Source organism: Drosophila willistoni, chromosome 3R, assembly GCF_018902025.1.
Source record: "Drosophila willistoni isolate 14030-0811.24 chromosome 3R, UCI_dwil_1.1, whole genome shotgun sequence".
NCBI classification, from domain to species: Eukaryota; Metazoa; Arthropoda; class Insecta; order Diptera; family Drosophilidae; genus Drosophila; species Drosophila willistoni.
In genome coordinates, this window is record NC_061086.1 from 28661856 (window position 1) to 28931776 (window position 269921).

General features: G+C 36.9%; 25 protein-coding genes, 1 long non-coding RNA gene and 1 other non-coding gene across 40 annotated transcripts; 11 read left to right on the forward strand and 16 right to left on the reverse strand.

Annotated features, from left to right (window-relative positions):
• Window positions 1-1331: 1331 nt before the first annotated feature.
• LOC6647296 (verprolin) lies at window positions 1332-99532 on the reverse strand. Of its 8 annotated transcripts, none has more exons than XM_047009189.1 (9): window positions 99464-99532; window positions 99282-99406; window positions 55089-55155; window positions 6505-6593; window positions 5658-5884; window positions 5166-5589; window positions 4038-5110; window positions 2658-3389; window positions 1332-2596 (listed from the first exon to the last, which is right to left on the reverse strand). In XM_047009189.1, the coding sequence occupies exons 1-9, from the start codon at window positions 99493-99495 to the stop codon at window positions 1835-1837; spliced, it is 3531 nt and encodes a 1176-aa protein (XP_046865145.1). In that variant the 5' UTR covers window positions 99496-99532; the 3' UTR covers window positions 1332-1834. The 8 variants fall into 8 exon arrangements, with proteins under 8 accessions (XP_046865145.1, XP_023034179.2, XP_023034181.2 ...); XM_047009190.1 differs by having other exon boundaries at window positions 1335-2596; window positions 4587-5110; window positions 99464-99530; XM_023178411.2 differs by lacking the exons at window positions 55089-55155; window positions 99282-99406; window positions 99464-99532 and adding exons at window positions 12789-12825; window positions 18493-19035.
• LOC6647295 (neurochondrin homolog) lies at window positions 27358-29802 on the reverse strand. Its single transcript, XM_002069491.4, has one exon. It carries the CDS (start codon window positions 29575-29577, stop codon window positions 27406-27408), a length of 2172 nt encoding a protein of 723 aa, XP_002069527.1. The 5' UTR covers window positions 29578-29802; the 3' UTR covers window positions 27358-27405.
• On the forward strand, window positions 42294-43106 carry LOC124459688. Its single transcript, XR_006953723.1, has 2 exons — window positions 42294-42394; window positions 42473-43106. It is a non-coding gene; the product is annotated as an uncharacterized LOC124459688 (long non-coding RNA).
• Window positions 43696-44466, forward strand: LOC26529966. Its single transcript, XM_015177516.3, has one exon. It carries the CDS (start codon window positions 43826-43828, stop codon window positions 44402-44404), a length of 579 nt encoding a protein of 192 aa, XP_015033002.3. The 5' UTR covers window positions 43696-43825; the 3' UTR covers window positions 44405-44466.
• LOC6647294 (stomatin-like protein 3) lies at window positions 45985-47797 on the reverse strand. The gene is made up of 5 exons (XM_023178854.2): window positions 47539-47797; window positions 47327-47477; window positions 46907-47269; window positions 46688-46853; window positions 45985-46632 (listed from the first exon to the last, which is right to left on the reverse strand). The coding sequence occupies exons 1-5, from the start codon at window positions 47717-47719 to the stop codon at window positions 46006-46008; spliced, it is 1488 nt and encodes a 495-aa protein (XP_023034622.2). The 5' UTR covers window positions 47720-47797; the 3' UTR covers window positions 45985-46005.
• LOC6647240 lies at window positions 49324-51799 on the forward strand. Its single transcript, XM_002069489.3, has one exon. It carries the CDS (start codon window positions 49415-49417, stop codon window positions 51653-51655), a length of 2241 nt encoding a protein of 746 aa, XP_002069525.2. The 5' UTR covers window positions 49324-49414; the 3' UTR covers window positions 51656-51799.
• LOC6647239 (stomatin-like protein 3) lies at window positions 55788-57664 on the forward strand. The gene is made up of 6 exons (XM_002069488.3): window positions 55788-56099; window positions 56171-56321; window positions 56379-56741; window positions 56804-56969; window positions 57023-57365; window positions 57479-57664. Exons 1-6 carry the CDS (start codon window positions 55874-55876, stop codon window positions 57526-57528), a joined length of 1299 nt encoding a protein of 432 aa, XP_002069524.2. The 5' UTR covers window positions 55788-55873; the 3' UTR covers window positions 57529-57664.
• LOC6647238 (ubiquitin-conjugating enzyme E2 4) lies at window positions 63946-64941 on the reverse strand. Its single transcript, XM_002069487.4, has 2 exons — window positions 64844-64941; window positions 63946-64767 (listed from the first exon to the last, which is right to left on the reverse strand). The coding sequence occupies exon 2, from the start codon at window positions 64663-64665 to the stop codon at window positions 64090-64092; it is 576 nt and encodes a 191-aa protein (XP_002069523.1). The 5' UTR covers window positions 64666-64767; window positions 64844-64941; the 3' UTR covers window positions 63946-64089.
• Window positions 76475-78232, reverse strand: LOC6647237 (probable citrate synthase, mitochondrial). The gene is made up of 2 exons (XM_002069486.4): window positions 78059-78232; window positions 76475-78000 (listed from the first exon to the last, which is right to left on the reverse strand). The coding sequence occupies exons 1-2, from the start codon at window positions 78122-78124 to the stop codon at window positions 76606-76608; spliced, it is 1461 nt and encodes a 486-aa protein (XP_002069522.1). The 5' UTR covers window positions 78125-78232; the 3' UTR covers window positions 76475-76605.
• Window positions 89563-107992, forward strand: LOC6647235. Its single transcript, XM_023178417.2, has 7 exons — window positions 89563-89690; window positions 90541-91068; window positions 103876-104843; window positions 106584-106821; window positions 106881-107095; window positions 107158-107263; window positions 107420-107992. The coding sequence occupies exons 2-7, from the start codon at window positions 90579-90581 to the stop codon at window positions 107572-107574; spliced, it is 2172 nt and encodes a 723-aa protein (XP_023034185.2). The 5' UTR covers window positions 89563-89690; window positions 90541-90578; the 3' UTR covers window positions 107575-107992.
• LOC6647236 (cyclin-dependent kinase 1) lies at window positions 91828-92910 on the reverse strand. Its single transcript, XM_023178418.2, has one exon. The coding sequence runs from the start codon at window positions 92835-92837 to the stop codon at window positions 91929-91931; it is 909 nt and encodes a 302-aa protein (XP_023034186.1). The 5' UTR covers window positions 92838-92910; the 3' UTR covers window positions 91828-91928.
• An 11895-nt stretch (window positions 107993-119887) lies between the features above and the next one.
• On the reverse strand, window positions 119888-120953 carry LOC6647234 (odorant receptor 82a). Its single transcript, XM_002069483.2, has 4 exons — window positions 120920-120953; window positions 120673-120862; window positions 120270-120615; window positions 119888-120046 (listed from the first exon to the last, which is right to left on the reverse strand). Exons 1-4 carry the CDS (start codon window positions 120951-120953, stop codon window positions 119888-119890), a joined length of 729 nt encoding a protein of 242 aa, XP_002069519.2.
• Window positions 120954-122134: 1181 nt separating this feature from the next.
• LOC6647233 lies at window positions 122135-129075 on the reverse strand. 2 transcript variants are annotated; one of them, XM_002069482.2, is made up of 6 exons: window positions 128793-129075; window positions 123627-124025; window positions 123485-123570; window positions 123146-123229; window positions 122533-122783; window positions 122135-122470 (listed from the first exon to the last, which is right to left on the reverse strand). In XM_002069482.2, exons 2-6 carry the CDS (start codon window positions 124018-124020, stop codon window positions 122338-122340), a joined length of 948 nt encoding a protein of 315 aa, XP_002069518.1. In that variant the 5' UTR covers window positions 124021-124025; window positions 128793-129075; the 3' UTR covers window positions 122135-122337. The 2 variants fall into 2 exon arrangements, with proteins under 2 accessions (XP_002069518.1, XP_015032855.1); XM_015177369.2 differs by lacking the exon at window positions 123146-123229.
• A 19777-nt stretch (window positions 129076-148852) lies between these two features.
• LOC6648150 (mucin-5AC) lies at window positions 148853-167533 on the reverse strand. 2 transcript variants are annotated; one of them, XM_023178687.2, is made up of 7 exons: window positions 167477-167533; window positions 165211-165653; window positions 159873-160474; window positions 154253-154487; window positions 153378-154000; window positions 152628-152733; window positions 148853-149204 (listed from the first exon to the last, which is right to left on the reverse strand). In XM_023178687.2, exons 2-7 carry the CDS (start codon window positions 165341-165343, stop codon window positions 148942-148944), a joined length of 1962 nt encoding a protein of 653 aa, XP_023034455.2. In that variant the 5' UTR covers window positions 165344-165653; window positions 167477-167533; the 3' UTR covers window positions 148853-148941. The 2 variants fall into 2 exon arrangements, with proteins under 2 accessions (XP_023034455.2, XP_046865148.1); XM_047009192.1 differs by lacking the exon at window positions 167477-167533 and adding an exon at window positions 167385-167428.
• A 5895-nt stretch (window positions 167534-173428) lies between these two features.
• On the reverse strand, window positions 173429-176570 carry LOC6648149 (calphotin). The gene has a single exon (XM_023178853.2). The coding sequence runs from the start codon at window positions 176515-176517 to the stop codon at window positions 173479-173481; it is 3039 nt and encodes a 1012-aa protein (XP_023034621.2). The 5' UTR covers window positions 176518-176570; the 3' UTR covers window positions 173429-173478.
• A 12854-nt stretch (window positions 176571-189424) lies between these two features.
• On the forward strand, window positions 189425-190923 carry LOC6648147 (adenosine kinase). The gene is made up of 2 exons (XM_002069478.4): window positions 189425-190105; window positions 190161-190923. The coding sequence occupies exons 1-2, from the start codon at window positions 189508-189510 to the stop codon at window positions 190844-190846; spliced, it is 1284 nt and encodes a 427-aa protein (XP_002069514.2). The 5' UTR covers window positions 189425-189507; the 3' UTR covers window positions 190847-190923.
• A 29252-nt stretch (window positions 190924-220175) lies between these two features.
• On the forward strand, window positions 220176-222087 carry LOC6648146 (eukaryotic translation initiation factor 3 subunit D-2). Its single transcript, XM_002069477.3, has one exon. It carries the CDS (start codon window positions 220279-220281, stop codon window positions 221929-221931), a length of 1653 nt encoding a protein of 550 aa, XP_002069513.3. The 5' UTR covers window positions 220176-220278; the 3' UTR covers window positions 221932-222087.
• A 2820-nt stretch (window positions 222088-224907) lies between these two features.
• Trnat-ugu lies at window positions 224908-224979 on the forward strand. The gene has a single exon. It is a non-coding gene; the product is annotated as a tRNA-Thr (tRNA).
• A 1472-nt stretch (window positions 224980-226451) lies between these two features.
• Window positions 226452-228292, reverse strand: LOC6648144 (4-coumarate--CoA ligase 1). Its single transcript, XM_002069476.1, has 5 exons — window positions 228152-228292; window positions 227888-228095; window positions 227638-227824; window positions 227462-227575; window positions 226452-227400 (listed from the first exon to the last, which is right to left on the reverse strand). The coding sequence occupies exons 1-5, from the start codon at window positions 228290-228292 to the stop codon at window positions 226452-226454; spliced, it is 1599 nt and encodes a 532-aa protein (XP_002069512.1).
• A 3356-nt stretch (window positions 228293-231648) lies between these two features.
• Window positions 231649-236455, forward strand: LOC111519141 (probable H/ACA ribonucleoprotein complex subunit 1). 5 transcript variants are annotated; one of them, XR_002724254.2, is made up of 9 exons: window positions 231650-231711; window positions 231772-231905; window positions 231976-232542; window positions 232603-232736; window positions 232807-233373; window positions 233434-233567; window positions 233638-234225; window positions 234349-234428; window positions 235942-236455. XR_002724254.2 is itself a non-coding variant. In XM_023178216.2 (2 exons), exons 1-2 carry the CDS (start codon window positions 235195-235197, stop codon window positions 236080-236082), a joined length of 213 nt encoding a protein of 70 aa, XP_023033984.1. In that variant the 5' UTR covers window positions 235130-235194; the 3' UTR covers window positions 236083-236455. The 5 variants fall into 5 exon arrangements, 1 of the variants encoding a protein (XP_023033984.1); XR_006953724.1 differs by having other exon boundaries at window positions 233638-234428; XR_006953725.1 differs by lacking the exons at window positions 231976-232542; window positions 232603-232736 and having other exon boundaries at window positions 231649-231711; window positions 233638-234428.
• Window positions 236413-240519, reverse strand: LOC6648142 (conserved oligomeric Golgi complex subunit 1). Its single transcript, XM_002069474.4, has 5 exons — window positions 240337-240519; window positions 239576-240270; window positions 238457-239514; window positions 237706-238389; window positions 236413-236652 (listed from the first exon to the last, which is right to left on the reverse strand). The coding sequence occupies exons 1-5, from the start codon at window positions 240468-240470 to the stop codon at window positions 236536-236538; spliced, it is 2688 nt and encodes an 895-aa protein (XP_002069510.1). The 5' UTR covers window positions 240471-240519; the 3' UTR covers window positions 236413-236535.
• Window positions 240520-241328: 809 nt separating this feature from the next.
• On the reverse strand, window positions 241329-242761 carry LOC6647707 (short-chain specific acyl-CoA dehydrogenase, mitochondrial). The gene is made up of 3 exons (XM_002069473.3): window positions 242714-242761; window positions 242455-242661; window positions 241329-242390 (listed from the first exon to the last, which is right to left on the reverse strand). The coding sequence occupies exons 1-3, from the start codon at window positions 242745-242747 to the stop codon at window positions 241414-241416; spliced, it is 1218 nt and encodes a 405-aa protein (XP_002069509.3). The 5' UTR covers window positions 242748-242761; the 3' UTR covers window positions 241329-241413.
• An 88-nt stretch (window positions 242762-242849) lies between these two features.
• LOC6647706 lies at window positions 242850-245386 on the forward strand. The gene is made up of 5 exons (XM_002069472.4): window positions 242850-242940; window positions 243822-244040; window positions 244107-244585; window positions 244644-244721; window positions 244779-245386. Exons 1-5 carry the CDS (start codon window positions 242850-242852, stop codon window positions 245319-245321), a joined length of 1410 nt encoding a protein of 469 aa, XP_002069508.2. The 3' UTR covers window positions 245322-245386.
• A 16-nt stretch (window positions 245387-245402) lies between these two features.
• Window positions 245403-246358, reverse strand: LOC6647705 (chymotrypsin-1). Its single transcript, XM_047009193.1, has 3 exons — window positions 246292-246358; window positions 245630-246228; window positions 245403-245567 (listed from the first exon to the last, which is right to left on the reverse strand). The coding sequence occupies exons 1-3, from the start codon at window positions 246356-246358 to the stop codon at window positions 245403-245405; spliced, it is 831 nt and encodes a 276-aa protein (XP_046865149.1).
• A 535-nt stretch (window positions 246359-246893) lies between these two features.
• On the reverse strand, window positions 246894-247904 carry LOC6647704 (chymotrypsin-2). The gene is made up of 3 exons (XM_047009194.1): window positions 247828-247904; window positions 247167-247768; window positions 246894-247112 (listed from the first exon to the last, which is right to left on the reverse strand). The coding sequence occupies exons 1-3, from the start codon at window positions 247892-247894 to the stop codon at window positions 246957-246959; spliced, it is 825 nt and encodes a 274-aa protein (XP_046865150.1). The 5' UTR covers window positions 247895-247904; the 3' UTR covers window positions 246894-246956.
• A 2731-nt stretch (window positions 247905-250635) lies between these two features.
• Window positions 250636-251507, forward strand: LOC6647703 (chymotrypsin-1). The gene is made up of 2 exons (XM_002069469.4): window positions 250636-251253; window positions 251319-251507. The coding sequence occupies exons 1-2, from the start codon at window positions 250636-250638 to the stop codon at window positions 251481-251483; spliced, it is 783 nt and encodes a 260-aa protein (XP_002069505.1). The 3' UTR covers window positions 251484-251507.
• Window positions 251508-253126: 1619 nt separating this feature from the next.
• Window positions 253127-254207, reverse strand: LOC6647702 (phosphoglycerate mutase 2). The gene has a single exon (XM_002069468.3). It carries the CDS (start codon window positions 254137-254139, stop codon window positions 253276-253278), a length of 864 nt encoding a protein of 287 aa, XP_002069504.3. The 5' UTR covers window positions 254140-254207; the 3' UTR covers window positions 253127-253275.
• Window positions 254208-269921: the final 15714 nt, after the last annotated feature.

Below are 269921 nucleotides of genomic sequence, written 5' to 3' on the forward strand. Positions count from 1 at the left end.
GAACTTTCATTCAAAAAGCAATTGAAATGGTCTCCCTTTGGTGTAATTTTACCAAGTTACACCTGAAAATTAAATTTGTTTCCCCATATACACACACATATACAATTGTATGAATGCATACATAGATACACACATACATGCATATATATCCGGGAGGCGTTTTGTGTGTCATGCATTTTTACACCTTAATTTGCGGCTAATTTGCATATTGTATATTTTCGCTTGTTGCGCAATTTCAGTTGCAACCACTTCCATCCTCTTACAGCCTTGCACCATCTCGTTCCCTTTCGTTGCATGCACCCGTGGCAGGCATCCTTTTAAAGTACCCAACCACCCGCCACCTGCCAGACTGGCTGACGGGCTGCCTCTTCTATTTGCGGTTTCGTTCACTCCAACGCTCTGCTGGCTCTTTGACCAGGCTCTCTGAAACAAACGAGTGTGAAATTTAAAATGTTGCAAAAAAAAACATGGGACTTTTGAAATGTAGCAACTCTTTCCTCACTTGCTAGTAAATTGTTAAATTACCCTCCGAGGCTTTCCCATTAAAGGGAATTCTAAGAATTTAGATTGTTAATTTTTGAGTTGATAATAGAAAATACAACTAAGAACAACTTATTTTTCCCATTTAATTTGTATACTTTACGAATGTAACTCTGCCACATTTTTACTAGAGAAACCCGCAACCTTTGGCTATAAAAATATAAGTGAACAGCTCATACGTTAAAAAACTATTTGCCCAGTTAATTAGTTTCCACACCTTATCTCGATAGTTATTTCGAAATTTCAATTTAACTCAAAAATTATGCATTACGTGGTTGGGACAAAAACCAATAAAAGTCAATAACAAACAGTAAAACAAATTAAGTAGAACTTGTGTTCCCGGGCGAAACTACAATGCGGCTAACAGAATTCTGGTTGATTTTGTACTGTCTATTTTTGATTTTTGAATTTGGATCTTCACGCGGCACTTGTTGGTTGTGTGTCATGGGTCGATGTTTTGATTATATCTCAATTATGCGGGGGAACCTAGAGTGTAAGCATAAATCCGTTGAGCCATAACTATTAAAAACTTAAGTTAAAAGTGAAATATTCTAAACTTTACATTTGAAATAAGTGCACGTTGTTTAAAGATCTAATAAATTTATAAATATAATCGTTTGATAATAGTTTTATTCGTTTTAATCACTCAACAAACTTGTATTATCGCATACGACTAACCCAAACGTTATCCGATGTTTAAATGATCTTGGTAATTTTAATTATTCCTTTTACCTAATAACAAAATATAAACAATTTTTCGGTTTTTATATTTTTCAAATATATATATGCATAATTTTTTACGATTTTCTGAATGAAATTTTAACAAGAATTACTATCTTAATTTATAGTTTACAGAATTATCAATTAATTAATAATTTAAATGCTACAGTTGAATTGAAATATCGTATATATGTACAAAGAAAATTTCATCGAGTTCTGGAATTGAAATTGAGTATTGTTTGATTTTAGAAATAACATTTGTTTCAATTAGTTTGGTTCACTTTTGGCGGTGGCGGGATTTTAGGATGATTTATGCTTTTGTACTTATATTCACTACGATTTTTCTCTTGGACGGCTCAAATGAATGAAAAAATTTGGAAGTGTAACCATTGTGACTGTCCAAATGAATATAAACTTTCAATGATATACTTATCCCTTGTGAAATCTTGATATGTGTAGCTCTACTACAAAATTTTGAAATATTCGTGATCAGGTATATGTAATTTAGTTCTTTGGACGGCAGCTAATAATTCTCCCTACCATACGCTCATATTCTTTGACAAGGTAAAACTTTCTAAAGGCAGCCATTACCCCAACAACCGCACCATGGAATCTTGCCACCGGTATGCGAACTTATTGATATTTTTCTACGATTCGAGCGCATACTGAAACTGGTTGAGGATTCGCGTGAGGAGGCGAAACTATTTGAATTTCGATCGGATAACGAGGTGACTGTCTCATGATTACTATCCTGATGGGAATGATGGCTATGATGTGGATTCTGGCTAATGAGTAAACTGCTGCCATGGCCATGATGGCTATGGCTGTGATGATGATGATGATGTCCGCCACTTCCATTACCACCACCACCACCACCACTGCTGGCATTACTAATGCGATGCACATTGTGGACGGTCCCTTCGGAGTGGCGTCGCGAACATTTTGTGCGGCTTACAGTGGCCGTCATGGGTACTGGATCGCTGCTCTCCTTCCGATGATGATGATGCTGCTGATGATGTGTGGTACTAGGCGGAGCTGAGACTGACGCTGTCAATTCCGGATGCGGATTCCCAACAGATGTTGCCGCTCCTGCTCCTAGTGTTGTCGGTGGAGTGCCATTGCTGTTGGTGCGCCGACGCGAGGAATGTGGTGAATTTGGTGTGCTATGGCTAATCTGTTTAAAGGCCTTGATGTTGGGATGTGTGAGAAGAGCAGAGCTGAGATCCACACAACTGGCTGTGACAGTGGGTGCAGTGGTCACTGGTGGTGCAACGGATTGATCCTCAGCGCAGACAATGGAGACCCGTCGATTCTTACGCTTGGCTGCCTCGGTCGCCTAAATGGAGCAAAAAGTTAGGAATTTTGGCTAATTTTCTTTCTTTACCTTAGAGACTTACTTCGTTGTCGGGCTCTCCAGAATTCGCCTCCTTTTCAGTAAGGTCCACATCAAGGGATCGTGTCTGCGTCTGCGATGGCGACGAACGGAAAATGGCTCTCTTTGCCGCCGCCGAGGCCAGAGATTTGTACAGGTGACTTTTATTGGGCGAAAGACCCACTGAAGCGGTGGCTGCTCCTGATGTAGGCGGTGGTGGCGGCGGTTCGGTTGGCATGGCTGGTCGACGGGCAGGAGGCAGTGGCGGCGGAGGCTTTGATGGTACATTTGGTTTGGTAGCAATGGGAGGACGTTGACTTGGTGACGTTAGCTGCTGCTGGCTACCTGCAGCTTGATTGAGCTGATCGAATCCCAGGTAAGTGCACTTATCCGGAAACGGCGCCATGGGATCCGGTATATGTGGCGCCGGACTGTCTGTGTGCTCCCGCTCTAGCGAACGGGTGCGCCGCATAAGTTTGGTGGTTTCAGCTGTTGATGTTGCCGATGCCGTGGTGGTGGTGGTGCTGCTGCTGCTGTTGGTTGTGGTGGGTGATATGGTGGGATTTGTGCCGTCTCCATATTGCAAATACAAGTTCATCTCGGACCGATAGGGTTTCTTCATCTTATCCGTGTCTTTATTAGGATCTGGAGATATGAGATTATCGCGCGATTTGCTTTTCTCCAATTGAATGGCCAGTATATCCTCCGATATGGTTTCAATATCGTTCAGTATAGATTCAAGGTTAATAGACTCCGTCTACACAAAATATGAAATATAATTAGTTGAAATAATTTTCTAAATATTTCAGATAATAAAGCAGAGGCGTAAGCTAAGCTAAGGGGTCTAATTTGGATCTAGCTTAGGACTTAAAAATTAATCGAATAAAGCATAAGACAAATGTTACAAACATCGACCACCTAAACATTGAAACATTCATCTCTAGGTCTAGTTTTCTATATCTTTACAACATATGAAGTGTTCTTACATTTTTTCAAAACCAAAAAGAAGAAATTTATATATAAATACATATATGAAATTATGAAAATTTCCACTTTTAAATGAATATAAAAGCTATTTAAAGAATAATATCAAACGAATCCAATTTTGTTTTTTATAGAAGAAATCGGCAGCAGAAATAATAAGTAAATAATCCGATTATTGTCCAATTTATGGCCACTATTTATATTCGAGTCTTTGCAATCATTAGGCGTATTTCAGAAATATTTCAATTACTTTCAGAACTAACAAAGTCTCAGGATATAAGCAATGTCCTAGTTTGGGATACATGAAATACTGAAAAATGTGACAATTTTAATATGAGTCGAAGACATTGAATTGGTGGATTGATCTACCACATTGACTAACGATAATGAGGGGATGATCTGTTCGAAAACTCCCTCTCACCTGAGACCCATTGTCCAGGTCGCTAGCCTTGGATGTTTGCCTGCATCCACGAGCACCAGCCCCCCCTTTGGGACTCGCGGCTCTTGCCGTTGGCCTGCTGGTCATTCGCAGAGGGGACGTGGTGGTCTTCGTTGTATTGGTGGTAGCTGTCATCAATGGCTTGGTCAAGGCCGTGGATGAGATGCAAGTGCTATGGCAACGTTTTTGTGCGGTTGCATAGATGGGCTCCAAATGGGAGCGGGGCGGAGGCAACGGCGATGCTGGCGCTGACGCGGAAGCGGACGCTGCAGCGGAAGCTGCAGCAAGGGCAGCTGTGTAGATGTCAACAACGCTGCCGGGATAGGCTCTAGCCTCAGCAGCACCGCCAACAAGACCCAGGCCGACGGCAGCGGCCGCCACATTGATCACCGCCCGATGGAGGGCGCATTGGGAGGGAGGAGTGGTGTGGTTTTGGTTCGGTTCCTGCCGCTGGCATGAACGCTGGCGGTGCTGATGGGCATGCGAAGAGTGCGCGAGCTGGCAATGCGAAGAACGGTGACGCGGACTTACTTGGTTCTGTCTCTGATAGGGCGAGGCCAGGGCATTGTTCACAAATATGTCCGGCGGGTTGGCACGCAATGGCGGAGGCGGAGAGCCCGGCGGCAGGGCATCGTTTGACTCTTGTCCCTGGTGACCCTCTTGCCCCTGATTGGCCAATTTGGTGTTGAGCTTGAGGCGCGGCTTGATGGGGGCAAAAAAATGCTTCGGACTGTTGAGCGCTTGTTGCGTTGCATTTGTTGTAATGGCCACAGTTTCGATATCTCCGCCAGGCCCCAAACTGTGCAGTGGAAGAGCATTTAAAGCTATTTTGGGCATGGCCTGGTGTGTGGAGGTTGGCACAAATGTGGTCATTGGACCCGTAACCGAACCCGGCGGTGGAGGTGGCGGTGAATGGGATGGCGATGACGTATTTGAGTATTTACGTTGTGTGAAAGGCGACTGAAGGTTATAGTCCCAGCCATTAGTGTGGCGCATCGTTTTCCCCGTTGTGGTGCTGGAGTTGGTCCCCAATTCGGGAGTCGGTGTTAAAACCGCTGCAAGAGACGTATTAAATAATATGGAATTTTTCTCTGCTTGCTTCATATTTACCTGAACACGGTCCACTGCTCATGTGCTGATGCAGGATATTCTCAAAGTATGACAAAGGCGGAACCATGGCCTGCAGATCGTTCAATTGATTTGCCACCAACTCAATGGGAGTGAGCGGTGTCAAGGGACCCATTAAACTGGGCAGTGTGCTTTGTGAGCCATTTAGATCAGGTGTGCAGATCATTAGATGTTGATCCTGCTGTTGGGCCATTTGAAATTCTGGATTGCTCAAGGTCTCCTCGGAGACCACGGACAGATGATCGTAATGTTTGACTGGGGCCTGAGTTTCATCTGCTTTCAGTATGCTTGGCACTTCTGGAGGCAGTGGTGGCTTTATTGGCATACAGGAGCCACCTTCCTGACAGCATTCATCGCTGCAATTGCCATCGTCGGCTCCGCGACAAGTATCACATGAGTCAGAGTCCTGTAAGGACAAACGGATAAATAGTATACTTTTATTTTAAAGGAGTGTTTAGTTATGTTTCGACTCACATCACTGTTAACATCACAACCTCCGCTGCCCCGACCACCGCCACTGCAACGTCGGGCATGACAGCTGCCACTGCCCCCACTTCCTCTGCAGCCGCCGCCACCGAAATCATGTTCGTTCAGCTTGGCTTTGAATCGCTTGTTGAGACGATCGCATTCGTCGCGCAGGGTCCAGATTTCTCGACGCAGTTGCTCATTTTCGCGACGTAAACGTTTAATATCCGATTGGCCTAGAAAATAGAAGGCAATTGTCAATGAAACTCTTTATTATAAATATTTGAATCTAAAACTTTGGCTAGAATCTTCTAGAGCCTCTCTTTTTTCAAATTTTTATTTGAAATTTTATTTTAATTAAGAAGATTTATTAAATGTTCAAGGTCCCCTAAGAAATATGTCTGGCTAAAATATTATTATTATTTTATTTAGACTTGAATTCTGATTCATAATCTTAAGAGCTTATGAATGAATCTAAGAATCGTCTGCGCTGTCAGACCTTTGGTCACCTCAAATCTCATTGTTTACATTCGCTTATCTTGTGTTTTGGCAATGAAAACGTTTCTTCTTTCAAACATATAAAATTATATACGTATATATGTACATATACACACACACATATCCATAAGTTCTTGTTCTATATACATTTAGATTGTACATATATCTATTTGTGTATATCTAAGAGTGAATTTTATATTTTTTATCTCTTGCCACCTTCTAATGTATTTTTAATTGGTTCCTTTTGGTTGTTTCTACCACAAACATTTATTTAACGATTATGGCTTCCAATAATGTTTAAACAAATGATTTTCCTTATGGGTTTTTCGGGTAAGTTAATTACGAAATATGTATTTACCTCTTTCGACTTCGGCATTTATGTTAATGGTACGCAACCTGAGCTCTTCATTTTCGTATATCATGCCACGTGATGACTTTCTGTCCAATCTGTAAGGCCAATTAAAAGTATTAAAGAAATGTCCAAATTCAATTTTTTCATCAAAATGTTTGTTTGCCTTTCACATGTTAGTGGTTGCCAGGGTGAACGGCGACCCATTAACATTTTTTTTTCAATAAATCAATTAGCTATCAAATAGATCCTTTTACTGGAATAGAAAATTCCTATAAACTTTGTGGATCATTCCTCAGTGAATGCTGTAAGTCAACTGAATCCAACATTGGAACATTTTCCTTATGATATTTTGACCAATTGTTGTTAGCACCACAGGCCGTGGCAGACTTTTCAACACTCGCTGAATATAAATAAATAATAATAAAAAAAAGAAAAAACAAAAAAAAAAAAAAAGGCGACGTAGAAAAAATAAATATAAATATTTCACTGATTTTTATGCTTTTGGAAAGATTCCGATTGAGAAGAAAAAATAATCATGAAGGTACAAAACACAAATTCGACGAAGGCAAAGCAATAAATTACAAAAGATATTGCTGAGGCCGTTCCATTCCTATCATATCAATCAAAAGTGTAAGCGGAATGAACTTAAGTTCTTTACCACATCTATTCCGAATTCGATAAAAAAAACCTATATGCAATACAATTTTCTCTGATCTTCATTGTAAACATGTAATGGAAAATATATAAATTTACTTACTACATAAAATTTCCCCAGTAAAGTATTAAAAGTATTTTGTTAAGAGTATTCCTTTTTCATCTATGGGATTGAAAATGTTTGCATGAATTTAATTCGCATCATTATTTGTTGTCTAATCAAATTGGGCCAATTAAAAGATATACTCAAATCCCAAATGATCCATAAAATAGCAAACGCTTGACATGCGAAATTTTTCCACAACTTACTTGGGATCTATTCAAAATTTGTTCTGTTGACACTGCCTTAGCTGCCGCTGCTGCTGCTATCCAGTCTGAGAATTTTTGACAAACTGCCACACGATCTGTTTTGTCTTAAACTCTTAAAATTTGTTGTCTCGACTCTAAGAATGCATATACATAGATACATAGATTTTTATAAATATTTTCGATTCGTCTGGCATATTCTTTGGCCGGGTGTCTCTGTCTTTTGCTTTCGGGTTTTGAATGGAATGCGTAAATCTGCAAAGCATTGCCCCAACATTTCTATACATATTTGACACTAGAGTGTCGTTAGATGGAGGGGCGTCCGACCACGCTTAACACAACAAGTCAACCTGTCATTATTCCAATTTTATGGCACATTCACAAAAAGTTCAAGCATTTGTATTTAAAAAAAAAAATCAAGAGAACTGGAGCTTTTTTTCACTCTTTTTTCGATCTCTTAAAAGTTGTAAGTTTTCAGATCTCTAACATGTAGCATACTTTTTGACGCATGAATAAAAATTGTCAAGGACTAATTATTTCAAGTATAAAAAATCAAAAAGTTATTAAGCTGTTATTCTAATAATATAAGGAAATTATGGAGTTTTTTATTGAACGGGCTTGTTAAACAAGTAGTAAAGTCTGTGGAATAAATATTTTAGAATTAAACATCTTAAATGAGTTTAGAATCGGAACTTTAGGTACATTAATGGCAGTTTACATTCCGAATATTTATACCCTTGTTATATTTAAATTCATATCTAATTTCTAATTTGTTTTTCCTTCTTTAATCTGCTTAAAAAGGCTGCTTCCATTTATATAATTTGCTAACTTAAGGTCAATAAATAAAACCACAAAGCTCTTCTTTCCCCCAATATATTTTGATCTCCATAGGAGAGTGGAGTTTTTACTTCAAACTTTCAAACAAAATGTTTTGTATTAAACAAACAGATTGCCAAAACAACAAGAATCATCATATCCTTTTCAATAAACAGTATTAGCAAAGCCTTTATTGCTAAGGGATAAATGCGATTTGCTTGAATCTTCAGTCTTTATTTTGGCGTCTTTATATTGTCAGGAGTACGACAAAACTAATTGTATTACTGGGTACCTAAATGGTTTGAGCTTTGTAAGCTAAAACTATTGGAAAATAAGTACAATGAATCCGATCTTATTTCACTTAAATCTTATCTTATATATTTACCAACAAAATGTTAACCTTTATAATAAATGAATCAATAAATTTGTAAGCCAATTGATATCATTTAAAGAAATGCAGTTTCAGTTATAATTAGGAGGTCATTGAACTTTGACTTCCTCTTATTTTTGGCGACTTAAACAAAAGATGGAATGTTATTTCAATAAATTATTGCTGTTATGCAGCCCTAGTTTTTAGTATTCTATTTTCGATGTTCTCAATATACACAAAAATCAGCGTCAGCACGTTTTCTGCTGTCGAACATAAACACAAACACATATGTGTGTCTATGTAGCCCAAAAAAAAAAAAAGAAAAGCGAATCGATAATTATATGATCGATAGGAGAAACAAAGAAAATGGAGGAAAATGTTAGTTTTTGGCAGTTTTATTTTAATGATGTCGAGAGATTCGCACGGTTCAACTCAGAGTGGGAGGGGAAACTTGTGCGTTCAGAGTTTCAATTTGGTTGAAAAGTAGTGTAAACATTTGCCAAAAAAAATAATATTACAATGTAAAAATCAACGTCAAATCGACTACAATGAATGTACACAACTCGCTGTATGATAAACAATAATAATTAAACTATTTTTAGAATCACTTTTTGAGTTGCGTTGTTTATTTAACGATCACTAAAGTGTATGGATATTTGAAATTTTAATGACTTTTCATATTTATCGATAGCAAGACCCAAATGAGAAGCAAATGTTCGTGGCCAAAAATACACAAGTGACTGAGGAAACTGGTGAAAATTTTGGGAAAAACCTAACAAACATTTCTAATCAAAGTAAAGAACAAGAATTTATCATTTCGCTTACTTGGCGGACTTTTCGGAACGTTTGTTGCTCTTGCGACTTCTTTCATATTGAGTTCGTGTTTGTTTTGCACCTTTCATTTAGTTCGTTTTTAATTATTTATTTTCAAAACACTTTGATTTTTCTTATTTATATATCTGAAAGCATCATTTTAATGACTTTTTTATCTATACAAATTTCACAATAGGATTTTTATTCTTTTGTTTTAAAAAATTTCTATATGTTTTTCTTTTTTTGTATGACGAACAATGCGACAATGTTGAAAAATTAGCTAACATATGAATATTTCACCGCAACAACGTCTACCGCACGATTCGACTATAAAGCGAAAACTGACAGTTGGGCGAGATCAGTTTTGGCTAAAAAAAAAAAATCAAACGACTAGAACAACAACAGTTCAAAACGAACGCCAACGACTGGCATTGAATGCCATCGCCAAGAGCAACAAGCTTTGTCTATGACGATGACGATGGCCCGCCACTGGCCACTGGCCACTGCCCCACTGGCTCACCGGGTTCAGTTCAATTTTTATTAAAAGAAAGAAGAAAAAAAATGAAAATGTTTCATAAAGCAAAACGCGGCAGCAGCCAAATTTTTGAAGGGGGCACTACAGACACACAAAATAACAACAAATCATCTACTCGTCCCGTTCTCAATGAAATCTACGCCACGCTGTGTTAAGAATTTCGTTTATAGGATTAACAACAGCAGCGACGACCGCTCGGCAAACAAATCGCATAAAAGAGAGTTGGCTTACTTGATTTCATTTAAATACCAAAATACCCTACTATTTCAATACAAAGAGATAGTAAACATCTATAAAAGATTCAGTTATGTCCATTAGAAAGCTAATTGAACCATTTTTAGAAAGTTCAAAGGAACTTTCCATTGAGTGCTATTGCAAAACTTGAAAGCTGTCACCAAAACATGGAATCCCTATACATTTTCTCTTAAATATAAATATTCCCAAACATGTCCAAAAGTTTTTGAATTTACAAATTTTTAAAATGGTAAGAAAATAACTTATTTCCGCCATAAAAATTTAAAGAAGTTAAGTAAAAGAATTGAGTTTTAATACCCTACGTTTCTATAGACTCTTTCAAGTATAGAGCATATTATAAAAGAGATTTAGCATTGGAAAAACAATTTTTTTTTTTTGACGTACTCAGTGTATCACAAACGAAATAACAAAAAAAACTTTGCCTTTTTGCTAGCACGATTGCCAAGGAGTGGGTTGGGGTATACCATGTGAATAAGATTAAATAAAAACTCAAAATGAAAATGACCATTCGAATAGAAAAAAGAAATTCTTTGGTTTTTTTTAATAAACCAATTAAGTTTTTTGACAGATATTAATAATATAAATAAATTGAAAGTGCTTACACAATTAATTATACAGTTAATTATGCAAAATTTTATTTTTTTTATTTTATTTACTTGCTAAAATATTTATTTGTTTAAAGCATTTTGTTTTTTTTTTTTTTGGTTTGTCGGCTTACATAGAAAATAAATTAAACTTAATCAAGGTTTTAATCGCATTCAATGATTGGTCTAGTTGATATTCGTTACCAAACAACCAAAGGGCAAAATGAAAAAAAAAGAAAAGGCAATATTGCTACAGCAAAATTTAATTTATTTTAACAATAAACATCAGAAGATAATGTTGATGTAAATTAACAATAACCGCATTTTCAATTAAATTAACATTCAAGCTACTCAGATGACAAATTCAATCAAATTATTTGCTGTTAATTCAAATTCTTTAAACAAAATTCCAAAAATCATTTTTTTACATTTTTGGGCTACGACTTTGTTATACTTATTAGATTCGTTAGATTCCTAGATTGCTTTGGCTCCTTTTTGAGTTCCTTAATGCTGACTTAATAAGATTTGAAATGTTTTCACGTGCCGGAGAGATCAGATCTTGGTAATGAGTGTCTATATTTTAAAGGCAATAAATAGTATCTTATTGTAATCGACGGGGAACTCCAACCAATATTATTTGTAGTCCAGGAAAAATAACAAATTTAAATCAATTAGTGGCGTAAAACGCAATCAAGTTAAAGGTTAAAAAAATTGATACACAATGTAGATTGTATTGTCAATCTCAATGGTACTGTAGATTCGAATACATAAGCTTATATACAAAAATAGTTAAAACCTATACAACATTCACAACATTTACTTTCCTTGCACGAGAAGTTTTGACAAACTATTTCCAAAAGTGAATACACTCTTTTGCCTGCTGAGTATTGCGTGAGAATATATATATTATATCTATTTGAAATGTGTCATGGCACTGGCAATGGCCGTCTACATATTTATATATACATATATATTAAATAGAAGCTTTTTAGCACCTACATTTTGGATACACATACATATATGTATAGGCAAAATAAAATTATTTTCTCCTTAGCCAGCCTATTGTGTGTTAGAGAGACTTGCTATAAATATTAACACTTGTTAGCTTGGTTACTTTGCCTTTGATATGTAAAGTTCATGGGTTGCCTATTCGGTATAATAAATAATAAAATAATTTTCAATATGAATAATGTGTGAATGTGTTTTGTTGGTATTTCATATTATTTAGCAGCCAATTAAAAATTAGCCAGAGGTTATGCCAACCAATTAATATTAAGCAGAGCGTTAAAGAAATGTATGTGGAACTGCAGATAGTGTGATATTTTTTCTTTCCTGGTGTTTTCTGGTGCCAACTCGTGCCAATTTCTCTCTGTTCTTGGCTATCAAAGCTAATCGCCGCTGTCATTCTATGGAACAGCATCTATTGTTTATTTTGACATAAATTTGACGTGGACAGTTTAATCTTTGGCGATGATATTTTGAATTTTTTTTTGAACGAAAAGGATTTCTCATATGTTGTTTCAACTGAGCACTAGAAGACTTTGAGGCATTTCCTTTGGATGTCGATTGCCAAAATGCCAGACGATAAAAGGTAAAATGAGTTCATCAAATTATTACATACGGGTCAATTTATTTATGTATATTTGGCTTCCAGAAGACCATCTATATCTTAAATCTTGATATAAATACAGCGCCATCTATTGTTGATAATAAAGGCAACTTTTTCGAAAAGAAAATATTGAAAATATTTGAGTTCTTAAAGCTCTCAGCTCAAACAATGAAACCAAAAGTTAAAGCTTTTTCAGATCAGAACAGCAAAGATCAGTTCCTTATAATTGGTATAAGAGAAAACAAAAGTTTCTCTGCTTAATTTATAGCTTAAAAATATATTAAAATATAGACTTAACTATAATAGAATAAATATATCTTATATTGGTTTACGATTGTATAAAGTTACCTGCTATTTAGCTTATAGTGTGCATGACGTCTTCGTTCTCGTAGCATAGTCGTGCATTAGTTTTCCGCATGTGAAAGAAAAACCAACAAAACAAAAAACAAAAGACACAATAAAAACACAAAAAAAAAATCATACACAAACACACACACAAACCAATACAAATATAAATAAAATAAGAAAAATGGAAAACCAAAAAAGTTGTAAAAAACAAAACAAATAAAAGAAAACAACAAAATGAAAATGAGAGAATTGGAAAATTATTTTGTTGTCTTTAAACATTTTGTTTTTGCTTTTCTTTTCATCAATTTACATTTTCTCAAAGTTTTCGTTTCTTATTTCATTTTTTTTGTGTGTTTTGTTTACAAATAATTGGACGAGCGTGTTTATTTAGACAAAACCAAAGTGTGTAAGCGCATTGCATTCCATCGCATTGTCTGGGGCAAACTGCAGGGAAGGGTATTCACATGACTGCATTTTATTGGAAGGATAATGCCTAGTTTAAAATCTTGATGTTCAATGACACATTATTCAAGCAACCAAACCGCATTTTTACGACGCCATCTGTCTGGATTCCGCTGGTTGTTAAACCATGCGCCGACAGCGCCCAGATGTATTCTATACACGCACCACCTTCACCGCTCCTCCCCCAGCCACACCCACGACAATAGGCCAGACTTAGGTCCTAAGATTGCTACACAGGAGCGGAGTTCAATGTGACAGCAGAGTGACATTCGCTCACCGTCTAATGGCAGATTTAAATTATGAACAAATGTTCATTTTTTGATCAGTCTGATCATTTGGCACGAAAGTAAGATGGCAATATTTCTTGCACTTTATATAAAAGCACATTCAAGAGTGTTGATCTAGTTAGATGAGTCCCTCACATTTTCGTGGGCCGCTCCTGCATGTTAGTATGTATTTTATTCAAAAGGGTAAAAGCTTTATCTGGCAAAGGCAATTGATTTATCGATTAAGTTGTCAAGTACACATTGTCATCCTTCATTAATATTTACATGTGTTACAATTCAACGTTGTCGCTACTTCAATGGGTCCCATCCCCATGGTTTTCCCACCTACCACCCCTCCCATAAGATTTCTTTTCTTAACACTCCTCGTGTGTGTGTGTGTCTGTGTATGCGTGTGTGTGTTTGTAGCATTGAAAAATAAGTTTGCAAGAATTTGTCTTTCTTTTCTTTTTTTATTGAAAAGGATTTTCTTATTCATGATTATGTAACTGGCTCATGCACACACACACACACACAGATTTGTAGGCACAATGTGTATGCATAATCAAATATGCCAACTTTTATTATTGTTGTTGTTATTTGTGTTAATTTATTGCCAAACATTCTTTGCTAAAGTTTAGTGTAAAAGATCTTTTGTATGAAAATTTTTAAGAAATATCAACAAAATGTTTTACAAAAACTTGAAAAATTTTCGGTTTACTTTAAGCAAATTTTGAGTCTTCTTTATAATAAATGTCCGTCTTATTCTTAGATTATTATGAAAATCTAATTATATTTCGCTTAAGGATAAGATATTTGATTGCTTCTTGAATTGTTGAAGATGTGGAAAAATTTACTGCGTTATTTCATAAATCAATTTTAATAGATGCAGCATAGAATTTAGAAATATTTATTCTTAAATTTCTATGGCCCGCACACACAAAGAACTTTTTCTATTATTTGTTATAAACAAATCATATTAAAAATTCCCATGTTTTTAAATTCGTATAATTATAAATAAACTTACTCAGAATCGTAATAAGAACTCATAAATATTTACAAAATAAGCGAATTTTTAATGAATCGACTGTGATAACTGACAATGAACAATTAACACGGTCCTCACATAAAGAAGATGGTTTAATTTGTTGGTGGACAGAAACACTTGCACGACAAAACCACAATATTTATTTTTAATGAGTGGCTTGTTTTAACAAAAATATATATTCATATATATGTATAAAATATCTGAACAGTGTGGTTGAATGTACTGGATGATACTCCTCTGCACGACACACGACACAGAAATCGAGGAGACAAACGAGTGTGAGGTCGACGGATCAGTTACGGGTACGTTGTGGCCCGGCAGGCACGCGACTGGGAACTGCAACCACTTCGCCTTAGTTTTTGAGTTGTATTCTGCGTTTTCGTGTTAAATATTTGCGTACACACAAATTTATTTGTTGCTTTTTTGTTTTGGTTTTTTTGGTTTTCGGTTTTTCGTGTATTCGAATGTGTGTTAAGCACAACCAGCAGTGGGCCAAAAGGGAGCAGAGCAGAAACCAGCAGCTGGTAGCAGGGTATACACTATACCAGCCAGACAGAGCTAAGTTACGGCCGTGCCAATAAACTGCCAGAATGTGCGTGAGCCACATACAGTCTAGGCCACAAATCTTCCACAACAAAGAGAAATTTTCCATGTTTCCAACTGAAAGTTATTAAATCACAACTAGTTATATGGAGAAATATGGAAAATTATGTATGCAAACTGCCACATGAAATTGCCCAAATAAATAGTTGGTTAATTTATTGCAATAATAATATTAATATCTCATGTTGATATTTGAATATCTGTTTGGGAATATTATCGTATCTATGCAATATATACTTGTAGTCGGGCCACAATGCATTTCAGTTAGTTGTTCATCTTTCTTTGTAGCATAGTCTTAAGAAATATATAATATAGAATATAACTCTACTGCGAAACTTTGTTTTGGACTTATTGGAGTGGGTTCTCTCTCATTCTAATATCTTATACATACATTGAGCATTTTGAGGAAGTAAAAGATTCGAACCAAAAACATATAATTCTTATATGAACATGTTCATAGTTTTATGGAGCTCATTGTATCTATGACTAGACAACTCTCAAAAATATTGAGAGAACAAAAAAAACACAAAAAACTTAGAGAGAACATGACAACATGCGTGAGCTAAAGGCAACAAATAAACCGAAAACAAATCTGGGGTGGGTGGAGAGGAGAAACCAGAGAATGCACAACCAACTCAAACTCGAACAAATAAGCAAAACGCAGCAAAGTTTTCTGTTTTCCGTCTATTTTCTTCCTCCGGAATATTCCCCCGTTTCCGTCCGTCTATCCAATGGCCAGCTATACGGCCATCCGCCTATTGCCCATCGCCTGTTGCAGTTTATGTTTCTATTATGGGGGCCAGGCCTCGTCTGGCCGACTAGTCAGTCAGTTGTAATAATGTTTTTTCCTTTTTTTTTTTTTTTTTGGCTACCACTGGCTGAATTTATGTGAAAAAAATCTTTTCATAAACAGTCATAATGTAAAAGTTTTCCCTTTCTTCTATTCGTTATTTTTCTTTATTATTTCTTTGACGTGGCTGCACAGCAGACTGCAGCAGTTAAAGTTCGCATTTAATGGCCAACATATGACTTTTATGTGTCATTTTGTTTTGGGACACACTTCTAGAAAGGTGTGGCAAAAGGGTGAAAGAAAGAGAAAGTCTTTTCTTAGAAATGGCCATTAATTTGATTGTTGGACTAGCTTATAGATTAAAAATAAATAAATACTCCAAATGGGAGCTAATAAAATTTGTTTTCATATCGGCTACATGTGAAAACAAAAATTCAACAGAGGAATTTACGCTGCATATTTATACTCTATCTGTAGGATACTATGAAATTTATAAAATGTTTGGTTTGCTCAAAAATGAGCTAATCAATACGACTTTCATCTAACCATTCAAATTAGAGGAACAAGCGAAAATAAACTGCTATCTCCTTGAGTTGAAAATTCCTTAAAAATAAAGGGTATCAAAACTTCGTTTTGGCCCAGTTCCTTTTTGTTTTTTTCACATTTCAATTAACATAAAAATATTTGAAATAATTCGTCCATAATAAAAAAAGAAACAAAGTGAGAAATTTCCACACTTTTCATTTAATTTATTTTAATGCATTTAGAAATTCCCACTAAATTAGATAATTTTTCCACAATTTAGACTAGCAATTTAGTGGGTCAAATGAGCGAAGGTGAGTGAAGTGAACCAAATGTTCTATTTAAAGCCGTCGCAGCAAGTTTGAGTCAGTTGTAACAAAATACATGGTAAACAATAAATTTAAAATTAAAATTGCCATATGCCAGCAATTTGCCCAAATAAGATTTATACGGCAAGAACAAACTGTTTTTTTTTTTTCTGCTTTATTGTTGTAAATTGTTTCCAAAATACAAACAATGCGTCACAAATACACACACACACATGAGAGAGCATTCCGGCTGGGCTAATTGAAGTAAGGCGATTTTTGCAAATGATCTACAAAACGATCAAGGTAACGGAAGCGAAACCAATTTAATTATCCTACAAAAAGATTTAACAATCTATAGCGGAATCGTTAAAACAATAACAAGCAACCAACAGGAAAATGGCAAAAATTTTCTTCCATTTTACCCAGTTGTGATGTTGTTGTTGTTTTTGTTGTTATTGTTTTCGAATACTGTTCGCTAAAGTCTGTTCGATTCAGTTCAGTGAGCTTCTGCCAGTGAATAATATCAAAATAATTTTCAAACGTTTTTACCCCCCATTATTTTTGTCTGATTTTAATTTCATACGCTGCTAATTGCATTGAACGAAAAATTATGAATATGTTTTTAATCATAATTGAATATGTTCCAGGAGCGGTTAACGAAAGCTGGTTGATGGTCTTTAAAAAGACACGGTCTGAAGGGAAACTACAACTCATTTTAAAGAGAAGGTTTTAGTTAGTTCAGTTTAAAGAGAAGGTATTAGTTAGAACAGCTCAGATGAAATATCTAGTATGCTTTTACTTCTAGTGCTTTTCGAATATGCAAGAATATCAGAAAAGTTTTTAGTTTCAAATATTTTAAAGAGTTCAGAAGAAATATTTATAAGAAATTGAAATCTCTTTTTCTACCCCATTAATACTTTTTATTTATATCCTCAATTCTTTTAGTTAAGATGTATGTACATAGTCGTGGCCCAAATAGTTACTAACCCGGACCTGACTTTAAATAATGTGTTGTCCAATTAAATTTTGTGGTTTTATTTTGTTTTATGTTTGGTTTTTTTTTCGATTTTTTGTGACTGGGGTTCCCATAAATACAATCAATTTTCGTTTTTGAAGCGAAAGACAAATTGTCTTGGTTTTTTGGGTTTTATGGAATTGAAAACAATTTTGGCATTTGCCTGATTATTAAACGTAATAAATTTATTGAAAAATTGCCTCGTTGAGCAGGAAAAATCCATTTAAAGAAACAACACACACAAGAGGCAAAACAATTTCAAGTACATTTTATGCAAATAATTGAAATTACGAAATGCTTTTAAATGAAAAATAAAAATGTACGCCAAATAATTTGTAAATTTTTGCATTTAGAGTAGTAGACGAAATGCAATAGAAATGCGCTTACAAACATTCTGTAGAAAGTTAGAAAGAACTAAATTAACACGCTCGTTTAAGTCACGCTAACTAAATTGAACCCGGAGACCAGTCAGCCGCAAGAGTAACTTGCTTTTGCATGGATTCCAGGGTTAATATACACACAAACATACAATCTTATATACATATGTATGCATTAGGGCGGATCTTAATTGCAGCTTGAAAGTAGTTGAAAGTTATCCAGCAGATGACAAATAAAAGCCGCCCCAATGCAGACATATACTCACACAGCATTCAATAGTCTAATAGATGTTTATATCACCTGAATGCAACCTACTTGTTTTTGTCGGTGATGAGCTTTGCGTTGATTTCCTCTGATGGCCTCCGTCACTGTTGTCGTCACCGTTGCCACTGCCGCTGGGGCGTCCGCTAATTAAATTGTCATCCAAAGAAATGCCGTCGAGCCAATGCATGACATTATTTTACACCAGATTTATCCATAACCCAAAAAATATATCCAAATAATTGATTATATGCCATCACCTGGTTTGACACTTCATTTTCTCGATGCTTTTGAGTCAGCAACAAGTATGATGAAATGATTTTGACTTTTCACCATTTAGTTGCTGTTTGCTTTGTTTTGTGGTAATTTTCTTTATCTCTCTCTTCACTTCACGACTGGCGACATTAAAAAAAAGAAACAAAACGAAAGAAAAACAAAAGCATGCGCCGTGTGTGACGCAATTAGCACAATGCACTTTTAACACCAGTTGGCTTAGTTAGAGATGCGTGCGTGACTTGCGATTAATCACTGGAGACTGATACACAAACGGGTTATTGATCACTTAGTAAGTCGTACGAGATTTGATTTACCGTTACAGATACGCCAAACCTATAAGCATAACATGTGCACAAAAAGATAGGAAAATTTCCTTTTTAAGGGTCCTTGTAACCCATTGAAGTAGCTTTTTAAATTAAATAACTTTAGATTAATCTCTTGCTAAAGATATATCTAGCTGCAATCACTTTGGTTGGACTCCGACTAATTCGTTTCACTTTATGCACTTTCTATTGATCGAAGGTTATAAGTTTTCACATTTTTGCTTGACTTTGACACTTTTTGGTGATAAACTGAAAATGAAAATGAAGAAATTTACATTCGCATTTCAATAATTCCAATTGATTTGCTTCTATTTTCTTTTGCTTCTCAACATATTTTTGTTTTTGTTGTCGACGCCTTACGCTTCTGAATGAGACTGAAAGCGGACGCTGACACTGCCCGTTAGCTGTTAGCTGTTGTTAGTCGTTGTCCCATTGCCCGCCCGTTCAGGGGGCATTTTCCAATCGTTTCGCACATTATTTTGTTTCCATTGTGTGTTCGATATTTGTGTTTTCTTGTACTTTTTTTCCCTCTGTGCATACAATTATATACATATGTACATATATGTATATGTGTAGGTACATGTGTATTGCTTCAATTTATTGTAGGTACTCTTTCCGTGTGGTGTGTGTTTGTTGGTTGTCTGCATTTGTGTGTGCCATTGTATAGGTATGTTTATTTTATACTAGACAGAACCAACTGTCTGATTAGACTTTCTTATAGGTGGCAATAGGACTGTTGTGTTTCATTTCATTTCATTTGCTGGATCTGGTCAATTTCCCTAATAGACTGAAACATAAACACACACATTAACACCCACACCCACACAAACATACGCAAATCGACGTAATACCTGAACAATACGTAATTGATATGTGTGTGAGCTCATCAATTGTTTGCCCTTCGTCTTAACATTTGTTTTTTCTATTCTTTGCTTTTGATTATTAGCAAATCAAATAAATTATTTGGTTTATTTATAGTTAATACACGCTTGCAACAATTTAATTTTAATAAGTTCATCTACCCAAAGATCATAAATCATTAAAATTGAAGAACTTTAATGAACAACATTCCTCTGGTCTTACTTTTCAACCCCCCCTGCATCATTTCAGTCGCCTTTGCAGTTGAAAATCTGTCAAATAAATATTTCGGCAATTTCCCAACTGTCAAGTCTAATTATATACCAACTTATATATCACTTTGGTGCTTCCAGTTGTTTCCCATTGGCCTTTTTTGTTCGAAGACTACTTTAATATCTTCATTGGCATTTCCTCAAAATGGAATTGTTTATTTATTTGAGAAGCGTGTGTAATTAATTTGAAGAAAAAACACCTGATTAAACAATTTCAATAGAATATATTTTCAGATTTGCAAGTAAATGGCAATGGATCTATGTTTTGTTGATCTCATGCGAATTATAGCCTTACTTCTAATTGCAAATGAAAAAAATAAAATAATGCTTAAAAGATTTGCAAGATCTCTAATCGTTCCTCAAATCTACAACTTGAAAAAACTGAACTTATGTTTAGTATAAAAATAAGATCATTTTTTTATAAATTTGCAAATTATATTACAAAAATCTACAAAATTAATCCAGACGTTGAAGTTTTTGTTATATTAAAATATTCAACAGATTGGGTTTTCCATATATTTTACACCACTGTGGCACTTTAATGGCCAATAACTTGTCAATAAATCAGTCACTCTGCCACCCGCCAATTTTGTTTTAAGTTTCTTTGACCAGCTCGGTAACTTAAAACCAAATGTTAATAAAAATGTATACTTAAAATAGGCTAAAAGCATTTTGAAAATAATTTCGTTTCAGAATTAAGATTTTTAATTATTTGAAAGCAATTGATTTATGGCAAAACACAGAACGCTATACACACACACACACACAGAGAGAAACATAGACATTGACTAGTGGAATGCATTTTTAGTATATATTGAATATATATATATACATAATAAGATTTTGCTTGGTATGCCATCGGCGTCAATTCTATGGATTGCACTTTTCGACTAGATGATGGGAAGTTGGTGGGTCGGAGAGGAGGGGGACGGGCGGGAAAGTTGAAAATTGATTAACGTCGCTTCATACAAAATATTTATTTTGGCTAACTTTGCTTATTTACATTTCAATCAGAAAACAATTTCACTTCCGCGTCGTCTCCGAACCGTTTCGTTCTGATCGCGCCACCACGCGGCGTATGAGTAATATATAGGATTATATGTTGGTATGTGTGGAGAGAGTTATTTTTTCGGAACGCGTCCGTTGCCAATGAAAGACCGACTTATTCTGTAGTCTACGCTGCATTTACATTGAACTGACTGTTTGTTGCTGCTGCTGCTGCAACAAATACAACAACAACAACAACAGCTGTCTTCCAGCCAGTTGCCACTGTCTTTGCACCCTTTCCCCTTCTTACCACATCTCTTTCTACTCTTCTATTCGCTCCTCCTCTGCCTCACATGTGTATGTGTGTCTGTGTGTGGGTGTGCGTAGGCTGTTGTAAGTGCCACCAGACAGAGAGGGGGAGAGACCAAGGGGCAATTCTCTTGCCTCCTTGCCTCTTAAATGCTGGAAAATTAAAAGAATCAAAGGCAACGGCAGAGAGCAAAATTAAGTATTTAGTTGTATACTATCCGTATCCGTAGTATCTATGTATGTAGACATACATTCTGGCTTGCATTTTTTAGTTAATCGAATGAAGCCGGGCATGGGGGGCGTGTGGGCATGGCAGCCAGAGTAGGCAGACAATGAATGCAAGAGTACGCCCAGCTCCATGTGGCTAAAGGTTGACTTTGCATTAGGGTGGCACGGCACAGTCATTTATCGAGCTTAACAAGACAAAATCTTCTGTTAATGAAATGAATAATGAATTGAATGTCCTCAAAATTTGATCGATCTAATTGATAAGTTGTTTACCAAAAATGTATTTCTATTGCAATCAATCTATAGGCTTCAATTACTACATGGATTGTAGCGTGAAATAAGGTTCACTCTACTTCCAATATGTTAACCAAGTAAACGTCTCAGACTCTAGAGCATGTGTGCATGTGTGTGTGTGTTCTTATGTCAAAGCTGTTTGGAAAAAAATAAAATAAAATGGGTAAGAGTCTCATTCGCTATAGCGAGATAAAATGCATTGTTTCAGGCATCAAGAAAATAAGGAAAATACTTTTCTCTCAGCGACAAAAAAAAAAACAAAAAGGAAATAATAAGAAATATTAAAGGGTGGCAAATGATGTAACGGAAATTGCTCTTAGGGTTGCCAAACCAATAAAATGACATCTATGAGAAATCTTTTAATAGATAAGATTAACTAATTAAAGCTGACAATTCAAAATATTGTATTTGTTGGCGCAGCTAAAAAGCAATATTAAAATACACTCTTATACCTAAAATTGGGTGGCAACTCTGGTTGCTAGTTTGTCTCCTTGGCCTCGTTTTTGTTGTAAAGAAAACTTAAATTGCCGTTTGTGCAATTAGCTTATTGCAAATCAGTCTGTATGCATCTTATTTTGAGCCAAGAATGACAACTTATAACAACACACACACAAACAAACAGAAAGTGAGAAAATACGGCCAGGGGAATAAATATGTAGATAGATTGGAAGTGAAATAAATTCTTAAATGCGAATGCTTTAAAAATGTCGACAGCTGGCTATGAAGAACGAAAATAGGCATTAAACTGCATTTATTTAAATTTCTTGTTGATATCAACGAAGAGCAAACACACACAAATGCATATAAAACTAAGATACAGAAACACACACAAACATCGCCGACTACAAACAACGATGCGAACGACGACGTCGACGCCCACTTGCAATTTATTTATTGTTGTAACCTTTGACGCTGGAATGGAATTAGGAATGGGCATCGTTTTCTTACGCCACGTGGATTATTTATGATATTACGTATACGCAGTCTGTGCACTCAAAGCACACAAATAAAGGAAATGCAATTGAATTTTCTTTCGAAAGGACATTTTTCATGCAACTTTAATTTGAAATGTTTTCCAAAATTTTTGTATTATTGTTTCTAGTACTACACACAGAAATTTACTAATACAAAAGTTGGCCGAAATCAATTTTCACCCCGCCTCCAACGTTTCGATGGAACCAATGAAATATAAGTTCTCTTACCTGTTGGTGCTTTGAAAATGTAATAAAAATGAAAGGCAACAAGTGCACTCATTGATTAACCCCTTGCCCTTTGTGGAGCACCATCTCTCCTGCATGCATCCTGCTCCTGCGTGCTTCAAGCCCCTTAAAGGTAAAGAAATACAAAATAAAAGTTGGCAAATTACCTTTGCGTTTTGATATCAAGTGTATTGAAAGGGTTGCATAGGAGCCACTTGGCACAGTTTTGATTATTTTTGATTAGTTGGCATTAAGCATAATGGAAAAGTGCAGAAAATTGAAATGAATATATATGTGCATGCTTAACATAATTGAAAAATTATTGTTGTTAGATATATTATTACTATTTTAGAAGCGTGACTATTGAAAACTCCACACAGTTACGATTTAATATGTAGACTAACTATTTAAAGTGCTTACTAATCAGTAGCCTAAATCAGTTCCCGAAATCATTCTTAGAACAGCAATAATCAATGTTTTAGATTTCTTCTTAATTAATAAACTTCATACAAATATGTGATTTGTGAAGGTGAAACTATTGAGAATCCTGAAATTGTTGAATTTTTGCTAAAAAAGAAAAAAAGTCATACAAATAAAAGGTGGAAATGTTCAGCAAAGATGTAGCGTTAAAACTGCAAAACACGTTTAGGATTGCTTCAGAATAATTGCTAAAATATAATTTATTCAAATTGTTCACTTTGTTTGATTTACCCTGTGTATTTTTTTTTTTATTTTACTTTCTATTTTATGACTTCTTCAGCCCATCAGTGCAGGCCAGAAATACATACATATACCGTACCCAATAACTTTAAAACCCAATTAATCATTAATTGTTATAGCCATTTAAATTTAACGCATCATTAACATTGACAGACAAAACAACAGAACGCAAACCGAAAACCGTATCAAGCAGCAAGAGGCGAGGGAAAAGCTTCAACCGCCCACCAGGAAATTATGGTAAACAAAAGCTTTTTGGGCAAAGCTTTTAAAAATAGGCAAAAGAGAAATTAAGAGAAAGATTGAAATAAATTTCATTGTTGGTGAAACAATTTTTCGGAATTTGCTCTTTGTATCAAACAAATTGTTGCCGTCTCTTGGGCGTAAGTTTTTCAAATGTGCGTTGTGATTCTTGAAATGAAATTTAATTAAATAAGCAACCCAAAAAAGAAAAAAAGGCGTTTGGCGAATCAATATGAAATTTCAAAATTGATAAGAAATAAATGCCAGAAGGTCAGGGTCAGCAAAATGAGAGAGAAAAAGATGTCAAACGGAGGATGTGCCCTTAAATTTATAGCATACTTTTTGGGGCTCACATGTGTATGGAGGAAGTTACAATATATGAAAGATTCTTTTAATTTCAAATTAGTTTAGTTTCACTTTCACTTGCACATGCTGCGACTGCTGGAGACTCGTTGCGTAGTTTCAGAGTTGAGAGCGGGGATTGTGTATGGGGGATACATTTGCCAGTTGGAGCTGACAAGTGTCTTGAATAATTTATGACCTGAACCCATTTTGAGAATCCATCCAAGCAGCTGCTATCTGGCATTAATTTTAATTTCTTAAGGGACCCCTCTCGACCAAACAATCTTCGACAACAATTTTTCTTTACAATTTTGCTTGCAAAAATGAATTGACAATGTTGTGTGAGTAACATTATTATTATTATTATTATTTTTATTGTTATTATTAGTGTCTGTCGTGAGACTTGGTCGTTGTATTTTTTCTTTAAACCCTCCTTGTGTTTGGGGTGCGCATTCGTGCGTGCATTTTCTGCTCCCTTCTAGTGTTTTCTCCTTTTATTTAAGAATCAATTGATTCACCACTTGTCGGTGGCTTATTGTTTGTGAATTGAAAATGAAATTTAAGTGTTAGCAAAGAGGGAGAAATGAAATCCAAACAAAAAGCATCGGAACCAACAAGTGGCAAATGACAATCGAATCTGGCAATCAAAGAAACATATCGAAATACAAGTGGGGAGAAATAAGAACAAAATTTCATACATATTTTGAAATTCTCCTTAAAACGCCAGTTTCAGTTCTCATGGCCAATCATCCTTAAGTCCAAGTCTTAAATATCAATGCTAGAACTGAACTTAATCATGGCCAATTATCATCCTAATCCATACACTACAAAGAAGAATTATTGTTAAGGTTTCTCACAGATGATTTCAAGCGAAAAAAAAACGTTGAAAACTTTTTCTTAAGACATAAATGAATGATTAATATTAATTTATTTAAGCCAAGCTCTTGCATGTATAGCCATGTTATCTAGAGACCTCGTGCATAGGGTTTTCTCACAGTGTAAGATCAACCACACACAGTGAATAGCAGCAACATCATCAGTGTTAAATGTTGGCAAGGATTCATTTTTCTTGCTTCATCTCTAGCGTGTTTTTTGCTTCCCCTTTCCCCTTTGTTTTCATTTCATTAAGGCAAGGAGATTGTCAGAAAGTGCTACTAATTGCAATCAGGATAACTTCAACTTGTTGCTTCAGTAAAAGGATTGACGAGTTGACTGGCCAAATGAAGGGCTCATTTCATTAAGTGCATGTTTGGGTTCGGGTGGCTTTCGTTGTTCTTTTCCGTTTTGCCAACGTATAAATCGATAAATTAATTGCTATTAAGCTAAGGAAAAATGGCTTAAACGGTTGAAGGAACATATTTACTGAAGCTGAAATATAAAATAAAAAACCATAGGTAAAACAAAGTCAAAGATGTAGGTTTTTTTTTTTTATTTATTTGTGTGTATTCATGTATGTATGTGTGTGTACATACATTTTCTCTAGCCTTTAGGCACAACAAATACAAACATCAACAAGCATGCCAAGGGCCTTTTTTATTACCTTTGTCAAATGCACAAATAGCCCACAATCCATTCACCCATCCCTTTTCCATATCCTCGCATTCCCCATTCCTTTGACATTTACACACCAAACAGCAAAACTCCCAATCGACCCCCTTCCAAACAATCCGCAATCCCCTCTCAACAGACCAATTTCAACGACAAAACACAACAAACGGCTCAGGCAAATTTACACATTTTCGTAGACCAAAGCAGCAAAAAGGGTTGCTAACAAAAAAGATATTCAAATATCCAAAAAGGTATACGATAAAATATTATATCGTAATAAAAAACATCCACAAGAGAACTGTCAGGCCCGAGGAATGGAGTGTTGGCGAGTGAAAAGGACCGAATGTGCCGAAATGAGTGGGTTGGCAAAAAACGATGTTATCTGGCGATTTTGTGATACCTTTCTTCTTATGTATCTACTTGTATGTATATGCATGCATGTGTCTTGTCTTATTGTCTAGCCAGTGGAATATGTATTTCAGATTTATTACAGATTTATGCACGACTTGTGCTTTTATCACAAAATATTGTAGATTAAACATATATCTGTATCCAAAGCAGGTGTTCACTCATTTCCTTAACAAGGTTTTTAATTGAAATTGAATACAAGATCACTGACTGAATTTAACAAGTCAATACATATGTATATATCAATAACTGTCAATTAAATGTCTTAATTATAATTTTACATTTTGTTTTAATTATGTTATTTTGAAAAACATTCTTTCAACAAAAAGAGAAAAAGAATCTGCAATAAAAAAATAAATAAAAATATCTTCTCAGATATTGCACATTGAAAATCTTATAATTCTCGAAAATTAAGAAAGCAATCGTAAACTGTTTTCAATTTGGAGATTTCACATCGTTTTTTTCCATTACATTGGGTATTTTTATTTTTATATAATCCATATCTATATCCAATTAACCAAAATAAATAACAACAATATTTGTCATTAACAATTGGTCATCGTTCGCGTCATCATCCGGTTCTTTGTTTCATATTCTTCATTTCTCTGTGAGCCAAAAGTAAATGTGACGTGTTTTTTCTTCGTTTTTGGTTTGCTCTCTTTGCTTTCGTTTTCAACTAATAGTAATCCCACTGGCCAAATATATATATATGTATAAGCAAAATATATACATAGGTACTTATATATATTTGTAGCAAGAAATGAATGGACTGTCAGCAACTGGCAATGTAGAAAATTTGTATTTCCGTTTTGTGTTTTTTGTTTTTTCCATCGAAATTTTATTATTTTTCTTTTCTGTTAAAATAGTTTAAAAAATATAAAATTGCATACAAAACATATTTTCGCATTTTTGACTTTAATTTATATTTGTATATTGAGTTTTGGTTTATTGTTTATTTAATATTTAGTCACCGAAAAGCTTCTTGCCCAGATCCATCATTCTGTGGTTGCGGCAAACACGCAAAGCATCGGCTTTCTTAAGAACAGCCACCACATCGGCATTGACATCGACCAGTTGAGAGAGGAAATCCTCGTACGCAGACTTTACATTGGGTGGCAAAGTACCGATTTTCACTTTTTTAAGGGTCTTCACAATGCCCTCAGCCCAGCCAGACTCCAGGGCGAATTCCGAGAGCCAAGGTACTAGGGGGAGGACGCCGCACATTGTCTGCATGCCAAGGAACCACAGCTCAGACAAGTCGGACCAATAGCCCTTGTAGGCAATGGACACCACCAAAGCGGTGGGATCGTTGCTCTCATCAATGTTGTAGGCATCCCAGAGGAAACGGATGGTGGCCTGAATGTAACGGCAAATGGAGAAATCATTTTGCTTAACCTTCTTCGATTGCTGTTTGAGAAGAAGAAGACCCAGCACAGCCAGATTGCCATGAATCACCAGGTTATCGGGAGTGTCCTTCAATTCGGGAAGGTTTTCCACAACAAATTTGAGAAGATTGGCAAACAGAGGAGAATCCTCAGCTCGCTTGGGCTCCAGCACAGTGAAATTCATAAGAATGTTGCACAGGGACACAATGGCACCACGCGCTTCCTTCATTTCGGCCTGTTGCTCTGGGGTGGGCACTGGATCTGGCTCATTCATGCGCTTCAAACGCTCCGCCCTTGGAATTGGTGGACGTTTCCAGTGGGCAATGGAGAAATACAGCTCCAAAGACTCCAACAAGACCTCATCTTGTTTGTGGGTAAATAGCACGCGACGTGCCTCCTCCTCTACAGCAAAATGACACAGAGCGGGCAGCATAATCCGTAGAACGTCAATTGGCTGCTCGCCATCCTTGGGACCCGAACGCCAAGTTTTCAGATCATGGAAGCTCTCATTTGCTATCTTGAGCATGAAGGGCAACAGTTTATAGATGGCCGGACGCATGGCTGTCGTTTCCTGCTGCAGCCAGGCGGACAGTATCCTGACAATTGCGAAAATGAAATTCTTATCCCTGGGATTGCTGCTCTCTCGAATTTTGTCCTGGCTTACACGATTCAGAACATTTAAAACCTGATTGAAGGCTCCCTTCAGAGCTGTGTAGGTGGTTTGCTTCTCTTTGGGCTCGAGATCGAGCTGATCGGTAGCCATATACTCAATGCACTGCTCTAAGATGACAAAGCAGCAGGTCAGCAGGTCGGCCTGCTTAAAAGTGGTTTCCAATTTCTTCTCATCCATCTGCATGCGCACCTCAATGGCAGCCAGTTGGAGAAGCATCAGGAAGAACTGTTTCTGCTCGTCCATGAAAGCCCACTGAATGCCCAATACCTGCAAGGTTGTGGCTATCAAATGTAGAGCTGGGTCACGCTGCTTAGGTCCGATTTTGGCCTTCAAAATGTCACCGCAGCCCTTGAATAGGGATTCTGGCCAAATTTGGCCCTCCAGTGAGTTAACAACAATTTCTTTTTTGCAGGTGATCAATATGTCGGACAAAATCTTGCACAATTCGTATTTTCTATCCGTATGATCGGTTTCCATATCCAATGCGATACGCTGAATTAAAGCATGGAAAGCTGTGGGATCTTCTGGCCATGAGACTATGCCAAACTTATTCACCAAAAGCACAATCAGATGAAGAGCCTCGTCTGTTTGGAAACTCTGGGCCGAATAGATCTGAGACATCTTCGGTATGGCACCAGTGGCCAAAAGAGCTTGCTGTCCCGGTTCATGGCTGGCAATGCTCTTCAAGCAACTATACGCCTCGCTCACCACTATCAAATTATCCTCATAGTCCTCATCGTCGGCCTGCTCAACAATCTCCAACAGTGTGGGGATGGCATCAATGATATCCTTGTGAGTGGCCAATTCTTCCTCTTGACAGAAGCAAGTCAAAATTGACAGGGCCACACTTTTGTACACCAAAGGCGGACAATCGCTTGGCAAATCTTTCGATACAAGCAGTTTCTTTAGAAAAGGAAATCCAATCGCCTCGAACAGCAACTTCTTGCCGGCCTTGTCACAATCCTTGCCCTTCACCAGCTTCGTGACCATGAACAATGCAGCAAATTTTTCCGTATCGCTGCGCGTGCCCTTCAACAGGCTGGCGCACTTGCGCACGGGTTCGGGAACATCCGCCATTGCACTGGATTTAGACAAGCGGACAGCACAAGCGAAATCAGAATCGAAATAAAAATCACAATCGAATGAGTATGTATCAGCCTATCTATAAATAAACTTTCACACTTTCACTTGGCTACAGTTTTCAGTATTCCCGTTGGCGTTTGGCCGGCACGTTATATGTGATTTCCTTGCGATTTTTTCTTTCTCGATGGGGCCTCCTCGCTCGACAACGCGCTCTCTTGCACTGATCGATCCATCTGGCGTTCCGTTTTCTCACAGACAATTCTCGATTTTCCAAAGACCACCACCAACATGATGAAAAAGCAAAATAGACGCTTGCAGCTGTTGCCGTATGGGAGATTTTAAAAAAACACAATCCTACACATATTTTATTTATAAACATTTGGAAATACTCTTCGAAATGAATGGGGTATATGGAAAATGAAAAAAAAGAAGCAAAAGACAAAAGAAGTTATAGCTTCAAAGTTTATGTCTACTCTTTTCTTGTCTTTTTAGGTAAATAATACATTAAACATAATTTCTGAGGGCAATAAGTTGGTCTTGCCTTTGGAATATCAAACTTTAAGTAAGAACTTAGTGAGAAACCAAATGTTTTACTTTCTAAAGAGTATGTTGTGTTAGTTAACAAATCAATTTGTTATTTCCCAAGATATGTAAACGCTTTTTTGAAACATTCTGAATTCGGGCGAATGATGGCATCACTTTAGGTATACTCAATGCACTTTCTCTTGCTCTCTTCCTGTCACATTGGCTTTCTCTCTCGCCCATCTCTCAGTATTTTCATCATCATTGTGTACATCATGTACATCAGTTTTACTTTTTGTGTTTTTGCTCTCAACTTTTCCATATTGACAATGCTCAGAGAGTGGCCATTTGTGTATAATTAGAACATGATTTTTCGTTTTTCTAACATTTTTCTCTACATGTGTTTACGTTGAAGTCGACTGTGAGAAAAATGCCAGTGCCGGCTGCATTTGTTCCAGAACTTGTTCCATCTATAGGTGTTGCATCCTCTATTTGTAGACTTTTCGCTCTCTATCTATATATGTATGTATGTATATGTAAACATACATAGGCATATGTGCATATGAAATATGTGAGAGTGTATACTTCTATATTTATAGACGAAACAAGCCGCACCAAAGTCCACATATACATATATATATGTATGTATACATTATATATATACAAATATAAAAATTTTAACTGAGCACAAGAGTATACCTATGTACATACACACATATATGCCTCTGTATCTGAAATATATGTGTGAAACTGATTTGCATTTTTAATATAAATATGCTTTTTGCTTTCAGTAAATTGCAGCGGGGTCAACGAATGCATTGTACATAATTTTTGTGCATTGCACATTCTATCCATATCAATTTATTTTGTTGTTAAATTACATATGAACAATTTAATTTGATTTGCATAGCAAATTACAAGCAAACTTTTGATCCAAGTTCGTATTTGATAAAGAATTGATTTTAGAGTACTTATATATATTAGTATTCTATTTTTTATATAACCAGCTGTTTCTTTCAAATGAATAAACAAGACACAAGTTTTGAAAACAATTAATTATGCTTTTCTTTTCTTTTTTTTTGGCATACAAATAGAAATGTTGAATATTCATTTAATGAGCCATGCAATTTGTCACATTCTAAAAATTAGAAACCACAAAAATAAATAACGTCTAAATGAAATTATAAATGCAATTAGAATTGTTAATCTAGTCACATAAGTGAACCATGAAGCTCCTTTATATAGGTATATATTACCTTCTGACTTTTAGCCGCATAATATAACGATTGGATCAGGCTGATCTCTATCTTTATTTACTATAGATTTTTATAACTCAAAGTATTTTTTTTTAATTACAATAAAATGCTCAACACGTTACCTTATTCCTTTAAAGAAATAGCATAATGCATACAATAAAAACTTAAATGCTACAAGTTTCCTATGCTAAGCCGTAGGTATAAAGATTTATCACAAAAATTTCGAATTTCATTTGAATATTTGACCAGAGCCCCCAAAAATTAACATAATTTAATTTGGTCTATATTTCGTATGCAAATTTTGTCGTTGGCATAAAAATATTTATATGTGTACGTTACCATTCCGTTTTCACTGCCATTGGAATAATGTATGAAATTCGCGTATTATGCACCCGCACTTTGAACAAACTATAACAATTTGGCAACCCGGCTTGTGTGTTTGTTTACTGGTTATTGTTTGTGTTTGTTATTATGCAGCATATATCCAATACGTTAGCTATTGGATACCTGTCTATATGGGATGCTGATGCCTGGTTTTGGCCGCGTGGTCATGGTTCTTCATTGTGGTCATTTGACCGTTGTAGTAGCAGCCTAATTGTGTTGTTAGCATTTACAATAATTGGGTTATTACAAAATTGATTAATTTTTATATCCCCCTTCCCCCACCTGCATCTTTATTATGTTCTATGCAAATCCTCTCCCAATTTGCTACTCCAATTATAGTGGAAATATGCTGGATAATATTGAAACATGAGGCTTGTTTTATTGGAAATACTTATTAAACCTTTACTGTCGGCTTGTGGAAATAATTTAATTAAACCACATAGTAACAAGAAACTTTGAGATTTTAAGAAGTATTTCAGCAACAAGAAATATTAAATTTACCTCACAGTCCTCCTATTATTTTGCTTGTATCCATTGATCGTCTAAATTACTAAAACAGATTTCACTTTACACTTAGCTGGACATGAGTATTTAGACAGAGTAATAAAAACAATTAAGTTTTGCATATCACAGTCCTTTCACGGTTTTGATCTGTATTAAATCTAGTTAACATAGTTGAAACCTTTCAGTTTTCATCTGAAAAAGCTTACAATTAGTATAAATCTTTCCACTGCTCAGTAAAGATGATTAAATTGTGAATTTGGTTCTGTATAAGTGCAATCCTGAAGTACACTGAGGGATTAAGTTGTAAGATATCAGAACTTTTATATATGTATGTATATTATGAAGTAGAAGTGTATTATTGTAAACTAGAGTTTAGACCTTTTTTTGGTCATTGACCAGTTTATAAGTTGGACTGCGTTTTTCTTTTAAAAAGTCTTTAAAAAAAGAGATGGGCTAACTAAATATTTATGTTAATTATACAACAAACATATGACAATCCTTGGAGTTTTATACGCTGTGCCCTCACAGTGCATACTAAAGAACAGCAAAATTGAAATAAATCGTTTGGGCACTCGATTTTCTTCTCTGAAGTGACATAAGTAAAAAAAAAATAGGAAAAAGAGAAAACATGAAAAACTCTTATCACTAATCATAAGAAAGTCAGGCCAACAAGAATTTGCTGATACAAGGGTAATATTGAGCCATGGTATAGAATCCCAACTGACCTAAATTTTGTAGTGGGGGCAACCCAGTTAAAGTTGGTCGTCGTCTGGCACTCTTGTGCTTCCGATTCCTTTTCCGTTTCCGACTTAACGCCCCGCTTTCAACATTCTATTGTGTATTGTGCGAACTTTTTTGTTGTTGTTCTTGTTGCCTGGTTTGGGGTTGGGCTTTCGAAATATTTTGACAAATGATTTTGTTTAGATTTTCCATTTCATCGATTGTCAGTGTTGACCTCATCGTTGGCCAAAGTTAACAATGGGCAGTGACTTTCAAAGAGCATGATGATGATGATAAAGTGATAATTATCATCAACCATTGATTTACCCAGATTTACTCATATTGAAACGAATATTGAATGCTTTTATCCTACACCAAGTTGTTGAAAAACTTTCCTTAGGTTTGGCATTCAATTTGTCGCTTTTTTTCTCAATTTGTCAGGCATATTTTCAATTTGTTTTGCTTAAGAATTCAAAATCATTGGTGTTAACCTCGTTTTAATCCTTTTTCACGGCCAATACTCATTAAAATATTAAGACATATTAATAGATGTAGAAAGTATTTCCACTGCTGATGTCAGCAGAAAAAAAAATTATAACTACGTTTCATATTTCAACATTTCGTCTGCTCCCAAGGCTCAGGTTTGCCTCAACTTTTAAATCAACTCTGGCAAATATTCATCCACGTGCCACAGTTGTTGCCTGTTCAACAGTTGTTTTTGTTCATTCTGCTCTTGGTTGTCGATTGGTTGGTCATTCAACGTTGTGGCACGTGTCAAATTAAATGCAAAGCGAACTCAAACTCAACTTGCCCGAAAATCAAAAGCAAAAAGGAAATTAAATTTCAAAGGGCAAGCATTCATATATCTTTGAACTCAACTGATTTCCTGAAAAGTGATGCAGAATACTTGGAAATCTGCGAATACTTCGGGATGCAAACATTGTCCATATCACACAGCACAATATCCTAGTCTTTTCGAAAGACGATTTTTAACTATATAAGAGAATAGAATAATAGATCTCTGTGTTATATACAAGGAGTTACTTGTTAATTAATTACAATTCACTTCACTGTTTATTGAACAAAACTGCGCATAAGTCTTTAAATTGAGTTATTTGTTTTTGATATCAAAGGACATTTTGTCATTAGACTTATTTGAATAAATCTGTTAAAAATGATCGAGATAAACTTGAAGATTTTAAATTGCCTTTGCAAGCCACGGGAAATCAGTCCACAGCTGTGGGGCCATTGGATGGATGAAAAGAGATGGCCAACAATGAGAATCGGACCCTGAATCTGTGTGGCCATGGCCAATATATATGTAGGTCTACAGCCCACCAATACGAGCCTCAATCAATTAAACGATACAATGCATACATATACAAGTTTATACATATATACCAACAACAACAACAACAACAAACGAGCATCAAATATTTGTGGGTCTGGGCCAAAGTTAAGATGTGGAAAATTCCCCGGAAAAGCTGCCGACCCATTAAAAGTAAACGCTGTGGAAAATGAACGAACATGATGGCATTGAACATGATTGTGTTTTGCAATAAAGACAAACAAATGAAATAATTTCCAAGCCAAACAATAAGACATAAATTTATATATACATATATATATATATGTATGTATGTATGTATGTATAAATGCGAACGGAAGGATGCGAACCAGGAAGGCATAGACAACAACAAGAGAGGGTCCCAAAAAATTACGCATACGCACAGTTGTGCGGCCATAATTCATGACACACGGCGGTGGGCTCTCTGGCAAGCCCGATGAAGACATCGGGCAACGTAAATTGGTTTAAGCTGGCATCAGCCTGTGGACCCAACTTTGACCCATTGCCCAGGCACGCAAAATAGGCGGGTGCAGAGGTTGGTAAGTGGGCCGAGATAGGCTGAGGAGCCAGGCAGGGACTAAGCAAACAACAAGTCCTCGTCCTGGCCAAATTACGTAAATTTTTGAGGCTCAGCAATAACAGGATTCCTTCGTTGCCTCCATTCTTCATCCCCCCAAACTGAGGAGCATAGTTCCTCCTCTCATCGTTGCCTCTTGTTTGGGCACTGCCTTCTTAGATATAAATCATTTAAATTAACAACTTTTGGTTTATTAACAGAATTTATTGGCAGCCGCTTTGTGCGGCATCAGCTCCTGTTGAGGTGCGAGCCACAAGGCAGAGACACGTTTCACCATTCCGCATCGCCATCCCATACGCAGGTCGCAGACGGTCGCTTGGTCGCCGTTTGGCTCGATGATTTGTTATTTGTTAGTGAAATGATAATAGCAACAAATGAGCTTTTATTGTTCCAACACTGTTGAGGGCCTTAAAGCCGACCAACTTCTCCGTCTTTGTCGTCGTCGTCGTCGGCGTCATCGTCATTGGGTTTACGATTCGATATAAATTCATGAAGGATAAGCCATTCAAAATGTGGGATTTGCATAATTTGCCTGTTGTCTCTCTAAGAACAATGCCTACACAATTACAAAACTTGTTCAGCTCACCGCTACCACGCCTCTGGAACAAAAAAGAATATATTCATTCGGTGAAACTGAGTGTGAAAGGCGCTAATGCAAAAGTTGTTCTATTCAGGTCTTGGCAAATATTTGCTGGGCCAATGGAAAAGACAGACAACCCAAGATTAGATAAAAGACTACAATTAACCAAAGTGCAGAGTACTAGTTAGAAGTTAAACTAATAAAATTTGTCTCATTAAAAACGAAAGTCAAAAATTTTATATAAAGAAGGTTTATAAGGATTTGTTATGTAAAAAGTGTTGAATCGCGTTTAAAGGATAAAACTTTGGTTAAAAACACAACATGGTAAAAAGTAGTTTACGAAAAGAATCTTTAAATGGTGCCAATTCAATTGAAACAAAGCAAAGATTTCACATTTAAATTTAATCAAAAGGTTTCTATAGCCAATTAAGGTGCCTCATAAAGGAAAAATACCAACAAAAAGAAAGGAAAGGACCTGTCAATTTGATTCAGGGATGTGTAATATTTGAGTTTGCAGAGCGAGTGAGCCAAATGAACGCGAGTGTATGCGAGAATTATGCAATAAATATTGCGGGTAAAAAGCCACTTGGCGAGTATATAAAACAAAAATAAAATTGCAAACAGGCAAAAAGTAAACCAATTTACACAAAATAAGGCACAGACAAAAAAAAAAGGTTCTATACCCACCAAACAAAATTACATGATGTGAATACGGTTATTTTCTTTAGGCCTCACTCTCCTGGGTGGGTAGGTGCAAAATTTCCATTGGCCGCAATGAGATTTGCTTTTGATTCTTCGCACGCGATTTGACATTGATGTGAACTGATTCTCAGAGATTGGATTACAGCGTAAGGATATGTAGAAATATACAATTTTGGAATGAAAATCTATACCGAAGCGAAAGAGTTGCTTTGGTCCTTTTAAACTGATTACAAGCCAATGCTTCTGGAGGCAATCAATGAACCAAATTTATTGCTTCAACCTTGACCTGGTCGATGTTCTTTAAGTATCTCAGGGATATTCGTGACTCATCAGAAGATGATGACGCCGCCGCAGACGCGGCAGCCACTAGCAAACGCCACCTTTTTGTCTGTTCACTTCACAAATCAGTAAATTTACGAGCTGAATTGCAAATTCGGCTCTTGCCAAATCTTTGAGAGTTTGCATATGAAACAGCAATTTTTATATTCTTAGATATATCTGTACATTCTACAATGTATGTACATACATATAATATATGGAAGGTTAAGAGCTGAACCTGCAAAGATTGCCGTTTGGCCAACTTTTGTCGTTGACTTTCGCTTTTAAAATGTACATACATACATACATCCATACATAATTTCCCCTGCCATAACCGACAATGTGTAGAACTTGGATCAAGTCTCATTCTTTTTTCAATGTCAAGTTGCCAACTGAGAAGTGTCGTTCAACCATTCACGCAAACAGAGCTGACTCTTATTATCAGCCAAGTTTTTTATTTTGCATAATTCATAATTTTTGTATAAAGCAAGAGGAAATGCAAAGCACTAACAACGCAACAGCCACTACATAGAATAAGTGAACACTACTTTGTGACTCTACTTGTCAAATGGCAGCTGTAAACTTATGTTTTATATTCATTTATGCCAAAAGCATAAGGCAACAGCTTGAAACAGGCGGCACAAGAAAACCGGATGGATCAAAACATGTAATAAGTTTCCACTCAGATAGAAGTTTGACAAATCGCAGATACTCGTCCTTGAATGTTGCAATATGGATACAAGGATTACGTATGAATCTAGTTTACATAACGTACCATGTCAGAAGTTAAATAAACTAAATAAAGTTTTTTCTTTTTCTAGCAAAAAGGATATTGCTTAAAGTTCTTCACAATCCTATGGAATAAAGATTTTAATTATTAAATTTCTATTTAAGACGGTAACAGTATTTAAAGAGTTATGCCTAGCAAATGCATTCCTGAAAGAAATTGAATAGAAGCTTTAAAGGAAATTCTGAACTATATACGAACGTAGTCCTTTTTTTTATAAACATATTAAATCCATGTAATCTATATTAAATATTTCATGATAAATAAATCAAACTTCATGTAGGATGTCCTTTGGCAAGTAAACGATTTTCAATTAGACCACTTTCTATTTAGGCCATTTAACATCCAATCTGCTTTTGGCTGTAAATTTAAATATTGTGCCACATTTAGTAAAAAACAGAACCATGTTGACCTTATAGCTAAGATTGTTATCAATTTAGACATGTAAGGACTTTTAGTACAAAAAAGCTTTATATCTTTACGTAAAGTTTACGGTTTGTTAAGCTCTTAGCCAAATATATTGTTTATAAGAATCTTGTTTCGCAACCAAAAAAGTTGCTCAAGAACTTTGCCATAAAAATTTGTGTGTATAGGACAAATAAAATTTGAAAAAGCTTTTAAGATTATAATTAATTAATTATTATAACAGTTTTGAATTGTATTTTTTGTGTCTAAATGGAAATAAAAACTAGAGGGCCGGGTTTAATTTGGCTTAGGCTGAATGCGAAGCATATAGCATGACATTTCATCGTCTGTTTATATGACAACTTTATAGTATACATAGTTATCCGATTTTGATGAAATTGCGCATTGCTCCATCATAAAATAGTAAACTATGCTATATGCTACGAGTTTTAGGAATGGATAAAAGGTCTGAGAGTCACAGAATTTTTGCGAATTTTTATGAAGTTAATAAATAATGTTTTAAAACAAAATTGACTCCTAGTTTGATAGCTCTAGCTCTAGCGTAGCACGACTGACATGGCTAGATCGACTGGGCTGATAATGCTGATCATGGATATATACTCCTATATATCTAGAAACTTAAAAGCTTTCTTCAGCAAATTTGTTTTTATTTTGGAACACTTTTAAACTTGCCTTTAGGTTGTTTCTTTCCAACATTTTGATAATAACACGAATTTTTTGTAAGCAATCTCCTTACCTATAAATCGACCAACTAAATTCCACATACATTTTAAAACAACTTCTTAGCTACAACGGTTAAGGGTACTTGGCATAAATAAAAATTAAAAGACGGGAGGGCTCCCGATAAGAATAATGGTCTTTGGTAAGCGTCTCAGATGTCTGCGGCAAATATAAGTAACTATATGAATTATTTAACCAACAGCGATGAAGATTTTCCGGCAATTGCTGTCATGGCCTCCATTGCCCATCGACTTCTCTGGCTGTCTCTCACCTTTTCCTTCCTCCCCTAGGATACACTTGGCCATATGCAGTCGATAAATTGAAACGGTAAACGATGGTGAAACAGGCACCGACTCAACTGATAAATAAAAGTGCAATAAAGAAATGGCAGACATAAACAACAACGGCAAGAACAAAGCAGAAGAGGATACCAACAGGAGCAGCAGCCCTCGAAAGCGAAGGCGAGGAGAGCGTATAAAAATGCACTGCAGACATTAAGGCGAATCCCACTTAATAATCAACAGCATATTGTCGATGCCAAGAGGAGTGCTTCCATCCTTTCCATCTCTTTAGATGTGGTGAGGGCATGGGCGGGATGAAAAAAAAGACCGTTACGTTGTTAATTCTTGCAACGTTCGACGTTTCAATCTGCTGCTACTAGCTAAATGCTTAATGTTGATTGCTCCTTCACATGTGTCTCTCTTTTTTATCCTCTGTTCCACCTCCTTTCGATGATTACGGCGCCTTGTTATAAAATGGACTAACAAGTCCCGAAGAACCGTGTTATGACCTCTGTCTCCACAGGACCCCATGGCCAGTTAATGAAAACAAGCTGGCTGTGACGAAATTAAGCCAAAAACTTATTTCCCTTTTTCCATACTGCAGGCTTCAGGGATACTAGAGTTAATGTTGCCAAATTTGCATTTCATGCGGCTCTGCGTCGTCGTCGCCATCACCATCGTTGCCATTCGTTGCCGTCGTCGCCATCATCATAGTCACGGCCATATTGTCAAGTCACGTACCCAATTTTCAGCAGCGAAAAGTCAATACACTCCAACACAGGCGACGGTAAAAAAAAAGTAGGAAAATATCAAAAAAGAAAATAGGAAAAGACCAAAGGGAGTAGCACTTTGGTTGCCAGGCAACATCTTGGTCTTCAATACTCACAGTGTAAATGCCACTGGATAGTTGACAAATATAAAAACGTCCAGGGAAAGAAAAACTGAAGCAATTCTTCACTTAAGTTAATGAAATCATTTGATATGTTGCAGTTCCCGTTTAACATTTTATTAATTAATATTATGCAACTGCAAAAATATGTTGAATTTAGTTGTTACGGTTTCAATTAAATTGACAGGTTTAAGTTATTTTGGCATAAAATCAAAATAATGAAAGGAAGGACAAGTGTTGCGTCTCCAAAGGATCATTAATTTTTTGTGTATTCTAGACTTTAGACTCGAACAATTACTTTTGAAAGATGAAAGTGATTGCAATTTTATTGAGCATCTATTGCAGATATCAATTTGTATATGTTAAAAAGTATATAAAAACATTAAACCGTAATATGAATTCAGTACAAATATCTTTTTCTGTATACGTTTTGCTTTGCTTGCCAATATCAAACTAAATTTATATGTCTACACACACAGATGTAGCGACTTATATAATTGTGTTCACCACTTTACTAATTAAATGAGAGTAGAGCATTGCAATGCACACCTCAAGCCTGTTTATAAGTACCTCACACTCACACCCACACTCACACCCACACTCACAGACAAATAGACTGTCCATGAATAGCAGTGACAAGCAATACAAGGACGAAGCCTTCGGCTGAGCTTTAGTTCATGAAGTGGGCAGATCTATTCCACTCTGTTTTCAACTTGCCTCCGGCTATTGCTACTACCATTCTTAGGTCCGTTAATCGCATTCATTTTGAAGCGTATTTTGTGCCAAGAAGAAGTCCTTGTGTCAACACAATCCAAAGTCAGTTTCAAATTAAAAGGCCATGTAATATGCGAGACAGTCAACTGGCTACTTGACTTGTGACTTTCTCCTGGGTAGGCTGTTTGTTGCTTGCTTAGCCCCTCTACTATTTGGCATCTGTCAATTCGACCTGCAAGCCCAAGCTTGCCTTCTTCATGGTCTTCTTCGGGTATCGCCAAAGGCCTCTTTATCTCCCTCCCGCTCAGTTGGGCAAATTGCCATGGCCTGACGTCAGCAACATTTGGAGTTTTTTTCCCCTTTCTGTTTTTGTTTTTACAAAATTGAAAGTAATTAAAAAAGTTCCATACGTTAGGTGGTAAGATTTCGTCTTGAGCAAAAATACCATGTAATTGAAAAAGGGCTAAGAACATGCCAAGTCAATGTAAACAAGGCTAGGCCAAAAACTTTGGAGGCGTTTCCAAAAAAAAAAAGAAGAAATTAGCAGCTAAGTTAAAGATTTCCATATTGTAGTGACATATGGTTAACATTTTACCCCCATTTAATCCATCTCATTCAATACAATTTGAGTTTACATCAAAAGCAAACGTGATTGGGTAATTATGTATTTCTATGGATAACCAATTCTTACAAATTCGCCATACTTAGCCCATGAAATTAAGAAATCTTTCATAGTTATTATTTGTTCTTTTCATTTTGAAAATTTAAAATACTGGGTTGCGAATCGGTTAACATAACTACGATACTTGGGAACAAACATGCGCAGTGGAAAAACCGACGCATGAGGAGTATTTGCCACCGCTTCAGTGGAGCAAGCAACAGTTTGCCTTTAAAAACCAAAACATGCCAAGAGCCAGAAGTATGGAAAAAGGCAATGGAATACGCCCGAAAAGAAATGAAAGTAAAAGCCATGAGACATGAAATGAACCAAACCACGTTGGGTTACATCATCCACATCCGGACAGCGATTGCCGGAGAGAAGGATTGAACGAGGCCAATTGAAGTTCGATGATTTCATGTGGTTTTCTGTGACCAATCGAAGATGTCGTCCACTTTGAGGTGGCAATAATTTGTTTGCTAAATTAAAGTGACTTTAATTTTTGGCTGAATGTTTGCTTTAAGGAAAAAGAATTTAAATGTAAATTGTCTTCTTCTAATGTCGCAGCGATAAGATAAAAAACCGTCACGAAAAGGTTAAAACAAAGAAACTTTTGCTGAAATAAAAATGCTCCCACCATGCCACATTGAAAAGTTCTGTTGCACTTTTGTATAAAATTCTTGGTTTTTTTCTTTGGTTTTGGCTCCTGTGGCCGCTAAAGTTTTTATTTGGTTCTGTTCTTTCATCGTTTTTTTTTTTGCTTCTTGCTTGGTTTGTGACTTTTTGTCGTTTTGTGGCATCAGAGAATCCTTCACCCTTCAACTCGATGAGGTTTCAAAACTTTTACACTCCTCATATACATACATACATACCCATCGAGAGAGAAAGGAACATGTGTAAATTCTGAGGAGTCGCCGCCGCTGCCACTGCCACTGCCGTTGGGCAAACTTTGTGTCTGTCTGGCAGTCTATGTCGAGGTCTGAGGTGCCGACCTAACTCAACCTCGGTCCCGGTCTCTTTCTGTCTGTCAAAGTTTTTAATGTTTGCCTGCCTAATTTGCTGTGAAAGCTGATTTTGCACATCATCAAAAAGATTGTTGAACCTGATGAAACTCTATCCATTGTGACGTGTGTGTGTGTGTGTGGGAAACTCTTAGTTATTAACTATGATTTAATAGTTTAATTATTAACCATGACCTGACCTATTAGTAGCTTAAGCGTTTACCAAATAGGTGATTGATTCGGAATATTAACGACAATTCTATTAATTAAATTGACATTTCATATTCGTTATTTAACTGTCATGAACTGGCAGATAAATGTAATTCAAACTGAAATTTAAATCAACATTCAATCAAATTTCACATTTATATCTGATTTGCGATTTGAATTGCAATTTGTGAGCCGTTGAATTATTTATAACAAGGTTTGTTTAAAAATCATCATCGAATTAGTGAACTCTTGTTTATTTCTGTTTATGTACGGCTTTAACTGACCTCAGCAGCATGAGCAGCAGGAGGATCATTAATAAATAACGAAGCAACCAGAAGGCAAAGATTATTATTAATATTTTCCATACACTTGGCGCATTTTGTTTGAGTTCGTGAATACTGGAGTCGGAGAGTCAGTGAGTCTCAATTCTCTTCACTAACAATGGCAACTGTTGGGGCATAAAGCATAAAAATAAATCAAGACCAAGGGAATAAAAATCAAGCCTCAACATGCAGGTCACATCCTTGTCAGGCAACGGCAACGGCAACGTCGAACGGACAGGGACACGGGGCTGAAAGGACGACGTACCACATCACACATGCGAGGGAGTCCAGTTTAAGGCCAGTTGGAGTACAAGCCTGAGACCGAGTTAAACAAAGAGCCATCTGGGCTACGAGTTTATGGTTGAACTAAAAATCCGGAAAGAAGAATGCATGAAGGAATAGACCGCTGGACGAGGGAAAAGACGATTGCAGGCTCGCTTAGCCCTGGACCATGCAAACAATGCCATTGAGGGCCATGCCCGGCTTAATGAGTATAAGCCACAAAATCAACGAGTTAAATCGTGTAAAGAATAAAGCTCCAAGCATTCAATGCTGTCAATACACAGAGAGAAATAAATAGTATTATAATTAAGTAAAAAAGAATATAAAGTACAATTTCCTACAGGTTTTGCATTCATTTGTGACCTTGTGATATATATTTTACATTTCCGATTTCTTTGTTGTGCGAAATTTACACCTTTTTCCCTCAGTGTAGCTGAGCTGCTCCCACAGCTCATTCCCTCCCATTACTCGCTTTGTTTCACATTCACTTGCTGCACATTTATCAAATTCTAATATGCTGTTCTTGGTGGCTCTACTGCGTGCTTCCCACAAACCAAACCGCCAGCTGTCGACCCTAAATGTACGTTCATTCCACTAGCTATTGGCCTGGTTATAAATGTTGCCGCCCAAAACTATGCGTCGGTCCTTGCTTCATCATCAGCCTCTGATTCCTTAGCTGGCCACAGAGCGTTCACTTGAAACTTTAAGTTTTATTCATTGAATTGCATTGGAATGTGAATATGCTTAGAAACTATGTGTGTCAATTACACAATCATCAAAATGAATTATTAAATTCCATGCAAATATTTAGAACTTGTCAATACTATTTAATAGAAATGCAAACTCGAATTCATATTAATTGAAATATGCAACAAACGAGCTTGAATACTCTTTGTGAGTTTGTGAATCTCTCAGTGTGCTCGAGCGAACATTCAAAGCATTGAACTAAAAATATGTTTGATTCGAAATTAATTAACGTAAAGTCTGTATTCTCATGTCAGTATTCTTATGAATGGTGAAGAGAATTTGGGAAAGAAAATATGTCTGAAGAGCGTTTTAAACTGATGACAACTCATGATTGTTTGCGACTAAAGCGCGAGTTGGATGTAAATGAGGATGAAGATGAGGACATTCGACTTAGATCTATGTTCTTCGCACTCATTGTAGTGTTTGTCTTCTTTATAATAGGCTTGGGAATCTGGTTAATCTCCAGCAGCTGCATTATGAAGAAAACTCCCAGAAAAAGACGTAAAAATAAGCAAAGAAAGAGAAAACCAGGAGGAGAGGAAATAGATCAAACTGGAAGATGTGGACGCACGCATCTCTTCGGTTATAGACCCTACTCTTATCCCAGATACAAAGCGGGAGCCTCAAATAAAACCTTTGGCAATTTAAATATACCCTCCAAACTATGGAAGACCTATCAAATAGGAGTGCCATTGCAAAACTTAAATTTACCAGCAATAAAATCAAAAACCAACAATGAAATTTCCCCATCTGAGGAAACTCAATCACAGGAAAGCAGTCTAACATCCTTAATTTTGAATAATGAAAACACTAAGAAACCTGGCCATGGAATTCAATGGGCCAATTGGCTGAAGCGCAATCACAATAACTGAAAATGTGCAGTAATTGCATAGTAAATATATATTCATATTAATAAAGCATATAAAGCATATTAGTTTCAGTTCTAAATTGATCTCTTAAGAGGAAGGGTATAAAAGATAAATCTGGAATACCAATACGCACAACTAAGTATACTCCAATAAGTCAATATCCAATTATTTATGTGCAATTAATCCTTATACACACCAAAAAGAAAGAAAAATTATTACTTTGCATCATTCTATTGCCTGGAAGCTAGTCAATAAAATATTGATATCTGATTGACTGCAAAAGAGTAAAAACAATAGCATCAAAAATTGAGCAAAAATGAATAGAAGAGTTCAGCCAAAAATAAAGACTACAAATTCAAAATCTGTCGTAGTTGTGCTCAATCGTGGAGAAGATTTATGAAATGTGTTTCGACCCATTTTATTTTTGTTTTTTCTTTCAAATTTTCATTTTCCCTTATGCTTTTTCTTTTTTGGTGAGTTATTTTTTTCTTTCACAGTTTTTGTAGGGTTTTGCACAGTTTTTTACGCTTTCTTTGTGAGCCAACAAACAGTCAAACAACTGCAGCGGCCAACAAAAACAAATAAATATTCTCCATGGGACTCACACTGGTCTAAAGTGGTCTGTTCAATTGCAGAAATTAGCATAAAAGTAAGAACAAAAATAAGTAACTGAAATAAACATTCGACTCATCAATAAAAAAATCGTTTTAAGAATTTAGTTTAGGCCATTGAAGTTACTTTATCCACTAGAATTGAACCACTGTTTCTTCATATTAAAAATTGCCATTTGCTACAGCTTTAGAGCTGTGGCTATAGATATAGCTGAAAGGGTCACCGAAGCCCTCGACTCGGATTCCAATTTCTGAATCACATACATACAAACGAGTATCTCGTCTGCCCTTGGCTCCTGGCCTGGCATCGTATCAACATTTGCCTATAAATAGTCGAATCCTCACACTCGTTTTGGGCCTTAATCGCTGACGATACGGGAAAACGTATATGATATTTGTTTTCGTGTTTCGTTGTTGTTTATCGGTTTCGAGTTCAAGCAATTGGCCATAAAAAAAGAAATCAATTGCATTTAATTTGAAATTGAAACAAAAATTGTTAGGTAAAATTGCGTTTTTATATATTTATGTTATGTCTAAATGATTGTTCAAATTATGGCCAGTAGAAATAAATTTATGAGATATTTTTTGTAAAACAAATTTATTTTAGTGGCTTCGACATGCCGCGACGGCGATACACAAACCATGCAATCCGGTGTCCCAGTGTCCCGATCTCCTGGTCTCCCGCTATCCCGGTGTCCCGGCTGAGGCACTTAAATCACAACGAAATTGAAAACTTTTGCTGGTTTGTTTGTTGGTTTGTTTGTTTGCACTTTTAATTCATTGGCCGCTGCAGCTGCCGCCGCAGTTGGTCCCTTGTTGCCGGCTGACTTTGATTTATTTGTTGCGGCGTTTCCGATACGATGCCCGAAATGGAATTAAAAGTTTTAACAGTTTTAACAGTTGCTTTAAAATGAAAATTATTGCAATTGACAAATTGATTTTCTTTTATTGTCAATTACTGACATAAAGCCCTTTCCATATTTTGACAGCACGTCATCGTAAATCAAGAACCACAAATGCAAATTGCAAATAAAACGATTTTACTGATACATATGGAAAGCATAATATTTGATAGCTGGCTTGATCAAAAAAAAAAAAATCACCCGGCTTAGTTTCATCTCTTGGAGGGTTCTCAGCTCGCGGATTGTCATTCGAATTGCTCGAATGGGAATCGTTAGATCTTACGACCTGCAAACGACTTCCAATCTCCGAGCGTTCTGGATTCAGCGGCATTGGATCTATAAAGGTTCTGTTTCTTCGGGATCGTCTTGGCGTTGGCTGACGACTGGTGTTACTCGCACTTTCAGATTCCAAAGATGTGTTTGCATTTTTAGGTGGGTCAGGATCAGTTTTACTGTCGATATCATCGTTCGTCTCAGAAGTATCGGCATCTGGAACTTCGAGCTTAAAGCTAATCCTCCGCTGTGGATTTGGGATAGAAAAGCAGCTTGTAAATGTTATTGGCCTATCGTCAATGCCACTGTCATTGCCGTCATCTGGCTTCTTCGACTTGCCGATCGATTTTACTTCGAATGGTGTCATTATGTCCATTGGGACCGGATAGATTATATGGCACTGGCGCTCTGAGGCGATCGATGTTAGAATTTGCAAATGCCTCAACTAGAGAAAACCAAATAAGAAATATCAAAAACCTATACAACGTTCAAGATCTTGCCTGCAATGTAATTTTATTCTCAGCCATGACATCAGAGGCATCCTTAAGAGCCTGCGACGCCTTTAGTTCACCCTCAGCCGATATTATTTTGGCTCGAGCTTCTCTATGAGCCTCAGCCTCGCTGGCCAAGGATCTCTGCAAGCTTTCTGGCAGACGAATATCCTTTCTGCAAACGAATTCACATACTTAATATTAGAAAAGTATTAAAAACAAACTCACAATTCAACCCTTTCCACTCTCACACCCCATCTCTCAGTTATGCCATCCACTGCATAGCGAATCTCTCGCGACAGAGCTTCCCTAGAGATGAGCAATTGAATCAGAGATTTCGATCCCACTATATTCCTAAGAGTCGTTTGGGCTATCATCATGGTGGCCTCATACACATTGGCCACTTGGATGACGGCATCCATCGGACTGTAGATGCAGTAGTAGAGCACGGCATCCACGCGAATCGTCACCGAATCCTTGGTAAGGATATCCTGAGATGACACCACTTCGCAAATGGTTCGCATATCCACAGTCATCCAAGTGTCGATGCAGGGAAGAACCCAGGAAATACCAGGACCTCGTATACCCTTTCTGCAATGCATTTAGAAGACGTTTAGCAATTCAAGTCGAGCAGAATGTAAGGGCCACCTGACTCGTCCCAGACGAAAGACTACCAATCGGTCGTGTTCCTTCACTACCGCAATACACAAGAAAAAAGCAATGGGAAAGAATATTATGGCCAGGGTAATGGAACCAAAGTACAGAATTTTCTCAAAAATCGTGTTCTCTTCGTCTTCAGCTAAAGAAAAACATCTTTTGAATACCGTTACGACTCTTTTTTTTCTTTTGATGATTCTTACTGGTTTTACTAATACTTTTGGGTTTTCGAAGGCAATGAAGTAGAGGAATCCCTCTCGCCGATGATGCGCGCTTAGCATCTGAATTTGGCGGTCCCTCCAGCTTAGGGGACATATCTAGAGGTGGTTGACCGCTTTCTGTCGCCTTCATCGGCTTAGAATCTTTGTCTTTTTCTCTTCTCATAACTTGAAATTTTAAAGAGAATCTTCAATTTATAGAAATGATTTTTGAAAACATTTGCAGAGAAAATGATATATGAACATTTAAATAAAGAGAAATAGATTTTATACACCCTGAACTTTAGTCCTGCTTTGTTTAAGTTATTTTTAGGTAACGGTAAATAAAAAAGTATTTGTAGTTTAAGAATCATTAAAAAAGGCGTCATCAGTGAATAATTAAAAGAAGCTGTCACTGAATTTTTTCAAACTTAATTCTTTCAAGAGGTATAGAAAATTTTAACCATTTGCATGGTAGATATTGTTTTAACTTTAGAAGTAACTGAAAACTTGGAAAATTTATTCGCAATTGCGTTTTCCACAATATCGCCAAATGAGAAACTTTTTTTTTTTACTAAAAAAAATATTACCAAATAAATGCAAAATGGTCAAAAATTGCCCGAGTGGCCTGGGCCCAGTCACAAAAAGAATAATATAATATACTATACATATATAGAGAAGAGTGGGGGGAAATAAAGGGGAAACAAAACTTTATCACAGCTTGCTGACAAAAGTTCACAGGCAAAGAACTAAAACTTTTGTTTTCTCGCCTCCATTTGGATTTTTTTATAGAGCGACAAACAAATGGCAACTGGCCAGTGAACTAAAGGCACGGGCCATCCAGAGTCGAGCAGATGGGAGAGGGATGAAAGGATGGCTTGGAAGGCTGGGGGCATAATAACTTCGAAATGACTTTTGTTGCTTCCTTTTGTGATGCACTGTGTGGCAGTAGTCAGTCGGCAAGCAGTTGGGAACTTTTTACTCCGTGACCACATGTGCTGGCCGAACTGAACTGAAATGATAATAAAAAAACAAACAAAATAGAAAAATGAAAGAAAAAAACTTTTCCTTCTCTCAGACTGAGATTCATGCCATCGTCGAGATGCCATCATAAAGTAATTTATGTGATTTGGTTCCATCCTTTTTCCTCTTCTCTTCCTCTATTGCCCTCACCCTCTCTATCCTTCCTATAGCAACAAAATTTTTATCTGATTGCAAATGTGCAGCAGAATCTGCCACTGTGGTAGCATATGGTCTCGGGGTCTCGGTCCCTAGATCTTTGGCTTCTTCGTTGTCCACAGCCTTGTGACAGCCAATTATCCTGGCGCGTCACATGTCGAGCATATAGAAAATTACTCTATTATATTCTTGCACTGTTGATGGGTGGGGTGGATAAAGTTATTAGTCCCCAAGGATGGACCAAAACACGAAGAGAGCAAATGAATGTCCGTTGGTGGCAGACTAATCTGTCATTGTCCACTGTATTCAGAGTGCTCGTAATGGGACAGAAGCAGTGTATCCTATTATTTTGTGAGGCATCGTACGAGTAATAATTGAGAATAATTGACAAGTGCACCGAAAGTTAGGGAAAAGAGAGACCTGTTGATTGCCATGTGAATGATTGTTGTGGAGAAGGATTATTGAAAATAAAACAGAGAAGAAAATAGTTTTGCATTGAGGATTTTCGAATGAAAATATCAGATATAAATTTTATAAAAAGTTGGCCCTGACTAGTAACTGACACATTTGAATTTCCACCTCCTTCGAGATAACCAAATCATGTTTAGTTTTTGAGTAGATTTTAAGAGCAATATACAAAATACAAAAATAATAGAAAAGAAAATACTTTTAGCCAAATTTCAAGTTTTACACAAATTAACCGATGGCAGCCGCAAAAAAAGATTCAAGCCCCAAAAGGAATTCCGAAGACATTCTTCATGATTTCCGTAAATCGCATGATGTGGCCTTATGGTATCGACAGCTCTCAATGAGTCAAATCGATGCCTTATCGGGCCTAACCAATGCTCTGCGAGATGATGGGGAACAGGGCAGCACATACAGAGTGCATACTTGCCTCGTCCAGTTGGGCATTACTCCATTGATTAACCAAATGTCGCTCAAGAAATTAATTAACATGAGCCGCGGCAGCGATTTGGCTTTTTTATATTTCCTCTGGGAAGGCTTCTATAAGTGCAACCGCACTGAATACACATATAATGAACAGGTTTTGATGTCCAGCGTGATGCATTTGGATCTGGATATGACATTGTATGAGCTCGATCGCATATTGCCGGCAGGACATCTAAGTCATAAAAGTCAGGCACGCTTGGACAAAAAGAAGAGACTTATGCTAAGACAGACTGAAACACGGCCTCCAGTCAAACGCCATGGTGTCAAGACTAATACTTTGCCCTATTTCTGGAAACATCCCAGACCTAAACAAATTCGTACAACCAAGCTGAGCAAAAAAAATGATATTTCCGTAAACTTTCCTTTTTGGCGTTGCGGCGAGAAGCCCAACTATAAGTTCAATAGTGCGCATCCCTGGTTTGCCTCCTACCCGCTTAGCCCAATGAAGGGTGAGATTTATCGTATGCTAACTACCCTTTTGCAGGACTGGCATAGGAACTGCGGCATGCATCAAATAACAGACTCTGATAAGAAAAGGCTTTGTACTACTCATCGAGAAGCTTTGAAGCAGGAGCAATTGATCAGGGATGAGCTGACAGTCAAGGCCCACAAAAATTTCCTCGAATTGATTGACGTCACCGCCAGGGAGAATAGGGAACGAAAGAAACGAATTATCGATCAATTGAATAAAGATGTCGAGGAATACACTCAACGTTGGGAGAAATTGAAAGTAATGCAATATACCGATGCGATGTTAGTGAAGGATTGTAAACTTTGTGAATATTCCATGGTGAAGACAGAGGCCCAGGACAGTAAATTTAAGTGCCTTATTGGAATGGACGATTATGATCCCATTGCCCACCTGAAGATTAAAGCAACGTCCCCTGTGAGTGAGATTAAAAATATCGAAGCACAAAGTAGATGTAAAGGTGGTCAAGAAAAACGATGTGATGATTTGTCTCGCGCTGATGATGCAGCCAAAGCTGACTGCCCAGTATATCTGCTTGGTTCTGTGAAGAAGACTTCGACAAGACCGAGATGTGTAAAATTTTGCAAATCATTGGAACCTGCCGATCAAGTAACTCAACTTTCGACGTCCAGCAGATACTTTCGATCGCAGCAATTACATCAGCCGTATGTATTCAATTATCACCAAACGTTTCATCAGTGCTGCGCACCATTGGAACCCATTCAAGTTATACATCGCCAGGCGTTGAGTTCTCTTAAGGCTCCATCAGAACCAGCACTATCATCCACAGAAGGCGGTTGCACTTGCAGGGAACCAAATGAATGCACTCGTGCCAGTGTCGTCGAGGCGATTGTACAGTGTGCCGAGGCCATGTGGCAAAATGCAGTAAAAACCTTCGACAAAGCTTGCACCATTTCACTGGAGCAACCCATCACCTATAAAAAAGATACTAACGATGTCCAACTAACGTACAATCGTACCTACTACGATGCCAACGATGAAAATCTTATGGAAACAATGCTGCGCGATGGCATGGCCATACTGCGTAAGGATCCGCGCTTTGTCTTCGCCGGTTTTCCTGATTCACACAAGATCATAATGCTGCTTGAGTGGATAAAACGACGCTATGGCAAAACCTATTCGCAAGCAGAAATCGAGGCCACCATGAAATATGCCGGACTTGCCTTTAGGGCGGTTAGAAAACTGCAACGGGCCCCGCCATCTGTAAATTTAAAGCCATACCAGAGCCAAAAAACGACCTATGTCAATCGTGGCAAAATTGATAAAATGGCCAACGAGTTGAAAACTTCATATAATCGTGCTCTCAATGAAAAACTGATGCATCACACTGCCTTCTGCTGGTCCTTCATGGGCGCCCAGTTTTGGAAGGGGGGCTACGGCATTAACAACTTTTATGCCTACTTGCCGGCTAGAAACGATGATGTATTGCGAGTGCGACCCTGGAACGGTCAAAAACGAAATATGATTGATGCTCGTCGAGCAAGAGAAATGCGAGCTGCGTAATTAAAAGAAAAAAAAAACGAAATTATTAAATTTTTAAATTTAATTGCGGTATTACGTATGAATTATAATTCAAAATACTTTTGTGTTTCTTTGGATTTAAACTTAATTATTATGTAAATAAAGTTCGTGTAAAAGTGTCTAAAACGAGCATCTTGTTTTATCTAAAAGGTTGATAGACAAATCACCCCAAAGTTAAATTTGTTTTAGTCAGTGTCAAGTGATGCTTTTACTTTGAGTCGCTGAAGTAAATAATTGAGATTAGTTCAGTTATTTGCATAAACAAATGAAACTATGAACTATTCATATACATATATATTGGCATAAAAGTCAAATTTAATTAATGAAGCAGCATACAAATGCTCTTGTTATGGGTGTTAGATGGTAATGGAGTCTCCTTCCTTTGGGTGGGCACAAAAATTCATTGAAATTATCAAGCGTGAAATGAGCAGCTGTCACTGGAGCACAAAGGAAACATGGACAGAGACAGAGACAGTGAGACGGCAGATGGAAGACGAGAGACAGGACATGAACATGGCCACGAATGCACGCAAGACAGACATGGACACGGCAGACAGATACACAGACAAAGTAAAAAGCAGAGATAGAGCAAAACACAGAGAGAGAGAGTGAAAGAGAAAAAGAAGAGTGGCAATTTGAAATTTCATTAAATTTCTCTTCTTTTTCGCTTATTGTTCGCAGTTGACAACAAAGAGTCAAGGCATGGAAATCTGAACAGCTGACTTGAGATATCGACAAATGTCAGAGACAAAATTGAATACAGGACAACGGCAATGGCAATGGCCGAAGACTCTGGCTAAAGATTGGCCAACTCAATAGTCCTTGTGGTAGTAAAAGTTTCTAATAAATTAAATTATGTCCGCAAAATTCTTACCAATTTAAGGCATGGTCCAAACAGTCCAAGCATGTCGCAAATAAATTAATGTTGAATAAGTGAAGCTTTTAATCTTTCAAGTCACAGAAACTGAGTGTTGGGAGTTGAGCATCATCCAGGACATGGCCCATTCCACATAAATTTTGGAGACATCCGATAAAATTCTAGACCGGAAACAGAACAAGCAACAGGAGCATTTGAGCAATAAAATCCCATTTTTTCCGTAAGGATTTGCTGTCCGCTTACACAAAATGCATGAAACGACTCCTTACGGCAGGAGGGTGGAATATTATGGCAATGGCATTGGATTTTGTCTTTTTTTTTCTGGTTCAAGAAAAAAAGAATACGTAAATTTGCCAACTGGGTGCAAAAAAAGTGAAAATGTGTTGGCATTAACGATTGCCAGCTTAGCTCTCACTCTCTTCAGATAAAATTGCGATTGTGAATGGAGGATAAAGATAAGGCAGGGACAAAAGGACTCACGCCATCCCACAAAAACAAAAAAACAAATTCAGGTGACTGGCAAAGACTTTGTTGTGTTAGGAAGTTTAGTTAAATTCCTTCAAGCATGACTCGTCTTTTGTTTGATCGACAACGAAAGTATAAAAAAATATCAAGCAAGTGCTTTATATTGTCCTTAACACTTAACAGCAAATCGTTGTCAGATTTGCAGAAACAAACTGCAGGATTAGTAATGAAAAGGCTCTTAGGGACATTTTATTTCAGTAATGCATTTTGCATTAAACTACGATGCAGCAACCAAAAATTGCTACAAGAAACTGATTTGTTACCCTTAAAACAAGCAGATATAAACATGAAGAAACGTTTCCCATAATCACAAAATTGACAGATTAAACCTACTAACATAAAAAGTTTGATTTCTTTAAAAACAGAGAACGAAAAGTATACGGAATATAACAAACTTGAGATGTAGACTAAAAGTCCCATGTTAAACATACGGCAACACATGTTTTTAACATGTTTGTTTTTCCATTCTTGTCGCAAAGTTTTTTTTTTCTTTTGGGTTTGACTTACTTAATTTATGCTCGACATACGGTCTTGATATACATAAACATAAGCCGAAACAGGACTCGAAATGGAGGGCTCAAGTCATACAAATGTCTTGCTAATGATTCCACATACACACACACACACAAACACGTATATTAACACACAGTCTCTGGCACACAATTATTTAAATTCCATGAATTTGTCGCTTCAATTGATAGAGAAATCCTTTAATGGTTTTTAGCAATTCTTCGTTGGGTTTGAGTCTTAGTATGTCCTTTTGGGCTACAATTTATGGAGCAGAGCACAAAAGGGCAGACAGACATAAAACGATACATGGATGTAGACATGCAACAGAAGAAGAAGAACAACAACAACAGCAACTACCACTAACGAGGTCATTTAGCTGAGTTTTTTATTTCTTTTCGTTTTTTTTTCTTTTTTTGGTTTTTGTTGTCTTGGCCTACAGATGATACTCAAGCGTTTTGGCCCCATTCATATCCTGTCTTGCAACTCATTCATTCATTTGGTTGAGGTTTGGTCTTGGTTATGTGTTTTCTGTTTTGGGTTTTTCGGTTTCTGCGGCGAGTGCATTCAAAGTGCATTATCCAGCTGGCCCCAGCCGCACTCTGACCCGGTTCTTCTGACATTCCATCCCATCCCATCCCAACTCATCTCATCTCCTTCTCCATATGCCTGGCAGTTTATTCTAGCTCAGGCACATGGACGACTAACTTCATTTGGCGTACGCGTGATTTTCGTTTTCATTAGCACTTGTAGGCCACTTCTACATTGGCATGGACATCCTCTTTATCCTCCACTCACTCTGTCGGCCCTTAAATTCTCGATGTTGTGGCATCGCATATTAAGCTGCGGTCCCATTATGAGCTTGACCATAAGCATACCAAATGGCCATGTGCTGGATATTAGATATAGACATACATATGTACAAACTAGTACGTGTTAGGTAAACTGATAGGACTTTCGTTTAAAAACGCTATAAACACTGAAAAGTGTATCGAAAACATTTTCAAGTATTTAAAAAGTCAATCGAATTCGTGTGATTTCAATAAATTGAATATTGTCTGGTGGCAGTTTGGCTAATGGTCTCGAAATCATTTTTAATTCATTTCCTTTTTCTTGTCACGGTAAATGGAAAAATTGCTTACTTCCCAGACAAATAGGGAAATGCGCAAACAGCGCTAGTGCTCATAAATTTCCGTTTTCGCCTTCCTGCAGCTGCTCAAACTAAAACTGAAAACTAAAAACTCAAAGAGCCTTAGAGCAGCAGCAAGGCCAAGCCGCAATCAACTTAGAAGTGGCATACTATGCTATATGTATGTACTTACTTTACCCCATAAGCCAGCCACTTCTTTAAGATTTCTAGCGGCAAAAGAAACGAGAAAACCGAGCATAAAACGAAAGGAAAGTATGTAGTATTTTTTCGCATGACTGCTTTAGCGTCGACGTGTCAAAAATCTGACAGGAAAAAATGAACTTCGTTCACACAGAGTTTCCAATTTCAACACTCACTTTGTGACTCCTGGCGAAATGTTTGGCTCTGGACGTGACACAATGTCGTGTCTGCATAGAGATGGGCCTGAAAGAAGAACAAAATATTATCCTCAATATTATATTGTATAATTAGATGAGAGAGACAGAGAGAGAGAGAGAGAGAGGCTGAAGGACGGCGGACTCAATTAAAACGAACGTGGCTCGATGAGCACCAAAAATTGGGTTAAAACGTGCAGAGGAAAATATGGAAACCGCTTGAAATTGTTTCTATTTCAATTTGTACTTTTTGCCTGGTTTCGGTTTCGGTGCGCGGCAACGGCTGGCGGGCAAGCGGAAGTGTGACATTTTTCGGTTATATTGAAATTTATGTTTCCGACTACCAGAAATCCGCACATTTACACAACTTTTGGGGCGAAAAGTTTTTGCTTTTCATGCCAACAATTTTCGACACATATCCGCGCCTGTGGTGACCGCCGACCGCCGACCACCCAATCACCCAACCACCAAAAGCCAACGGCAATGCGGCAGGAAATTGGTTTATTTTATTCCCATCGACAGTTTTTGATTGTTTTGGGGGGAGTCTCAAATTAACATGCAACGTGATTTGCTTCATATTGCAATTAAAATATTAGATTTTTTTTGTAAAATTAATTAAGCCAAATTCTTCTCATTTTCTCGAATAATTTAACTCTCTCTCTTTCCCCCTCTCTTTCGTTAGCCCAATTTCTATGTGAATACTTTCAAAATATAAACAAAATATGTAATATTTTTTATTTCCAAAACTTTCTCTAAAATTTATAGTTATGAGTAACGAGCAAAGGCAAAATGAAGGACAACCTGGCAACCAAGATGACACGTTTCGTGATACAAAAGATGCCGCCTACGAAGATTCATCTCCGCCTAAAGGCAAGGAACCACCAACAGCGGTTCCAGCTGCAGCTGCAGGAGGAAAGATGCCAAATGAACGGGCATTTCCTCCAGATCAGCAACCTGATCCCAACAAACAACCTAAAAGATTTATAAAAACCAGTAAGGATTCTCTATTTGTAGCTCATTGAAATAGTCAATAGGGCATTTTAGGAGTTTGATTTTGTTTTTAGCTGAAGACGAAGAGGACACGATTTTTGAGAAAATCCTGTACTTTGGTTCCATAGCTCTGGCCATAATATTCTTTCCCATTGCTTTTTTCTTGTGTATTGCTGTGGTGAAGGAACACGACCGATTGGTAGTCTTTCGTCTGGGACGAGTCAGGTGGCCCTTACATTCTGTCCGACTTGAATTGCTAAACGTTTTCTAAATGCATTGCAGAAAGGGTATACGAGGTCCTGGCATTTCATGGGTTCTTCCCTGCATCGATACTTGGATGACTGTGGATATGAGAACCATTTGCGAAGTGGTGCCTTCTCAGGATATCCTTACCAAGGATTCGGTGACGATCCGAGTGGATGCAGTGCTCTTCTACTGCATCTACAGTCCGATGGATGCTGTCATCCAAGTGGCCAATGTGTATGAGGCCACCATGATGATAGCCCAGACGACTCTTAGGAATATAGTGGGATCGAAATCTCTTATTCAATTGCTGACCTCTAGGGAAGCTCTCTCGCGAGAGATTGGCTATGAAGTGGATGGCATAACTGAGAGATGGGGTGTGAGAGTGGAAAGGGTTGAATTGTGAGTTTGTTCTCGAAAGAATCGAATTCTGCTTATATTAATCTTTCAATTTTTGTTTCCAGAAAGGATATTCGTCTGCCAGAAAGCTTGCAAAGATCCTTGGCCAGCGAGGCTGAGGCTCATAGAGAAGCACGAGCCAAGATAATATCGGCTGAGGGTGAACTGAAGGCGTCGCAGGCTCTTAAGGATGCCTCTGATGTCATGGCTGAGAATAAAATTACATTGCAGGCAAGTTCATAAAGGTTCCTTTCGTTTTTGATATTTCTTATTTTGTTTTCTAGTTGAGGCATTTGCAAATTCTAACATCGATCGCCTCAGAGCGCCAGTGCCATATAATCTATCCATTCCCCATGGAAATGATGACACCCTTTGAGAAATCTGGAAAAGGAAAGAGTGGTGGTGGTGGAGGAGGAGGCGGTGGTGCTGGCAATAACAACAATGCGTATCCGTCATTTATGCCATTCTTTGGCGCCAAAGAGGAGTCTCCACTACCTCCGCCAGCTACGTCACCGCCACCACCACCCGCACCAGGACCGGCAGCGTCACCCAACAGTCAACCCGAAAATAAGCCGAGACCGTACATGGACTCTCAGATGGATCCATTATCAAAGGCCACTAATACAAGTACTAAAAAAAAGTTTATTTACACCACGCCAAAGTGAAATTCAAGCTAATTTTCATCGTTTGGCCGACAATAATAAGACAAGAAAATCTAATAAATATCGTTTTTTATATAGAATATTCCCTCCTGGCCATGCAGATCTATAAGGAATTTAATCGATCTTAAAGAGTTGTGTGCTTTGAAATGAGTGGAACTTCCAAAAAATAAGTGTTGCGGAAAGCCCCAGAGTTATTTGTAATGTAATAATTATTAACTAATATTGTTGTCAATTAGCTTATTAATAAAAGAAAAACCAACGAAATATTTTCATTGTGGTTAAAATTTAGGGAAGGAAATCGAATTCTGTGTTTCTCCGTGTAAAATTTGCCAAATTTGCAGTCATGCTAGAACTCTGGCTAATTGACACTAATTTCGTTTTAACCTGTGTCACAGGTAACTCGCTGTCACCAAAGACATGAAACCACAAAAATGAGCAAGTAACTAACTATCTTAATCAAGTCAAAGTTGTATGAAAATTTTAAAACTCTTCACACACACTAGTTACATACATACATCGAGTAAGTACATGTCGTGCCACTAACATTAAGTTTAACATTGTATATTTGTAAAAGGTTTTCGCCTTTTTCTAAGGCAAATTTATTATTTCATTTTCACACATGGCATAGAGGGAATAGGCAATGGTGACAAGTGGGCGTGAGCCACACCTTCACCCATAAACAAGGCGTTAATGCACTTCAAATGCGAATGTCGGTGGAATGTGCATCGTAAATTAGCTGCATGTAAAACTTTCCAACTAATGTGCAAGAAACTCTAGGTAAAAGAAATCACAGAGGAGAGACGACTTGGAGACAACAGACAAAAGTTCAGCAATCGTTTTCTGAAAGCCACTTTTCGCGTTTAGGACAAGGATAAGAATGACAGAAATCACAGTATGAAATTGATTGGTGAAATCCATTGTCAAAGGTGAACAATTGTGAATCCTAGAAGCAATGCACACAACTTATTATACTTCAATTTTATTTTAAGATGTAATGGGTATATAATTTGGTACATAAAATTGGTCTTTTTCGTTAATCTAAACATAAAGATTGTTTAAAAAATCGACTATTTCCATTAACTTACTTTTATGTAAATAACTTTCGACTATGCTGTCTATATCAGCTACGTTAAAGGATTTGAAACAAACATTATTTTCAATTAGCTATTTCAAATAGGTAATATAATTGAATAGATAATACAGAAAATTAGCATGTTCCCACAAAAAATAAACGCTTTTTGTCTAAAACAAATGCAATAACAGAAATTTCTCAACCAAAATCAAACGAAAGTGATAATAAATAAAGAAAATTGTAGAATAAATAATTGTTTTCAGGTCAATCGATGCGTAGCTGTTAATATAATCGCTGTGACAATTTCCTGTTTATTTTTTTTTTTATATATTCAAGCATGAAAAATGCGAAATATATTTTGTCTGGTGTGTTTCCGTTTCCGGTTGTTTGCTGCTTTACAGCACAGCTTCTCTGTTTGTGTTGTGGGCGAGCGTGCGTAATTTCGGATGCGTGCTTATTCCCCATTGCGTTTTTCGGGAGAGCGCCTACACACAGCCAAACGCATAGATACAGGTACATCTATGGCTGCAATTACATGGCAACCAACCGAGTACCTAGAGGAACCTCCGCTTTCCCGACACACCGCTCCATGAAGCTTTGTTTACGTGTTTATCTAGCTGCCTGGTTGAGCATATGTATGTATATATGGTGGGTGCGTGGTGTTAGTGTGTGTGTGTGTGTGTGGTTGATGAGAGATGCTTTCGGGTGTTGAAGTCGGCAGATGCTGTTTGTGTAGTACCACCATTCCAACTTTCTAGCTGTCTCTCTGGCCAGAATCCTAGCCAGCTTGCCAGTGGCAGGCAGCGATGCATATTCAAATTTGATTTATGCAAATGGTACATGCTAAAGTCGCTGTTCCACCTCCATTCTCAGTTTGGATTGGAGCACAGAGGTCCCCTTTGTAGCCAATGTTTACTGAAATTCAATTCATCCAAAAGTGGCCAGCTATTCCAAAATACAGAATACATAGTCAAATCCTTCATCTTCGTTTGGTTTAGTTGGGCGGGGAGTGGGTATCTTTAATTCTCGTTCAAACAAACTTATGGGATTTAGCATGATGATGTGAAGACAGTGGCGGAACTTCCCAATAAAGAAGAAGTACTAAAAGACTAGTTTTCCCAAAAAAACATCCGAAAGAGATAAACTACGATCACTATTGTTTATAAGGACTAATTAAAGTGTAATTAAACCCCTTTCGTATTAGATGGATATTGGACTCCGCTACTGTTTAAGGGATGTGAGCGGGGTATCTGCTCTTGGTGCACTTGACATTTGGTCATTTTCAGTTGGCAGTTGGATTCCCTTTCTCTCCAATCATCCTCTGGTTGACACATGTGCCACCCGTGACCGTAAATGTTCTGCCATCTGTTAACCCAGAGGTTCCAGCTGTCACTCAATCTCTGCCCCGTCTCTTACTCGCTCTACAGTTTCGTTTGGCATTGGTTTAAGGATTTTCTTCTTTTATTTTTTTTTTGTTTTCTGCCTTTTTTTTTTGCCATTTGCTTGCTGTTTGCCATTTGACCTCAGCACGATTTTATTTTGGAGCGATTTTTATTGACTCAACTTGGCATTCTTTTTCATCTTTGCGTTAACCTTACTCTGCATTCGATTTCATGTTTGTCATTGTCAATCTCATTTATCGACATCCGCTTAATGTCCAGCAATTTGAATGGAAACTGTGGTATTGCGCAAGTGGAACTCTCATCGGTTTGGTCTGGTTTTGTTTCGTTTTTTGTGTGGTTCAACTCGATTCGCCTGTTTGCTGATTCGTTCAAGGTCGCCGCAAGTACTGAACGGATACTGTTTCGATTTTTCACAATTTTTTCATTTTTTCTTTTTTGAAGCAATTATTTTGGAAATCACATCCTCTGTTAGTATGCTAGATTTGTCTACATTCTAGAATCTGATGGGGACAATTTAAATTGAGAGAGACTTACCCAAATGAATCTGGATTGGGCTTACAAGCAAGTAGAAAATTAAACGTCAACTCATTTAGCTGGGAATGTAATCGAGCACCAGATAATCACCAGGAACTAAAGTCTAGAATTGGATATCCAAATGAGTTCAATTCTTGGCGAAACTCTTCAGATGGAACTTACCTGAATTTAAGTTTATGAACTTAAGAAATTGGCACGTTCTTGATAATTTAGGTGTATGGACCTCAAAATGTTATTTTTAGATAAACAAAATGGGCTGCCATTTTTATATGAACAAGTTCGTGCAAACTTTATATATGTACGTTTAAAAATAACCCTTGAGTCTATTGTTCTTTTATTGGCATTTTACCATACCAAGCAAAGTGAGTCGTTTTATGTACTTTGCCAACCAGCAGAAGGAAGGACAACAAACGTTGTCATCTAAACATGCTGTAAAACGGCTTGGTAATTGAACCACCTGCATTGTTTGGCAACCTTTCTACAGGATGAGGCTGAGTCAATGGCTGAGGATGCACATTCCAAGCCACACCCAAACAAGGCAAGCCAAGTCACAATTGTCTAGGCAAACAATGGTCACGAGAAATCAGCAGCAACCTGAGGATAACTTTCAAGTGGAACCACACAGACAGAGGGACCATTAAGTGGAGAAACCTGAGAATATGTTCTACAGGGCTGATAGGCCGGAAAGATGGGGACAGAGATGGGATGACAATGATGATGATGATGGTGATGGTGGAGGATGGCGATTGCCAGAGCTGTGTTATTAACTAGAGAAGACATTTATGCGGGCCACACACAAAGGTAAAGGTGCTTGGAATTCGTTTCGTATACAAGAATAACTGTTTGGCATAAATTAGCTGTAGGGCCGGGCTAAGACCGCATTGTGTCAAATGCAGAGCCAAGGACATAAGGACTCCCCATTGAAAGACCAAGAAGTGCCAAAAGAAAAAACATGTGTCAACTGTAACAATAACAACAACAGCAACAGGGAAATGGAAAGAAAATGAGGAAACCAGAGACAGAAATAACTTACAAACACTCAAACCAAAAGTTTTCTTCCTTTTTTTTTTTTTTTTTGGCCAAATGCAAATTGTGTGCCTGAAAGTTGGCAGTCATAACTAACTCGAACTCAGAAGGCCTCACTCCCGGAGTCCTGAAGTCCTGAGAGTTACAGTAACTAAAATTGTTTGCCAACAACAGCAACAAAACTCTTCAACTAGCTGCTTTTGCTGTTTCTTAATGAAAGGCACGCACAACCACCCCACAACACTTCACCGTACCACACTCCTCCGCACTACTCAACACCGCACAGCAACCACAGAAAACCCACCCATAGAGTTACCCACGCGAAGATCCTTAGCATGTTATGTAATCTCAAAAAGATGTTGGCATCCTGGGCGACAGTTGTTGAAACTACATGAACTACTAAAGTATTATTATTTTTTCTCTCCTCATTTCTGTTTCATCTTAAATAATTTCTGCCTTTGGTTTTTCTTCACTTGCCTCAATTTCATTAACTAAGTGGCCATAGCAATTAAGTTCGGTGCAGTTTTTGGAATAATATAAATTAATTAGAATATGCTAATGAGTAGAACCTGCCACTTTACTCCTATGTAACCACAGCAACTCCTGCCCCTTTTCTTCTCTCTATATGTATGTATAGTCGCCTGCGACGGCCCATCGAAAGCCGAGTTAATTTACTTGAATAAATTAACGCAAAGCGGAGCAGAGACAAAATGCAAGCGAAGCGTGCAAATGATTTCAACTTTTCTCCCAAATGAGACAAACGTCTTAGAGCAGCTGCCAAACGGAGCTTCAACTTTGTCCTTCATTTCTAGGGGTTTATATTCTAATGTCTTAACAAATATTTGTCTACTTCCAAGTTTGGAAGCCAGGCCATTGGCATACAAATGATCTATTTTTGTTCTGTCTACGAAAATTTTTGATTTGATGCAAATGTTTGAAGCTGGTTTTCAGCTGTTGGTGGAAACGGAAATAGTATTTTGAAAAGAAACATGGTTAATATTCTTCAGGAGGAAATTCCTGAACCATTGTTTAAGGCCAAAAGTAAAAAACTTTTCATTGAATGGCATAAACAAAATTAAAAATTCACATCCTTTATCTAAAATTCAAAGATTTATATAGTGAAATTAGTTTTGTTTTTCTTTTTGTTATCTTTATAAAGCATTTCATACTAAACTGAACTCACTCGCGAATTGTCTTTTCTTCTATTTGGCCAAGTGCATTGGCTAACACTGTTTGCTCAATATAATTTTTAACAATTCTCAGACATTATTTGTGCACTTTTACTTACAATCGAATGCTCATCTAATGGCATCATTTCTTTATCGAAATCCCTGATACAGATAAAGTCATTGAAAGTCAACGACGATTCTTTCCATACAAATTTTGTGGGGCCACAAAAGAAAAATTCTAATTTGGTAGTACGATGCCACTCGCATTTCCATTGCCTCCTCCATGCTCTAACAATTTGCCTCACTATCTTCCAATTCCCAGTCTCCTCTGGTTGTCTGGATTCTGTTCAATTCGGTTCTGTCTGCTCAACTGTCTGGAAGAGTGCACAGTGGCAATGCTCCACTCACATTTGGCATTGGCACAGAACGAAAAAAAAAGAAACAACAAACCAAAAAAAAGGTGGCACAATTCCCATTGCCCATTCTACTTTTATAGCCAGCATTAAACCAATTTCGGCAGGCAGACGAATTCATTTTGTCAGCAAGCAGAATTATCGCCTTTTTCATTCATTTTCCTCTTTTTTTTTTTTTTTTTTTTTGGTATTGATTGGCTAAGGAAATTGAAATCGGCAGTAATTTTACCACACAAAATACAATTCGAGATTGCAGACAGCTTTAAAATGCAATAATTGAGACGAAATTGGCAAGGATTTTAACCGTTTGGCTAATTGCCTTTATAATTTCTGCTGTTCCTTTGGCAAAAGGACTAGGAAAATAGTATCTAATGGAAGTGAAAGAAAACTTAAAAAGATTTGATACTTAAATTTTAATAGGTACTTATATTTCTTCTTTAAACTTTAAATGAAGTTTATCGACTGGACACCCTCTATTGCTGTTTCCTTGTTTCAATGTACTTCAACAATCAGTTTACTATGGCTATAAATGAATGTATCTGCCTACTTGTCTCGTGTTACAAATTAAACGCAGATAAATGATTTGGAATTTATTTGTTTGTCATCTAAAAGATAAGAGAGTCAATGAACCATGTCGTAATCTGATTCATCAAATGTTTATCTTTCAATAACTCAAGAACTATCTTCATCTCACTCCAACTCACTTTTTCCATGACAACGGCATCGTCCTTCACTCATCGTTTTTCCCCATCAAATGCAATTGTCTGTGCTGCCTGTCGAGGCACAATTATCACAATTAAATTGTTATTTCCACATGAGCGCACCAATTCAAGCTGCCTGGCCAATAGAAATTTTGAATTTTGGCCACAACGTGTTCAATTGATTTAAAATAGAACGCAACATGGTCATGGTCAATAAGAGTCGATGATTAAATTCCAATTGTTTCGTTTTTATTTCACAAACATTTTCACTATGCCCTTGTACGCAATTTCCAAAAAAAAATATATATATATATAAACGGAGGAGATAAAAGATGAAAAATACATAACAAAGAGGCCAACTTGGCCAACTTTCATTCATCATGATCGGACAGGAGGTCTGATAAACTTAGATCCGATGAACGTTTCTCCAGTTCATCTCCATTCTGGGCCCGATTGGGCATAACACTGGGCAGAGCATACATCTTGAGACACACAATGACTTGTTCATAAAAGGCATGCTCAGAGCGTTTCATCATTGCGGCAGCACGATAGTTTAATGGGTCGTTAGGATTCGGATTTCGCAATAATTGAGGCAGAAACGTATCAAATATGTTAACTAGATCATAGCTAGGCGACCAGGCCTGCTTAAATACATTCATGCATACTAGACCTGTAGTAAAGTCAATATTTGGATGCAATATCTTGGTAACGAAACGCACACGTGGAGACTTCAAGGGATAGTCCTGTGGCATGACCACACTCACATTCCAAACGCCACCCGAATAGGCAGTACCCATCGGTCCCTCGAAGAGTACATTCAAATTAACCATATCATCATCAACTGTGGTACGATGAGCCGAGGCCATTAGACGATTCACATCGCGATGCAAACGACGACCGACCATGGGCGATGTTGTATTCACAACGACTCCATTACTGCTGGCCATGGTTGGTCTCTTTTGTCATTCAATGGAACTCCACGTACAAGGAACTACTGGGATTTTGACTGCACTCGTCTGTTAAACAGCGGTACCATCAACAGTATGCATCTAAACAGCAAAACAAAAGATAGGAACAGCCATGGTTAACACGGAAACGCCATCAACTTAAATGCCTAAAACTTACACATGAATTAAAACCAAAATTTTGTTGTTTTTACATCGAATTTTTTAAACAATTATGATGAAAAATTAGAAAGCAATTGCTTACTTCACCCCAAAGTGACATAAAAATGAAAGCTTAGCATTGGACATCAACTTTTGGCTTGAAGCCAAAATAAATAAATTTCATTAATTGTTTGTTGGCCAGTGCCAAATGTTTGTAATTGCCTCTAACGATGCTGACCTAATCACAGCCTTTAGGGTCAAAAGGGAAATGTCGAAGTCACAAGAAAATTATTAGACCGAAGTATTTTTTTCAAAATTGTAGAATGCTTAAATTCTTCGAATGTGTAAACGGTTTAACAATTTAATTTTTGGTGTTGGGAACTGATCTATGTTCAGCGTCTTTGTATACTATTACAAGTCAAGTATTGGCTAATTGATTGATTGTGAATTGATAATCTTGTAACTTATCTGGCAAGTGAAATACATATGTAAGTACTTTACTGATTGTTGCCAATGGAGCGAATATATTGCCGTAACTTCAATGGACAAGTGCATTAAAGTTAAATGGACTTGGGCTAAATGCTGCAAATTGCTGCCATAACAAACAGAAACAAATACAAATACAGATACAACTACAGATACATTTGTATCTGCATTTGCCACAATGACAACAATGGAAAACAATGGGTAAATAACGACTAGAAAATTGTAAAAAATGTTGCCTTCCCATGAACAAAATCCTTGCCCCAAAGCTTTTACTTTTTTTTTTATTTTTGTGCGTCTCCACTCTTCCCCAACATATTTCTCGTGTTCTCTTTATCCCTACTCCAACTCCAATGTCTCCCTCCCGTTTTATCCCTTTCATTTGCTGTCCCACTCCATCTCTGTCTGGGTGTGGAATGCGGCGCATTGTTGCAGTTTTCACAGTTGAGTGCGTGCATTGTTTTTGCTGTCAGCGTGAGCGGCGCGTCGACAATGAATAATTAGAATTCACTGAAGGTCTACATAGTAGTAGTCGTGTCCTTTCCCCTGCACGGACGTCCCTTGGCTTTGGCCATGCCGGCGACATTTAGTTGTGTGCAGCAAATAAACATAATGAAAAGGGCCAAGCTAACTTTGGATTTGCCCAAATTTCAATCCTCTACGCTTTTGCCTAGTCATGCTTGAAAACTCCCTGTGAGTCAGCAGAACTTTTCAAAGGAATTCCTCTAGTTAATAATAGTCAATGTTCACAGAAATATTGATTACATTTCAAAGGGGTAAATGTTTCATGCTTAACTTTTTAACCAGTTTTACAGATTATCTTACTTTCAGATAGGAAACAACAGATCAGTTGGTCATTATTAACTTTAAGCTACAATAATTAAGCAATTAGTTCGTTTATGAAAGAAGTTTGAAATAAATTTGCTTTAAAAATATAATATAACTTATCCTTAAGATAAGATTGATAGGTTTGGAGTTAACATTCCGAAGGATATCAATATTTTCTGAATTTTTTCATCCCCTTGCATTTGGCATTATAAAATCTCTATGATGAAGTGGATATTGAAGCCTTTATTTGCACATTATGTTAAGTAAATTTTAAAATTCATGAAAGCAAATGGAATGAATGAATTTTTTAGTAACAATGGCCATAAAATGGAATTTCCTCGAATTGACTCTGGTCATTGAAAATTGATTATACGCAAAGGAATGAATTCCATTTTGTATTTTTTGTTTGTGGCAAATTCCTTTTACATGGAACTTTCCAATATAATTACGTTTAATGTGATTTTCAAGTGCATAAATAAAATCTGTAATAGATGCCATTAAGAACATTTTATCTTGCCATTAAAACAATATGGAAGCGTCCGACTCTCGACTATTATCGCGTAAAATTAACGTGAAATTAATGCAAACTACGCGGCCTCACTGCCTCCTGCCTAAGGAGAGGGATGAGTCTGAGACTCAATTTCACTAGACACAATGCCACGAAAGGGAAACCCGTGATTAAAGACGGAGGGGCTGAGGCCAAGTCTGGGACCAGACGACGACATTAAGTTAGAAATAATCTCAACATGGGCGTTAATTTTCTTAGCTGAATTGTTCTCTTTCCTGCCAAGGAGTCTCTGTGTGTGTAATAAACTCATAATGAAGTTGTATCTTCGCCTTTGCCTATGGCTAAAAGCCACATCGACCACGTCAAAGGCTTCGTTTTCGCCACGCTAGTGGAAAAAGCGTGCCAACATTTACCCCAAAGAGTAACAGAAACACAACAAAGCAAACCAAAAAAAAAAAAAAAAGAAATGAAAGAATTTTCACCATGAAAACAATGGCTTTTGGCCAAGGAGAGAGCAAACATTGTTGACGGATGCAAAACTAAACAATGGTCAAGCAGCAAAAACAATGCCCGGCGACAAAAGGCAGACATAAAGAGGATAGCTAAAAACCAGCTCCAACATCATGAGTGCCAGCCAAAGAGCCCACAAAACCGCAGGCAGCTCCACGGGTCAGTACAAGCCCCAGGCACAATTATTTTTCGCATCTCTCTTCAGCTTACTTTGCCCGCACAAAACGATTTCAAGTCGCAGGTGTTGCTGAAATTTGAAAATTTCAACACTGGTTTAATCAATCTCCGAGAAGTGCGAAAAATTGGTCCTTAAAATTGTGGTAATAAAGCTAAAATTAGCCACGAAAACATATAATAGACTTTTGGATAAAGTCCAGGTTTATGTTATTAAACTTTTCTTTTACTATTTTTAAATTTTCTTGTCGATTATCTCGGGGTTAAAAGTTGATGGAAGGACAAAATGTATATATGTGATACATTTTTCATTGCAGCAGCTCTAGATTCCTTTCGATAACCCCCTAGAATTCGATTCTTATATGGCCTGAATCAATATATATGCGCATCTAGAAAATCCTTTACAATTTTTTAGCCTTTTTGGTGACTCTTTTCGCATTTTGGTCACGCTTGGTAAATCTTGAAACAATGAAAAATATTCAATAAAAATGCAATATAAGTTATACATATACGAATGCTTTGGCAAAAATGTCAAGAAACAAAAGGGAAAGAAAAAAACAAAAAAAAAACAGAAGCTGGTTAGAGAAAAGTGTTTCTTTGCGGCAAGAAAATGCTGGGGCCCATACGCGACATATTTATGACATTTTAAATGAAAGCACGTGTTTCGCAAGGCAAACGACAAAAGCCGATGCTAACGCCTCAAAGAGCGTACGGCCACGCCCACACCTGGGCAGAGAAAAAAGAAAAACAAGCTAAAACGAGACCATAAAATGGCATGCGAGAGCAATAAAAACTAGAACAACAGCTACTAGCTCCTCTATAAGGGCCCAAGGACTCGCCTGGCTAGGACTTAGTCTAAGGCGGTTGGAGTACAGGTGAAAGGCAGATGGTAAGCATTATTTTCAAAGTACATTGAGCTTGAAAATGACTTTGTAAATGGCGCTCGACAAATATTTTATTACCCGGGCAACAGAGCTACATCGTATCCAACGCGGAAAGCGTTTGAAGTGCCTTCACCTTTTTTTATTTTGGCATTTTAAGCAAATTATTAATATGTTAAAGACAAGAAGATTTCAAAGAAAGAAAAAAGTGAGTGGCAAAAAAACTGACTTTTTTTCTTTTATTTTTGTGTCTAAAATACTCGACATATTACTAAACCATACAGTTGCTTAATTACCGACTAATTGAAACCAAATGATAAAAGTTAATTAGATCGCATTGAACTGTAAGATGGAGAAACTTTTCTCCACTGTTCGTGGCTCAAGCAAATGGCTACATATATGAGAATCAAACTTGACTAGAAGCATATTAAATAAAGAAATGGAAAATCCAACTGCATGGTCTGAAGACGTGCGAATTGCATACGATTATGCCAAGGCAGCCATAAACCGATTAGTTGCTATGAATATTTATGGGCCATAGAGCGAGATGTGCCAATGGCATCTGCAGTAAGTCGCATGGCAAATGCAACAAGCTGGCAAACGAGCATCGTTTCTTCTACTTACTCTACTTATAGTGCTGATAATTGTATCTACAATTTAAGTCTTAAAGTATGCATGAGAATTACTTTTTTGTAAAAGAATAATAAATGAAGAGAGCTTTAATCTGAGGTTATTTTTACTATCCTTGAACTGTTGCCAATAAAATCGATGCTTTGACCATTCATGTAATTCAACTTCAAGTTATGGCCAATAAGAGAAACATTTCGCATTTACACTCTGTTTGTGACAGCCTTTTGTTTACTTACCTAGAAATATACTCCACAAAGAGTTTCGACCGAAATTCATAAAGGATACTTTTGTGATTGCACTTGTGCAACAGTTCTGAATGAATGTATGCATATTGTAAAACAATAAACAACTTTTGATACAGATATAAATAAAATATTTGCATTTAAGCTACCAGTTATCCATGGATTGCATTTTGTTTCAGTTGCTGGTGGTAGTTGCTTACGTTGCTCGGCGGCTTTCTCTTTGGGGATGAAAATCATCATCATCAAACATACGAAAATGATAAATGGGACAAGTTTGACACTATTCAAAGATGGATACAACCACTCTGCAGCCATTTAAAGCACTCTATATTTGTGGTAAGTACTTTTAGATGGCATAAATATTTGTTAACTTGGCCCATTCATCACTGGCAATGGCCAACTGACCTTCAACTGGCAGATACAGATACATACAAAAAGATTGAATTGGCTTCCCTTCGCTGATTTATGCTTTGAATGGACTTAATCGATTTTAATCGTCGCCATATACCGTTCAAGTGAGCGCTCAATGAAGTGCTCAATAAAACACACGCGAATGCTGCTGGCTAGCCACGCCCCTCGCATCCTATACGCCTTTCGCCCACCATTTTCAGGGTCTTCTTCTATTTTTTTTTGGCACGCGCATAAAAGCGGAAGGAAGTCTCTAAAGGCGCGGCTAGAAGTGTTTTGTGTGTGTTTGTATGGCTTTGTGTGTGTGCGTGTATGTATGTATATGTATTGTTTCAGTTGATTTGTTCATCGATAAATCTCTTTATCGCCATAATCGTTAAATCGTTCATTCGTCACGGACTTTGATTGCTCCCACCGAGGCAATGAAGCCATCGACTGAACATCCAGCAGTGGAATCAAAAGATTTCTGAACTTTTAGTGCAATGCAAAGAAAAAGACAACTAATTAAGTAGAATATCATTTAACTCTTAATAAGATTCAAATAGAAAAGGGTTAACGCCTGACTTCGAATTGGTTGGCATTATAATAATAATTTTACTAATAATAATGGATTCGTTTTTTCTTCCTTAAGTCCTTAAAGGTAATCTCCATGATTTTTTTTCGCCCATATTTAGCATTAGCATTTTAAATCTAACCTACGGCAGTTCCACTGTACTCTCAGTGCAGACGTCTGCTCCACTTCCATCTGGCTTTAGCAATGTTGTTTGTGTTATAGCTGAACGCACACAATGTGCTCAATGGATTGTTAGATGTAGTCGTAGTTAGAGCCAGTTGGATACGTATGGCGCGAGGGTCTGGACTGGGAGAATACTTTTCTACCTTCAGCCAGAAGTGCCATGTGCATTTGACTGTAAGCCTGACGAATTTTCTCCAAGCAAACAATTTAATAACTGATTAAACGCAGCTCTAAAGTAAGCAATTTATGGAGCCTGCATGAGCTTTGGTGTTACACCTGTCAAATGGGATTATAATAACTGTTGCACTTGTTAGCTGGTCTCTTCTTGTTAAGGCCTGAAATACGTTAAAGTAAACCAACTAAACACACATTTTGCCACATTTTCACGCACTCGTAGCCATTGGTAGCAGGGAGGGGAAACTTTGCGCAATTTATATTCAAACTTTTGGCCCTGGGAAAAGCATACATATACATGTATGTAGCTCTGGGTATCCTAGTGTAGAGCCAGAGGCATGTTTTTCCTCCAAAATTCGAAAATGCAGGCAGCAATTTTCGAGCAGAGCAGAGCATCAGCGTCAACAGCATTGTAAACAAATTTCCATTTGGCGTGGCAGAAACTGAACTAAAATTAAAATAAAAAAAAACAAAAAAAAAAAAACAACAAAATGGGAAAAGAATCACATAAAAACTTTTCTGCCTCTGTCTGTAATGTGAAACAAAATTTGTGATTTATTGTAAAAGTTTGCACATTTTCTGTTCAAATAGTTGAATGTGATATGTCTGCTTATATGAGTGTGTGTAAATGTAAATGTCATGTGTGTAAGTGTGTGTGTGTGTGTCTGTGATGACGGACGACTGTCATAGTTTTTGAGTGCGGATCTGAAATACAGTAAGATTATTTAAAATGTGTAGGCTGGAAAAGTGCAGGAAGAAAAGGTGGCTTAAAGTTCACTAGGCGTATGAAATGCAATTAGAGCGGCAAAACTTTTTAGCCAAAACACTATGAAAAGTTTCATATTTAGTTTGAAAATATGACAAGACGAAACTGAAAGTGCCAGCAATTAAATGAAGTAGGTTAGAAATACTCATATATAAATAATTTTAATCCACTTTTATTTTACTTATGCTTTTTGATTGAGAATCACAGAACTTGAATTTTTGAATTTTTTAACAGTTTGTGTTTTTGAAAAGGGAATTTAAAGGCCAATTATATTAAGAAGTAGAAAAATTTCCTATTGAAATCTTTGAATAGACATATCTGTTTTGTGCCCTCGCAATAAATAGAGAGCTTTTTGGCTTTAGGAAAGCAAATTAATTAATAATTATTATTCATTTGCCTATAACTGCTTGGCATTATAATGTTCTGATTGATCCTTAGTATTTAACAAAGACAATGCCTTAAGAATTTTAGTTTGATTCTTTTTTAGGTTTCCTTAACTCTGCCTATTAACTACATACATTTGGTTTCAATTGTACTTAATTGTTTGACGATTCCAAACTTTAACTTTGTTTTCTTTCGCAGGTTCAACATTTGTGCCCATTCAATTTTAATCAAATTACACAATCAGCCATGTATATGTACGTGTATGCAGTCAACACCATTCCTCAACAACTCTGGTTCGAGGGCTTTGTTAGACATTCTAATTAGAAATTTGATTTCGCCTTTAACCGAAACGATGGCAAACATGTCGAACTTCTGTTTGGCGGTTTTGTTACCAGCTTCCGCGGTTTGCTTACATTATTACGCAAGCGCAAAAGTTTTTTTGTGCGGCATTGTTTGTGAAACGAATTGGTATCCTGATTGCCAAGTTCTGATTCCTGTCTGCTGTCATTATCCCCCAGTGGATGGCGCCATTGTTTGAGAGAATTAATTTCTGATAGGAGTGCAGTTGTCGCTTGTCGCTCGAGTGCGGCCTTGTAATTATACAACGGTGCCACGGACAAGGTGTTGGCCCAAGACTTTACTTTTCACTCTATTCTTATCTTTTGAATGGCTTTTGTATTTGCCAGTATACGAGAATTATGCGTTCCACTTGGCTAATCAGTGAAAGATTAATGTGACTTTAAACTTAAAGAGCGGCATTTACAAAATTTATGTAAGTCTGTACGTAATTCGTAATTCCCTTAACTTGATTTAATTAGCCTAACAAGATTCTGGTTATGTTCCGTTCACGTCTCATACACAATGAGGATTAGCACGTGTTGCCCTTTTTTTTTTTTGTTTTTGAGAAAGAAAGTTAATTAATTTATCATTGTTTTTGCCTTTTCTATGACATGATACATCTGTCCACACCGAAACGAATTCATTTATTTCTCAACAATTCTCTCTCGTTCGCTTCCGCTGGGGCTAAGGCTTTTGTTTCATTAATAATGCAGCTCAGATAAACACACAAAACAAACAGACAGACAGACAACAGAACTATGAGCAATTCTTTGCATTAAATGACTAAAATTGATAAATAACATCAACTGCTTGGCTCAAAATGTACTTACTTCACTCTGGGAAAATCAATATCCATATGGTGGACCAGGAGGAGATGGGACAACATGAAGAGATATCAGACATTTGAATTACCTCCAGCTATTTGTTTCAATTTGTCAATCAAGATGACACAAAAGCCAACGGAAATTGAAATTAAAAACCTTGGTTTTTGCTTTTCGTCTTTTCTATTTCTTTTATGAAGAATAATCTTGGCAAATATCTGATGTGACTTAGTCTGCGATTTAACGATATTGAAATCGAAATCAAGGAATGGAAAAACCATGATGGAAGTCAAAGTTTTCTTATTACTCATACGATTAATCATCAGTTTCTACGACAGAATGATTGAGATTTTTTTAAAGCTTATAATTTATGCATCTAACTTAGTTAACAAATGTAAGTAATTTTAGTCAACTTCTAACACTTTGTTCTAATAATCTGCTGGAATTGTTAGCTAAATGTCTACAAAAAGGAAGTCAAGCCTATCGAATTGGTACCTCAAATAAATTTCGTTTGTTTTTGGAGCATAAAATCTGAGACAAGCATTTATCACTTTTATGGCATAATACAAATGTGTCATCGATTGGCCATCGATTTTCATTCTTTCAAAAGGCCATGCCAACACGTCTATCAAGGCTGTCAAAGCGTTTATCACTTGCCAACATTATCTGATTAGATGTATTGGCCTTGTCGAGCGTTTCATCACTATACTTAACACATACACTTACACACACACACACACACCAGACACAAGCTCGAATAATTTATGCATAATGCTGAGAGCATAAGAGCATCGAGAGCACAATGGACGGGCCGACAATTCAGTTATTTGCCTTGTCAGTGATGGAAAGCCACATTTTTCAGAGGAAAAGTTAACAAAAGATCCCCATAAATTGCTCATTTGTTGGCTGAGAAATCCAAAACTGAAAGCCAGAGAATTTCTTCCCCGCCATTGAAGATACATATTTAGTTTACATTTTTTTCCAGCCATTCAACTCTTTTTCGAGTGCATTTTCTTTTTCATTGTTTTTTTGCTTCCCTCTCTAGTTGAAAAAATATTTGCACATAGCCTTTTTACTCGCCGGAATGTGGTGGAATGTGTTAAAAGCGCCTTTAGGTAGAAATAATTGCGATTACATTTGCTGTTCTTTCGCTTGAAAGCGGCCCAAGGGCTAGAGTCCTTTGCCAGCATAGTAAAGTTAGAAATGGGGGGGTGGTTGAGGGGAGGATAGTCTACCATTTGCTGGGAGCTGCTGCCACCTGTCGTAAACAGACACGAGCTGGAGTTGCTTTGTGATGCCTTTTCAGGTTTGTCAGGGTTTTCTCGCCAGTTTGCGTGCATCAAGCGATTTTTGTTTCACATCCTTTATTCCTATGTGCGTCAGTGTGAAATTGGATATGCCAAAGTTTAGTCACCCCTAAAAGACTAAAGTTCTTTGAGGAATGTTTAAATAAATATATATGTAAATTTTCGGCATGCTACATAATGCATATGGATTTAATTAACCCGCTATTAGGGTTAAATAAATTGAACACGTGTTGATAGCTAGCTGCCAACTTTAACATCATATTAATTAAATAATAAATATATTACTAAGTACAACAGAAGCATTTTCAATTATGGAAATCAATTGCCAAATGACATTAACAATTAAACTCAAAAAGTCAAGCTTATATAATTGCTATTGAAACATACTGCACATTTGTATGTAACTATGCACATATGTAAGTATATTTATATTTTTTTGTTTTAATCAAATGAGAAATTGATTACACAGTCGACTAATTAGGTTTGACATCTGTTAAAATTTCATTAAAAAACAAACAAAATAAAACAATGACAATGGCAAAGGCAAATATCGATTCCTATATACTCTCATTTATCAGTTCCATGAATCGATGGATATTTAGTTTTGTCGACAAATAAAATATCGAGTCCATTTAACAAACTAATAATCTCATTTCAGTAAGGGTATATCAAGGCCTGATATACAAATATACATGGAGTTCTGACATTAAACGAGAGGCAGGAAAAGAGCTCCAACTCTATTCATATTCTGTATCTGCTGCTCCTTCTGATCTAACAGTTATTCCTGTTTTAGTTCCTGCATTTGTCTAGCAGAGGAAGAATCATAATTTTCCGACGTCGAGCTAAAGAAAACTTTTATTTTGTTGCCACAGCGACAATGTCATATATTCCTCTTTGTATTAGAAATGCAACTGGATATTTTTTTGCATATCTTAAGAATAACCATATCCCTTTACCCTCTCTTTGCCACTGGTAGCTGCGACAGAGACTATTTATTTCTAACAATAACAAGTGTCTGTGGGAGACATTATCCAACAGCGATAGATAGAAGGAGGACCAAAGACGAGGCGGGGCGGACTGCTAGACAATTTGGAAAAAAAGAAAAATAATAATAGTTTTCCCCCCATTGTGCAACAAAGTCATAAAGTTTACTTTGACCATGAGAAAGTTATTCTTACTGCTTATATATTTAAATATTAAGCAAGGCATGGAAAAAGATACTCAAATCTTATACCTATTCTATTCTAACATTAAACTTTGAATTTTTCTACCATTTATTATAGGGAAATTTTAAATATTTTGGCCTTGAGCACTATAGAGAAACTATTACAACATAATAATAATAAAAAGCATTAATTAAGCCTTTCAATTGAGTTTGGACTCTATATCTTGGACCTGCATTTCCATTAATAAAAAATTTGTAATATTGCAAGTTTATCGAAAGTACTCACTTGTCAAGTGGATAACCAGTTGGTTGGTTTATCCCCCCCAGCGAATTGTTAAAGCAACTCCTGGGCTTTATTCCAATTGAAAGCAATCACAAGTCGAATACATTGAGTGAAATAGATTTCTGTGCAATCATGCAAAAGTAATACGCCCTGTTGATATTTAAACTGTCCTAAAAAAATTGATTCAACCAAATGGGAGAGAGTAGGGAGAGAGCAAAATAGAATGAATTCACATGACAATGGAATACTAGAACAAAAATCAATCAGTTGATGAAATGCTTTTATAAATATTGCACAAATAAATGATACCAACTGAAGTGGATGACAATGCGGTATTCGTGTATTAGGGGAGTGGGATAGTGGGACGAGTGGATAGCAAACTAATACATCTACTTTATATAGATTAAAATAACTTTGCATCGCCTTTAGTGTGAATGTGTGTCAATTTGCAATTCAAAAGAGATTGAGAGCGAGAGTCACGTGCAACTGAAAATAATGCAAAAGTTTTAATTGGTTTTCCATTTGCCAATTATCTAGCTTATATAGGATCTAATTTCCTAATTGTATTCGAGCAAATTCAACAATGTCAATGCATAATGCCTGTTGAGTTTTCAAATTAATTAAGCATTATGAGCGCCTGATATTATATTACGAGAGAGACTGATTTATTAGCAAAATTATAATGTACTATAGAAAATGTATCAAATTGAAGTTTCAGCCAAAATGGGGGAGACGACGACTTTAATTTTGTTTAACTGACATCAAATCCCATTCCGAGACATCAAAGGAATGTTTATTAAGTATGCGCATATGTTGAAGTATTTTTGGTTTGCCATAATTAATATGTTCACTGAGGCAACTTGTGGTGCAGCTGTATACAGATTTGAGCGTATGTGGATGACGTTTATCCCCATAGTCAACGTTAATTTAGATATCAAAGCCGCATCTTCATGTTGATTTAATGACAGAAAGCCAATTACTAAATGTCAAATGCAAGTGAAACCCACGCAATTTAACGTTATTACAATTTTCTTGTAACATGTATAATTTTTCTAATTTATTTATAAAATAAGGAATTGTTCGCCGTTAAAAAACGACCCGTCGAACTTGAACTAGTCACAGCAAATGAAAATTACTGGTTATCATTTTTTTTTGCCACCTCCAGCTTTCTTGTCATCGCCCTTATCCTGGAGGAATTTGCATAGAAAATCAGAGGTAAAGGATTTGGGACGTTCGATGGGTGCGCCCAAGGCTCGGGCCCATATGGTTTGTGCCATTACGCCCAAGACCCGAGATACACCAAAGAGAACTGTATAGTATTGCATCTCCTTCAAGCCATAATGCTGCAACAGGACACCGGAATGGGCGTCCACATTTGGATACGGATTGGCCACTTTGCCCAGTTTCTTCAATATCTCGGGAATCAGTTTCCACAGTCGGGTGACCAATTTCACATTCTTGTCATCCTTGCAATTCTTCATGGCAAAGTCGTTCTGCAACTCGAAACGTGGATCAGTCTGACGGAGTACTGCATGCCCGTAGCCGGGGACCACCTTTCCACCTTTTAGAGTCTCATTCACATAAGTAATTATCTCATCGTCTTTGGGATCATCGCCAATTTCCTTGATCATTTCTTGCAACCAGATCAATACCTCCTGGTTGGCCAGGCCATGCAAAGGTCCTGCCAAACCAGCCATGCCCGCCGAGAATGATAGATAAGGACTGCTTAAAGCTGATCCCACCAACTGGGTGGCATGAGCCGAGACATTTCCACTTTCGTGATCGGCATGCAGGACAAAATAGAGTCGCATCAAGTCAATAAAGTTCTTGTCCTTGTAGCCACACATGCGACAAAAGTTTCCGGACCAATCCTCCTTTGGATTTAACTCTCGAGATCCAGCACCGTCCTTAAATGCATTACAATAGATGATTGCAGCTACTGGGGGCATCATGGCGCACAGATCCATTGCGTCCTCATAAATGTATTCCCAATACTTTGCTCTTTTGACTCCCTTCCTGTAGGCCTTAACGAATTTGCTTTCCGCGTCCAAACAGGAACTGGCAGCACACAGCTGGGCCATGGGATGGATTCGTTGATCCATGGAATCCAAAAGGCGCTGGCAATAGCGCGGAACATTGCCCCGCTTGTTCCATTCTTTGGTCAGTCCTTCGGCTTGACCTTTGTTTGGCATTTTACCGGTTGTTAACAGCCAAAAGGCTCCCTCTGGTGTTCCCTCCTTGCTGCCCTCCTGGACGCGTGGCAAATCTTTGACCACGTCCTTGAGCGTCATGCCCCGGTAAAATATACCCTTATTGGGGTCCACATACGATGTGTCGCACATAAGCAACATTAATCCTCGCATGCCACCCATCACATTAGAAAGTTTAATGTCGCCGAGCTTCTTGTCGCCATGCAGACACTTTAGGCCCATCATCTTCTCTCGCTCTTGTGGAACTTGTTTGGCCAAAACCTCCTTCAGATTGGCTCCATCGGAATACTTTCTATGAGGGACCAAGCAGCGGGGCTGATGTGCTGTCTACGGAATAAGACGAAGAATGTTGCAATACTTTAAAATAAGCGTCCAAATAACTAACCTTCCATTGGCCAAAGGCCAATCTAGTCAATTCAGTGGCTCGCTGAGACATCAGGGACTTCACCATTGTAAAAAAAAATCGAAATTATGGTCGTGAGTAGTTTAAAATAAATTTACTAGTTAATTTTTACAATGTGTACTCCCCAGTCTACGGCAAACAACTGACACATTCTGGCTTGTTGCTTAGAAAAGTAAATTGACATTTGTCATTTGGGATGGTTTGATCGAGAAAATAAAATACTTTCCTACTGAATTATTCTAATAATAGAAATTGCAATAGAGTAGAGGCCAATTAAGGTCAGTATTTTTAGACCTCCTGTCTCTCTCTTTCTCACTCTCACTCACTTTTTCCATTTTTATTGGTGAGTTTCTTTTTTTTTGGCACTATTGCAATGACACCTAGAGCAAGCTCAGCGCTATGTCAACAAAAGCCATCCAATATCAACTAAACCATGACTCCTTGACAGAGACATCTATTTAACACACACACACATAGACGCAGCTACTTACACACATCAACACACACTACCTTGGGGGAAGAACTTTCATTAGTCGAAACGTCAAAGTTGTGATGGGGCCCACTGAGCACTCACGTACTGCTTGGCAGCAACAAATAAGGGCAAAAAGCACGCTCACCTATCGATTGGCTTTTCACTGACAACAACAAAAATAAACATCCAAAATAAAGTTAGTTGACATTTTTTGGCCAAAAAATGTGTTCCACATAGAGATAGAGTTGTTGAAAAGTATTGTAATTGCATTTGCATGTGACATACAATTTTCAGTTTTCGAACAAAACTTTATTCTGCAAAATCCCAAAGCTAAAAGCATATTAAATTTACTTTCAATACGAATAAACTACTTCAATGCAAAGAATCTGGTTTTAACGGCCCCAATCTGCAATAATTTTATGATTAGTTAAAAGAGAATTTTGCAGAATAAATTTTTAAACTAAGATCCTACTGAGGTGTCATCGTTCATCGGGGACATAAATAGAAATTTGTGGCATTTCTTTTTGTAATGATCCAAGGAGAAACCCTTCTGAAAAAAGCGTACTAAGAAGATGTCCTTTGTGTAACAAAGTTGGTAAAATGATTTAAAAGTTTCCCATCTTTTTCTTTTTTCCTGGTGGCCTTCTTGAACCTCGCATAAAGAAAAGCTGAAAACTTGTTGCAGAAACCTTGTTTTCGTTTTTTTTTTTTTCTTTCCAACTTACAACTACAGGAAAATCAGCACAGAATGGAAAAGTATAGGAAGACGGGCAGCTGCTTAAGTGCGAAACTCGATTTAAAATACAAGGGCGACACGCGTAACAAAAAAGGGAAAAATTAATATACATTTAAATAAACTTCTAATGAGCCAAACTGGTTCGAAAAGAAAGAGTTTTGAAAAAATAAAACTCTCAACAGATTTTTCCATTAGTTTCAGCTTACTAAAGCTTAAACCCTGTAGAGATATGATGGCTCATAGTTTTGTGTGTGTAGACAATCAAGTTAAATCCACTTAAACATTTGAATAGTTGAGAATTAGTGATCAAGAGATGAATAAATGTCCGCATGAATGCCACTTCAATGGCAACGAGAGACAGCATTTACAAGTATTTCGACTAATTGACTGTTAATTAATGAAAACTAAAATGGCAGGTCATCATAAAAAGAAAAAGAAGAGTGAATGGAAAATAAAAGGATGGGGAAAAACGGCAGCTGAGTAGTCTGTCAATGTGCATTGCGGCTGATACTTGTTGACTTTTAATGGGCCATTTGCAGAGCTTTCATTTTCCTTTTGAGAGCTGAAATTTATTTGATTTTTTCTTTATGTAAAATATGTTTTAATTAAAAGCAAAGTTTTTGGTTTATTATTTTTTTTTGTCTTGTTTGTATCTGCCCCAAAATCAGAACTGCAAACAAACAAACATAAAATTTGTGCAGCACAGTGAAATACCAGATACAAGAACAAAGCTCATGGAAAAACTCGGATGGAAAATGCCAATTCCTCTCCCCCCTCGACTACCAACATTTTACCCTGATGCACTGATGAAAATTTGGTAAAATTCCCCATTGGTTTCTGAGTACAAATAGATATTTAATTTTGTTCTTTTTTCTTTCGTTTTTTTTTTGCCTTTTTGTGTGTGTGTGTGTTGGGAAACTCTCATGGAAAGTTGTCGCAACTGTGTCTCCCCTTTCCTCTGCATTGCCCCTGTCCCTGCTGCTGAATGCACAATTGACCCAAATTTGGCAAGTGAAAACAAACATGAATTAATTTTTGCTTTGCTGCAAAAGCAAAATGAAAAAAATTTCACAAATCCTGTTTTTGCCTGGTGTGAACTATGTCCGTTTTGGCAGGCAATTGACAGAAACATTAGGATGAAGATTCAATTTTGTAAAATGAATTTCTTTTTCTACTCTTCGAGAAAAATGTTTGTCTACTTTGGTCAAACGTTTTGAAATGTTCCATCTGCATAATTAGACGCCTTCAAATAAACTTTCCTGCTTTTTAAAAACACTTCACTTTGGGTTGGCTTAAAACGACTTTGATGCAAATGAATTCGAAATTTTATAAAGCCATTTAATTCTTTCCTCAGACTTCTTCTTTAAAGAGTATACCCATATCGGTTTGTTTCTATCAATTAGTTTTAAATATTTGTGCCAGCAAACAAATTATGCAATGTTGTTTAAGCTGGTCTAATGCATGGACATGACAGACAAAATATTTAAATATGTATGAATACTTTGAATTAATTTGTTGAATAAAAAATGAAAACTTTAATTTGTTTCTAATGATGAGAAAGAATTTAAAGCTTTTCTATTGGCATTAAATACTTTTGCCGAATGAATTAACTAAGTACTATTTCTTCCTTCGTCCTTTTAAAGTACATTTTTGATCAATATCCAAAGACCACTCTAAATAATTATGACCTTCTCTTTCTATGTCCTTAATTTTAAATTCCATGTAATTTACAGATAATATTAATAGCCTTGAGTCATCAACTCGAGGTTAGTTAAAAAAATTAAGATAAAAGAGCGAAAAATGAGGGGAATAAAGTTGCAATATGTTGGCACAGTGGTTGGGAAAACATTTTAATAAAATGCATTTACCATTTTCCACATAGTTATTTTATTGTTAAGGGAAATCACAAACTTTTTTATTGCAATTGTGCCTGAGTGCGCGTGTTGAGGTTGGCGAAGGATTCGGATGGGGGCTAGGTGGGGGGAGGGGTCTATTTGTGTTATTTGGGGGCCGAGAATGGTCGGTTTTTCCCCCGACATAATTTGAAATTGTTTTGGTGGAAAATGCAGCGGCACGCTTTGGCCTTGTTCGAATGGTTGTAGAGTGTGGGGCGTGTGGGGGGGTCTAGTTGAAATGGACAGACACAAACACAAACTCATACACTTAAGCACGCACATTCACTCACAAACCCCCACACATATACGCACACACACACACACACACACATACACACTAAGGGAGAGATAAAGAGACACAAAGTTTCCACATCCGCATCAGCCATGTTCGTCCATGTGGCTGGCTGTCCACCGCCTTTTTCCAGACCAAAAATAAAACAATAGACAATTTTTATACTTCATGTTTATAGTTGTGAGTGTGTAAGTGTCTGTTTGTGTGTGTGTGCTTTGGTGTGTGCTCGTATAAAATGTTCGCACATATGCCAACTTGCCTTCAACCATTCGCTGCATTATTAAAATAAAAGTAATGTGAATGTCTGACTGCTTTTTTTTTATCTTTCCCCTTGTTGATGCAGATTTTAGATTAAAAAAAATTGTTACAAATATTTTACAAAATTTTTTTAAAGCAGTTTAACGAAAATATTTGTAATTTAAAGAATATAGAATTCGATTCCGCTTTTTGATGTGAAAAAAAATACAATAACAGAAAGCATTTTCAATTTCTTATCTCTGGTTTTTCATTGTTCATTTTGTCAGCCAATTAGTTAAAAGTGGGAAAGAACATATCGAATCAAGGCAATGAGTGCTCACACAGACATAGCCTCACACATACACACCCAAGCTTACATATATGTGTACTTTACAGAGATACAAACTCACATATAGACACTTTACATGGACGTGGCCTTAAAGGAAAACGTATCGACCATAAGTTCTTCATAAAGACCATCAATTTTTTTAGCCTTAATTTTTTTAATTTTGAGATGATCATTGAAGTTAGTTTGTTTATTCAGATAGAGATTTTAAAATCAGCCGTTCTCAGAAGCTTTATTCCATTCCATTCCCGACTACATCCATGTGGATTTCCACTTAAAGTGCGAATTCGTTTTAACTAGTCGCTGGCATTTCGCTTCTATGTCAACGCAATCAAACCAAACGCACTTTACGCTTTACGCTTTCTCCTCACCTCGCCTCCTTTTGCCCTCTCATTCGCATTCATTGAAAATGTCAAAGAGAGAAGTGGCACAAGAAAAAGCTGGAAGGAGTTGGAGGGCATCAACAGTGCTTACCAACTGCAAAGTGAAATGGATGAGCGTTGCAATTAAAGGCAAACAAAAAACGTAATTCGAATGCAATGCAAATCGTGCGAAGGGGATGCAGTGGGGGCCATGAGAGCTTGGCTTGTAATTGTAACCACTGCAATTTTATTTTTATCACTAACAACCGAATCTCTCGAAACCACATTCACACTCACATCACAATCCCCTCTATTCCTCTATCGACTAATCCGCAATCCCTTTTGTGTCGCGTACCTTGTTTACGCATTCCCTTAACCTTTTCGTGTTGGTGTCGGTAAATCAGGATTGAAGCTTTGGAATTAACGGTAAATATAATTACTACACCCGACCAGCGGCACAAAGGCAAAGTCTTTGTTGATGACTTTGTACTGGGGTTCACTTCGGGCATCTTTAAAAGGGTTTAGGCATAGCACAGTATACGGAGGACTTTTCATATTTCGGCCTGTTTGTGCCCAATTAAGCTAAAATGTTTTTCTGCCCCTCACTCTCTTTCTCTCTCTCGCTCTTTCTCTTGTCATAATCATAACTGTAAAATTAATATAAATATTTCGAGAGAGGCTACTCCTTATTACCCGAATTGAAGTGTCGTGTGCCCAAAAATTAATTGCCCTCTTTGTGGTGAAAATGCCTTTTCCCAGTTTTGGTTATTAAGCTTTGAACGTGAATTTTGGCAAGAAATTTGCTGATCATATCATTTCCTTATCGACAAATGTATAATTAAACGAATTATCTTAAAAAAAATAATATTTTTGTGCTTTGACTTATTATAGGAATCTCTTCAGAAAGTTTAAAGCTCAGAAAATCTCAAAGAAAAGAAATAATTTTATAAATTCAACTTGTAAAATAATACGATTTCAAAAATGGTAGGGTAATTGTTGATTTTTTTTACGTGCTTACTTATGTTAGGGTATTTCAAAATTTGATATTCGGCTACGGCAGAGATTTCCTTTGCCTTTTTGTAACAAATTACTGGACTAATTCATTACAAAGTTTAACAGAATTCTTTCTCCACCCTCCACTCTTCTGACTTGTTCACGCCTCATTAGTTGACATTAAGATTATGCATTTTGATGAGTTCTTTTTCTTATTTTTTTTGTCAAATTTAACACACGACTAGCCAACCTGACTGGCCTCAAAGTTTATAATTAAATCAGTTACAACCAAATTACTTAGCCAGCTCAGACTTGTCCTTTTCCTTTTTTTTTCGTTTGTCTCGGTTCTTTTCGGGTTTTAAGGCGAATACTTGACTTCTTTCTGTTGTAAAAAGTTGAACATGCTGCAATGAAATGTCAAGTCGTTGAAAGTAAATAGTCTACTTAATGTCGCCCAGGATAACCACTCCACTTCCTTATTCTGCTGCGGCACAAGAAAAGCGAGAGACAACGATAAGACAGAACGAGAGAAAGTGATGTCGAAGAGAACAGCAAGAAAAACCGAAACGAAAAAAAATTTGATGCCATTTATTTTAATTTGTGAGTCAAAATGTCGAGATTTAAAGTGAGCAATGAGTGAGCCACAGGCAGTCGAATATCCAGCCAGGCGAACAGCCATCCCAGCCAGACGGTCGGGCGTACAAAAAAGGATGTGACCGTGACGTAATAGTTTAGGTATATTTGAACTTTCTTTTCTTTCATTCCATCAGTCCATTAAGCTGATGATTTTTATATATACAGCTAAGAAGCCATGAAGAAAGGTTCGAGCAATTTAATCGTCCAAGTTATCGAAAAGTTTTCAAAAATAAAATTAGCTAATTGATGATTGTTCAGGATATACGAATGTATGTATTTGTATTTATGTCTTTTTATAGACATAGACAACTTGATAGACTTATTGTTAGTTATTTATCGAACTTTTTTTATTAACCCCTGCTAGATGCCATAAATATATATATATATATATTCCATAAATTGCTCTCTTGTGTATTCTAGCAACATTATTTGTGGCCATAAAATTATATTGATGCATTTACTTGTTCTCTTGTTTCACAGGAAAATTCCAACACTGTCTGACCAAGTTTCAGCGCATTGATATTTATTTCATAATTTTAAGTGAAATATCAGATTCAAATAGGAAAAGATTTTCAGTTTTGAGCACAGTCTAACAGGTAAGCAAGGAAACAAATCGGAACTCATCAAAGGATTTCCAATATTTACTTTACAAATTACACTTTAAGGAAACTCTGGACTTAACAAGCAAAGTCTGCATAGTAACTTTACCACAAGTTTTCTCCAGAAAAAACTCTTGTTGTGGAGTGTCAAGAATATTTCTCAAAAGGGTTTAAATTTCCAATTCTTTTGACTTATTGATATAACAAATTCCTAGTAAAATGTGTTTGTTCTAAGCTTTTGTCTCTTCTTTTTTATTATTTTGTATTTATAATCTTTGTTTTATTTTTGTTTTGACCTTCTGATACCTAGATCAATACAAAAAAATATACAATTTCATTTGGAAACAGCAATTGTAAATACTTGGAAGTCTTTCAATCAATTTACCTGGACACCATTGCCATTATTCTCATCATCATCATCGCCATCATGGTCATAAAGATCATTAGTATTTTCTACTCCTGCATGCTGAATGAAGTCAGTGCTTCCTGTTTCCTGTCAGGCCAGATGCTTGTGTATAAATATGTGTGTGTGTGTGTGTGGGTGGTTTGAGGTTGTGTGTGTAAGTGTGTGTAGAAGCAAACCACTTCCGTTTTGTAAAAATACCTAATACTCAATTTGCTCTACACAGAAATGTTATTTTAAAATAGAAAGCTTAAGGAGCACATAATGACGGAGTATCTAGCATACATACATACATATACATACACATATATATCTATATATATAGTAGGTTAACTGCTCGCCACTTGGCCACATTTCCTTTTAGCAAACAAAAAATATGTGAAAGTAAAAGAAAAGGGAAACTTACTTCAGTAGGATAGGAGGATAAAAGCAACGTTTAGCAAAAACTCTAGACCAAATGATGCTTGAATGTATTTTCTTTTTGATTTTGTTGGAAACTCATTCATTCGTTTTAACCCCAACCATTCATTCGCGCTTGCCATTCAGTTGCCATAAATTTTCTGCCATTTTCTGTCGTTTGAGACACTCGAGTGCTTGCCTACTTACCGGCTTAATTACTCATTATGCTCACGTTTATCTGCCACTTAATTATTTATTCAATATACCTGCAAACACACGGCCGGAATACGGCGCACTGGTAAGTTTTCAAGCCTGTGGAGGAGCAGCAGAAGCAGAAGCAGAAAGAACTTAAAAATGTATCCAGGCATTGAATGAATAATTGAGAGTGCAGTTGATATCCGTACCCTCAATTCAGTTCAGATGCTGCACTCGAAACGCCGACATTTAAACAATTTACCATATAATAATGGTAATAATTGTACAACCATTGCCCCCGGAGTGGCAATTTCAGAATTGATTTCCAGTCATTTTTATCGTTCACTGCACTTGATTTTTTATGTACATATATGTACATATATATACTTACTACAAATAATAATCCATACATAAAAGAGTTAAAATGCAGGCCCTTAAAAATATTTACCTGGCGAAAATATAAAATGATGAAAGAAGAAACACAAAAACGATATTCGCTAAAGGCTATGGCACCTTTTCTTTGCTTTATTAAATTGTTTAATTTCCTTTTATTCATTATTTTAAGAAATTTTTGTAATGCAAAGATTTTTACCACTGAATTTAATTATAAAACTTTAAAATTAAATTCCATTTCAATATCGATGATTTTTATTCAATCTTTCAGTAAGAGATTGTAAAGTTACTACTTTCTGATTGAAAAATCATTCCCAGTCAAAAGATTTCCATTGGTCCTAGTCAAATTCATGATTTCAACATTTAGTTTTGGTTTGTCTGAACTGCTTTGCGGTTTTTTCGAATCAATAATTTTTATTTGAATTCTTTACAGCCAGTTATCTCTGTTAGACATGAGAAATATTTAATAAATTATATTGATTTTCGTTCCTGTGTCTCTCTGCTGGCTCACCCTGCCCCACTTCCGCGCCAATCTGTCAAATAAAATGCATTGTGAACAATCTTCTTTTATGTATGCATATTTACAACAAAATTTATCCGCATGTCAAGAGGAAGGATATGAAAGCGGCTCTCTGCCAAACTACAAGGATTTGACGAGAAAAAATCTGAAGTAAAATTGTGAAAAGCAATCATATTGCACAAAATTGAATATATTGACATGGCGACTAAAGTATGTTTTCTCTATGTACATATAGGAAATAAAATACATATTTCTATTATTCTCTTCTTCATGACGAGATGACACTTTATTTGTTTCCATTTGAGTTTCGATATTTTGCATTTACAATTTGTGGCGTTTCACTTTTTGGCATATAGCGACAAGGTTTAAATGCCAAAATTAACAGCTGCAAGTGTTCTCTTACCCTTGTTTCCGGGTTTTATAATGGCAACATGTGTTTTATTTAAATACTCTTTAAAAATTTGATTGTACATCTATTCAGTCAATCGATTTGGTAACTTTCTATCTGGCTTATGCCTTTTCAGGTTTGCTTTCGTTAAGATCATTATGAATAAATCAATGGCAGAGTAATTGATTGGTTTGCTTGTTATTTCTGTTGACTTCTCGATTCATGAGCTGCTTTAATAGCCTTCAGCTGCCAGTTGGCAATTCTCAGTTTTGCAGTTCTTAGTTCAATGGAAGCTAAAACTGTGGACTGGGTCTAAATGTGACATAAAGTATATTTTGATTATTTTTGTGAGCCAAAAGTTGAGCATTTTAGGGCCTTGCCAGGCATTTGCATTTTAAATATATTTTTTTACAGCTCGCCCACCGTCAGGAGATGCCGAGGAGATGGAGTTGAAGTTGAATGGAAAGGGAGTGGGGAGGGGGGTGCCACATGGAATTGAGTGAAATACCGCACAAATGGCGTGTAAACACAACAAAGAGGTAATAACAATGGCTCTTTCGATGGATGCCTGCTGTGAGTTTTGCAGGAGCTTAAGCAGAGAGCCGTTTGGAATTCCTGAAGCTTGAGGGGAGAGTCCTCACACACAACAAAAAAAAAAAAAACACACCGCCATTCACATCCATTCCGCGGCGCCCCTTTCGGCACCTCCGGCCTTTGGCAACCCGCACTTTGTAAACATTTTTATTTGTTTCTTCGTAAGCTGTGTCAATACACAATAAATTGAACTGTGCAAGAATTTATGTTGGCACTTTGTGAGAATGCCACATTCCGCGGCCCTAGCCCGGCCCCATTCCAAATTGCATCCCATCGCCTACTTACAAAGATCTGCACTCCCTTCTAGGCACCCTCGTTCATCTCTAGGGACTTAAAAGTTCAATAATATTTATTTGTTACTTGCTCTTTTGACAAAATCCATGCACACAGACACATATCCGCACATAAGATTAGCCCTTAGTCCTTAGGCCCGTTTATCACGCCACGCATATTGGGTCACAGATACATACATTCATATAATGGTGTTACGTAGTTTTATTGTTACACACACACACACATACACACGGACAGACAGACACAAGAAGCTGCGGTTTCCTTTTGTGAGAGAAAGAAAGCTGTAAATTAAAGCTGAGAATAGCTAAGGACATGCCATTTTCTAGAGCAATGCTAACTTAATTTACTGACTCTGAAATGCCAAAGTGGTCAGCAGTCTGATTTATGTCCTCAATTACTTTTCATCTATTTCGATATAGTAAGATGTCCTTGAAATATTTCAGGAAATATTTCAGCAAGGTGTGAAACCATTTACATAAATATAACAAAAGACAGAAGTTGAATTGATAAAAGGAACAATCCTTAATAACTTCGATTTGAAGTCCGAAAAAGGAGATTAGAAAATGGTCATCATTATTTATTATTATTGAAGTCTTCCATTAATGATTGCTGGATCAGTGTACAAAATATATATTGACTTTTTAAGAAATTTGCATAATATTGAATCCTTTGATTCCTATGATCTCGTCTCTTGTTCCTCCTAACAAAATTTAACATTGCAAGCAACTCAATTCAATTCTCTGTTCTTCATTTTAAAGTTTACCTGCTTTGCTTTTCTAGCCGAGAGTGGAATGCCCATTAATTTGGCAACCACTGAGTATTTTTGAAATACACATGTTTTTGTTAGCCATCTACAAATAGCCAACAAGCAATAAACAAATAAATTACAAAATCCTCTGTTAGCCATACTTAGTATATTGGTTAAAATGTTGAGTCCAATGGAGTGCGCAGGCGCAGACAAACAGCCGGCATAAGCCGAAACGGTAGTGAGACAGGGGAGAATCAGGAGTGGTATGTGGGCTACATACCCCGCCGGAACGGAATGTTAACAGGAATGAAATGGCAACAGGACATTCGCAGGAGTAACAGCAGGAACATTCTGAAACATCTGAAAAACAAACGCCGACAGAGGCGAACAGGAGTCAAACGAAATGTTAAACCAGGGGGCAGCTTCCTTGACTGCCAAGTTGCAAGCAATTTAGTTGATAATTTGCATCCTTTGCGCGCGGACGTGACTTGGAAGTGAGCCGCGTATTAGAAAACAATAAAAACTCGCCGACAGTCGACAATTTGCCACTTTGTTGGGCAAGGATAAGAAATATATATTCAAATTGCAAAGAAGAAAAAAAGCCACAACAACAAAAAGTACAGTGAATCCACTTGAGTGTCCTTTGTTTTTGTGCTGAGTCACTTGTAGTCGAGTTGAGTGTCTTTTGCCTAAAAATTACTTTTGAAGTTTGTTTGTTTTCCCAAAGAACGAGAGCCCAGAACAAGAAATAAGCAAAGAGAAAACCCACCAATGAAGAGGATATTCAAGTAAGCGGAAACGGCCGCCATAAAAAAGGGATTATTGTGTAAAGTAAACCAACAAATACAACAACAACAACAAGACCACTGTGAAATTATTTGTCCTAAAAAATATTCTCAAGTAAGGGATTAAGGCCATGATACTATATAAATGCAACTGAAGTGTAAATTTTCTTTCTGCACGTGTTAAAAACAAACAAAAAATAGAACAGCAAAAAATAAAATGATATAAAAATAATAATTCTTCAATGGGAACTACCATATGGTCGTAATATTCAACTTGGAACATAAACTTTTCAAATAGTTAACACCCTAATAAAAGCCATTATAAAAGTAAGTCACGAAAAACTTGTTCAACACTATAAAGAATTAAATAAATGGTTTAAGTTTTTAGAACTTTCTTTAGCGGGGCCATTACTCATTGAGCATATTGCACGTACTTGGTCCTGCAATCTTATGAATAGAAGATTCAAATTTCGATAGAAAAAAAACTTTTGATATGTATGAAGTAAGGAATGATTTACTGAATTTTGAAATAGTAATTGCCAATATTGAAGATGCCAATAGATTTATAGTTAGTTTATTTAAGCAAAGGTTAAATTTAGAATCCATACGATACGATGTGGATTTAGGTCGATACAACGGTTTAATCAAGATGTTATCAGAACTTTTTTACTGTTAATCATAGAGAAACAGAAGATTTCGATTATTTATTTCAATGTTTGGCATAGATAATGGATAACGAAAATTGGCAATGCAGAGTTTTAAGAAATCAGTAGCAGGAAGAGTAAAAAGCTCTTGTAAAATTAAGTTTTACCATCTCTAGTAAAAAATATTATATTTGTATGTAGGTAAGTTTGGACAATATTTTAAAGTAAATCAAAGGTTTCATTGTATGGATACATAAAAAGATAAGTTTGGCTTTTAGTTTTCGAGTTTGAAACAAGTCATCCACAAAAGGCGCCAATAAATTCAAACAAAAAAAGAAAAGACAATTTTAGCTAAAACATTAACAATAACTGCAAAAATAAAAAACTCATGGCAATAAAATCAAAGTATAAGTCGGGGGATATAAAATACCAAAATACATAAAAGCAAAGTGCAATTGCTGAAGAGCAAGAGATTCGCCCATCCTGCCAACTCAGACCCCAGTGTATTAATTCAATAAACCTATTTATCTCAGACTACGTCTCTGACTCTGTGGAGAATGCGACAAAGTTTATGCCAGCCAGGACGACGACGACGATGCCTGCGTCGCACTGCAATCAGCCAAGGAGCCAAAGTCGATGCCGCCGCAAACGAGTCCCAAATGGAGGTTGGGCGGGCAATGAGCATACAAAAGGCTCTGTAAGTGTCATTGCAGCCAGGAACTGGGCCACTGGGACTGGGACTGGGACTGGGATTGGGACCAGCAGCACAACTGAAAGCAGAACAAGCAAGGCGTATACTAGCAGGAAGGCAAGGACGACACGAAAGACGGTGACGATGGTGACAACTCCAAAGATGACAGCAGCAGCAGAAGCAGCAGCAGAAGCAGTAGAGGAGCCAAAAGGAGCATCTGCCGCCCTTGGCCAACAAAGTCGCCAATTTTTACGCACATCGAGAAAAACATCTTGGCTGCTGCTGTCGTATCTTTGCCTCCGCCAGCGCCACCATCTCGGCATCTCCATCTACTGCATCATCCTGATGGCAACTGTCGGCTTTGGGACGCGTAAGTACAGCTCGGGGCTTTTGCCGCCTTTCATACATTTTTGATTTAATTTAACGCATTCTCGTGTCGTACACATTGGCGATCCCCCAGACATAAGAGGACATGTCCTCCATATGTCCGTTTGTACTTTGTCCTGGCTGCGAAATTATTATTTAACCCCCATGTGCTTGAGAGCCTTGTGAAGGCAATTGCCTTTCGGGCCCATTTGACTTATCCACAATTAACTACCAGACGAGTTAATTGAATAACCTAAGCAATCGACTGTTTGTTTCTTGCCATCTATACACTTCTCCGTCTTGATGAAAGTTACTTGGATATTTTGTATTATTTTGACATTTCTCATACATTTGTTGACAAGCCATAAATCAAATTTACTTCCAGTTTCTGGTTAAATTGCTTGAAAAAGCTAACTATGGCAAGGCATATATCTAATATTAGCTGGTAAGGGTATGCGCCTGTCGTTATACAGAAGCCCGAAAACTCAAACAAACTTGCCAGTTGTTAATTGTTTTGTTTTGGCAGTTATATCTTCCGCTCAATAGGTTTCTGCCCTTTAACTTTTATTGTTGATGTACTGTGGTACGGAAATGCTAAATAAGTTTGAAATGTTCTCTCATGAAAGTCAACTTTAAACTTGAGCATTCTTTCGAACCAACAAATTCCTCATCTTAAACTCTTAAAGCAATTTGAAACACACCTGAAAAACATTTCCGCCCACTGTGCCTGATTTTCGCCTTCTGTGGGGCAGTCGAGCGAAAGTCTCGCCAATTAGCTTTTATTTGATTTAGTTCTCGGAAATCCAAGTTTAGCGTTAAATTAATTTAATTACATACACAAGAGGCTTTACATTGGCTGGAAATTTATTTCATATTGTCCGGCATACCCTGGAAAAATGCATGCTTCACTATATCCTTGGCCACGATGCGTTGCGATGGTTGATAGCACAGCATTCGATTAAGTAAATCGACACCAGAAGCATTTAAGTTCTTGTCAAAGTCCTTGCGTACAAACATGGTCAGCTTATTGATGGGATATATTGGAAACGAGCTCGAATAGTTTGGCAATTGAGTAACGCCCATCCAATTTTCCTCAGTGGGTGTACCCAAAATTTTGAATATGCATATCAATTGATCGATTTCCGATTCGCCGGGAAACACTGTCCTTCCCGTCAACATCTCAAAGAATATGCAACCGATTGACCAAATATCCACTGGACAGCAATATTGTGGACAACCCAAGAGCAATTCCGGAGCCCGATACCAGAGAGTGATCACCTCCGGCGAATAGCTGCGAACGGGCAAATCAAAAGCACGACTCAGCCCAAAGTCTCCCACTTTAATCCGCGTGTGTGTGGGATCGATTAACAAGTTTTGCGGCTTCAGATCCCGGTGTAGGATACGACGACGATGACAAAATAAAATAGCTTCCGTAATTTGATAAAGAAAACTCTGTATCGATTTGGCATGCATTTTCTCTCCCTTCGAAAATAGAATTTCAAAATATCTGTGCAAATCCATGGCCAGATATTCGAAAATCAAATGAACCTCCTTCTCCATCATGTTGACATCTTGAAGTTCCACAATATTCGGATGCTTGAGTTCTTTTAGAAGGGCTATCTCCCTAATCACTGCAGATGGTATGCCCTCATCGTCATGATGAAAACGAATATTCTTGATTGCCACCAGGCATTGGGTATCGGGATTAAGTGCACGATAGACCACCCCATAAGTTCCTTCTCCAAGCTTCTCGCGTCTTATTAAATTCTGCATAATTGTGACTTGATTTAATTCTGAACTGAATGAGTCTTTCCCTTTGACAGCTTTAACAATGATTGCTAAGGTCACAACTCTGTATGTCAAAGTAAAATATATTCCAACAAGTCACAATATTTCACAGGTCACTAAGACAAATACATATGTTTATGAGCAGACTAAAATGCTCTGGGAACCCTAACAAAACTTATCCCAACTTTGTTATGGCAACAATAAATTACAATCCATTGAAATATGCAGAAGGAAAAAAAAAGCAAAAGAGGTGGGGCAAAATAAAAATTAACGAAATTGAAAACTTGCCAAAAATGTTTTAATAAACACATAATTCCACAAACTCTTTGCGGCGTATTCTGTGTTTTTGTGGTAGGCGGGGCAAGAGCCAATTCCCTTTTCATACAACTTTTAGGGCAGCTCGTTATGCCAAAACATTAACAAAAAGTACCAAAATACATGCATAAATAGAAAAATGCACTAAAACATTGACCTAAAATTAAGGACCAAAGTTTCCTCTAGTTAGGATATTGTTTAAAAATATTTTCAAAATTTTGTGTTTTGGTTTTGTTTTATTTCTGTGTTGCTTCTTTTTTTTGTGGTTGCTAATTTTTTGGAAAAAAAGTTTCGAATCAAAACACGTCCCTGGGTTGACTTGCCACGTCGGGGCCAATTTCCAACGTCAACATGTTCAGGGTGTTTGCCTCTCCTGTCTGGCCGCTGTAGTCGCAAAAAGCTCTTCCTATTTTGCTCTGCTCTGGGGCGTTGTCCAAAAGTGTTTGGGCTTACCTTCATAAATTATAAATGGGTTTTGCGGAAAGATAGCAACAACAAGTTCACGTGAGGTGCACATACATCACACACACACACACACACACACAGACACTAGCACCACACTTACCTCACACACACATGTCGGTTGACCTCTGACACTAAAGTTGAAGCTGCTTGCCTTCTGCCTGTTGACGACAACGACAAGTGGCAGAGGCCGAGTCTGAGAGCATGAGGGTTTAGGATAGGCAACGACAAGACCAAAAATATAATGTAAACTATAACGTGAAGCCAAAGTTATGTCGTACACTGAACCAAAGCAGAAACCAGAACCAGCAAGCAGTTAAATAGGTCATGGTTCTAGTTTTTTCACTAGAAATACTAATTAAATTTCATTCTTTTTTTACCTTAAAAAGTGATTCAAAGGAATATATAAGGAACTGCGTGACAAGAAGTTACCTAAATTAAATTCAAAACTTTAAAAAAAAACTAAACTAAATATCTTTAAATCTTTCATCTATATTTGGGATATTTCTTTATGATGAGAGTATACACACTGTATCTATTTCATTTAAATCGATCAGAACTATCGAACTATTTGTACTTCGGACTATTATGATTTTCCCCATGGTAAACGCATAACTAGTTTCACGTATGCCGAGCCAACAGTTTCCTGTACGTTAGCACACATTCCTGACCCTGTCGCTTTGCTGCTATTTTGGCTGGCAAAATAAGAGCTTAAATTATTCAGACGGTCAGGTCAGGGGTTATGGTGTATCTCAGATGCCGATTCCGATGCTGATGTTGATGCTGATGCTGATGACGTCGCTCAGGGCAATCAAAGACGATGCCACAACAAGTGTGGACTTGTTGGCTGCAGAAGCTTACCGAAGGGTGTGTAATTGTTGTCTGTGGCACTTATGTCCTTCACTTTGTTGTTACAATGCTGACAAAGTGCAGTCTTTGTTGGTCCCCTTCAGTTGGCTATTGTCCTGGCCTGTCCTATTGTCGAAGTGTGAAAACCTAGGGAAAAAACAGCAAAAAAGGAAAGAGTGCTCTCCCCTGTGTGCGGCCTAAAATAACTAACTAACCAAATGCCAAGGGGGTTGCTAGGATGAAGTCTAGGAACATTGGAATGCCAAGCAGAACGTTGAAAGTGTATGAAATATTTCCATGGCGCAGGGCCGAGACCGATGAAAAATGTTTTGTTTTCCGACTTATTTATGGCATCAGCAGCATTAGCGACAGCGAAAAGAGCCCGCGGCGGGGTCCACTCTAAGGTTCAGTGTCACTTGTCTGGCTCGGCCTGAGGTTGAGTCAATATTTGGTTTTTGGGAGCAATAAAAAGACAGAAAGCGGCAAGATAAAAATGAAAGCATTTGCGGAAAAGCAAACCAAAAGCAGATATTGTAATGTCCTTTTGGAGATATTGCATAATTATTTCAGTTGATTTATATGCCAAAGTCGCAAGAGATTCTGAAGACAGATTGTGCAAGACGTATTTAATAAACCCATGAAAAACATGAACCAAGAAAAAATACAAATAAAAATTCCAGAAAAAATGCAAAATATGCAAAAGCAACATCAGAAATATTCTGTAGGCCAAATTAGAGCCAGATTCAATTGAGAATCTGGCGTTTACAATTGAAATTCCAAGGCAATAAAGCACAATATGACATGAATAAACTTGGAAAAGTCACAAGAAAATTGGCATGCCGTGTCATCCTTTGAAGGATCAGAAGGAAAGTTGCTATATTTGTCTCTTTTTGTATATTAAATATTTATGATTATTTTTCAGCTGTTTTAAATAAAATTTAACGAGCAATAAAGTAAATAAAGGTACTAAAGCTGAGGATTTAAAATGACATACATAGGCTTAATATTATTGCCAATTGAGCAAAATGCGGAAAGCGAAGTGAAAATTAGGAAAAAGCATATAAGAAGTTATTCAATTTCTTAATAACAAAAGCATTTGTGTTCGCAATCCATCACAGTTTAATTGCTAAAGTATTTTTCAAAAGTATAGAATATCCCTACGGTATCCCAGAAGTATTCTATTCGAAACTTTTATATTGTTGTTTTCCAAATAAAACAAACTAAAGTGCTTTTGTTCTTGTTGTTGTTGAAATAGTTTACGTTGAAGTCTTGTTGTGCCATTCCAAGCCTTTTGGTGGGGTTTTCTCTCTTTTAAAACCACATCAGCAAAAAAATAAAATTAAGAAGCAAGCAGATAGAGAGACAAACAGTGCGTATTTTTGTTTTTGCTCCAATTTCAATTTACTGAAACTAAAGCCGAAAGCGAGAACTTCTTTTGGCACACCCACATTGACTCACACACACACACACGCAGACGCCTACACGTATACAGACATTCAGAGACACACTTTCATATATACAACACTTAACAACACTGCCGAACACGCTGCCATAAAAATAAATTGAAGTACATACAAAGAGACGGGTAAGGAGTAGGGAGGGTGGCTCTAAGTGGCGGTACGGGGTCGACAAAGTGTGTGGAAAGGATGGTTATTCACGATTAAAGCGAATTTTTGGCGTATATATGCCAAATATATATATAATTCTCAGACAAAGTGACACACAACATATGTTTCAGTTTCAATGACTACAGGAAAATTGTTTGCCTGAGCAATTTTCACTAAACACAACATTTTCCAATTCCCCCCCGCAGTAACTTCCCTTGCCATACCAAATTTCCAAATTTCCAACACCCACGCAAATAAGAATCCTATCTCTGCCTAGTCCTCCCGCCTCACTCCGCTCCCCTCATCATGCTAATGTCGATATAATGCGTAGACAACAATTTTCCTTGCTTATTTTTTTTTTCCTCTTGCTATTTACTTGGCATATAGATACAAATTCTATAAGATTTTATAGGCTGCTCTTTGAATTTGATTGTTGTTTATTTATTTATATGATTCCAGTCAAATAAAAAAAAAGAGAAGAAATAAATAGGTGGCTTTTGTTCGTGGTAATTGTTTATTGATCGATTTCGCACACATATATGTAGATTCAATAACAAAAAAAATGCAAATATTTATGGGAAATTCATGCACTTGTGATACGAAAATGTCATCACAATGCATAAATAATTCGGGTAGAGAATAATTTATGGTTACCACACACACACACACACACACACAAAAAGGTTAGAGGTGACATAATTGCTTCAATTGAATGCCATTCGTATATTTATACAGATGAGATTCTCTTGCCAAAAAGAATAGAAAACGTTTGAAAATCTTTGATGATGCAGAAAAGCGATTATAGAAATATTTTTGTTTTTCCATTGACAAGTGTCGCCTCTAACTTTTTTGTTTATAAAATAATTTAGAAATTTAATATGCCACTGTGATATCTTCCTCACTATAATAGGCAAATAAAAATGCTAAATAAAATGGAACAACAGAAAGTGCTGACATAGGCTGATCAGGATTTACTTTGGTCACAAGTTATTCCTACCTTAATGTAATGAACTTTTCAAGCAAAAATTTGAGGTGGCTTATACCAAAGCATTATAATTCATACATTGTTCGGCCACAAATCAAAGACAAGCCGATATGAAAGAGAGAGTGAGAGAGGAAGGGAGGGATCAAACGAGGGACTCATTTATTGTGCCAACAAGAAAAACGAAAAATAAAAAAAAAAGGTTTCCCAATCTTCGCCCAAACCCAAGTTCAATGTGCTGCTGTCTTCAGCTGGTTACTAACCTTGGCGGACTTAAGCCAAAAAGAGATTTCAATGTTTCGATAAGAAAATAAGAAAATCTAAAAGGTAAAATGAGGAGAAGGAGAATTTGCATTTTTAAATTATTTCATTTCACGTGCTTGTCAGGCCATGATTTAGGTACAAAAATCTTCTACCTTGCGCAACATTTTGAATCTTGAATCTACGTGTTTTGCCTTGCACACACATAAAGTTTCCCCCGCAAAAAAAAAATACTGAAAACCGCATAAATTTTCCCAACGAAATGATTTTTGGACGAATGGGCCAAAAGAACGAATGCGTGTGATTCGGGTGTAATGATAAGAGCTTTGCAGAAAAAGTAAAAAAAAGGTGAAATTTTTGTGTAAAAATGCAAATTGAAAAAGGCTGGCTCAAACCGACGAAATAGTAAACTTTAACCCCAAAAAAAAATACACTCTGATTGCAGTTTTTCTGTTCGGGACTGTCAAGATTACAATCTCTCTTCTATTCACAAAAGAAAGTAAGTCCGATGGGGCTTAACAGCAAAACCAAAAGTAGTAAGAGGCAGCGAAGAGACTTGTGTGTTTCAATTAAAATCGATTATACAGAAATTGGTTTGATTTCACTCGAAGGGTTTAAGAAAAAAATGAACGAGAAAAAAACTGAAACGAACGAAAGAAAAACAATTTCTCTTTTTTTTTCTGACTGCCTCTGGTCATTTTTGTGGTACATTGAGCACATTTGTAATTTGCAAACAGAAACAGAATGAAAAACTATTTGGATTTTCTTTTGCGTATGTCGTCGGTGTGTGTGTGTGTGTGTGTGTGTGTACATAAGCCGATTAATTTCCTTGGATTCTTACGTTCTGGTTGTGGGCCTTCGCGTTGATAGCTTTCGGACATGAAGTGTGATCTTACCATTTATTACACTTGATGACAAAAACCGAGCAAAACAGGCTACAAGCAATAGCAAAATAACAAAAACACATGCCCTGCGCTCCTGCCCCCCTGCTGTTCGTGTCCTGTCCAGAAAGGATATGTAAACGAAACGTGCAATAACACCTAAATTGTTTTAGCTTTGCGGCAAAAGTTTCACTTGAATTGCTCTCGGCCGTTGGCATGGTAAGTGGCCCCCAACCTACCAGAAACATGGCCATCATGTCGATGTCGGTGTCGGTCGGTGTCTGTAAAACGCCTACACAGCAATAGCAGAGCAGCACCCACCAGCAGGAGTATCCGCAGGAGGGTTATCTTTATATATTTTAAGCCAGGATGAACTAAACTGCTCAAAGGCAAGCTGTCTCCTCTTGTTTGTGAAACGAGAACTGAATAGTAATGTCTACAAATTAGGCTAAAATTACTCAAATTGGTCCGATTCAGCGGGAACTGTCTATTGGTAAAATCTATTTATGCGAATGTGTTAGTGTGCTGCTGTATGTAGATTTTATATCCAAATTGCTTTTCAGGCTGAAACTATAAATTACAAATGTGTAGGTAGTAGCTTCTTTCCCTGTTTGCCCGACTTGATCATCAGCAGTTTCAATGTCATCAGTGACGTCAAGAAGAACATAGCAAATTCCATTAGAGACATTTGGAAATGCCTTGAAATATATTGCTTATAAAAGTATTTCAGGATTTTTACTTCTTTGTGAAAGGCCAGGAAGAAGAACTAAATGGGGTAATTTTTCTCATATTTGGCAAGTGTCCAACACTACCCAAAACAGTTTAAGTGTGCCCAGATTTCAACCATCAACAAATATTGAACAAAATATTAAAATTCCCACTAGACATATGGAAGATATTTCAAAGGGCTTTCCAATTTCATGCTGGAACAAAAGAATGTTGGTGAGCTTGTTCGCCCAACATATTAAAATTTAAAAAAAAAGAATTTTAAAAATAATATTTTATCTAATTCGTTTTCGAGATATATATATAAAAGAAAAATAGGAAATTTGAAATATCTTTAGGTACTTACTCAGAATTTTCTCATTCTCTATAGATACTGATCCCGCAAATCGAATTATGTAATATAAATGCAATACTCGATAAATGGTCCTTTTAGAATAATTTATTAAACGGCCGAACTCTTTTTTTAAAATCCTGCAAAATATTTATTTTAAAATAACTGTAAAAGTTAGGTAACGGTTATTAACTTACCTACTATCTCTTATAAGATTGGACAATATCATATGAACACAGATCACGGGACTGGAACGACAACCGAACGGGGCAATGCACTCCCACAAACTGACTCTCGCCCCCGCAAGCGTGACTTCTTTTATAGACGCAGGGCTAGCAAAAACGAGAGAAAGTGCAAGCCATGCTCTCCCCATAACCTCTCTCCTATTCTTTCTAGCTCTTCCTATTACTAAGTCGCGGCTTTGCCTAAGACGCGCTCTCTCACTGATTTGTTCTCCCATTGCTTGGCTTCTTCTTTCCATCTCACTCTCTCATTCTTTTTTAACCGTTCAGAGCGCGCTAAACACCTCTTTCTATTTTTCTTCTCTGTCTCTCATTCTCAGTTAGTCGTCAAACACGTGGCTGGTGTGGGAGACAATCTTAATGCACTGCTCTTCCAAAAAATTCTATTATAAATTAATGATTGACTTTTTCCAAGCTCTATGTTTATACCCTTGCAAAAAGGGTATATTAATTTTGGTCAGAAGTGTGCAACGCATAGAAGGAAGCATCTCCGACCATATAAAGTATATATATTCTTGATCAGCACGAAGAGACGAGTTCAAAAAGCCATGTCCGTCCGTCCGTCCGTCCGTCCGTCCGTCTGGATCAACGCAAACTCCTCCTAGACCGTAAGAGCTACAGAGCTGAAATTTTGCATGTAGGCTTGTATATACTGCAGGCGTTGTATATCTCGGATTCAGCCGGATCGGATTACTATATCATATAGCTCCCAAACAAATGACAAAGTCACGAACAGTGACTTTTCTTAATAACTTCGGTATTTTCTGAGCTATTATCGTGAAATTTAATATTGGTGAGTTAATTACTAATATAAACGACTATGCCAAATTTGATCAAGATCGGGTGACTGTATCATATAGCTCCCATAGGAACGATCTTTCGAAAACAGTGACTTTTGTCAATAACTTCGTTACTTTTGACGCAATTGTCATAAAAATTTATATTTCTCAGTTTAGCATATCTATTAATGACTGTGCCAAATTTGATTAAGATCGGGCGACTATATCATATAGCTCCCATAGGAACAATCGGTGGTGAACAGTGACTTTGATCAATAACTTCGTTATTTTCTAAGCCGTTCTTTCGCAAGCATTGGACCTTTTACACAAAAAACTTGCAAGGGTATACAAACTTTGACGGGGTCAAAGTAAGCCCCGGCCCTCTGGTTTTTTTATGACTTGTAACTTTACACTTATTTAACTGTGCTGGAGTCTAAAATATATGGCACCTGTTTGCCATATTTACTGTTTATTTTCCTCTCTTTGCAAAATACATATGATCATCTGACCTTTTGGTAGACTAAAATTTTACTCTCTTAACAGTTTCTCATTTTTATATGTGTTAATTAAAGAAGCTTTTAGTACTTAACATTTGAGACGACTATCGCTCTCTCTCTCTCTCTTATTTTCCCTGTTGCTGATAATCAGGATAATGATGATGATGACGATGTACTTCATTGCCTCCTGACACGGTAAAGGTCAAACACATAATCTTCACATCATCTTCTAGTCGAGCTAAGCTTTTTGCGCCTCTACATCATTAGCGGAGAAGTATCAAGATGCGAGGCATCAAAACTTTTACCAAAAATGAGGCATAACAACTTTTTCTACGTACCTAAGTACATACATACATATCTTTGTGGTCACATGTAATTATAAAAAATATGCGTCTGTAATTTTGCGCCGCCGAGGGCCACAAAAAGCAAAATAAAACCAAAAAAAAAAAAAACGAAAAAAAAAAAAACAGAAAAAGTAATTACATATCCAATAAAAAATCCTGACTCTTGGCAGTAAGGACACAGAAAATGGCGACGACGGCGGTCATAATTAAAAATCCAACAACATGAGGAGTCTGGGTTAGATGCTAAGAGAAGAGCAGGAGGGGCCACTTGACTCATGGCCATTTGAATCTGAGGCTGATGTTTACGGGCCACAACATGCAAAAGTCGAGTCCGGGATATACAAACACATACCGCACACACACACACACACACACACACACACACATTAGTTCCAGAGAAGGAGTGAGAAAGAAAGAGGGAGAAGGAGAGAGATAGAAATACAAACACAAACATAAAAGCAAAAACTTTTCATTGGGGACTACTTGGGGATTATGGCCGCCTGGAGTACACATAAAACACGCGCAAGGAGATTCAGATTGCTCAAGGCTCTGCAGTTGATAGTTAATTCTTGTGTGTGTGTGTGTGTGTGTGTGTGAGGCTAGGCTAGGTTGACAGTCCGTTCCTGCTTCTCCTTGCCCAGTCCGGTTCTGGCTTGCGGATAACTTAGTTAATGAGGCTCCTTTGGGCAATCTTAATAAGCCATTTTAACATTTTAAGTGTTGCCTTCTTCTAATATCGTGTACACCAATTTACCAGAAAATTAAAACCAATTAAACTTTAGCTAAACAAAATGAACTACATTCTCCAATTGAGAAAAACTTCAACTGCGAAATTAGCTAGAAAACTTCTCAATAAATCGGAATATTTAATTCAGTGCCATGAACATTTTAGTTCAAATCGAAAGCATCAAGTTAATTAATGCAAAATTTCAAGTGAATCGGTTAAGTTTCCACTGTAAATGTTTAATCTTTTCATCTTTCAAATCGTTTTGAAATAAGTTTTCAAAGTTTTAAGTGCAGACAGATTCAGATAGTATTCAAATTTGAATATTCAAAGATCAAGGGTCATCGACTTTTGAATAAATTTTTCAGCTATCGCAAAGTTTTAAGGTCAATAAACAAGACTTTCTGTTTATTATTCATCAAAAATGCGAATGACATTTCAAATGAGAGTATTTGATAGAGAGAATTGATGCCACTTTAACATTGACTTTAATTTAAAAACATTATAATCCTTGTTCTTGCCACAAAATAAACCCATTTCGCTGACAAAAAAAAAGGGGGAAAATGTCTGAAAAGACTTTCCACTTATACGAGGGAAATCAGTGCAACTTGTTCAACTAACATTTTTGACATTGTCGTCCTGCCGTCATCAATTTGCTGCGGCTTTGACTAAAACTTTTTTCACTTGACTGACTCTCCAGTTCACGCCCCCATCATTTCTGTGGGCGTGTGTCTGTCTGTGTGTGTGTGCCTCAGCTTAAGGCATGCTACATGTTCTTTTTAAGTGTTGTGGCAGAAACTTTTCCGGAAATGTCTGTGTGTTTGTGTGCTCAGCTAATCATTGGCAAAACGAAAATGATGAAGAAAGAAAATATCAAATTTCTCTTCCTTTTTTTTATTTTATTTTTGATTGCCTCAAGTGATTAGCTAGAAAAGTTTGTACGAAAAATTTGAAATATTTTCATTTCATTTATTTAAGTAAACAATAAAATATCAAGTTGATTGTTGCAAAAATATTAGATCACAAGCCAATTTGTTTGTATTTTTGTACATAAATTTACTGCACAAGTTGCGTTTAATTCTTTGCTGCAATTAAACACTATTAAATACAGCTCAAGTCTTTATTTAATATAACAAGTCAAAGCAACATTTTTGCCTTAAAGGCAAACACTCTGAAATAACAACTTTTGCATGGAAATGAAAACTCGTTGCCTGCCAAAGGAAAAGGCAACAGAAGAGGAAAACCAACTTTTTTTTTTGTGTTTCTCCCTTCAGACCAACAGCAGTGACATTAAGCGGCAAATTTTTATGATTTTAATTAGCATAAAAGCGTAATTGAAAATTAACTGAAACAAAAATATATAAATGCACAAAAGAGGAGCAGGGCTTATCACGAGAAGGGGCGATGACGGCGGAAAAGGTAAAGGAACAGAATCAACATATATATATGTATATGTTGATGGAAATTTTCGACACACACATTTAACTAATAAGCAAAAAGGTAGATAATTTTAATGTTACTTTGATTCCAAAAAAAAAAAATATTATTTGAGGGCAATTTTTAATAATCTCTCTGTATTTATTTAGGCCGTCAAAGGGATTACATGGGCTACTTTATTAACTGTTTGTAATCAGCCAATAAAATTAAAATCAATTATATTTTATAACATTGAAAATGTTTGAGTTAACCCCTAAAAGAAATAATTAGCTCAAGGGTTCGGCTTAATGATCATCACAGAAAGCAATCAAGCAAAACTTAATGAATCTCATTGTTGGGAAAGATGAATCTCACAATCAGATGTGGCATATGGTTACTTCTTTACTAAAAACTCATTTTTAAATAACCATTAAAGTTAATTTAAAGCTTTAGCATTCATTACAATGTTTCCTCCATTTATTTTCATACAACATGTAATATTTTTTTAAAAATGTTTTCATTTCATAAGCTGAAACTACGTCAAGTACATTTTTTTTCATTCATTTTTTGTATTATATGTTTACTTAACTTATCATACAACACACAGGACTTGTCACCTGCAGCAGCAGCAGCATCATCAGCTCCACCTCTTCAGCTGGCACAAACAACCCAGAGCTTACAACAGCCAGCAGATCCATTTTACCAGATAGGCCAATGACAACACAAAACGATCTAATTACGACAGCCAGCAACTTGGCGACAGCCACAACAGAAGCAGTGACAGTGACAGGAACAGGAATAGGCTCAAGTTCGGGCTTGGGTGCGGGACCGGAGAGCTTGCCCCTAGCCCAGGGCATGTCATCAGGAACAGTTACAACAACAACACTAACAACAACAACAGCAGCAACAAGGATACTCACACTGATGAGAAGGACGCGAACTAAGTCTGCGCAAATTGGGCTAACTACAGCAACCACAGAAAAACAAACAAACGGTGAAACAGGCAACATGGGAGGAGTAGAAGGAGATGAAGAAGGAGAAGTAGCGCTGCTCATATCAACAATTTATCCCACGGAAACGGATGCCCACAACTCCATTGAAATGGCTACAACCGCAGCAGCAACATCAGCCACGCACGAGGAGACGACACACACAACACAGTTGCCACCGCAGGAAATGGAGGAGGGGTCGATGGATGCCACGGATGAAGAGAGTGAGTTGGCTGTGCTACCTCATCCGGTTGATGGTGCAGATTCATTGACCAAGGGCTTCTCCATACCCACATTTTTGCCACCGTTTCCCGTTTTTGCGGCAGCGGATTTGCCAGCTTACCGCGCCCGAGCTGCCGCCGAGGCAGAAGCTGCAGCCGCTGCCGCTGCTGCTGCTGCAGCAGCTGCAGAGACCTCCTCGGTTGTAGCCTTCACCACGACAATGTCACCGGCGGAGCTGCGCCGGAAAGTGTTTAATGAGCAACATTCGTACTTGGTCTCACGGAATGGCCAGCGGAGAAATCTGACAATGCCAGTGCTAAACCTTACCGCTCAGATGGGAAATCACGCTTATATGCCATGTCAGGTGAGTGAGAGAGTTATAATCCAAACTGAAACCCCACCCCCATGACACCTGCTCGTAACGACTCTTGACTCTTTCCCCAAAATCCCAACCCAACCCAACGAATTGAGTCATGAGATCCCTTTTTCAACTCCTGCGTACTCCACCGATTAATCCTCAGCTTTGCTTTTGACAAGTGATGTAAGCACTGCATCACAGCCTTTAAATCCTATCGGCTTAATTTTAATTGGTCGCATGCAATATTCATAGGTGCCATCTATAATTGTGTGGTCCGTAACATTGGTCATCCAAACTAAATCCATGAGACTAGCTTTAGCAAAGATGATTTAATTTAAAAGTGGGTTTTATGAATTTCAAATCATCAAAGTAATAAATTGCCAATCAACTATCATTTTTATGGGCTTTGGATGAAAGTTATTAACTATTCATCTATGAATGAAGATGACCTTTAAAAGGGAAAGGCTTTTTAATTTTAGAAATTGAAAATGTTGTTGCAGATATATGTTGATAAAAATAGAAATCGTTTCAAAATAAATTGTTTTATTTTATTTAACAACGTTTCTGTGCAAGAAATCCTTTCTGTTGTGGGTTACCATATTAATATACAGCAAATCTGATCCAAGCCAAAGCCTGTCTACTGAGCCAGAAACAAAATGGTAATGAAAATGCCAAGTTTCAACCCTCAGTCCCCCCCATCCAACTTCCTGTACTCTCAGCCTCTTAGTTGCCTTGGGCTTTCATCTGCAGATTGGTCTAAAGAAAAAACCGAAAAAATCCGTTGCTTATGGTTACCTTTTTCCTTTATTTTTTTATATTCTTTATTTTTTTTTTGGTAGAGGCTCCAGAAAACTTTCAGCACAGATCAGCATAATTTCATTTGCATATCAACAATTCATTTTGTTTACGCTTATTTTTATGACGTAAACAGTCACAGAAAAAGTGGAGGATGAGGAAGGGAAGGAAGTGGAGGAGGGGGAGGAGGAGGAGGAGTTGGATATGGATATATGGAACCGACCAGCTAGTTGAGGCTGAGTCTCGGCCTCCGGTATTTGCCGTTTACATTCATACAATTTATATTTTATAGAGCTTGGCTATTCTATCTACAAGATACAAAACAAAAACAACAACAACAACAACACCTAAAGAAATGCATGCAAATGTGATGTCTGTTGTATGAATGTATGTATGCAAATGTCTCTGTCCCAGTCTATGAGTGTGTGTGTGCGTGCGTGTGTGTGTGGGTGTGTTTGTATACATAGAATATGTAAATGGTAGTTTTATCTCTGGTCTGCTGAAATTAAAAAGAAATTCTGAGAAAGAATCTACTGAAATGTCGGTTACTTGGCCAAGTATTTGCGGCTGTGTGTGTGTGTGTGTGTCTTCTTACCAGGTTTTTTTCACTCTTTAAGTAAGCTTAGCGTTGGCATATTTAAAGTAAATAATAAAGCGAACTATTCGAAAAATGCTTGAATGCAAAACGAACTAATTCAGTTAAGTGCCTTCTCCAACTATTGTTGAATATTGAAATGCCAAGTAATACACAATTTTCTAAGCATGGAATGTGCGCTGATAACAAGAGAATCAATCTCTCATGAAATCGACATTTGCCTTAAAGTCGTACATTTGAGTTATATATTTTTAATTGAACTCAATTTTGGACTCCCTTTGGACTTGATAGTTAGATGTTCTTCTCGTTTTAGATGAATCAGAATACTATTAATAATAAATATCTCAATCCCTTAGATACATCGTCTCTCGGATAAGCCCGTCTCATGGGTTCGCATGCGGGACAATCACATCATAAGTGTAGATGAATCCACTTTTATAGCAGATGAGAGATTTCAATCGATATTCCAAGAGGATCACGATTATACCTGGTCACTGCAAATCAAGTATGTGCAGCCCCAAGATGAGGGCTGGTATGAATGTCAAATGGCCACAGAGCCCAAACTGAGTGCCAAAGTTCATTTGGAAATAGTCAGTGAGTATTTTAAATGCAAATTAAAAGCTCAGCAACTTATCGAGTTTTCTTCCCAACAGCCCCTAAGACTGAGCTTATTGGCGACCGAAGTCGCTTCGTCAAGGCCGGCAGCAAAGTGGCCTTGCATTGCATTGTAAGAGGCACTCTAGATCCGCCTAAGTATATCATATGGTTTCGTGGCCAAAAGAAAATCAGCGAAACTGATGAGCGAACTGGTTGGTACACACAAATCGATCGAAATATATTTGGCACTGTGGGCGATAATCAAAATACGGTGAGTTAATGATACGAGAGGGAGGACTGGATTAGTTGAGTAAATATCAACATTAATTACAGATCGGTTCATTAATCATACCGCTCGTGCGTAAAGAGGACTCCGGCAATTATACGTGCCAGCCATCAAACAGTATCTCTGTCTCCGTCGACCTGCACGTCCTCAGCGGTGAGTTGGCCCACAGACCTCTATCTAGCTTTTGTTTTTATGCCTGTGTCAACTGTGACTGCGTGTGAATTATTTTGTCAACTGAAGTTGAATGATTTGGCCAACTATATAGATAATCATTAATGGCATTTGTTTTTATGGTCATTTCGACAACAGGTGAATATTCCGCATCGGCTATCATGTCCAGGGCCTCGGTGTGTCGACATCTTAGGAGCACGTCCCAACTGCTGTTAGTGCTATTGCTGACCCTCAGGCTGATGCCAGAGCTCCTGGGAATGGGCCAAGAAGGATTGGCATTGGCCAAGACGTGACTTGTGACTCCGCGTGACTCGCTTATTGAATTGACCCCTGGGATGGGAATGGCGTCCGTCGTCCAGGATGTCGTCAGGACGGACTTCAATTATTTCTAAGCTTCGTTTGCAGTTACATCACTTAGGTTAGAGATTAATTAAACAAGTTGGTACGGCTGGCAGGCGGGCAGGCAGAATTGTATATAACTGGTGATCTAAATTTTTTCCCCTTCTCTCTAATTAAGTTTGGGTATGTGTTGTAAATTTCTTTGGAACTTAATTTTATTTTAGATATATACGTACATAGATAAATGCAGAAAACATCGTCTCTATATTTAAAGTTGTGAACGAAATCAATAATTAGATTATTGCCAACAGAAGAAAAATAAAATAGTAAAACAGATACTGAAACATTAAACTTACCAATCAAATTCATTGAAAATATAAATAAATACATACAAATACATACATACATAGATGATGATGTGAAAATGATAACTCTTTGCTGTATATCTGTGTTTTATTCAATCAATTGGCAATTGAATATGGAAATATAAAATTGAATTACTGGCAATTCGAATGAATGGCTGAAACTTTATATTTGTCTAAATTGAAATAAGGAGAAATGCGATTTCAGTCATTTCAATTTGAAATAATTAAAATTGCTGTTAAAGAGATAATAAATATGGAAATATTTAATTATCAATTGGCGAATCATGAAAGAGATTTTAACAGATTTTCTTCATTCAGATTTGTTTGATAAAACTAAACTGAAATAATTAATTGTCAATTGGGCATCAAGTGAAATATTTCCGCAATTTCAAATGCATTTTGTTCTATAAACTGTTTGGTTTTTATCAAGTTGGTAAGTTTATTATTCGCTTATTTTGGCCAAAATTAATGTTGGCTTTAGTAATTAAAATTTAGTCGAATTGATAAGTAGCAATCAATATATCTGTTTGGTCTTAGTATAAATGTCTATTCAGCTTTCATTACTTCTACCAAATTAAATTTTATAAAAATACTTCTATACTCGTTCCATAAGAAAATTGCCTCGATTCAATTGGTATCAAAATATTTCGATAATAATCAAATCTTTGTCACCAAATATGTCAATTGCTAACTGGTTATGGTGCAAATCATTGGAAAAAAACGTGAAAAAATTGTATGAAGGTTTGTATATCTATATTTATAAAAAATCAAATATTTTTCTCACTCTTTATTTTAGCTTTTAAAGTTTATCATATTTGTTTATTTGTACATTTTATGCGCTTGAAATGTGCGAAAATCCATTTGATAGCGGGCAATTTTTATTGAATGCCATTGGAAAATCGCGTAACGAGAAAAAATCAAAAATTGACAAATAAATACGTTAATACCAGGACCAAGCCAATGGGCGATGCCTTTTAGTAAACAAAAACGGAAGAGCAGAAAAAGACCTATTAAAAAATTTAATGTTTGCATACAAGCATTTTCCAGAGAAAACAAAAAACATCAGCCACAACAACAACAACAACAACAACAACAACAACATGCCGATGCTGATACTGACAACTACAACAGAACTTCAGGCTGTGAAATTCAGCAAAGAAGGATATAACCAGGGAATACGATGACCATACCAAAAAAGCCGAACGTCGTATACCCTCACAGTTAATTTAGCAATTTATGTTACTTACCTTCTTTTCTTGCACTTGACCTGTTTAATGGATCGATGATCACTTATCAGTTACAGAATATTCAACAAATTTCTTATGGACATTTTAAAGTGTCTTAAAAGGTTACCTAAGGAAAAGTGTAAAATGCTAAAGAGAAAAACACCCCGAACCAAAATAAATGTAGAACACCAACCGCAATGAACAAGCCAGGAAATAGGAAACTCGAGTACTGGAAACCCTGTGTGGGTGCCGGACCGCAGAAACCAGGACCGGAGGTCGCTCAGCGGGATGCCGAGTCAGGCAATTAAATCGATACACTGGCCCAAAAACCAATAGCCGAGCCAAACGCCAAAAAACAAAAAAAAACAAGAGAAATTTGCATTTGTCTTTTCCCCTCTCATGGAGATCTATCCCTGCCATTGCCTCGGGGCAATAAACATGTGTGCACGTGGTCGTTGTATGTATGTATGTATCTGATGTCTGTGAGTGTGGGGCCAGATGGAGCTGTGGGCCATGTCAGTGGTTGTCACCATCAGCATCAGCCACCATTACCATTTGCCGTTCAGCGCTCACCCATCGCGTGTCAGCGTCAATGCCAACGATATTGGCTTTCGGGAACGCGTTATTCTGGAAAAAAAAAGTCATTCTACACCCCATATCCGCCCTACTTGGTGGCTTGGTGGCGGCCACTCCCACACGAATTTTGTGAGCCGGTCGCATCACAAAGTCGCCGTGTGCTCCACATATGTAAAATGAGTTTTGCAATTTTATGGGTGTTTTATTTTTTCATAAGATATTATTACAGCTGAAGGTGAAAGACTGTGGAAATACATTGAAATGATAAGGGTCAAAATTCAGGTTGGGAGGGCAAAAATCCACATTCTGGATACGGAGAAATTTAAGGAACCAGCTAACATCAACGAGCTGGTTACGAAGTACTTATGCGTTTTGTTATTATAAGCAAATCTCAAAAGCTTATGCGATTTGACGATGTAAAAAAACAATGTAAAATGTCTAAGGTTGATACTTTTTAATATTTAATGAAGGCAAAATCACCAGAAACTCGATTTTGGTGAGAAAAATTAATGTTTAAGGTGATTTCTGAAGGTGTATGTAGATAAAGGATGAATTATATTTTTAGTACTACAACCAAGTTTTTTTTTTAATTCAAAATCATCATCAATCTAAACACATTTGATTGGATTTATATACTTAATTACTTTTTAATCAAATAACTGGTAAAGATTTTGAAAATAAATAAGAAATAGGTTGGCAAAATAAATAGAATTTGGAAAACTGCATCGTAAATGTTATTAAAAGATAATTACAGATGTTTAAATCTTGATTACACCTCGATCCATAGAAAGATGTAAATATTTATTTGAGTTTCAATTTTACATTTGATTTTCTACTATTAGTTGTTATTAAAATTATAAACTCTATTTCCAAAGTCCTCATTGAACAATGATTTCTTACCTATTTATATCATTTTGTATTGCATTCTCGAGAAATTTTGTATGAATTTCCATTTTTATTCCTTTACGCTTCAAGTCTCCGTCTCTCTCTCTATTTTTTTGTCTTTTTGTAACTTATGACCACTGTAAGAGAATTTGGCATTTTTCGTTCCCAACCTTTTCTCCACCTCTGCCTCGGTCCAATTGACATTCGATTTTCTCTTCAATTTCTCTATGGCAAGTTTTAGATGGCTGAAAATTTTCCAGTCAAGAGTTTTCAACTATGCACAACCAAAAAGGCTGGCTTTTGGTTGCTGTGCCTTCCTTTTATTGTATGTACGTATTTATTTTGTATGCTCCTTTTTGCTCTTTTAAGGCAACACTTCCGCAAAATATTTTTGTTTGGGTCACGTAACGTAAATTATTGAAAGTTCTTTGTTGTGTGAAATGTGCGGATTTCTGTATTGAATTATTAAAAAAGGGTTTGGTTATACCCCTTTAAATATTTAATTGAAACTGCCGATTGCCCTCAGCTGCTTCTGTTGTTGGTCATTCTCGATCCGTTGGCGTCCGTTCATGGTTAATTTGAGGTTTCGTTCTGCATTTGATATAAGGGCTATTAAGTGGGTGGCTGCAAAATGAAAATATTGCAAAGCCATTTTGCTTGCTAACTACTTTCCGTTTTCCCCCTTGCAATCCCAAACTGATTCCCCTGAAATGCTTCGAGTAAGGATTGTGGGTATTGATTCGGTTAGGGTGAGGCTCCTAGACTCACCAGCATATTTAGGGCCGGGCCTTATCGAAACGGAATGGAATGTTTACTGCCTGATGTCCTTTGTCGTTGTCTGAGTTGCGTAGATGTTGATGTAAACAAGCTGTCAAAGAGGCTAACAGCGATTTGATTTTCGCAAGAAACAATTTCCCTACTCCAAGGGGTTGTTTGACAATTGCAAGAGAAGGCGAAAGAAAAACATTAATAGTTTGAAATTGAAATTAAATATTTTAAGGACAAGCGTAAATAATCTTCGAAACATTGAAACGAAATTCCTTTTACAGATTTATCCAAATTATGTGCCTGCTTTTCCAATGGCGTTTTAAGGATTAACATTGTCTACTAGCATTAATCCCAATCAATTCATTTCCATTATCTGCTGACCCAAACGCAAATTTCTTTGTGACTACAAAAGATTACGTATACGCCACCGCTTAGCGCATACAAAATTCCACTTTGTGTGGCCGATGACACGACCACAAACCAATGAAGAAACGGAACTGAAATGTTTATCGGTTTGCTGTTGCCCGAATTTAACTGTCCCACACTTGGCCAACCAAGAGAATGGATGGAGAATGACGGCAACACTTCCTTCAACTTATCGACGAGGGCAGACAGGCAAACAAGTTGATGCTAAAGGCATGTTAGTGATGATACTGTCTCTCCCTCTCTCTCTCATTCTCTTTACTTTCCCACTTTATCTCCTAGACTCTCTCTCGCTCTGTCTTTATCTCTTTGGTTTTTTCCGGGGCACAAATTGCTTAAATTGGAAAATTGCTGAAGCTGCATTTGTTCTACCCCAAACAGAGTGGCCTTCGCTTTGGTCTATATATGTACATATGTAGATATGTGTCTCTCTCTCGATATATATATTGCACTTTATCTTTTATTGGTTTCTATCGTCTTTATATTTTTGCTTTATTTTCTTTCTCGAGCCTGTCTCAGTCAAATCAATATTCGATTGATGGCCAATACTATTATCTTTTTATTATGGCCATTTATTTGTTGAACTTGCCTTCTTCTTGCCATGTGTTCAATTTGCCAACTAATTTTCCCATTTGAATTAGTTCACTAAATTGATTAATTGATGAGATTTCTATATACCCTTTACTCATTTAATAGAAAAGTGAATATCAATCTCAATCAATATACAAATAATCTAATTGTCAACCATTCTTGATTGGACCTGTAACTATATCAACTGTATGATATTTCGATATTAAATAAATTTGAGAAGAATGAGATAAAATCATTAAATGTTATACCAAAACTATAACCATTTAATACTTTTTAGTTGCTAGAGAAAGTGGCGGGGAAAATACTAAGAAACCACTTTCAATGGGTAACAATTTGCCGATTCCTATAGAAAAAGAAAAAGCCTTTTGTTTTCTGCTTTTTCTTTTTTGCACGAAAGTGCAAAGAAATTTTTGGGCTAACCCTTTTACTTGGCCAAGTTCATCATTTTGATTTCTTTATCTCATCGATAAACTCTTTTAGCTTTTCTTATTGGTTGTTTTTGTTGTTTCTGTTTATTCTTTTATGCGAAAATAAATTTTCCACTTGCCTCAGCAGTTGTTACAAAGTATCGGATCGAATAGGCAATCTCATAAAGCCCCTTGAATTCGTATATTTTCTGCTTAAGATTTGCCATAAAAAGAAAATTCAAAGTGTACAAAAGAAACGCCCATAAAAAACCCTGTCTAGTACCTATAGATAATAAAAAAAAGAAAAATCCTCAACGCAGCTGACATTTTGTTGGACCTTGTCTTTGTGTGTCCTGGCTGAGTTTTTATGCCTTCGATAATAAATATGTTCGGGTCATAAAATGGAGAAATTTCTTGTTCTTTTTGTTGTTTTCTTCTGTTCTGTTGGCCCGGCTTATTAGCCTTTTTAATTGCCCTATGGCGAATAATTTTTTATTGACATTTAAACGTTTTCCTGAGCGAAATTAAAACAATTGCTTGGCCTTAACTTTACAAATAAACACAATGCCACAAAATTGGAAACAAAATAAAAACAAAAACAACAACAACAGCGCCGATTTTATTGTTCCATTTTTGTTGCTCTTCATTTGGCCATGGACTAATTAAAAAATGTTGCTCAACAAATTCGGTTTAATTAAAGCCGCAAGGTACTGACTGAACTTTATGGGGGAATAAAACAAGGAATCGCGCAGAAAAAAAATCAGAAGCAAACGAATTTAGTGGGTACCTAGACAAGTAAGTACTTACTTTAAAATTGATTAACTTTACTATCAGTCTAAGGCTAGTTGCTAATTAGCCAAGGGAAAGTCGGTAAAGAACTTTAATCCCACTTTAAAGAAATCACAGCAAAAGGCTATGGCATAAAAGTTTTCTATAATTTATCATGGTTGCCCTATGATGAGATGCTCATTTGCAGGGTGAATGAACTTATCTGGGAAAGGGAAAAACTTTTTTGGCTACGGAAGGAAAAAAGAACCAAACTTGAAACCTTGTGACAACCTCTTACAAGAGGAAGGCATCGGGCAAATCTGTTTGAGTTGAACTTTAATCATCATTTCTCTTCTTGCCCGGCACTTTGACACACAGTTTGTATACACTATCTTTGTGGTTTTTCACTCAATTCTATGGAGCGTAGGTTGTAATCACTTTGACCAAAATAAACTTTCTTGCCCTTATCTTTTTGATGGCTAAGAGAAAAGAATGTGTTGGCTCAACAAAAAATAATGCTGAAAACTTGCTATTTGCCCTTAAACTTGCTTTCTCTGCTCACACAGCTCTCTAAGTATCTGCTGGCGACTAAAAGAGCATCCTCATTATCATCACCATCATCATCATCATCATCGGCATCATCAAGGGCATCATCATAATTTTCTGCTATGCCGCTTATCGAACGCCAAAAAGTTAAGAATAATGCACAGTTCAACATTTACTCATAGTTTCCACAGAGAACAAACAAAGCAAAACCGAGAAAAAGAAAACAAAAAAACTAAAGAAAGACGTAAGATGGGTATAAGGAAGTTTGACTAAAAGGGAAATGAGCATAAGAATGGGTGAAGATACACCCACAAAATAACAAACATAACTTTGGTTAAGAATTTTTGTGGGGTTCCTTTAAATATTTTACAGCTTCCGTTTTTTTCTTTCTTGACTACTCTTATAGTTTCTTGGGCATGTTTAAATATTTGTTAAAGAAGATTTTCTACTAATATTATTTTCTTGTTATTTATAAATTAATTACCAATTAGAAATTTTTTATCTATTATTTCAAAGACTTGGTAAGTTATTCTAGCATTGGGATAGAGTATCCATTCTTCCATTTTTCATTGCTGGCAACACGCATTCTTTTGTGGTGATTCTTTGTTTGCCTTTTCTCCTCAAAGAGAATGACGAGATGAGTATGGGGTATGTAAATGAAATGAGTATTTATTTCAGAATACATTGAGAGAGATGGAGAGAGAGTGAGAGAGACAAAGGGGAAAGAGACTGAGAGAACAGGCTTTTCATTAAAAGTGGCATAATTTCCACTTGCTTATTTGCTGCACACACAAATTGCATTTTCGCCAAATGGCAAAATGTGCAAATATTTATAACTACGATGCAAATTCATCAGTGCTAATAGCATCAGGAACAATGCACGGCCAGCAGACAGTAGCCTGTGATGGGGCGTGCGGTGAGAACAAGGACGTTATGGACGAGGAGTAGTTGGCTAGCCATCAAATGGTTGCTCCTTCCACCCTCTGTCACCTATCAGTAATCCCTACCGCAGATAGCGCTGATAGCCCCATTTGAGTCTGGTCGCTCTGGTTACGCCGGCAAAGCCCATCGATTGCGGTAGCTGACGGTTGTCTCCCTGTTGCTCTTGCCCCGTGTCCGTGTCCTGTGCGCAGTTTTCAATCCTTAGTCCTCGTTTCTCCGGCCAATGCAAATGTTTGTTGATAATGATTTGCATTTACGCGCATTTCTGCCTACGCAGCGGCAAGGAACTCGTCAGCCGTCAGCTCACGCTAATGCGAAATGATTGGAATTCTTTTTCGTTCGCAATCTGCATGTAATTTATCATCCTCAAATTCGTAATGTTTTAGATGCATTCATGATAAGCCAGCAGCGATAACAAAACAAATGACAGAACCAGCTGGTATTAGGATATTCAAACTCGAAATGGAAATCCATTGAGAATTCGAAATGGGAAATAGAAGTACATATACAGCGTAAGGTAATCAAATCAGAGAGTGGCAAATATTTTCTCTTTATACCATCTTGCAATTCTCTTGGTTTTAAAACACAGCATTAGACTTTAACCTGTCAAAACTAAAGGTAAAAAGAAACAAAAACACACAAAAATCTTTTATCCCCAAAAAGTATGCAATATAAATAAGCTTTTTGAGGTTGAAATTATCTGATGTAAAGAATTTAAAGTTCCAATTTAAATGGGATAACAGCAAATTGTAAACTACCACATAAAATGTATAGATACTTCAAACCTGTTACAGGATTCAGACCATTAGAATTGTTGAACTTTGATTTAGTTTTATTTTTGTAATATTTTGTTCTGTTATTTTGTGTATTTCTCGATTGAAAGTTATTTGCCTTGTGTGTCAAGTCAATTAGATAAAGATATATACTGTTGTTCACATTCAACAGCAACCGATGTAGCAGGCGAGAGGCGAGTTGTTGTCGGGGAGGACATGCCAAACTGATTTATTTACTTTTGCCATTTAAGGAGTTGAGTTTGTTGCTGTTGTAGTTGGCTTTCTGTTGTATTTGCTTGCTTATTTACTGTTTGTCGAAATGCGAAACCGCAAACACAACTAAGACCCAACAGTTCCTCACTGCTCTTGGACACCCCTCAACAAAAAAGTTGCCCACTTTCGGCCAACACCCGCAAATAGCCCTTACATATACATGTATATGTACCTACACACAAAGGAGGCAAATAACCCAGATCCTTGCCTGCATGCGGAAAAGTTAAACCAAAAAATACTTTTACTCAACTTAAATGTCTTCCAAGAAGGCGTCAAGGAGAAGCTGTAGGACGAGTGAATAGAACAAGTAGCACTGGGATCCAGTCGTGGCCAGTAAAAAGGAGCAACTGACAAGCACAAAAATATGTAAAAAGAAGCTAGAGGAAAATCACGAAAATGAGAGCCTGCTTCTGCAAGCATCTTTTATTCTGCCTGTGTCTCCTTTTGACCCTGTGATTTTTTATTTTTAAAAAGAAGAAAACATCAAAGGCATAAAACGCACAACTGCCCAGTAGTGTCTATCTCGAAGTAAACACAATTAAATGGGCATGTGGGAGTGGTTTCGGGGTCACCAGAAACAAAAAAAACTTGTACATGATGAACAGAAACTCAATGCAGGATCAGGATGTCATTTTCTGCACTTACTTTTTGCCTTTTACCTCCTCTGTTTCCCATGTATTTTCTAGTCATTATTCTCATTTTCCTCTCTCCTCATTTTTTACATTTTGCTGCGAAATATTTAAAAAGGCTTTCAACCGTCAATAAAGAGGAATGAGAGAAGGGGATAAATTATGAAATTTTTTAGTTGGACTCTTAAGTTATTGTCTTTCTTTGTTTACTTTGGTCCTGTTTCTTGGCCTGTTATCACGTAATTTAGCACATTGGATTCCTGATATTTAGATTTAGTTGTTTTTTTTAATAAACAAGTTTCTTAATTATAAATAGTGGTTTTAAATAATTTTAGTTATCTTTACATTATCTTAGCTCTCAAGGTAAAGTCTTTGAGAATTTATAAAATTTTCTTTCAACACAGATAGTTGGAGATAGTTGAACTTAAGATAAACATTTTTTATCATTAAATAAATGGAATAGCTTAAACTCAAAAGAAATGACTGCCTTTTGGTTGTCTTTCTTGATGGCGTTCCACTTTTACCATTTCACTTATCCTTCCACTTTTATCTTTTTGTATATTTATGCTTTCCTCCTGCTACCAAGAAAAGGACACTTTCAACTGGCTTCATCTTGTTTGGCTTTTTCCGCCAGTTGACGGCTTGCTGAGCTGGACTTTCCCCCGCCCTCGCCCCCGCCCACGCCGCCGACCATCATCTCTCTGTTGCCCCATCTACTAGCCCATTCCCAGTTGCTGCTGTCGTCAGCCAAGTCAGTCATCAAGACTGAGCATAGTGAAAAATATTTACTGCCTTTTCTGTTTTTGTTGATGTTTTTTCCTCGCCAGTTTTTACTTGTTTCGTTTTGCTTTTCTGATTCTTTTTTTTCTTTTTTTTTTTGACAAATTTTACGTGTTGTTTCTTATTTTGTTGTGCTTCTCTTTTGGTTATTGTTGTTGGCTCTGACTGAGTTGTGATTTCCACTGCAATAAAATAGACTGACTATGTACCTTAAAGGCTTTATGGGCTCTCAGAGAACCGCTGGAATTCGTCATTTAATGGCCGACATTTACGTGTTATTTTTATACACTTCTCGTTTTGGGCGCTGGTCTTGGAGTAAGGTTGAGTTCCTCTTAGCCCGGCTTGGAATATTACCATAAAATATTAAATTATTTATGCATATCCTTTGAGATCAAGTCAGTTGTTTCTCTGGCCCAAATGGAGTCAATTTTCAAAAGTCTTGCATATTTATGATATAAGAAATGAAAGTGCCAATTCTATATTTAGTCTGCCATTCAACATTTACTTTAGATAAATCAATTTCTCATTTGAATATTCAATGTATTTTAATTTGTTTAAAGTTTTGATTTACAGGGAATGTTGTATGCTTAATAATTGTGCATTTGTTATGCTGCTTTTCATTTATTTACAAGTATTTGTTTTGAGGGGTTTTGCAATCACTGTAGATTAAGTTATTAGTTTTGTTTTACTATAATAATTTTGTTTAATTGCTCGTTCATTTCATGCCGCAATTTGGTCACATAGAAACCGAGAAGACGCAACTTTGACTCAATTTCATCTGTTAAGAATAATAAAGCTGCTTAAGGCTTTCAAATTTAATTGCAATCAGCCAACAGCTCAAAAACTTAACTCGTTGTACAAACAGTTCAGGCCAAGAAGGATGAAAGGAAGTAAATTATAATCTCTGTGAAAAACAATTTAAGCAACACTGCCAAAAAATGTCATGACCAATTTCGCTCTGAGCACTCCAAGATGAACACAAATGGAGGAGAGAAGACGATGGGAAATGGCTGCTCTTGGGTGGAAATTAGAATTGTTGGGTGAAAATTCGATTGTTTCATTCTCTGGCAGAGTGGATGGAAGGGAGGGCAGATCCAGTCAGCAATAACAAATTGCAGAAACTGAGACATCCTGCAATTGCAATTGCAGTTGCTGTCCAAAAAACTTTGCACCAGTTCCCTAATTAGCACACTAAAAGATATTCAACACTCAACGTAATTAAATGGAATTTTAAACGATGCGCCAGTTGGTCCAAAGCGCCTTTAATTACTTGCATTCTACTAGCCAGAGATAGTGGCAACAGCAACGGCAACGGCAACAAACAGCACCAAGGAACCTCATTCTGACGAGGACAACTACATAGAGAGGAGGCAGAAGTTTCTTTTTTTTTCGGGCAAGACGATAGCAAAACTTGGCCGCACAAATTAATCATAACTTTTGGGAAGAAGAAACTGCTGCTGCTCGGCTGCTGGGCTGCTGCTGATGCAGTTGCAGACTTTGTCTTGGTGTTGCTAGTCCCATTAAAAGTGGGTTAGGTTCTTGTTTTATATAGCTACACCTACACTTGCAGATTTACTACATACTTATATAATGCTACACACATACACAAATGTTTGTACGCCGCTCTCGTTTGCTTATTCCAATAAATTTTCAGCAGCTTGTTTGTTTGGCGTCTCTGACATTAATCAAAAATGGCAATGAAAGTTTCTTTTTTAAGTGGCTGCAGCTGCGCAATGACATCCAAATACGTGAAGATGCTGCCTTTGGCAATTCAAACAAAGAATGCACAAAGAACAAAATTAATATTAGTAGGATGAGAGATGAAACTTTGTCTTTTCACCTCGCAAAAATTTCAACTTTGTTCAATGCAAACCAAAAGAAACTCCGAGGCAAAAACTAAACAAAAACTCTTTAGATGCCAAAAACTTTGTGTAAGTTTTCAGAGTCTAGGATAAATTTATCCATTTTTGAATGAGTTATGGAATCAGTTAGTTGTCTTTAATTATTGTGTAATACAATTTAATTCAATTTGTATTTCGAGTAGTCGGCCACTCGATTCAGTGATTCAGTGAGATTTTTATAGAAAAATTGTTTTATTATTTTTAGATTTTACTAAACATTGCAGAACAATCTACTAAACTATAATCCAAGTGCTGACGTCGCTAAGTTTCTATATAATTGTTGGAACCAACTTGTTAAAATGTGTGGAATTTACTCAACTGTTTTAATTGCTGTTATAATTGACATGGCAGCACGACAGATCTGAAAATATATAAACAATAAACTAAGCCATTTCTTTAATTATACCGCTTTTTTTATACCGCTAAAAAGTTGGCCAAAGAAGCCTCATAGAATCCTGCCTTAATGACGACTTTTTTCTGGGAACGTAACATGATAAAAGCCAACGAACGTCTCTGATGGGGAGTAGCCAAATGCCAATCGCTCAATTGAAGCGCCACACCGATTTCAAAGCTCTAAGACAGAGCAAATGCTAAATTGCAGTAAGTCGTAATGTTAATCATTCAACTAACCTCGTTTTTAATTATTTCTCCTCCATAACAATAGATAAACAATTGCAGCATAATGGATCCAAAGAATGAAAAGTAAACCAAAAGAGCCATAGCAGAGGTTATGTTCTTATAAAAGTAAGAAACTCATCAACAGTTGGAAACTCAGTCAATGAAAGCTCTAACTTACCGTAAACATTTGATAGATTATAACGCCCACCTGCAAGGAAGTGATCAAAAACTGTCCAAACACAATGGGCATATAGATCAAACGTAGTTGTTTAGAAAGGCTCAAGAGTTCTACATGATAATCCACTAAGGATATGATAGTCGCTTGTGGATCGACTTTGGTGTCATTGTAAACCGCTTTGCGTATATCATGCTGAAGAGCCTGAAAATGGCCACGTAAATTAATGGCAAAGGAGATAAATAAACCATCGATGGCTGACGCATAGACCACGACAATAGTGGTAAAGACAGCCGTGTAGACAAATCCAATCTCATAGCCAGGACTATTCTCGGTGTTAAAGGGAAATCTGTAAATTGAAAATAACGCTTGCAATTGTCCTCTTCTCACATTGGTTTGGGCTTACTTCATTGGCATGGGTAACTCTCGTATATAGGTAACACTTCTTAACTTATTGGTAATAATCTTTAGAATAGGTCCCAACATAAAGTAAAGACCCGTGCAACTGCAGGAGATCAAATAGGAGCGACTCAGGCGACTGGCCAATGTATTTGCCCGTGTGACGTAATTGTAGTCCTTTGACTTTCTATCCTTAGCTATAAAAGTGTTTGAATTTAACTAATTTTTGTGCTTGATTATAGTTTTGTACTTACATTTCTTATACAAATTCCTTAAACTGCTCATCATTTTCCAAAAGTCCTTTTTATAGCTCATAAATGTTAAGATTTTCGTTAGGGTCAAGGAATTATTAAACAAGATGCTCAAAGTCGCTGTGACAAGTTCCATATTATCTCGGTTTGTGTAGATATTCGCAATCAAAGGGTATTCGGTGGAAATTAGTATGAGAAGTGGCCACATATATTTAAAATTGAATAGGCTCTCCGTTTTCAGATTCCGGCGGTGACCCATCACCCGCAGACAATTCTCTTGCAGCAAGAATAGACGACTCATGGCAATGACACACAGCTTAACTCCTTCTTCAAATGACAAAGGTTGAACTTTTAATGGATCCTTATATAGTAAGGCTGACCATTTAAGTGTCAGTTAGATTAGTTAATTGCACATTTGAAATTCCATTTCAAATACGTCTTCCAACTAATAACCATGTTGACATAATAATTGAGACTAGTTGACTTAATTGTTTCACTTCCCCCACTCACCAGGAGTTTAAAAATTCATAGGCGGAAACCTGCATAACCGCCCAATATTGAATCTTTCTAAAATTGTCGTATTTAACTAGTATAAAGGATATATAAGGTAAGAACTGTTAAAAAGGAGTGCCCATTTTAAAGGATTTCTAACGTTTTAATTGATATGCTCAAAATAACATTGAACAATAAGTGACCTATTATTTCTATCAAAAATTTCCATTTAAAATCAATTCATTGGGGTTCTTCTAAATTCATTCATGCCTTTGATGATTATCCAATTAGGTAGAGGCTTGTATTGGAATAGGTCTTCAATTGGGAATCACAAAGTTCGATCACAAAGTTATTCGCAATTTGTTTAGTTTTTCCAAAGTTCTTATGAGCAAAAATTAACTAAACAAAATTAGGCATACATTTTCTCTGAAAAAATGTAATTGCATTTTCAAATGAACGTTAAAATTCAAAGCCAAAGTCCGTTAAGAAAAGCTGTTTCAAAAATATGGGCTAAATACTGGCTTAAAAGCTTTCAAACAACACACTGACAAAAGGTTCTTCTGAAATTGTTGGCATCGCAGCCTCAACAAAAGCTCCACAGCCAAGTGAATTCTTGCCAAAAGGTTATTGAATTGGCTTAAAGCTCTTTCATAGCCAAGTGTTGTAGCAATTGGCTATGTGTCTATATAACAGAAAAAGTTTACACTTTGAATTATGATTTTTTGATTTGATTGAATTGATTTAATTAATTCTGTTGTTGGTCACAACTTGGGTTTTGTCTCACAATCGGTTTTAATAAATAAATACAGAATTTTAAATAAATAAAATATATAAATAGCTAAGATCTAAGTTTAATTTAAAAGAAAGTCCAGTCATAAGCACTAAGAAGCAGCAGGCTTCAGAAGAAGTCCTAACAGCCAAAAGACGACTTAGACCTCATTGCACTCCAGGTAAAGTTGGTGACAATCGAAACCGGAACGCCCTCTACGTCCGGCATCGTACAACTGCTCGAAGCTAGTGTTGCTATCGCTGCTGCGTCCCAAAACATAGCTACTGGCATATCTGTAAGAAGACGACAATTGAGTTAGGATTTCACTTCATAGCCTTTCTGCTGCTGTACTTACGATCCTAGTTGGCAGAAGATGCTGCTGCCTCCGATTTCACGCACACAATCCGTGTTGGCATCGCACATATAACGCTGCAGGCACTTGTCGTCCGAGTTGCGATAGGTTCTCACATAACCCTTGAGCAGGGCAATGCCGGCGACGGCTGCGTCACTGACTGAATCACGTTTACCCATGGAGCGAGCGGTGAGGGAACGATGCGAGAATGAGGTCTTCAAGGCGTCCAAGAGATTCATCACGATCTGTATAAACTGTGGAATGGGCAACGGAAGTGATGGAAGAGTTCAGAGTTGATAGGCGTGTGTGTGTGTGTGTGTGAGAGAGAGGGCAGGATGAAGCATTAGTCAATTAGTTTTGCATTTTGTTGTGCCAATATGTAACAAAAAAAAGAGTCAAAGTATGTGTGTGTATGTATGTGAAAAAGGTGTAAAAGTGTAAAATTGTGTGTGTACTAAAGAAGTCTACATACAATGTACACTAAGCAACAAACAAATTCTTTTCAAAACTACAAAAATCATATTTATGGTCATACATCAACTTTGTTGCTTAGTGTCTGCATGCTTAAACAAAATTTTCTATTGGATGTAAAAAGCGTATAAAGAATTTAGTTTACCTCGCCAGCTTGCTTGGCCATTGAGTTGACTTGATCTGGATCTCGGGTGCCCAACACGGACGACAGGACAGCCGCCAAGATGCCCTGTGCATTATTTTGTTTTTTTTTTTCGTTTTTTTGTTTTTGTTTTTATTTTAAGAGAAGTTGGTAGCAGTAGGAGAAGGGGTGGAAGACGGGTGTAAGCGCAAACAAGTAAAGAGAAAAGAAGAAAAACCAAACACCAAAAATGAGTATAAAAAATTTCCAAACAAAAATGCAGAAATAAATAAAAAATGGCACAAAAGCATTTAAAATTAACACCAAACGCTATGCAAAAACAAAACAAAACAACAAATTTACCTGCATGGGGGAACCGCCATTGTCGACCTTATCAATGCCATCACTGGGAGCTCCGCCGCCCAACAAAGTGTTGATAATGCGAAGACCTAAAGTAAAGTATAAATTAAATCAAGTAATCTTCTTTGAATTTTGCTTGGCTTACCCATTGAGATGACATTGGCCCAGGGACTGCCACCTAAGCCGATGGAACCATCCACATCATCGGATTTGGTGGGCGCCGTATTGGTGGCTCCATTGAAGAACATGGTCATCACAGTGGACAGCATGTTGGACCAGGTGAAACCTCCGGGACCACCGCCCACTGTGTCCTGTATCTGATTACCTTCGATGTCATCCTCAATATCATCCAGAGCCACCTTCTTGGATGCATTTGGCTTGACGGCAAATTTTCTGCTCTCCGCTTCTGGCCTATAAACTGGCGACTGGGTCAACTGCTGTTGACGCTCTTGCTGGGGATAGGCATAGGTGAGCAGCAAACAATTGCTGACCACTATGGATAGTAAAATGTAGGCGTGGATCTTACGTTGATTCAGCATGTTGACTGCAAAGCAAAACAAATATATCGGTGTTTTAGTTTTCGCATTTGAAATTCAGACAAAGTCACCTAAAAATTATACTTTCACATTGCCCAATTCAGTTTCCTGAACCCAGGCACGATTTCAATTATACAAAACGAGAGCCACGTGGTGTTACATGAACCACAAAGACCTCAATTCAATTTAAACTCATTTCAATAGATTACAAAATTGGCTTTAATAAAAAAAAAACAATCTTACACATTAAGCAAATTAAGGGCATTAGAAATATTCCACAAATGATGACAAAGTTATTAGTTCAAAGGCAAAGCAAATCAAATTATCATATTCCATACAATGGTTACTTTTAGTAAGCTTTTCCCAATTTCTAAATTTAGATTTTTAATTGTTTTTCACTTTAAAAACAAGTTCTTTTCGTTTTGTTTTGTTTTAGTTTTGTTTCTCATAGAATTTTCATTTCACACGCCAAAAAAGAAATATATTTTCGTAATATTAAAGAGAATAGAGAAAGAAAGTTGAATTGTAATTGTAATTTAAATGCATTAAAAAGAAAATGCTTCTCATTTTGGACACTTCCGAAACAAAGAAACTAGTCAAACTGCTGCTGCCCCACAATTAAAAGAAAGATGCGGTCAAACTGAACTCGTTTTGCCATAACATGTGAAAATTGCCCAAGCCAGCAAACACACACATCAAACACACACTCGCACACCCAAGTTGAACAACTTTTAGAAAGCCAAGTGGCAAGTGCAGACAATTAGAGGAAAAATAAAGGCACAGAGACACAGACACCGAGAGTGAGGGAATTATGGAAGCTATAAAGTTTTCTTCCTCATAAAGTTGAAGTCGAATCGAATGAATGCAATTCGAATGGAAATTAGCTACTCAAAAATGAGAGAAAAAAAAATTCTAGAACGAACTGAACTTCATCAATAGCCAATGCCATGGGGAATGGAATGGAGTGAAGACTTGAAGAGAACCAGTTCAACTTGTCCGATTGTCTAGCGGTTAATTCTCCACTTTACACACACACACACACACACACACTTTGATGTCTTATGAAGTCATGCAATACGGTTACCGTTACAATTAATATAACGATACGAGCAGGAGAATGTCCAAGTTCTATAAGAATTCCATGGGAGTTGCGGCATTGATTACCATTTAATTGTTTGACAACATTTCGATGAGAACAGGTTCCAAGAATGGGTCAACCAATACCCATTAATCAATGCCTTTCCATCATAATCATTTAGACAATTGAGTTTTATTGTTGTGTGACACAATTTGACACAGTTTTAATACAAATTATTAGTGGCATGTAAATTTAGAAAGCTGTTAGAAAAACGGGAATTGTCTTCTATTTTTTTTCTTTTTTTTGGCGTGAACGATTCATTTTCATGTGATAACTAATCGAATTTTCTCATTGTTTTCTTAAACGATTGAATAAGATGGTTTCAATTTCTATTTTTAATTACAAAAATTTCACACGCCAACTTTTACTTTTACTAAACGAAAATTGCCAGCAATTAAAAACTATAAAATCCATAATTATTTATTTAGTTTTAACAATTGCACACTTAAAATCACATCGACAAAGTGAAAAGAAAGCAACCAAATGGAAACCGCCAACTGCGGTTGGAGGCAAAAAAAAAAAAACAACCAAAAGAAAATAAAATAACACACAATTACAAAAGTCAGTTCTTTATAAAAATGGCAAAATTATTTCTTTACACATTTGCAATAAATACTTTTGCTTCACTAATGACTTGCCCACAATTTTAACAGGAGCGGTTTGAAAACGATGCAGAAAAAATAATTAATTAACATTGGCTTTGCTAGTAACAAGAAATGTTGTTAAATGTTGTAAAAGCTATTCTTGGTTGCCAATTTTAGTTGTGTGTTGTTCTTAAAGTTCAGAACCTAGTCTTAGTTTCGGGTAGTTAATGGCAAAATATGGAGAACCTTTATAAATCTGTAACCGTCCCTGCATAAACATTTCATTTTCATTTCAATTTTATGTGGTCTCGTGCCTAGATACACTTCACTGGGTTTTTGGTCAAAGTCAAAAAGGCAGATCCAAGAGCGAAGAGCTAAGAGCTGAGAAAGCGAAACAAGAAAAATATATTCGTGATTTGTGGTAGAAATGAGCAAAAGGCACAGCCCAGAGAGCAGAGCAATGAATCATTCTCTGTCTCTGTCTCTCTCTCTGCTCTCTGTGTAGTGGTCTGGGTTTGTTGGTCATTGACTGGTTTCCGGCTAAAAAAGAGAGAAACTTTAAGTAAAATGAAAACAAAATAACATTTCACTTTCTTTTCTGCCCAGAATTCACTCACATACACACACATACACACATATGGATGTGCAAGTTTATTGACCAAGAAGTGAATGTAATTAAAAGAAATGCCAATTCATTGGAAGTTCTTTTTTTTTAAGTGTAACCTTAATTCAACAAAGCATTTGAACTCTGTAACGAGTTTGTGTCTTAAGTCTTTTGTTTTGCCATTGGTCAAGCACCTCATGAGCTGCATTTTAATTTCACAATTTTGGAAAAATGTCAAATTATTTGATTACCATAAATGATGCAACGCCCATCCATTTGAATTTCCCAAAAAAAAAAACCGTTTAAACTTGCCGCAAAAATAGTCACAACTTTTACTGACCTTAAAATGCAACAGCAAACCGCATGAAAGCAGAACGAATTACAGCCACGAAATGATATTATTATGATTGTTGTTATTATTATTATAAGACGGCAAGTGCAGCCGACTGCAGGTGGCTCACGGTATGATAGACAAATTGCAGCACCTGACACAGCACCGAAAAAAAAAAACTCAACTTCATTCACAGATGATGGACAAATTGAGGCAATTTCAAATGTCAGCTCTGAGACGCAAATTCTCAGGTGAAAGTAAGACAAATTATTAAATTGAAAATGTTTCAGCCTCTGGACTATTTAAATTTAATATCTTTTTGTGTTACACAATTTCTGAATCATTTTAAGTTTAACGAAATTGTTTCGGTTTTTCAACGAATAACAGAAAAAAAAAACAAAACAAATGCATCGAACACGATTCGAACAAAAACTTTCACCTCCACCAAACAACAACAACAACTTGACAACAGAGAGACAACAACATAGAAGCCGCAAAATGCCAAGCCAAAAACCACACAAAATATCCAACTGTGTCCGTCCATGAATGAAAGTTAAGCCAACAACAACAGCAACAACAACAACTTGCTTCATGCCAAAGTACCAAGTCATGAAATTTGAGATTCCAACAAATTAAAAAAAAATAAAATCAGAAATGGGTTAGAAAGAAATTAATACAAATACTAAAAGGGAAAAACGTGACCTTCTAATGGGCCAATTAAACAAAAATGCAATGAAATGACGAAAAAGAAAGAAAATTCTTTCGTTATATAGCCATGCAAAGGCCAAAAGGCGTTAATTGGCTGGCCAAAGACAAGACCCACACGAAATCAAGGCCACAGACCAGCCAGCCAGTGTACACACACACACGCACACATGTGCACTCTGAGGGTGAGGGGACGAAAACAAAACGAAATTCTTTGGCAAACTGGCACCCTATTTGGGTCAGTGGGCGGCCATCATCGCCGTTGCTGTGGCTGTTGACTGAAAAGAACTTGGTTCAATGCACATTTCCATATGCGAGTAGGCCTTGTCAATGGACAAGTGTGCGTCTACCTTGCCTCTCTGTGGCTCTTCATCTCCTTCAGCCTCTTCTCCTCTAGCCAATCTCTTTCTTTCTTTTTTTTTGACATGTTTCACGCTTTATATGCCGCTTTGGCTTGCTATACTCTCGCCCTCTCTCTCTCTCTCTCTCTCTCACTCACTCCTCACGTAGTGTGCCTTTCGGTCTTTGGGTTTTTGTTTGCTTTGCTTTTTCATGCAAAGTTGTTAACTCGTTTAACTGAAATTCTTTTTTTTCTCTTCGTGTGTTTTTTTTTCGTGAATTTATGCTTCAAGTTCTGTTATTTCTTGACTGGCCTGACCCAAATTTTTACCATTGAGTAGCCCCAATTTGTTAGGCAAACAAACACACCATGCGCCACTATGATCAAAAAGTGTTTGATTAATTTTGAATAAATAACTTTCTATTTATCAATTCTAAATGTGATAATTGCAAAAGCAATTTATTTCAATAAGACAGAAACTTTAGCTAAAGCATCCAATTGCCAATGCGATCAAGAAGTGGGATATATAAGTTCAGCTAGTTCTTATGCCAAAAATTCTCCACATTAGTTTGTTTTTATCATAAGCTTTACCTAGTAAGTATCGAATAACAACTAATAAGTATCAAAAAGTTTGGCTTATTCCTTTCATTTTAATTTTTTTGTCTTGAAATTTCGAGATAAAAAACGAAAACTAACATAAGATTTACATATTTTACTTTCAATTTCCATTTTAGAAGTTATACTAAATTAACTATGCATATTAATTCAATATATTGACAACGTAAAATAAATTTAAGCTTAAGGAATGAATGAATAATTAAATCTATATTATTTTCACTAAATTTTATAAATTTCAATCAAGCTGCGATTGCTGATCAATTAACATGTGGAAAAAAAAAAAACAAATTAATAGTTATTAAATTTCTCAAAATGCTGAAATGTATCATAAAGTAAATTAAACTACGTTTAGTTTATGGGGAACTAGTTAGTCGGTATTAGGGTATAAAAAAATAACTTTCCATGGAATAAAAGTCTTAGCCTAATCAAGAGTGATACCAACATACTGATCTTACCTTTTTTAGTAGTTCGCTTCTTCACCGGTTCGTTTGATTGCTTTTAACTTTTTAATGTTTTAATTAAAAACACCCAAAATATCACTCAAGTTCACTTTTTTTGCGTTCAAAATTTCGCACAAAAAATTCCACAAATGCACTAACCAAATTTCTAATTTCTTTTGGTTGTTTCTTATATATTTTTTGTGTTCAAAAAACTTTCGTTGCACGGATTTCACTTCACGCGGACAAGTGACTAAATTTGGTTGTCGTCTTCTTCGCTTCGCTATCAAAAGTCGTCTGAAACGGCGATCGCCTTGAACTTGGCTTTATATAGACTGACCCATTTTCAGGTAGTTCGCGATGGAACTGGAAACGTTGAAGACGTTGAAGAAATGCAGCCGAACCAAAGAGATCTCCACTGACTTCACTTCGAACATGTTTGATGGTGAAGTGAAGGTGTGTGCGCAGGTGTGACTCTTGTTGGTGTTGGATTTACTGTAAAGGCTGGCTTTATTGCCCATTGTTGTCTGGAGGCGTTACAAGTTAAATGGCTTAGGGTTTTTCTACCTGTTGGCCAAGGTTTCCTTTTCATTTGCATGTCATTGGCCACAACCATCGATCATGATGATCGTTATTGTGGGTGACAGCATCTGGACATCATGTAGATATTTTGTTTCTTTGCACTCAACACTCAAGTAGAGGTAATTACTTTGTCTCAAGGGTAAACCCCTCTGTCTAGGACAACGCTTTTGTCTTCCCAACTTTGTCATACTTGTAAAAATATTGTGTATTTCCCTTTTCATGATTCAATGAGTTTTAGCAAATTATCTCCTTTTAAAATTTTACTTTAGCATACTTTAATTTATTAAATAATTTAACTTAATTATTCAACTTCACTTTGTTGACGGCAACATTAGCTGCAGAATCGTAGGAACTATGTAGCCAAAGGACCAGGGATAAACTTTCTTTGCAATACATTGTACAAGTGCAATGACATGACTGCATATAACTGGTGGGTCAGCTAGAAGTTCATTGCCTCAAAGTAAACCAACCTTATAAGCTGTGACTAATTACCAAAGTAAGATGAAAGACAGAAGGGACTTCTCCTTGCCTTGTATGCACTGAAAGACATTTATGATTAAGGATTAAGCAACTGCATCTTTATTTTTTAAGTTAATACCAAATAATGTAAACTATTTCAAATATTTCTAATGAAGTTAGCCTTCCTAAGTCCCAACAATAATGATGAACAATGGACGAACTCTAAAATTTGATATTAGCTGGCAATCCCAAAATCTATTAATAAATTAATTATTAATGTAAGTAAAGAAATGGTGCTGCAATAAACTAGCTTAAACTTAAGCAGCATGCCTACTGGTAGATTCAATTCAATTTTAAATTAAGTGGATAAAGGTAAGAATACTTGAAAGTTTTTTTCAGTGTGCAAGTATGTGCCAGCATGGTACAAATCTCCTGTAGTTCTAGCACAAGCACAAATACGTATGGCTAACATCCTTGGCCTTACCAGAGAGTTGGGCCACGTGCAACAAAAATACAAAAAAAAAAAGAAAAAAGAAAGCAAGAAAAAAGTTAAGCCGTTAAAGCAAAAGTTTACCCAGACAGGTTCCTGTTCTTTTTCCACTTGCCCCTTTTCCCTAATCCACAACCGACTCGCATCTCTTTCTAGTTCTCTACTTCCACTTTTATTTCCCCATGTACTAAGGTATTAGAACCCTTTTTGCCAGAGCTGCATTTGTATGTGTTTACATTTAGTTGTATTCGATTTGCATAGAATAGGATTGGGGAATTGGAAATCTTTTGGGTTCGGGGTTAGGGGCCAACCAAGTCCATACGTAAATCAATGCCAACTGTGTGTGCGGGCAATCAGCAGGAACATGAACAGCTCCAGCATCGGCAGCAGCAGCAGCAGCAATAGCAACCTGAATGTGGGTTATTAAGTGGTCTTAAAACCGATTGGTCGAGTGTTTCTCCTACTTTCTATATATGCGGCTGGATTTATGCAAATCCCTAGGGCAACTTAAGGCAATCGATGCAGATTCCATCCATTCTCACTTCGCTCTCCACTCAATCGAACCATATGGTTAATGCGAACATAATTGCGCCACATTTGTTATCTCTCTGCGGCTGACTGAGTGACTCTGACTGAATCGGACTTATGCATATCGTCTATTCAGAGTTACTGAATTTACTGGGCATCAATGGTTGGCCGATTACTGTTAACTGATTTCCTATTTAATTTATGTGCCCAGCTCTCGGATTATTGTTCCTTTTGTTTGCCAATTCCCCATATTTGTGTTTACATTTTGCATTTTGCCACACAAAATGGACATTAGCCTAATGATTTCTGTGTCAAGCAATCCGCAAACCAAACACAATTCCGAAATACTCGCACATAAATCAGCTTATCATTCAGCATTCATTTGACATTCAGTTGTTGTTTTTTGCCATCTAATTTGTTATACAATATTTTAGCTAACAAAATGATGCATTATTGTGGTGAATTTTTCGGAAGGGAAATGCAATTGAGATTAGTTCAAATTATGCATAACAAAATTCCAAATATTCTAAAGTTTTACATGTGCATTGAATTGAGTATTTTATTAGGGGACTCAGTCGAAGGGTGATATTTGATAGTCCCACAAATAAATATTTTAAATGTGCTTTTTCTGTGCCCGTCAAATGTTTCGAAAGTAATGTTTTAATCCTTAAGTCATACAGGGAGTTTTGCTGTTTCTCTTTCTAGTGCAATTACAAAGTTGTTTTTATTTGGCCATTAACAATTCATATATGTATGTATGTATGTACCTAAGTCAATTTAATTTTAGAGGGTTTTTCTTAAAGATTTTATAGAGTTCCGCTCCACTTAATTATAAAAAACCTTTTTTTTTTGTTTTCTTTTGGCAATTTCCATTCTGGCCAAGCTTTCAAAAATTATTTGATAGAAATCGAAATTCGACAGCAAAGTTAGAATTCGATTGAAATCAATTAGCACAAGCACACACACACACACACACACACCGACATACACATGAACAACTTTGATATTGCCTTGATGCTGCCTTTTGGTGTCCCAATCGACAATTAGCAAGGCAATTTGGACTTGTGAAAAAAAAAGAAAAATATACAAAAAAGAATCAAACGAATTGACCCAAATTTTGTTGGATATTTTGTTTTGAGTTCAATGAGGGGCGACAAAGAGGAGAAAACAAACAAAACTCGAGATGGAAAAGTAAAAGTAAAGTCTATAAAATTCGTTGCATACTTTTAGGCAGCAGCAAACCAAATTTATGCACACAACCTACAACAAGAAAAGGAAAAAAATAAAAGGAAAATGCGTTTGCGTGTGCGTCTGTATGTTATGTGCGTGTGCTAATATGAAATCAATAAATTGTACGGATTTCTTTTTCAATATGTATATATATATTGCCAGTAAAGTTTTCTCCGTGCCGCCCCGTCCGCTATGTTTTTATTTACTTTATTTGATTTAGCATAAAGGATGAAGTATATGCCAACAAGCAGAGGACCCAAACAGGCAAGCCAGGCTGGATGACGATGCCAAGAGATGATGCTATGCTGCTATCCTGTTTTTTTGCAAGAGAATCGGAGAATAAAATTGTTACGCTTTGTGAGTTTATCAACGCACATCTACTTGAGAAAATAATGATGTCAATGCTGGCAATAGAGAATGAACACAGCAAAATCTAAAGATAGAGATAGAGACACGAATGGAAATGGAAAAGGGGTGGAAGCAAAAAGGAAAATTGTCGAGAAGTCAGGGCCAAGACAATAATGTCATGTTTAATATTAAATAGACATACATACATATATATATTTTCTCTCTTGTTGCAGTTGAAACTAGATTTTATTTACGATGACAATAATCTGAGCAAAACTCAAGCTTATGGAAAAGCATAAAGCATTTGAAGTTTCAACAAATCCAAATGCAGCAATATACATACCTCCATACATATATATTCAAGCTGTTTAATTTCACTGCTTTAGGTCCATGTAAATGGTAAATAGTGTAGTACCTGACAACAACACCAGCAATAGCAACATCAGGCACCACACAATGCTGGCACCTAAATCGGCCCCAAACATCTACCGCATATTTCATCGTCATAGTCAAATGCCATCGAATTAGGCACACATGGTCAAATGCAGGTCACCTACCCTAGTCCCATAGCCTGTCCCTCCACCCACCTTAATTTTGGCCACTGTCCATTTGGCCCATTTGCTGCCCATGTTCAGGACCAGCCCACGCCCATGTCCATAATGAACTCATGCAAATTACTGAGTTGCACCGCGTACAGAATATTGCATATCAATCAATATCCTTGAATATGACTGACATTTGCATTTGTGCCACATACAAATTTATGAGTAACTGAGTGGGTGACACTGTGTGTGTGTGTGTGTGTGGATATATAAGAAGTGTCTGTGCATTAAGCTCTAAATTAGCATTTCAACTTGGTACTTTTCTAACTCGCTAAGGGTGTAACTAACTACTTATCTTCTTTCTACTCTCAATGCTGAGAGAGTTTAGCAAAAGGGATTAAGATAATATTTTATCACCTGGCAGTTTTTGTTTGAGAGTATACAAAAGCTTTGAATAGATATCTTTAACTTATTAATTGAATTGAATAGGCATAATAGAATTTTAGCCTATATATAATTAAATATTCGATTTTCTCGATAAGGAAAAAAAAGATATTTTTCGTGAGTTAAGTAACGTACTTTATTATTTGAAAGGAAACTTAGAACTGAATACAAAAATGTCTTATGGTTATATTTATAGCTAAATTTGGGAGCCCTTTGGTGGCGTGGTTGATACTTCGACGATTTGATTGGTCCGATTTTAAGTGCTGAGTTAGCGTTCTCACGCCTTTGGTTGTTAGGGGGACAATTATTATTTCAAGTGTTCAATTGTTTATGTTAGTTTTTATGGATTAGCGTTCATACGCTTTGGTTTTGAGGGGGACAATTATTACTTCAAGTGTTCGATTGTTTATGTTAATTTTTATGGATTAGCGTTCATACGCATTGGTTTTGAGGGGGACAATTGTTTACGTTATGATTTTTAGGGGCCGAAATATTTATATGTTATTGGGTATTGGAGTCGGATATATGACTCCCCCATCCTAAAGAAAATAGCCTGTCCTCAGGCGGATACATTGGGATATAGCGAGGGATTTTTCTCAGCTGTAAATATTGGAGTATCAATTTTGTTTATAATTTGGGACTCGATTTTTTCAACAATTGGGGTTTCGATTATGTTTGTGGGACCACGATTGTTATTTGATCGGAAATGCTTAATAATTAATTTTTGTGGCATTGCCTTAAACTTATAGATTAAGTATGTAATCAAACTTATTATAGTAAGTATAAAAGTGGTTAATGTAATAGTTTGAAATGCAGTATAATATTTCGTATGTTCGTTAATTATCTCTTTTGTTTGGATAAAGGAAATAGGTTCTAGCCTGGTGATATTGTTTGTTACATAAATGCTTTGGCTATAGTCAAGTAATGAATTTATTATTGATATTTCGTTTAGTTGTAAGGCACAATCGTAAATTTTTATTATGTTATTGCCTTCTATTATTAATTCGTTGTTTACGCAATTTTGATTAAGTTTAGTTTTTGGTAGATTCCATGTTACAATTATGTTTGGTTCAATGTAATTAGTTTGAAAATTCTTATATGTCTTAGTGTATTTACAAGTGGTTGGGATTTGATTTAAAATGCCTATTATACATTCGTTAGTTTCTATTTGTTTTGTGTTTTTATTGAACAAAGTGTTGTTATTAAAATAGTATTTATCGTATGAATTTTCTGTCAAAATATTTTTACTCTCGTCTGGATAAGGAAGTATCTCAAAGATAGGGGTTTTTATTACTTCTTGAGGAATGTTTGAAATGATAAATATCTCGTTTGAACTTGGTTTAAGCCAGGTGGAAGTTTTTGTATTCAATAGTTTTTCCGAATTAACATGACTTAAGTGATTATGTTTTAAAAGTTTCGGGTTGAAAATTCCTAATCTAGTGAGCTGCATGCCCATTTCTATGTCTTCAATGTATTCTGTGAAATGCTCAAAATTAAAGATTAGGACTTCTAATCTTACTTCTTTTTCTTTTTCTTCCCTGAGGCTGTTTATTACTTCTAAACCTTTATTAACAGTGTCTATTACGTAATTTAGTTCGTTTGCTTGTACGCTATTGCTTTCAAGATTATTTATTTTTTCTTCTAATTCATCTTTATCTTCCTGATCAAGAGTACCAAAAAGATATTTGTATATTGAACCAATTCCGTTAATTAGTCCTCGTTTGTTACGTTTTACAATGTGTATTCCATTAATTTCCCTACTTAGTTTTTCTGTTAAGTATTGAATATGGATTAGGTTTTTAAATTCTTGTGCTTGTTGCATTAAATTATTATATGTAATGTCTATTAGAGTTAAATTCACTTTTAAATAATGATATTCAAAGTTTGTCGGTAAATCCATGGTTCCTGTTTTAAATATTAAGTAACCGTTTGGTGCTTTTACTGGGTTTATGTCAATGGATTGACTGCATGTTGATTTTAATGTTAAGAATAGCATGATGTATAAAAAAGTCATCTTGAGTTGTTGACCTGTAATTAATTAATTGTCGTATTTGCTTTTATTAACTTTCTTTTTCTTCTTGAATTTTGATTTGTAGTGTGTAACTTTTTGTCCTCTATTTCTTTCTTCAAAATGTTTCTCGTCTAACTGATTTATTTCTCCTGTCTTTTTGAATGGATTTGTCGTTTTTGACTTTACTAGTGGTGCTTGTTTAAATCTAGTGTCGATTTCGAAGTCGTGTCTATCTTCGTTTAAATTGTTTATTTGATGTATTTTTCTTGTTTGGGTATTATAGTCGGGGGATCCTGCATAGATAAAAATGTCCGCTGGTGTTCGGTTAGTTGTTTTATGTCTCGTCTTATGGTTGTATACGTAGAGAATTTTTTCAAATTTAAGTAATTTATCTTCGATGTCATTTTCACTATTTATAATTCTGAGTTTTTCATTTACTGTTTTATGGAATCTTTCTACATCTGAGATGCCGTTTTTACTTGATGTGATTTCTAACTTTACATTTTCTTCTTGTAGCCAATTTTTTAGTGCTATACACAGAAATGCTGAATCTTTGTCTGATTTTATTTCTATCGGTTTGCCCATTTCAGTGAATACTTTCATAATTGCTCTCTTGGTTTCTAACCAATCTCTAGACTTTACTTCTACAAGTGTTGCAAATTTCGAGTAAATGTCAATGCATGAGAGGAATTGTAAATTGTCGATCATGTAAAAGTCCATGACGTATTTTTCTCTGATATTAAAAAGTTCTGGTGTTATTTCAAAAGTTAGTTTTGTATTTCTATTTTCTGTCTTTGCGATATTGCATACTGAGCATTCATTAATAATGTTTTGAATTAGGTTTTGAAAATCGGGAAAATAATATTTTTCTTTAAACAAATTAATCGTTTTTTCGATTCCTGGATGTAATAATTCTTTATGTTGTTTTAGGATTATTTCTTTAAATTGTGCAAACGTTTGAAGGTCCTCTAACTTAATGCTAGATTTCGAGGTTTTTGTATTTGCGTTTGGTTGTATTATTTCGATAAAAGCTTGTTGGAATATGGGAAAATCTTGTTCATTATGAAAATATAGTACAGTGTTCTTACTGCAAAGATATCTTATGATTATATCCCTTGCGTAAGCATTGGTCATTTCTTTGTATGTTATTTTTATGTTTGTTTTGTAAAAGTAAGTTGTTGTTTCTGCTTTGTCTTCTGAACCTCTAATGAATTCTATTTGTCTGTTGTAATAATTAATGGGTCTTTCTACTATTGGAATGTAGTTTTCATTATCCTCGTGAGCACTATGTATTGTAGCTGCTGTGCTTTCTGTTGATCCTAAAAAGTTTTCATCTATTTTAACTCTGGAAAGGGCATCTGCTACATGATTTTCTTTGCCAGGTAAATATTTAATTTTGTAATCAAACTCATTTAGTCTTACTTTCCATCTTTGAAGTTTCATATTTGGTTCTTTTATATTGTTGAGCCATACTAAAGGCTTATGGTCGCTTAGAATCTCGAACTTTCTACCGAAAAGGTATGGCCTAAAATATTTAGTTGCCCATACAATAGATAGTAATTCCTTTTCTATGGCTGAATAATTTAGTTCGTGTTCGTTAAGTGTTCTACTACCATAAGAAATAGGTCTATGGTCCTGTGAAAGGAACGCACCTAAAGCTATGTTGCTGGCATCTGTGGTTAGGAAAAATGGTTTTTTGAAATCGGGATATGCAAGTATAGGATCATTCATAAGGAGATATTTTAATTTTTCAAAGGATGAAATATAATTTGGGTCGTTTATATTTATTTTAGCTCCTTTCTTTAATCCTAGAGTTAAAGGTTTTGCAATATGTGCAAAGTTGGGTATAAATTTCCTGAAGAATCCGCATAATCCTAAGAATGATTTAATTTCTTTTGGAGTTTTGGGTATCGGAAAATTTTGAATTGCTTTGACTTTATCTGGGTTAGGTTTTATACCTTCTGTTGTTATTATATGACCAAGGAATGCAGTTTCCTTTTTCATAAATTCGCATTTGTCAAGTTGGAGTTTAAGATTAGCTTCTCTTAGTTTGTTAAATACCTTTCTGAGTGATAGTATGTGTTCCCCCAATGAAGTGGAGTACACAATGATGTCATCCAGATAAACAAGGCAATCCTTATAAATAAGGTCTTCCAAAAGATTATTCATGCATCTTTGGAATGTTGCCGGGGCATTTTTAAGACCAAATGGCATACGTGTGTATTCGTAATGGCCATGTTTAGTTGAGAAAGCTGTTTTTGCAATAGATTCAGGATCCATTTGAATTTGATGAAATCCCTTAGCTAAATCAATGGTGGTAAAGTATTGGCATTTTCCTAGTTTGTCGAGAATTTCGTCCATAACTGGGATTGGAAATTTGTCGTCTATTGTGACTTCATTTAGATTTCGGTAGTCAATGACTAATCTGAATTTTTGTTTCTTGGAAGCATCTCCTTTTTTTGGGACGATCCAAATGGGTGAACAGTAGGGGGAATTCGATTTACGAATGATACCCTGTTCAATCATTTCATTTATTTGTTTGTTGACTTCCATATCAAATGTTTGGGGATATTTGTATGGTCGTTTATAGATTGGGTCCTCATGTTTTGTATGAATAGAGTGCTTTATTGTACTCGTGAAAGTCAAATTTTCACCTTCGCGATACTGAATGTCACTGAATTCGTACAAGACCTTTTTTAATTTTTGAGTTTCTTCGTTGTTTAAATGGTCGAGTCTATACTCATTACTTTCTATTATTTCGTTTTCAATCGCAAAATTTGTTTCCGGGTCCCTTTCTGTGGGTGGGTCCAAAACTTCTATGTTTTGTTCTTCTTCTATTTCTTCAACATCTCTAAAATAAAATGTATAGTTTCCTAATTTTGCGTATTCTTCTTCATAATTTATTTGTGCTTTGCAGGCTTTTAGGAAAGTTCTGCCTATCAACATGTCGTATTTATTTGAAAATTTATGGATATAAAATTTTTGTTCTGTCGGACAAAGTTTGCTGGGTGCAAGGAAAATAATTTCTTTTAGTTCTACTGCTCCTTCAATCATGTTAATTTTGGAATCTCCTAAATAGGTTTTGAAATTAAAAAAGTTTTCGGACATTATATTGATTGAAGAGCCTGAATCGACTACACATCTCAAAGGTTTATTGTTCATCATTATTCTGATGAAGGACTTGTCTCTATCTCTTCTTCCGGTTGATCCGAGGCATTCTGATGAAAATTTTCGGATGTATCCATTTTGCTAATTCCACTATTACTTTCTCTTTGCCTTTTTGTAGGCTGGTTTGCTACATTATTCTTTGAATAGTTGTTTTGCTGTTGATTATTCGTTGGATTTTGAGCCCTGTCAATATTTAATTTCTGTTGAAATTCTTGGAATAGTTTTTGGTTTGGTATTGTATCTGATTGCTTTGTTTGAGACGGAATTGTACTATTGGGTACAAAAGTTTTTCCACCTTTTTGATTCTGATTTTGGCTTTGATTTGACTTTCTTATTTCTGTTATACTATTTTCGTATAACCCTTCTCTTTGAGCTACTTGCTTCAATTTACTGACTGTGGTTATATCGTATCTAGCTAATGTCATGAATAGTCTATCGGGTAATTTTTTATTTATTACGTCTTTGATGGTGTTATTTAACGCGTTTGTATAGAGCGCGGTGTTATTCGCGTCGTTTTCTAGACTTAATTTGTTTGTTATAATGTAAGACTTATCTTCTAATTCGGTGACGAACTTACGAAGATTTCCTGCGTAGCTGGTGTTGTAGAGGCGTCGCAAAAGTTCCTCACAGGGGGTCTGCGTTTTTAGTTCGTTGATAAGGAGTGTCCTTAGCTCCGGCCAGGTGTTAGATTGTCCAATTTGTGAGAGTCGTTGTGCTTCTCCGGTAAGCTGCATCTCGATAGCACTGAACAGTATGTTGTGCTGCCTTATATCGTTGGTTGGATATAGGTGCATAATAAAATCGATCCTCCTTATAAACGACGTCAGATTTTCTGGAGCTCCATCGTAATTTGCCACCTGTCTTAATGAAGACAGTGCTTGGTTGAGGTGGGCTTCTGTGAGTTCTACAGCCATTTTATATCTTTTAAATTTTTTGATTTTTCTGGATTTTAGTGATGGTTTGTTTTGGTTTTTTTTTTTTTTTTTTTTTTTTTTTTTTTTCTGGGTTTTAGTGATGTGTTGTTTTGTTGATCTTCTGGGTTTTTTGTGGTGTTTTGTTTTGTTAATTTTCTGGGTTTTGGTTATGTTTTATTTTGGATTTTGGTTTTTTGTTCGCACACAAGTTGGCGGTTTTTGTTCCTCAATTGGATTTAATAGTTGTAACACACAGTTAATATTTTCGCGCACAGTTGGCGTAAATATTTTCTCTTTGGTTGCAACGCACAGTTGATACTTCCGCGCACAGTTGGCAGAAAATATTTTTCACTGTTGAGCACTACCCGTAAATTCTTGATGTCGGATCGGAAATTTATTTTGTAGTGATTATTCACTAATTCTATGTAACGCACAGATAACAGTTCTACACGTCGCACGGATAGAATAACAGTTCACTACAATAGTTATTCACCAGTTCTATGTAACACACGGATAACGATTCTATATGTAACACGGATAGAATAACTTTTTTTTTTCCAATCCTACCGACTGCGCCAATTAAATATTCGATTTTCTCGATAAGGAAAAAAAAGATATTTTTCGTGAGTTAAGTAACGTACTTTATTATTTGAAAGGAAACTTAGAACTGAATACAAAAATGTCTTATGGTTATATTTATAGCTAAATTTGGGAGCCCTTTGGTGGCGTGGTTGATACTTCGACGATTTGATTGGTCCGATTTTAAGTGCTGAGTTAGCGTTCTCACGCCTTTGGTTGTTAGGGGGACAATTATTATTTCAAGTGTTCAATTGTTTATGTTAGTTTTTATGGATTACCGTTCATACGCTTTGGTTTTGAGGGGGACAATTATTACTTCAAGTGTTCGATTGTTTATGTTAATTTTTATGGATTAGCGTTCATACGCATTGGTTTTGAGGGGGACAATTGTTTACGTTATGATTTTTAGGGGCCGAAATATTTATATGTTATTGGGTATTGGAGTCGGATATATGACTATATAGTCTATATTTTGATTATTTATTTCAATTAAACTCTCTAAGCAATTGAAAACAATGAAACGATAATATCCACGTAAGCTTAATGCCCTTGGCAACAAGGCAATAATAATTATAATAATTAAAAGCTGGTCCACAAGCAAGCAGCCCTCTAGCCTCTACGGCCGCCCCATCCCAAGGATTAAATATCACAAAAATTAATGAATGTCAAAACCACTGACATCCATTCCAACTGCAGGTATGTGGGTGTATGTGTGTGTGTGTGTGGGAGAGTCGGGGGGAAACGGAAACTGGAGAGTAAGCCAAAAAGGTGTCCTAATACAGGAGAGAATCTTGTTTGCTTTACATAATTATTTCATTAAGTGTTCGGAGCCCTCGACGCCAGTCGGCAGCCGCCGCATGGCACTAGACACTTGGCACCTCACCTACCTGAAACAGGGCATGGGCACACGGACAGGAGTCACCTAAGGACATGTTCGTCTTTTTGCACTTTTTCACTTTTGCCACTTGGTAATTTTGCGCATTTAACAAGCGGCAGTCAGACTAAAGAAAAATATATTTCATAGCTTTTGCCTTGACCTCCAGGCAATACTTCATGGCAAGGGGGATGGTTTATGGCTGAAACAGTGTGGGACAGAGGCTATGGGGGGGATGGTTGTAGGGAATGTAGCATAGCTCATTAACAAACATTAGTTGCAAATGTTGTGAATTACTTAAGGAATTAATATTCCATGCTTCACACACACCCAAAGAGAACGAGAGAGAGAGAGAGAGCACAAGCAGAACTTCATATCCCCTGGCTTCCCCAGTTCTGGCCAAGCAAATGAGCGAGGAGTCACAAGTCCTTACACACACACACACACACAGACACAAAAACAGACATATCCACATACATATAGATGGCATACACAAATTTATATATGTATATTCTTAAATCCTGCTTTGCTTTTGGCTTCTGTGGCGTATGCTTAATGCGAACTAATTCATTTATATACACACACACATGCATCATCATCATCATCATCATCATCATCATCATTATCATTATCATCATCGTCTTTATTATCATCCCCATGATTAGCACGAGGATAATGGATCTTGGCAGGCAAAGCTAATGATAGTTGACCCCCGAAAAAAGCATATTGAATTAATGTCTGTCTGCCTTTTGTCTCCCGTCTCTCGTGTCACTGGCCGGGCTGGGGGAAACAAATTGACTTGCATTTGGCCGAGGCCAACTAACTAAATAAGCGGATTGATTTAATTTCAATTAAATCCAATCAGTTAGTGCATTGTTCTGACCTACTTAACATCTAAGTCATAATTACATTCATACACGATTCGGAAACTCAATTCAACTCAATCGAAATTCTTCAATTGTTTTAACTTTCAATCAAAATCGATGACAAAAATTTACTGTTGTTTTTCTCATTTTTATGTATTTGTTTTGCATTCAGGAATAGAGCCATAAACTCTCTGAAGTTTATAAATTATATAAATTAAAATGAGAGATGTCAAGAAGTTTGAAAAAGTATTTAAAAACCACAACTGAATGAGTTTTCTATCGTTAGGTTTTCTTTGCTGATGTGGCCTTTGAATCTCACATGTGGGTGGCTGGTCTTAGGCACTCACCTGAATGGCTAGTCACTCCATCAGCTTCATTTTCTTTGTTTTCTGGGCTGGTTCTTTTTCTTTCACCCACATTGGAAGAGTTGCTTTTAGAGGCAAAGTCTGAGAAGTTCCAATTTGCTTACTGGCCAAAGTCTCTCTCTGTGTGTGTGTGTGTGGAACATGCATTTGGGTATAAGCCGATTTGAGGGAGCAGCTTTAACGTAGGGAGCAGAGAAGAAAAACTAGGAAAATGCAGATTTCGTATAAACAAAGCACGAACAGCAAATTAAAACAACTCATAAATGTGAATACCAAAAACCCGGACAAAACGAAACCGAACCGAAACTGAACGAAACCAATTCGAAGCGAAGCAACAACAGAAAGAAACAACAAATTTTGGCAAACAAATGGCAAACACTTTCGACAGAGTTGAGCCAGAGAATGGAACCCGAAACGCGTGCCTAGAATATTCTATGATAGTTAATTATATTGTTGCTCCTATTGTTGCTGCTGTTGTCTGTGGATTTTTAGATTTATGCGGGGAAATTAGCCAAGCCAGAAATGCAAGCAGAGTAGCGTGTGAATGGTGTGAGTGGTAAGGGAAGGGAAGGGAAGTGGGAACGGTTTCAGGCATTATTTTTATGAAAAATAACTTACGCCTTTTTTTATGGACGAAATATTGAAATATTAGGAGAAAGCTGGAAAGAGGAACGAGAGACACAAGGCAGGAAGGCATAAAGAGAGAAAACGAGGTGCAGGAGTAAAACCAGGCGGACCCAAAGGATTCATCAGTGGTAACAGCTGTTGAGAGGAGCGCTGACTGCCGAAAATTTTAGCATTTGCGATGATGTATCGTTTGGCATCATTATAACAGCTGCCTCTTTACCCCTTCATCCATTCGTCCAATAGTCTGTCCGTTGGTTATGAAATGAATTTGGATGCGTTTCGCCTCGCTCTCGCTCTCTCCCCTTTCTTGTTGGTGCGTGCCTTGGGTACTTGTTGTTATATTTATCACAAAAGTGTACTTTATCTTGCCGGTACCAGGACCCATTGCAAAGGACTCTTCTCTCCTGGGCTGGCAGTGGTCCCTTTTCAACGGCTTTGGCATCAGTCAACAGCTGTTGACTAGTAGCAGCGGCAGCCTGTTTCAAAATCACCAAACAAACAATTTTACATTCTTCTTGGAAGAATACATAGTGAATGTATATAGAAATATGTAAAATATATACAAACAGCATGAAAATCTGTATATATATTGTTTCGTAATTTATTGACCCCTTTTTTCCTCTGGGTCTAACGAAAAATGGAAATTAAACTTGCATTATAAAAACTTTCCCGCACACACACATATATTTCTAAGCTGAAAATGAAAGAGCAAAATGTGGAGAATGAAAAGTAAAGGAGTCTGGAAAACATAAAAAAAAATAAACAGATGTTTTGGCCTCTTTTTCCATTTTTTGCTGATGTTTATGAGCCAAAAGAATGTTTTCCGTAAAGGATTTTTTAATGTCCTTCAAGTTGTAATAAAAAATGCTTCCAATAGAAATAGAATCTCATAGCTTAATCCGACAAATTGAAATGGATAGATTTTACTTGATTAAATTTTAGATGTGTGTAGATGTTACCATTTGTTAATTAACGATTTCAAACAATTATAGTTTGTCTTGGTAAATCTGGTTGGTGGAATGTGTAAATCCTTTTGCAGCCCTCATTGAGTGCTAACCAAGCTTAGTTAAGTGGAACAACAAAAACTTTTGACGCTAATCAGCAGCAATCCTCGAGCCACAAGTCTTCTCCTAACTCAGCCGCCATCCCACGTCTGCTCTTCATAAAATATGCAACAAACATTAAAAAAAAAATAGAAGAAAAAAAATGCCACTTACCAGCACGTAGACTTTGAGTGAGAATCACATTGCTGGATAGACGAGTTCTAGGTGTATGCGATAAAGGGGCCATATAAGGTAGGAGACGCGAGGGGTCTTAGCAGCATGTAAAATAATTTGAAAACACGGCATTAGCGTAATGAAGCATGGAAAAGTGCGAGACGAAGTGCAGGAAATGGCTCTGGTTGCTGGTTCGGGTGATGAGCGGTGGCGCTGAAAAGCGCACATAAATGCCAGAAGTTATGCAAGTCCTTAACTTTCATGAGGATGCTCTGATAGACGCGCCTTGACATGCTAAAGGTAAAGGAGTGGATGAGAATGCGGATGACGATGTGGATGTGGATGTGGATGGGTCGTGTCGACCGTCTGTGGGTTAAGCTTCTGGTTGTGGCAAGGTGCACAAGTGTCGTATCGCACATGTTTGTCATATGCATGAATCGAGTCTGAGCCGTCGTCTAAGAAGAAAGTTTCTCACAGCACGCAAGCCCTTGGGAAAATAAAAGAAAGTCAACTTAGTGGGTAAGAAGATTCACCTGTATTCAGTAGGTAATCTTCACCTTTTTTCACAGCACACACACACACACACAAACACAGAGACACGCACACATGCACACACTTTTATTGCATCCCTTGTATCGAGCAAAAGTTTCCATTCAGTTTCCCATCCAGTCGTTGCACCACCAACCACCACAGTTTTGGTTAAGTAGTTGTAAGATGCATAATGTATTTACCCAAGCACCGGAAATTGGATGCCACGAGTGGTAGCTGCAGGTTGCAAACGTCGTGTGGCAATCTCTGGTAGCAAGTGTATATGTATACCATACATTTAGATTCAGATGCGGTTGCAAATGCAGTCTCTTACTTCTGTATTCTTTCAATGTCTTGTCATACTCTTAAAAAAACCACTTTGATTGATAATATCAAGTACACCGCGATTCGATTAAATTGCTCTAAAAGTTATAGCTAATTAAGATACTTCTGTATCTGTATGTGATGGAGTACTCTGCTAAATTCTCTAAATGACACATATTCAAATATTGAATCCAATGGCATTGGGGGCAAAAGAGTACAAAATGAAAATTCTTGCTATGCATAGGCAAAGTGGTTGCTAGGCATGACCTTTGGGGCTGGAAATACATCATCAGTCGTCTCTTACTGCCTCTCTCTCTCTATCTCTTTGGGTAGCCTTTCCTATATGCATTTCTTGTCTCACTCGCATGTCAGCCAATCATAGTTTTCACACTCTAGTTAACATCATTGTCACCCAGTTTTCAGTCAATGTACAATTCACATGGTAGTGAATTGGTTGACGTTTGCATTTTGTCTACGTTTCGCTTCGTTTTCCCTTTTGCCAATGCACAATTTTGTCATGAATTTGCTATGTGGATACTGTTTCTCTATTTTCTTTCTTTTTCTCTACCATTTTTGACATTTCGTTAGCAACATGGAGAAGAACATACAAACATACACTGGCATACATACATATATACATAAGTACTTGTATATGTATGTATGTGTAGAATGTTTTTTAACCAAACGTTGACATTTAACTCAATTTGCATACCACCGCAAAAATTGTTGTCATGGATTCTGCTGGCAATGATGAGAATGAAAAGTGCAAAAGTTTCCTTACCTTTTCTGCTTGAGATTAAAAAACTAAATGTTGGGCAATTACATCAAAATTAACATACACATATACCTAGACATTTCCATATAGAAACGAGTATGCATATATTTTAGTCCATATGAATGCAAATATGTTTTGGAAAGGCTTCCAAATTGGCAAGAGGAAAAGGGATTTGACCATAGTCAACCAACCATTTGTATATTTGTAATAATTTTTGGTGTGCATAAGTCTGGAAAATATAGAACTCAGAGTTCAAAATTATGAAATTTTACTGCATATCCTAATTAGTGAATTTTACAAAATGGAAGGAATACAAATACGATTTGTATCTAAACTAATATTTTTTAGTACATTTTTACACCTTTTGTTTTAGTTAACCGAACTTAAGTTATTAAATAAACTTTGCCAAAAATAGGTTTATTAACAGTTGTTTATTAAAAAAAAACCAAAAGAAACTTAGTTAATATATTTACTATCAATTGACCGGAATGTTCTAGCATTTCTATGAGTTATGTGGCTTAACCGGAGAGCAAACGACCCTAAAATTCTATGGCTTAATTACAAAGGATATTGATAAATAATCATGAGATAATTTATTCCACACACACACATACCCCAAAAAGGTAGAATTTATTGAATTTATTGCCTGTAATTTCACAAACTGAATATACCCATTAACACCTTGTCTAATGAGTATAAAAACCATCAAATTATTTTGAAAACTCATTTACATAGTTAGTCTGAAATTCATTTAGTTTTAACAACAACAACCAACAAAAAGAAAAAAAAAAAAAAAGAAGTGAAAACTAAACGTGAATATATTTGGACATATAGTTGGTTTTTGGAACACACACACACACGCACACACACAAGGGCACACCCAAAAGGACACACATATTTATTGGTTTGCAGTTGTCAGACGTCAGAGGATATATATTTCTGCACAAATGTGCTGTTTTTTTTTGTTTGCAACCATTTTTTTTTGTGAGCATTTGACACCCTACACCAACTAACCACACTTGTGGTCCGAAAAATGAATGAATATTTAACAAACTTGTGCAAAATTCACGAGTTCAGTTTGAATATTTTAGTTCGGACAACGGCGAACCAACGGGGGCCAGATACGAAGGAGGATTTCAACTCATCTATCTTGAGGCAGTCCAGGGGAGCATGTGTTTGTGTGCATATTAGATTTTTTTTTCTCTTTCGAGGAGGATGGGTGGGAGGATGCTTGGAAGGTTGAAATTACGGCATAAATTTGCTTGGACATGAAGCATTCACAGGGATTTCATTACCATTTTGGTAGTTTCTTTTTCACTTTTCTTTCATACCCTGTAAAGAAAATATTAGAGTCTAGGTCTATTAAAATCAACTATTGGTATTCCATTCACAGATTTATATAGGGGAAATCAAACTTGGTTTGAACTTTCCACTTTTTTTCTCAATGCCTTATTTTCAATACTTGAGGTTAATAGTTTGCAGAGATATTTCCCATGAAGTGGCCAAATCTTTCAAGGAACATTTTGAAATAGAAAATTCCAGGATGCACAAAAGTCCTATTCATGTTTTGCTTAGAAGATTTTATGGCATAAACTTGATGAAAACAGAACCAGAATTTATTCGGTGTGAAAATTGACAGAATTCGAGGAAAGCAAACGAAATAAATAAATTCATTGAAGAAATGTTATGTTATTTTATTTACTCGTATGGTTTTTTGTTTTGTTTTGTTTTGTTTACTTATTTGTTAGGGGCTTAGAAATTAATTTTGCAATTATTACATTTGATTTGAAATTTCACTGTTGAAAATCATGTGGGCATAGAACATTTAATCGAATGCTTACATTTTATCAAATTCAAATGGTTTGCTGTTGGTTTTTGTTGTGTGTTGCTTCATTTTGCTCGGCTTGGCGATTTTCAGGAGTAGTATAACGGCAAGTCTTTTATGTACTAACTATATGTGTATATCATATTTATTTTTGAGCTTTTCTTTTTTGTTTAAATATTTAATTATCTGTTGCTGAAGGAACACTCACACACACATACATATAATTTATTTCATTCTCTTATTTACACAGTTTATTATTGACTTAATTTAGTTTATTTTTCACTTTCCATTTTCATTTGGTATAAAGCATTATTAAGCATAATTCACTAACTAAGAAGTTATGAAATTATATTTAATTGATTAATGCCTAAATACATATTTACAATTTAGAGAAATTCGCAATACTCAAATTAAACTTTTGTTACATATCATTTTTGCTTTCTTAGCTAAGTTATTCTTTAATCTAAAAGTTTCTTATTCCTTTTTATATCCTTGCAGAAGTTTTATGCAGTCGAAAAGCATTTAAAATACTTCCTAGCTATCTTTTCTTAATAACATCTTTGATATTAGCTTGAACAACAATTCATTTGTAACATTAAATTTTTAGAACGAACTGAAAAACCTCTGCCAATTGATGATATTCTCTGTTTGAATGTTTGGCAGATACACCCTGCAAGGATATATTAGCTGTGGAGCATTCCTAATATAGCTTAACTAAATAGCGTACTCCAGTCATATATTTATGGACATCTAATTTAAACTTCACTCAGTTTAAGTTAGAAAGATTTTTAATGATAAAAAACTTTCATTTTTTAACTCAAAATATTGAACGCTTACCTTCATTATATTTGCATTACTTTTTTATGGGACAATGTTTCGTTACTGAATCCAGACTATTAATTTTTGATTATATATTCTATTCAAGGAGAATATTTAAACATTTATTGTATTATTTTTATTATTTTTTCCTTTATCATTTAGTGAATTGCTTACTTGTTACAACCATAATTTTAATGAAATGACAGCTTAAACAGAATTGAGTGCATTCCTTTATCGGTTAGTGTATAGATGCTTATTTTTTTAATACTTTTTTTCTTACTATTTACACAGTTGCTAATGGAGAACAAGTGAGATGCTTGACGATTTAATCGTAGAATATACACTTACATAATTGTATAGGTATATATACCTATAGATATACATATAGGCATATAGAATATAATATTATAATTCCATACATTTAAGAACTTATCAAGTTTTTCACTTTGGATAGTACAGGATGGGAGTTGGGGGTTGCGAAAGGATAAGAACAGTTCAAATCACACTCAAACTTAAATGCGATATGCTTGAAAACTTTTTTTTATTCAAAAGACATAACACATACGAGTATTTTTGTTGTATTAGAACCCAAATTCACTTTTTAATTTTGGTGTTTTTGGGATTTCCTTTGATCACGTTCCATAGCATTTGCTCAAGTTTTATCCTCAACCACTTTGGCGCCACTAATTGAACTGGTCGTATGTTGATGGTATACCACAATTCGTTTTCCTTCTTGACGCATGGTATTTGCTTTCCTTGTTCCGGCTGTTGTACAAACTGTCATATTTCTTGCCATTGCAAATTTTATAATCCACAAAAGTGTCAAAATCGTTGAAACACTATGCCACTGTAAATAGCCACGACATCCAATTAGCGTATTGCTGGCGGATTTAATGGCCGATGCGGAATATTCACCTGTAACAACGAGAACAAACAGCAAATAGGATAGAAGAGTAGGGTTAGTTGGGATATATGCATAGTTATATACCTAAACAGGCCAGCATAAATCTAGCCAGGCCCAGAAATCGTTTCGAATTTGCATCATTATCAATTTGGAGGTTCGATGTCATGTTCAACCAATTTACAAAATAAGAAAAAACCCAAACACCATCCCTCTCTTCTATTGATTGGTCAAATAAATTGCCATACTGTGCGAAATATGTATGTAGGTACATATTGTAATTAAATATTTCTATTGCTAAAATTTAATGGAATATATCAAAAGGGGGAGGTTGAGGCGTAGTGATTGGACGAGAGGTGATGGGTTTGCGGCCGACGCTTGAAATGCTCACAAAGCAAATATTGAAATTGAAATTGCGCAAATATACCCCAAAAATGAACTCAAAGTATCTAACAAATAAACTCTGCGGTGGCAACTGGTTCATGATCCTTGCATAGCAATGGTTTATCTCATTATGCGGGCTATATATATGTACATACATATATTGATTGGTATAATGGAGATGATAACATTTATATAAATTAACAAATAGCAAGCAGCAAACAGAATATAAAAGATAGTTATAAAATATGTTGCCTACTTTTCAGCGCCACATTTTGTAATAATAAAATAAAATTTCATAAATTGCGATTTGTTGATTTTAAAACTTTTGTTATTGTCGGAAATGTTTGTTTAATGAAATTGAATAATTAAATTATAATTTCAGAAAAACACCACTCAAAATCACGTGGTTCTATTGAATATAAGTAGATTAATTATAACATAAAGTGGTTTTCCACGGACTTTTCCTTCACAGATTGAATAAATCAGAGGTAAAAAGCGCCAGAGAAAATATTTAAAAATGAATAAATGATAATATCATTAAGCTATTAATAATCATTTGTCAATGTTGTTGTTGTTGTTGTTCAATAATTCTTTCTGTTTTTTTTCCCTTCCCCCTCGGATTCACTGTATTGTAATGAGCCGCAAAAATGACATTAAGTTTATTAACCTTTTTGCCACTTGTGTAAAATGAATGTAAAATTTTTCATAAAATACAAAAGGACGCCACAATCTCAATATATACATACATAATGTATATATAGATATACATATATGTATATGTATATAAACATACAAATATATTGTACCATTAAAATGCATATGCAATTTTCGCTTGAAATCACATAAAAAACCACCCGCGCCTCCTTGGCCTACTGTGGCCTTGGAATGCTGTGATTTTTCATTATCCGCGCTTGAACATGTTTTTACTCATTACAACAAAACAAGAAAAAATTATACAACAAAATGTATATAATGTTGGTTTGCTGCCTTTTATCTGCGCCAATTAGTCGAATATTAAAAATACATAAATTTTATGCAATATTTGTCTTGCTTTTCATATCATTTCATGTTCTTTATTTCATTTTTGTTGAACATGTTTTCTCTGCTTGTTAAATTAAGCGGCATGAATTGAAATATTATTCTTTGATTTCATCATGTTGTGGCATTCCGAAATATAAACAAATAATGAAAATAATTACTAAAATGTGCAAATAATTTATTAAAGTTCCCCTTATAAATGGTAGTAAAACAAATTAATTCCAAGAATAGTATTTCCTATCTATGAAAATAACTAAGTTCATTCGTTTAGCTTTAATAAATGTGTGGGGCTAAAATTTTGTTTTCTTAAATGTATAACTTTTGAGTTTTCCCGTTAAAGGCTATTTATTGTTTGCCCTTTCTGGACTAGACGTACATAAGTATCATAGCCAGTGTTATCGGCAAATCTCAATCAGATTTAACACTTGAGCAAAATAAAATAAAACAAAAAAACGAACCCACTTCAATAAGCATTGTCAATTGTCATTTTTACGGCCATTATTTTTTAACATCCTTTGGCAATAAACGTGACAGTTTTTGGCACTCAGCGACAGAAGCGTGTAAACGACAGCCAACAGAACGTGTACCTGTCTCTCTATTTCTCTGTGCAACTGACTGGGAATCCATGAGCCGCAGCTGAAGTTCCATGTTCTCTGTCATGTGTCATCATTCACAATCATTTCACCTGGCTTTTGTTTTTGCCCCACTTCTTCAGCACTCTCCGGGCAGAGATTGGCATTTAAGCAGAGCCAAACACATGTCAAAAGGTGGCAGAGCCGACATGAGTGGTGTCTGCTGGAGCGGTAAGAGTAGCGACATTAAACAAAAGCGAAAGCTAACCGATTTAAATGCTAACAGAAATGTGGCATCAACCTAGGTAAATAATAATAACAGAACAAACAATTGAACAAATGAGACAAGATTTATAGGTCGCCAGCCAGACGATGTCAGCCATCAATGTCATAGTCATCGCTATCGTCATTCGTATCACCTCACTCATTCTCCCTCTCCGTCTCCCTCTCTCTCTCTGTCGACGTCTATTTGTCCCCTTTTCCCTCGCTTCTGTGGTGTCCTTTCCGTGCTCTTATTGTGAACACTGAACAAATAACCCAATTGTGGCCATTTCGAGCTGACAATAAAAACTGCACCCCGTTAGCCATGGTCCATTCTGGGCGCTGCTCCAACAGCTCACTGCTTCTGCTACTGCTGCTGCTGCTGGTTAGTAATTGTTGAAACTTGTGTAAACAAAATAAAAACTCATCAAATATAAGGCACAGTGGTTGTGGTAGTAGCAAAAACTTTAGTATCACAAAAAAAAAGAAATTAAATCTAAGGGGTGAAAGAAAAAATAGAATAATTTGTTCGAACGTGCCTAATGAGTTAACCAATTTAGCTTAAATGAAATGAGTGTGAAATGAGTTTAAAAGTAGCCCAATAAACTTTTATGATAGCAAAAATGAAAGATATTCTCTTTAGATATAATCAAAATTTTAGGCACAGTGTGGTCGACTTATCTAGCTTCGCTTATACTTATATCTATACCATGTTAAAAGCTTTAGAATTAAAAGGTTGAAGTTTGAACATTATATTGTTAACGTGGCGTATGAGCGATATTACTTTCAAAGTTGTTTAAATTAACGATTTCTAATGTTTACTCTTAGAATTGAAGACTTGTTTGGCGATAAACTACTTTCCTTGAAACAAGAAGATAATCTATGCAAAACAATGGATACATTCTAATTAATATATATAAAATGATATTCGATTCTCCTTTTTGCCTTTAGGACCAATGTGCATTGTTGCTCAACAAGAATGAAAAGTCAGCATCAAAAAAGGCCAAATGCGTGCGGCCATTGCCAAATACAAACGAAATAAAATTCAATTAAGCTAAATGAAAACTTAATTCAATTGGCATGCCATACAATAAAAACAGTTGGCACAGTCGTCGTCGGAGCGGGTCGTTGATGCGGGTCATGGTGTTGGGGATGGGTGGGACAGGGAGTTAGTATTCTTACCGTTCAGCACATGTAGAACAATGGTGCGGGGGGCACTGTTCGAGGGGCTGCATGTATAGTTGCCCGAATCCAGTTTCACTACAGCTGGAATGATGAGCGACGCTGTCTGCAAAAAGAGAAAAAACAAATATACGAATACAATTACATACATATACACTTACACATTCATAAGTACACACATATTAACATATACATATATATAAAAGTCGAGACAGTTGTCAGACACATGAATGGTAGAGAAATCGAGTGGCATTCTACCTATGTATATATGTATGTATATACATATATAAAAGTCCTTTGGACCATATTAAAATTATAATTTGACGACGCTGACAATTTTGTCCCTCTCCCCCCGTTTATCCACTAGCTGTGGGTTGTGTCTGTGTGTGTGTGTGTGTGTGTGCGTGTGTCAGCATTTTGGATGGAATATAATTTAATAAAAATTACTCGACTGACGCTCGCATTTACGGCAATTTGCGTAATGAAAAGCAGTTTAATGAAAATGCATGAGTGTCAAGAGGTGAACCATAATAATAATAGCAAGACTGACAATGAGTGGCTATATAGTTGAGAAGCTTTAATATTTTTCAGAGTATAAAATGGTTTCGTTCTGAATTGACTACACAGTTTTATTCTACATTCATGATAGATCTAAGTTTGTTCTTTTCTTGCCCTTTCTCGACAAGGTTTTCTTTTTAGTCTTTAGTTTGATTTGTTTAGTTTATTCTGCAATTTATTTTTGCCACTTACTGTTATTTGTTTAATGAAACTACTGCTGGGCACCATTGTGGTTGTTGTTGTCGTTGCAGCTGTCGTCGATGTGGTACTTGGCCATCCTGTTGTTGTTTCTGCTGGCGTAGTTGTTAATCCTGCCGTTGCAGCAGTTCCTGAAACCAATGTTGCTGTCGTCGGTGTTGATGTTGCCGCGGTAACATTGCCGGTATTATCTGCTTCTGGGGCTGTCGTCGGTGCGTTTATCTCTGTGATGGCATCACTACCATCAATTACGGATATGGCATCTAAAATATATGAACGTGTTATGGTTAATAAACCATTAGAAGCCTCTGCTGCTGCTGCCGATGCAGATGCTGTTGATGTTGATGGGGCTGCTGATGTTGCTGTTGCCGAAGTTTCTGTCGCTGCTCTCGTAGTTGTGGCAATTGTTGTTGTTGTCGGCGCTTCCGTTGGCAGATCGATACGTTCAATTTCCGTACGCCAACCGCGACGATTATGCAAATAGATTTGCTTTTGATTGTAAAACCAATTAATGAAAAGTGGCGGCTCCAATGCTTGACTAATAATGCAACGCAATTTCACTTGACTTCCGGCCTTAACGTGACGCGTGGACTCTCCAATTAATTCGGTTTTCGGTTCTTCAAGAAACGGGAGAGAGAGAGGGAGAGAGAGAAATGTGTAACGAATGTGAGGACAAGTCAAATGAACTACAATCAGAGTTTGGTTATCTAGGTTAAATCTGTTCAAAAACTGCAAATGTCATTGATTTATTGTCTTGCGGCCAGGTGATTTATGGCCTTATGTGAGAGAATGCTGTTTGAGACTTGGTAGGGTTAGCTTTTGTATTGTGGTTTTCCAAAAAGTTGTCACCAGTTGTCTCCTTTACTCACCCACAATCCTTAAATGCACAATGGCGCTGGCTTTGGGCTCTGTAGAAACCTGACACTCATAGGTACCCTCATCCTTCACCTGTACGTATTTGATTTGCAGCGACCAACGCTCCGGATTTGGTGAGAAAACTGATTGGAAACGTTGATCTGCTATAAATGTAGTCTGATCAACTGTCAATATATGTCCATCTCGCATACGTAGCCATGATATGGGTTTCTTTACCAGCTGCTTCACCTGCAAAACGGCAAAATGGCAAAAGCAATGAGCACAAGCAAGCAATGTTTACCTTAAATTATTCAACGACAATGTCCAACAAATGTATCTTTCCGCAATGACGTTCGAAATTAAATGATAATCAATTCTCAATGGTACGGAAAAGTATACTGGCCCAAAAAAAGAAGCAGAACACCATCAATCGAAAATTGGTTTTTCAATTTTTAAAATTAATTCAATTATTGTATGTTGGCCACGTAAATTCCCAGCTGACTCAGTCAATGATGTCAGCAGAACTTTTCCTTGAGTAAATTTCAACAACAATAACAGCAAAAGGAAAGGGCAACTGTGGCAGAAAGACGGTAAACAATAACGATAACAAAACGACAACGATTCATTTCTGTCAATAATGACAATAATAATTTAGCAGTCATTTAATAAACCAGCAACAGCAACAGCAGGAGCATCAAGGAAAACAAAATAATATACATTAGATTGCTCTCGACAAGGACATTTCCCCTCGGCAAAGATGGGTCCTAGGTCTAAGGCATACATGGCCAAGAATTTATATGTAGAAATATTTATGTGACTCTGTGGACCACTTGTAAGACTTTAGCTAGAAATATCAGTATAGCAAATATATATGGAGGTGGAGCTTTCTACTAATTACACTTGACACAATTTTAGCTTGTGTGAAGGGAGCGTGCGAAATGTATGTAGGTAGCTGGATATAATTATCATTTGATTTTATGAAACTTGGCAAAATCTGATGGAATAAAAGTATGTAATTAGCTTGAGAATTCCTGATGAGACTAATGAAGAGAGTTCACACTAGCAGAGAAGATTATTTAGATAAAGGGGAAATTCGTGTATCGTGTATGCATTTAAAAAAAATCGACACAGGAAACAATGTATCAAGTGGTAGATACTTATTCAAATGAAGGTAATAAAAACTAAAGTAGATCATATAAAAATCTGTTGGGCAATATTCCATATTTTCTTGTCTACTTAATATGTCAAATCATTAAATCGAGTTCAAACCAGTTGCAAAGTTTTTGCACAGTGTATGCTAAACTTGGCAATAAACACACAGCCAGCATACATAATCATAGAGAACTTGTGGGAACTGGCCAAAATGGCGACTGCGAATCGGTGGCAGAGGCAAATGACAGTGTTTGAACTGCTGTCATCAACTACATTGTCGGTGTTGGCAGAGAAGACGACGACAACAACAACAGCAAGAAAGAAGATGGGGGAAAAAGAAGACGACGACGACGTCATGATTAGATACTATAATCATTTGTGTTTTATGTTCTTGTTGTTTTTCATTGGTTGCCGGCAGTTGTGGCAACCGTTCTCGTCGCCAAGTGACTGAGGCACGCACAACGCGCTCAGACCGAACTCCGATTTCCAACCCTCAGAAGTCTTGCTCCTTTTTTGATATGGTCTCCATGCTGTCTATTCCTGATTGCCTCCTCCTTTTGTTATTTTTTGTTATGCTTGTCTCTGTCGGCTACGTGCTGTCAAAACTATTTTAATATGCCTAGGCCTTAAATGAGTATAAGTATCAACGACAAATCATCTCACACTTTGTTTAAACGCCAGGCCATCAGGCATCAATTCGACATCAGAGTACATTTTCCAGCCAAGCACCCCGGGAGAAATAATCAAAGTGAGAAATATGGGGAGGGGGAGGGAGAAAAATGTCTCATATCAGCGTTCCTTCGTCTTCAAAAGCTGCTCGAAAGACTTGAAGAGGCTTAGCACTTGCTTCAAGTCTTTTTTGAACAGGACAATGAGATTTTTATAATAGGAAAAAAAAAAAAAAAGGAGACTCAAGACTTAGAGCTAGTTAGGTGAACAAGTTAATACTGTGGATTCCAGTTTGGCAAATGAATTTAAAGTGACCAGCAGTTAAAGATGGCATGAGTCGCAGTTCTTAGGGATTTTCTATGGTTATTCTCCTTCTTTGGTTTGAACTTTGCTCTTTAGAAGTTAGCTTCTGCCTATAAAAAGTACTTGTTGTTATCAGAAAAGTGCATTATTCAATCTGCATAAATATGGCGAAAATTGGTTTTCATATCAAAATTAAATACATATTTTATGTAAGCTCTATAACTACTATGCCCATGCTGGTAAAAGCGAAGTTTATTAAATCTCTGGCAACAGCTGAACTGTGTGCTATGTGCGGCAAAGGCTGTGCGGCGGCATAAAGGACATTATTATCAGGTTTGAACATCGACATTATACTCAGTATTAAGTGAAGATGCTTATCCTGTTCACTGGCATGGGCTCGGTCTCAGGCTCGGTTACAGCAGCAGCATTGGGCAGCATACGAGGGGAAGGGGGATATATGTATGTAGGTACGTGGCAAGTGTAAGTAAGTCTCTTGGCTTCTGGCTTCTTGCTTCTTGCTTTTGGTTTCTGCCTTCGTCATCGTCATCGTCAACGCCAGCCTCATCCGCATATCCGCCTTGTGGCTTGACTTTGCTTTTCGTTCGTTCTTAGTCAGACAAATATCCTTGTGGTTTTGGCCTAACAGGAACAGGTCGCTCTGTTTACAGCCACCATCCTTGGGCATTAGCTAATTTAAATTTGCTTCAAGACTTTGGTGACTGTTCGGTATTAGATTGTGGCTAATTTGGCAAAACGTAATGACCGCAATTTTATATACAAAATTTATCAAGATTTCTCGTAGACTCTTTTGCAATTTAAATATCGTTAATTAGTTTTTTGGACGTATCCAGAGAGTCACCCAAAACAAAACAAATCCAAAAAAAAAAAAAAAGAAAACAAACAAAAAATTAAATACTAACCCACACAAACACAGACACACATTTAAACATACATACATACATATATCTGCCGACATTTTCCCATATCGTAAAGTCGATTGCTTTTTATGTTCTTGTCTGCTGCTGTCGTCATCATCAAAGTTTGCTCATAACATTGCGAATCTTGTCTAAAGTTGTTTGTAAATAATTTCTTTTATTTTGTTGATTTTTTTTTTTTTTCACACAAGACTTCACCTCAAAGTGCCTTCTAGGCGCAGCCCTTGTATCGCCTCAGTTTTCCTTTTCTCCCATATTTTGTTTTTTTTTTGCTTTGTTTTCCAACTTTTCGCTGACTTTGCGAAAAAATAAAAATACAATAAGAAAAGAATGGCAAAAAAAAAAAAAAAATGCTAAGGAGATCCAAAGTCGTTTCTTAGAAAGGAATCAAGCGCCCTGCAGGCACAACCAAAAATACAACAAAACAACACAAAAAACAAAAAGGAGAAGAAAAACCAAAACATTTTTGCGGATTTCCTTTGTGTCGATATTCCATTTTCTTTCATTCCTGAGACTTTTACAGCGCCCACGGTTAAAAATTTATATTATTAATTGATTAGGTTTAAGCATATCTCAGGATTATGGCAAACTTGTTTCATTTTAAATTTCATATATTAATTCAAAAGTGAAATGTTCTAAAAATAGTTTTGAAATGGACGAGAATCTCCTCAGGGGTCGTTCGAGGTTAGTTTTAGAATATTAATGTTGAATTTCCTTTTTATGACATCTCATTTCTCTGAGTGTGCAAATTAATGAGGTAGTCAGTTTTTTGGAAATATTTATTTTGGGTCAAATTGATTGATTTTTGCAGGAATTCAATCAACTGGCGCAGAAAGTATGAAATTTATGCGTCCTTCGTCTAGCCTTTTGTGTATTTAAGTCAGAAATAATGAAAAGTAAATAAATATTAACAAGAAATTTTACTGCTCTTTTGTTGATGTTTAATAATCTATTTTTAAATTTATAATAAGCAACTGATTATGCAGACTGACTCTGCACGGTATTCGTTGTTCAGTTCAATCAAGATATTCCTATGACTTTGGGGCAAATTGGGCGATGAGAAGCTGGAGGACATGGAGGAAGTGATGTCGATTGGCTTGACTTCCGCTTTCTTGGGGTGGCCAAGTTTTTGGCGCTTTTGAACTAATTTACGCTTTCGAGCTGTCGGAACTGGGTAGAAAACAAAACCGGAAATTGCCGCTGCCACGCCCAAAGCAACAAAAAAAAAAAAAGAGCGCAAGTATTTTTTTTCCTTCCTCCTTCTTTTTTTTTGTTCTTTCTTCATTCTTCTCTATGATGATGACCCAAATAGTTCAGAGTGCGAGTGGAAAGTGTTCAGACTCTATAAGTATTTATGTATGTACGCATATAATTTTGGGGCGGTAAACCCAACTAGGAGCGAGAGAGAGAAGGAAACAGGGGCGAGACGTGAGAAGAGAGAGTCCATCCGCTAATAACTTGGTTATGGCTTGCTCACTTGGAGGTTTCAAATGGTTTGGCGGATTGCCTGCATTTCGCATTCGCATCCTTGCATTCATCTAGGAAAATTATAATTGGTGTTTCCCCCCGCCCCGCCATGCCAGATGCTGCTGCTGCTGCTTCTGCCACTCTGTTTGGACAGGAAATTACTGGGAAAATGTGGAGAAAGTAGCTGAAGGAATAAATATTTCAACTCGCAACTCAACTGCAGATGCTCCTCTCAAACACAACGAACGGATACTTTTATGTTTATTCAAATGAACTCGAGTGTAAAGCGGCAACAACAACAGCAACAAAAGCAATGATGTTAGTTAATTAAAAGATGCAAAGAGTGAAAAAATAAGGTAACATCCAGTTTTCGCCTCTTTTTTTTCTGTTCTCATCTTTTACAATTTATATTTTATTTACCTTTTAAGTATCCCCAAGCAAGTCTTTGAGTTTGAGTTTCCTTTTAATGTTGTATATTTGTTGTTGTTGTTGTTGTTACCGAATGTATTTTTAGATTATTCTTTTGTCTTTGACTTAACTTACCACACACAATACTCGTCGGGGGTAAGAAGTGCCCAAAAAGCGTGTGTGGGAGGTGTTTTTCAACTGGAGTGAATGTGTGTGGAAATTAATTTTCAAGAAAATAATTCCCTTGAAAGTGAAATGGAAAATTTCTCTGTGGTTTTCTTTTGACAACTCAAGAGGGGATATTTACCACAGAATTATCACATTTATTGAGTATTCCATGGCCAGGAGATGCAATTGCTCATCTTCAGATTAGAGAGAACTTGTTGCAAATTCTGTTCCAGTTAATGCCAACTAATCCAACTCAGTATTGTGAGCTTTAACAACTAGCAATGTTAAATGATAGCACTATGTGAAAGTGGATACTAAAGAAACTAAAGAGCGTGCTTTTGTTATCCATTTTCAGCAAGGAAAAAACAGGCTTTTGTATTCATACGCTTTGTGTGCTCTGATTTCATGTCAATCTAATGCCAATAACTCATTCGGCACACACACAATGTCTATTTGAATTCAATTGAAGGACGTGTGTGTGTGGGTGTGGGTGTGTGTGTAAACATGGGTGCAGTTGCTCCTTTAGACTTACATTGCATGGCAGATAGGCATGAGTGCCTGCCTGGCTAATTATTGTCTGGTAATCATCTATTGTTGGTGGTGGCTTCAATGTGGTTGTTGGCGCCGGACGACGAGTAGTTGTTGTTGTTGGCTTGACTGTCGTTGTTGTTGTTGTTGTTGTTGTTGTAGTTGAAGTTGATGTGGCAGAGGAGTCTGTTGATGACATTGTCGCATTGTGCTCTATAGAATCCTGTTCGTCCTGCACATTTCTATTGCTCATAATAAGATTTGCCTCCAGAGCGATAGACACATTGGTTGCCATTGTGGAATTGTCTCCATTGTTGCTAATGTTATTAATGGCAACATTGCTGCCAAGGAACGATCCAGTCAATGAAACAGGGGAATGGGCAGAGTTTGGATGTGTTGGTGCAGTGGCTGCAACGAGTTTTTCTGTCTGATGGTTGGTAATTTGTGTCGCTGCCAAAATTAATGCCAACGATTTGGTTGCCGTTGTTGCCGCTGTCAACGATGTTTGCTTTGATTGAGTTTTCGTTTGAGTTTCAAATGTCTTCTCATTTATTCTTGTACTGTCCAATATCATTGATCTGGTAGCTTCCTTTAAGCCTTGGGCACCTACACCGAGCGAGAGAGAAAGAGAGAGATACAATATAATTAATGACCAAGTTTTGTTTGCCGTTTTGTCCCTTTGCTTAATCCCATTTATCTAAAATACCCTTACGACTTACAATTAAAACGATTTACTGGACCATAAACAAAAACAATTTTAATCGCAGTTCAATAAATTAATCTACAATTCCCTACTATGTACATTCGCCCACTCAAACCACTTCAATCCACACGCCCGCCCTCACTCTCTGATAACAATTTTGAAATTAATTAGCTAATTACCTTCAAGGACATTGTATTGATTCCAGTGAAACTGGGTCGTTTTAGGGGGTGGCCAGTTGGCCTTTTCAATTGACAAACAAAAGATTCTTATCAAAATTAAACTTTTCCATGCCCTTTTCAAATTCTCACTTTCAATTCAGGGCTCTTCCTCTTTCTTCATATTTTTTTAAACCGTAAATTGGCATTTTGCTACTCATGGAAAATGTTTCGTTTCGCCGAACTAAATGTTTTTTGTCTAAGAAAACTTGAATGAGATTACGTTGCTTGAGAGACCAGAAAGCCCATAAGCTGCTTACCACAGATTTTACAGGAGGCAAAGCAACAAAAAAGCAAAGAAAAAAACAGAAAAACATTGCTTAAGGAAATTGGATTTATTGCCAACAGTAGAAACTAATGCGATTGCTATATCAACTTTTAATACGATCAGCATCAAATTTCTCAATACAAACGAAACAGTCAAGCATTGGAATCCTCCATTAATTAGTTTCGATTAAAAAAAAAAAGGAAATCTTAATTTTGAAACTATGAACAACTTAAATTAAAAAGTTTCAGCTACAACATTTTTGCAATAAGCTGTTTCATTTAAGACAAAGGTATACAGAGTTCAAAGAGTTACATTTTTCAAATAATTGAAAAGCTTTTAGCCAAAAGGCTATCAAGAACAAAGGACACTGCACAACTGTATATTGCATATGCAGCAACGAAAAAAAGGTAATTAATATCTAAAAGGGAAAACATGAAAAGCCACACAAATTGGTTTAAGCACAAACAAAAAAAAAAAAAACACAAGCATTGAAAATGACTCTTAAAATATTGCCACTGATGAAACAAAATTCGATCAAACGCTTCCAAAATGAATAGAACCAAAGGACACAAAATTGCAAACCTGCCATGAAAAACTGTTAACAAAAAGTCCCAAAAAAAAAAAAGAAAGTTATCCATAGACGGCTAGAGCCAATATTCAGGTTGGAGAAGGGTGTGGCTCTAAGTTTAAAATTTTGTTGAAAACAGGAAACTTTCTGTTAATTTTTTTTCCTGGTAGATTTCATTTGTTTTTCGTTCATAGTTGCCTACATCCATTTGGCCATGAAAGTGATGTGGTTATAGAAGGGGGTTACAGGTCGAGAAGCTGGTTGAGAAACAGCAACAATCAAAATAACAGGAGGAACAGCAACAATCAAGTGGCTGTTGTTGGTCAGTCAAGTTGAAAACTTTTACTTTTGTTTAATCAAATTCGAATACCCGCCCAGTTGAGAGCCATTGAATTCCTGTTATACACTGGTTGGCGGGCCAAACAACTACCCCCGAAGGCATACTGGGGGCATGATGGTATAAAGTGGAATCCTGACCCAACTCAACCGCATAGCCACTTGTACATTGTCGTCCTCTCCAACCGTTTCCTTCTTTTCGCCTCGTTTATTGTTATTTTGTTGGCTTTTTGGCTGGTTGGCTAGCTGGCTTACTTGCGGTGGCGATAAGTTCTCTCCATTTTCACAGAACTGAGACCCTTTTGCTTTGGTCCATCCCCTGGGAGAATGGCATTGTGCCATTCTCTGGTTAGCCGCCAAACTGGCACGCCTGGACTTAAACGCTTAACAGCAATTATTACACGAGTTACGGACCACTCCTCTAGTTCTGGTCATCATTATTGGCGAGTGTCCGACATTGAAGTGAAGATTACATGGTGAATGTGGCCCAGGGGTGAAGCAATTTTCATCATCCTCAAACTTAACTCAACAACATGCCCATCATAATTAGGAAAAGTGCCGAAATGTTGTCAGACAGCGAAATGCCCATAATAATGATTACGATACTATGATGATGACCATTACTCAGACTTCCACTGAGAGAAATTCCAATATTTGTACATAGGTAATGCAATATATCCAGACTTAATAGAGTCAGCTAAGAAATTGGAGTATTATGATTCAGATGAAAGATGACAAGATTGACAACATAATGGGAAGACATTACCTGCCGAATCCATCTTCTACTGTATCTATTTCTGAGCCAAACGCTGTTACCAGCATCAATCAGTTGCGAAAGCCTTGAAGCCTTTTTTCTTTCTATGTAAAAGTAATAAAGCTCAAACATTTTGATGCTTCAAATATTCAGTATTATTTTATCCTTGTAAATTTTGATAAAATAAAAATTACTTGCACAGATGGCTGAATTCACAGGCTTTTACAAAACTTAATTGTTTACTATCACAACAAAAAAGTACAAAAGAGAACAGCAAGTAAACTTAAAATTTACTTTTTGGCTTCCTTTCGATAAATATTTTTTGCCAAGTGTAGCATTTGATTAACTAAAAATGCTCGAGGGGATTTACTTGGTTAATTTTTAGTGAGACAGAATCTTTCAGTTACTGAGTCCTGGCAAATGCCATATGATGAGGCAACTCATTTTATATAGCTCAACTTGATTTGGCCTTGTTGACTTGTCCCGAACCTTGTGGCTGTTTTATAGGTTCTTTTTTTTTTTTGTTTTTGTTTTTGCATTGCGCTCAATTTAATTTTACGTAATTAGGGTGGGGCATGCAAAAGGAGAGGGCGAAAGGAGAAGTTTTTTTTTTACAACTTTTTAGTTTGTCTTGGCAGGATTAAGCAAATTTTTTTTTTGTAGCCAACTTTAAAGTTAATGGCAGTCTGTTCCAAGTGATGATATTTTTGTGTCTTTGTTTTGTTTTGTTTCGTTTTTTTTTTCTTTTTTAATATTTCGCTTTATTATTTTGTTTTTCTTTTGCTTGTTTCTTTGTTTTTCTTTTGCCTCTTCGACTTGTTTTATTGCAGTTTTTTACGCGGTTTTGATTTGTTTCTTCCGCGGCAGTCAGGCACGCCTCTTGTGTCTACGCCCAAGCATTTCCTGTCGGCAGCTGTTGGTTGTTTTACTTATTTGTTGTTGTTTGCGGGCAAATGAGTTGAAATTCTAGCACCGTGGGATTGACTATGAAAAGAGCTATGCAAAATTTGGTATCTTTTGCGTGGTGTTTCATGGCTTGTTGAACAATTTTGAGGGGTTTTTTTTATAAAATAAACTTTTATTACTCCTAGAAGTAGTCTTTATGAAACATATCAAATCATCTTTCAATCTTTTCAACGCATTTACTATGCTAGTTTAATTATATTAACAACCTTATGGTTGATCAGAAACTTTGAAGACATTTTTGCCAATTTCCTTTGTCAAGAAAAGAAAAAAAACGTATTGTTAAATACTTTTAGTCATTTATTTTCATTAGTTTCATCAACTATTTTATAGGAAAAGAATTTTTTCGTTGATGTTTTTTTTCATAAACTTTAATTGAAAAATATTTTGCCTGTCTGGCAGCTGGAAAATGTACAATTTTCTACCGATTGTGCCCAGTCAGACGAGAGGAAGGTGGAATTGAAGGAGGTGGTAAAATGAAATTTTTGCAACTTTATTATAATCAAGTTGCTGCAGTGCATCATTAGTGCAGGCAATTAAAAAGTTTTTTATATGGAAAACGCTTTATCTTTATTGCGCGTACATGAAGCATAAACATAAAACATGATGATAACGTTTATGTACACATACATACAGACGGACAGACTAAGGCAGAGTGAAACACAACTAGAGATGAGTAAAAGGTCTCGTACAGAACTCGTAAACCTCGAGAGTTTTGCATTTGCCGTCGTCAAGTGAAAGTAGGCGAGAAGCCTAGTAAACTTTTGACTTGATTAGATTGAGTTCATTTCACTTGCGGCTCAATAAGTCTGTACTGAACTTAATTGGTTGAAGCAACTAGCAAAGTTTTACCCAAATCGAATATCAGAAATTGCAGTAAATTTTAATTAAATTTAAGTCTCTCTCAGTCTCTTTCTCTCTCTCTCTCTGTCGTTTTTCCTTTTGAAGTCTTATCGCGCAGGCAGACCAAAAATTTGCTTCACTTGAATGGATAATTTATAGTTGAAGCTTGTGAAATTTACGCGCTGCAGGTGGCACCAAGGTAGCTGCTGCTCTAGGGCTGATGCCAACAAGTGTCAAAGGTGCATAAATTATTGCCAATTTTTGTATGTTTTATTGAAGATTTCTTTCTGCATTTTCTTTTTCTGCATCTTCCAGTCAATTGGTAACTGGTAACTTTACTATAACTGCAACTTCTTAAATTTAGTTTGGAAATTCCATTTACTGATTTTTTGTTCTACAAATCGAATCAAATTTTCTTTTGTAGTCCCCTAAACTTGACCAAATACAACAAACGAGTAAGGTTCAGAAATAAATAACCTGTTTGCTATTAAAATATGCACAGAGTGATGAAGGGCGTGAATTGACGTGTATTACCCACAAAGTGCTTTAATATGGCCACAAAATGCTTTTAAGCTGCGCGCATATCAAATTATTATTCCAATTTTTTCCGTTTTTTTGTTTTTTTTTTTGTGTCTGCTTAAATTATAGGAATATATAAGTATATATGATATTTTTTGTTGTCGTAAACTTACCCGGCAAGCAGATGAGCACGGACAAGATGATTGCTTTGATCAGCATCCCCTGGCCAATCCGGGTTGGAGTGGAGGTGGAGGGCGACGGCGATGCGAGTTCCATGTGCATGTTGATGATGTTGGCAAACTTCATTAAAATTTGCCCAGCCAAATTGATAATCCTTTGTGCTTGTTGTCCTCTGTTGGAGTGAAAATCCCTTTAACTAGGTCACATTGGCTGCGGCGGTTCTTATTTGGCTTAAGAGGCGGGGCGGGGGGGCAGCTTAAGGCAATGCGGAATGTTTTTTCAGTGTTTTATTTTTTTCTCGTTTTCTGTTTTTTCTTTCACTTGTGTGTTATACTTAAACCATTAGCAATATTTGGTTATGCCGAGCAAAAGAACTGCATATGCATATTCTTGCTCTGCTCCTATCTTTTTTATTCCGCCAGGTTAACATATTTTGCTATGGATAATAAAATATGAGTAAAAAAAAGCCGAAACCTCATACCTCTGTGGGGATGAATAGGTGGGCAAATCGAGGAGTTAGCAAAAATAAACCCAACACGTGGCCATTTTTAAATATTCCCACAATGTTCTTTCCGCATAGCTTTGGCCTTCTTCTTTTTGTCTATGCCATAAGCTGGGGGGTATCTTCATACCGAAAGCTATTTTATGCCAACGTCGTTTTACTGCAAAATCCTGTTTTGATATGTTTGTTGTGGGCGTGAGTATATGGGTGAGTGTGTGATCTTGTATGTGTTCTTGCCAGTTTCACGTTAAGTTATGTGGGCCAACTAGCATTAGTTGAAGTGGAAAACTGAGTTCCTGAATTCAAAAACTCAAATGTAATTGAAATTAAGTTATCATTTGATCTCTGCTTAATTTTTTACGTTATATAAATTATCTTAAGAATGGATAATATAAGAAAAATCCTATTAGCTTCTCTTATTGATCTTGAACTGCACTCATTATAGCATACTTTTTTGGGCACTTTATTGAGAGTAGTGAGAAGAAAATGATTTCCAGGCGAAATAGATTTTGAAAACCACTCACATGCATGCCTGTGTTTGTGTGTGTGCATATGTGTGCTTATGAAAGTGTGTGTGTGTGTGTGTAGTTGTGTGGGCATGGGCATTCCATTTGGCCGGCTGATGCTTCTCTTTTTTGTGTTCTTGCTGCTGGTGCTGTTGCCGGTGCCACTACTGGTGCTTGTGTTACCTCATCTTTCTTTTACGCTCGAGACTATTTGGCATTAACGAAATTTATTTATGCGGGTGTTTAGTCGGGCGTAAAAGGAGTACATATGGTCGGACAACCAGAGAGACTCTGACACGGACTTAGAGGAAGGAGGCCACTTCTTACAAATGCAAGACACGCGCACAAGGGCTGAATGAAAGGATTCGCTAGGTGTGTCTCTGTGTGTGTGTGTGTGTGTGTGGGTGCGTGTGTGTAGGTTAAGGCTATACAACATACTGGCAGGGAATAATGATTTAAATGCTGTTTTGTTTTGTATTTTCTTTCTGTTATTGCTGTAGAGTTTGAGAAATGCCAGACATTCGAATATATATATAAGCATGTCGAAGGAATGGTAAACGAGTTGGTGACTCAATGAAGCGTTAACGCAAATGTTAAACAAATGTAATGTTCCGGACGAATGGAGAGTAGGGAATGAAATAGATGGGAAGTATGCAGTAAGCAGCCTTCTGCTCTGTTTTAGCAAATAATATTAAATTGATTGCACAAACAGAAACAACAAATCGGAAGTGTAAATGATTTAACACAATTTCTATTCTCCTGAATGTTTTTGCTTGTGCACTTATTGGGCCATGTTTTTTCTGGCCTCTGCTCTTTGCTTTCGTTTAGAAACGAAGACACAACACAGGGCTGATGATGACGATGCTGTGTAGGATGATGATGATGATGATGATGCTGATGATGATGACAGGAAGCAGTGGGCGATTCAATTGGGCGGACTTTTGTTGCTCGCCGGTCCGGAAAGCACAAAATTTTGCTCGTGTCTTGTAATTTAGTTTATTGCAAATACTATTCAATTTTTCCCTTTATATTGTCGTATATGTTGTTAAAATTATGATTATTGTTATCGAATATTGTATTTGATTGTATTGGAGTTCACTCACAATTTGTGTCTTACAATAAACGCAACAATGACGTTAACTAATAGCCTAATACAGACCACAAAATGGATAGATTAATAAACTGAATTCTTCTTATGAAATTTAGTTATTCAATACGAAATGGATTTCACGATTTTACTAAAAATATTACTTTTTGATTGAACGTATTGTTAATTATGTATATTTTTCTTTTAAAGTTTACTTAGTTTTGAGTGTTTTGTTTATTGCGATTATTTTAATTCAATTAACACCGAATTTCTCACAATTTATCACATTATTTTAACGAGACTGTTTAACGGTTTTCGAATTGTTATCACAACAAAATCCCTTTAAAATGCATTCATCAATTCGAAAACACATTAACAACATGCGTTTGAACGTAACAAGCACGACACCGGCTAAAAGAAGACTGAACTAAAAGCACTCAGTTGGTTAAGAAATTTCCACATTGAATACCAATTTGAGACACGAAACGCTTCGTCACCGAATTGCGACTGCCAACATGAACGAGAAGTCGGTGGCGTATACGCAATCATCTTGCTTTGGATGCTGTTAACCAATAACAGCTGTTAAAGTAGAGAAAAGAGAGAGAGTCAAAGGAATCGAAAGAGAAAACATATTTTAAGAGAGTTTGGTATTAAGAGCATTTAAATTGCCAATGTTAACTACAATTCCAAAAGGATAATTGATATAGTATTACTTAAAAACATATTTGAATTCTAATAGCCAAACACGTTTTAAGGTAAATAAAATAAATTGTCTGGTTTAATGGTTTTCCTTAAGTGTTATGCTCAAGATTAAATTTAAGACTTTAGTCTGCAAATTAAATCATATCCGACCCCTCAAAGTCGCGGGGTGAGGGTGCAGCTCGTTTAAAATTTATTCACGCACAATGTAAAAATTAATTTTTACAGTTCTAACAGAGTCATAACATAATTTCTCATTAGCGCCGAATTTAAATCGGGTCGCGGCACACACACACAAACACACACATGCCCATAATGGGCAACGGAAGCCGAAAAAGAAAACTGCAAACGCATCGCCTAGGATAGAAACTAGGACAAAGCCACATGCGTTGGCAAAGTGCATAACACAAGGATAACCATAATATCCTGAAGAGATGGCTAAAAAGAAACGAAATAAGGAAAAGAAAAAAAATTGCAGAAGGAGATGTATAAGTAAGCTAAAACGAAAACAAAAGACCAAATTATAGTGCAAACGAAAGCGAATCGTTTCGCCCCTGCACCTTGGCACCGTTTTTGCCCCTCCGCCATTCTATACATATCCAGCGAGAATCTCTGGCAGCGGAAGCTTTTGCATAAAATTCAATTTGTCGTGTGCAGTAGCCATGAATATGCCGAACCGAAGCTGATGATGTCGCTGGTGACGCTGCCCTGTGACCTCTGGGCCACTAGCTTCCACAAGCTCATGGCTCCTGGTTCCTGGCCTGAACTGGTCTGGCCCTTTTCCCCTACCACTACATCGGCATCCATCCGTACTCTTCTGGCTCGTGAATGTGACCTAGCGTAACATATGCGCGAAATTACTTACGGAGTGTGTCCTACTGTCACTGACAGTTTTTGGTCTCTGTAAAACAATGGCCTGCATATGCCAATGACACTTTCAGTTTTTAATATACTCACACGCACATTCCCTTTTTATTTTTACTTTTTTTGCCTTTTCCTTTTTCTGTTTTTATAAATTTATAGTTCAACGAGTCCGCGCATACTTCAATGAACAAGCAAATTAAGAAAGTTTTGTTGTTTTTATACTGTTTTCATTTAACAGCCCGCAGTTGTAATTATTGGCAAACCGTAAACAATTTATTCCATTGACACTAGTTTTAAGTGGGCAGTTTGTGTGGTCTAGTTGTGAGGTCACAAAGGTTCTCCATAATATCAAAGCACTGCCAGTGGTTTAGCCAAAAGCCCACATAACAGCGAAAGTTTTAATTTCTATTTTACCAAACTGGCTAACTGGCAAACTTTGGCTAATTTATTTTCACAGATTTCAAGAGCATGTGTGAGTAGTATTAGTGTCTACATGAAATGAAACTTTCTAAATTATTTTAAGCTAAATATTTTGTAAATTAAATGTTTTAAGCATAAGTTTTGATCAATTCACTCAAGTGATAATTGGTAGTCCCTAAATTACATAAAGATCTTCATTTTAGGTAAACTGAAGTGGTTAAATTAAAGAACGTTTTGGTCTTAAGATTGGTGAAACGAATCAAAGCTAAGATTGAGAATCAAATCTGAGAAATGTGATATGGATAACTTATCAGGTGAGTACTTTCGACTCTTTCTTGCAAATCAAACTGTTAACTCGATTATTAATTAATGAGTCGACAAAATTCTTTGAATTAAGTGACCATTTGCAATTAAAACACTTACATATCTATATGCACTTCCATTAAACAATCTGCCTACTATGGCAAACAGTTTTCTCCATCCTTCAATAGGATGCAATCATGCGTCTTTTGAAATCAATTTAATCTTTTTTTTCTTTTCTACTTTTGCACACCTTTCACTTTTACAAGTCATTAATCACGGCAAAATCAGAAGAGGGAAAAATTGTAAAGAGGAGATAAATTGAAAAAATACTTAAAGATAAAGATAAATAGGATGAGAGGGGTGAAAAAGTGAAGGGAAGGGAAAATTATGTAAGCAATCTCAGACAGTTGTCTCAAATGTGTCAGAGGTATTAATGCAGTTTAATTGGACACTCTCTTTTCCTTTCTATTCTTTTTTTTTTTTTTTTTTTGATTACACAAAGATAATCACATTATATTCAAAAGCAGATTATTTAACCCCTCTATTTAATTCTCAGTCTCTCTCTCGGAGCCCTTTCAATTTCTTGTATTTACTCATTTATACTAAAAGAGATGTTACTTTTAATTAAGATAAACATGTATCTGCTGTCAACCAAAACGATAGCCAAACAAATTGCTAAATCAGTGCAAGAAACAGCAGACAAAAAGAATTGGGGGGAAAAAAATGGAAAACACTTTTCCTCCCACCAAAAGTTAATAATTGCCAAAAGGCGTTGCTTAATCACAGTTTGTGCAAATTCATGGCCGCAAACATTTATCTCAGGCCCGAAACAGAGGCGAACACATAAATTTCTTGGCCAGCAGCGGCAGCCAGACCAGTTGAGAGTGCAATTAATTCAAAATTTATATGGCAACCAACTACATACACACACACACACACCATACACACACATATACCCTATGAACAGACACACTGAAAGCTTCATTGTCCAGCCCGGAAGCATTCATCGTGTCGGTGGTGATGGCAGTGGGCTGTAGCTAATATGTAGAGGAGATCCATTGGGTGTGGATATAGGGGAGCTGCTGCTATTCGTGAGGGAATTCTAATGTTAGCTGTGCATTAGGCTTTGTCCCCCTACAGGAGAGGAGCAGCACAGACACTAGACCGCATTAGCCGCAATGGCAATGTGTGACAGCAGTAACGAGCCGGTGACACATAGAGAAGGAGAAAGACGGCAAAGACAGCATAGAGACAGGGTACTCTAAGGGGAGAGAGATCAACAGGACTTTTGTATGTGATGATGGAGGCGATGCCATACTGGTTGCCCTGCATATGTCATTTATGCATTGCCGTCTGATTGATTTGGCACTCCAGAGGCACTCATCTAACTGCTGGTGCACCCAATTAAGTGGAGACAACTAAATGAGGCACAGCACAGACATAAAACGACATTTTAAGCTGGCATAGAACTTGATTTTCCACACTAGATTACGAGTGGAAACAAATTGCAAGTGCAAGGCATCAATCAATCTCAAAATTTCAATACAGTTAGTGAGATGATATCACATAATCTCTCTGAACCAAATGACATTTCAATTGCACTTGTAAATATCTCTCAATGACGTAATTTAAAGTCTGACTCATTCAGTGAATAATAGCTCTATGTCTTTACTTTTAAAAGTTTATTTATATTTTTTTGGAATTTGTATGTCAACTACGAATTTTAATCTTTTCATTGCAAATTGGTAGAATATTTTGTGTTGATGTTAAGCTTTTTATTTTAAATCACTCATACGACATGTTGCAAGTCAATAAAATAAGAAATTTCCTAGCTACTCTAATCAAAAATCTAAATTTAGAATTTGATTTCGCAATTAAATATTCTCTTTCAATAATAACAAATACTATATCATTTTTATTGTTTGATTGCTCTCGGATCGCCAGATTGTCTGATTTTTATTGCTCATTTCTTAGCTACTAAAATATTTACCTATCTTATTTAACATTTAGCACCACATACAAGTCATTGTGCTTAAAGTATTAAATTTAAATGACTGTGAAAATGTTTCGGCCCAAATCCTCTAGGCAACAATTACACATTTCCACTTTTTTTTTCCTTGTGCGAGAATATTTGCCCATCTGCTCCCCATTTTTGGTTTTTTTTTTTATATTTTGATTTTGGTCTTTCGCTGTTGGGTTGATTTTTACACATTTGACGTCTGCCTGGATATAGCATTAATGCGGTTAGGAGATTGTATAACCAACTCAAAGCCGCATGAGACCAGGCCACTCTCTGTCTTTTTCTCTTCCTTTCTGTTTCTCCCTCGTTTTGCCTCTGTTTATATAACTTGTGTGTGTGTGTGTGTCTAACAGGCATGTTAAAAGTGCCAAAAAGTCTAACGTGCCTTTCAAAAAGAAACCAAAAAATGAAGAAAAAAAAAGGTTCTTTTGTTTCTGTTATTTTTTTTGTCTGCCTGACAACTTTAGTCTGTTGCTCTATTTGCAACATTTATGGGATGAGTATATGAGTCTGAGTGTGTGTGTGTGTGTGTGTGTGTGTGTGTCAGAGGTCATTTTATTGTTTCCCTCCAGTCCAAAATGGTCATTTGGGAATTTGGTTTTTAGCATTTGGTATATATTTTCTTCTATTTTTTTTGTCTGAATGGGTTGCCTATACATAGATTTAGATTGCAACTGTCGAACATCCAAGTTTTGCGGCTCATGCTCAGTCGATACAAATGATTAGAATAATCGCCGAGAGGTATTTGACTTAGCTAAGCTAAACTTAAACAACATTCTTTGCCCAGCTCGACGATAAAACTTTACAATTGTCAGTTGCTTTCGCACAGGAACAGCAACCAGAGAATGTTTATGACTCTCAATTGGCTTAAGGGCATAGACAACAGCGTACAAGCCCTGTCCAAAGTGAATTTTACGAGTTAATGTTGATGAAATTATATTATAGTTTGTTTGCATTAGAAAGCCGTTTTGGAAAAAGGTCGAAAAATCTAACTTACAGAGAAGGAAATTATCTGCATTATTCTCTATTTTTGCTCTAGAAACTTTCATTAGAATATTTGAATCAGTTATTGAAGTTTATCACCGAAGCTAAACTCATTTTCTATTAAAACTGTAAAATGTTTCCACATTTTAATAATGTTGGAAAGATCAAGCTTCAGACTTTATTTCTCAAACTTTAAAGCCAGTAACATTAAACGATATATTGAAATAAGTTTTTAATTGGATATTACTTTATAAAACCACAGCCTGTCGGTGACATCGTGAAACAAGTTGAACAGGTGAGCTAATTAAATATTAATTTATTGACAATTATCATAAGATTTTCAATTTGGCCAAAAAGTTGGCGTGTCAAGCTGCTTATCGGTGACATCATTAATATAAATTTATTGTTTTTGATTGCCATCTAGTGGGGCCTTTGAAATGGAAAACAATTGTTGGTAATGATTCATTCATTTTCACATTCAGCTGAGCTGTCGGCGGCGTCGTCAGCATCATCATCATCATCATCTTCATCTCCATCTCCCTCCTTGCTGTTTACCCATTGTCAAATGCTAATTTCTACAAAATGAAAATTTCGCCATGCTGGCATTAAATGTATTCCTTCTACTCCTTTGTCGAGTAGGAGGAGGAGGGAAGGAAAACATTGGTAGCTGGAGAAATGTGTCTGAAGCCTGGCTCTGTGCAATTTATTTTACATTTTATGTTGCTGCGTCCAAAAATAGCAGCGAGTGGATTTGTTATGGTTTTCATGAATATTATGAAATGACAGCGAGTAATGAAACCCATTTTTTAAATTTCAACTTTTACAATCTGAGTTAAAGTGTTTTTATTTCAATGAAATTTTCTAAATACGGCAAATCTAGTTTTGTTTTGGTGCACCGAGTATTTTCTCAATTTCACATAGTCTATCGAGTACTTGTTGATTGCGTGCCTTTTGATCTTTCAACTTTTCGCCAATGGCATCTAAAGTTGCTGCTATTGCTAGCAAGGACACATCGGTTGTTCGTAGATCCCTTAGTAATGGCGTTATCTTGGCCACCGGAACTGAGGAAGCGTCTGGACTTGGAGATAAGGGAACCTCAGTCGCTTCTGATTCTTTTATAGGTTCATCATCAGGCTTAGAACCCTCGACAACATCTGAAAGGGCTGCTGTTTCAGGGCTCTCCACGGCAGCAATAACTGGTTCTGTTGCGGTTTGAGCTGCAACAACTAGTTGTTCGGTGGGTTCGGGAGGAGATTCTGAAGTTTCCACTGTGGCAACATCTGATTCCCCTGCAGCTTCAATTGCAGTAACTGTCGTATCAAGAGAAGGTTCCGCAATATCCCCAGTAGCGGCAACAACTGACTCAGGAGTTGGTTCTAAAGTTTCTGCAGCAGCGGCAACTGGCTCAGGCGAGGGTTCTGAAGCTTCTGTAGAGCCGACAACCGGCTGAGGTGTTGCTTCTACAGTTGCAGCGGGGGCAACTAGCTCCACTTCAGCAGCGGCAACAACTGGCACATGCGTTGGATCTGAGGATTCTGCAACTGCAACAACTGGCTCTGGCGATGGTTCTAAGGTTTCAACTGCGGCGACATCTGGTGTTGGTTCTGAAGATTCTACATTGGCTATAATCGCCTGAGGCGTTGCCTCTAATGGTTCTGCCACTGCGGCAACAAGCTCCGGTGTTGGTACTCCTTCGGCAGCAGCAACAACTGGCTCAGGCGTTGGTTCTGAAGACTCAGCAGGGGCTACAACCTCGGAAGTTGGTTCTGAAGAATCAACAGCGACTGCAACCGACTGAGGTGTTGGTTCTACAGTTGCAACAGCGGTGGCAACTAGCTCCGCGGTTGGTTGTGAAGCTTCAGCAGCGGTAACAACTGGTACATGCGTTGGTTCTGAGGATTCTGCAACTGCAACAACTGGTTCGGGTGTTGGAACTAAAGATTCAGCAGGGGCGACAACTGGCTCAGGAGATGCTTCTAAACCTTCTTTAGAGGTGACAACTGGCTCTGGCGTTGGTTCTAATGTTTCCACAGTGGCGACAACTGGCTCTGGCGTTGGTTCTAAAGTTTCTACAACGGCGGCAACTGGCTCAGGTGTTGCTTCTGACGACTCAGCAGCAATGGCAACTGGCAGAGGCGTTGATTCCAAAGTTTCAACGGCTGGAGCTAATGCTTCTGGAGCGGGTTGTGCTTCCGAACTCTCAGCAGGAATCGGTACAGCTTCTGTCTGCTTTGCCGTCTCCGTTACAACTATATCTGTGGCAGCTTGTGATTCTGGTAAAGCTTCAGGGGCACTTTCCGGTTGCGAAGCAGCTGGGGCGGGTTCTACTGACTCGATTATTGTTACTGGCTCGGGAATAGGCTGATCTGTCTCTACAACAGCAACATCAGGCTGTAAGGATTCTGCAGCAGCAATCACAGGCTCTGGAAGATCTACATTAATTGCGTCAGGTAGAGTTTGAGGAGCAGCAACAGTTGATTCACAGTTTGGGGCGTCTTCTGCTTCAGGTGCTGGTACAACTATTTCAGCAACTGTTTCAGGTTGGACAGTTTCAACGGCATTCACAACAGGTTCCAAGGACTCAGGAATTTCACTTAATCCCACTGCCGCCGCAGGCAATGGTGGTTGAATCGGAGTCTCTTCGGCTATCACGACGGGATCTGGCGCCGCAACACTTATTGGCTCCTCAAATGCTGTGGGAGCAGGTACTGGATCCGATGGTACATGGGAAAGATCTTCGGCAGCAGCCAAAGTTTCTTCGAGAACGACGTTTGGCTGTGTAGGAGTTTCGGTGATAAGTACTGGTGGTTCAATGACTTCAACAACTGGATCTGGGACAATTTCAGAAGTCGAAGCGGCAGTAATTGGTTCCACAGCGCTTTGGACGGTCGCAGGATCTTCAATTTGAACAGGAGATGATTCAGCTACGGCAACTGTCACGGTGGCAGGAACATTAGCAACAGAAATCGGATTTGGCACCACTGGCTTTGGTGGCGGTACAGGAGGTTGATTCACAGGTAGAGGTACTGCCACATGAGGAGTAGCAGCAGGCAGTGGTGCGGCAGCAACCGGAGTTGCTGCTGGAGTAGGTTCTGCAACTGGAGGAGCTATCTGCGGCACAACGTCAACTTGAGCTGCAGCTTGCACAACTGCAACAGGTGGTGGGATAACGTCTGCAACTGGAGCTGGTGCGGGGGCGACGATAGGAACTGGTGCGGGGGTGACAACAGGAGCAATAACTGGAGCTGCTGCTGGGGTGACAGCCGGTGTTGCTTGTGGGGTGGCGATTGGGGCTCCTGGAGCAGGTGCGGCGGCGAGAACAGGAACTGCTATTGGTGCAGCAACTGGAGCAGCTGCTGGGATGGGAGACGGCGCTGCAGGGGCGGCGAGAACTGGAACCGTTGCAGGGGGCACAACTGGAACCGTTGCAGCAGGCACAACTGGAACTACTGGGGGGGTGACAACTGGAGCTGCTGCTGGGCTGACTGCGGGAGTTGCTTGTGGGGTGGCGATTTGGGCTGCTGCAACAGCTGCAACTGGAGCTGGAGTTGCTGGAAGGGCAGTAACTGTTTGCGGTACAGTGGCAACCGGAGCAACTGCTGGGGTGGCGACTGGAACAGATGCCGGTGCAGGTGATGCTGTTGCAGCTGCTGGTTGTGGAACCGATGCAGCTTGCGGTGTGGCAACAACCGGACTTGCAGTCCCTACGGGTGCAGCAGTTGGTTGCGGCGCTACGGCAATTGGAATCGGAACTGGCGCCGCAACCGCAACAGGTACCACAGCTGCTGCTTGCGGTGTAGGTGGAGCAGCCACTTCTTTTGGTGCGGCTGCAACAGGCACTGGAGTCGCAGCAACTGATTGTGGCGCCGGTGCAGTTGTAACAGCTGCTGGTACCAACTGGGGAGTTGGTTCCATTTTTTATTATATTTCTTTTAGACTTTTTCTGGGAATTAAATTAAACAATTTAACCCTATTGACTCAATTTAAGTCATTTGTTCTTTCCACCTTAAGATTCCCAAACTCAATGTCATGCCCAAAAGCAACTAAACCAAAAGGCAAAAGAAAATACGAAAAAAAGGTTGAACAATGCCCTTGAATTGGGTTGTTGCCTTGAAAAAACCAAACGGACCTTGCTTTTACGGCAAACACAAAGAGAGAAAAAGGTGAAAAGAACAGACGAGCCAAATACCCGAATGATGCAACAACATTCAAAGGTTATTTTTCTTTAGTCCCTTTTAAGCAATCGATAATTTTAATTGATTTTTTTCCGAATAGGCGACACTTTGGCGGCGTGCCAAAAAGAAACATAATTAGTGGCTCTTAAAAGATTTGTAAGTGTTACAAATATGTATTAAAATCTTCTTCGGTCAGTACATTTAAATTGCTTGAAAGGACCAAGGACTTAAGGGTCAATAGAGAACTGAACATGTTTTTCCTTTAAGAATTTTAGTTCTAAAAGTTGATTAAATCACAGCAAACATTCTGTAATACATTTCTATTCCCTTTTGTCCGTAATATTTACACTGTACCGATATCCGAATATGTTTTCTTAATGGTCAGTCTTTTCTGGAGATATTAGAACAACCTTTTGGTTGGAAAACACGCGTTTAACTGGCCAGTTGAATAAATATGGCAATTTGTTATCACCTCTTGTCGTTAGTTAAGCGAAGTCCGACAACTGCCCATTGAGAATGACAAACTAAATGAAAATGTTGCAATACTTGGCATAGTTGCCATCAATGAATCTAAGCCGATTAAAACCAAAAAGAGAAAACAAAAACAAAACCAGAATCTAAAATACAAGCATATGCATTTTGTCTATTTCAAAAAGGTGATATGCTTTGAATTGAATATTTTTAAAAAGATGACAAAATGTCGTTTATGCTAAATTTCATTCAACGATTTCTGTGTTTTGTCAATTTTTCCCTCTGATGGCATATCGTTTATCGTCCTTTGTCATTTTCGCTTGATATTTACACAATGCTGATTACTTTGTCGTATTTGCAATGTACTTGCCAACAAAATGCAACAAACCATACCAGAACAGACCAGACTTCTACCCTTAACGACCCTTCACCCTCTGGTCGACCATCCAGCTTACATTTGCAACTATATTCAATGTCTGTTCGGGTTCTGCATTGACAGTTGACAAACTGCCACAACGAAAACCGTTCAATCGGAACACATTAGCAAGCAACAAAAATGTAATCGCAAAAAGAACTAAGAAATAAATCTTTCAATTTCAGAGAAGAGTGCTGAATAAAATGCAGCCAAATGTGAAGGAAATTCTCTGATGGAGAAGGATGCAGGTCCACATGCAACTCCGCAGGAGTCCATTGGAGCAAGTGTAATGTGATCTACGTACAATTTGCAGCCGTCGTTTAAAAATATCTAAAACGAAGACGCAAAAAAACAAATATATCTATATTGGAAAATTCTTCAACACACTTGAGACTTTTGCAAATAGTTTTTCCATATGAACAGAGAAAGAAGCACTTTTCCGATTCGTCTCTTCTCGTTCTCTTCGAGTAAAAATAGAAATAAAGTATAAATAAAAGGAAAAATTCATCCGCTTACGAGTATATGGAAATCATTTCCAAGCACCAGAAGACATTGGGTGGAGATTGAATTGGCAGTTCAATTTCACGTATTATTGACATTTAAGCGTAAGGCATTCGGATATAATCGAAGGGCGATGGCAGCGTCGACGGCTTTGGCTAAGGCAAAGGCAATGGCAAAATGCTTGAACTAGGGCTGAGGTTGAGGCATTGGCTGCCTATTATTTTGTACGATAAATCAATCGCATCGGCTGTGTGAAAGGAAAATGCAGGCAAATAGCAAAAGATAAGTAGAAATGGCATGGCATCAGGCGTGGGAAATCTCAAATATGTATAAAAATTTACTCCTTTTTTGTATTGTTCCACAAGAATTTTAAAGTTATGCATGAATACATGCCAGACATTGGCAAATCGAATAAGTTTATTCACATCTTAAGGCCATTTTTTTTAATAAAAAGCAATTATTTGTCCGTATATCAAATTAAATACAAACGGATTTTGAAGCCATAACAATATTTAATTCAATTTAACTTATATTAAACCAAACCCCAAGGCTAAAGCATTACAAGGAGGAAGAAATAAACAGAAACAGATTTGAAATAATATTCCTTACCTACTTCACTCCACAGCGTTTCAGAGAGTGTGTGGAGGTGGCGTAAAAAATGAAAACGCAAAACGGACCAACGCAAATAAGTTAAAAGAAAGAAAAACTGAGGGTGAAAGGGCGAAAGAAAAAAAATAAATGGGCGAAACATATAAACTTAATTGCCGTCATTTTGCACGCACCGCAGGCATCGAAAAATCTGGGAACCAAAAACCAAATACGAATCCGTATCGAAGCACCCAATGGGGGGCATTCTACATGCCGGCAGAGGCAGAGGCAGAGGTTGATCGCACCGGCAGTGGCAGAGCAGGCAGAGCTCAAGCATTGAAATGCTTCCGGGCGCATTTTGCTAAATTGCAAATATTTTTCAATTCGCATGCATCAGCAACATTGAAATGCAAACAATTTTGCCCAGCAGCCACAGCAACAACAACATAACAGCGAAACTGCTAAAAAGCAGCGACAGAGGAAAAGGAAAACTCACGCTCCACCCCTCTCATTCGGAAAATGCGAGGCCTAGGAGAATAATACTACTGTTTTTTGTTTTTTTTGAAGAGTTTTGCTGGAACTGCAATTTTTGTACCGTATGGGCTGCAATTTATTTTCAGTTTGATTGGTTTTTTTCGCACTTAATTGCAATCCCAATTGGGCATAGTGATGGTGTCTGTGTGTGTGTGTGTGTGCGCGCGTATGCTCTAGGGGTGTATGGGTGTGAATGGGAGTAAAGGGTTGGAATAAGCAATAAATGGGTTGAAAGGTCGCTCTCATCACGTGCTTTAATAAATTATTCAAATTAACATACGTCAGTCAGTCAGTCAGACAGCCTTTCAGGCCGATCTGAATCCAACAGTTAGTGGCCGTTAGCCTGGCCAACAGTTTGCGGTCAACCAACAACAAAAAGAAAGAAAAACCAGAGGGCCGGGGCTAACTTCGACCGCGTCAAAGTTTGTATACCCTTGCAACTTTTATGGTAACTCTTTCCTTACCTATAGCCATCAAAGTGGAAAAATGTTTAAGCTAAAAAGGCTAATGTCTGCGAAAGAACGGCCAACAATCTTAGCATAGAAAAAAACTAAGATATTGATCAAAGTCACTGTTTTCCACTGATCGTTCCTATGGGAGCTATATGATATAGTTACCCGATCTTTACCAAACTTGGCACAGTCATTAACAGATATATTAAACTAACAAATGTTTAATTTGAAAGCAATCGCGTCAAAAGTGACGAAGTTATTGACAAAAGTCACTGTTTTCGAAAGATCGTTCCTATGGGAGCTATATGATATAGACACCCGATCTTGATCAAATTTGGCACAGTCGTTTATATGTGTAATTAACTCACTAATACTAAATTTCATGACAATAGCTCAGAAAATAACGAAGTTATTAAGAAAAGTCACAGTTCGTGACTTTGCCATTTGTATGGGAGCTATATGATATAGTGATCCGATCCGGCTGAATCCGAGATATACAATGCCTGCAGTATATACAAGCCTACATGCAAAATTTCAGCTCTGTAGCTCCAACGGTCTAGGAGGAGTTTGCGTTGATCCAGACGGACGGACAGACGGACGGACGGACGGACGGACGGACGGACGGACGGACGGACGGACGGACGGACGGACATGGCTATTTGAACTCGTCTCGTCGTGCTGATCAAGAATATATATACTTTATATGGTCGGAAATGCTTCCTTCTATGCGTTGCACACTTCTGACCAAAATTAATATACCCTTTTTGCAAGGGTATAAAAAAACAATATACCCCAAAAAAATACATCTGTAAAAAAAACAATGATAAGGTAAATTTACTACATATTTTATGCATTTTATTTGCATTGAAAGTGGTGGTAAAATTTGCTCGAGCATGCACAACTTTTTGACACTTGACAATGTGATTGTTTTTCAAGTAAGTGATAAATTATACAATGCACACTCACCCACACACTCACACACACACTCACCCACACATTTAGACACTTTAACACAAATAAATGCATAAATGTTGAATTCAACAAATTGCTGAAGCTGAAAAACGAAAAATATTCACTTGCTTGTTAAAATTGAATCAATACAAAAGGCTATGAAACATTTTTATTACGAATTCTGATGTCTGATGGTTCACTAGAACAATCAATAGTTATAAATAACAATTGAGAACACGCCCATGTATATATAATTATATATAGCTGATATTAACAAGAATAGATGTGTGGGCTACTTGACTGATTAATGAGAACAAAATGGACTTTAATTGGGAGACTCTTTCCTTGGCACCTTATACTCCATTTTGCATTTCCCTTGAATGTGCCTTAAATGTTATCAATTAAACACTTTACTTGACAAAGGTCTAGAATAAATTTTATTCATAAACCAGTTCAGCAGAAAAGTTGTTCAATAATTTGTAAACTAATTTAAATACAAAACCATGGGATCCCTTTCCATTTACTTATACAAAAATTGTCTTACCCACTTCAAACTCGTCAACTTTGAGGAGAAATACAATAAAATTGGAAAATGAAGTGGCCTCAGTTAATCCTAATGGACTAATCCCAACAACAGTGGCTAACCTAAACGGTGGTCAGCAAAACAACAACTGAAGAGAGAGAGAAAAAAAAGAAAAGAAAAGATTAAATCGAAAAAGTTTTTGAGGCCCTCATATTAAAAAGTTGGTAACTTGTTAAAATTGTGAATGAATTGGTAGTTGGATTTTGCTTTCTTTCGTTTTCTCTGCAAAACTAAATTAAATTCAAAATAAAAACTGTATACAAAATGCAATAAAATAAATTGCCAACAATATACGTATACGTATATCCAGGCAGACATATGAACCAAAAACCAAAAGGCCAGACAGCGGAATAAAGTGGGGGGGAAGCACAATGAAAACCTCTCTGGAGTAGTAGCGTAAAAATAGCGCATAAAATAAATTTTCCACAAAAGGGGGGAAAGACCCCTATCCAAAAACCATTCTATCGCCAAAACTGTTTGGAAAAGAGCAGGAAAAAAGGGAAGAAAGGGTAACTCAGCCTGATCCTGAGCCTGGCAAGTTAAAGGTGACAGCAGCATTGGACAAGAAAATAAAAGAAACTAGCTCCAAAATGGCGAAACAATAGTTGAAAGCGAGTGAAAATGAACAAGAGGCAAAGGAGAACAAAAAAAAAAAGAGAAAAACACACAGAGAAAAAACTTAAGTGCCCGTTAAATTTCCCACCGGACTAATGATAAAAGTTACGCGACTTCTGCCATCTCTGCCCTGACGCTCCTCATTCCAGAGAAGATGCCTCTTGGCCCGGGCTGCCTTCCTTCTTCATTACTTTGTTTTAACCAACTGCATCTGGCTGGATTTGTTTGCTTTTGGCCTCTGTTTTTTTCTCTTTGCTCTCTTTAACTCTTTTGCTCCCTTTTACTTTTCCACACTTTTCTTTTGTTTTCTTTATGGTTTGAGTAGCGGTAAATACATTGCGGCATTCAAGTTAATTTACCACAAGCAAGAAAACTTTGCAAAGAAACTAAGAGGGGTGGAAAAAAGCAACAAGAAAATTATGTTGAACAAGTGGAAGGGTTTGTATGTAATTAGTTTACTGCCATTTAACTTTAACCATTAGATGCAATTACCCTGTAAATTTATATTTAATTTGATGGAACGAACATTTATTTATTTTCTTGTTATTTTTATTGTAGAGGAGCTCGCCAATCTGCCACCTGGTCAAAAACCATTTTGTGGCAATATAACAAACAATGCATTTTCTGTTTTTGCATCTGAAACCTGACAAAAGAGCATTTTTTGTAAAATTAAAATCAGAGCTGGAGACAGACATTGAATTGTTGAAGAGAAAAGGCGAGATAGAATGGCAGACAAGGCAAGAGAGAGAGAGAGATAGAGGGAGAGAGAAATACAGAGGACAACTGGGTGTCAGCTGAATGAAAAGTTCATAAATTGTGTGAGTGCGTGATGGTAAAAATTTTGGAACTTTTTTTTTTCTCAAAAGAATACCAGAAGAGACGACATCAGTTACCCAACGGCCGAATCGGGTGCAATCTGTGGGGAAGGGAGACAACGAACAAGAATAATTCTTGTCCTGAGGTCTCGACATGTGTTGAAGACCAAGGCACATACTCACTCACCCACTCACTCAACCGAACGCAACTCAACTGAACTCAACAAATGTCACAGAATCCTGAAAAAGGGACGAAAGGGAAGCGAAGAGAAGGGACGATTAAGTGCCACAGAATGAAATTTCAAATTTCTGGCCAGAAGGCAGCAGCATTCAGCATCGGCCACATCGACAAATGTAATTGACATTTCTTGAAAAGCCCTTCATGTGTTTCATATATATACAAATAAGAGAAAATTCACGTTTTGAAACCAAAAAAAAAAACTAGAAACAAGTCTTTGTTTGGATATCCATTTACTGTGGTAACATCTTGCACAAGTATCTCCAAATGAAATCAAGACATTCAACTTTGTTTGTCTGCCTTAAAGATATGTGTGTTACCTCAACTCTTATTGTTAGTAGATGGGATAATAAAGAAAGAATTTCAAATTGTTATCTTTTACTGGTAGCAATTCTTCATAATCTATGCTATAAATTATTTTTGATCCTTCTTAAAGTCAATTGTTAACTGAACGGGAATAAAGGAAAGGAAAATACCAAAGAAAATATTTTAATTTAAAACAAATTATAGGTGCCTCGATGAATTCAATGAAACAAATGAAGACTGCAAAAACGGAAAGGACGGAGACAGAATTCGAATCAGCCAAGTGACAGATGGTGGCTAGGTAAAGTGCAGCTGCTGCTCTACGGAAGCATGCAAAACGTTGCATACTTCTAGGGACAACAAAATTAATAAATATTTAAAAAATATGAAAAACTTCAACAAGCGAAGTATGCAAAAATTTAACAACAATGCATTTGCAATTTCAAGCTAAAAATGAATAATCATCATTTGAATCGAAGTAGTAGAGATTAACTAGCAAAGAGCTTTTCCCACCTGTGTTAAACAATGACTATGTGAAGAGGTTGGCCGAATGGGAAAACATATACATACGTATGTAAATTCCAACATCCCATATATGAAGTGCTCCATTCACTGGGCCATTATATGGGAATTCTATTCACCCAAAACATTTACACACATCGGCGTTCCTTCATTCGCAATCGCAGAGCCAGTCCCAGTGCTATTCCTGTTACGTACATATGTATTCCCATTGCCATTTCATTCAATTCGATTCAAAGCCATCTGTGAACTGTGAAATGAGCGTAAAGCGAATACCAGTGGATACAAGGAGATGGGCAAGCCATAATAAGCTCTATTTCCGCCTTTCCACACCAAATTGCCTGCACTTACCTGTAGAGTGACTGAGATGGCGAGACTGAAAGAGAATGAATGCGGAATAGAGTGGAAGCAGAGACTGACGCAGGTGCAAATAAAACGCTAAATTTGTGTACATTTCTACGGTTGCATTGCGAAAGAAATTGAAAAACATTTACCACAAACATACGAACAAACGTGCGAAGGTTGAGTGTAAACACGAAAAACGTGCAAAAGAAAAAAAACAGGCTAAAACGAAAACTCAGCTCTCTGAGAGCAAAACTAAGGCAGACAAAAAACGAAAGAAAAACGCTTCTGCCACTCTTTTTGGCTAGGGCCAACTCAGCCACACCTTAAGCTCCTAAGTGGCCAAGCATATGTCTTCTCGAACAAACAACATACATACATAGAATACGCAGGAACCAAAGTTGAAAAGTTTTCATTTAAATTCTCTTTCAAAGGATATATCTACTACTAATTGTGTCCACATACCATCACGTGAAGTCTATTGGGGCCAATAAGAAGGCTCAATTCTTAATGTTTTAGCTAAAATTTGTTTTGAGTTTCATGATGTGGGAAGAATTAGATAAGAATCCCATCTTGGGCAATTATCATTTTCCATTTGTAAGTGCATATAAACGTCGACCTAACAAATTTATTTTGCTGGCTGGAATCCTGAGTACGTGAGTTTTCCCTGTTGGCGTTAATGTCTTGCATTGTCCAGTTCTAGTCGCACTTTTTCATTTCACTAGCTTTTTTTTTTATTTTGATTATTTCTTGAAAAATTGCACATTTTAGAAAGTTGAGAAAGGGAAAAAACTATCTGCTTGTGTCTGTGGATGGTTTTATCTATATGGACAACAGAATAAGTTTGTTTCTTCATGAAACTTTACTAAATTCTCGCGTTCATTTGGCTATACTCTACAATTTTCAAGTAATTTTTTATGTCTAATTTAGATTTATTAGCTTTAATGAATCTCATCTTATGTAATTTTAATAACCATGATTATATAATTTCTGTACATAATGCAGAAGGGAATCAGCGAAGCTTAACTAGATCACTTTTATTGTCACCGGACAACTTTAGTCAGAACCTGAACTCAGGGGACATGGACCACTGGTGTTGCTGACGTTGATGTTGATGCTGCTGCTGCTGACGATGTTGGCCATTTATTACCTTGCCAACTAAGTAAGTCATCATCCTTGTATTTACAGTTGTTTTTGCACGGCGTTGCACGTGCCACACAGTGTAGAACAACAAGAACCACAGCCTTGTCGAGTCGAGGCGAAGTAACAAAAAATGCGATTCTTTTGGCGGTAAGGGATTGAAGCTAGTTGGGGCCATAACCTGAAGCGCAGATTCTTCCTGTCGGAATTTTTTTTTTTTCTTTTAACGTGCAGACAAAATAAACGAGCCAAAAGAAAGAACACTGGAAGAAGTACTTTAGTTTGGGTTTGGGTTGAACTGCGATGGCCATGAGTTTTGCAGTGAAAAGGATTTAAAACTTTTTAAAGTTAATTGTTTAACAAGAGCCTCACGTACGAGCCACTGAAAGACATTGAGCATGGTGAAGACACTGAGATTGAATCTTGAAGAATTTTCACAGACATCTCATTATTTAGATTTATTCAATTTTATAATTAGTCTTGGAAGGTTATGGCTTTTAACACCCAAAATAATGCAAAGGAAATAAGTTTGTTTAAGAACATTATCTCATATTACGCAGCACTCGAATATCATAGAGAAAAAACGACAAGAAGTAGCGGAGAGTGAGGAGAATGAGAGATGTAGGCCGTGACATAAACATAAACACGCATTTGCCTCAGAGTGGGACAAATTAAATTACAGCAAAGCAGCTTTTATATGTTTAGGCCCAAAGTGGGAGCACAAATTACCTCTGACCAGCCAAAAGTTTGTCGAAGCTCCAATCGTAATTCAAATAAAACAATGTAATCTACCTTACCCACACACACACACACACAGACACACACACATCCACACAAACACAGGCGTCTTTATATGGAAACTGAATGCTTAGGAATCTGCTTTGCTTTTATTCCTGGAATGGAATCTTAAATAAGGTAAATAAAGCCACCCATGGTGACTTATGCGTATTTGACAATTTTGTTGACTATAAAACAGACTGTAAACATTAAAATTATGCCAAGAATTTAAAGTTCTAAGCTGTTCGATAAAAAAAATCTACAGAAATAAAATGATTTACAGATGAAACTTAAAAATCAATTTCAATACAATTGAATTGGATTCTTTTCAACACACTTAATGGAAATGAAAATTTGACTTAGTAGGCTTAAACATATTTTACAATTGTGTTTAACAAGCTTTTAAATTAATACACAAGAGCTTTAATATTTCGATTACAAGATATTTAAATGATAAATGCATTAGGTTTCAAATTATGATTTTGTCAAGTGATTACCATTCCTCCAGAGACGATTTTTTCTCTCTCAAATTCTTGAACTAACATTCACAAAAGAAAACTCAAATTTTCCGCAGCAACAAAAGTAAAAGACAAGCAAAAAGACACAAACACACACACACACACAGATGCACACACATACACTTATCATATGCTATATCTACATTTCTATATCTCTCACTGTATTCACAGTGCCTACTCCAATGACTCTCTCTTGTACTTACAAACAAAATTTATGCCAAAACAGATGTATTTTGGCTTTATTTATTTGTCATGCCCCCAACCCGTGGCCCAGTTCCTGCCCCGTCTCGCACCGCCTACGAGGAGTGAAGGAGAAGCTTCCTTTCCAATTGTTCACATTGTCTTGTCTTTTGTGTTGAATTTTTTTTTTCTTTCTGCTGCTGTTTGCTGCATATAATCTCAAAGGAGGGACAAAGGCAGAAATCATATCATACGAATAACATAAACACACACACACACACATATAGTCATAGCCATAGCCATAGCCATAGCCATGGAGTCGAGGAGCAGGAGCCATGAAAACAAATCCCTTTGCACATTTTCCGAAAATGAGAAAATGCAAAAGTTTTGCTTCAGAACAAGGCAATGCCAGGGTAAGGGAGAGTAACGGCATCAGCGGGCCAAAAGCAAGAAACGGGAGCCATAGAAAAAGCGGCAAATTAAAACAAACCTCAGGTTGCCCGTATTCGGAAATGAGCAAAAATCCAAATCAAGACAAAAAAAAAAAAAAAACCCAAAACTCCCAACGTAAAACTTGAGAATATTTCAGAGCAACTTTTGTTTGCGGGGGTTCCCCATCTACCTTTCTCCCACTCTATATCTCTCCCTTGTCGTTTTTTCTTTATTTGTATGTGCGTTAAAGCAAGTTGATGAAATGCTGTGGGATCCAGTCAAACAGCAGGGGTTTCTCTTCAATGGGGTAATGTGGTGTGTGTGTGTGTGTACTGTGGGTGGGGGAAGGGAGCCTTAATGTACGCTCATGTTTACGCTAGGGAATTAACTTATTTGTCAGGTACTTGTTAAAGCTAATAGGGGCACATTTAATGCGATGAACTGAAAATTACTGTCACAATATATTTCAATTTTCGAGTTTTGTGCACTTTTTCAAAACAAATGTTTATCCCTTATATCCCTCAGATCAAAGATTAAAGATGTTCATTCATTATTCTAAGCCTGAATATTATCAATACTAATTCTGACTCTAACACAGTTTTTGTGCATACAGATGCGGCTGTATGAAAGGAAATGTGTTTTTTCATTACGACTGGCAAGTGCGTTTTCTAGTGGCATCCCAAGTGTTCTTGTCTGTCTCGAGGGTACTTTTCTCTCCTCAGAGGCAGCGTCGTCGTCGTTGCCATCGCCATCGCCAGCGTTGCCTTCCATTGTTGGTTAGTGGAACCATTTTTCATAACGCAACAGCAAAGACAAGGAAGATGCAGGGCGCCTTCGTCAAAGCCAAGCTCTTCACAAATGAAGCGCAATTAAAATGTCATTTTTATGCAAATTCCGTGCATAAGTGAACTTTTAATTAATTCAGCGTGAAAATAAATGAGAACTTTTTACCCTACAATTATGCATTTTCATAAAAGACGCTCTTCCTCCATCCATCCATCGCCAAATCTAATGGCAATGTACCTTGTCTTGACAACTTCTTGTCATGTCAAGATATTCGTACAGAACCCTGGAAAAACTTAGTCCAACAATGCAACTAATTACAAACGAATAATCTTAGCTAAATATTTGCATTCCTAAGCAATAATGGCATCTTAATTCTTCGATAAATTATTAAGCCAAAGAATGAATCTATGAGTGATTTAACTAACGACTGAGTGACTCTGTTTTAGCATATTCGATACGCATCATAAGCGATGAGAGCTTAATTAAAATAGAAAATGTTGTAATCAAAGTGTATGCATCCTCAATGCCTTTCGTTTTCACCCTACTTAACCCGCCCCGCGGAATGAAAGTCAAACAGACGAAAAATAGCCATAGAGCAGGCAAAACCGCGGCACGTTTACCCCACCAAAAGCCACAGCTGAAAAAAAACACAAAAAAAAAAAACAAGTGAAAAAAGGAAAAAAAGTGTTAATTTAAATTGCGATACGTGCCGGGAATACTCTCGGGCTATGGCACTATATAGCATCATTTTAGACTAACCTCAGACCCCACCGACTTCCCTTTCCATATGCCACGTACATACGCCAGGCTGCGCACAATTTTATGCACGTCCAGCGTGTAAAACACCTAAACGAACGCCATCATCATCAGCAGAAGGAGTACTAAGCGTAAGGGCAATGGGGACCCGCCCACTTTTTGCGGTAGTTCACCCTTCTGAATATCCTACTCGTTGCCAACCCGCCTCGGCTACCATCGATTAGTTTTCATTTTGTGAACAATTTTTGCATTGGCTGCACTGATTATGCCGCTGAGCGGATTTTTGGGTTCTTGTTTTCCTGTTTGCCCTGCATTTACCCCAACCCACCACCACCCATCTCCCTCTGCTCTGGGCAGTTACCATTTACATATCCACATGCAACTAGCCTAGTGGCTATTATCCATCTCAACCGCTCCCCGCCACCCAGTTTTCTGTTGAATGGCTTTGCACATTCGCTGGAATTTCTTCTGGTCTGTCGATCGTTTGTATCGAATAAAGGTTTTTCTTCCCCAGGCTATTAGGGAGCTGGCTGGCCGTGGGCCGTGTTATCCGCAAGGTGTAGCATTGCGAAAATCAGTTTAGGAACCATGTGAATCTCATCACATTAAAATTGTAAAACTGGAAATGTTCAATGTTTAGCCACAGGGAATTTTGTCCAGATAGTACCATCTTTGTTATCGTTTTTCATTTTCAAATTTTGTTTGAGCTAAGCCTTTTCTATGGCTGTCAAAGCTTAGTATTCAAAAATATTTGAAACACTTCACAACATGTACACACTTTTCGATCTAAAAAATATTTTAAAATGTTCGTGATATGAAACGCCTTACAAAACCATCCTTGGTCACTTTTATATCGAGGCAATTGAGGCACAGCAGAGCTGTCAATTCATTTCCAACCAAATTCTACATAAACTCCGGACAGACTGACCCATTTAGGCATCAATTCGCACATTGCCAGCAATTAAGCAGCAAATCCTGCGGCGACATCACCAAAGAACACGATTCGAGTATTGACAAGGATAAAGAGCAGCAGGCAAAGGATAAGACGAAGAAAATGGAGTTGCCAGAGGGTGTAATGATTGGCTTTGGCAATCCTCTGCTAGATCTGACAACCACAATCGAAGACACCATGCTATTGGAGAAATATGGCTTGGAACCGAACGCCGCCATCATTGCTGAAGAGAAGCATATGGCACTCTTTGACGAGATCGCCAATCAGGAGAATCTTCAGCTATCGGCTGGAGGATCCTGTCAGAATTCAATGCGAGTTTTCCAATGGATTGTGGGCGCACCGTATCGTGCAGTATTTTTTGGGGCCGTTGGCATGGATAAGTTCGGAGAGGTAATTGCAAAGAGAGCCAGAGCCGACGGTGTGGAAACGCTTTACCAACTAAGAGAGGATGCGCCCACAGGTAAACCTAATTAAAAATTCTCTGAACTAAATGACTTATTGATACAAATGAATAGGTACCTGTGCTGTAATCATCAGTGGGCAAAATAGATCCCTTGTGGCCAATCTAGGTGCCGCTGCGTATTTCTCGGAAGATTGGATGGACAGTGAGGAGAGTTGCTGTGCGGTGGACACTGCCAGCTACTTTTATATTACTGGATTCTTTCTAGCCGTCAGTCCAAATACGGTTCTTCGTGTGGCTCAAACTGCAAGCGAGACTAAACGCACTACTATCTTGAATCTGAGTGCTATTTTTGTACTGCAAATGCATAAGCAAGAACTGGACGAGATTCTACCCTATCTTGATTTTATCATTAGCAATAAGGCAGAAGCCCTGGCCTTTGCCGATACTCATGAGTGGAATACAAAAGATATCTTTGAAATTGGCAAGCGAATGCAATCTCTGCCCAAGGATAACGGACGACCCCGAGTTATTATGATAACAGATGATATCTGTCCGGTGCTCTGCTTTCAGGAAAACGAAAAGATACTGGAATATCCCGTGCCCAAGTTAAGTAAGAAAGATATTGTGGATACAAACGGCTGTGGTGATGCCTTCGTTGGCGGTTTTCTATCACAGTTGGTTCAAAAAATGCCCCTCGATTATTGTATAAGAACAGGTATATTTGCTTCGCACCAAGTTATACGCGTTGTGGGCGTTCAAATCGACAAAATGCCAAATTTCAATGATAGCTGCATTTAAAATTATTAAAGTTGAATCAAAATTGTGACAATAAAAGTTTGAAAATTCTACGACCAAAAAGATTACATAAACGAGAATTCTTAAACTGCCTTGTAATTTTCTTGGATTTGCTTTAACCAAGACCCGAGTCCGAGTCCCGACTCATTCAATATCCGGAGCTAAATGAAGAACAGCGTATTCGCGTATTTCGATATCAGTTTCATTATTTATATAAATGAAGCATTTGTGGTCCTGTTGCCCCTAGCAAGTTGCAATGTATTTCCTTTGGGTCATATGGCCTGCACCTTTAAATATTTCTTCTTTCTTCTTGGTTCTGCTCTCTGTCTTTTGAGATATTTGTGGCTTGGGTTAAAAATAAATACATTTAAATGTATGACTGAGGCAGAGAGCAAACACAAGTGAAGTGGAAATATGCGTTGCATACTTCACAGCGCCAATGTAAATTTCCTTCTTTTCCTTTGTCTTCTGGGTATTGGGTGGAAATGCCTCTTTGCTCTGTGTTTGGTCATTGGCCGTTGGCAGTTGGCCATTGGCCATGTTGACTTTGGAACTGACAAAATATTGCTGCCATTTCAGAGCCAATGACGAAGCCGACGAAGCTGAAGCAAATGGACATGAGCACGTGCCAGTCGAAGTGTCCCCTGGCCCAGAGAGTTTGGTTTCCTTCATTGCTGCACTGATTAAAACGATGCCCTCCGCGTGACAGCGATTTTTCTCGTTAAATCCTTAAATGTCGCTCTGTTTATCGTCTGCTTTGTTTTTCAACTTCTCATCCCCGTCCTTGCCTCGCCGACTTGCGTTTCTCTGGGCACTTTGATTTTGCGTTTTTGCCACAGGGCAAGTTACCAAGCTTCAAGTGATAATTTATGCATATATCTATGCTGATTTATGGCATCATCCTCTTCGAGTTGTGTGCTCAATGGCTCAGCATTTCTTATGCATAGTTTTCTACACCCGAACAAACAGAGAAGGGACAGAGAGAGAGAGAGAGAGATACGGAATCCAAAGGACACACACAATTAGCTAGAAAAATGAGCAAGTGACGCAACCAAAAACACAAAGGAAAGCGAAATGAAGCCAGGGCAAACAATGCAAAAGTCCAACTTGATGTCTCGCTCTTTAATGCTGCTTTTGACTTTTCTCTCTTCAAGGCAATTGCAGCAGAAACTTTTGTGGCAAGCAAATTTAAGAAATGGAAAAACACAAAACGAAACGAACATAAGAATGAAAATGAAAACTTTCTTGCCAAGTGGCTAGAAAGTTTTTAGATTTGTCATATGCACATCTCAAAGCTTATATCATACATAGTATCCTCCACATATATATATATATATATGTATATGCAAAGGTTGAAGTTTAAGTGAGATTTAGGGAAAAGAACTTTCAGTTTAGTTCAACTGACAACTTAATTGCTCCTCTCGGGGCTAAGTCAGATTAAGGGCAACTAACTTTTAATCAAAAGCATTTGGTAAGAATAAAATGTTAAAAACACATTTGATACACTTTCACGACTTTAACATTTTACATTTTGTTGGAATTTACCATCAGACTGCCTTAAATAATATATTAATATATTTTCTCTTTATTCCTTAAACTTAAGGAACTATAACTATTAGTTAAATAAACTTATTTACCCATTACCAGGACCCATCACCTATAAATTTAGATAACAAAAATAGACCAAAGTTTATTTAATGTTTTATGAAATGTGTTTGGTCTTTAGGAGTGATTTTCTAACCTTTTGAGGTTTAGCAAATTTATCTTATGGCTGGAATTTTGGAATACTCTCCTTAATTTGTCGTCTCATACCTGAATTCCTCAACATATGTATTTTGTTCATTTTCCTACTGACTGCATTGTTAGGGCTTCAATGCATAAATAAATTTAATTTAAATTTGTTCATCTCACACAAAGACATGTGCACTTATTTGGAGTTTCTAAGAGTCGGTTTTGCTTTTTCAATCTTGAGGCCTAATTTATGCAATTAGGTGAGCTAATTCGATTAGATTCTAGGAAAAATGGCAACAGGCAAATTCCAAAAGGCCTAAGTGAAATCAGCAACAGGAACAGCAAACAAAAATCGTTAGCCAAGACGGAAGTTTTGTATGAGAAATGCCTGTGGCTTATTGTGCTTGTCATGCTTAAATAATTGCACGTTGGCTTTAGGGCTTAATATAGTAAACATGAGTACAAATAATAGATAAATAAAGATGGCTGGAATGATGACAAGAAAAGAGGGTGAAAGGAAAAACTAAGAAAACAACAACAACAACAAACAGACAAACAAGACACAAATGCTGCTCATAAAAATTACTCATACGCATTGATGGGGAAGTCCCCCTGCAGCAAACTGAAACTTCATACTCCGACTTGAAGTTTTTGACGACAAGTTTCAAATGCTACTTGTAACTTTCTTACAACAGCAAAACATACAAAAACATTGAAAACAACAACAACAACAGTAAATGTTAAAAGTTCTACTCTCTTTTCTCTGCTGCAACGAAATGGCAAAAGTTTTATACTTACTTTGTAACCAGAAGAAGAATACTGTTCAGCTCGACATTTTTCTCTCTTTCGTTCAGCTATCCTTCTGACATTAACCTAGAAGCACGCTCATTCATTTGCTCATTCGCTTGGTGAGTCAGTCCCACAGTCCGTCTGACAGGCATTCCATAAAAGGAAGCCACAATCTTGCAGACGTTTCTTTTTCTTTTTACTCTTTTGCTGTCTCGTCTCAAGTACTGATTGTCATAGACGACATGACCCCCCCTCCTTATTCTTGGGTTCCTATCAGTGAATCTGTCTAGAGTGTGCAATTCGATTCCTTGTTCATATGTGTGTAAGCATGTGTGTGCGTGTGTGTGTGTGATTGTGTGGATTATGTGAAATTATCGAAGATTTCCGCTATAATGGCAAATCGTGTTTTCATTGTTTCTGCTCATTGTTAAGAATTTGTGGGTATTTGTTAGTATATCAACATCGTATGATACTCAAGGACCTTGTGTCCTTTCAACCGTCTTACAATGAAATCCTCTTGATGTTGTAAAATTTAATTGCTCGAAATGAAAACTAGAGCAACTAGAAACTAGTCCAATTTTCTTTGAAGAGAGAGACAGAGAAAAAGGGCAGTCATGGTGGAAATTAATGAGAAATTTTGGAGAAAATGTCCAATATTTTGGGTTTGGTTTAATGCAGAAATATTTATAGGTCAGAAAATATTTATTAGGCAATAGTTTAGTACATTAGTACACAAAGAAGTAGCTAAAAAATACCTTGAATAAATATGATGTCCGATTGTTTGCCATCTTAGGGCTATTTGTTTAAACTATTTAAGCCTTAAATTGTTACTTCCGTTTCTTAGTTGCCATTTGTATGGGGCTTTAAACTCGCTTTACTTCACTCGACGTAGTTTTTCTTTTACTTCAATCTGGCAAGGCAGAGAGAAAACTTCAAATTGTAAATGTCTAACCCATTTGCATAGAGTTTTGTCTGGGAAAAGTTTTTATGTTTGGCTGGGAACGAGCAAACGATAATTTGCAGCAGTTACAATATTTCATGGCTATATATATATACATAAAAAAAAATAAGAAAAAAATATACAAGAATATACTATGTGGAATTCTATTTCTTTTTGCCTAAAATTTTGCTTCAACTTGAATATAAAAGAAAAAGCCATTAATCTGACAAAAACGAAATAAGCAAAGGAATTTCTTAGAATTTCTCCTGCTGAATTATGCAACATTTGACAACCGCAATACAAATAGAAGAATATTTTATGGCTAAAATGTCAATGACTGTGAATTTTGTCATAAAACTGGGCTAAATATGTAAACTCAAACTTTTGCCAATGATAAGAAAGAGAAAATAAAAAAAAAACTAAGAAAAATGCAACTATAACAATTGTTTGATTTGTTTCGCAACGCCTTCTTGTTGATATTTCTGTTGTTGTGAAAAGGAAGACCAAATCAAATCTCTACTCACTCACTTACTCACTCATTCTCCTTTCGGTATTCTCTTTTTTCTCCCTGTTATTGAGCCACTCAACGCTAATGGACTTTAAAGTGTGTTCTCAAGCATTTCCCATTCAAGTTGAAAGTGCTCTTCTTTTTCCCACATACAAACATATTACACATACGCCCCGTTGCAAGCTGCTGCTGCTGCTGCCAAAAAGTGTCTCAAATGAAATCTACATTCTTCTTTTTTTTTCATTTTACTTTTTTCGTTGGCAATAGCCCACAAATACATATTGTTTATAATGTATGAATTCAGAGCTTGACTATATATTTAGGAATATTCCAATTGGTGGCAAAATAATAAACTGCCAAGACGAAAGTCATCGGAATCGCTGACTCTTAGTTCGACTTTTTGCTAATTCACCCGAAAAGCCAAACACAATTACAATGCCAATTTTGCCACCAAGGGGAGCAGCCCTTTTTCTTTCACTCTCTCTCTCTCTCTCACTCTCTCTCTCTCTCTCTCTCTCTTCTTTGGTTTTTGCTTATTTCTTGTTCATCTTCTAATTTTGTAAATTGCTTTCATTGCTGCCCATACAGAGCACCCCTCAAATGAGTTTCGTTCTTCTCTCGTCGTGTATATGTGTGTGTGTGTGTGTGTGTAGAGTGTGCGTCTGTGTGTTAATTAGCAATATCAAGAGCACTTAAATTTGCCACCGATTATAACACCAAAGTTTCTTCTGCGCTGCTTCGTTCAGTTGTTGCCCATTACTCTTGGTCTGCAGTCGGATAAAACTCGCTTGTTTGGTTTGGCTTCCGTTTCATTTTGGACTCTCAACTCTCAAGATGCTCGTTTTAACGTAGTTTTGTTGTTGTTTACTTTCGATTTGGTCTCCATTTTTGGGAACGAATTCTGAATGTTCATTCTGTGGCATGCATAAGAAAAAACTTGAAAAAATTTAGTTGAAAAAAATTTGCAAAAAGTGGTTCATCTTGACAAAGTTGTTAAAGCCGAAACTTTCCAAAAACTAAGGCAATAAATCTACAATTCAATAGCTTATATTAGATTTAAATTAATAATTTTTAAAATCGAAACTTTGTATTTACCAATACCAATCATAAGTAGATTAGATTAGATCATAAGTAGAAATCTTAAATATTCAGAATAAGAGCTAACTTCCAGTCTAATTGATTTCAAATAATTTTCCAACCTCTGAGCTTTAAATCTGCCTTCTTGTATCAAGTTCACCTTACATTTTTGCCTCTTTTGTACGTTTTTGTCCACGTGAACTAAATCATTAGCTCATTTAAACCGCATCAAAGGCAGCAGCAGGAGTGGAAATTGCCGCCAGTCATCAAAAGTATCAAAAACACATTTGCACAGAAATAAGAAGAAAAACAAATGGATAAAAAAAAAAAGAAAAAAAAGAAATTAAACCTAAATGCACATTTAGAAGAGAAAATGAGCAGCGTTTTGGAAATTAACTTTCAACAACATGTGTTGAAAATGCATTTATCTTTTAGGGTTTTAACAACTGCAATAAGGAAGGGAAACAGAACATAAGATGAAACAGAACAGCAAAAAGCAAAAAAAAAAACAAGAAATGAAAGGTGGAAATTAATTTCAGACCTACAGCAAGAGGCAGCAAAAGGAAGAGGGTAAATTCTAGAGGAAAATTATGAGAATCTGCCAAATTGTGCTAAATGAGCTCTGGGCAAGTGAAGTGGAAATTAAAAACGAACAGAGACACACACACACACACACATACACAGAGCCAGAGAGGTAGAAGCAACTCTCTTTCGGCTTCTCTAGATCTGGTCGTCCTGGAGCCACTTGCATTATGATTGCATCATTTGGGGCTAATTTGCATTTAAATACTTGGCTCTGTTATTGTTCGGGTGCAGAGCAAGGAAAACTTTTGCAACAACTGGCCAAGAAAAGCGACAAGTGGAAGGGAGTTCTGCAGGCAGTTTGAGCTAAAGTTATGCCAAGTCAAAGAATATCCATGCAAAATTATCCTGCCAAGTTGTAAAGCTGGGCAACTTCAGTTTCAGTTAATGCGTTTGAATAATGAATCGAGCGGCACAGAGGTATGTAGTATGTAGGTTGCCCTAGGCCAACAACCACCTTGTCAAGTTGGCTGCAATCCATGCCAGGATACCTACTACATAGATAACAATGTACAAACTGGCGCCGTCGGCGTCGGGGTCACCACGGTCATTATTTAAAGCGTCCGCTGCAGCAGCAGCACAAGCACTAGCCCCAGAAGCCGTAGCAAAAACTGTGAGTTATGCAAAAGTAAAGAAAAAAGAGAAAGAGATTTATTGAACGGCAGATGAATCATTTCTCTTCCCCCTCTCACCCGCCTGGTCTCAACTCTTTAGCTCTGGAAACAAACTGAGTGCAGAGTCTTCTTCTTCTCTTCTCTCCCCAAGCCTCTTTCCTTTTGCCTCTTTTAATAACTTCTATAAAAGTTTTATGTCTCTGGGTGCATGTTTCTACAAGGAAGCAACGGGGGGGAAAAGAGGAAACAAAAAAACCAAAAAGTTTGCGTGTGTTTGGCACTTGAAAGTTTCTTTCGCGATTTACCAAAACAAAAAAAGTAAAATATATATTTGAAAGAAGGACGTACTCACTTACTTTTACGTATATGCAAAACAAAATCACTGGAAAATAATCGCGTCAAGTATTTAAAGTGACATTAAAAATATTGAAAAACTCGATAAATACTTGTTAAGTGTGCAAGAGCAGCAGCAGGGGACAAGTGGAACCAAGTGAAAACAGGGCGATAACTTTAACTCTGGTGATTATCTCTTTTAAGTGGCCAAGCAACGTGGCGTATACGTGTCGTGGCAAATTTTAGGTGCTTAAAAACCAACAAACAACTTCTTTGGGTTAACACATAGAAAACTATTATTGCTGACACGATTTGCCTTAGAGGCAGAATTGTGTTATCATTAGATTCGCATGGAATCTCACCCTTAAAATATGTCAATAATTAAAATCAGATGGGCTATTTTTTGAATTGAATGAGGGCCTACATCAAAATTAAATTTAACTATTTATAATATTTAGAAATTTGCATTTTTCACACTCTAACTAAAAAGCTTATCAATTCCCATTCATGACAACATTTCTAATAAATACAATAGTCCATAAATCAATCAATATAATCAAATGTTTTTATCCTGCATCAGTCTTTCCCTCTCTGTTTCTCTTTCTCTGTCATCTTTTATTAGTTTTCTATGTATTTTCACGCGATTTTCATAAATCATAAATAAATGGAGTAATTAAATAAATTGCATTTAAATATGTTGCAAAATATTTTCACACACTCAGCCATGCAAAATGTGCAAATTGAATAGGGCAAACTCAATTTAGTCCGAAAAAAAGGAAAACTGAAAATATGAAAACAAATCTAAAAGAACAAAAAGATATTTAAATAAATGTATTCTATATGTGGGTGTACATATACATATACATACATATATGTATGCATTGAATAAGTAGTAAGGGGATAGTTGTTGGGAGTTTAGTTGAGCGATTTGCATTTTCCATTTGGGGATAATTTTGCAGAATTTTTTATAACGGTTCGATTGGTTGAACAAAAATTGCATTGAAATTGTTGACTGAGCCTTAAATTTAATTAAATTTTTAGTTATTTGCCTGAAAATTGACTCACACACACGCACACACGCACACACACACACAAACAAAGCAGTCATCAGTATTTTGCATTGATTGATGCTGTTTGGTGATTTATTGAACCTGAGGTTTGTCAGCACAACAATATAGAAGCCCATCCCCCCTCTATGCACCCCTCTGCCACCATCATTGGTGTTCCTTCGAACACCATGTCTTGCCCCTCTTCAATTACTCTGATTGTCAGTTGTTGTAATATGGGACACACACAGGCACACACAGGCACACACAGGCACACACTGACACATACAATGCACATTTATTTTCCCTGGTTTCATTTCGTATTCTTTTGCATACATATATGAAGAGAGAAACAGACGAAGCAAAGAAGGAGACAGAAATGAATTGAGGGGAACCGCAATGATTGATGTTAGCATGTTATCATCAAATAACTGTGACTTTTGTCTGCCCCCTGCCCCCTGCCCTCATCCATATTCTAGAGGGTATCAGCGGGGTTCATTGGATATGTGACATATCTGATGGAGAGCATATGCATACATATGTTTGTATGTATCTCCTGCACTTGGTCAGAAACTCAATTTAAATTGTATTTGTATTTGTACATTCGTATTTATTTCTTTGTTTTGTGTCATTCGAGCGCAGATGTCATTTTGGTTCATGTATCAACTGTCAGCAGATCATTTTTCTGGGGTTTAGCTACTACAATGGATGAAAGGGGAAACCAATATCAATTCTGGTTGGCTTTACACACAATAATGTGATGGGAAAAACTATTTTTTTATTAAATTTGTCAATCTCATTGCATTAAATGCACTTGATAATTTACTAAATCCTTTTTTTTATCATTTTTTAGTTAGAATTAGTTAACAGTTCAATGAGTGTTCATATATCACAACGAACCTTGTTTAAGTATGAAATAAAATGCATAATTATTTTTTTATCACGAATAGAATAAACTATTTAGTCCAACTTACTTCAGAATTACTTTAACTTTTTGCATCTAATGACTTAAATTCATATTATTTTATACTTTCCTTTGGGTTAAACTTAAACACCACTTTAATTCGATTATCTGCATTTTAAAATTCAAGTGTATATATAGTAGACAATAAAATATTTTGAAGAGCTGTTTCAAGAGTGAATACAAATTGCAGCTAAGTACGTAAAAGTACTTACTGTATGCAACACCAAGTGTTATTCAATTAAAACATTTTTGTTTGCCAAATCAACATATACATATGCATATAAATACATATACATATATGTATATGTGCAGGACCCAACTTACGGAATGACTTTTGTGAATGACTATGAAGGTTTCAATACCCTTGAAAGTAAAGAGAAAGGCATATAAGCTAGCACTTTGTTGTTCACAGAAGAAAATATGAAGCTTTAAAATAAGCGATATCATTGGTTTACTATCCTGTTCTAGGATCTAGTTGAGAAGTATTAAACGGAATTCATAGGAAATGCAAAAAATTCCACTGAGCTTAGAATTTTATCAAGGACAAGGGTATAGAAACTTCGTTGTACCTGAAATCGAGTTGAGTTGCTGTTGTTGTTCTTTAAAGCATTTGCCGCAGAAAAGTTGTTCGGTTGGTTAGCTACTCGAGTGGCTACGGCATGGCTTCATCCCCCTTACCACACCTCTTGCTGTTATTCTTGCTGCTGTCGTTGCTACTGGCCAGTGCTTTAGAGGAGCTACTCCTGGGCATGGCATTTCAAGGTCTGCGCTTGGCTAACCACGCCGTTGAAAGGCGTTTAACAAACTGCCAGTGGAACAACTCCAAGCCAAAACGCAACTCAAGTGCGGCGGGGGCTAAGGCCTTAACGCAAAACTTTTGTACACATTTTATCGCATATGCAGGGCTGTGGGCTATGATGACGGTGAGGGGGAGCTGGAGCTTACCCCCTGAAGCTGCTAGGGTAGCTTGGAGTGGAGTGGGGGCATTGCAGGCATACATTTGCATATGCAACCACAAGCACCGCCTGAGTGAAAAGTTAAGCGTTGAATGAGGGCGACAAATTGCAAATTAAACCCTTTTGCATACGAGAAATAGTTGTAAATATAAAAAATTTCTAACACACATCAACTTTTGTACTCCTCTCCATCCATACCACTTATCCTTCTCCTCTCCCCTTCTCTCTTAACCACCCACATTTGGTCACACAACTAAAATTCAATTTCATTTCAATGAAACTAAATGCGACTTAAAGTTGAAATCATTTTCCGCCCAGGGCCCTTTAACCGTTTAAATAACCACATTTTGATTGAGATTTGTTTCAGCTTATACAAAAATAACGAAAACCAAGAGTTTAGGGCTCAAAAATAAAATAAAAGAGAGACAGAGAATACAAAAAAAAAAGCCGAATGAAAGAAAAAAGTTTTAGGCTGCCTTTCGGCATATTTAATTTTGTTGACTTGTGTCAGTTTTTCTTTCCTTACTTTTGGGTCCAGTGACATTATTGGCCCTGTCAATTTGATTTTGACATTTCTTCGTTCGTTTTGTAAACTTTTCAACTGCAGCTCATTTAAATATCATTTCGAAACAAGGCACTAAAAGTAGAAATGAAAATCAATGTCTAAAGCAAAGAGAGATTGTTCCATCTGAAACTTCTCATATATGGACAAGTTTTCGAAAATATGCATTCAAAGAACAGCGATTTAACTATTTATCATGCATAGGTACAAATTGCCCCTTAAATTCAATTGAGAAGCCTTCTCTTGTGCTCTGCTCTGCTCTATGCCATCATAGACAGATCTGAGCAACTAAAACGCATAGAAAATGATTCAAAAGTGCACATGTGCGCCAAAACTACGCAAAAATCCAATTACGAATGAAATATTTTTGACAAGTATTCAATGAATTTAATTCGAGATTTGTAGCCTCAACCAGACAGAGAGAGAGACCCAAAATCGAACTCGAACCGGATGCCAACGAACTTGTCTCTGTGTTTGTGTCTGGAGCTGGTAGCTGGGGTGAACTGGGTGAGACTGGAGACTGGAATCTGGTAGGTCTGGGTACAGGAAACGAATTAGAAATGTGTAAAACAGAAGTTACCGACTATTGGGATGGTAAAAAATGAAAATCTTTTGCGAATTTCCCCCTTTCTTTTTTTTGCTCTATTTGGTGGAATAGAAATGATTTCCGTAGCCCAGGACGATAATTCTTTTCCCATCAATTCTATGGCTGGTGCAACTTTATGCAACTGTCATGGCAATGGATGAATGATTTAAACAGCTGTGGACCGACAGCCCCCCAAGAAGCGAGAAACGAATTATGTTCCTCTTACTTTTTTCTCACATTGTATGAAAACTTTACCACTGCTCGTTTTTCTCATGTTTCCGGCAGCACCTAACTAACTAAATGGGCAAGAGGCAGAAGGGGGAGTGGGAGCTGCAACATCAGCAGTAGCAGCAAATTTGACGCCAAAAAGTTTGTCAAAATGTTTGCAAAAGTTGGGAAAAAGCTAGAAGAAAGAAGCAAAAAAACGACGAGGGACGAACCTTATTATTATCACTATTGTTGCAGATTTGTAAACTGACGGTGAACATTTTCTTGTAGTTGTCGCTCTTTTTGAGGTTTCTTGATAAGAAAACTGTCGGACAGACTGGCAGACATAATGCCCAGCATACAACAATGTATCCTTGGCGCACTGGATGTCCTTGTCTCGCCATTGCTGTCGTGGACTGGTCGTGCGAAAGGAAATGCGTGCGAAAAAATACTGTAATTTGAATACATTACAAACACAAATTAGATTTTTGCCTATATATTTATTATATATGTATAAACATTCCTTTATGCATTAGGGTTGCTCATCTAATCTGAGTATAAGAAAGTTGGATTATTAGGTTAGAGAATGGTCTTATTTATTAAAACTACCAGCAATGTTAAAGAAAGATTCTTGGATTTCAATACTTGAAAAAAAAAACAAATCAGCTTTTTAGATCAGTATATTTTCTAGAACAAAAAAACCATCATTAAGTACTGTAAATTATTCCTAAAATTGAATGAGAAATCAACTTTGGTTTCAGTAATTATTATTTAGAAGCACCCTTATATATTTTTTCGTTGTGAAAAAATTTAAACCTAATGCATTTATCTCACCTTTCGTGAGAAAACCTCAAAGATATGTTTGTATGTACTAGATGAAAAGCACATTTTGTTCAGAGATTATTCCAAACATGATTCTCTGTTTTAAATAAGCGAAAGTGAAAGCAAAGTGAAGAAAAAGTAAATCAACAAGTTGGATAAACTTTTTGGTTTAGCATGTCAGAACACCGTCAGAATATTTTAAGCTCGACGAGCTCTTAACCGCTTTAAGTTTTCAACGTAAATATCAAGTATACGCAACATACACACACATACACATCATCGCACACTTACCCATACATACGGAAAAATATGCACAAAGCATAAGAATAAGTTAAAGAGAAGAGGAAAAAAAACGGCCAACAAAGGTACAAAACAAAATAAACGAATACAAAGCCAAACATACAACAAAGCTTGGTTTATTTTTGTTCGTTCTTTTTTCTTTTTTTTTTTTTTGCCCAAAAGCATGAAAATCGATTACCTGTACGAAATGGAAAATATTCTTATATGTAACTTTATTTGTGTCTCTCTGCGAGTGTGGTTGTGAGTGTGGGTGTGTGTGTGTGTCTGTGACATGTATATCTAAGTTCACTTTGCATAGGTGGGGAAAGGGCTTCCAGAGACAACGTCCCTAAAAGCTGATTGTTTTCCAGTAAGTAGACTTTGCATAAACGAATTGTGAGCACCGACATTTTATTTTCATTTTTTTTCTTGTGTTGTTTGTGTTTCATAGTTATAGTAAGAATTTATTTAAATGCATTTTGATTTGATTTTTTTGTTGTTAAATCGAAACAAATTTATTTCAGACTCTTCAATTTGAAGTTTAAATGCAACTTTGAGCATAGAAGAGGCAATTTTGTCTTGATTTGTCTTCAATTGGTCGGATTTGCAATTGCAATGGAAGGACACTGTTTTACTGAAGTTCTTTTGTTCGTATTTCATTTGGAACAAATTGGCCAAGAGTCATGTTGGTGATGTTGATGATGATGATGATGATGATGATGTTAATGGGGATGATTGTGATGCCGATGCTTCGAAACTGATGTCTAAAATTAAATTCCTTTTAGCTTTTCTATTTGAAAACTTCCATTAAACTTGTAACATTCTCTGGGCATTATTGAACTAGTCAGCACATACACACATTCTTCTTCACACACAAACACACACACATTTACAAACATTTCAAAAAATACTTTTATACATATATATCTATTTAAGTATATAGTCAATCTCAATCACCATCTCAATGCTGTGGCAAGTGCCAAGAAAAAGATCAAGTGCCTCACTTGTTGGCGTCAGAAAAATTTTATTTCAAGTTGGTTTTTGATAATGTTTCCATCTCGTTCCTTAGATTGAAATATGCTTTAAAATGATAAATCTAAAATCTTAAAGCCTTAAGTTAAGCTTAAGTTCGTAAATAACTCACATTTATCACTATTCTTCATAAATACTACAAATTCATTTGATTAAACAAGGGAATTATAATTTTATTTTCATTGTTTTGATGACAAATAACTAAGATCAATATCATTTTCTTTTTTTTTGAAAATAAAGAATATGTTTATCATTGAAATTTGTTGTAGAAGTAGGAAACTCAAGGTTGAGCCCCTTACAAAGTTGTCTATTGCCACATTTTTAGTCTTCTTCACATAAAAATGTATCTCACATCCCTGACAGCCATATCTTATATATATTTTTTTTAGCTAATATATCATATTTAATGTGTTTCTCTTGCTCTCACTCACTTTGTTTGTCCTTGCATTTTTAGTTTTTCTTTCAGTTGCTTTATGCGGCACTTACTTCCGCCCTTTAATGTTCTTTCGTATAAACCTCTGCTTTACGGCGTTTTGCCAAAACGAACAACAATTTTTTTGTCTTGGTGGCAGCCATTCCTGTCGTTGTTGTTGTTATTGCTGTTATTCCTTTTAATGGTCTCCGCGTGTGTGTGTGTGTATAAGAGTGGGTGTGTATGTGTCAAGTGTCAAGTGCCAAGCGTTTAATGAGCTGATTTGAATTAAATTTTATGTTCGTAAGCGCATTAAATGAGTAAAATTCGTACATGCATGAAGTGACCAGAAGAACAGCCCCGGACATGGAAGTGAGTAGGTGAACATTGACACACATAAACGTCTACATACAAACATGAGGACCAATGGAAAATGTTGCAAAATATGGGTCGATGGGTAGCCAAAAGAATTTAATTAATTTAATTTCAACTGGCAATATGTTCAGAAACATAATAATAACTCCACACATGCATGTGGCCCCTTAAATGGATTATAAAATTTCTCCCCATCACAATTTCATCAGAAGATTTTTACTGGATAAGTTCAAAAATGAAAATCAGCAAGCCTTTCGTTAAAAGTCTATTAAGTAAATGCAGTTTTTCTGAAGCTGAAAGTATTATCTAAGCAATTGCAAAAGTTTTTCATTTTAAATGTCCTTACCTTAAATTAAGAACAGAATTTTATTCAGCATTTATTTGTGTATAAATAAAATATCTTCTTTTGCCATAACATTTTGCTGTTCATTTAATTGAAAATTTAATCTCCTACATTAAATAGATATATTTTTCATATTTTTATTTCAACTTTGTGTCACCCACAAAATGAGTCAAATTTTTCGCTAATCAGCAAAATTACTTCTTTTTCACACGCCCAAATGCCTCATGACCCCCCTCGAATTTCACCTGTCACTTGAAATTAACATGACATTTGCTTAATTTGAATTTAAATACCTTCCACCCTCTAGACAAAAATTCATGCGACAATGAAAGCAGAAGAAAAAACCAAACAAACTGCTACACCAACACAAAGTAGATAAATCTGACACACAAAAATGTGGCAAATGAACGCCAAAGAAAAAAAAAAAGATATACAAAACATGTTGGCAAAAAATAACATGTAGAGCCGGGAGATAGATGAGAGGCCAGTGGTTGAAGGGATAGAAGGAAACTTCCACCATCACCTGGTCACTCGCTGGTCGCACACTAAATAAGAAATTATTATGACCATACGGCTGGGCACCGCAGCAACAGCAGTTGCCATAATCACCAAGGGTCATGGAGGAAGGAGGAAGGAGGAGTTGGAGGAGCCGACAGGCGGACTGCGGATTCTCCTTCTCTCAGTCATGTTTAACTTCCGCTGAACTACATACATACAAACAGACTAACAGACACACACACAGACAAACACATGCCGACGGTGACCAACTTTCATAAACAGTCGACGGGTGACTTCAGAGGGAACAGAAAAAAAGAAAAACAGAATAACATATCAAAGATTCGACTTTAAATTACCTTACATGGAAATCATTTAAAGAGTGCAGTTCTACTAAAGTCATCCTTGATAAAGCAAAGTAAAAGAAATTTAATTTAAAAAATGAATTTATTTATTTAGATTAACTTTAGAGAGGGAATGAAGAGTATTGAAATAATATTTTATTCAATTTTGTAAAATAGTGGATAATTTGGAACCAATGTGTTAAAATTTGGACTACGTCTAACGCTGAAATCTCATTTCAAGTCTAGTTTCCACTTATAATAACTTATTAAAAGAAGAGAAAGAACGATTTATCAAAACTTTCCTTTATATATTAGTTTTTCAATTCAAGCGGATACTTTAGAGCTTCAAAATTGTATTTTTGAAACGTTTTTAAAAATTATAAAGGTTGATTTTCAAACAACACGTAAATCTTTTCAAATATCCAAAAAAAAAAACTCCTGATTGATATGATATTCATTTGTATATATACTCAAAGGTCCATGCTTCTTGTATTCTACATATAGTCCTTGATTGTAGTGGAAAAAAAAGTTGTTGGCGTGGCAAAAAAAAGCGCATAGACACGAAAAGGGAAGTTGACCACCATATGGACCTGTTCCCTGGCCCCTGGCCTGCATATGCGACCTTCTGTCTGTCTTTTTGACTGAGGTACTGCATATGTGTGAGTGTAGCTAGGTGTTTATGTGTGTGTGTATGTGTGTGTGTGTGAGGGTGTACATGTTTTGTTATTTAATGTATCCTGGATTTATTGTGCTGTTTCCGTGTTGCCTGCTGCCTCGCATTAAATGTACATAAAATAGGTTCTTTTTTTCTCGTTCGTTTCTGTCATGCCTGTAGGTTTTTCCGTTTGGTCTTGAAACTTGAAAAAAATAAAATAATATGTGTATGTGTGTGTGTGTGTGTGTATGCCGTTACATGTGTATTGGTAGCTGGATGCATATACATTTTACCCTTTTTGTATTTTGCAATTTACAGCAGGAAAAAGACGTCGCCCGTCTGACATTATTATGCGGCGACGGCGATGGAAGCGAAGACAGAGCCAGAGACTTTTGCCCTAAGGCCTTAGCATGTCGCATGCGTTTCCGACCACGCCCCCTTCTCCCTAGTTACGCCTAGCGGCTAGTACCTAGAACGAAACGTTTTGCAACATTGTAAATTCGTTACTCTCTCCGATTTTTTTTTGTTTCCTCTTTTGCTTTGCTTAAACTTTGTGTGCTCTGCTCTGCTCTGTTTCTGTTGGGTACCCCGAAAATGCATCTGGCCCTGATTGTGTTTTGTAATACAAAACTTTCTACCCACACACACAAATAGTAAAGTCAAACAAAGGGTAACATGCAAAAAAAGGAGTAAAAAAAGTTTAGGAGGGGCTGAGCATACGTTGAATCATAAACAAATGTGCAATGGCATACATGGCGTATGATTTTTCTTTGGCTAGTCATTGATCTAACTGTTTTGGAAATTTATTTTACTTAGAGTGAATTTCATTGTGAATTTTTAAATACTTAAATTAAAATGTTTCCCCTACATTGCTTTAGGCATAAAAATTGTAGCCTACTTATGAGGGCATTTCTCTCAAGGCAACACACGAAGATATCAAAATGCTTTCCTTTTCATGCTGAACTACATACTTAGCTATGCCTTAAATTGTTTTTATCTAACTTTTCGCACACTATTTTCACCCTCAATGCAATTTATATGTATTTGTAAGACTCTTAAACTCTCCATTTAATCTTTAAAATGCGGCAATCAGAACGATCTGTGGGAATGTATTTTGATTTCAATTTCAATTGAAAGTGCCTTCAGTGAGAGTAAATGGGCAAGCTGTAAGCATCCTGTATACATGAATGTGTGTGTGTGTAGAAGCATTTTATCCTATAAGCGACCACATTACACGCTGCATTGAGGAAAAGCTAAATGACCGCAATGAAACACACACCTACAAGAACCACAAACACCTCCCCACTGCCATTACCAAAACTCCTCCCACACCCACCAAACCGCCAGGCATGCATGGTTTGGCAACAATTCGCATACATACACACACACACACACACAAACTCACATACATACAGCAAAGCGAAATGCCTCGAAGACTGCACGAAAGCAAAGTTTACTTTCGCTTTAAGTAGTCAGGGTAATGGTTAAAGGAAAGTCTGAACGAGGCGGACATGAGGAAGGTTGTGGAGATGCCAGAAGTATGGACAAGCAATGAGCAGTGGCAGCAGCAGCGTCCATACAGAGGCTTTCTATGGAATGTCGACAAAGGCATCCCCCAAATGCACACACAGGCATCCAAGTGCCAGTGCATTGCCACACACACACATACAAACATAGTTCCTGCATCTGCACAAATCCTTCTTCAATGACCTCGACCTCCCACTATAGTCAACGCTTTTCAATGCAACACAGTGTATCAAAATGTAAGTAAAACTATTTCCAAATAATAAGCATTACTAAAACATTTTGGGAAAAAAATCTTCGGTTATTTCCAATGCTAAATAATTATTTATATTGAGGTTTACATATGCATAAAAGAGTTGCTTGACTTCACATTGGCCTCAACTAATTTTATCCAACTTTTATTTACCCGATATCTGTAGGATTAGCAATGGATAGACCTACCGATGCTTCCATTAGATTTTGAACCACTGTTTCTAATCCGGAAATAAGTCGGGGATGAATTAGAGCCCTGTGCACTCTCTTCGAAATGTTTGCATTATGAGGCACTGAGCTGCTGCTGCTGGTGCTACATTCGAGCTTTGGTCAGCTTTTAGTCTAGGCCAAGTTTATGCTGCCTGGGAACAGCAACCACTTCCATGTCTACATTTTGTACATACAGTGGCTCGATCATCAGCAGCTGGACCATTGGCAAATACGAACAAATTGAGGTCCCTACCTCTGCGGCTAGAGCCAGTAGATGCTTTTGTACTTCTCTCTGGCTATTCAAGCAACTGTCAATACACTGGCAATGATTGAAATGGAATTTGTCTTGCTTGCCACTGACGGAGTCGAGTGGCGTTCGGCAATTTGTTGCATGTGACCCAACTCCTACCCCACCCCCACCCACAAATGCACTCACCACTCTCGCTCTCATTCAACGTTTCGGACTTTCAGCACTTGTCCCGGCCAGAGGCAATGGCATCAATTGCTTCTACTGCCGTCTCTCCTAATAGTTTCAAATGTCTTTCAAATCGATGGCTTTGCCTGCTGCCAGTTCTTTTGATTCTCTACCTACTTCTGCTTCTACCTAATAATTTTATGCTAATGTCTTTCAATTGGAAAGGGTTGTAGGCGGTCTCCGGTGAAGGGGAGACAAATTGCCGACCTAATTCTCTTGGCTTAGTAGCAGTCAATTATTCTATTCTTCAATGAAATTACCACTTGCTGGCTAAAAATTGAAACTTGAATGGAATTTAAAATGATAAAAAAAATGAACGCATTGAGTTGCAAATTGTTTACAAATTGTTATAATTATATTAATAATACAGTGAATACATGCAAATTAATAATAAAGCATCACAAAAAGAGATTAAAGATTCAAATTTATATATGAATTATATAATAATTCAATTTGTCAACTACAAATACTAGTTAATAGTCCCCTTTCTTCAACACTCTCCTTTGCCACTCTCCTATCTCCTATCTCCTGTTGCGTTGTATAATTAAGGTTAATAAATTATTCAATTTGGTTTTTTTTTTCCCACATACTCTCTGTAATATTGTGTGGTGAAATTTTTGTGGTTTTCTGGTTTTGCAACTGCCAGTATTATTATGCAAATTTATTTTATATTACTTTACAAATTTCAGTTTTGCTGTGTCGAGTTTTGGGTTTATTATTATTATTTTTTTTGAAGTCAAAGGTCACAGGGTTTGGGTAATTAACTTGGCTTGCCAAAAGGTATCTAGGCGTCTATGTATGTATTCATACAACTAACTGGTACACGTGTTCACCTTTTTTGTGGGTTAAAATAAACTAAATTTAGACCCAAGCCCCCAAAGAAGAAGTTGATTAGTTTGGTTAACAGAGAACAAGATGCTGAACAAACTTAATTAATAGTAATGGGGAAACTAATTTTTTAACAAATCGAAAAAAAAATGTATAAAAAAAACAGTTGACATACGAAATTACGGTAAAAAAAAAACACAAAAAAACGATTTCTTTATAAAAAATATATGAATAGTAATTGGTTTCTATGCTTTGACACTTTTAAAGTAAAACAATGTTGCATGTTTTTTTCTTCTTTGATATGTATTTAAATTTTTTTGATAAAATTTCTGGAAAAAACGTCAATATGTTTGACATTTAATTTTATTTCCCTTCAATTTATACATTGTAAATTTGAGTACCTAAATATGTATGGATTTTTGGGGTTCGAATCAGAGAAATGCAAACAAAGCAACATAGTAAGCGACTTTTCATCAATTCATTTGTTTTTATATTTTTGGTCAGAGAATTGAAATACTAAAACCAGAAATTGTATAATGAATTATTCATATTTTTCTCGTTTGGAACAGGCAAAGTTTCTACTATGAAGGCGAAAAATGGGCCAAATCAGCTTAGCAAAACGGAAAATCGTAGAAGGAAAAAATTGTTGCACTCATTTGTAACAATTTATTTGATTTTCTACCAATACGGAAAAAATTTTCCATTTTTTTCGTTTCTGCCTTTGCTGCTTTGGTTGCTTTGGCTTCAGTCAACGTTAGGTTCTGCATCATCATCATCATCATCATCATCATCATCATCATCATCATCATCATCATCTTATTCTGATTCTATTGAATGCAAAAACGCTTTTTATTCAATTTTCTGCTCACGTAATATTGACAAATTATTAGCGAAGATTTTTGATAGCAACGACCGAAACTGAGACCCAAAAAAAAAAAACAAAAAGAAGCAACCAGCTGGCAAAGCAAAATATCCAAAAGATACAAATTTTATTGTTTAGGTGCAGCTGGGGCACAATCCCCCCCTTAGAAGGAGAAATTTTAAAAAACGAAAATGTAAATTGATTATATCTACTCCTCCGCACGGCTCTGCTCCTTCTGCCATTCTTCAGTACAAAATTGACTTTGCTTTAGTCCTCGAGGCAAACAAATTGTTGCACAAATATTTGCTATTAATTTCTATAGACAACAAATGAAAGCCAAATGGCAAGACACAAGTATACCTTAAGTAGGGGATGGCAAGGGGAGAGCACAGGGTCATAAAACGTTATCAAGCCTATTGCGCCAATAAATGTGCTATAACATTTTAATGTATTAATTGTCATAAATTAGTTGCCAATTTGACAACTTGTCATTTTCTTCATGGCAAGGTGCGTCGTCTTGTATTTTAAATGTTTCTTTTCCTTAATAAACGTAACATTCAGTTAGCAGTCAGTTAACAGCAAAAGAGTTTGTTTCATATGAAACGCATGCGTCAACTTCTCTGCATTCATCTGAAAGGCATCTGCCTCGTTCTAGGACAAAAAGTAAAAGAAATCCGATGAAACAAAAACGTTCTATTCGGCATGAGAATTGTTTGGGATTATGTCTCTCTGTTTTGCTGTTATTGGACTGTTGACATATATATTTTCTAATTGGCATTTCCGCTGCATTGCACGTGGCACACACCTTTAGTTGCTTCATCAGGATGATGAAGATGATGATGATGGTGCTGGCTTGGGGATTAGTACTAGAGTTTATAATGCCCATAAGTTCCAGATGGCTGATAAAAATCTAGCTAGCAATTAGCACAACCAATCCCCATAAGTACTCACAAAGTACTTTCAAGTATTGTGAAATGTATGCGAAACTTTTTAAATTAAATTTATATATATTTAACAGAATACCTACAAAGAGAAATTTGCCTAATAGAAAAATGGTTACACAAATGGAAAATCAAAGTTAACTCGCAAAAGTCTGTACAAGCAACATACTCCTTAAGACGAGGAAATTGTCCAAAGTCTTACTAAACAATTGTGAAATCCCCCAAAGAGATTCAGTTAAATATCTTGGAATTCATATTGATCGAAGGTTAACCTGGAAGGCACATATCAAAGAAAAACAGAAGCAGTTGAATATTAAAACCAAAAAAATGTACTGGCTATTAGGACAAAAGTCTCAGCTTAACATTGAAAACAAAGTAAGACTTTACAAAGCAATATTAAAGCCTGTTTGGACTTATGCGCTACAACTTTGGGGAACCGCGAGCCAATCAAATATTGAAATTATGCAACGCTATCAATCGAAAACCCTACGCACAATCGTTAACGCACCTTGGTATGTTTCCAATGCTGAAATACATAAGGACCTTAATATACCATTTGTAAAGGATGAAATAGCAGAGTTTAGTGTTAGATATATTGACAGACTGCACAACCACCCAAACTCATTAGCTCTAAGTCTACTTAATAATATAACAACAAGAAGACTAAAAAGATTACATATATTAGATCTTCCAAATAGGATTTAACTTTTGTTTTATATATGTACATATACATAAATATAAATATATATACCATATAAAATGAATATATAATAATACACATGTATAAATACTTAAGTAGATTTAATTACTCGTCTGTACAACTTAGAGTTTATATATAATAGTTGACTCATTGGAGCCGACTATTCCTGTTATGTTTTTATGTATCTCCAAATTTACTGATTGTCCAAGGACAGATTGTAAATAAAAAAAATTGGTAAAAAAAAAAAAACAAAAAAATATATATTTACTGGTTAATAAAAGAACAACCAAATAGATGGATTAATAAGTTTTCTAAATAGATTTTATATAGAATTCCTCTGTAATGCTCTTAACCAAAGTACAATTTTTTTAAACACCATACGAAAATTCTTATATTATCATCGTTTAAAATAAGTTTCTCATATAAATATACTTTAAGTCTTACAAAAATCTGCCTATAATTCGTTTTTCAATTATACAAATCAGTTTTCTTTACTGGCATAAATAAATTTGACCCATTATTAGAGAAGAGGAGAAGTGCTCCTCTATTCCTATCTAAATTCTTTTTTTCTTGGTTTTTCTCGTGAATTTTATTTGCATTTTCTTTACTTACATATCGAATTTGTTTCTCACCTTTGCTTTTCTCCTTTTTTTTTGGAAAGGTACGTGCTGCCTTGTCCTTGTTGTTGTTAGTGTTTGGTTTGTATTAACTTTATGACCCTTAACACGTCGCATTATACGCCCAGTTGGTTGTAAGTGTGTGTGTAACAGTTTCTCTCTGTGTATGTGTGTGTGTGTGAGGTCCTTTTTTGCGGTTTAGTTGTTGATTTTGTTGTTTTTTTTTCGGTGAGCATTGAGACCTTCGTTGCTGTTCGTTGTCCTCACACATTTTGATCAAATAATCGTAAATAAAATGCTATGGTAATAATTTTTTGATGCTTCTCTAATGGGCTTTACGTGAGAATACAATAAATTGTGATTTAGTGTTAAGGTGTGTGCGTTATGTTTGAGTAAGTGTGCGAGTTTCTTGTTCTTGTAATGATTTCAAGTTCAGATAGGCATATGACCATAAATCGTTTTCTTTCTGTCAAAAGAAGTAGACAAAATCCGTTTAATTACTAATTGTCCAAAGAAAATACATAGGAATATAGTTTTTGTGCTTTTGATTAGAAGTTTGTGAGGGTTCATTTCCACTAGAATCAGCTTTAAATATTTCCAAAATTGATTGAAGAGAAAATCGAAGAATTTTTAAAGTCTCATTAATCTGAGAGAAAATTAAGAGAAATTTAAAATTCAAAAGCAATCAGACTATAAGGTTTACTTAATGGTTTAACCACAATAAAAAAAAAACAAGAAGATTACATAAATTTGTAATATTAAGTTGCAGCTTTTTAATTTATACACAAAAATGTAACCACAAGAATGAATCACAATATTGAAAATCAAAAAGCCAAGTAAACTAATTTACAAAGGCATCTTAGAGTTTAGTATTTTCTTAACAATACGATTGAATAAACACCCTTACATACAAACACACGCATACATACACACATATTTTCAAGTGGTAGCTGTTGTTGGCCCCATCGTAAATCTTTGTGCATTAGTTTGGCCAAGAAAAGCAACAATAAAAAGGGTCAACTTACTGGAAAGGTTAATGCCAATATTCTAATTAACTCATGCATAAACGAATAATAACAAAACAAAAGTGCTATAAATTTCCACTTGACTTGATTGATGGGCCTCTTAGCTTTCTCTAAATGTGTGTGTGTGTGTGCGTATACACACACTTATATACTCACAGCATATGCTATATACAAACATATATGTCTATACATACATATATCTATGCCTTTTAACCTTTTCTTATTTGACATCTTGCTGGCTGCTTCTATTTAAATATGTTTTCATGTTTAGTTTATTTTAAAATTGCAATAGAAAATTAATGTTGCCGTTAATAAATTATTATTTTCCATTTGCCCTATTAAATCGATGATGCGCACAAAGAAAACACACACACATAAAACATTAATAAAATTTTATCATTTTAGTTGCCATTAAACAAATTTATATGTTTTCCACTAGATGTTTAACCTAATTTTGTGAAATTAATTTCAAACATAAACATAAAGCCTAAAACAATTCAAATATGAGTAGAGATTTTCAAGATAAGATTTGCAAATAGATAAGCGAGAAAAATTCTATGAGACAGGAAACCATGAAGTAACAAAGTTCAATAGACTAAAATATCGAAATGTTTAAATTTATTATTCAAATGGAAAATGAAGATTGTATATACAAATATTCATCGTCATTTAAGTTATTTTTCATCTACATTTATTTGGTAGAAAATTGATTTATATTTATAAATTTTCAAATATTTTTCCTTCCCTTGTTGACCGACCCCCTTTACATGCCTCTTTTTATTGAGTAATATTATTTTCAAATCTTGCTCACATCTGTGTAGAAGATTTCAGTTGTAAACATTTAAATGCCCATGTTGTTGTGTGAACAAATAAAGCAACTGGTCTGCAATTCAAACCACATAAAGAATGAACACATGAAAATCGTATATTGAAGAGCGATTTATAGCATATTTCGACTTTGGTATATAATTTTCTACTACTCGAATGCAAGCAGGAAGCAAAAGTAAACACATTTTAATTAAAATACTGAGACAACAATAATTGCTATGAGAGGAGAACACACACTCTCTCACACACACACACACACACACACCCACAATGGTCTGAGCAGCAGTGTAAGTTGGTCAGTGTTGGTTAGACCATGTTCTAAATGAATTTGTATTGGAAGCAGCTAGCTTGAAGGGACAAACGCATGAACATATATCTATCTAATCACAATCAGTACCAAAATGGTTTTGCCTAGGTTTTGCTTGTATGCCAAGTGTAAAGCCCGAGACAAACAGAGACACAAACCAGGTCATCTCAAAAAATGCACTGAGAGAATGCTTCAAATGTCACTTTCAGTTAGATTCTACAGAAGTTTCATAGAACCCCAAATTCCTACACCATAATTTCTCTTGGTGTCACATTTCCTAGGCTCCTTTACTCTGTGTGCGTGTGTGGTCTGACCAGGAAATAAGCCAGTTATGTGTAAACGTTAGAGCTTATAACCCAAGTCCAGCAAAAACAACTGCTTAATGGTTGTGGCTAATGAATGATGACAGCCATTTAATGTCAGAGGCGGGTCTAGTCCTTGGCTAAGCTCATTCCGCATCCATTTCAGAAATCATTAATAACAATAGAACAGCCATACAGCAACACCTTGTTGATCAATAAAATCAAATGAAAACCCAAAAATGGGAAACGGCAAATGGGAAAATCTACAATAACCAGCTAACAAAAATTGCGTATGCGAATGAGGTTCAGAGTTGGAAGATTATAATGGCCACCAGCAAACAGAAAATTTTAACCCATCATTGGCCACAGCCCATTAAAAACTGATGAGAAGCTCAACAATTCCCTTCGACACTCTCCTCCATCTATCCCAATCTCTCTCTCTCTTGTCCGGCTTTAGTTTAACAATGGACCCACATGAAGGCCGGCGCCATTTGGCAACAAACTCCTTCTGTCGCCCACTTGTCTACTATACATCTACCATGCATCTGCATCTGCATTCAGTTGTAAGCTTAGCCCCAGTGTATACTCTTGGTCGTCCACAGCAAATTAATGATGCTTAAAAGCGTCAGAAAGGATGAGGATGCAGCAGTGTGCATACGTAGGAGGATCTCTGTGTGTGTGTGTGTGTGTGTGTGTGGGGGAAGTAACAAAATGATGAGTTGGTGGCTGACAGCCACACAAATGGTGGTATATGCGGTGGTGCTGCTGGTGGCTGGTTGCCTGACTGCCTGACTGCATTACTCATACGCAACGTTGCGCAATTAATTCAGTTATCTGACTGTGCAGCCAGAAATGAGCGTAAAAATATGGCATATTTATCAAATTTATTATGAATATACAATATATACATAAACATAACTATAATATATATATATACATAAGTATGTATACGGTTGGTGTGAAATCAGGTAAAATCAGCGATTTATAAAAATTGCTATAAATTTGTTAATTATAGAAAATGATTGCTAAAATATTTAGATATTATACAAACAAAATGGTTTAGCCTTATTAATTTAAGTACATTTATTTATTATTCAGTGCTTCAATTTTAATTTTACGGGTGTTGTCAATTGATTAATCCAACTAAAACATAAAATAAACTATAATTAATTTCTTAAATTTAATCGAAGAATATTACATATCAGCTTTAAAGACGCGTTCAGTCTCTACTAAATTGATAGAATTAGTTATAATAAATTCTAGTTGAAATTAAAAATTCAATGCGAAATATAATGGCATATGTTAAAAAGTTTTCATGTATGAGTTTGATGCAGTTTTGCTCAATAATTTTTTGCGAACTTTTATACAAATTATTTTAATTAAAGTAATGCCTTTAATTTCGTTTGGCAAATTGTTTGCACACTCCTGCCGGACGGAACAGACAGACACATTTAATTATGCATTTTTCCCTACAACATGGACAAACAATTGCAAATTGCAGTAGTAGTTTTTGGCATATTCGAAAACTCTCCGGGTCTGTGGGTGAAGGCAAACGCTCAAACGCTTAATTGCAAATACTAAACCACAAACCGCTGGCACGAGAGTATTTGTACATTTTTGGTATTGGTTCTGCTACCATTTGGGCCATCTAATATTATTATTTGTTATAACTAAAAAGTTTCAAATATTGGTTACGATTGGCATTTACTGGGCTAATCAATGCTAATTATGCAATGTCCGAATTCCAAAATTGTCCTGCATATTAGAGTCAAATGGGTTTATACACTGTGACCTCTGGCATGTTAGTCATAGTTGAAATAATGGAAATTATTCAATTGAAATCAATTTGAATTGTTTAGTCTCTTCTTGCAATAAATAAATTAATGATTTTGTAATAAATTAGTTAATGAAGTATGCAAAATTCTAAGACTCCTGTCTTTGTTTTGTGTAGAGGGACATAAAATTATTTTTGATATAGTAAAAAGTTTTCTTTTTATAGTAAAATATCTTATGACTTCAATCCAAAGGCTTGAGAATTAATGACGAAATGAGGGGCAGGGCTTCTTCTGCTGATCATTAGTTTAGAGTACTTTGTGAGATTGAAAACAGATCCCAACAAAAATTTAAATATTATAGTTTTCAGGTGGGTAACCTACATTAATTAATTCAAGTTACTTTCATTGCCTTAAGGACAGGCAGCAATATTTATCAATCGTTTTGCCAGCCAGGGAGTCAAACAAATTGTCAGCTTATACGATATATAATATCGCTGCATGGGCAAATGTAAAACATGTGCAATAAAATGTGAAACTCGCGACTTGACGCAATTTCCATTTATGGCCTCAAGGCACATTTATAGCACACACACACACACCCAGTCGCAATCCCCGCTGACATCGTATTCCATTTTCGTCGCTTTATTGACTTTATTGGTGGGATGGAAAATGTAACCGAACAACAACAAAAAAAAAAGCAACCTCAAAAAATACAAGGAAAAGAAAACGAAGAAGCGAAAATGAAATCAAAATCAACAATAAATACACACAAGGCCAGATGCAACATTCAGATGTATGTATATAAGTATGCATTTAAGTATATACATACATACATACGTATGTATATGTATGTATATATGATACAAAGGCTTGATTATTGGATAAATATCGTAAATGACGGCCAGCGAGACGGAAACGACTGTAAATGGCGAAAGGAGTCGATTGAGCATGATCCTTTAAGTCCCAGTCAATCTGTTGGCATTCATAAATTAAATGAAAATAAGATTGAAGAGTTTTCAAGTGTGAAACCATTTTACAAATACTCTGCAGATAAAGTGCTTAAGGTAGCTTCAGCACTGAATCAACAATTTAGTTTAATGAAAATGTTAACATTTAAATACTTATACTTTTGGATTTAATTTAAAGTATGCTATATCATATCAAGTAAGAGTATGACTTGTCACTCGAATATCAATCATTAACCAATAATTTTATTCCATAGGCAGGCAAGTGAAAGAAAGGGAGGATTTTGTCAGCCATCATTCAGCTCCACCCAATTCCTTATGCATATATGTAAATGCATTTTCCATTTATTATGCATTTAATTTTTAATGACATCAACAAAGTTAAAATTTCAACAAAAAACAAAAAAAAATAAGACAAAATGAAACAAAATAATGGCCGATGCCAGCGAAATTGGTAAATATATGCAGATATGTATGTATGTATGTAAACTTTTTGCAATTCCAATAAATCTCGAGTGCTAGCCAAAGCAAAGCTCAGGACCAGGCGAACCTAGTGCCATACGTAAATCACCGAGATCAATATTTTTCATACATTCTGATTGATAAAATCATAAAATCACTCATTCGCCGTTGCTGTGCACTCGAGTTTCGATCAGAGCGGCCAACAAACCACATAAAATGTAGCCAAAATATTGTACAGAAGGTATGATGCCTGGTGGGGTTAGTTTGTGTGTGTTTGGCAGCAAAATGTTGCCAGTCATTGGCCAGACTAGAGAGTTGGCCAACAAATATTACTATACACATACAAGCATACATATTTGTAGAGCAAAACATTTGTGAAATGAAATATGCACCACTGCAGCCCTTTTAGACACATTTGCCATGGAAAATCATAAATAAATTTCAATTTATTTCTCTTAGTTTAAATTTGTTTTAATGCCCTTTTTGCATTGAAGCTTGGCCAAATGACAATTTAATTGACAAGAAACTGAATATGCTCTTAAAGGTTAACAACCCTCATTTATTAATAAAGTAAAGCAATAAAAACAACAAATAACCCAAGACAATATGGAGCATTAAAACTGAATTTTTTCTTTACATTAAGTCTTACAATTAGTTCAAAATTCTATGCCAAGTGGTAACAAGTTTTTTCTTTATTTAAGTTAATTGGAGTTAAAAAGCATTCAATTAGAAAAATCAACTTAATTATTGTGATTATATTGAAAGTGCAGAAATATTTCTTTAACTTTTAATCAACAATTCTTAAAAACTAACAAATTATCATTAGAAATTTCTAAACATCCAACTTTTAGGTTTAGTTTAATGCCTGTTTATGGCAATTACTTTTAGCTAAGAAATATTTATCCTTATTGAATTTTTATTAACTTTTGTTTCAACTCATTAAAGTGCTTAACTTGTATATTCCATGGCTGAAAATCTTTAACCTTTTCAATTAATTGCTGTTGATGGTGATGCCTTCAATCAATTTTTAATTTGGCTGTCTATCCACAAGCTGCCTGTATCGTCTTGCCTGTAATTGATAGATTCAATGAAGCAAATATACTTACCACACACACACACGTCAATATGTTGTGTGTGAATGTGTGTGTGTGTGTAACTCTGTTTATTCGGCAAATTGGCAAATCAATTGCCTGAACTTGTGGTGCAGATCTCTCTTCCCTTCAAATAACTAATAATGGAAAGTTTACCACGCGCATTGACGCTTCGACAAAATGTTCGATGAGTCGTCTGTGAATTGCATTTTAGTGTGTCATTACCATTTCGCCTGAGGGCGAAGTGGAAACAAAACTGAGAGACGAATTCTTGACAGATGCACAGGCAGTCGAAAGCCACAAAGTAAATTGGAGTCCCAATGAAAATTAATGTAATGAAATTGTTTGATTATCGTAAATAAATTTGCGGTGAGACCAAACAATGCACAAATTTCATTAGGATTGACAAGTGAAATTGAGATGACATTTGAGGTGAGGCCATTTGGGTGAAATTATTGTAAGTTGAAACTGAGAAACAATGTCAACAATATGAACTATAAAGAAAAGTAATCGCTTGCAAAATCATCAGTTTAACTTTGTCTAACAAACAGTTTTACTTAGTTAGCTTGTGGATAAAACTCCAAATAATTTGTATATTTATTTTTTTCATCTCAACAAAATGTCTAAAAATTACGCGCCGTTTATTAAGCCTTATATGCAGTACAATGAGCATGGCTGGGGCCCATGTGAACTGGATGTTGTGGATGTACCATATCAGCCATTCAGCAAGAGTGATCGTTTGGGTAAGATAACTGACTGGACTGTAACGCAGCAGGATAAGAAGTTCACAAACAAGTATGCCTCGTCCTTTGGCAATAATAACCAATATGCGTATTTCCATGAGGAAGATGATGAATCCTTTCGCTTGGTCGATTCAGTTGGCTCCAAAGTGATCAAGCCATATCAACGTGGACGCGGTTTCCGTCCAAGTGTGCACAATAATCCACGCAATGTACGCAATCAACGGGGTAGGAAAGGTAATGCCATGGGCAATATTATGGGTCCTGGACTAGCAAGTATCACTCAAAGGTACGGAAAGGGACGTGATGGACGTCGTAATCAGGGCCGCAAGTATCGTAATCTTCCCGCCCGCCTAAGAGAGAGTTCTGTGGTGGTGCAATCGGATTGGGTTTCCGTCAAGGAGATAGACTTTCCCCGTTTGCTGAAGCTGAGCTTGCCCAATATGAAGGAGGGTGAGGATATTGTAACTTGTGGAGCCCTTGACTACTATGACAAGGCTTATGATCGTGTCAATTTGAAGAATGAGCGCACTTTGATGAAAATTGATCGCATTGTTCATACAGCTACGACCACAGATGATCCAATAATACGTCGCTTGTCCAAGACCATGGGCAATGTATTTGCCACCGATGACATATTGGCCACCATAATGTGCTGCACTCGCTCCAATTATTCTTGGGATGTGGTTATCGAGAAGCTGGGTACAAAAATCTTTTTCGATAAACGTGACAATGTAAAATTCGATATGCTGACTGTGAACGAGACGTCCCAGGAACCGCCTATGGATGAAGAGGGCTCAAACAATTCCGCCCACAGTCTGTCCATGGAGGCCACTTTCATAAATCATAATTTCAGTCAACAGGTTCTCAAAATGGGTGCAGAAGAAAACAAATTTAAGTTGGCAGAGCCAAATCCGTTCGAAGAAGCTGGCGTCGAGTTGGCCAGTATGGGTTATCGCTACAAGCAATGGGATCTGGGTAATGATATCACTCTAGTCGCTCGTTGCAAACATAATGGAGTAACCCAATTGCCCAATGGCGATATGCAATTCCTTTCGATTCGTGCCCTTAACGAATGGGACTCCAAGGCGGCCAATAGCATTGAGTGGCGTCAGAAGTTGGATAGTCAACGTGGAGCAGTTTTATCCACTGAATTGCGTAACAACGCTTGTAAATTGGCCAAGTGGACTGTGGAGTCTGTTCTCGCTGGCTCGGATCAACTCAAATTGGGTTATGTTTCACGTGTGAGTCCTCGCGATCATCTGCGTCACGTCATCCTGGGCACTCAGCAGTTCAAGCCGCAGGAATTTGCCACACAAATAAATTTAAATATGGATAACTGTTGGGGCATCCTTCGTTGCCTTATCGATATCATAAGGATGCAACCAGATGGCAAATATCTAATCATGAAGGACCCAAATAAGCCTATGGTAAGGATTTATCACATACCCGAAAACGCCTTCGACTCTGATGTGTCTGAGGAAGAGGAGAGCAGTGAGGACAAGCCATTTGGCCTCTCCATGAACAATTAATGAAAAAATACTTTTACAATAATTTAATTGATATTCAACTTTAATTCATTCTCAGCCTTCGTTTTCTGAAATTACACATTTTTCCATTTATGATAATTACCTGCATAAATCAATCATGATGTATACCTACCTATATAAATATTAATTGCCCCACCATTTACCAAGCTATTAATTAAGGTTTACATCTTGTGTAATTTCGTTTTTCCTTCCTCTTTTTTTTTTTGTATAATTTGCGCCTCATACATAATTACAACGTTTTCAGCTAGGGTTAGCAGGTGGGGCAGAGGGGGAGGTATGGAGTCTTGAGGGAATTGTCGTCGGTACTTAAGGGCCTCGAAAAACATTTGCTTTTCTTTACTTTTTCTTTCATTACGATTTCACTTTCAGTTCCATTTAGTAAAGAATTGATTGTTGTTACGCCATAGCAATAAGAACAACAATAATAATAAGTAGGAAAAACAAGAAGCACACAAAAAAAAACCCAAACGTCTTGTCAAGCTCACTTATGCCTTGACGAGAGTCGCAGTCGTCGTCGTTGTAGTTGTAGTTGAATGCAGCCAACCGGAAAGTCCTTCCAGAGCCAAAAACATCGACGTTGCACCACCAGCAGGTGGGTCGAGGGAGGGGGGATATAGGAGTACTGTATGGCGGTAGGAAACAATGGCATTTGCAGTGCTTTTGCACAAGTTGCCTGGCATAAATTTTAATTTTTATGCAACAAAAGCGGGAAGAACCAGCAGAGGCACTGCCAACGAATGGTACAACGAAAAACAATATAAGGAAAACATTTTACGTATTAATTGAGAATTTTAAATGCCCTAAAATATCTTAATGGCAGAGTAAATTCTTAACTGACTATAGGAAAATCATTATAAAACTTAAGTGCATCTTGAAGAATCAATTGCTACATAATCCATTCAATTTATTAGTTCATTTTATTTATTATTTAACGTGAACTAAGTTAAGATTTTATTTCCCACTAAACATTATTTTCAAATATATTTTTTTAAAACATATTCTCTTCTATTCCTTTTCAGTATTTCAATTTCTGTCTCTTAAATAAGATTTGTTTAAATATTTTGTGTTTATTAAATTATATCTCTATTCGGCATATGTCCTGTGTCATTTAAAATGAAAAAATAGAGTGCTTACTCTTAGCGAGGGTCTTAACAAGGCAGGCTGCTTATCGCATGCGAGCGCGCCCTAAAGTATGCAAGCGGTTTTTCACTTTGCTGCTGCTGCTGCTGTTGCTGCTGTTATTCTTGTTCTTGTCGCTGCTGCTGTTGGTATTGTTGTTGCTGTTGTGCTCTGGGTAAGTACTTACTTATGTGCTATGGCATTATTTTTGGCCGTATTCCTTCTTTTCGCTAAACCGCCGCCACTTTTTCTAGTGCCAGAATGGGGATGGGATCTAACCGAAACCCAAACCCAAACCCAGAAGCAACCACAGCGGCGACGTGGCAATGCAGCTGCATAATGTGGCATGCGGTTTGCATTAAAAATGATATGCAATGCGAGAACCAGCTGCAAGGAGCAGAAGTAAGAGCAGGAGAAGGAGAGATGAACAAGCAGAAGGATATATGTATGTATGTAGTGGGAGAGAGAAAGGGCAAGTAGAAGAACAAACTGGCAGAATGGCAGGCAGTCACTGACAGCCGCATGGCAATTATAATCCACACAATCACATACACACACACACACACACGCACACACACACATAAACGCACAATACACGCACAACCAACACTTCAGGATGGTTGTATGCGGCTTAAGTGTGTTAACGGGAGAATAGTAGAAAATGGGAAAAGGGAAGAGAAACATGGCATGTAAGCAGCTGCCACTGACACACACACATCAACATACATGACACTGTGTCGCCCCGTCAGAGCTTAGCAGCCGGATAGTCCGTAGGTGGCAATGGCAACCCAATCTCGCCCCATTGGGCGCCCACCTTCCCAGCCTTCACTTCTCGAATGACGCTTTTGATGTCCGCTGCTTCCGCTGCTTTTTGGCTTGGTTGCTGTTATCTAACAAGCTTTTTATGTGATTACCTTTACCTTCTGTTAGTTTTACTATAATTTTTGGCCTTTTACGCTTAACGAGATTGTTGCCAGACTTACATACACACATGAAACGAAACCGAGACGTGCCAATGTCGGTTATAATGTAAAGTCCACAATCCCAACGCCACCACCACCTCCTCCTCCCCCTCCCCCACCCCATTCAATTCATATATGTATAATGCATACATATGTATGTGCTTTGCTTTTGTACTGTTCATTTCCTGACACTTAATGCCGAACAATAGGGAAAGTGTAGTCGAGCTTAAGGTTCCCATTTAGTCAAGCGTTTAATAAAGTGCAATAAAATATACAAGGCATTTGTTTAGAGATAGTTTCGTTTCACAGTTTTAGACTTATGACAGCATACGCAGTATTAGGCATGCTAGGGCCAAAGATAATTGTATTGACCAACCATCGAAAGACAGCAAGGCAATTGCACATGAATTCATAGCGGCCAAAATTTTGGTCATAATGGTTTGCAGCTCTGCTCTATAGTTTAGACATGCCGTGACCTGAAGACTTTCATATTTCGATTTGGGATTTTTATTGTTATTTTTCATAAAACTGATTAAAATTTCTAAAATATCTATGCTTAAAAACAATTTTGCTTGATCTTCATTTGAATACTTTATAATTTGATGACATTCATACAAAGCGTAGGAATGTCTATAACCTCCGAAAGTTAAAGTCAACCATCAATGATATAATTATCAACCCTAGTCAGGGTTCTTTCGCAAGAGTTTCCTACATGATAAGGGTCTATGAACGGCTTTGAAAATAACCTTACTGAAGTATTCAATTTAATTAGTTTCGTAAAATCAGTAAAAGATAATGATAGATAACATTTCCACAGATGCTGAAGATATCATTTGCTATCAGTCAAATTTAGTTATGGAACTCACATTAAATGTGAGCCTCTTTAGCTCAGTGGTAGAGCACTGGTCTTGTAAACCAGGGGTCGTGAGTTCAATCCTCACAGGAGGCATCCTTTTTGCTTCTATTAAAATCAGATTGAATCTTTTTCGTCAAACTGATTTTTGACTTTTGTCAGAGAGAGAGAGAGAGAGAGAGACGTATGAATTTTCAACCATTTAGATAGAGGATGGCATCTTAGCATCTTTGCATCTTTGCGATATGACATGATGTCAATTGACTGACGCCAACAAATTTTCTGCCGTCTGCAACTGAAAGCGCGCGCTGCAATAATTTGTGATTCCAATGACGTTTTTCAGACCCGACCATCTCTGGCTTCTTCTTGTTGAAGGAGCATCTTCCTTTCGTTTTCTTCTTCAACTTGAACAACTTCATCATTTATCTGTACGTATGTTTGAACTTAAATGTATGTATGTATATGTAAGTGTATTTGTAGGTGGGTACGAGTATATTCACAGTTCATAAAATTGGAACGTTGGGCGGCTCGGCAAAATCGAAATAAAAATTTATGTGCACATGTTTGAATTTATTGCCTTCGAATCGAGAGAGATGGAATGAAAAAAGGAAAAAACAACAAGGAAAATAAAATAGAAGGGAACCAAGTGAGGAAAATCTCTTTCCCCTCTCACTCTCTCGCTCTCTCTCTTTTCGAATGAGATTCATGTGGCGTTTGCGTGTGTAAATGTTATTCAATCAAATGTGAAATAATATGAACTCCACCTTCACAAATATCAACAACAACAACAACACCAACTCATAAACATTTTATTTACCTTTAATTTCGTGCAAAAGCGTCTTTTCTGCCCGCCCAGTGATTTAATGTATATTTCCTTCGTCCCCTTCTCCCCCTTATTCCTCCTCAATTCGACCCAACATGTGTTGGAATTATTGGTTCAACATTCACTTCCCCTCTCAATTGTTGAATTCTATGCGCGAAATTTTTTTTATGACTAAATAACAGGATTTTTTGTACTGAGGGATCCATGTCCTTACGGGAGGGATGACTGAAAAGTGGGTCGTTCCGTTTATTGACGCAAAAATGGCAAATTTTTGTTTACTCAGTGCGTTGCAGGAACTCGAAGTGTTTAGCCATAAATAAATACATCTACAGATATTTTGTCAACGATGAGTTATGATATTTTTCATTTTTTTTTTTTTTTACACATATTTTTATTACAAAATTGTTGTGAGACACAGCAAAAAAGCGAAGCGGCATCAAGGGATCCATACAAATTCTGATATGGAATAGGGCAATTGTTTTTTCAGTCTGGAGAGATTGATTTGAAAAACTTCAACAACTCAGGGTGGGAAGGGGACTTTGTCCCCTGCCCTGCACGATTCTTAAAGGGAACTGAAGATTGTTCAAAATGGTCACTTTATTTAATATATACACAAAATACAAAAGATAAATTTACATAAACTTATTAATCATAATTTAAGATAAGAATTTCTTTTTTAAACCGATGGTCAATTAAATATTTTTTTTTGTTTTTTTTTATTCTTTTTTCTTCCGACGGATTAAGATTATTTTTTGGAAAGGGCAATAAATGCGTCATGAGCTGCTTTGCGCATAACTTTTCCATTGAGGTTTGCAGGCATTTTATCGGTGAAAAAGACACCTGCTCGAATTTGCTTTTGAGTGTCCAGCAAACGTTTTGCCACATGTTCAATTATATCATTTGCACTCAAATCGGAACCCTTTCGCTTGACTACCAGAGCGCCAGCTTCATCGCCATAATGCTCATCGTAAATGCCCACAACACAGACGCGCACCACATCGGGCAATTCGGCAATGACATTTTCAATTTCTGTGGGCCAATATTGTAGACCCTTGTACTTGCGAACTTCCTTTTGCCGATCAACTATATAGAGGTAGTTGTCCTCATCAAAGTAACCCATATCGCCGGTATGAAACCATCCCTCATCGTCCTGTACACGATGAGACTCTTCGGGATTGTTGTAGTAACCACTCCAGACGCGTCCCGTATGGACACAAATCTCGCCAATCTCATGATAGCCCAGATTCTTGCCCTGCTCATTAATTATTCGAATACGTTTGCCTGGCAAAGGTTTGCCCGCAGCACTCAGTTTAACTTGTCCCAGATTCAGAGCGATGGAACCAACTTCAGTCATGCCATAGGCTGAACTGATTATGGCATTTGGACAAAGGCTTTGAATATTCTTGAGAGTGGCCACAGTGACCAAACCGCCGCCATAGTTCAATCGTCTCAACGAAGCTAATCTCTCGGATGTGGCCTCGGGGCAGTCAACCAACGAGGATATATGCTCCGGCGGTATAATACAATAATTAATTTTATATTTCTCCACCATTCGTGAAAAATTAGCCGGATCGAATGGGCTAGTTGTAATAATACGCGTTGCCCCGAAAACTGCGCTAAAAACAAAGGCCCACAGGCCAGTTATCCAATCCAAACTGGCCGATACAAAGTATATCAATTCACTATTAATTGCCCTGCAAAAAAAAAAATTATGATGATGCGATGGCTTAATCGAAAAGAATCAATCGAACATACATGCTATCCTGTATAAGGACTCCATTTGGCACACAAACCGCTTTCGGCAATCCCGTTGTACCCGATGAGCATAAAATGGCCACAGTTTGGAATTCATCTTGCAATGGTTCGGGTCTATAATAAATTAATTTAAGAAGTTGCATTTAAAATTAAACAAAAAAAACTTTCTCACTCACTCGTAGAACATTTCAGCATGTGATGGCTCAAAGAGATCCTCAATTTTTTGTATACCATCCAAATGTCCGGTTAAGGTAATTATAATCGGTTGGAATTCCGATGTGGCAGAATGCACTTTATCATAATCAGCGGCATCACAAAATACAACCTTTGGCTTAGTTATATTAAACAAATGTTTAATGGTACCTTAATAGAAATCAAATTGTAATTGAAAATCTGTAAAATTTAAACATGAAATCGTCTACGAACCTCCATCGAGCAATGGATTAACTGAATGAAACGGTGTTGCATTCATTAAACATGCCACAGCCACAGGCATTACATAGGTTGAATTCTTGGCAGATATGCCAATTACATCAGTATGATTATATCCCGATTTTTTTAAATATAATGCCACACGTGTCGCCCATGTGAGTGCTTGTCCATAGGTCACGGTCACATTTTCAGTATCCGATATCTACAGAACTATAAATCTTATAGAACTATTATGATAAGAATGGCTAACTAACTTACCTGGCAAACATTTCGTGGCCAATTTCTCATTGTTTTAAATATAATTTTACCCACTGATGTATCATTTTTATATACCGATTCCAATTTCATGCCACTCCAGACTTTTGTCTTATCATCGTATGTTGTTGGTATGGACAACATCTTCGTCTTCTCCTACTTCTTCGCTCTGTCTGTCACTGATCACACACTGAATCTATCTAAGTAAAGTTCTTGGCAATGAACTGATATTTATAAAAGAAAAAATTAGATATACATAAACTTCAAGTTGAATGAAACATCGAGCACTATCTATTCTAATGATAAGGCATGGCCTAGGCCAATTCACAATGGTTGACTTTAAGACATAAACCCATTAATATAATGCTTATATATACATATATATGTATATACCTCATTGATTAGATAAATTTCTTTAGATTTGCTTTATCGTGCCGTGATTGAATTTAATTCAAGTCCCATTTGTTTCAGTAGCCGCTCACTCTATCGAAAGTATTCTATTTATAGTACCAGCTGGGAATTTGGGAATTATCCAATTAAGTAAAACTTAAATATAGGAAAAAGTATTTGCGAATATTTTATATTGCTTGCAATTTAAATTTATTTTCACAATTAACTACATAGACAATCTCGATCGGCAGAAAATTCTTGAAGAATATGTACGCAAGGTAAATGTTCATTTCAAGCCCTAAATATATAAATCTTATTTGAAATTAGGATAAGTTATTATGACATTACTGGCATTTGTAGAGTATTTAAATACCACCTTTTTAAGTTTATTAATCTAGTCATTTGGCTTAATTTGGCACGCGTTTAAAGTCCCCCCGAAGCTTTCTAATTGCCAAAAATTCTATCAGTATCTAGATTTACGTATTTGAAAAAAAAAGAATGATCATCAAACATAAAAAAAGAAAAGTTATTAAATTTTTTAGATTTTTTTTTTATAAAAATATATTTTTTACTTATACGAATAATTGAATGCATTGAGAATTGAATTGAATTTTCTAGCATTTTAAATGCAATTGCAGGTGAAGACTTCTGTGTTTTCCCGTTTGATTTTGCCTGGCAACTGGAAATCCTTCAATTCTGGGAAATTGATTGGCTTTGGTTTGGTTTCGTTTTGCTTTTCATTTTTACTTTACTTACAGGTTTTCGTTTTCGTTTTTCTTTTCTTTTCTTTGTTTTTTTTTTTTTTTTTGTATTTTTTGTCTGTTTTCATTGCAGTTGCAGTTTGCGAAAAAGTTTGTACAACGAACCTTTATTTAAATACCTTAGCAAAAAAGTTTTTCCTGAGATATTTGCAAACATCTGTTCTCCACAAAGCAAACGCTGTGGTTGTCGCCCCAATGATGATGAAGTTCCGCCGCATTCCGTTCATCCTTAGTCAGAGTTTCCGTAGATGTCTTCTATACACTATTTGGCGGGGTTGAGTTGAGTTGAGTTGAGTTGAGTCATCAGCCAATCACTTTTTCTTATGAACTTAATTGGGTAAATTCGGCTAGATTGGCCTTGGGAAAGGTTTCTACGCTTATCATTTTTATTTCCTTATTAATTTGGTTAAACCAAAGCAACAACAACAACAACAACAACAACAACAATGACAACAACTATCTATACTAGACTCTTGACGTAGAACGTAACTAGATAAAGATAGTTTTGATGATTTTATGCATTGTAATCGGTTAATTCCCAAATTTTAATTAAAATTTGCAAAGTCATTAAGATAAAAGTTACTTTCCAAATAATTTAGATATAAACCCATATGACTCACAACATTTCGGTATGCCCTCATTCATTTCGGTTATCATCAAGAACAATAAATAGTTAAACATCTTTTCACAAATTTTTCAATTTTTTATTGTTTTTTTTTTTTTGTTTAGATATCTCGAGACTTTTTGTACATAAATAATATTAACGAGTTTTATATGATGTCAGTTGAGAAAGGAGTTTCGAAGAAGAACTGTCTTTCTGTGGAATAAAAGTGTATAGGCCAAGTCGTTGACTTCAACTTTTTGTAGTGTGGTTTGGCTTTTTTATCATTCTCCTTGCTGCTCATCTATTTCGGTGAGATGAATGCGAAATTTTTTTTATTTAACTGACATTGACGTTGTCGTTCGTCGCCTTTTTCGATTTTTGGCATCCTTTAGGAAGAAATTCTTTTTTCCTCTCATTTTCTCACAGATTGTTAGATGTTCCCCGCACTCTTGGTTAGTTTAGAGAGATTTGCTTTGCTGGCTGAGTTACTTTTATAATGGTTAACTAGCTTCCTTGACTACTGGACTACTATGTAGCATTGCTGGCAGTGCAACTTTTGAGCTCGTCTTTTTTTCTTTTTTTTTTTGGCCCATCCTATCTCTTGCTCTGCTTTCCTTTTCCACCTTTAGCAGTGTGTTATTATGCCCTGGGTTTTTCCTTTTTCGAGTAATTTTTTTTCTACTGTTTTTGTTGCTGCTGCTGCTGCTGCACACAAGTTTTTCATTTGTAATTCAAGATGTCAGTCAGCTGGGAGGACCAAAACTTAATTAAAGTTCCGCACTTTTCATGCCTTTTTTCCTTTAGATGCCTCGCTGTTGCTTCTCTCGTTATGTATGTATTTAGCCAACTCTCCGCCCCATTCCCAATTTCGTTTAAATTCAGGCTGTCTGTCTGTCCATTTGTCCATCTATCCGCCTGCCTGTCTGTCTGTCTGCCTCGCTGTTTGTCTGTCTAAAATGTCTTTTCACTGGCTTGCTTGGTTGCATGCTGCTTGATTTCTTTTTTTTGGAAGAGGAGGTGGTGTTATCTTTCAACTGCAAATTTTTCCTGTACCTGCAGCAAATGCTCGCCCCAACTTTGTTAGTCCGCCAGCTTCAGGTCATCCTTGGTAGAAACATACACCAAATGCTCATGTGTGTGTATTTTTATGAGCTTATTTTATACTTTTCACTTCTAATTTGGTTTTATGTTTGGGCCACTGTCATGTGCAGATTTCAACTTGTTGAGCCACAGCCATTTTACTTAGTTGGCCACAGGTTTTGCTTTACTAGGTTATCCATTTCACTAGCAATATACACCTAAATATTTAGTTACATGCACGTTTGTATGTATGTACAGGACATCTAATTTAATTAACTGGACATGACCTGAACAGGAGACAAGGCAAATTGGAACTCTTGGCCCTCATTAGGTATGCATTGAGTTTCCATTTTCATTCTCATTCATTCAAGTTGGAAAGAAAAAACTTTGATAACTCTAATTAGCACATGAAGAAATCAAAATGACAGTTGGAATGCAGTTGAAATATATAAATTACATGTTTTCCTCTAATATTTTGGTTTTCCAATTGCAACTAATTTTTATTAATTGATCCTATATTTTAGTGTCCTTTAGGCTTTTCAAGTGAATTATCCAGATCTAAAATCTAAACTCTTAGTTAAAATCAGTTTCGCTTTGATTCGAGGTTGAAAGAATTAAGTTAGTTCCATATAAATCAATTTTTTTCGAATATTAACGATGTATTTATTTTAAAAACCTTGCAGTAATCAGTACTTTACTGCTTGTCTTTGAGAACTGTTCAAATTATGGTAAGTCTCTTGCTCTGAATTTTAGTCAAATTGAAATTAATTGTTGTTGTTTTCTGTCAGAATAAAGCGCTTTATTTAGTTTTTGTCATCGGAATTCGGTTTTCCGTTGTCACAACCAGCTGCAATGAATTTGTAACCTCGAATGATTTGCATAACCTGGTAATGGTTGAAATTGAGAAATTTTTTTTGGATAGGTAAATATTTTAATTGTACAGAAGAACCATATGCATATACAATTCTAAATACTTGTGCGCCATTTTGTAGCCTTAGTCGAGAATGCGGAGCTAATGAAAATGGCGTTTTCATGATGGCTATTGTAAAGATCGTAGCAATGATTGAAGGTGGAGTGCCCGTTATGACCGCTCTTGAAAAATTCGACATTGTCATTCGGGAGGAGATCGAACAAGTTGAAGAATATCAAATAGAGTTAACACGAAAGACTTGGACAATTAAGTATTATGAGCGTGTACCAATCTACGCGTGTCACGGTTTCTGGGAATCAATTACTTGTCATATTTATCCAGTTTTTAAGCTTTGCTATAAAACTTTTCTAAGGATACGGTGGTGCAGCAAACATGGCTGTTATCGTTAAATACTACTGCGTTTTGTCTGAAATAAATTTTCACAAAAATTAAAGTTCGTATTTGATAAAATCAAAATAAAAATTGACCTTTCCAAACACTGACTTAGTTTCGATTTAGTTTGAGGTTGAAAGAATTAAGTTAGTTCCATATAAATCAATTTTTTTCGAATATTAACGATGTATTTATTTTAAAAACCTTGCAGTAATCAGTACTTTACTGCTTGTCTTTGAGAACTGTTTAAATTGTGGTAAGTCTTTTGCTCTGAATTTTAGTCAAATTGAAATTAATTGTTGTTGTTTTCTGTCAGAATAAAGCGCTTTATTTAGTTTTTGTCATCGGAATTCGGTTTTCCGTTGTCACAACCAGCTGCAATGAATTTGTAACCTCGAATGATTTGCATAACCTGGTAATGGTTGAAATTGAGAAATTTTTTTTGGATAGGTAAATATTTTAATTGTACAGAAGAACCATATGCATATACAATTCTAAATACTTGTGCGCCATTTTGTAGCCTTAGTCGGGAATGCGGAGCTAATGAAAATGGCGTTTTCATGATGGCTATTGTAAAGATCGTAGCAATGATTGAAGGTGGAATGCCCGTTATGACCGCTCTTGAAAAATTCGACATTGTCATTCGGGAGGAGATCGAAAAAGTTGAAGAATATCAAATAGAGTTAACACGAAAGACTTGGACAATTAAGTATTATGAGCGTGTACCAATCTACGCGTGTCACGGTTTCTGGGAATCAATTACTTGTCATATTTATCCAGTTTTTAAGCTTTGCTATAAAACTTTTCTAAGGATACGGTGGTGCAGCAAACATGGCTGTTATCGTTAAATACTACTGCGTTTTGTCTGAAATAAATTTTCACTAAAATTAAAGTTCGTATTTGATAAAAGCAAAATAAAAATTGACCTTTCCAAACACTGACTTAGTTTCGATTAAGTTTGAGGTTGAAAGAATTAAGTTAGTTCCATATAAATCATTTTTTTTCGAATATTAACGATGTATTTATTTTAAAAACCTTGCAGTAATCAGTACTTTACTGCTTGTCCTTGAGAACTGTTTAAATTATGGTAAGTCTTTTGCTCTGAATTTTAGTCAAATTGAAATTAATTGTTGTTGTTTTCTGTCAGAATAAAGCGCTTTATTTAGTTTTTGTCATTGGAATTCGGTTTTCCGTTGTCACAACCAGCTGCAATGAATTTGTAACCTCGAATGATTTGCATAACCTGGTAATGGTTGAAATTGAGAAATTTTTTTTGGATAGGTAAATATTTTAATTGTACAGAAGAACCATATGCATATACAATTCTAAATACTTGTGCGCCATTTTGTAGCCTTAGTCGGGAATGCGGAGCTAATGAAAATGGCGTTTTCATGATGGCTATTATAAAGATCGTAGCAATGATTGAAGGTGGAATGCCCGTTATGAGCGCTCTTGAAAAATTCGACATTGTCATTCGGGAGGAGATCGAAAAAGTTGAAGAATATCAAATAGAGTTAACACGAACAACAACAACAACACCACTACGAACTTGGACATATAAGTATTATGAGCATATACCAATCTACGCGTGTCACGGTTTCTGGGAAACAATTACTTGTCATATTTATCCAGTTTTTAAGTCTTGCTATAGAACTTATCTAAGGATACGGTGGTGCAGCAAACATGGCTGTTATGGTTAAATACTACTGTGTTTTGTCTGAAATAAATTTTCCCAAAAATTAAAGTTCGTATTTGACAAAAGCAAAATAAAAATTGACCTTTCCAAACACTGACTTAGTTTCGATTAAGTTTGAGGTTGAAAGAATTAAGTTAGTTCCATATAAATCATTTTTTTTCGAATATTAACGATGTATTTATTTTAAAAACCTTGCAGTAATCAGTACTTTACTGCTTGTCTTTGAGAACTGTTTAAATTATGGTGAGTCTCTTCCTCTCCCAGATAGAAAGTGCTTTAGTTAGTTTTTGCCATCGGTTTTAAATTGACACAACCAATTGCAAGAATGATAATGTAAATGGCGTTTTCCTAATGTTAATTGTAAAGATGACAGCAATCATTGAAGGTGGAATGTCCCATATATGTAGAGGCAACAACAAGACGGAAAACTTGGACATATAAGTATTGTAAGTATTCGCGATGGAAGGCAAAAGAATCGAAGTGTGTAACACATTCTAGTAGAAAGTTTATTTATCCATACCTAAATGTTTGCTATAGATATTATCCAATTGTATATGGTAGCGGCAAGAATGTCTCGCAAAATTGGAATTTTTGCACCATAATAATCTGACATTAACAATTGATTAAAGCGTGATAAGTTTACTTTTCGTTTCATTCATGGAATGGTTGCAAATTTACTACAATAACTAAATATCTAATAAATAACCATAACATTTACTAAATACTATAATATAGTATGAGTAGAACTAGTTTTCTATACTCCCACTCACATATATCTACAGGGTATAAAAAGAAATCAATGTCAACGCCTTGACCATCAGATTTACGGGAAATCAAAAAGTCAAGAAAAATTCAAAAAAACAAAAGAAAAACAAAGTGAAATGCAACAAAATAATCTAAGGGAAAGTATTCTATTAAATGCATATCTCTCTCTCGTTTGCTCTCCCTCTGTTGAGAATTAAATCAGTTAAGAGCCATTGGCCATTGTCACATTGTGAATTCAAGGTCTCCATTCTTGCCGTATGTCTCATGGGGGAAAAAAATTAAATTTGGCGCCCCGTTTACACACTCTTTTGGTTTTCATTTCCCAGTTTCTCATTTTCCTTTTGCAAATTTATGCAATGCTTATTAGTTGCAATTTGCTCGTTCTTGGGAATAGAATCGAAACAAAATTTTTCAATCTCATTTGACTCAAGTAACCACTTGATAACAATGGGTAAAAACAAGGGAGGTGGAGGAGGAGGAGGAGCAGGTGGTGCAGGAGGAGGCGGCGGTGGTGGCAATGTAAGCAATATTTGTGTTATGCAACTCAACTATTAATTGTGAGTTCGATTCGCTTAAGTGCATATACAATTTTCACATTTTTTTCATAAATTTCTGATAACTATATAGTTGCAGAATCTCGTGTTTTCTTTGGGTTTTGTGAGGTTCTAAAATAAAAAAATATGTCTGTACAGTGCATGACATAATTATATGCTATTCGTTGTTAGTGTAATTGCAAAATTATTTGCCACATTGCAACATTGTTGGCAGACAAACGAAAATGAGATGTAATTCAACAACAAAACATAGCAAAAAATATATAGCCAATATCTGTCCATCTGTTTGTGTCTTATCATAATCTTATCACTTAATTTTATCCATACTTAATTGAAAATCAAATCAATTCAATTTACAATTGCAAATGCATTAAGGGAATAAAAAAAAAGAGGAAAATCTTTTTGTGACTTTTAAAATTAAGAGACAGATTACATTTCTCAGTTACCTTTCGCTCTTAGTCTTAATTCATTAAGTCGTTAGTTAATTGGGTCTATCCATTAGTCATTATCTATTCAATGGATAGAAGTAGTAAGTTTTGTTGCTGCTTCAACTTAATCAAACTTGTTTCGTTTGTGCGTCATTATTTTGTTGTAAAGCTTTCACTCAGTTGAAAATTCTTTTTATTTGAATGGCCAACAGAAAAAGGGTGGAAGTGGACCACCTCCAGGACTGCCGGCAGGAAACAAAAACAAAGCGGGCGGCGGAGCTGACAAAGGAGGCAAAAAAGGACAAGAGCAAAAACCAGCCGGAGGCAGCTCAAAGAAAGGAGGCAAAAAGTAACAACAACAACAAATAAAAAATATATAAAAATTACTCTATACACAATATAAACATAAACAAATTAATTGCTAAGTTTTTTAAAACACATTGAAAATGTGCAAATATGCTTCGGCCCACCGAAGGTGTTATATCCTTGCAATGCCCTTTGACCATTTCCTTCTGGTTCATTCTGAATTCGAATTCAAGTGAAATTCGCTTTCAGAATAAATTAAAATTGGGTATTCTGAATAATTAAACATCGGAATTAATCGACTTAATTACAATCTTCAAGTTTGGCTTCAGTTTAAACCTTCTGCAAGGGTATAAAGATACACAACAGATTTAAATATATCAGGGATAAATATGACATTAATTATAATTGTTGATTAAATCATTTTACAAATGTGTTTGGTTTGAAAGTTAACAAAGCCAACGTTCAACGTTCTCTCTTTCTTCCGCTTGGTTGCCCTTCACTTAGCTGGAGCGAAACCACTCCTGAGACATGCCAAAGAACGAGGCTGCACTCGATTTGCTTTTGTTGGTGCCCTCCGATTTGCGCGTTGTCGTCGCCGTCTTTCTTGTCGGTGTGGTCTATATGAGAGAGAGAGAGAGAGAAGAACAATGTTATTTATTAATTAGTTATATCAATTCCTAATTCTATGTGATTAATCAGTTAATTTATGGTTAATTCTGTTGAACATAGACCACACTCTTCATACATACTCTCGTATCGAACACAAAGCATTTTGGCATTTGGCATAATTAGAGAAACGATTTATTAGCTTAGAGATCGCATGCTGGTAACGACTTTGGCTATAAATTCACAAATTTGTGTCTTAACGATTCGATTTCAATAATTGCAACGATTCATTAATTAGCATTTAAGACACTCAACAGCACTACAGACACACACACACACACTCACACACACTCTTATATATATATATATACCCACTTGGGCATACTCCTGTAATATATGGATGTGTGTGCGTGTATATATATATGTTCGTATGACCAGTTTCTGGCCACTTGCAAGTTTGAGGTTTCTGTTCGGTTTTGGCAAACTTTTCACCAAGCATCCTTACTGATGAAGGACTAAAAATGAAGGAGCCAACACAGTAATGGGGTGGAAGTTGGAAGGATACAACAGCACTAGCAGCAGCAGCAAGTTGCAGCTAATTAAAATTTGTTTTGCGGCATTTTTTGGGTTTTATTAATTGCTGATGGAATCAAATTTGTATAATTAAAATGCTTTTTCAAGTGTTCTTTTTTTTTAAGAGAGAGAGAGAGAGAGAGAGAGAGCTTTCCAAAGAAATTTCAATGCATTTTCTATGCTAATTTGGCAAATTAAGTATGTCAAGTGAAATGCAAAAACATTAAACGATAAACACATTCATGCAGCTCATTAGAGGAATATATATGTGTAGGTATTAATTGTAAACTATCAAAACTATGTACGAGGACTCCAAATCATACCCAGCTTGAGCAAACTGATGAAAATTGTGTGTTATTATTGATCAACGATTACAAAGATATCCTACAAAAGAAATAATATGAACATTCGACAGCATCGAATAGAAATATACGATGATAAACAGAGTTACTATTAATTTCCCCTACATAATAATTGAGTTCAGAACTTACCTTTTCTGATTCCATGAGCTCCGTTTTGCGTTCAGCGGCCATAGTCGGTGCCGTCAGTCCCTGGGGTGGCACTACAATTGGCAACAATGGGAACCACAGCGATGTTGAGCCCGAAGAACTTAAGCACAAGACATTGGGATCAGCTTCATGGGCCAATGAGGAAGAGTTACTGGGTGATATTATCGAGTTCTTTTGATTTTGCACAGAATTGGGTGTTAGTACACCGAATTCCCCGTGCAGACGATTCGAAGAACGAGCAACATGTGTAGAAATATGTTCAGCAAATAGCTCAAAATCAAAGGGATCAATGCAATCTTTGAGAGATAGTTGAAGAGAATGGAATCGATCATATAGCGAACGCTCTTCTCGAGTTATGCCAAATAAACGCTCAAGAAATTTCAAATCGAAATAAAGTTGAAGAGAAATATTTTGGCTAGATTTAGCACAGTCCGATGTGGACAAGGATTCATAGTGGGAAAGAAGCTCAGACAAGAGTTTCTGATTAAAGGCCTGTAGAACTTTGGGTGGCAGAGTTTGGGGCACAGCCTGATTTAAGGAATGAATTAGATCATGGAGATATGTTTGAAGCGAGAGTCGAGGCTGAATCGGTATGCGTATGGTAGACTGAACCCTTTCAGCTGGGTCATCCTCATCGCGCTGCTCCAGTGTTTGGCTTTGCCAGAGCTACAAGACAAATAAACTTAGGTCATTAGAAATCGCTTTAACTACAGATAAAGCAGAGTTTACTTACGGGAAAATCTCTAAGTACGACTTCATGATTCATTGCTTTGGGCATTTTATCTTTACAGCTATTTGCAGAAAGAACATTATCGATTACCAGCAACCAAAATTGAAACATCTCGTCCTCAATTAGGCCACAAAGACGTGGCCAATGCTCTAAGCCCATGGAGTTAGCTGACCATTGCCTCCAGCTTGAGGGTGGACAAAAGCAAAGTTTTAAATTTGGACACAGTTCCACTAAAGCTAAGGTATTTGATAATGCCTGCAGCAAAGTTCGCCGCTCCTTCAGCTTTAGACTCTTCAGACGGCCCAAATATTGGGTTATTTGCTCTTGGGCCGTTTCCCTTAGAAATTGTATTAGTTCTAGCTTATCCTCTGATTTGGTGGTCTGCTCTTGCAACAGGACATTCATTTCTTTAACTATATCAGCTAGATAGGAATCAAATTGCTTGCAAACATCAATCGTGGAGCTATCATAGCCTTTGGTACGATTGGCCAGACGTTTCGGCTGATCGTTGAGAGCCGCGGCTAGACTCAGGGGCAGATCTTCGCTTTGTTCCCGCCAGATTTGTTCAGCAACTGGCAGCTGGCCTGTTTCCACCTGTTGTAGTACTTTCTCATAGGTCTTGGTCATGGCTAAAGACCAACTATTTCGAATGATTTCTCTTATGCGCTTATGGATCAAAGGCGTATACTTCATGCCATAGAAATCCAACTGACTAGCTTTCAAATTCCAATATTGCTCCAAGTGATTGAAATTTAGCCTTTCCTGAGTTGCGCTGGCTGTGGACTTTATGTCCTGTATAGTTTGCATATTGCTGACTAAAGCGAAAATTTGCTCTAGTTGTTTTGATGCCAATGAATCGATCTTATCCAGAAACTGCTGTAAGGCTGCGGACATTTGATGCACTTCCAGTTTAGGATCATCAAATTGCGGCTTAAAATTTGCTATAATATCAGGAAGAAGGTAAGCTAATTGCCTTTCACTGCTCTCCATGCGATTAATACTAGGCGTCCAAGCCGATGAATTGCAATCCTTAATCCTTGAAAACAATAGGCCACCATTCTCTGGAAAAAAAAACCAGAGGTAGTGAGGGAACAATTGGATTTCGTATATGTATATACATACCCAACAAACACTTTTCAATTAGCTCTATGGTATCGTTGAGTATGCCTAAACTGGCCAAAATACGTTCCTTAACCCGTCGAGGCTCTTTTCCTGTTTTACTTTCTAGCGAATTTAAAAAGGCTGTTGCTCTCAAATGTAGAAAAGTTTTGATGGCGGACACCAAATCACATTTATCCAAAAGCAAAAGACTTTGCAGACAATCCACAGCCACATCGCTATTTATAGTCTCTCTCTCCAGCACGGACATAATTGCCTGCTTAATGGTCAGATGGAATGGTCGAAGAATTTCCCATTGTTTTGCAGCCACAGGAAGCTTTTGCATCAATTCGCTTTGTCCATCCAACTGGAGACCCGTGCTGATGTGGCGACTGAAAATAAATAGTTCGGTGGCCGCATAGAAATGCTCATTGTCGATATGTGTCCAAATTAGCTCTGGCAAGGAGGTTAGTAGCTTAATCTGGACCATGCAGCTATAATAATTCTGTAATTTTTTATTTTTGCTTCTTGTGCCATGCCCCTCGAGAATGGTATTTTGGGCAGGTGGTGACAGGGTATCTTTGAAACCCAGCAACTGTTGTTCATTCAGTTTCCTACAATTCTCCTGCACATGATGCACCTGCTCAATGAGAGTCCCAGCTGAGGTTTGCATGGCTGCTATGGTATCCGCTGCTTTCAGCAGGTCCCGATAGCGTTCTCTATAAAGAATAATGTATTAAACAAAATGTCTGTTGATGTGGCATTCCACGCCAGCAACTACTCACCCAACTTGTGTTCGCAGTTCCTCCCGCTTATTCTCCACCACTGTCTGGATCTTTTTGTGCACGGCATCGATTTCCGACACATTATTCTGTTCGAATAAAGTGTCCACATTTAAGTTTAACAAACTTGCCGTCATTTTACCTAAAATTAATAACAAACAACTTTAGATGACTATCGAAACTCAGCTGTTTGCTTATCGATTACTTCGATAGATTCACTTCGATAATTTCAATTTGCAATTGTTTGTTGTGACTTTAGGGTGGACAATTGGTAAATATTTACTATAGCTACTCGGGCCCAAAACGCGCTTAAACAACATAAATTTGGTATCAAACAAAAGAGAAAAATTCCACGAGCACGACCTCAGGTGCGCCTTGGCGATTTATTATGTAGTTTTTGTGCAATTAACAAAAGAAAAATCATGTTTTTAGCGGGATTATAGCTAAAAGTATCTTTTTCCGGCTAAAAGAATCTGTCAAATTTTGAGATAGCGTTGCCAGATGCCAAATATCGGAAACTCGAATACGCGAGCTTTTTGAAACTTGTGTTCACACTATTCTCAACAATCGAAAATATTGTTGATTTTACATTATTTCTTGATTTTAGAGAACAAATATAGTTCAGAATACAAAATTCGGCTGCCAGAGCAGCGGAATATTTCTTAATTTTATAATTTAGAGTAAAATATTTAGCTGCCAGGGCGGTCAAACAACGCGCCAAATAAAAAATAGCATTTGCCAACACTGAAATCTAGCTTTAGCCGATTTTTTCACTTTTCAACACTGAAATCTCGAGTAGCTTAAGTAAATATTTACCAAAAAAACTTCTCCAGAGATGGCGACACATATTCTATAAATTTCTAATTGTTGGCAGTTGTCGCCACCGTGCTTTGATTTAGCCCTTAGCACTTTCGCCTCAGCCCTTAGCATTCGACTTAGCCCTGGTAGGGTTTTGTGGTGAGTTTTGAGTTTTTGAAACATTTCAGAAGAATAAGTTAGTTTGTCTCTTGTTATATATTTCCTATGTTAAATTATAGTGATAGTTTTTTGTATAATTAAAATTCGATGCTCTTTGGGTGCTTAAACAGCATATTCCTTGATTATGGATCCAGCAATGACTAAGCGCTGAATCTCTGAGGTGCCTTCATAAATTTCAGTTACCCTGGCATTTCGATAATATAATTCAGCCGGCATATCCGTGACGTAGCCCATCCCGCCCAGCACCTGAATACACTGGTGGGCACAATATGTTGCCGCCTCGGAGGCATGCAACTTGGCCATGGAAGCCTCCTTGGTTATTGGAAGCCCATTGTCCTTGAGCCATGCTGCGCGCCAGGTAAGAAGGCGGGATGTTTCCACTCGCAAGGCCATGTCCGCCAATTTTTGTTGGATCATTTGCATTTTGGATAATTGTTTGCCAAATGCCAGGCGCTTCTGGGAATAATCCACAGCCAGTTCCAGAGCAGCCTGAGCAATGCCGGTTGCCTGGGCAGCTATGCCTATTCGCCCACAGTCCAGAGATTCCATGGCTATGCGAAAACCATTTCCAGGCATTGATAAAATCTGATTTTGTGGCACCTGGACATCTTCGAGGACTAGTTGGCAAGTGGAGCTTGCTCGCATACCCATTTTATTTTCCTTCTTGGAAACACTCAGGCCGTAGACATCTTTGTGGGTAAGAAATGCGGTGATGCCTTTGTGTCGAAGTGTTTTGTCTATTGTGGCAAAGACAAGCCCTCCACTGGCTTCCTTGGAGTTTGATATCCAGGCTTTGGTGCCATTGAGCAGGTAAGTTTGCGTTTCATCATTCAATTTGGCAGTGGTGCTGGCTGCGCCGGCATCGGAACCATTCCCCGGCTCTGACAAAGCATAAAAGGCAATATGTTTGCCTTGGGTGAAGGGCTCCAAAAAGTTCTGTTTCTGTTCCTCCGTGCCATGCTGCTGAACTGTTCCCACATACAAATTGTTTACACCCATAACTACCGAAACGGCTGCATCGCCACGAGCAATCTCTTCCATTCCAATGGCATAGGCCTGATAATCCAAACCTGAACCGCCTAGAAAATAGAGAAAACTCCATTTAAATTACTTATCGAAATGTCTTTCATTTCAGGCACTCACCATACTCCTCCTTTACTGTCACTGCTAGCAGACCAAGTTCACCTAGTTTTTTTATCTGCTCAGCGGGAAAAAGCTCTTCACGATCATGATGACGGGCTGAAGGTGCCAATTCGGCATTGGCAAATTCGCGACATGTCTTCTGTAGAATCTGATGAGTCTCTGAAAGGGAAGACAGGCAGGCAATGCTTCTAACGCCAGTTCGTTGACCTGCAAAAGATATTTTATATTCGATTTTGTATTAACGTCATCATCGCCTTGCCTAGCGCCCATGTCGTTCTGAGCAGCTGCAGCATGTCGGCACGATCGGCAAAAGCTTTCGCTTTTTACTGTCTCGCGGAAACGTTCCTCGCGTACTGGCAACAACAAACAGAAACCAGCAAGACTATCGTCCACCCATGAACTACACAGCTGGAAATAGCTTTTATATGCATGCGGGAATACTCAGAAACCACAAAAAGCAGAGGCGTCTGCCCTTTTCAAAAAGCAGTAAGTAGTAATTTGAAAAGTATCCCCTTTTTATGTCATTCCGTAATGACGCCGCCTCTCCCCGCATTGATATGCAGTGGAACGACATTCAAGTTTGTATATATTGTGAGTAGATAAGTTTCTTTGTGTGCTGGAAGCTTTTGTTTTTGTCCAAAAGCCACACGCTGCCAGGTAGAAAGGTCGGGAAAGAGGTTCAACGCTTTTCGGAAATTGTATGCAATGCTAATTTTTTGAATTTCAAATTGTATATTCCATTTCTTTCAAACACACCCACTTTTCCCACTAAGTTCTACGATTTTCTAATTGTTTCTTCTTATTGAACGCACATGGCACAGTGAAAACATTAGATTCCAATTAAAACTATAATTAAATTGAAAATTAAATTTTTTTAACCTTTTTCCATTTTAACAATTCTTAAGTACTTCAGTCACAATTTAAAATATTATATAAATAGTAGGAAGCATAATTGAAATCATTTTCAAAGGTTTTCATTGAAAAAAGTCCTCGGATTCTAAAGCCAACGCTTAAATTAAAAAAAATGGCCAAGAAATAATGGTCAACAAATCAATTTTCTCTGACTGCTATATCATCATGGCTATAAAAATGCTTAATAGGACAAAAAAATAAATATCATATTTTTGTTTATTACTAAAAATTCAATTAACAGTGCTCTGGTAGCTTCAAATGGAAATAACAGAACTCTGTAAAACGCGACGCCTAAAAGTACGCAACACATTTTTAATTTCACATAATTTCATTTAGGTATTAAAGAAATCCAAGTGGGATTTTCCTTTCAGTTTCAATCTATTAACAAAAACAAATTACAATATAATTATTCATGCAATATTGTACAACGAAACCAAAATTATTTATTTTATTAGGAAAAGGCACAGATTTTTCAATTATAGCACAAACAATGAATTACTTAATACAACGCGGTAAAGTGCGCGAACAAGCGATTAGTGTGCCAGAAGGATTGCCCGAATTGCTATCAGATATAACACGGGAAGCTCTGCGATGTCAGCCGACTAAGGAGTGCCTGTGCCAGTTTATAATAGATTATCTTCACTCGGTGATAGTTACGCGTGAGAAGGCTATGGGTGAGTCAATAATCGTATATGGCCTTTTAAGTGGAATGATGAACGCTTCTTCATGTCTCCTTATAGTTGCAAGAAGCATTTTGGATCGTGCCTTGCGCCAAGTGGATAACATTATATCGGATTTGTGTATATGCGATCTATCCAAAGAGAAAACCGATTTGATGGCCCAGGTAATGGAGGATTGCTTTCGCAATTTTCTTGAGAAACGTCGCTGTGAGATGCGTCGGGGCAAGGAGGCAATCAATTTCGATAGCATTGACATATTTGAGGAATTAATATATAAATGCAACTTTTCGGATGAAGAAATGGCCATGTCCAGGCCAGCGATCGAGAGTGCCTACAAGCGTTTTGCTGAAGCCTACATGGCAGCGGGTCGCGCTTCTGATGGCACAGATGTGCTCTATCAATATTTCCGAGATCGTGAGCTGAAACGTATCGAGGAAATGACCCGAAATCAGGCTGCCATCACAATACAAGCGGCCTGGCGTGGCCATTGGGTGCGCAGTCATATTATCAAACACATATGCACTTGTAGCTGCATGATGGTAAGACTTCGGCTCAGAATATATATTTGTAATACCATTTTTATAATGTATTTGCTAGGAGGAAAAAGCTGACGCCAAGGAAGTCATTCGAGAAGAAGCAGCACGCGTTATTCAGCGTTTCTTCCGCAGCGTTTCGGTGAGTTACCTTTGCCTAAAGTCTACTTTCGTTTAATAGTTTTCTTACTGTAACTAGCGTGGAGTATTGAAACACCATGTCGCTGATCCTTGCGGAGACACTTTGGAGACAAAGAGCGATCGTTCAAGTTCTGCGCAGACGGCTGAAAAAGCTTCGAAGACAGCTGTCGTTACTCCATCTCCCACAGCCGTGTCAGCTGGAATTTCACCTAAAGTATCTGGTGCTCCAATGGCGGCTGAAACAACTGCAGCTTCTCCACCAGCTGAACCGCACATACCGGAGGAATCAGTTGCTCCCGAAACAGAAGCAAAACCAGCTGGAGAAGCAGATGTTGGTCAAGAAACGGCTGCAGAGGCTCCTGCTGAAGAAGAAGCATCTCCAATCGCAGCAGCCGCAGATGAAGAAGCTGCTCCAGTTGAAGCGCCTGCCGATGAAGCATCCGCTGCAGTCACCGAAGAAGCAACAGCCGAACCTGCTGAACAACCAGAAACTATCCCCACTGAAGGTGAAGCAGAACCTCAAGCGGACACCGCAGAAGCATCCCCACCACCGCCAGACGAAGAGATCCCCGCTGAGGAGACAGTTCCTGGAGAGGATTAATATGATATCTTTTTTTTGTTGTGAATTTTACTTGACATTTGATCAAATTTCGGAATGTTATCGTATCTATAGAAACGTATTTTATTCATCAAGGCACTTCTCATCTATCCAATCACTAAAAGTGGAAACCCGTGTATAAACGTCAGGCGAAAGGTAAAGACCGCAGACCACTAGACCATACGAAACAATGCCCACTTGCCTCAAGCCGTCTTCTGTGCTCATCACCAACGGACCGCCAGAGTCACCCTAAACCCAAAGTAGAGAATTCAATGGAATACGAGTAAAATTCGTAGATTTAAGTGGCTTACCGAACATGCTCCTCTGAGAGGTCCTCGAGCACAGATTTCCGTATTCGTTACACTTTCCATGCCCATTTCCCGGCATTCTCTATTCGTTATGGTATTATAGTTCATGCGTTGTAAGATGCTGGGATAATTGAATGCATCCAAAAACGGAAATGGTACTGGAAGACGTAGACCCCATCCAGTAAGGGTCACGGGAACTCCACCGCCCACAAAACTATTTTTACCCTTGTTGGCATACTCAATGGACGAAATGCTTTTGTTATTGAGCTTCAATGACGGCTCAATGGATAGCACAGCCAAGTCACTGGTAACCAGTTCTTTATAATTTGGATGTATATCGTAGGCGACCACCCGAGAGCGTGCTCCTCGCTCCCCGAGATTACGAATTCCGGCCACCACAGACATTCGCGTTACATTCAAACCCTGACAACAATGAGCCGCAGTCAGGATGCGATTCGGTGTAATTATGGAACCACCACAGAAATGCATTTGTCCCTCGGCTGTGCGGTACTGCAGCGATACTTGATAGGGTATATGCTCACCGGCTGGCACATCGGCTCCACCCACAATCCTCGATGGGGTATAACCACTGGGTTGGCGAGCTGAAACGCCAATCCCAACATAAGTATGAAAAAAATGCCCAAATATTAGTGAAGAATACTCACAATTAAGTCGCCCTGTGGCTATGCCAATGGAGAGAGCCATTATAACCATTAGATGCGTTAGTTCCATGTTTACTTTGCTTCTACTCTAAAAGTCTGGGGCATTATGGCTATATATAGATATATTGAAAGAGAGCATGTGGGCCATTAGCAAAAATTTGCATAGATATTGCAAAAGCATATGTAACTAGGTCAACCACAATATATATAAGTTATGCCATTATATTTGATCTTGAAATTCAACAGAAATTAAATAACATTATGCTGGTACTTGGATGATTTAATGGGTCAGACAAAAAAATGTACTTTCTAAAATAAATTTTAGCGTAAATCGTTACAATTAATAAGACAATTGTTATAAATTTATATCTAAAGCTAAAAATTCAGAACCAATCAATATTATTTTGTTATCTATTATGATGAAACGAATCCTAATTAAGGTCTTTAATCAATGATATATAAGTTGTAATTTCTATTTTTAAAACTTTATTTGATTCAGTGGAATATTCTTTTCTAAAACTTACCTATCGATAAAAACAGAATCCAAATGAATTTGATCTTTTGAAATATATATTTAAAATTTTTAAATATTAATTGATGTTGAAAATTATATGATAATGTTTTGAAATCGAATCATTTGATTTGTAATAACCACATTTAAGCTTTGTCTAAGCCATTCTCTCTTTGATCCAGCTATCAAACATTGATACCCGAGTATAGACATCGGGACTGTTGGATGCACAAAATGCAGTGCCATAGGAAACGACGCCAACTTGTTTCAATGTCTCTCCATTATGCATCACAAGAGGACCACCCGAATCACCCTATAAAGGAAAGAGTTACAAATAGAATGGAGTAGAGTTATTTTCCAAACTTACATTACATGCTCCCTTGCCAAAACGTTCCAAGGCGCAAATTTCGGTAGCGGTCAATTGGGTCATAGTTTCCTTGCATTTGTCATTACTCAACGTTTTGTAATTTAGTTTCTGCAATATTGTGGGATACTTGGCAAAGGGACCAGTGCCAAAATGGAAAACAGAACCCCAGCCAGTGAGTAGAACCTCTTGATCGGATGGCACCAATTCGCTGCCGCTCACATCAATAGTGTCTATGCGTTTGCCATCCATCTCGAAGGGCGGATCGATTTTCAGTATGGCAATATCACTCGTAACCAGTTCTTGATAGTTGGCATTCATTTCATAGGATTGAACTTGCGAACGTATGCCAGTGGAGTCGTTGAGATCCCTTATGCCTGCCACTACAGTGATTCGACTAGCATTTTGCCCATTCACACAATGGGCGGCGGTCAGGACACGATTGGGTGCGATTAGAGAACCACCGCAAAAGTGTCTCTGTTGGCCGTTGCGTGTAAGGAATTGCATGGAGATTTGATAGGGCACATACTCATCTTCGGGCACATCATAACCGCCTACAACTCGCTCCTGAGAACTGGTATCTGCTTCCTCGAAATAGGCGTCAACTGGTAAAAGAAAAGGGATCGGGATTCAAATGGCTGCGGCAGGATTCTTTTTCACTTACGATCATGAACATGGCCATTTGCTAAAGCTAATGAAGCAGCCAAAAGTAATATGATGACTCGATACATTGTGTTTAAATATTTGCCATCGACTGCTGGAAATGCATTACCACTTGCCTTTTATACCCCCCAAAATGCAATTAATTTGGATGAATTAGAATTTTATCGTTTGGTAGTAGAGTGTGCCACTGGGTGGTTGCAGCTGTGGGTGGTCTATGGAATGGAGTACAAGGTTGTCAATTTGATAATGAAAGAATTGTGCTGCCCACAGCAGTTAACCAAGGTCTGTTTTTGTTTTTCTGAGAATGACACGCCCACGTCTTGGCAGGGCATTGAAGTTGTTCCCGATTGCCAACGACTACCTTTAGCTTGATCTTGTTAGAGTTTTAATCAGCGTATAATTTAAATATTCCGATTAAACAAGAGGCAACTTGGCGTTGGCAGCCGACATTTCTTTTAATTCGCCAGCAAAGGAGACAGACAGCCAGCCAGCCAGGCAGCAGAACGAAAGAGGATGCCAACCTGCCTGCCGCTGGCAATCAACACCTTCGATACGCGACTCGAGCCGAAATGGTTATATCTCTGTGTGGCTCACATGTTCGATGCAAATCAGATGTCTGGGCGGGCTGCTCTGCTCTGTGTGTGCTCTGTGTCAGTTCCGGCCTGATTGCATCCACCTAATGAATCATTTTGCTGTGGACCACTGAACTGACTGTCTGTCTTTCCCTCTCTCTCTCTTTCTCTCTCCATCTCTCTTTCTTGCTCTCTGTCTGTTTGTCTGCCTGTGTGTGGCTTTCTGGCTTGGATGTGGCGCAAATTAATTATGCACACCTTTCGGAGGATTCGCGGATTCTGAAGGTCTTGATCTTTTGACTACTGTGTTAATTGTTGCTGCGAATGTGGATTTCACTATGGATAAATTTTTCTTGCCGATTTGAACCTAAAATGGCTTTATTACTATAAGCCCTGTGTGTTTGTATTGGCGCCTCTCTTGGCTTTTTGTTAATTGGACCACCCTGTCACGACGAGACATGGCCACGGCTTATACCCCTTTTCCCCTCCAACTCATGCTTGTATAGATTTTATTTTTAGTTCTTGTATTGCCAATTTGCATATGACTTTTGCCTTTAGTCGGCCTGTTGATAGGTTAATCCCCTGACTATAACTTATTAGAATATTGGAATAAACTCAATACAGGATTATGGCTAAAATTGTCCTAGCTGAGGAGGATATTTCTTCTTTATCTACCCCAAAAAAAATGTAATGAAAGATGAGAAAATTTCTGAAGTTAAAAGTCGAAAACCAAACCACAACATGGCAAGAAAAAGAGGGTAAGGTAATCGAGTAATCGAGTTTTTGGTCCATTGGAACACACTTCATAGGAGTCTCATGACATTAACTAGGACACACAGTAGTTCGCATTTGGCGCGATCGCCAGCTGTTTCATTTAACCGCATTGATTGCGTGTGTGAATATCATAAGCTTAATTTCAAGTTATGGCCATAAGATCCAATCATATTCATGCCACTTGACAGAAGCGCCTACCTGTTGTCATCAATTAGGTAACAAGCTCACGCGACCGATAAATAAATTTCTGTATCTGTATCTGCATCTTTAGACTGGGCCAAGATCTTTTTACCCTGTTTCATGGCTTATCTGATTTGCAAATAAAAAAATCTGTCCCTGCCAACTGCTGCGTGTTTGTGTGTGTGTGTGTGTGTGTTTGTTACCAAGCCAATGGAGTATCATAATTTATATGCCCCACACTGGATACGATGGAGAGCCAGAGTGAGAGAGAGACAACGGGTAGGGGGAGGTAGTTGCTCCGGTAAGCACCTAGCAAATGCTAAGCAAATTAAGTACTAAAATAAACGACCAATTTAACTGATTAAGCAAAACATGCAATTAATTTTATTTGTTTGTATGAGTTGGAAAATTAATTGCCTCGAGCTTAAGAATATATAAGAAATCCTTTGCTAAAGGAATATTTCCATAATCAACTTGAGATTGTGTTAATGGAAATATTTTCTAGTTCACGATTTTCAATGCAAACAATCGGTAAAGCAACAAAAGAGAGTCAAGTCAATAAATCATTTTGCTGGACATCAAAAGCGGCAGTCATAAAAATTGCACCGTGAATGTGGCATGTTTTCCTGTTTTTCCCTTGTTTTCATTTTGTTGGCCACACGCACAATTCCCAAGAACTTGACTTGCCCGCCAAGAGGAGCAATCAAGCAAAATGTCATAATAATGATGGCGTTTCGGCAGCGGGGCCAATGGACCTGACCATTGGCTATTGCCTGTTACCTGAAACTCGACCTCAAGCAGGATGCTTATCTTGTTAACACCGATCTGTTGCCGCCCGGCGTCAAGTCCAATAAAAAATAATAAAAAAAAGAAGTGAACAAGACACAAGGGCAAGCAAATGGCAGAGACAGACAAATGAACCTTTTGATGAAATGATTAAAATGCATTTTATTAACCAGAATTTTAAATTAACAAAATCTGCAAAAGCAAAGACGACAAAGTCCAAGTCGATGACACAAGTTTTAAGAGAAAAAACATATTCCTGTGAAGTCTAGAATGAAAGTAAAGGACTTCATAACTTTTGTCTGTAATACTTACGTCTTAACAATTCTTTTCTTTGCTTAACTTTTTGCCATAAGCAACCTTGAACCATTTTTGTTTATAAATAAAATAATAATTAAACTCGTAGTCCGTAATCCGTAGATAAATACTGATAAATGTTACAACAAGTGCTATAAAAGCTTGTGGTAAGATTTAACAGATTCATTATCTAGAGAGTCAGCATGTCAGTAATTTGTATTTTCCTGCTCTTTGTCAGCCTCGTTGTGGGTGAACAATTGGACGAACCATCACGTATAAATGGCGGTCAATCGGTGAATGAAACGGTTCCCTATCAGGTTTCCATGCAAATCTTTCGTCGTGGGCGTTGGCAACATTTCTGCGGCGGCTCCATAGTCAGTTCCCAGCATGTCCTTACGGCTGCCCATTGTGTGGAGAAAATGAGGGTGGAGGACATCAGTGTTGTAACTGGCACGCTGAATTGGAAAACGGGTGGACTACGCCACAAGGTGGTGGGCAAGCATGTTCATCCGCAGTACTCGATGAGTCCGCGCATCATCAATGACATTGCCTTGGTAAAGGTTACCCCAGCATTTCGTCTGCATCGCGGAGATATTGGCACCATACATTTGGGTAACAGCGATCGCATAGGCGAGAAGGTACCAGTTCGTCTAACTGGTTGGGGCTCAACAACATCGACTAGTGCTTCGGCTGTCCTGCCAGATCGTTTGCAGGTCCTCAACTATCGCACCATCTCGAATGAGGATTGCAAGCAAAAAGGATTTCGTGTTACGGGTAATGAGATTTGTGCCTTGGCCGTGCACGGTAAAGGAGCTTGTATGGTGAGTGGATTAGTTCAGACAACTCTGAAAAAAAAACAATTTAATTCTCTTTTCTTGGGGAACAGGGCGATTCTGGTGGCCCATTGATAAAACCAGGTCTTCAACCTCAATTGGTGGGCATTGTATCCTATGGAAGTGCCACCTGTGCCCAAGGTCATCCAGATGTTTATACGCGTGTCTCCAGTTTTTTGCCCTACATCAGCAAAGTTATCAATCAGGACTTGCCCTAATAAATATCCCACTGACATCGTATAAAAGTGGAGAAATAAATTCCTCTTACATTAAATTTTTGTTCTTTTTTTTTCGTTTTACTTGGTTGTTGGTTTTCGTTTTGGCGACTAATTAAAAATCTTGTTGCCACAGACGACTCTTCTGCCTGGCTAGGCCTTTTGGGGCTTGGCCTGACTCCAACATTCGGCAAGGGGGGGAGGAGTGGGCAAGGGCATGGTACTGGGCATGGGCAACCATGATAAATGCAAAAAGCAATTTATCGCACATTTAACTCAATTCAGTTTCTTTATGGGCGAGGAGGACTCCTCGAAGTGCGGTCTGGTCTGGTCTGGTCCAGAGCCAAGACAAAGTTTCTTTTACTGACACGCACACGCCAATGAACTGCGACTGCGACTACAACTCTCAACTCTCAAGTTGGACTCCACGACACGGTCCATGGAGCCATCCATGCCATGTTGTGGTGCGCCTTGCTGTAATTCGATATTAGATTTTATGTGCGACAAATACGAAGTGCAAACATTTTTATGTTTTAACAATTTCTATGCTGCATTTTCTATTTGCCGAGTCTGAGGCATCTTGGCGCTCTGTGCCGAGCTTTGTAATTAAGTTCAAATAATATGGAGCTCATGGCTTTTTCGGTGTCTTGGCTTGGTATTCTCTTTCCAAACACTATACTACAAAAGTGCGAGTCACAAAAAGCAGGAAGCAATCATCAAGATGAAATGAAAAGATGAAAACAAAAGATACATTTTGGAAGCTTGGATAGTGATTAGCTGTGATCCGTTTTGATCTTTTTGGTTGACTGGATTGTCTTGAGCTCGTTTAGTTTTGTTATCTTGACACTGGCTCGTAATTCTCCCCATGGAAAACTTTGTATCACAGTGTAATCTGTTACTTGCTCGTTTCACGCTCTCAATTTACCAGTTCGAAAGTTCGATATGGTATCCGATGATATTTCTCTGCCTTAACATGAAAAATCTGGCATTTCCCTGTCAAACCAGCTAACAGCGGGTCAAACAAGTGAAAACAAAGTGAAATCATCCCCTTACCCATTTGCCCCTTCACCTCTTTCAGTTTGTATCTTCTCCAGAGAGAGAGAGAGAGAGAAAGAGACATACATATATGTATGTACTATGTTAGAGCCCCGTCATATATGTACATAAATTCATTTAGATCAATCAATTCAATTTGTTTGTCAATAAAAACCTAAATGACTATTTCATTTAAACAAATTAAGAATTCGACCCATTTGAGAAATTCCAGACTTTTATGCAGACTCCTCAACAATTAAAATTGACGCTTCTCCCAAGTTGATTCCCTGATTTTTATTTTTGTTGCTCTTAAAACGAAAATGCAATGAAAATATGGATATGACTCTGACTGACTTCAGAGTCCACAGAGTCCAAAGAGTCCAGAGACCCATTGTCCATCGAGACCAACAAACATTTCCATCTTTGTTGACTTTTCATTGTCAATTAAAATCAAATAAATTTATTTGCCTGCTTGACTTTCGATGGCCAAGTTCGTTCACTGATTCAAAAATAAAGATCATGGTCAAGCCAAACAAAAGGAAAAAGGGAATCTAAAGAGAGGCTTATAAACCCCCTTTCCAAGAAGTTTTCTCCTCGATTGTAATATGGAATAAACTTATAATTATATATATTTCAATTAAAACCCATTTAAACAGGGCGCCACTGCTATAATGATTATTTTGTGTATGATGATTATTTTGACCTTCTTCTTTTTTGGTGGTCAACACAAAATCATTTAGAGAAAAAGTTTAATAAACAATTATTTGGCCTTGCCCTGGTTGGCAACCGATTCCATGGCCTTTTTAACCATTTCGGGATCGCCGAGAAATTGTATTTTTCCCACAGGTTTGATGCATTCATCCAGGTTATAGACAAATGGCAGGCCAGTGGGTATATTAAGGCCCATAATGGCTTCATCGGATATTTCATCGAGATGCTTGACCACGCCCCTAAGACTATTTCCATGGGCAACTATAATAATCTTCTTGCCCTCACGTATTTGGGGCACAATCACTTCGTTCCAATAGGGCAAAGTTCTTTCGATAGTCAGTTTAAGGGACTCTGTTTTGGGAAAGTCCTCGGGATCGGGGCCATTTTCACAATAACGCGGATCGTTACGTATTTCGTTGTAATACTTGTGATCCTCCTCCATGGGCGGTGGAGGCGTATCGAAGCTTCGGCGCCAAATTTGAACTTTTTCCTCACCAAATTTCTTGGCTGTTTCAGTCTTATTAAGCCCAGTTAGCCCGCCATAATGTCGTTCATTTAGACGCCACGTTTTTCTAATCGGTATATCCTTATGCCCGCTGGACAAGAGAATCGCCATGAGCGTATCGTTGGCCCTCTTCAATACGGATGTGTGGGCAATATCAAACTTTAACTTGGCCTTTCTAATAGCTGTGCCGGCAGAGCAGGCCTCAACCAATCCATTCTCACTCAGGGCTGCATCGTACCAGCCACAGAAGAGATTCTTCTTATTCCATTCCGATTCACCATGACGAATCATTACAATCTTATATTTAGCTTTCTCTTCATCTCCAGAGTTTGCAGAATCTTTGGAATAGAATCTAAAAGCAGTCTTGCCAATTAGACGATAGAAGGGATTTCTCAAAGGCAAAGCCATTTTAAAAAATTTTGAAAATATATATGTAAATGCAAAAGATTTTAGAAACTAATATCACAGGTTGCCAAGAGTGTTTCAGTACATAGCCAAAGAGTTTTCTAACTTGTTATTATAATCAATCATTTTCGAAAACCAATTAAGCCGCGAATCATGTCAACTGGCTTACCAGTCTAAGAGCCCGATTATGAGGCTTAAAAAGCAGCAACAACAAAAAGCTGCGAATAAAATTCAAACAAGAAGCTAAGTAGACAACATTGTAAAAGTAGCTGCCGCCGACTCGGCCTCGGTTACTCTTTCCCTCAGGCAATTAAAGTCACAAAAAATGTCAGCGGCGATAAATTGTTTTTAAGTGCGTTTTTTCATCGAAAGTTGTCAAAAAGTGTTAGAAGAAGAAAATTTTCACCGCAGGCCGCGCCAAGCAATAGCTTTTCGGATGTTTATCAACACCCAACGACCACCACCGCCGATGCGTGAGGCCCCCGTGTCGAGGTGTGGCGACAACCACATGAACACATTGCGGGGACACGCAAAGTCGCCACAAAGTTAAAGGCAGAGCAAGAGCCAGACTTAGAGTCAGAGCCACAGCCCGATCCAGAGACACACCGACAGAGACAGAGACAGAGGCAGAGACAGCGACTGCAAGCGAGGAGCATCCATGTGGCCTGATAGCCAGGCGATAAGCAACATTACCGTACAATTTTCAATTAACACGAAAGAAAATTGTGAATACCACGAAAATCGAAAAGACGAGAGACAACGATGGAACATTGAAAATTCCATGGGATCATGGCGCTTGCAGGCAAAACTCTGTTTACTTGCCTCTACAAATTGTCTAATCTCTTGCAAGGAGTAAGGAGGAGGGAGGAGGGAGGAGAAGGAAACCCTGATCTATGGTAGCCGTTAGTGTCGCCGGCAGTGAAAAGTTGTCGACCTAAGCACAAAATAAATATCGACAAATGTCTTGAACAAAAAACCACTAGCCAACCCAAACAACCGACCAACTGACCATGTCAGACAATTTATCATCTCGACTTGGCTTCCAAGTTCGGCCGTAAAAGCTTCTTTATGGCCGCTTCTGCATTTCGTTTTGTTTTTTTCTTATTTTTTGGCTAAGAACCATCTTCAATGGAGCAGCTGAAAGTTTGAAGTTTAGTTTTGACCATTTTTGAAGCACAAATCTTTTATTTTACGATTAGTAGAGGGGCCAAGAATTTTTAACAGGCTTTTAACTTCTTATGAACGAAATGATTTGTATCCTAAAATCGTCTCATTAGATAGGGAATTCAATTTCACAAAATATTTTCATACGTGCCGAAAAGTCAGCTTCTGCATCTGTTTATTAGAAGCTCAAAAAATAAATATTTATGTACATATTTTAACCTAAAATTTGAATGTTTTTAAACTGAAACCAATCCATACTATCATACTATCTTTTTTTTTTTAACAAAAATCAATCAATAATTTATAGTATGACCTAAAGTAAACATTTATATGAGTGTCAGATTAGTTTTGGGCATTTCATCTTTTATTTTATATCATCTAATAAAAGAGATTTAGGACAATAGTTTATACTTTAGTTTAACTAGCTTCGTCGGAGTAGTTTGTAAGTGTTATTACAATTTTAGTCAGATATTGGCAATCCAGACAAGTAGACCTTTCCGACTTTATAAACTATGAATATAAATTCTTGATCAGCATGAGAAACCGTGTCCATATAGCCATATTCATCCGTCCTTTTCTGCATATCAATAAGGGCGTGAACTTTATTACAAAACTAGCAGAAAGATTTTAGTATTTATGATTTTTATTGCCCATACTTAAGATTTTTATTGCCTAATTGAGGTCAAGATTAACATTTCGTTGAACTGAACCACTATACCATATAGCTGCCTTAAAAACCTGGGTCCTGAGATGACTGCATTACTGAAATATATAAGTATATAACTCTTCAAAAAAAGAAAAAAGAAAATTTCTCATTAAATAAAAAAATCTTATAAACTTCAAAAATTTAATGAAATTTTTTAAAGAAATTATTGATTTTAAAATATATATTTGGTATTCGGAAACGATGTTATTATTTATGGACAATCTTTATATTTGCTTTTATAGACGAATGTGGTTCCAATGATCAGCAAGAGATGCATATAACTTCTTCAGTTTATTGGATTAAAAACTGAAAGACTAGAAAGTTAGGCTTGAACAATTTTATTCATACTTAACCAATAGGTAAGCTAAATTTCTTAGATCAAGAACACATTAGTTCTTTCATAATTTTAGCTTTCATTCTGCATCTGAATCTAATATATAATGAATTAACATATAAAAATATTTAACATTTGCGAACAATTGACTAAAGCATCTCGATAAAATAACTGGTGAGCACTTTCTTAATTCATTTATTAACTCGTTTATTATAATTACCAGTTATTTATTTTCCCAACTAATAAATTCAAAATTCGTTGCGCCAAAAAAAAAAGGAAAAAGCCAATCAAGTTTTCAATTTTCTTTTAGACAAAAATGGCGCCTGCCATTTATTGAATTAGATGCGGCGCTTCAGTAATTTGGTTTCTTTTTCGTGTCTGTTTTTAGTTTTTTTGCTTAACGTGTGCGTGAGGAGGTCAGAAGTTTTTCCCCCAAATGACACATACACACACACACATACATACACACACACTCGAAACAGAGGAAATTGGCAGCTACTGGCCCAGCTTCACATGCAATTGAGAGATGCATCTACACCATCAGACAGACACGTCCATTGGCCATGAACTTTGCTCGCCTAACCTCCCTGGATATGCTGGATGAGTGTGTGGCCAATGATGCTTTTTTCTTTTTATTTTGTATTTCAAATTTTGGCTTAAAGCCTGAAAACCAATTTGAGCACCTGGGCCCCTCTACATATGGCCGCTCTAATTTCATTTCATGCAAAATTGCAAATGAAGCAACTAAAAAAAGGACACCTGCAAGCTATTATATAATGATGTTGAAATTATACAAAATCTAATTGAATTGATTTATATATAACTGTAGCCAGAAATATAGAAATCAACTACTTTGTTGTTGTAGTTGTAGTTGTTGTTGCCTCCAAAGTGCAATGTTCAAGTTCAAGACTTCAGTTGCAAGTTCAATTTAAGAGGAAGGCAATTTAAGTTGCTCCCAGTGTGTTGTGGCTGCTACATGTGGGGATTTTGTGTGTGTGTGTTGTGTGTGTGAGTGTGGGTGTGTGAAATAGGGCTAAGCTAAGGTTTCAATCCATTGATGTTCTTCCTCCTTCAACTTTTTTTTTAGAGTTCCCTTTACTGGGATGCGTGAGGGTTCAAGTTTCTTTCCACTCCTAATATTGGACATGCACATAATGGCGATTTCATTTTGATAATAATGGTCGAAAAGGCAAATAATAATTATAATGATCATAAGATTACAATCATCAGCGGCATCATCATCATCATCTATGCCATGCCATGGGCATAGGCAGAAGCTTTGCTCATTTACCGTTCGTTTTGCTTCTATAGACTTTCCACGAAAATGAACATCTTCAATAAAATTTCAGGTCAATTGTCTTCTTCTGGCGGCGGCGTCTGCGGTTTCCAAACCCCTCTTCATACCCATTCCCAGCTTGAAACCGTTGCTGAACTTGGTGAACATTGCAATTTCTATTCTATGGCGTTGGATTCTCACTGCGTAGGCGCTTTCACAGATTAATTGAAGTCCATAAGCAATTGTAAACTTATCGCCTCACAGATCCCCCAAAGCAAATGTCTGCGTTTGTGTCTGCGGTTTATCCGTCTTTCTTCTTCGGTTTATCGATTTGCTGGCAAAAATATTTTTTTCTTCTAATATTGGCTCTTTTTTTTTGTTTAATAAATTGTTTTTTTGTTGTTGCTGGTGTTGGCATTTTGTGTTAATTTGTTGCTATATTTGATTGTGGCACACTTTACGCAATTATTTGATTGCGTTTCTATTAAGTACCGATACAAGTCAAAAGTTCAACAATCAGTAGCCTCCTCATTGGGTCATCATTCGATTCGAGGTTAAATTAGCCAGATGATTCCAATACCCATGATGATGAAAGAGTGCCAATCATGAAGACCTCAAGGCAAGATGGTCATTGTTAACTAGTCACTTGTTCTTTAGACTTCTTAAGATCAACTTTATATCAAAAACTGAGTATACATTTCGATTAAATATAGATTCCAATGGACTAAAACTACATACCTCTTTAGGTGTTATGGAATCTTTCCTTCTAGATAGATGGAATTTTTTCTTTCAATCTTGCATCATTTTCATTTACCAAATGTAGTTACAGAAAATCATTAGCAATTTGATAAATGGATTTTTTGCACAAATTTGACAAATTTGCTAATCAAACAAAATGTGTCGTTAAGATGAATTTTCTTTTGACCAAAGAGAGAATGTATGCCGATTCCGAGTTGAGTTCAGTTTTGTGTTATCCTTCGACATTTGAAAGGTGTTTTTAATTACTCCAAGTAGTTGACAAAAGGAAACAATTAAGAATGAGCCAGAGACTGAGTCAACTCGGGGCAACATTTAACCAAATGGAAAAAAGCAAATATTGAGATAAAGAGGGAGAGAGAGAGATAGCGTCAAATGAAACCCACATAGAACATCATTAGTGCCCTCTGATGAAATGAAAGAGGATTGTGATAAAGAGTGGGGGATGCGGATGCGGATGGGTTCACTTCTGCCCGAGTTTAGCTACCATTTAAGAAAATTGAAAGGCTCAAGAAATGTAAACAGCAGACAACGACGATGACGACGTCGAAGAAGACGAGGCAGATTTTCTAAAACTAAAATAATTTGCTAATATTTGCACAAGAGGCAAGAAAGTTGAATCCGAGTTTGAGTTGAGGATGAATCCGCGTGTCACATCATTAATTATCTCAAGGCATTGGAAGTCTTGGCAGCAGGCGGTAAGTGAGGATAAGTTGCAGTTGCAAGAGCTTCAATGTTTTTTTTTTGTGTTCTTTGTTGTTTTCTTACTGGTTTCAAATTTTTTTCTTTCTTGGTGAAAAGATTGTTAATTAATCGAAATGGCCAAATGGAATTTTTCACATATTTTACATGTGGAGCCTGTCTGCATAAATTCTAAAAATGCTGATTACTATTTTTTTTATTACCATAACGGGAAGATGTGTCACACACCCTGAAGAATGCAATAGATGAAGAAGAAGTAGAAGAAATTTTTCAACTTTTCCAACTTGAAGTGAAATTTTTAATTAAACTCCTTGCCAGAGAACCAACAAAACATAACAATTAATTTTCAATTTAAGTGTGATAAACATTTTTATTGTTTGCCTACAATTTCACCAAATGAATAAACAAACATATGTTTATTTTTTTTTTTGTGGTTCTTGGTTTTTTGGGTGCCCACCCACGGATTAACGCCTCGAAGGCACCCAAGTTGGTAACAAGTCAACAGTGGCCACCTTCTCCCTTTCATATGCTTCATGAATTTCAATTCGCTTTCCTTTTCCGCGTTGCCTCGTCTCATTTATGCCACAAAGCGTAAGCAAACTTTCCAAGATGGCAATAAAATTCGCCTTTTGGAAGACTTCCGGAACCACTAAATTCACATGACGCCTCACATGTTACGCAAGCTCATACATTTATTTGCATATGCTTTAGTGGTGTCGCTGAGGGAGATGGCAATAAAGTTGGAGCAACCCCACCAGCTCCTCCCCCATCAGCCGTCCCGACCCGTTGCCTTGTCATATATCCATTAGCATTTGCCATTTAACTCATCATCCTTGTGTGTGTGTGTGTGTGTGGGAGTGTGTGTGTCTAAGTGTATCATCTTGCCTTGGCGCATTTATTATCCATATTTTAGCATCCGGCTTTTTATCCTTTCGCGTCATATGCCTCCCACCTCTCCTCTCCTTAAACACATATGTATCCTGTTATATGGGTACGCGATTTGTAATTGCTGCCTTTAGGGCTCGTTTTGGAAAAGTTTATTATTGCCATTGTTACTCCTGCCAAGGAGTGTGAGAGAATTCCTTGAAAGAGACACATCCATAGATGTATGTACATATGTGTAGCAACCCAAAAAGATAAAGTCAAATAGGTTCCTTACTTGAAGCCTAACATCATTTCTTTAATCTTTATAGAAATCAAGAAATACAACTGAAATACTGAGAAAGTCTTTAAGAAGTTTAAATTCAACACTTTTAAGTTATAACAGAATATTTAAAGAACAAAATCTGAATAATGACTTGAGATAAAACAACTTTTTAACAACTTAGTATAAATTTCCTCCCAAAAACTGAGATTATGCCTAACAAACTGGTTAAATTTAGATATACAAGAACGGTTTTACTTCCAAATTGATGACTTACCTATTTCAATTTTCCCTTTGCTCTTATATGTGACTGCCAAGTAAGCCATCTGTCCATTATGAGAGTCAGATATATTACAGAGGAGCCTTGTGGGTTTAGGGACACCAGTGGGCAGCTCTCTTTTCTAAGCAAGAACGTCCACTTGTTAAGGTTTTTATTCCAGGTCCTTAGCCAGAGCTCAATGGCAAAAAGCTGAGACTGTGTGTCACCTCCGCTGCATCATCTTATAAGCATAAATGACACTTACTAGCGATTGGTGGGACAGAATAGGATTTATATTATGTAATACATCAAATCTTGTTTTCTGTGCATTTTCTACACATTATATACATCCTATTTATACAAAAGGCTTTTAAAAATTTAATTTACAAATCGTGGTATATATAATGTTTATGGAATGAATCACAGACTTGGCTTAGTTATTACCCCACATGAAATGTCTATGAGATCTCATTTTAAACAAGGTATAAAAAGTGTGATAATTATAATCAAGTTACTTTACTTTTCCATTTACTGTTCCTATAAATTTCTCTACTATAAACTTGTGCTTCTGTTAAGCTACTTTCGGGTTCTGTTAAGGGTCTCTGTTAAGTCAGGCCAATTGGAATACACTCCAAAAAGAAATTCTCACTCACTCAGAGTCACTCACAGTTGAATCTCACTCGGCTTGCTGGCAAAACTCAACGACTGAGAAACTCAGTTTTCACGTAAGACCCGCCCCTTTTTTATGAGAAAGACAGAGAGAGACTACTTGGCAGTATATGGTTTTTTTTTTCCTATTTGTTAATCAAATATTGTGCTCTTCTAACCTCCAGGTCGAGAATGGGGCCGAGAGAGAAAAACCATAAAGAATTATAAAATTTTCCAAAAGGGAAAATTATACCAAATAAGAAATGAAAGTAATTTCCATTTTCCAGTTACAGTTACAGGCAACTAACCCAACAGTGAAGTGGAGCATACGCAAAAGGCTCCCCAAACAAAAAAAAAGACAAAACAAAAGCAAAAATAATTTGTTTTAAATCAAATCGATGTCTACATTTGTTCCTTATCAAATTCAACGCTTATCAGTTCGGATTTCTTTCGGGATGGCCATTAAAACAAAACACAAAAAAAGACGAAAAAAGAATGTTTTAAATTGAGAATTGGATGTTCCCTTATCAGCTAGCTAAACGAAATTTCCAATGACATAAGCTGGCAACAGATTAATAGATGAAATCCGTTTGTTATTTTTAGTCAAATAATTAATAAGTTGTTTTGACAATAAAAAAACACAACCCCTTGAACCTGATCGTTAACCAATCGACTGAACCCTACAAATAAAAAAAAATACCCTGAAAGATGCTGTGTTTGCCCTTCCCTGCCCTGACCGAGGCCCTTCTTGGCAAAGATCAAGAATCTGTTTTTGGGTTAAAAAGAAAAGGGAAAAAATTAATATTTTTTGGTAAAGAGTTCATCAAAATGATACCCAAAACAAAGAAAAAAGGGATGCTGAGAGGGAACAAACCCCTTGCGAGATCAAAGATGCTGACTTCTTGGGTTCAGCGGAAGGAAGTAATGGATTGAAGGGGGAAAAACCAGAAGTGTGTTCACTTTTCATTTAAAGAACTTTCTTTATTAATTGATGCTGACATTTTATAAGGCGCCTAGAGAGAGAGAGAGAGAGATGGAGACAGAGAGGGTAACCAGTTCAGAGGTGATAAAGGTTTTTCTCATCTTTGGTCCAGTTAAACCACTGACCAGACAACAAACGACCTTCTACAAATGAGATGAAGTTTCTGATGGACATTTGACCGTTAGAATCTCACAGAAAATATAACGACTTTTTCATGGGAAAAAACAAATATCAACATTCATGCCATAATTTCTTTCACTTTGCTTTCTATTTATAATGAAAATTCGCGAAAATCTTTTTAATCTACTTCAGAAATCCATTCCATTCATGGCTCCCAGTGAGCTGTCAGTAAACATTGATGTCTTGAAATAAAGTCAAATATGAACAAAGATGCAAAATATATAAATATTAAGAATAAAGAAAACAAATTCTTGAAGCCATGCGGCTTTTCCTTTGACCCATTTTCCCTGATGTTTCTCTTCACCCTGATTTCAACGCGGCATTTAACATAATGTAAAATATTCAAAAGGTTCGAAGACGGCTGCATATGCAAAAAAAAACAAAACAACAAAAAGGCAACAGTAGTGAAAATATTTGCCAAACCATAAGGAATTAGGTCAAAGGTTATCTCATACACACACACGCACAGTCTTTTAGGGTGTGGCAGGGCGCCGACGCTTTGTATGAAGAAAATTTCGCAACAATTTTCTATGCCATTGCATATAGAGAGTATGCAAAAACTCCCTTCCCCTTCTTGCTGATTCCTCTTCCCTTAGCGTTTCCATTCACCTAAACCCCCCTCCCCCCTCGAAATCCTGACAGCATCGCCTCCTCTCGTCACGCTTCGACAATTGGAAAACTGCAAATAATTGCATGCATTTCTGTTCAGGTTTTCCCTCTTTTTTTTCAGTTATTTTTCGACATTTTTCACTTAGATTTTAGGCATTTTCATTGCGAAAAGCAACAAAACAAAAAAACAACAAGTAAAAATAGAGCGCAAAAATTAAATTTTGATTTTAGCTAACCATTAATTATAATTTTTATCGCTTTTGGTTCGCTCTGTGCCAAGTGTGACTAATTTGATTTTTATGTTCGACTTTTGTTCTGTTCGTTGTTTTTTTTTTTTTTTGTCGGTTAGGGAAATCATTTGGAAATAAACCAATTAGTTACTAAACTAAGTAACTACAACAGATGCAAGGGATAGAATCGAACCAAACAACAAACCAAATATAAAATGTTAAACTTACCTTTAGAGTGCATAATTTTAGTCAAGCCGAAAAAACGCCCTTAAGGACTAAAACACTGAAAAGTTTGTTAGCCATTTGAATATTAACCAACCTTAGTTATTAGAATTCCATTTTCATTGGTCCTGGACTTTTTGTTGGCTTTATTCGACCGACCAACTCGTTTTTCTGAGCCCAAAAAGAGATGCTGCTGCTGCTGCTGCTTGTTTTCAGCTCGAGATCAGCAAAAAGTTTAACCCCTTTCAATTGCAACATTCGGTCAGCAGTTTGTTTGTTACTTTGCTTTTATTTTATTATTTTATTGTGGTCTGGTTTTTTGTTCATTTGGCAAGCAAACATATTAAAGTGTCAAAGTGGTCGAAATGTCAATACATTGGGGTCCAGCTTGCCGGGCAATTATTTCATTATGATATCTCTTGTTCCCCCTCTTGTCTCTTGGAGAGAAAAAAAAAACTTCATTTAATTGTAAACTAAATGCTTTTTGATTTTGCAATTGCAAAGCAGCTGTTAGTGGCTGATGGAGGGGAGGAAAGACGAAGGGGGAAAGGTTCGTGATCTGTTTGACATTTTACAAGGCGGCTCACTTTTGTTTTTTTTTTTTTGTCTTTAATTAGATGAGAGAGTTGAGCAAATGAGCAAAATGTTAAACTAACTTGGGTGGTCTTTGACTTCAGCACTGCCTCTCCCTACTCCCTACTCCCGATACCGTTCGATACAGCTCCCCCAGTTGACCCACTAGCTTCCTCGACTTCCAGTACTCCATGGCTGATTATCGACGCGAGGTTTTGCTTAGATCTTTGCCGTCGATTAAGCTGCTGCTTAATGCCATTAACATGATTAAGTGACTGTGGAAGCACAGCAAGCTCCCTTCAACAATTCTGGTCTCTCTCTGTGCAATTCATTCATAACTTTTGTTGTGTTTCTTTTTTCAGTTTAATTGAACAATTGATCTCTGATCTGCTTAAGATTATTAATAAATGTGGGAAATAGATTTTGGCTTAACTAAAGTTGAAGTTTTGCCAAAAAAAACAAAAAAAAAATTGTATAAAGGTGGACAAGGAAAGTTTCTCGTATCCTGTTTGACTGGCTATTCCTTTATGGGGTGGCTCTTGCTTGGCCAGTGTCAAAGGTCAAAATGGACGAAAACTTCTCATGGGACACATGAGTAGAAGAGGAAATAAATAAAACCCGTTTTTCTACCAAAAAATTTTAATTTTAATTTAAATTCTCCTAATATGACCTTTGAACTTAGCCAAAAAATACTTAAGTTCTTTGGCTGTGGGAAAGGGCAAGCCAGCTGCAATCTTACAAATATATTTCTATCTATGTATGTTTTTTTTTTTTTATCATTTCACTACAAAACTCCCAAAAAAAAAAACAAGATAACTAGAACAAACCATTGCTTTAGCGGCAATCTAGAAATATCTTTCAGTTCTATGTGTATGTAATGATGTTGTAATACTCGGAATACAGAATTTCTCACCAAGATCTTGCTTAGTTTTATGAATGAAGTCACCTGAAAATTCCAAAGAGGAAGTGCGAGTATGCGTAATGCAGTAATAAGTCAACATACAAGAGGCAAACCACAAAAAGCAAACCTAAAGATCTAAATGAAATGAACTCAGCGGTTTATCTAAAGGCAAATATTTGTGCTAATCATGATAATAATGATTGTAGTGCATCTGGGTCGCTCTAGACATTAAACAACACAACAGATCCCCACTATATACAAATATATGTAGTTGCTATGGACCAAGAGTAATTTAAATAGCAACTGAAAAAGGTGAAAAATGCTGTGGGAACTGACAGTGAAAAGAGATGAAGATTTTGAAAAAAACGGAAGGTGAGCCCAAAGGTGGAGATAAGATGTGGTTCCGTTTCACATCCCCAATGATAGAAGGAGAAACGAGAGAAGACTCTTGATTTTGTTTTCAGTCAATAAAATCTCAAATCAAAATCAAATGTTGGCTCAGTTCTTAAATGTAGGGTAAATTGGCAGCATTGGCAGCCTCTTGAGCCACATAAATAACGAATAAAGTTTGCTTGAGTTTTCATCAGATCTTTGAATAGAAAAATCAATATCAGTATCACACTTCAATAAAATGATAGCTCCTCAATTCTATGCCATAAATGGCAATCTAATAGCAAGGATTCGTCCATTGTCCCATGGGCCAATGCCCATTTGATATGCGTCATAAAAATTGGCTCCTTTTTGAGGACTAATTGAATTCGGCAAGTATCTGCCAAGTATAATCCAGAGACATCTGCCTTCAATTTCAGATTTCAGTATTCTAACTGCGTTACGATAAAATCTGTCACGGCTTAGAAATTGTCTTGGGGGAATATGTTTTTATGATTTTCTAATGAAAGATCTCATCATGACGTAAGATCGCCAGAGCTTGCAGCACCTGGACAAATAGTCAACCAAGAAAGACAGAAGACGCGCCAACCCTTCGGTCAGCATTGACCTTTGAGGTCAGCGGACCTTACAACGGTTTCTGCATTTGCATGATGAATTCGAACAATTGAATTAAATTTGAGTGTTTTTCTTACTTTTTTTTGGGTGCATGAGTTGGAAAAAAAAAACAAAACTTGAAATTCATTTTGGGATAAAATCGTTGCTTTTTTGTAAAGAAAATTTCCCCTATTTTTTTTGTTCTTCAGGATATTTGGAATGCTTACTGAACCATTTGATATTTATTATTTTCGCTTAGGTAGCTACATAAATATATATATGTATATATACATGTATATATATATCACTTAATTAATAATACAATTGCCTTTTTGGCAAATTCTTTGAAAATACGTTTTAATTCCTTGATTGACACTTCGCCAGGGCACTTCAATCAAAACTGCATTATGATTTATTTTGTTTCTTTACTTTTTGTATTTTTTAATTGTGTTTGACAAAGTTGCGAAACAAGATGTTAACCCCGAGGGTTGTTCAAGGGGATGCTGTGTCTTGATAATGAGAAAAAATTCCTCTGCAAATACTTACATTTCTCTAGACGATCTTTGACAGCTGGCCAGGCCACGAATGTTGGAGTTTAGAAGTTTTTCTAACTGACATTTGACCAATGGTCACAGCAAAAGGGTTATATTCATGGGTTGCAAAAGGGTTGCAGTTTATTTAGATGAGGTTAGATGCTGTGTCACAGGTTAAAGTTCTTTAGAAGATGTTTGCCAGCTAATGAAAGGCCATCTGAGATATGAGAACATATCTTCCTAATCGAAAGAATAAAGAATTCTAATAGAAAAATGCCTTATGATAGTAGGAAAACGTTTTTCAAATAATATTTCAACTTTTTAAAGACTTTAATTAATTCTAATAAAAATCTTTGAAAATCCCTTAGAATGTTTTTTAGTTCGCCAAACTCGTTAAAGTCCTACAAATTAGCCAAAAATGAAGGCTAATCAAAATATACACCAAAAAAATATCAAATATCTTCATTTCAGTCAGCAATACAACAATTTCAATTTGCCTTAACCCAAACTCAAACCCATTTTTAATTGCCACAAACAGTAACAAAAAAATGCGCAAATTGGATGATAAAATTACAATTGCGGTAAAAGAACAATCGACTTGGAAAAAAATGGGTTTACTAATGTTGTGTGGTTTAGATTTCCAAAATAAAAAAAAGGATGCTCTTTCCAAATCTCCGACAGGGGTACGAAATGTTGATACAGATCTCTTAACTCGCCAAAAAAAACAAAAAAAGGGGTGGGAAAAGTGGGCCTGAAAATGAAACTGTATTTCGATGGGACAATTGAGGTAGTGAATTTGAAACAGAATCAACTCAAGTATCACATTACCCCGAAAGATTGCAATCTTTAACCCATAACAGAAAAAAGGCATCGAAATAGGTATGAGATATGCCGCGTGCCCGCCAGACCAGGCTGCCTCTAGGCATTATCTAATTACCGCATTAGACTGACATCTGCAGTGGGTGCGGTTGCAGAGACAACAAAAAAAACAAAAAACAACAACCTACAAACTGATACGAAAAGTCATACAAAAATAGTTATGAGCCCTTGGTCAAGCCAGAGGTTTGACTTTTGATGTCTTTGTCTTGGACATTATGTGGAAGAAGGTGTCGCCTGGCCTTCTATTGTGCAAGGTGGCACACCTTCTTCTGCTACCAGTAAATTCTCAATACACTATTGTTCCTTGATTTACGTGCTGATGAAAAGGATACCAAGCAAGGAGAATGACAAATACCTCCTACACGCAAACACACACACACACATAGACGACCAGTAACGGAGACTGCTACCAAAATAATTGACCATATTTATGGACATTTTAGCCTTTTATGTCGGCATATTTCCTTTTTTGTCCATTATGTATACGAAAATGACAACTAAATAGTTTTTGCCATCATTCCTTACTACTACCTGCCCATTGGCATGACCCGTGCTAAATTCTGGTAAGCAATTGTCTTTACGGGCCATGTTTTTGTGGCACATGAACTTATTTCCTTCCGTAAGCAATTTCATGGTCATTTTGTGGGCGTTGAAATTGGTTTATTGTCCACATTTTGTCCAGACAGATGGTCTAAGGTCTTTTCTGACCACATTAGAAAAGGTGCTGAAGTCTCATTTACAATATCAAACATCTGTGTACTGTGCTTTAGCTTACCTCTTCCCCCTCCCTACCTTTTTGATGGAGTATATGTATGTATTTATGCAAATTGAATTCTTTGGCGTCATCGAGGTACATCCGGCCCTCCAGTTGCTTGACATTTGTAGCTATTTATACGATTTCCTTAAAGCAAATACTTAATCACTTCCTTTACATTTGCTTGAATTAACCGTTCTTAACTAAGAGTCACCGGATCTCGACTTAATTGCTGAATCCCCACATATGTAATTCACACAATTCTCCTTGACTTTGATTGCCCGAAGGGTTTCCAATTTCCAATAAACACAAAGGAGTAAACATATCATATATGTTTTTTCTGTTAAAGGGTTGTTAATTTTTTCCCCTTGTTTTTTTGTTCTTATTTATTGCCATACCAAATCAATTTTAATAACAATTCATATAAATATTGAGAGTTTTATTGACTCATAATGTGGCTGGCCACATCGAAAGGGGATTGCCAGTACGGATCGTTATAGAAAAAAAGTGTTATCTCTCTAGTCGAGTGCTTATCGTTTGAGACATAAATAAAATTCCAAAGTGTTCAATTACTGATAAGACTGGCATAAACTAGAGCAATATTCAAGAGATAATTCCATGAAAGAGTATTCAAATTTCTTTGAATTCTCCAAACTGTAAATAAATCATTGAACTAGTGATAACTAAACTGTAGAAAGGATTTCAAAAGATATGTATCTTAGTTAGTAAAACAAAAAGCAACTAAAAGAACTTTTTTTTTATATTTTTTTTTATGTATCCCCAAAGTCGCATTTGGTACACACATCCTGTGTGTATTATAATTCTCACGGAAACGTATGTATGTAGATTTTCCCCCCTTGACTTGGTGTAACAAATTCCAATGAGTCTATGATATGCACGACGTCCCCAATTGCAATACTCCATGGTCGAGATGTGTAGATCCTGATGGCAGTATATGTCATATATATTATTCCATATATATTTTTTTTCCTCCAGATGTCAGGCCATGTGTCGATTTCCACGTTGTTTTTTCTCTCCTCTCGCCTTCTTCTCTTTTAAGTATTTAAATTTTCATTTGGTTGGTTCGTTTTCTGTTTTTTTCGTTCTCACACATTCGATTGTGTAGCTAATTTGTGATTTCTGTTGTTTTCGGTTTCGAGTTTGTTTTACGGTTGCTTTGTCAACTATTTTCCCATTTTCCGGCTATTGATTTTCATTGTGCGCCAGTTTATTGACACTTCCAAAAGTGAAGTGACATGCAGTGGGTAGATGAAGACTTTCAAGTGGCTTGAGGTAATGATTTATGGTTTATACAAATTTATTTTGGGTAAAAGATTTATGAAAAAAATTGATTTAAAAAAATAACAAAACTCCCCTTCGTTGGTTTTCCTTCACCTGTTATGATCTTTGACAAAAACCTGTCCATAGGCAAACACATCCTGTTACCTTGACCCGGATATCCCACCAGGAAATCAACTTGCTCCAAAAATCACGTAAAAACAAAAACCAATACAAATATGCAGGGAAATCTATAGCAACCCACAAGATTCCCAAGGATATTCAACTACATAAGACACAAGAAACAAAAGCAGGAAAAACTGTAAGCAATTTCCTTAGATGATCCCCACATTTCCCCCCCTTCCAGTGCAATGAGCATTCATTGCGCCTGCACACAGATGGTAATTTGACTACCGCGAGAAAAGCAGCGTTTTTCGTTTCTTCTTTTTTTGTGGATTATCCTCCGGGAGTTTGGACAAATTTCCAATTTGATTTTCCCACACACACACGAGAGTAGGAAAATTAGTCTCTTTATGCTTAATTAGTGTTTGATGTTAGGAGTTTCCTTGTTTAGTTGTTGTTACGGGAAATGCTGCAAATTTTCCTCTTGACAGTCGACAATGATCTTTGGCCCAATGAGGGAATTGAGTGAGGAGGGGTCTACCTGCTGG

Coding starts and splice junctions, on each gene's coding strand:
- LOC6647295 (XM_002069491.4), bottom strand. CDS start 29,577: ATGGCGGATGTTCCCGAACCCGTGCGCAAGTGCGCCAGCCTGTTGAAG.
- LOC26529966 (XM_015177516.3), top strand. CDS start 43,826: ATGTCTGAAGAGCGTTTTAAACTGATGACAACTCATGATTGTTTGCGA.
- LOC6647294 (XM_023178854.2), bottom strand. CDS start 47,719: ATGAGAAGAGAAAAAGACAAAGATTCTAAGCCGATGAAGGCGACAGAA. Junction 46,854..46,906: donor AGAGTGGAAAGGGTTGAATT/GTGAGTTTGTTT, acceptor ATTCGTTTGCAG/AAAGGATATTCGTCTGCCAG. Junction 46,633..46,687: donor AGAATAAAATTACATTGCAG/GCAAGATCTTGA, acceptor GGTTTTCTCTAG/TTGAGGCATTTGCAAATTCT.
- LOC6647240 (XM_002069489.3), top strand. CDS start 49,415: ATGGCAGCCGCAAAAAAAGATTCAAGCCCCAAAAGGAATTCCGAAGAC.
- LOC6647239 (XM_002069488.3), top strand. CDS start 55,874: ATGAGTAACGAGCAAAGGCAAAATGAAGGACAACCTGGCAACCAAGAT. Junction 56,322..56,378: donor TTTCGTCTGGGACGAGTCAG/GTGGCCCTTACA, acceptor AATGCATTGCAG/AAAGGGTATACGAGGTCCTG. Junction 56,970..57,022: donor AGAATAAAATTACATTGCAG/GCAAGTTCATAA, acceptor TTTGTTTTCTAG/TTGAGGCATTTGCAAATTCT.
- LOC6647238 (XM_002069487.4), bottom strand. CDS start 64,665: ATGGCCAGCAGTAATGGAGTCGTTGTGAATACAACATCGCCCATGGTC.
- LOC6647237 (XM_002069486.4), bottom strand. CDS start 78,124: ATGGTGAAGTCCCTGATGTCTCAGCGAGCCACTGAATTGACTAGATTG. Junction 78,001..78,058: donor TGGCCTTTGGCCAATGGAAG/GTTAGTTATTTG, acceptor CTTATTCCGTAG/ACAGCACATCAGCCCCGCTG.
- LOC6647235 (XM_023178417.2), top strand. CDS start 90,579: ATGCCAGCCAGGACGACGACGACGATGCCTGCGTCGCACTGCAATCAG. Junction 104,844..106,583: donor ACGCTTATATGCCATGTCAG/GTGAGTGAGAGA, acceptor TCAATCCCTTAG/ATACATCGTCTCTCGGATAA. Junction 107,096..107,157: donor TGGGCGATAATCAAAATACG/GTGAGTTAATGA, acceptor CATTAATTACAG/ATCGGTTCATTAATCATACC.
- LOC6647236 (XM_023178418.2), bottom strand. CDS start 92,837: ATGCAGAATTTAATAAGACGCGAGAAGCTTGGAGAAGGAACTTATGGG.
- LOC6647296 (XM_047009189.1), bottom strand. CDS start 99,495: ATGATATTGTCCAATCTTATAAGAGATAGTAG. Junction 99,407..99,463: donor AATCTTATAAGAGATAGTAG/GTAAGTTAATAA, acceptor AATATTTTGCAG/GATTTTAAAAAAAGAGTTCG. Junction 55,156..99,281: donor AGAGAATGAGAAAATTCTGA/GTAAGTACCTAA, acceptor TTCTTCTTTCAG/GCCCATCTCTATGCAGACAC.
- LOC6647234 (XM_002069483.2), bottom strand. CDS start 120,953: ATGATGAGCAGTTTAAGGAATTTGTATAAGAAAT. Junction 120,863..120,919: donor AAGGAATTTGTATAAGAAAT/GTAAGTACAAAA, acceptor ACACTTTTATAG/CTAAGGATAGAAAGTCAAAG. Junction 120,616..120,672: donor GAGTTACCCATGCCAATGAA/GTAAGCCCAAAC, acceptor TTCAATTTACAG/ATTTCCCTTTAACACCGAGA.
- LOC6647233 (XM_002069482.2), bottom strand. CDS start 124,020: ATGCTGAATCAACGTAAGATCCACGCCTACATTTTACTATCCATAGTG. Junction 123,571..123,626: donor GGCCAATGTCATCTCAATGG/GTAAGCCAAGCA, acceptor ACTTTACTTTAG/GTCTTCGCATTATCAACACT. Junction 122,784..123,145: donor TGGCCAAGCAAGCTGGCGAG/GTAAACTAAATT, acceptor CCCATTCCACAG/TTTATACAGATCGTGATGAA.
- LOC6648150 (XM_023178687.2), bottom strand. CDS start 165,343: ATGAAGTTTGCCAACATCATCAACATGCACATGGAACTCGCATCGCCG. Junction 160,475..165,210: donor CGTGCTCATCTGCTTGCCGG/GTAAGTTTACGA, acceptor CGCTCGGTGTAG/GTGCCCAAGGCTTAAAGGAA. Junction 154,001..154,252: donor TGTGCATTTAAGGATTGTGG/GTGAGTAAAGGA, acceptor CGTTTCTTGAAG/AACCGAAAACCGAATTAATT.
- LOC6648149 (XM_023178853.2), bottom strand. CDS start 176,517: ATGGAACCAACTCCCCAGTTGGTACCAGCAGCTGTTACAACTGCACCG.
- LOC6648147 (XM_002069478.4), top strand. CDS start 189,508: ATGAAACGCCTTACAAAACCATCCTTGGTCACTTTTATATCGAGGCAA. Junction 190,106..190,160: donor AAGAGAGGATGCGCCCACAG/GTAAACCTAATT, acceptor ACAAATGAATAG/GTACCTGTGCTGTAATCATC.
- LOC6648146 (XM_002069477.3), top strand. CDS start 220,279: ATGTCTAAAAATTACGCGCCGTTTATTAAGCCTTATATGCAGTACAAT.
- LOC6648144 (XM_002069476.1), bottom strand. CDS start 228,292: ATGTTGTCCATACCAACAACATACGATGATAAGACAAAAGTCTGGAGT. Junction 227,825..227,887: donor TAATCCATTGCTCGATGGAG/GTTCGTAGACGA, acceptor ATTTCTATTAAG/GTACCATTAAACATTTGTTT. Junction 227,401..227,461: donor GTCCTTATACAGGATAGCAT/GTATGTTCGATT, acceptor TTTTTTTTGCAG/GGCAATTAATAGTGAATTGA.
- LOC111519141 (XM_023178216.2), top strand. CDS start 235,195: ATGGGTAAAAACAAGGGAGGTGGAGGAGGAGGAGGAGCAGGTGGTGCA. Junction 235,267..235,941: donor GAGGCGGCGGTGGTGGCAAT/GTAAGCAATATT, acceptor AATGGCCAACAG/AAAAAGGGTGGAAGTGGACC.
- LOC6648142 (XM_002069474.4), bottom strand. CDS start 240,470: ATGACGGCAAGTTTGTTAAACTTAAATGTGGACACTTTATTCGAACAG. Junction 239,515..239,575: donor AATTGAAAAGTGTTTGTTGG/GTATGTATATAC, acceptor TTTTTTTTCCAG/AGAATGGTGGCCTATTGTTT. Junction 238,390..238,456: donor TCGTACTTAGAGATTTTCCC/GTAAGTAAACTC, acceptor TTTGTCTTGTAG/CTCTGGCAAAGCCAAACACT.
- LOC6647707 (XM_002069473.3), bottom strand. CDS start 242,747: ATGCTGCAGCTGCTCAGAACGACATGGGCGCTAG. Junction 242,662..242,713: donor CAGAACGACATGGGCGCTAG/GCAAGGCGATGA, acceptor TATCTTTTGCAG/GTCAACGAACTGGCGTTAGA. Junction 242,391..242,454: donor GACAGTAAAGGAGGAGTATG/GTGAGTGCCTGA, acceptor TCTATTTTCTAG/GCGGTTCAGGTTTGGATTAT.
- LOC6647706 (XM_002069472.4), top strand. CDS start 242,850: ATGAACTACACAGCTGGAAATAGCTTTTATATGCATGCGGGAATACTC. Junction 242,941..243,821: donor TCTGCCCTTTTCAAAAAGCA/GTAAGTAGTAAT, acceptor TTATTTTATTAG/GAAAAGGCACAGATTTTTCA. Junction 244,586..244,643: donor GCACTTGTAGCTGCATGATG/GTAAGACTTCGG, acceptor TGTATTTGCTAG/GAGGAAAAAGCTGACGCCAA.
- LOC6647705 (XM_047009193.1), bottom strand. CDS start 246,358: ATGGAACTAACGCATCTAATGGTTATAATGGCTCTCTCCATTGGCATA. Junction 246,229..246,291: donor AGCCACAGGGCGACTTAATT/GTGAGTATTCTT, acceptor TTGGCGTTTCAG/CTCGCCAACCCAGTGGTTAT. Junction 245,568..245,629: donor CTCTCAGAGGAGCATGTTCG/GTAAGCCACTTA, acceptor CTTTGGGTTTAG/GGTGACTCTGGCGGTCCGTT.
- LOC6647704 (XM_047009194.1), bottom strand. CDS start 247,894: ATGTATCGAGTCATCATATTACTTTTGGCTGCTTCATTAGCTTTAGCA. Junction 247,769..247,827: donor AAATGGCCATGTTCATGATC/GTAAGTGAAAAA, acceptor TTCTTTTACCAG/TTGACGCCTATTTCGAGGAA. Junction 247,113..247,166: donor TTGGCAAGGGAGCATGTAAT/GTAAGTTTGGAA, acceptor TTTCCTTTATAG/GGTGATTCGGGTGGTCCTCT.
- LOC6647703 (XM_002069469.4), top strand. CDS start 250,636: ATGTCAGTAATTTGTATTTTCCTGCTCTTTGTCAGCCTCGTTGTGGGT. Junction 251,254..251,318: donor ACGGTAAAGGAGCTTGTATG/GTGAGTGGATTA, acceptor CTTGGGGAACAG/GGCGATTCTGGTGGCCCATT.
- LOC6647702 (XM_002069468.3), bottom strand. CDS start 254,139: ATGGCTTTGCCTTTGAGAAATCCCTTCTATCGTCTAATTGGCAAGACT.